The 273893-nt window shown below is 49.5% G+C and overlaps 1 protein-coding gene across 7 annotated transcripts; it reads right to left on the bottom strand.

Annotated features, from left to right (window-relative positions):
• Positions 1 to 54143: 54143 nt before the first annotated feature.
• Positions 54144 to 272451, bottom strand: UNC79 (unc-79 subunit of NALCN channel complex). 7 transcript variants are annotated; one of them, XM_075330270.1, is made up of 52 exons: positions 272265 to 272451; positions 254000 to 254120; positions 241232 to 241536; positions 236091 to 236261; positions 217661 to 217756; positions 203552 to 203607; positions 200975 to 201104; positions 194521 to 194585; positions 194026 to 194114; positions 186555 to 186595; positions 183231 to 183259; positions 182079 to 182314; positions 172520 to 172691; positions 172055 to 172285; positions 169158 to 169348; positions 167960 to 168083; positions 164873 to 165013; positions 164568 to 164789; positions 162750 to 162977; positions 161663 to 161798; positions 147908 to 147987; positions 147642 to 147790; positions 139835 to 139992; positions 139468 to 139649; positions 138936 to 139137; positions 137768 to 137947; positions 137236 to 137301; positions 136680 to 136966; positions 114643 to 114825; positions 107988 to 108150; positions 107629 to 107781; positions 106254 to 107384; positions 105038 to 105145; positions 103728 to 103844; positions 102281 to 102364; positions 101929 to 102031; positions 101718 to 101858; positions 101595 to 101633; positions 92039 to 92151; positions 91873 to 91958; positions 90204 to 90377; positions 89943 to 90011; positions 89726 to 89836; positions 88724 to 88828; positions 87701 to 87778; positions 78637 to 78726; positions 78374 to 78549; positions 78102 to 78288; positions 77376 to 77573; positions 76296 to 76373; positions 57589 to 57630; positions 54144 to 57203 (listed from the first exon to the last, which is right to left on the bottom strand). In XM_075330270.1, the coding sequence occupies exons 1-52, from the start codon at positions 272284 to 272286 to the stop codon at positions 57003 to 57005; spliced, it is 8040 nt and encodes a 2679-aa protein (XP_075186385.1). In that variant the 5' UTR covers positions 272287 to 272451; the 3' UTR covers positions 54144 to 57002. The 7 variants fall into 7 exon arrangements, with proteins under 7 accessions (XP_075186385.1, XP_075186386.1, XP_075186390.1 ...); XM_075330271.1 differs by having other exon boundaries at positions 107629 to 107778; XM_075330275.1 differs by having other exon boundaries at positions 241232 to 241377.
• Positions 272452 to 273893: the final 1442 nt, after the last annotated feature.

Raw genomic sequence — 273893 nt, 5'->3', positions numbered from 1 at the left:
TGGGGTTTATGTGTAGTATTGCAGCACATAGACCTGGGGCAATGTTACCATTGGGGTTTGTGTGTAGTATTGCAGCACATAGCCCTGTAGCAATGTTACCATTGGGGTTTGTGTGTAGTATTGCAGCACATAGCCCTGTAGCAATGTCCCCATTGGGGTTTGTGTGTAGTATTGCAGCACATAGACCTGTAGCAATGTCCCCATTGGGGTTTGTGTGTAGTATTGCAGCACATAGCCCTGTAGCAATGTCACCATTGGGGTTTGTGTGTAGTATTGCAGCACATAGCCCTGTAGCAATGTTACCATTGGGGTTTGTGTGTAGTATTGCAGCACATAGCCCTGTAGCAATGTTACCATTGGGGTTTGTGTGTAGTATTGCAGCACATAGACCTGTAGCAATGTCCCCATTGGGGTTTGTGCGTAGTATTGCAGCACATAGCCCTGTAGCAATGTCCCCATTGGGGTTTGTGTGTAGTATTGCAGCACACAGACCTGTAGCAATGTCCCCATTGGGGTTTGTGTGTAGTATTGCAGCACATAGACCTGTAGCAATGTTACCATTGGGGTTTGTGTGTAGTATTGCAGCACATAGACCTGTAGCAATGTCACCATTGGGGTTTGTGTGTAGTATTGCAGCACATAGACCTGTAGCAATGTTACCATTGGGGTTTGTGTGTAGTATTGCAGCACATAGACCTGGGGGCAATGTCACCATTGGGGTTTATGTGTAGTATTGCAGCACATAGACCTGGGGGCAATGTCACCATTGGGGTTTATGTGTAGTATTGCAGCACATAGCCCTGTAGCAATGTTACCACTGGGGTTTGTGTAGTATTGCAGCACATAGACCTGGGGCAAAGTCACCATTGGGGTTTGTGTGTAGTATTGCAGCACATAGCCCTGTAGCAATGTCACCATTGGGGTTTGTGTAGTATTGCAGCACATAGACCTGGGGCAAAGTCACCATTGGGGTTTGTGTGTAGTATTGCAGCACATAGCCCTGTAGCAATGTCACCATTGGGGTTTGTGTAGTATTGCAGCACATAGACCTGGGGCAAAGTCACCATTGGGGTTTGTGTGTAGTATTGTAGCACATAGCCCTGTAGCAATGTCCCCATTGGGGTTTGTGTGTAGTATTGCAGCACATAGCCCTGTAGCAATGTCACCATTGGGGTTTGTGTGTAGTATTGCAGCACATAGCCCTGTAGCAATGTCCCCATTGGGGTTTGTGTGTAGTATTGCAGCACACAGACCTGTAGCAATGTCCCCATTGGGGTTTGTGTGTAGTATTGCAGCACATAGCCCTGTAGCAATGTTACCATTGGGGTTTGTGTGTAGTATTGCAGCACATAGACCTGTAGCAATGTCACCATTGGGGTTTGTGTGTAGTATTGCAGCACATAGCCCTGTAGCAATGTCCCCATTGGGGTTTGTGTGTAGTATTGCAGCACACAGACCTGTAGCAATGTCCCCATTGGGGTTTGTGTGTAGTATTGCAGCACATAGCCCTGTAGCAATGTCCCCATTGGGGTTTGTGTGTAGTATTGCAGCACATAGACCTGTAGCAATGTCCCCATTGGGGTTTGTGTGTAGTATTGCAGCACATAGACCTGTAGCAATGTCACCATTGGGGTTTATGTGTAGTATTGTAGCACATAGCCCTGTAGCAATGTCCCCATTGGGGTTTGTGTGTAGTATTGCAGCACACAGACCTGTAGCAATGTCACCATTGGGGTTTTGTGACTAATGAGACCCTGATATCAATTCTCGGCTGAGCTTTGTCAAAACCTTCCCAATAAAAGTAGAGACACGTGAACCTCATATAAATGGGGTGAGTTGGGGTCCCAGCATCTCACGTCCACCCTGTAATGCCCATATAGAAACTGACTCTTCTTGGGGCAAGAAGGAGGTAACTTAGAACTGCTGTGAACTGATGATATTGATTATTGTGGGGGGGGTTTAAGGCTCAAGCTTTGCAAAAATTCATCAAACATCGTCCAGGCACCTTGGTGCAAAACAAATTCCCACAGCTCTGCAGCCAAAACAAAAAGGCCAACTTTGCAAGATCTTTTTTTTTCCCATAAATGCATGTTATTGGGTCTAAACATCATGTCTGCAGTTAAGTTTCAATACAAATGTATATAGCTGCAGAATGAGTTGACTGAGAATCCATCAGTGAGCTTGTTTATATTGTTATGTCTTTTTCTGATCTACTCTTTGCTGATTTATGACCACACACCCCAGCAACGCAAGGAGTCAAAAAGCTACAAAAAGCCTAAGTTTTTAATGGAACCACCCAATTACAACATTTTTTAATAACAAAAATTACAGTTGCACTCTGTTAATGCTAAAGCATACAAACAATGAATACAAGAATATACAGTCATATGAAAAAGTTTGGGCACCCCTATTAATGTTACCCTTTTTTCTTTATAACAATTTGGGTTTTTGCTATTTCAGTTGCATATATCTAATAACTGATGGACTGAGTAATATTTCTGGATTGAAATGGGGTTTATTGCACTAACAGAAAATGTGCAATCCGCATTTAAACAAAATTTGACCGGTGCAAAAGTATGGGCACCTCAACATAAAAGTGACAATATTTTGTAGATCCTCCTTTTGCAGAAATCACAGCCTCTAGTCGCTTCCTGTAGCTGTTAATGAGTTCCTGGATCCTGGATGAAGGAATATTTGACCATTCCTGTTTACAAAACAATTCCAGTTCAGTTAAGTTTGATGGTTGCCGAGCATGGACAGCCGCTTCACATCATCCCACAGATGTTCAATGATATTCAGGTCTGGGGACTGGGATGGCCATTCCAGAACATTGTAATTGTTCCTCTGCATGAATGCCTGAGTAGATTTGGAGCGGTGTTTTGGATCATTGTCTTGCTGAAATATCCATCCCCTGCGTAACTTCAATTTCGTCACTGATTCTTGCACATTATTGTCAAGAATCTGCTGATACTGAGTTGAATCCATGCGACCCTCAACTTTAACAAGATTCCCGGTGCCGGCATTGGCCACACAGCCCCAAAGCATGATGGAACCTCCACCAAATTTTACTGTGGGTAGCAAGTGCTTTTCTTGAAATGCCGTGTTTTTTTGCCTCCATGCATAACACCTTTTTTATGACCAAACAACTCAATCTTTGTTTCATCAGTCCACAGGACCTTCTTCCAAAATGTAACTGGCTTGTCCAAATGTGCTTTTGCATACCTCAGGCGACTCTGTTTGTGGCGTGCTTGCAGAAACGGCTTCTTTCCCATCACTCTCCCATACAGCTTCTCCTTGTGCAACGTGCGCTGTATTGTTGACCAATGCACAGTGACACCATCTGCAGCAAGATGATGCTGCAGGTCTTTGGAGGTGGTCTGTGGATTGTCCTTGACTGTTCTCACCATTCTTCTTCTCTGCCTTTCTGATATTTTTCTTGGCCTGCCACTTCTGGGCTTAACAAGAACTGTACCTGTGTTCTTCCATTTCCTTACTATGTTCCTCACAATGGAAACTGACAGTTTAAATCCCTGAGACAACTTTTTGTACCTTCCCCTGAACAACTATGTTGAATAATCTTTGTTTTCAGATCATTTGAGAGTTGTTATGAGGAGCCCATGATGCCACTCTTCATAGGAGATTCACATAGGAGAACAACTTGCAAGTGGCCACCTTAAATACCTTTTCTCATGATTGGATACACCTGCCTATGAAGTTCAAAGCTCAATGAGGTTACAAAACCAATTTAGTGCTTCAGTAAGTCAGTAAAAAGTAGTTAGTGTTCAGATCAAGAAATTGATAAGGGTACCCATACTTTTGCACCGGTCAAATTTTGTTTAAATGCGGATTGCACATTTTCTGTTAGTACAATAAACCTCATTTCAATCCAGAAATATTACTCAGTCCATCAGTTATTAGATATATGAAACTGAAATAGCAAAAACCCAAATTGTTATAAAGAAAAAAGGTTAACATTAATAGGGGTGGCCAAACTTTTTCATATGACTGTAGATATGCATTACTTCGTAAGGAAATCTAGGAAAAAATGAGATATTTAGCATAAAAAAATGGCCATTTTTATATCTGCCCAGTAGCCACATCAAGGCATATCTTGTATACTGGGAATCTACTCTATACTGAAGCCTCTCTCTGGGATACAAACATCCATGTGTATGGGCGAGTAGGAACCTGCTACACCAGAGTGCAACTGTCCCTTTTGTTATTATCTGTCATGTTCAGTTTTGCACCTGCTCAGACTACATTTTCAGAAAGCGAAAAAACTGTGGGTAGAAAGGCGCAAATAGGGTCTTACCCGGTATAGCAATGGGAGGTGAATGTATAACAGGAACACTCACCTGATGCGGTTGTGCCAGTCACAACCCCTTTAACAGCATGAAAGTAACGTGGAAGGCAGCAGTCCCGCAAAAATGAACGATTACAGACAACAGGAGAAAAGCAGGTTTTTGATACCGCGCCAAACCACAGGAGTCCAGATGAAGTTAGTAAATCTCTTTTCTTTATTTTCACAGGTCTACGCGTTTCAAGGACATATCCGTCCTCTTCCTCAGGACAAAATGCAGAGAATACTATAGCGAAAAGAAGGCTACAGGCTCTCATATATAAATTGGAAAAAAGCCACGTATCCACTGATTGCGTCATCAGCCTCCTCATGACTCATAGGCACGTGGAGGAATGAATAAAGTTCAGAGTATTGACAGAGGAAAAAAAAGGGAGAAAAAAAGAAGAAGAAAAAAAGAAGAAAAAGAGGAAAAAAAAGAAAGAAAGAAAAAAAGGAAAAAGAAGAAAAAACAAGAGGAAGGAAAGGGGTGGGAGAAGAGGGGGATAAAGAAGAGAAGAAAAAGAGAAAAAAAGAAAAAAAAGGGAAAAGAAAGAAGTGAGAAAAGTGAAAAAATGAAATGCGGTGATTAGGGCACAAAAATGAAAAAATAATGATAAACTGATAGAGGAGATAAATGTAAAAACGTATGGATACACAAAAAATGTATGCATGAATTTATATGAATATGTATAATAAAAAAATGTGTGTACATAATAAAGTGAAAAAATCATGGACATGGACAAAAAAATCGTGATTTGATGATCATTACTTTTTTTAGGATTAATATTTATATTTTCAAATTGATATGGGGAAAAAAATGAAAACTGCACAATGAGAAAAAATGAATGGGGGGGTACAACGTGAGAAACTTTATAATTATACAAAGTGATACAAGAATGAAAAGAACTAGTGAGGTGGGCTCGCTATACCAAATAATTATTAGCGGCTCTGTGATGGAAACATTTAGATTTTTACTATAAATGTTTCCATCACAGAGCCGCTAATAATTCTTTGGTATAGCGAGCCCACCTCACTAGTTCTTTTCATTCTTGTATCACTTTGTATAATTATAAAGTTTCTCACGTTGTACCCCCCATTCATTTTTTCTCATTGTGCAGTTTTCATTTTTTTCCCCATATCAATTTGAAAATATAAATATTAATCCTAAAAAAAGTAATGATCATCAAATCACGATTTTTTTGTCCATGTCCATAATTTTTTCACTTTATTATGTACACACTTTTTTATTATACATATTCATATAAATTTATGCATACATTTTTTGTGTATCCATACGTTTTTACATTTATCTCCTCTATCAGTTTATCATTATTTTTCCATTTTTGTGCCCTAATCACCGCATTTCATTTTTTCACTTTTCTCACTTCTTTCTTTCTTTTCCCTTTTTTTTCTTTTTTTCTCTTTTTCTTCTCTTCTTTATCCCCCTCTTCTCCCACCCCTTTCCTTCCTCTTGTTTTTTCTTCTTTTTCCTTTTTTTCTTTCTTTCTTTTTTTTCCTCTTTTTCTTCTTTTTTTCTCCCTTTTTTTTCCTCTGTCAATACTCTGAACTTTATTCATTCCTCCACGTGCCTATGAGTCATGAGGAGGCTGATGACGCAATCAGTGGATACGTGGCTTTTTTCCAATTTATATATGAGAGCCTGTAGCCTTCTTTTCGCTATAGTATTCTCTGCATTTTGTCCTGAGGAAGAGGACGGATATGTCCTTGAAACGCGTAGACCTGTGAAAATAAAGAAAAGAGATTTACTAACTTCATCTGGACTCCTGTGGTTTGGCGCGGTATCAAAAGAAGGGAATTTTGTTTGCTTACCGTAAATTCCTTTTCTTCTAGCTCCTATTGGGAGACCCAGACAATTGGGTGTATAGCTTCTGCCTCCGGAGGCCACACAAAGTATTACACTTTAAAAAGTGTAACCCCTCCCCTCTGCTATACACCCTCCCGTGCATCACGGGCTCATCAGTTTTGGTGCCAAAGCAGGAAGGAGGAAACTTATAAATTGGTCTAAGGTAAATTCAATCCGAAAGATGTTCGGAGAACTGAAGACCATGAACCAAAAGAACAATTCAACATGAACAACATGTGTACACAAAAGAACAACAGCCCGAAGGGCACAGGGGCGGGTGCTGGGTCTCCCAATAGGAGCTAGAAGAAAAGGAATTTACGGTAAGTAAACAAAATTCCCTTCTTCTTTGTCGCTCCATTGGGAGACCCAGACAATTGGGATGTCCAAAAGCAATCCCTGGGTGGGTAAAAGAATACCTCGATAAAAAGAGCCGAAAAACGGCCCCCTCTTACAGGTGGGCAACTGCCGCCTGAAGGAGTCGCCTACCTAGGCTGGCATCTGCCGAATCATCGGCATGCGCCTGATAGTGTTTCGTGAGAGTGTGCAGACTCGACCAGGTAGCCGCCTGACACACCTGCCGAGCCGTAGCCCGGTGTCGCAATGCCCAGGACACCGACGGCTCTGGTAGAATGGGCCTTGAGCCCTGCAGGAATCGGAAGCCTAAAAGAACGGTAGGCTTCAAGAATCTGTTCCTTGATCCACCGAGCCAAGGTTGACTTGAAAACTTGAAATCCCTTACTCTGGCCCGCGATAAGGACAAGAGCGCATCAGACCGGCGCAGGGGCGTCGTGCGAGAAATGTAGAGCCGGAGTGCTCTCACCAGATCTAATAAATGCAAATCCTTTTCACATTGGTGAACTGGATGCGGCCCCAAAGAGGGTAAGACGATAACCTGATTGAGATGAAACGGGGATACCTTAGGGAGAAAGTCCGGGACCGGACGTAGAACCACCCTATCCTGGTGAAACACCAGGAAGGGGGCTTTGCATGGCAGCGCTGCTAGCTGAGACACTCTTCTGAGTGATGTGACTGCCACTAGGAAGGCCACCCTTTGCGAAAGGCGAGATAGAGAGATCCCGCATCGGCTCGCAAAGTGGCTTCTGAAGAGTCGTCAGCACCCTGTTAAGATCCGAGGGTGTTAACGGACGCTTGTAAGGTGGGACCGGAAAGCGCCGATACTTGTCCGTTGAGAGAGCCGAGAGACAAGCCCTTGTCCATTCCGGATTGAAGGAAAGAAAGAAAAGTGGGCAAGGCAAACGGCCAGGGAGTAAAACCCTGATCAGAGCACCAGGATAAGAAGATCCTCCAACTCCTGTGATAGATCTTGGCGGACGTTGGTTTCCTGGCCTGTCTCATGGTGGCAATGACCTCTGGAGATATCCCTGATGACGCTAGGAGCCAGGACTCAATGGCCACACAGTCAGGTTTAGAGCCGCAGAATTTCGAAGGAAATATGGCCCTTGAGGCAGCAAGTCTGGTCGGTCTGGGAGTGCCCACGGTTGACCAACCGTGAGGTGCCACAGATCCGGGTACCACGATCACCTCGGCCAGTCTGGAGCGACGAGGATGGCGCGGCGACAGTCTGACCTGATCTTGCGTAACACTCTGGGCAGTATTGCTAGAGGAGGAAAAACATAAGGCAGTCGAAACTGCGACCAGTCGTGAACTAGCGCGTCTGCCGCCAGAGCTCTGTGATCCTTGGACCGAGCCATGAATGCCGGGACTTTGTTGTTGTGCCGAGACGCCATTAGATCGACGTCCGGCGTTCCCCAACGGCAACAGATCTCTAGAACACGTCCGGGTGAAGAGACCATTCCCCTGCGTCCATGCCCTGGCGACTGAGAAAATCTGCTTCCCAGTTTTCTACGCCCGGGATGTGAACTGCGGAGATGGTGGAGGCTGTGGCTTCCGCCCACAGCCGAATCCGCCGAACTGCTCGGAAGGCTTGACGACTGCGCGTGTGCCGCCCTGGTGGTTGATGTACGCAACCGCCGTGGCGTTGTCCGACTGAATTCGGATCTGCCTGCCCTCCAGCCACCGCTGGAACACCTTTAGGGCTAGATCCACTGCTCTTATCTCCAGAACATTGATCTGAAGGGAGGACTCTGTCGGAGTCCAGGTTCCCTGAGCCGAGTGGTGGAGGAAGACCGCTCCCCACCCTGACAGACACGCGTCCGTCGTGACCACAGCCTCAGCTGGGGGCCGGAAGGATTTTTCCTTCGCCCAGGAAGTGGAAAGAAGACACCACTGAAGAGAGGTTTTGCTGCAAGGGAAAGAGAGACGTTCTTGTCTAGGGACGTCGACCTCCTGTCCCATTTGCGGTGTCCGATAGAATCGGACGCAGACGAAACTGCGCAAGGGAACTGCCTCCCTTGCTGCCACCATCATCCTTAGAAAGTGCATTAGGCGCCTCAAGGGGTGACTGGGCCCGAAGGAGAGATTGCACCCCTGTCTGTAGTGAACGCTGACTATGCAGCGGAAGCTTCACTATCGCTGAGAGAGTATGAAACTCCATCCCGAGGCAAGTCAGTGAATGGGTCGGTGTCAGTTTTGACCTTGGAAATTTGATGATCCACCCGAACCCCTGGAGAGTCTCCAGAGCAATGGTCAGGTTGTGTTGACATGCCACCCAGGAGGGTGTCTTGACTAGAAGATCGTCTAGGTAAGTGATCACCGAGTGGCCCTGAGCGTGTAGGACCGCCACCACTGCTGCCATGACCTTGGTGAAGACCCGTGGGGCTGTCGCCAGGCCGAATGGCAGTGCCACGAACTGAAGTGTTCGTCCCCGATGGCGAAACGCAGAAAGCGTTGAAGCTCGGGTGCGATCGGCACATGGAGATAAGCATCCTTGATGTCAATTGATGCTAGGAAGTCTCCTTGTGACATCGAGGCTTCAGATAGTTCACCGCCTGAAAAAGTGCATCGGCTCGCTCGGGGGGCGGAGATGTTTTGAAGAAAAGAGTCGGAGGACGAGAGCAGAGCTCTATCCTGTGACCGTGAGACAGAATGTCTCTCACCCATCGGTCTTGGACATGTGGCCACCAGGCGTCGCAAAAGCGGGAGAGCCTGCCACCGACCGAGGACGCGGTCTTGGTGAGGCCGAAGTCATGAGGAAGCCGCCTTGTGACTTAGACCGCCATGCAGAAGAGTTCCTCTAGCCCTCCTCTGACCTGTTGGACGTGGAGGAACGGAACTTTGCTGAGGACCGAAATGACCGAAACCTTTGGACTGGGGCAAGGACGAGACCTTTCCTTTGGACTGTCTAGGAACTTCATCCAATTGCTCGCCAAACAAACGGTCGCCAGAAAATGGCAAACCGGTTAAGAACTTCTTGGAAGCAGAACCTGCCTTCCATTCACGTAGCCACATGGCCCTGCAGACTGCCACCGAATTGGTGGATGCTACCGCTGTACGGCTCGCAGAGTCCAGGAACGGCGTTCATGGCGTAGAACGAAAAAACCTACGCCTGAGAAGTGAAGGACACAACCTGCGGGGCAGAGGTATGTGCAACCGCAATAATCTCAGCCAGAGAAGCTGAAATAGCTTGGAGTGCCCTCACGGCTGCGAAGGCTGGAGCAAAAGATGCGACTATGGCTTCATAGATGGATTTCATCATAAGCTTTATTTGCCTGTCAGTGGCATTCGTGAGAGATGGCATCTGCCACTAATACTACGGATCTAGCCGCCAGCCTAGAGCTGGAGAATCCACCCTGTGACACTGAGCCCAACCCTTAACAACGTCAGGGGGGAAAAGGGTAACGCGTGTCAATAAGGCGCTTAGTAAGCGCTTGTCCGTAAAGTTCTGTGCTTCTGGACGGCCCCTCTGGAGTTAGAGTGATCGAAACACGCACTCCTGATGAAGTCGGGGAAGGTTCCCAGCGGGCCCGCTTAGCCTATCAGAGGCCGCGGTCCGTGACGGAGTTCTCACCATGGGATCTGGGTGTTACCCCAGGAGCCCCTTGTTGTACCGACCCAGAGGGACCCGGGAGCGATGAACTTACAGCTCCCTGGCCCTGTGTTATCGGTCTGGACTGCAAGGCTTCCAGTATCTTAGCAGACCCTCTGTCCATAGACTGAGTCCTGGAATGTGAAAGCTACTCAGAGATTTGCTGATTCCAACATGCAAACTCTGTCCCTGTCATCTGTGCAGTGGAAACCGGCGGTACCACCTGGCCGAGGGTCCCACCAGTGCCGGAGGCTGCGGCTGAGTGAGTGCCCTCGGGGCCAAGCATTGTACACAATGAGGGTATGTGGACCCTGCCTGTAATATAGCCGCACAAGAGGTACAGGTTGTAAAATAAGCCAGTGCCTTGGCACCCTTATTCTTTAAGAGCAGACAACAGCATGTCGCCCGCAGAGTAATCAGTGAGGGTATACAGCCAAAAGCAAATAATGCTGCCGAACAGTGAGATCATATACCATATAAATAAACATATATATATATACACTGCGGCACCAAGGGGGGTCAGCACCTGAAAACTGGTGCCCCACAGTGCTCAGTGAGGGGGAAGGAGGATACCAACGTATGCTCCAGCCCTCCCTGCCGACGTCCAGTCGGCCGTCCCGTCGTTACCCCTGACTGGCAGGCCCGAGAACGGGTATATGGTACTAGGCCGCAAGAGCCGGGGACTAAATTTAAAAACGCGGCCGACAAACATGGCGCGGTCGGCGCGGTAGTCCCAGTCTCACAAACCACTCAGCAACCGCTGCGGCATTTGGAACACAGATCCTGCATGCACCGTCCCTCAGGGGACACAGAGTACCTTATGATGCAGGGCTCTGTCCCTGATGATGTCCAGTCTCCTGTCCGTCAGAATCCCCCAGGGGCTGCGGATGGAGCCCGGTCCCAGTGCATGGCGACCGGTTAGGATCCCCCTCTCCCAGAGCAGTGGAGCAGATTCTGAGATCCTCCACCGGCAGAATTATAACAATGGCTGCCAGCGTTCCGAGGGGAGGAGAGAGCCGTGGGCGGAACCGCAAAAGTGCGGGAACCTGGTGGCCCATAGTGATCAGTGAGGGGGGCGGAGGACAGCGAAGTGTGCTCCCGCCCTCACTGTCGGCATCATACCGACCGTCCCGCCTTTCTCCCTGACTGGCAGGCTCAGGGGCGGGAGTTTAACCCACTAGGCCGCAAAAGCCGGGGACTAAAGTAAAAAACCGCGGCCGACAAACAGGCACGGTCGGCGCGGTAGTCCCAGACAAAAAATCCACACCGCATCGCAGCTGCGTCTGAGGCCAAGGTGCTTCATGCACCGTCCCAACGGGGACACAGAGTACCTGTAGATGCAGGGCCATGTCCCTGACGATACTCCGTCTCCTGTCCGGCAGATTCCCCCAGGGGCTGCGGAGGGAGCCCGGTCCCAGTGGCTGGATGACCGGTTAGGATCCCACTTCCCCAGAGCCCCTAAGGGATGGGGAAGGAAAACGGCATGTGGCTCCTGCCTGTGTACCCGCAATGGGTACCTCAACCTTAACAGCACCGCCGACTCAGTGGGGTGAGAAGGGAGCATGCCGGGGGCCCTGTTAGGGGCCCTCTTTTCTTCCATCCGATACAATCAGCAGCTGCTGCTGACTAAAACGTGGAGCATTGTGTGCATGTGTGCCTCCTTCAACACAAAGCATAAAACTGATGAGCCCGTGATGCACGGGAGGGTGTATAGCAGAGGGGAGGGGTTACACTTTTTAAAGTGTAATACTTTGTGTGGCCTCCGGAGGCAGAAGCTATACACCCAATTGTCTGGGTCTCCCAATAGAGCGACAAAGAAACCTGCTTTTCTCCTGTTGTCTGAAATCAGACTACATTTTGGGAGTGCCATCAGTCTTTTTGTCTAGATTATGGAGTCATGCCCTCTGACTGTGCACCCCTCTCCATTAGTTACAGGTGGTTTTATTCTCCAGTAGCAGGTTCCTACATGGCCATACTCAGTGTAGGTTCCCAGTATACGAGATATGCCTTGACGTGGCTATTGGGCAGATATAGAAATGGCCATTTTTTATGCTAAATATTTAAATTTTTCCTAGATTTCCTTAAGCAGTAATGCATATCTATATTCTTGCATTCATTGTTTGCATGCTTTAGCATTACAGAGTGCAGCTGTCTCTTTTATTATTATATTTCAGGTTCAGTTTTGAACCTGTTCAGACTGCATTTTGGGAGTGCCATCAGTCTTTTTGTCAACATTTTTTTAAAGCATCAAATATATGCATTTAAAGGTAAATTTATATATAGTCATCAAAGGTGCCACTCTTTTTATGAATGGTAGCGGGGTCTTCACTAGACCCTCCTGCTTTCACCTAGGATTAGATCCTGCTTGAAATTGTATCAAGGAAGTATAACAGCGCTATTTTTTATTTTAGTGAGGTCCCATGGTGTTACACAGAGCTCTCGCCTAAACTTCAAAGGGGTAATAGGAGCAGGTTTGATAACAGCCCAGGCGTGCTACACTGTGGAGTCCACACTGAGATGGTTAAGGCTGCGTACACACATCAGTTTTTGGCCATCAGGCGCAATCTGGCAGAAACATTGACGTCGGACGCGTTTTTTCCCCCATAGATTTCTATTAGCGCCAGATGGCCTTGCGTTCCATCCGGCTTTCGCCGGATCCGGCAAAATTTGCTTGTCCGGTGGCCGGATAGAACATTGAGGTGAACGTTTTTGTGTCCGGCAAAAAAACCGGATTGCGCCGGATCCGGCACTATACGGCGTTTTTTTTTATAATGGATCCAGCGTAAGGCTGCTTTCACACCTCCGGTTTTAGCAGAGCCGGCCAATCCGGCTCTAAAACCTATGCAACGGATGCGGCGACAATACCGCATCCTTTGCAGAAGTTTTTGACATGCGGCCCGTCCGGTTTTTGCCGCTTGCAGCAGGCTACTGAGCATGCGCAGTGGAAAAACCGCATGCGGCGTCCGGATGCGTTTTTTGCCGCAGGACGCCGCATGCGGCGTCCATAGACATGCATTGCAAATCACGTCGCATCGGACGGATGCGGTGCGATGCAGGTTTTTTTTGCCGGACAAAAAAACGTGCCAGGTAACGTTCCATCCGGCCGCCGCATCGGCTAAATCTGCCGCATGCGGCAAAAACCGGACGGAACGCAAGCCCAATACGGCACTAATGTAAGTCTATGCAAAAAACCCGCAACCAGCGGCAAAAAAAAAGGGTTACATTTTTTTCTGCAAAGCACCGGATTGTGCACAGGAAAAACCGGATGTGTGAAAGCAGCCTAATACAGCAAAAACCGGATTACGGCTGCCGGATCCGTTTTTTTGAACTGAGCATGCTCAGTATCAAAACGGATCCATCAAAAAAAATCAGAAGAAACGGATGGAAAAAACTGATGCGACTGATCCGTTTTTTTGCCGGATCTGTTGCATCACTTTTTTTCGCCGGATCATGCCTAATGGCAAAAAAATGATGTGTGCACTTAGGCTTACAGAGCGCAGTTACCAGATAAGGAAATGTTGAGAAGTAAACATTGAGAAGTCACCAACAATTGGAAACGTTTTAATTTTTAATACAGAATTAATAATTGATTGAACATCCAGGATTTGTGCTCCCAAAAAGGAAGCTCATCTTCTGAGTGACCTCCAGAAAGTCCCCAGATTTGTGTCCTCATAACCTGGGCTGAGCGCACAGCAGCGCTGCAGTGGGGATCCGCACCGCTTATCTTCCCAGGACCCTTCTTTATCTGTAATCTGAGGATAATTCAATTAGACATTTCCAGCAATTTAAAGATTCATGGATTGTCCGATGTCTCGGTTTGATCAGCTCCATGCCAAACGCGAGCTGACAGCTTCAACAGGCCCAGTGAGAGTTGTAATGTGAAAAAAGCGCCTCGTCCATCAATGCCCCTCGGGGAAATAAATACACAAATGTTTACTGTTTGCTTCATCGTCAAAGTCAACCTTCATTCACCGCGACTCCTTGCTTCATCTAATCACGGCCAATTATACCTCCCCCTCCCCTTAACCCACTTATGGGGCTCGTTCATTGATGGGGGTCACTCATTCTATTGATGGCCCATTCTCCATATGATCTGAAATTGGCGCCATCTACTGGACAGGTCTCTGATGAAGTTTATAGGAATCCTAGGTAGTTACAAGACATCAGCGGATACATTTGTCTCCATTTTTTTGGGCATTTTGTAAAATTTTCTGGTGCAAATAGTGTTGTAATAATCGAGCGGAGAACACGGAGCTTAATAATCGCCAGCCGATCACTTCTGTTATTAGGATCAACGAAAAGGAGGTGGAGCTTAGACAAGAGGTGGGGCTTAACAATCGGTCACTGTGCAGACAGGGTAGAGGGGGAGGCTCCTGCTGCAGCAGCATAGTAAAGAGCATGACTAATCTGCATATATACATTTATAGACCGTGCTCAGCATAAATGAGTAAAAGTAAGATTTAATCAATATCTCACAGGACACAACAGCAATTTCCAAAATTCAGAGCGTCAAAGAACATGACGGTAAGCTAAAAATGGAACTTTCAATCCAAAATTTTCAGTTTCACTCAAATTAGTTGATGCAAAAACTGAGTACACCCCACATCAAAAACTACTGCCATGACATGTGAGGACAGAGAGAAAATGTAGAATAGGGCTTTGTATACCGCGCCAAAGATCACTGATGAAATCCTGGATTAATGTAAACTTTTTATTCTTTCACAGGTCTACGCGTTTCAGGAGGCTCCGCTCCCTTCCTCAGGACCAAACAGGCATAAGTTACATCAAAGAGATTTGATGTAACTTATGCCTGTTTGGTCCTGAGGAAGGGAGCGGAGCCTCCTGAAACGCGTAGACCTGTGCAAGAATAAAAAGTTTACATTAATCCAGGATTTCATCAGTGATCTTTGGCGCCGTATACAAAGCCCTATTCTACATTTTCTCTCTGTTATCAGCCACCTTGGGTACTGCTGCCGTTGATCCAGTTTTATGCTGTTACAGGAGTTGTGCCTTTCACAACCCTCCTTGGTGAGTAGGATTACCCTTTCTATCATCCCCTGTTTGTAAGGGTAAGACCCTATTGCGCTTCCTTTTCCACAGGTTTTTTATCTTCGATGACATGTGAGGACGGCACTGAGTCCTCTACGACTGAAATAACCAAGCTGGCGACAAATTACAACATTGATCTTCTTTCCATTATTCAGAAAAAGTTCTTCTAGAGTCTGGAGTGAGAGCGGTGACAACTTGTCTCCTCAGAACTCCCCACAGGGGCTCAGTTGTCAGTTCAGGAGACACTCGGCCCCTGAATCGCAGTCACCTGTTCTTCTCCAGAAATGCAGCAGATGTGAGTTCTATATTAACGTGATGTTGGAAAAGCGGTGACATCACTGAGAGCACCTCCTATCCATCACCAGAGATCAGCGGTGACATCACTGAGAACACCTCCTATCCATCACCAGAGATCAGCGGTGACATCACTGAGAACACCTCCTATCCATCACCAGAGATCAGCGGTGACATCACTGAGAACACCGCCTATCCATCACCAGAGATCAGCGGTGACATCACTGAGAACACCGCCTATCCATCACCAGAGATCAGCGGTGACATCACTGAGAACACCTCCTATCCATCACCAGAGATCAGCAGTGACATCACTGAGAACACCTCCTATCCATCACCAGAGATCAGCGGTGACATCACTGAGAACACCTCCTATCCATCACCAGAGATCAGCAGTGACATCACTGAGAACATCTCCTATCCATCACCAGAGATCAGCGGTGACATCCCTGAGAACACCTCCTATCCATCACCAGAGATCAGCAGTGACATCACTGAGAACACCTCCTATCCATCACCAGAGATCAGCGGTGACATCACTGAGAACACCTCCTATCCATCACCAGAGATCAGCAGTGACATCACTGAGAACATCTCCTATCCATCACCAGAGATCAGCGGTGACATCACTGAGAACACCTCCTATCCATCACCAGAGATCAGCGGTGACATCACTGAGAACGCCTCCTATCCATCACCAGAGATCAGCAGTGACATCACTGAGAACACCGCCTATCCATCACCAGAGATCAGCAGTGACATCACTGAGAACACCTCCTATCCATCACCAGAGATCAGCGGTGACATCACTGAGAACACCTCCTATCCATCACCAGAGATCAGCGGTGACATCACTGAGAACACCGCCTATCCATCACCAGAGATCAGCGGTGACATCACTGAGAACACCGCCTATCCATCACCAGAGATCAGCGGTGACATCACTGAGAACACCTCCTATCCATCACCAGAGATCAGCGGTGACATCACTGAGAACACCGCCTATCCATCACCAGAGATCAGCGGTGACATCACTGAGAACACCTCCTATCCTCACCAGAGATCAGCGGTGACATCACTGAGAACACCGCCTATCCATCACCAGAGATCAGCGGTGACATCACTGAGAACACCTTCTATCCATCACCAGAGATCAGTGGTGACATCACTGAGAGCACCTCCTATCCATCACCAGAGATCAGCAGTGACATCACTGAGAACACCTCCTATCCATCACCAGAGATCAGCGGTGACATCACTGAGAGCACCTCCTATCCATCACCAGAGATCAGCAGTGACATCACTGAGAACACCTCCTATCCATCACCAGAGATCAGCGGTGACATCACTGAGAACACCTCCTATCCATCACCAGAGATCAGTGGTGACATCACTGAGAACACCACCTATCCATCACCAGAGATCAGCGGTGACATCACTGAGAACACCACCTATCCATCACCAGAGATCAGCGGTGACATCACTGAGAACATCGCCTATCCATCACCAGAGATCAGCAGTGACATCACTGAGAACACCTCCTATCCATCACCAGAGATCAGCGGTGACATCACTGAGAACACCTCCTATCCATCACCAGAGATCAGCAGTGACATCACTGAGAACACCGCCTATCCATCACCAGAGATCAGCGGTGACATCACTGAGAACACCTCCTATCCATCACCAGAGATCAGCGGTGACATCACTGAGAACACCTCCTATCCATCACCAGAGATCAGCGGTGACATCACTGAGAACACCTCCTATCCATCACCAGAGATCAGCAGTGACATCACTGAGAACACCTCCTATCCATCACCAGAGATCAGCAGTGACATCACTGAGAACACCTCCTATCCATCACCAGAGATCAGCGGTGACATCACTGAGAACACCTCCTATCCATCACCAGAGATCAGCGGTGACATCACTGAGAGCACCGGCTATCCATCACCAGAGGTCACTAAAGATCAGCAATTGTATCCAGTTTAGATGTAGTCAGAAATGCAGACTATTTTACCTGCACTGATACATTGTAGCAAAATTAGACCATCTAAGTTATTAGACTGATTTGTTTAGTTTGTAGAGGATTATCTACACTAGATACAATTGTAACAAACCCTCAGCTGTCAGATGTATATTCCCATTTCTCACACACAGGATTTTCTCCATTTGGATTTAATCTGTAAACCCCCATGTAAAACTATTCACACCTGCAAAGTTATTGCGGATATTTGCCTCCCTCTCCTGAGCGTTGGAGTAACTGGGAGCTGTCAGGCCCCGCTATCACTGCTTTCTCTAAGGTGTCAGCCAGTTTTTAGTTGTGACAGGTCTGGGATCCAGCGATACGTAAAAATGTCAGGTTCAATGTCTGTTGGCGCCTATAACGAGATGACATTGGAGTACCACCGCGCCCGCCGCCTGCCCGGGTCTCATTTGATTTGTTCACCACCCAGCACATATTCTCAGCTCCAGGCTACGAGCTTCGTGTCACCCGCTGCTGGCATCGCCCTCATAATCTTTCCTGTCACAGGATACTTTCCAGCTGTCTTATCCGATGCATCTAATCAACCTGCTGGGGCGAGCGCGATTATTCCACGTGTGCGGCTGATTGGAGTGAAGCAGGACGCGCACTTGACCCACCCTCAGATCGGTCACACAGCGCAAAAGTGGTGCTCGATCTGATCGACACTTCAAAGAATTCACAGGAATCAGCGGCCGGACGCAGATGAAAACTTCACAAGCAGTGTTCATTTACTTCATAGTGACAGATTACACAATTGTAATAACACGCAGTCCGGAGATAATAAGGGGTATATTCCGGGTGATCACTGCACAAAAATATCACCAGTGGGAACAAGGCCGGGAGGGACCTGCGCTGCCGGTGGCTTCAGATTACAGAAGACTGCAAAACTAGACTCTAACAATTGTAACAAACTCTTCAGCTGTGCAAAGTATCAGCGCTCTGCAGGTAACAAGGATGTGTCCATTTGTGGAGAGCAAGGGGAAATCAGGAATATAGAGAGGACTAAAACAGAAAGTAGAAGAGAGGAGAAAGAGGTGAGAGAGAGGAGAGAGAGGGTGGAGGAGAGAAAATGGAGAGATGGGTGAGAAGAGAAAGAGGTGAGAGAGAGGAGAGAGAGGGTGGAGGAGAGAGGAGAGAGAATGGAGAGATGGGTGAGAATGAGAGGAGAAAGAGGTGAGAGAGGAGAGAGAGGGTGGAGGAGAGAGAATGGAGAGATGGGTGAGAATGAGAGGAGAAAGAGGTGAGAGAGAGGAGTGAGAGGGTGGAGGAGAGAGAATGGAGAGATGGGTGAGAATGAGAGGAGAAAGAGGTGAGAGAGAGGAGAGAGAGGGTGGAGGAGAGAGGAGAGAGAATGGAGAGATGGGTGAGAATGAGAGGAGAAAGAGGTGAGAGAGGAGAGAGAGGGTGGAGGAGAGAGAATGGAGAGATGGGTGAGAATGAGAGGAGAAAGAGGTGAGAGAGAGGAGTGAGAGGGTGGAGGAGAGAGAATGGAGAGATGGGTGAGAATGAGAGGAGAAAGAGGTGAGAGAGAGGAGAGAGAGGGTGGAGGAGAGAGGAGAGAGAATGGAGAGATGGGTGAGAATGAGAGGAGAAAGAGGTGAGAGAGAGGAGAGAGAGGGTGGAGGAGAGAGGAGAGAGAATGGAGAGATGGGTGAGAATGAGAGGAGAAAGAGGTGAGAGAGGAGAGAGAGGGTGGAGGAGAGAGAGAATGGAGAGATGGGTGAGAATGAGAGGAGAGAGAGGAGAGAGAGGGTGGAGGAGAGAGGAGAGAGAATGGAGAGATGGGTGAGAATGAGAGGAGAGAGGAGAGAGAGGAGAGAGAGGGTGGAGGAGAGAGAATGGAGAGATGGATGAGAATGAGAGGGGAAAGAGGTGAGAGAGGAGAGAGAGGGTGGAGGAGAGAGAGAATGGAGAGATGGGTGAGAATGAGAGGAGAGAGGAGAGAGAGGAGAGAGAGGGTGGAGGAGAGAGGAGAGAGAATGGAGAGATGGGTGAGAATGAGAGGAGAGAGGAGAGAGAGGAGAGAGAGGGTGGAGGAGAGAGGAGAGAGAATGGAGAGATGGGTGAGAATGAGAGGAGAAAGAGGTGAGAGAGAGGGGAGAGAGGGTGGAGGAGAGAGGAGAGAGAATGGAGAGATGGGTGAGAATGAGGAGAAAGAGGTGAGAGAGAGGAGAGAGAGGGTGGAGGAGAGAGGAGAGAGAATGGAGAGATGGGTGAGAATGAGAGGAGAAACAGGTGAGAGAGAGGAGAGAGGGTGGAGGAGAGAGAATGGAGAGATGGGTGTGAAAGAGAAGAGAAACAGGTGAGAGAGGAGCAGAGGGGGTGGAGGAGAGAGAATGGAGAGATGGGTGAGAATGAGAGGAGAAAGAGGTGAGAGAGAGGAGAGAGGGTGGAGGAGAGAGAATGGAGAGATGGGTGTGAATGAGAGGAGAAACAGGTGAGAGAGGAGCAGAGGGGGTGGAGGAGAGAGAATGGAGAGATGGGTGAGAATGAGAGGAGAAAGAGGTGAGAGAGAGCAGTGGGGGTGGAGGAGAGAGAATGGAGAGATGGGTGAGAATGAGAGGAGAAAGAGGTGAGAGAGTGGAGAGAGAGGAGAGAGAATGGAGAGATGGGTGAGAATGAGAGGAGAAACAGGTGAGAGAGGAGCAGAGAGGGTGGAGGAGAGAGCGATGAGAGAGAATGGAGAGATGGGTGAGAATAAGAGGAGAAAGAGGTGAGAGAAAGGAGAGAGAGGGGGGAGGAGAGAGAGAGAGATAGGAGAGAGAATGGAGGGATGGGTGAGAATGAGAGGAGAAAGAGGTGAGAGAGCAGAGGGGGTGGAGGAGAGAGGAGAGAGAGGAGAGAGAGGGTGGAGGAGAGAGAATGGAGAGATGGATGAGAATGAGAGGAGAAAGAGGTGAGAGAGGAGAGAGAGGGTGGAGGAGAGAGGAGAGAGAATGGAGAGATGGGTGAGAATGAGAGGAGAGAGGAGAGAGAGGAGAGAGAGGGTGGAGGAGAGAGGAGAGAGAATGGAGAGATGGGTGAGAATGAGAGGAGAGAGGAGAGAGAGGAGAGAGAGGGTGGAGGAGAGAGGAGAGAGAATGGAGAGATGGGTGAGAATGAGAGGAGAAAGAGGTGAGAGAGAGGAGTGAGAGGGTGGAGGAGAGAGAATGGAGAGATGGGTGAGAATGAGAGGAGAAAGAGGTGAGAGAGAGGGGAGAGAGGGTGGAGGAGAGAGGAGAGAGAATGGAGAGATGGGTGAGAATGAGGAGAAAGAGGTGAGAGAGAGGAGAGAGAGGGTGGAGGAGAGAGGAGAGAGAATGGAGAGATGGGTGAGAATGAGAGGAGAAACAGGTGAGAGAGAGGAGAGAGGGTGGAGGAGAGAGAATGGAGAGATGGGTGTGAATGAGAAGAGAAACAGGTGAGAGAGGAGCAGAGGGGGTGGAGGAGAGAGAATGGAGAGATGGGTGAGAATGAGAGGAGAAAGAGGTGAGAGAGAGGAGAGAGGGTGGAGGAGAGAGAATGGAGAGATGGGTGTGAATGAGAGGAGAAACAGGTGAGAGAGGAGCAGAGGGGGTGGAGGAGAGAGAATGGAGAGATGGGTGAGAATGAGAGGAGAAAGAGGTGAGAGAGAGCAGTGGGGGTGGAGGAGAGAGAATGGAGAGATGGGTGAGAATGAGAGGAGAAAGAGGTGAGAGAGTGGAGAGAGAGGAGAGAGAATGGAGAGATGGGTGAGAATGAGAGGAGAAAGAGGTGAGTGAGAGGAGAGAGAATGGAGAGATGGGTGAGAATGAGAGGAGAAACAGGTGAGAGAGGAGCAGAGAGGGTGGAGGAGAGAGCGATGAGAGAGAATGGAGAGATGGGTGAGAATAAGAGGAGAAAGAGGTGAGAGAAAGGAGAGAGAGGGGGGAGGAGAGAGAGAGAGAGATAGGAGAGAGAATGGAGGGATGGGTGAGAATGAGAGGAGAAAGAGGTGAGAGAGAGCAGAGGGGGTGGAGGAGAGAGGAGAGAGAATGGAGAGATGGGTGAGAATGAGTGGAGTAAGGGGCAATAGATGGGATAAAGAGCTGCAGGAGATGTCAGAAGGAAGCATGAGAGGTAAAGAGGGTAGATGGGGGAATATTGTTATGTTCAGTGCCTACAAGGAGTATTCAACCCCCTGCAGATTTAGCAGGTTTGATAAGATGCAAATAAGTTAGAGCCTGCAAACTTCAAACAAGAGCAGGATTTATTAACAGATGCATAAATCTTACAAACCAACAAGTTATGTTGCTCAGTTAAATTTTAATACATTTTCAACATAAAAGTGTGGGTCAATTATTATTCAACCCCTAGTTTTAATATTTTGTGGAATAACCCTTGTTTGCAATTACAGCTAATAATCGTCTTTTATAAGACCTGATCAGGCCGGCACAGGTCTCTGGAGTTATCTTGGCCCACTCCTCCATGCAGATCTTCTCCAAGTTATCTAGGTTCTTTGGGTGTCTCATGTGGACTTTAATCTTGAGCTCCTTCCACAAGTTTTCAATTGGGTTAAGGTCAGGAGACTGACTAGGCCACTGCAACACCTTGATTTTTTTCCCTCTTGAACCAGGCCTTGGTTTTCTTGGCTGTGTGCTTTGGGTCGTTGTCTTGTTGGAAGATGAAATGACGACCCATCTTAAGATCCTTGATGGAGGAGCGGAGGTTCTTGGCCAAATTCTTCAGGTAGGCCGTGCTATCCATCTTCCCATGGATGCGGACCAGATGGCCAGGCCCCTTGGCTGAGAAACAGCCCCACAGCATGATGCTGCCACCACCATGCTTGACTGTAGGGATGGTATTCTTGGGGTCGTATGCAGTGCCATCCAGTCTCCAAACGTCACGTGTGTGGTTGGCACCAAAGATCTCGATCTTGGTCTCATCAGACCAGAGAACCTTGAACCAGTCTGTCTCAGAGTCCTCCAAGTGATCATGAGCAAACTGTAGATGAGCCTTGACATGACGCTTTGAAAGTAAAGGTACCTTACGGGCTCGTCTGGAACGGAGACCATTGCGGTGGAGTACGTTACTTATGGTATTGACTGAAACCAATGTCCCCACTGCCATGAGATCTTCCCGGAGCTCCTTCCTTGTTGTCCTTGGGTTAGCCTTGACTCTTCGGACAAGCCTGGCCTCGGCACGGGTGGAAACTATCAAAGGCTGTCCAGGCCGTGGAAGGCTAACAGTAGTTCCATAAGCCTTCCACTTCCGGATGATGCTCCCAACAGTGGAGACAGGTAGGCCCAACTCCTTGGAAAGGGTTTTGTACCCCTTGCCAGCCTTGTGACCCTCCACGATCTTGTCTCTGATGGCCTTGGAATGCTCCTTTGTCTTTCCCATGTTGACCATGTATGAGTGCTGTTCACAAATTTGGGGAGGGTCTTAATTAGTCAGAAAAGGCTGGAAAAAGAGATAATTAATACAAACATGTGAAGCTCATTGTTCTTTGTGCCTGAAATACTTCTTAATATTTTAGGGGAACCAAACAGAATTCTGGTGGTTTGAGGGGTTGAATAATAAATGACCCTCTGAATAAACGTTTCTCAATTTAAAAAAAATAAATAAAAAAGAAATAACATTCTTTTTTGCTGCATTTCACACTTCCAGGCTGATCTACAGTCCAAATGTCACAATGCCAAGTTAATTCCGAATGTGTAAACCTGCTAAATCTGCAGGGGGTTGAATACTACTTGTAGGCACTGTATGTGTTAGTTTTTATACGTACCAGAATCACGGACATACGCAGACCCATTAAAATCAATGGGTCTGCGCACACATCTGTTATTTTTCACTGACCAAGTTTTTTTGCGACGTACATGCGTGTCCATGATTGCCGCATGGAGACATGTCCATTTTTTTCTGGCATCACTGATGTCCCACGGACCACACAGTGGTGTGATCCGTGAAACATGTACCAGAAAAACACAGACATTGAAAATAAAAAGCATTTTTAACTCACCTTCTGCAGCGCTGCTGTCTCTGGCCTCTGCTGGCTGCTGCTTCAGAGTCGGCTAATTACTGGTATGCATATACATGCATGCAGGCATAGCCGACCCGGAAGTAGCTGCAGCGGGGGCGTAAACACAGCAGAGTCGAAGAGTTCAGCACTACCTACGGACACCAGTAACGGGGACAGGTGAGTATATGTCCATGTGCAATCACGTATCACGGCGTACAGATCACACATGGACAACCCACGTGAATCACGGCACACGGAGGGACATATGTGTTTTTTACATGTCAGTGAAAAACGTTTTGTGTTTTTCACTGACGTGTGAAACAGGCCTAAAGGCCGCTTTACACACTGCAACATCGATCAAGCGATCTCGTTGGGGTCACGGAATTTGTGACGCACATCGGGCCGCTTTAGTGATGTTGTTGCGTGTGACACCTATGAGCGATTTTGAATCGTCGCAAAACGTTCAAAATTGCTCATCGGTGACATGCCCCCCTATTCTCGATTATCGCTGCTGCTGCGTGTACGATGTAGTTCCTCGTTCCTGCGGCAGCACACATCGCTCCGTGTGACACCGCAGGAACGAGGAACCTCTCCTTACCTGCGGCCGCCCCGCAAGGAGGAAGGAAGGAGGTGGGCGAGATGTTACGTCCCGCTCATCTCCGCCCCTTCGCATCTATTGGGCGGCCGCTTAGTGACGTCGCTGTGATGCCGAACGAACCGCCCCCTTAGAAAGGAGGCGGATGGCCGGTCACAGCGACATCGCTAGGCAGGTAAGTAGTGTGACGGGTCTGAGCGATGTTGTGCGCCACGGGCAGCGATTTGCCCGTGTCGCACAACCGATGGGGGCGGGTACGCACGCTAGCGATATCGATAGAGATCTCGCAGCGTGTAAAGCGGCCTTAAGAGAGATAGATAATATCAAGGGAAAGAAGGATCTGTCGGATTTTCGACAGTCGATCCTTTCACTCTCCAGGAGAGAAGTCGCTGACGAGGAGTCTGGAAGATACAGAAGAGTCTATCTGCGGTTCTCATAGACAACACAGGAGCGTTGGGCTGAGCTCACGTATATGGAGGAGATAGTTGTCAACCATCAGCTATTCAATGTGTATGGAGGTCTTTATATATATCGATCTGTCTACAGTTTTTAGCTGCAAAACCAACGACAACCCTGATTCCAGAAAGTGATGACACCACAATTCTCGTAAAACACTTTGAAAAGTCACACGATTTTGAGCAATGTCGGTCTTGATGAATTTGCACCAATATTTTGGTAAAATACAAATGGCCATTGTATCCAGCACTAATCAGGTTAAATAGCGCAGCCGCCCAATTCTCAGTGCAATGCATCTATCACAGACTTCAGGGGAAGAAAAAGTACAAACACAATTAATGGATACAAATTCCCAGAGGAAATCAGCTGTGATTAATTAATTTGACCTAATCAATAGTAATTACTTAAAGCATTAATGAGCTGCCCACTGAGGAATCAGGAGGAGGAACGTTTAGTGTCGCATCTGCACTTCTACATGTACAAAACTGAGTTGGAGCGCACCATCCTTACCTGTGTGCAGTATACAGCTGAGCAGGAGGGGGCGCCATCCTTACCTGTGTGCAGTATACAGCTGAGCAGGAGGGGGTGCCATCCTTACCTGTGTGCAGTATACAGCTGAGCAGGAGGGGGCACCATCCTTACCTGTGTGCAGTATACAGCTGAGCAGGAGGGGGTGCCATCCTTACCTGTGTGCAGTATACAGCTGAGCAGGAGGGGGCGCCATCCTTACCTGTGTGCAGTATACAGCTGAGCAGGAGGGGGTGCCATCCTTACCTGTGTGCAGTATACAGCTGAGCAGGAGGGGGCGCCATCCTTACCTGTGTGCAGTATACAGCTGAGCAGGAGGGGGCACCATCCTTACCTGTGTGCAGTATACAGCTGAGCAGGAGGGGGTGCCATCCTTACCTGTGTGCAGTATACAGCTGAGCAGGAGGGGGCGCCATCCTTACCTGTGTGCAGTATACAGCTGAGCAGGAGGGGGTTCCATCCTTACCTGTGTGCAGTATACAGCTGAGCAGGAGGGGGCGCCATCCTTACCTGTGTGCAGTATACAGCTGAGCAGGAGGGGGCACCATCCTTACCTGTGTGCAGCATACAGCTGAGCAGGAGGGGGCGCCATCCTTACCTGTGTGCAGTATACAGCTGAGCAGGAGGGGGCGCCATCCTTACCTGTGTGCAGTATACAGCTGAGCAGGAGGGGGCACCATCCTTACCTGTGTGCAGTATACAGCTGAGCAGGAGAGGGCACCATCCTTACCTATGTGCAGTATACAGCTGAACAGGAGGAGGCACCATCCTTACCTGTGTGCAGTGTACAGATGAGCAGGAGGAGGCGCCATCCTTACCTGTGTGCAGTATACAGCTGAGCAGGAGGGGGCGCCATCCTTACCTGTGTGCAGTATAGAGCTGAGCAGGAGGGGGCGCCATCCTTACCTGTGTGCAGTATACAGCTGAGCAGGAGGGGGCGCCATCCTTTCCTGTGTGCAGTATACAGCTGAGCAGGAGGGGGCGCCATCCTTACCTGCGTGCAGTATACAGCTGAGCAGGAGGAGGCACCATCCTTACCTGTGTGCAGTATACAGCTGAGCAGGAGGAGGCACCATCCTTACCTGTGTGCAGTATACAGCTGAGCAGGAGGGGGCGCCATCCTTACCTGTGTGCAGTATACAGCTGAGCAGGAGGAGGCACCATCCTTACCTGTGTGCAGTATACAGCTGAGCAGGAGGAGGCGCCATCCTTACCTGTGTGCAGTATACAGCTGAGCAGGAGGGGGCGCCATCCTTACCTGTGTGCAGTATACAGCTGAGCAGGAGGGGGCGCCATCCTTACCTGTGTACAGTATACAGCTGAGCAGGAGGAGGCACCATCCTTACCTGTGTGCAGTATACAGCTGAGCAGGAGGAGGCGCCATCCTTACCTGTGTGCAGTATACAGCTGAGCAGGAGGGGGCGCCATCCTTACCTGTGTGCAGTATACAGCTGAGCAGGAGGGGGCACCATCCTTACCTGTGTGCAGTATACAGCTGAGCATGAGGGGGCGCCATCCTTACCTGTGTGCAGTGTACAGCTGAGCAGAAGGAGGCACCATCCTTACCTGTGTGCGGTATACAGCTGAGCAGGAGGGGGCGCCATCCTTACCTGTGTGCAGTATACAGCTGAGCAGGAGGGGGTGCCATCCTTACCTGTGTGCAGTATACAGCTGAGCAGGAGGGGGCACCATCCTTACCTGTGTGCAGTATACAGCTGAGCAGGAAGGGGCGCCATCCTTACCTGTGAGCAGTATAGAGCTGAGCAGGAGGGGGCGCCATCCTTACCTGTGTGCAGTATACAGCTGAGCAGGAGGGGGCGCCATCCTTACCTGTGTGCAGTATACAGCTGAGCAGGAGGAGGCACCATCCTTACCTGTGTGCAGTATACAGCTGAGCAGGAGGAGGCACCATCCTTACCTGTGTGCAGTATACAGCTGAGCAGGAGTGGGCACCATCCTTACCTGTGTGCAGTATACAGCTGAGCAGGAGGGGGCACCATCCTTACCTGTGTGCAGTATACAGCTGAGCAGGAGGAGGCGCCATCCTTACCTGTGTGCAGTATACAGCTGAGCAGGAGGAGGCACCATCCTTACCTGTGTGCAGTATACAGCTGAGCTGTAGGGGGCATCGTACTTACATGCGTGCAGCATACAACTGAGCAGGAGGAGGCACCATCCTTACCTGTGTGCAGTATACAGCTGAGCAGGAGGAGGCACCATCCTTACCTGTGTGCAGTATACAGCTGAGCAGGAGTGGGCGCCATCCTTACCTGTGTGCAGTATACAGCTGAGCAGGAGGGGGCGCCATCCTTACCTGTGTGCAGTATACAGCTGAGCAGGAGGAGGCACCATCCTTACCTGTGTGCAGTATACAGCTGAGCAGGAGTGGGCGCCATCCTTACCTGTGTGCAGTATACAGCTGAGCAGGAGGAGGCACCATCCTTACCTGTGTGCAGTATACAGCTGAGCAGAAGGAGGCACCATCCTTACCTGTGTGCAGTATACAGCTGAACAGGAGGGGGCGCCATCCTTACCTGTGTGCAGTATACAGCTGAGCAGGAGGGGGCGCCATCCTTACCTGCGTGCAGTATACAGCTGAACAGGAGGGGGCGCCATCCTTACCTGCGTGCAGTATACAGCTGAGCAGGAGGGGGCGCCATCCTTACCTGTGTGCAGTATACAGCTGAGCAGGAGGGGGCGCCATCCTTACCTGTGTGCAGTATACAGCTGACCAGGAGGGGGCACCATCCTTACCTGTGTGCAGTATACAGCTGAGCAGAAGGAGGCACCATCCTTACCTGTGTGCAGTGTACAGCTGAGCAGGAGGGGGCACCATCCTTACCTGTGTGCAGTATACAGCTGAGCAGGAGAAGGCACCATCCTTACCTGTGTGCAGTATACAGCTGAGCAGGAGGGGCCGCCATCCTTACCTGTGTGCAGTATACAGCTGTGCAGGAGGAGGCGTCATCCTTACCTGTGTACAGTATACAGCTGAGCAGGAGGGGGCACCATCCTTACCTGTGTGCAGTATACAGCTGAGCAGGAGGGGGCACCATCCTTACCTGTGTGCAGTATACAGCTGAGCAGGAGGGGGCGCCATCCTTACCTGTGTACAGTATACAGCTGAGCAGGAGGAGGCACCATCCTTTCCTGTGTGCAGTATACAGCTGAGCAGGAGGAGGCGCCATCCTTACCTGTGTACAGTATACAGCTGAGCAGGAGGGGGCGCCATCCTTACCTGTGTGCAGTGTACAGATGAGCAGGAGGAGGCACCATCCTTACCTGTGTGCAGTATACAGCTGAGCAGGAGGGGCCGCCATCCTTACCTGTGTGCAGTATACAGCTGTGCAGGAGAAGGCACCATCCTTACCTGTGTGCAGTATACAGCTGAGCAGGAGGGGCCGCCATCCTTACCTGTGTGCAGTATACAGCTGTGCAGGAGGAGGCGCCATCCTTACCTGTGTACAGTATACAGCTGAGCAGGAGGGGGCACCATCCTTACCTGTGTGCAGTATACAGCTGAGCAGGAGGGGGCACCATCCTTACCTGTGTGCAGTATACAGCTGAGCAGGAGGGGGCGCCATCCTTACCTGTGTACAGTATACAGCTGAGCAGGAGGAGGCACCATCCTTACCTGTGTGCAGTATACAGCTGAGCAGGAGGAGGCGCCATCCTTACCTGTGTACAGTATACAGCTGAGCAGGAGGGGGCGCCATCCTTACCTGTGTGCAGTGTACAGATGAGAAGGAGGAGGCACCATCCTTACCTGTGTGCAGTATACAGCTGAGCAGGAGGGGGCGCCATCCTTACCTGTGTGCAGTATACAGCTGAGCAGGAGGGGGCGCCATTCTTACCTGTGTGCAGTATACAGCTGAGCAGGAGGGGGCGCCATCCTTACCTGTGTGCAGTATACAGCTGAGCAGGAGGGGGCACCATCCTTACCTGTGTGCATTATACAGCTGAGCAGGAGGGGGCGCCATCCTTACCTGTGTGCAGTATACAGCTGAGCAGGAGGGGGCGCCATCCTTACCTGTGCACAGTATACAGCTGAGCAGGAGGGGGCGCCATCCTTACCTGTGTGCAGTATACAGCTGAGCAGGAGGGGGCGCACCATCCTTACCTGTGTACAGTATACAGATGAGCAGGAGGGGGCGCCATCCTTACCTGTGTGCAGTATACAGCTGAGCAGGAGGGGGCGCCATCCTTACCTGTGTGCAGTATACAGATGAGCAGGAGGGGGCGCCATCCTTACCTGTGTACAGTATACAGATGAGCAGGAGGGGGTGCCATCCTTACCTGTGTGCAGTATACAGCTGAGCAGGAGGAGGCACCATCCTTACCTGTGTGCAGTATACAGCTAAGCAGGAGGGGGCGCCATCCTTACCTGTGTACAGTATACAGCTGAGCAGGAGGGGGTGCCATCCTTACCTGTGTACAGTATACAGCTAAGCAGGAGGGGGCGCCATCCTTACCTGTGTACAGTATACAGCTGAGCAGGAGGGGGCGCCATCCTTACCTGTGTGCAGTATACAGCTGAGAAGGAGGGGGCGCCATCCTTACCTGTGTGCAATATACAGCTGAGCAGGAGGATGCACGATCCTTACCTGTGTGCAGTATACAGCTGAGCTGTAGGGGGCATCGTACTTACATGCGTGCAGCATACAACTGGATTTGCCAAGTACCACGAAAACCCATCAGCAGGTGGTGTAACACGCAGGAGCCACAATACAATGGAGAGCCCTGGTGCTAGGAAGAGGGGAGCAGGTTAATTTACCCTGTTGTCAATCACGTGCCTAAGCCCTTGCTTGCCCTAAATTCACCCTGGCTAGTGAGTAGGCTGGTGAGAGTAGTACTCTCACCTCTGCAATAAAGTAGCACAAGGGTAGCAAAACAGACAGGGAAAATAGACACAAAAAGGAAAAACACTCCAAGCAGCTACAATGCAGCTAACACCACAGCTGCAAATGGCACAAAACTAAAGCTTCTTCCAGAGCCTGGCTCCTTCCAAAGTGGACTGCATAGAAATGAGGAATCAGATTCTATCACCAGCATCAGATGATAAAACACGTGCTTTTATATAGGGGAGCGGTAACAAAAGGGCTGCACCTGGTATTAAAACTACAGACGGCAGCCAGACAGAAATAGCGCTTAACCCCTACAGCACTACAAGCAAATAGAGGTTATTAAAATGACAGTAGTGGATCTACAAACACTTAAGGCGTTGTGATCTTACGATTCCAGACTCGCCTGAGATCTTACCCGGGTGGGACACACTTTCTATGAGGGGCTTTCGCACCCGCAGGACTGGGCTTTTCTGGATGAGATGCACAGAAGTAATGTACCAACCTTCTGATGCTGGTATCCACATCCTTTCCTCAGGACCATGCCCCCTCAAGTGCACCAGATATCGAAGAGAGCAGTGGACAAAGTGAGAATCCACAATTCTTGCAACCTCAAACTGCAAGTTCCAAACAACAATAACTGGAGCCGGTGGTAAAGGTGACAGCTCTACAGAGGTGACATACGTTTTCTATAGGTCATTTCTCAAAAACTATATGTTAAGTGCTGGGGGTAGCTGAAACGAAAGGCCACAGGGTTAATAATGGCGATTACTTTATATGGACCGATGAACCAGTTTCCAAGATGGAACCTGCAACTTGATATTCCTAGTGGACAACTATAGGAAAGGTCCAGGTCCAGACCTGATGAAGGTCTTTTGTCAGCCATGCGTTTGCACCTATCCCCCATAATGCTAAGGTTGTGTAGTATTCCATGTCAAATAGAAGAGAGCGACGAGGAAAAAATTGTTCCTACCCAGGAACCCTCGAAGAGCCCTCCCATCTGAATGCACAGAACTGAGGATGGAACCCGAAGACACCAAAAAATGGTGACTTGCCAGTGGACTCATTACGATCATTATTTAGCACAAATTCAGCCAAGAGTAAGTAAGATGACCAATATGACTGGTTATCTGACACAAAGAAGGGAATTTTGTTACTTACCGTAAATTCCTTTTCTTCTAGCTCCTATTGGGAGACCCAGACGATTGACGATTGGGTGTATAGCACTGCCTCCGGAGGCCACACAAAGCATTACACTAAAAAGTGTAAGGCCCCTCCCCTTCTGGCTATACACCCCCCGTGGGATCACGGGCTGCTCAGTTTTAGTGCTAAAGCAAGAAGGAGGAAAGCCAATAACTGGTTTAAACAAATTCACTCCGAAGTAACATCGGAGAACTGAAAACCGTTCAACATGAACAACATGTGTACCCGAAAAAAACCAACAATCCCGAAGGACAACAGGGCGGGTGCTGGGTCTCCCAATAGGAGCTAGAAGAAAAGGAATTTACGGTAAGTAACAAAATTCCCTTCTTCTTCGGCGCTCCATTGGGAGACCCAGACGATTGGGACGTCCAAAAGCAGTCCCTGGGTGGGTAAAGAAATACCTCATGTTAGAGCTGCAAAGACAGCCTTCCCCTACGGGGAGGTAACTGCCGCCTGCAGGACTCTTCTACCTAGGCTGGCGTCCGCCGAAGCATAGGTATGCACCTGATAATGTTTGGTGAAAGTGTGCAGACTCGACCAGGTAGCTGCCTGGCACACCTGTTGAGCCGTAGCCTGGTGTCGTAATGCCCAGGACGCACCCACGGCTCTGGTAGAGTGGGCCTTCAGCCCTGATGGAACCGGAAGCCCAGCAGAACGGTAGGCTTCAAGAATTGGTTCTTTGATCCATCGAGCCAGGGTGGCTTTTGAAGCCTGCGACCCTTTGCGCTTACCAGCGACAAGGACAAAGAGTGCATCCGAGCGGCGCAGGGGCGCCGTGCGGGAAATGTAGATTCTGAGTGCTCTCACCAGATCTAACAAATGTAAATCCTTTTCATACCGAAGAACTGGATGAGGACAAAAGGAAGGCAAGGAGATATCCTGATTGAGATGAAAAGAGGATACCACCTTAGGGAGAAACTCCTGAATGGGGCGCAGCACTACCTTGTCCTGGTGGAACACCAGGAAGGGAGCCTTGGATGACAGCGCTGCTAGCTCAGACACTCTCCGAAGAGACGTGACCGCCACTAGAAAGACCACTTTCTGTGAGAGACGAGAAAGTGAAACATCCCTCAGAGGCTCGAAGGGCGGCTTCTGGAGAGCAACTAGTACCCTGTTTAGATCCCATGGATCTAACGGTCGCCTGTACGGAGGGACGATATGACAAACCCCCTGCAGGAACGTGCGCACCTGAGAAAGTTGTGCTAGACGCTTCTGAAAAAACACGGATAGTGCCGAGACTTGCCCTTTAAGGGAGCCGAGCGACAAGCCCTTTTCCAACCCAGATTGCAGGAAGGAAAGAAAAGTAGGTAACGCGAATGGCCAGGGGGATACTCCTTGTGCAGAGCACCAGGATAAGAAAATCCTCCACGTTCTGTGGTAGATCTTAGCAGAAGTGGACTTCCTAGCCTGTCTCATGGTGGCAACGACTCCTTGGGATAATCCTGAAGACGCTAGGATCCAGGACTCAATGGCCACACAGTCAGGTTCAGGGCCGCAGAATTCCGATGGAAAAACGGCCCTTGGGACAGTAAGTCTGGTCGGTCTGGTAGTGCCCACGGTTGGCCGACCGTGAGATGCCACAGATCCGGGTACCACGACCTCCTCGGCCAGTCTGGGGCGACGAGTATGACGCGGCTGCAATCGGATCTGATCTTGCGTAGCACTCTGGGCAAGAGTGCCAGAGGTGGGAACACATAAGGGAGCCGGAACTGCGACCAATCTTGCACTAAGGCGTCTGCCGCCAGAGCTCTTTGATCGCGAGACCGCGCCATGAACGTCGGGACCTTGTTGTTGTGCCGCGACGCCATTAGGCCGACGTCCGGCACCCCCCAGCGGCGACAGATTTCCTGAAACACGTCCGGGTGAAGGGACCATTCCCCTGCGTCCATACCCTGGCGACTGAGGAAGTCTGCTTCCCAGTTTTCTACGCCCGGGATGTGAACCGCTGATATGGTGGATGCTCTGTCCTCCACCCACAACAGAATCCGCCGGACTTCCTGGAAGGCTTGCCGACTGCGTGTCCCTCCTTGGTGGTTGATGTATGCCACCGCTGTGGAGTTGTCCGACTGAATTCGGATCTGCTTTCCTTCCAGCCACTGCTGGAAGGCTAGTAGGGCTAGATACACTGCCCTGATTTCCAGAACATTGATCTGAAGGGTGGACTCCTGCTGAGTCCACGTCCCTTGAGCCCTGTGGTGGAGAAAAACTGCTCCCCACCCTGACAGACTCGCGTCTGTCGTGACCACTGCCCAGGATGGGGGCAGGAATGATCTTCCCTGTGATAATGAGGTGGGAAGAAGCCACCATTGCAGAGAGTCCTTGGCCATCTGGGAAATGGAGACTTTCCTGTCCAGGGAAGTTGACTTCCCGTCCCATTGGCGGAGAATGTCCCATTGAAGTGGGCGCAGATGAAACTGTGCAAACGGGACTGCCTCCATTGCTGCCACCATCTTCCCTAGGAAGTGCATGAGGCGCCTTAAGGAGTGCGACTGACCATGAAGGAGAGACTGTACCCCTGTCTGTAGTGACCGCTGCTTGTCCAGCGGAAGCTTCACTATCGCTGGCAGAGTATGAAACTCCATGCCAAGGTACGTTAGTGATTGAGTCGGTGACAGATTTGACTTTGAAAAGTTGATGATCCACCCGAAAGTCTGGAGAGTCTCCAGCGCAACATTCAGGCTGTGTTGGCATGCCTCTTGAGAGGGTGCTTTGACAAGTAGATCGTCCAAGTAAGGGATCACCGAGTGTCCCTGGGAGTGCAAGACTGCTACCACTGCCGCCATGACCTTGGTGAAAACCCGTGGGGCTGTCGCCAGACCAAATGGCAGAGCTACGAACTGGAGATGTTCGTGTCCTATCACAAAACGTAGAAAACGTTGGTGCTCTGTAGCAATCGGCACGTGGAGATAAGCATCTTTGATGTCTATTGATGCAAGGAAATCTCCTTGAGACATTGAGGCAATGACGGAGCGGAGGGATTCCATCCGGAACCGCCTGGCATTCACATGCTTGTTGAGCAGCTTTAGGTCCAGAACAGGACGGAACGAGCCGTCCTTTTTTGGAACCACGAAGAGATTGGAGTAAAAACCTTGCCCTTGTTCCTGAAGAGGAACAGGGATCACCACTCCTTCTGCTCTTAGTGAGCCCACCGCCTGCAGAAGAGCATCTTCTCGGTCGGGATGTGGGGAAGTTCTGAAGAACCGAGGCGGAGGACGAGAACTGAACTCTATCCTGTACCCGTGAGACAAAATGTCTGTTACCCACCGGTCCTTGACCTGTGGCAGCCAAATGTCGCAAAAGCGGGAGAGCCTGCCACCGACCGAGGATGCGGAGGGAGGAGGCCGAAAGTCATGAGGCAGCCGCCTTGGAAGCGGTTCCTCCGGTTGCTTTCTTGGGGCGTGAGTGAGCCCGCCAGGAATCTGAGCCCTTTTGCTCTTTCTGAGTCCCTTTGGACGAGGAGAATTGGGCCTTGCCGGAGCCTCGAAAGGACCGAAACCTCGACTGCCACCTCCTTTGTTGAGGTTTGCTTGATCTGGGCTGGGGTAAGGAGGAGTCTTTACCCTTGGACTGTTTAATGATTTCAGCCAATTGCTCACCAAACAGTCTGTCTACAGATAGTGGCAAGCTGGTTAAACATTTTTTGGAAGCAGAATCCGCTTTCCATTCTTTTAACCACAAGGCTCTGCGCAAAACCACCGAGTTGGCAGACGCCATTGAGGTACGGCTCGTAGAGTCCAGGACAGCGTTGATAGCATAGGTCGCAAACGCAGACATTTGCGAAGTTAAGGACTTCACTTGCGGCACTGCTGGACGTATGATAGAGTCCACCTGTGCCAGACCAGCTGAAATAGCTTGGAGTGCCCACACGGCCGCGAATGCTGGAGCAAAGGACGCGCCGATAGCTTCATAGACAGATTTCAACCATAGGTCCATCTGTCTGTCATTGGCATCTTTAAGTGCAGCCCCATCCTCCACTGCAACTATGGATCTAGCCGCAAGCCTGGAGATTGGGGGATCCACCTTTGGACACTGGGTCCAGCGTTTGACCACGTCAGGGGGAAAGGGATAACGTGTATCCTTAAGACGTTTGGAGAAACGCTTGTCTGGATAAGCATGGTGTTTCTGGACTGATTCTCTGAAGTCAGCGTGGTCCAGAAAAGTACCCAGTTTACGCTTGGGATACCTGAAATGGAACTTCTCCTGCTGTGCAGCTGCCTCTTCTGCTGAAGGGGCTGGGGGAGAAATATCCAACAGTCTATTGATGGCCGCTATAAGGTCATTTACCATGGCGTCACCATCAGGAGTATCCAGATTGAGAGCGGTCTCAGGATTAGACTCCTGATCACCCTCCTCTGTCTCATCACGCAGAGACTCTTCTCGCTGAGACCCTGATCCGCGTGATGACGTGGAAGGTCTCTCCCAGCGAGCTCGCTTAAGCTGCCTGGGACTGTCATCTGAGTCAGAGCCTTCAGCCTGAGATGCCTGGGACCCCCTTGAAGCACGGATTAACTCCAACTGAGGGGGACCGGGGAACATTGACGCAGCAGTGTCCATGGTCTGAGTGACCGGCCTGGCCTGCAGGGTCTCTAGGATTTTTGTCATAGTGACAGACATCTTGTCAGCAAAAACTGCAAACTCTGTCCCCGTCACCGGGACAGGGTTCACCGGTGACTCTGCCTGGGCCACTACCACCATAGACTCCGGCTGACGAAGTGGCACAGGGACCGAACATTGCACACAATGGGGGTCTTTGGAACCTGCCGGTAGATCAGCCCCACAAGCGGCACAAGCAGCGTATACAGCCTGTGTCTTGGCACCCTTGCGTTTTGCGGATGACATGTTGTCGTCTCCTCAGAGCAATTAGGGTATACAGCCAAGAAGCGACCTTACAGTGCAATATATAAATATATATGGTATAGAGAAAAAGATACACCAATATAACACTGTGGCACTAGTGGGGCCAGCACTAATGTGCTGCTTACCGCCCGCTTAACGCGGGTGTGTGGTCGCCAGAAATCCCTTGTCTGGGTCTCCCAGAGCCTGTGTCCGTTCTCCAGCCAGACTGCATGTAGGAATGGCTGCCGGCGTCCTGTGGAGAGGGGTGGGCCCTGGGCGTGCTGCAGACAAAGAGCGGGAACTGGCGTCCCACTGTGCTCAGTGAGGGGGCTGGAGTATGTAAAAAAGACTCCAGCCCTCTGCGCTGACTATCGTACAGCGTCTCTCCCTTGCCCTGATTGACAGGGTGGGGGCGGGAACGAAGCGGAGCTAGGCCGCAAAAGCCGGGGACTAGATTTATAAGCGCCGCCGTCGTAAAAGCACGGTCGGCGCTAAGTCCCCGGCACACCACAAGTCTCAGCCGCGCCGCCGCTCCAGGGGCGGCCGGCGCAGCAGTCCCCAACACATAAAGTCCCTCAGAGAAACTGCAGTGACTGTAACCCCAGCGCGCAGCGCTACTGTCCCCGGCGCACTAGCACACCCAGCAAGTCTGGAGTGTGCGCGGCCTGTCCATACGGGGACAGAGTACCTGAATGTTGCAGGGCCTTGTCCCTGAACGGTACCCAGCTCCGTATCCAGCAGGTTCAACGGGTCTGTGGATGGAGCCCGGCCTCAGGGCTTGGGGGCCGGTAAGATCCCACTTCCTCAGAGCCCTCAGGGGGATGGGGAAGGAAAGCAGCATGTGGGCTCCAGCCTCCGTACCCACAATGGGTACCTCAACCTTAACAAACACCGCCAATAGGAATGGGGTGAGAAGGGAGCATGCTGGGGGCCCTAGTATGGGCCCTCTTTTCTTCCATCCGATATAGTCAGCAGCTACTGCTGACTAAACAGTGGAGCTATGCGTGGATGTCTGACCTCCTTCGCACAAAGCTTGAAAACTGAGCAGCCCGTGATCCCACGGGGGGTGTATAGCCAGAAGGGGAGGGGCCTTACACTTTTTAGTGTAATGCTTTGTGTGGCCTCCGGAGGCAGTGCTATACACCCAATCGTCAATCGTCTGGGTCTCCCAATGGAGCGCCGAAGAAACAAGGTTATGATGCTCCTTCAAAATGTTGAGGCGCAACTGCAGTGGCACAAACAATTTCCATGAGGGGCAAGAAGCAGTGGTGTCCCCCTGAGCCTTTAGCACCTCGCCCTTGAGTTCAGAATATACAGCAAAGAAGACTATCTCGGGCTTATGAACATGGAGCCAAGGCAGACCTAGAAGAAACAGACAAGACAAACTTAGAACGAGATCTTCTCCAAATGCGTATCTCACACACGTAGTTCCACATTCCACAGGCTCAGAAACGAAGCACATGGGTTCAGACAGGGAAATTCCATCCACGGACGACACCGACAAGGGCTTCAGAAGGCGTCGGATCGGGATCTGGTAACGATCCACCACAGCTCGCTGAACAAAACTTGAGTCCAGATGAGATGCTTCAGAGAACTGATCTCCTCCATACGATACGGACACAGACAAGGCCAATGAAGAAGAGGAACTGGTTTTGCCGAGGGAGACACCTCTACTGAGCAAAGGTAAGAGAGTTATGGTCTCAAAGAACAGTCCTGGATGAAGCTCTTTGCTCCACCACAGTAGAAGCACAACCCCAAGGCTTTGCGATATCCTCGTCATTCTTCACACATCTTGATATCATCCACCTGCATGGGTTCATGAACCTGGGAGGAAGCTGAAGCCTGGGAAGCCAACGAACTCTGGAAGACTGGAGCCAGGCACGTACATGTCTCTTCACGGGAGACCTCCTTGGATCGTTCCTGCAACCTGTGATCGACCCGTGTGGCTAAGGAGATACGTTCATCCAGAGTATCAGGAATGTGACGACCGGCCAGTTCGTCCTTCATTCTCCCGGATAAACCTTCCCAAAAGGTGGACACCAGTTAAAAAGAGACAGTGTAGAATTGAACTGCATATTGACCCACAGTTTGGACTCCTTGGTGCAACTGCAGAAGAGAGGACGCATCAGACATAACACAGCTCGGCTCTTCAAAAACTTTCCGGAAGGCCTGCAGAAATTCCATAATGGCAGCGGTAATTGGGTAATTTCTCTCCCAAAGGGGATTGACCTAAGGGAGAGCTACCCCACCAAGGTGCAATATGAGGAACGCCACTTTGGACCGCTCTAAAGAAAACTGGTGAACTAGCAGTTCATGGTGCAGGGTGCACAGGTTCATGAAACCTTGACAATGCTTGGGGTCACCATCATATTAAAGTTGGGCAGACAAACTAGGTCCAGATACAAGCGGAGCAGGAGCGGGAGTGTTCAGGCAGAGATTCAGTGACTGTAGATAGGCCAGAATTTGATTTCGGCGTTCCTGCAACTGCAACATCTCTTGGTACAGCTCCAACAGAGGTGGAGAGCCGGAGTTAACGGAGTTGATGGCCAGATCTACCTGTAATGCTCACCGCTGGAGATGGTAAAACGGCAAGCAAGAGTGCACCCACTGAACCACAGGGGTAACCCGGGTTTACCCGTTATGGAAAGGGCTTGACTAAGCGCCCGCTGCAAGTCTGATGCCAGGTGCCACTCACAGGACAGGGACCAGAACTGTGTCAGCTGCCCCCTGGGACAGGACAAACAGGCAGAGTTTCTAGTGCAGCAGGGACCATCGGGGTAGCTGAGGCAGATGGCACAGCCAGGGTGGACGAACACAGCCACTAGTATAGCTGGGACCACCAGGGCAGCTCAAGCAGATGGCACGACCGGGGTGGATGGACACAGTCACTAGCATAGCTAGGACCACCCGGGTAGCTGAGGCAGATGGCATGGCCAGGAAGGATGGACACCAGGGTACCATCAGGACATGGAGACAGGCAAGGACACTGTACACTATAACGGGAAGCACAGCGGACAAGGGCACCTGACAACTAACTGGCTAGGGAACAAATCACTAACTAATCACGTTGATCAGGCACCTCCCCTAGTGGGAGAATACCTTAAGTACCCAGAGCCTCTCAGCGATAGGCTGAGAGGCACTTACAGGAAAAGACGTGCTTGCCCTTTAAGAAAAGGGCAGCAGTGCAGAGGGCCTGTGTGGCGTGCACAGATCCTGGGAGAGGGAAGCAGAGAATACCCACATGGAAGATTGTGGGGAAGCCAGGCAGCGTAGTGCGGTATGGCCTTAGCAGTGGGCGTCCCCGTAGGCAGGAGGGCGAACGGTGCAGGGACGCTTGCACTATAGCTTGCTCTAAACTCCCCCTGGTAAGTGAGCAGGCCGGCGAGAGCACAATAATCACCTCTGCAATAAAGAAACACAAGGATAGGAAATAAACACAAAAAGGAAAAACACCCCAGGCAGCTACAATGCAGCTAACACCACAGCTGCAAATGACACAAAACTAAACCTTCTTGAAGAGCCTGGCTCCTTTCAAATTGGGCTGTATAGAAATGAGGAATCAGATTCTATCACCAGCATCAGATGATAGTACACACGATTTTATATGGCGAAGGTGAGTGGTAGCAAAAGGGCTGCACCTGGGATTAAAGCTACAGACAGCAGCCAGACAGGAAAGGGTGCTTAACCCTTATAGCATGTCAAGCAAGTAGATGTTATTCTAATACCAGTACTGGATCTGTGAACACTAAGGGTATGTGCGCACGTTGCTTTTTACCTGCTTTTTACCTGCTTTTTTGCTGCTTTTTCTTCTGCGCTGTTTAATGCCAAAATGGATGTGTTCTTCTATTCAAGCAAAGTCTATGGGAATTTGGGTTTCTTGTTCACACTATGTTGTTCAAAATGCTGCCTTTTTGTGGCAGAACTTTGGTCAAAAACTCAGCTTTGCAGTGCAAAACCCAAATGGCAAAAACAATTGACATGTTGCTTCTTTGAAAAGCTGAGTTTTTGACCAAAGTTCTGCCACAAAAAGGCAGCATTTTGAACAACATAGTGTGAACAAGAAACCCAAATTCCCATAGACTTTGCTTGAATAGAAGAACACATCCATTTTGGCATTAAACAGCGCAGAAGAAAAAGCAGCAAAAAAGAAGGTAAAAAGCAGGTAAAAAGCAACGTGCGCACATACCCTTTGGCGTCGTGATCTTCTGATTCCAGACTCACCCGAGATCGACCTCGGGCGGGACACACTCATAGCAGCTGAACAGGAAACGGAACCGTTCTTACCTGTGTGCAGTATACAGCTAAGCAGGATGGGGTGCTGTCCTTACCTGTGTGCAGTGTACAGCTGAGGAGAAGGGGCGCTATCCTTACTTGTGTGCAGTATACAGCTAAGCAGGATGCGGCGCTATCCTTACCTGTGTGCAGTATACAGCGGAGAAGGGGGCTCTGTCCTTACCTGTGTGTAGTATACAGCTAAGGCCCGTTTCACACGTCAGTGAAAAACACAGAAGTTTTTCACTGGCGTGTAAAACACGCACATGTCCCTGCGTGTGCCGTGAATTTCGGCACACGTGGGTTGTCTAAGTGCAATCCGGGCTCCGTTCTCCGTGGCCCGTGATTGCACTTAGAGATTCACTCACCTGCGCCCGCTCCCGCTGTCCATGGTGCTGATCGCTCCCGCGGTGCAGCATCCGGCCGGCGGTGACCTCCGCAGCAGCTGCTTCCGGGTCGGCTGTGTCGCGCATCATGAATATGCGCGACAGTAATCAGCCGGCTCAGAAGCAACAAGCTGCACGAGCTGCAGACAGCGCGGCTGAAGCCGGGTGAGTTAAAATGTTTATTATTTTAAATGCACGTTTTTTTCTGGCACGTGTTTCACGGACCACACCACTGCGTGGTCCGTGGAACATCAGTGATGCCAGAAAAAAATGGACATGTCTCCGTGCAGCAATCACGCACACGCGGGTACGCCGCACGGAGACACGTGCAGTGATAAATCACTGACGTGTGAGCAGACCCATTCATTATAATGGGTCTGCGTATGTCAGTGATTCTGGTACGTTTAAAAAAAAAGCACAAACGTACCAGAATCACTGACGTGTGAAAGGGGCCTAAGGAGGATGGGGCGCTGTCCTTACCTGTGTACAGTATACAGCTGAGGAGAAGGGGCGCTGTCCTTACCTGTGTGCAGTATACAGCTGAGGAGAAGGGGCGCTGTCCTTACCTGTGTACAGTATACAGCTGAGGAGAAGGGGCGCTATCCTTACCTGTGTACAGTATACAGAAGAGGAGAAGGGGCGCTATACTTACCTGTGTACAGTATACAGCTGAGGAGAAGGGGCGCTGTCCTTACCTGTGTGCAGTATACAGCTAAGCAGGATGGGGCGCTATCCTTACCTGTGTGCAGTATACAGCTAAGCAGGATGGGGCGCTATCCTTACCTGTGTACAGTATACAGCTAAGCAGGATGGGGCGCTATACTTACCTGTGTACAGTATACAGAAGAGGAGAAGGGGCGCTATACTTACCTGTGTACAGTATACAGCTGAGGAGAAGGGGCGCTATCCTTACCTGTGTGCAGTATACAGCTAAGCAGGATGGGGCGCTATCCTTACCTGTGTGCAGTATACAGCTAACCAGGATGGGGCGCTATCCTTACCTGTGTGCAGTATACAGCTGAGGAGAAGGGGGCGCTGTGGTGTTCTGGAGCTATACATAGTTTGAGTGCTGTCCTCACCGATCTGTTATTGATAATTTGTTCTAAAGGTAAATCATCAATGTATAAGTCCCAGAACACCCATTTAATGTCTGCTTTGTATGCCAGCCCCTTTACATTCCAAGGTCATGGGTTTTTCTGGAGTCGTCTCTCCCTAACGCTTGCTGGCCTTCACTCTTGGCCATGACGCAGACCATGTTACTGTGCAGTCAGCAGACTGCGGTGTCTCCCCTCTTTTTGTCCTCCGCCACTCTGACCTTGCTGCTCTGTCTCCTTTAATATCCCTTAAAACACATCAGCACTAAACTGAATTTAAAGAGGGAAACCTAATTAGAGGTAGAGACAATGGATTAACGAGCCAGGAGCATGTCACAGCGGGGCCGCGCCTCCCCAGATAATCGCCCTGTGCAGGACTCCAGCCGCAAAAATTAAATTCTATGTAATATCATTTACATTAAAATATCAGCAAAGGCTCCAGGATTACATTGCGGCCCTGACAGGGACATTCATCTAGCGCAGGCTCCAGCTCTTGCTGGATATGGAGCGCCCCATGGGGCGTCCTCTGCGCTGACAGGCCGGCACAGGGGCTGCAACAATGAACAGCTCAAGGTCAAAGTCTGATCTGACAACTACGAGAATAAGTTTCTAATGTTTGTAATTTGTATGACCTCTGCTTGCTGTCAGTATATAGGGATGCTGTCATTTATATCTATAGCCCAGACACCCCTCAACAGCTGAGGATTTGTAACTGTTGTATCTTGTCTAGACAATGCTCTGTGACACAACCCAACTAAAATATGTTACCTGCACTGATACTTTGTAACAACACTGATACGTTCGATATATAACATGTACAAGTACAGGAACCCCCATAGTAAAAGTAAAAACGCCATCCAACCTCAGGGACTGGGAGCCCAGATCACCCCCATACATGAGAGAGTCATGGCCACTGAAGTCTATGGGGAGCTCAACTCCTCTCAGTGAAGGACCCACAAGGAGGTCGAGTGATGGAAACGCTTGGCCTTGTTGTACTGTGGGGCTGATATTGGTAATGGAATTGGCCATTCTTGTTGTCAGCTGATAACTGAACTGATGAGGAAGACAGAATCTGCGCAATCCATCACCTATAGAGGGACAGATCAAGACGTGCTGCAAGAGTGACACCTGGGGGACAATGGTGGAAACTGCATGTGATTCCAATTTACATATAGAATGTAAGGGAACAAATGTGTCCATACATTACTGATCCTGTATTATACTCCAGAGCTGCACTCACTATTCTGCTGGTGCAATTACTGTGTACATACATTACATTACTGATCCTGAGATACCTCCTGTATTATACTCCAGAGCTGCACTCACTATTCTGCTGGTGCAATTACTGTGTACATACATTACATTACTGATCCTGAGATACCTCCTGTATTATACTCCAGAGCTGCACTCACTATTCTGCTGGTGCAATTACTGTGTACATACATTACATTACTGATCCTGAGATGCCTCCTGTATTATACTCCAGAGCTGCACTCACTATTCTGCTGGTGCAGTCACTGTGTACATACATTACTGATCCTGAGTTACCTCATGTATTATACTCCAGATCTGCACTCACTATTCTGCTGCTGCAGTCACTGCGTACATACATTACTGATCCTGAGTTACATCCTGTATTACACTCCAGAGCTGCACTCACTATTCTGCCGCTGCAGTCACTGTGTACATACATTACATTACTGATCCTGAGTTACATCCTGTATTACACTCCAGAGCTGCACTCACTATTCTGCCGCTGCAGTCACTGTGTACATACATTACATTACTGATCCTGAGTTATCTCCTGTATTATACTGCAGAGCTGCACTCACAATTCTGCTGGTGCAGTCACTGTGTACATACATTACATTACTGATCCGGAGTTACATGCTGTATTATACTCCAGAGCTGCACACACTATTCTGCTGAGTGTTTTGCTTCTACAACCCCTGGCAAAAATTATGGACTCACCTGGCTCTGAGGATGTTCATTCAGTGTTTTACTTTTGTTTAAAAAAAAACAGATCACAGATGGCACAAAACTAAAGTCATTTCAAATGGCAACTTTCTGGCTTTAAAGAAACACTAACAAAAACTCATGAAACAATGTGCAGCCAGTAACGGTTACTTTTCAAGACCAAACAAGGGGAAAAATAATGGAATCACTCAATTATGAGGAAAGAATTATGGAATCACCCTGTAAATTTTCATTCCCAAAACTAATGTCTGCATCAAATAAGATCTCCTCGTTATTCTGCATCTAAAAAGGAGTGATCACACCTTGGAGAGCTTTTGCACCAAGTGGACTGACATGAATCATGGCTCCAACATGAGAGATGTCAATTGAAACAAAGGAGAGGATTATCAAACTGCTAAAAGAGGGTAAATCATCACGCAATGTTGCAAAAGATGTTGATTGTTCAACAGTCAGCTGTGTCTAAAATCTGGACCAAATACAAACAACATTGGAAGGTTGGTAAAGGCAAACATCCTGGTAGACCAAGGACGACATCAAAGCGTCAAGACAGGAAACCTAAAGCAATATGTCTCCAAAACAGAAAATGCACAACAAAACAAATGAGGAAAGAGTGGGAGGAAACTGGAGTCAATGTCTGTGACCGAACTGTAAGAAACCGCCTAAAGGAAATGGGATTTACATACAGAAAAGCTAAACAATAAAAAGATGACTTCCTGAAGACAACATGGAAATTTCCACAGTCATTGATGGTTTGGCGCTGCATGTCAGGTAAAAGCACTGGGGAGATAGCTGTCATTACATTTTCAATAAATGCCCAAGTTTACATTGAAATTTTGGACACTTTTCTTATCCCATCAATTGAAAGGATGTTTGGGGATGATGAAATAGTTTATCAAGTTGATAATGCATCCTGCCATAGAGCAAAAACTGTGAAAAGACACATAAGGTCAATGACATGGCCTGCAAATAGTCCGGATCTCAATCCAATTGAAAATCTTTGGTGAAAGTTGAAGAAAATGGTCCATGACGAGGTTCCAACCTGCAAAGCTGATCTGGAAACAGCAATCAGAGAAAGTTGGAGCCAGATTGATGAAGAGACTGTTTGTCACTCATTAAGTCCAGGCCTCAGAGACTGCAAGCTGTTATAAAAGCCAGAGGTGGTGCCACAAAATACTACTGATGGATTGGAAGGTTCTTTTGTTTGTTTGTTTTTCATGATTCCATAATTTTTCCCTCATAATTGAGTGATTCCATAAATTTTTCCCCGCTTAGTCTTGAAAAGTAACCGTTACTGGCTGCACATTATGTTTGCAGGATTTTTTTTAGTGTTTCTTAAAGCCAGAACGTTGCAATTTGAAATGACTTTAGTTTTGTGCCGTCTGTGATCTGCTTTTTATACAAAAGTAAAGAACTGAATGAACATCCTCAGAGCCAGGGGGTTGTATATACAGTTATGTTCAAAGTAATAGTGTGTTTAAAACAACTAATAAAAAACCTCTATCATAATCATGTCATGCATTTCCATATTATACACTGGGAGCACTTACACATTCAATTCCAAACGAAAACATGAACAAAATATCAATTTTTAAACTAAAAATAAAGAAAAAGGAATAATAGGCTGTCAAAAAAAATAAAAAAAATCGCACTTATTGCATTTTTATTTACAATCTCAAATATTTGAACTTCGCTTTTGTGTTAATCTCTGATCTAATATTTATTTCTATAGCCTTTATTTCTGGTAACTGCTTTACATCTGTGTGGAGTGAATGAACATCGGACACCTGTGATCAGATATCCCAGCCCTCGCTGACCGGACTACATTCCACTGTTACTTTTCCATTCTTAGATTTTGTATCAAAAACAGCATTTTTGATGTCACTCCACAGATTCTCCATGGGAGTGAGGTCTGGGCTTGATAACATCAATCTTGGTGGTCTGTAACCAGGATGTTGCCCGTTTGTTGGTTTGTTAGGGGTCATCATTACCCATTTCAAGGGCATTTCTTCTTCAGCACAAGGCAACATGACCTCTTCCAGTATTGGAATATACTTACATTGGTCCATGGTGCCTAGTGGGTGAAAAATGGGTCCATCTCCAGAGTATGAGAGACATCTGCACGCGTTCGGCTGCCACCTCCATGTTTTCCAGCCTTCACAGTGTCTGTGGCTGCATTCAGGGTTTCTGGGTCGTCTCACAACCTGTCTGTGGCTTTAGACCCAATAAGAACAATCTTCTCATCTGTCCATACAACGTGGCGCCTCTTGTCTTTAGGCCGGTCAGTGTATTGTTCGGTTACCTTTCCTACAAGTCTTCTTTCCAGCGATGGTTCTTTACGAGGGTTCCTTGCAGATAGTTTGGCTTCATGTCTTGTGATTGTTGCAGATCTTCTGTGATCTCCCTGGAGCCGATCATTGGACGCTTCTTTCTGTGATCTATGCGGATGGCCGTATTTCTTTTCATACCACGCGTTTCAGGTGTTCTTTGCCATTTTAAAGAATTGGAAACGTTTTTAGCTGAGCAGCCAATTATTTTCTGCCCTTCTTTATACTTTTTCCCTCTCCAATCAACTTCTTGATCAAAGTCCTTTCTCCTTCGGTACAATGTCTGGAAGGACACTCACTGAGTGAGGGCTAACACCAGCAGGTACAACATCTGCCAAAATTGTCCCGTTTCTTCACAGAATGAATGACCTTACTAACAGAACGCTTTTGTAACGCCTGCTTGGATCAACAGACTCAGATGGGATGTAATGGACAGACTAGAGGGAAGCCACTCACCAAGCAGGACCCCCAGAACCCTGAAACCCTTTAACCCCTATATAGGGATTTGGAATTACACAGGGCCCTGGAGATCACTACCTGTGGAAGGCTGCAGTCCGATGAGAGTAGTCGTCAGGCAGGGTCAAACCAGGAATAGCAGAACAGGGACAGAATCGGCAGGCAAGGACGTAATCAGAAAACGGAGCAGAGGTCAAATCCGGATCGGGCAGCGAGGTACAAAAACAGCGGGCAGGAGGGTAGTCAGGAAACACGCAGAAGTCAGCACACAGGAATCACAAAACAGAATAGGGCGGACCAGGAGCCAGGAAATCAGAACTATCTCTGGCAGAGATCATGTGACAGGAAGGGGAATAAGAAGGGTGTGGCGTCTTCCCATTGGCTGCAGCTGAACGCTGGTAACTTCAGCTGGAAGACACAAGCCACCCACAGTCAGCCAACGGTACTGTAGATCCCAAGATAACCCAGCCCAGTGGATGATCGGAGCCTGCGCCCACCGGTGCCGCTGGCATCGACTCCTCTCCCATCACCAGCACCATCCACAGCAGGAATACGGCGTCGCCTGGCGATCAGAGCAGAAGTCACTGGAGCAGACTCCAGCGGTGACGTAACAGCTTTCATTAAATGATCAATTGCACCCAATTATCAGCGTACAGGTCATGACTGTTGTTTCTGATGGTTGCCCATTTCTCGCCTACGCCTAGTCATGAATTTTTCCCCATGTCGTATGATCTTTTCCACCAAAAACAGTAATTAAACACATTAGTGATGCACAGAAGTGTAGTTTTGCAGTGTCCTGGGATACAGATATAAAATGTTTGGCAATTCTGCTGTGCGGATGATCTGTAGTAATCACACGTCCAGCACTCAGATACGAGCAAGATCAGATTCCTGGGCATCTGTCTATTTGTGTCACAGAGATGGGCGGCACGGCTGATGAGCGCGGCTCTGTTATGTGACCTGACTTTGATGTGACCTCTTCTTAGCTTCTTCTTGCCTCTGAGACATCTAGATTTCGGGGATCAGGAGTGTTCATCACCATCACTGCCAGGATGTAAAATATTCACAATCTGCTCAGTGCTCTTCCAGACTATTAATACATGCAGCGTACAGGCCGAGCACACATCAAAATGTGCCGTACAATGGGACGTCAGGATGATTCTCCCAGCTAATCTCCTGCCAGCACAGAGGGAAAAATAATCCGAAAAATGACAGATTCCTGTATAATATCTGGTCATAGTACAAAAAAAAAAAAAAGAGTGAGAACCCTAAAAATCAAAAAGTGACCTGGAAATATCAGTGCGAGGCACAGACATTAACGACTAAAGATACAAGAACAATCAGGCGTGAGCCCACCAGGAAGCCATGATCCTCCAGTGATGCAGCCTCCCTGGAGGCCCAGATCTTTTGCACCTGATGTGCCTCTTTTTCCTTTACATAGATACAGTGCCTTGCGAAAGTATTCGGCCCCTTGAATTTTTCAACCTTTTCCCACATTTCAGGCTTCAAACATAAGGATAAAAAATGTTAATGTTCTGGTGAAGAATCAACAAGTGGACACAATTGTGAAGGTGAACGATATTTATTGCTTATTTTAAACTTTTATAAAAATAAATAATTGAAAATTGTGGCGTGCAATATTATTCATCCCCTGTAAGTTAATACTCCCTTTTGCTGCGATTACAGCTGCAGTCTCTTGGGGTATGTGTCTATCAGTTTTGCACATCGAGAGACTGAAATTCTCGCCCATTCTTCCTTTGTAAACAGCTGGAGCTGAGTGAGGTTGGATGGAGGCGTTTGTGAACAGTAGTTTTCAGCTCTTTCCACAGATTCTCGATTGGGTTCAGGTCTGGACTGTGACTTGGCCATTCTGACACCTGGATACGTTTATTTGTGAACCATTCCATGGTAGATTTTGCTTTATATTTGGGATCATTGTCTTGTTGGAAGTCAAATCTCTGCCCCAGTCTCAGGTCTTTTGCAGACTCCAACAGGTTTTCCTCAAGAATGGTCCTGTATTTGGCTCCATCCATCTTCCCATCAATTTTAACCATCTTCCCTGTCCCTGCTGAAGAAAAGCAGGCCCAACCATGATGCTGCCTCCACCATGTTTGACAGTGGGGATGGTGTGTTCAGGGTGATGAGCTGTTTTGCTTTTATGCCAAACATATCGTTTGGCATTTTGCCTAAAAACTTCGATTTTGGTTTCATCTGACCAGAGCACCTTCTTCCACATGTTTGGTGTCTCCAGGGGGCTTGTGGCAAACTTTAAACAACACTTTTTATGGATATCTTTGAGAAATGGCTTTCTTCTTGCCACTCTTCCATAAAGGCCAGATTTGAGCAGTGTACGACTGATTGATGTCCTATGGACAGACTCTCCCACCTCAGCTGTAGATCTCTGCAGATCATCCAGAGGGATCATGGGCCTCTTGGCTGAATCTCTGATGAGTCTTCTCCTTGTGTGAGATGAAGGTTTGGATGGACGGCCGGGTCTTGGTAGATTTGCAGTGGTATGATACTCATTCCATTTCAATATGATCGCTTGCACAGTGCTTCTTGGGATGTTTAAAGTTGTGGAAATCTTTTTGTAACTAAATCCGGCTTTAAACTTCTCCACAACAGTATCACGGACCTGCCTGTTGTGTTCCTTGGTCTTCATGATGCTCTCTGCACTTTACACAGAGCACTGAGACTATCACAGAGCAGGGGCATTTATACGGAGACTTGATTACACACAGGGGCTTATATTTATCATCATCAGTCATTTAGGACAACATTGGATCATTCAGAGATCCTGAATGAACTTCTGGAGTGAGTTGCTGCACTGAAAGTAAAGGGGATGAATAATATTGCACGCCCCACTTTTCAGTTTATTCTTTTTTACAAAAATTTAAAATCAGCAATAGATTTCGTTCAACTTCACAATTGTGTCCAACTTGTTGATTCTTCACTATAACATTATCATTTTTATCTTTATGTTTGAAGCCTGAAATGTCGGAAAAAGTTGAAAAATTCAAGGGGGCTGAATACTTTTGCAAGGCACTGTATATAATAGATACACAGAATCCAGTACGGTGATCTCTGGAATAACGCGAGGCCAGTCGATGTGTCTTCCTGCAGGTCTTTGGCGGTGTAAGTGTAAATTTGTCCTATAACCCCTTGGGGCGATTCAATGAATAAATGATGGCTCTTCGCTCCTAGAGAAGATTCTTACTTGAGCATCAATCAATTCTTGTCTGACGCTAATTGATTAATCCATGTTTGTCATCAGATTCAATGTTCTTGTCACCTCCAGAGAGTTTCCGCATCTTGTATCACCACAAGCCGCCTGTTCACGTCCTTGTGCGCAGCATTCGACTCAATGGAAACTTTACAGAGAAGGAACAGCCAAGACGATGACCTTGAGATCCAGGGATAGTGAGGTATGATCCCAGTCTTTTTTTCTGTCACCATTGGTCCCTTACTGCGTAATGAGGTTCGATGGGATTGGAAACAAGTTCGCTGATGGCTCACAAATGTCTTCATGATGGAACACATGAGGGATGACCATGAATTTAGTCAAAAGATGACTGTTGGCTTCTTAAGTGACCACCATTCAACCAGACTAGGAAGGTGATCCCATAACTTGACTGGTCCCTTGTGCCAATCTTTGACCCAAACAACCTCTAATTCTAACCCACAAGTGCTGGGATGAATAGGGCCAAGCAGAGGAGCCCAATATAAGAAGACTCATCAACCATGAGCTGTGGAGGTTCCACCTGTGACTTCCATTCCGCTCTTTGACCTTCACGATGATGACGGATCGATGGACGTGGTGGCTAAGCCTCCATGAATCAGACACCCAGCTTGGCGTGTTCCATGTGGATCTTCACACATCAGTCTCCATGCAGCCCTCGTTCAATACCAATAAATATATCATCCCATCATCTGTTTTGCCTTCTCTTCTGTTATGCGCTTGTTTACGGCTCCCATAAAATACGTCCTCGGGCCATAAAATGTTCATCTTGCAGATTTATGGCTCAGTAGAACCAACCGTTCAGGCCATAAAATCCAGGAGTTGTTGGTTAGCACTTTTTCCAGGACAGTAAATTTTACGGTTCCTCTGGGCGTCATTCTGAGAAACGCTTGTGGTCAGCTGGATTTTCTGAAGTCGCGCAGATTGTAAACAATGTAGATTTATGTAAATTTGACATTTTGGAACAATCACAGGGATGGAGGCTCTATAGATTCATGGTAATGCGGCCATCATGGTAGAGTCTGACATCCCGCAGCCGCTCGGATACAGGGGTGGAGGGGGACAAATATATTTCGTAACCCTGCAGGATTACCTCGAAGTGTCCGAAAAAAAAACTCTGCCAAACTCCACCCAGGTAGATACATCTCTGGATAGCCCTGATTATGGGACGTTCTCTGGATAGCACTGATTATAGGACGTTCTCTGGATAGCCCTGATTATGGGACGCTCTCTGGATAGCACTGATTATAGGACGCTCTCTGGATAGCACTGATTATGGGACGCTCTCTGGATAGCACTGATTATGGGACGTTCTCTGGATAGCACTGATTATGGGACGCTCTCTGGATAGCACTGATTATGGGACGCTCTCTGGATAGCACAGATTATGGCACGCTCTCTGGATAGCACTGATTATGGGACGCTCTCTGGATAGCACAGATTATGGGACGCTCTCTGGATAGCACTGATTATGGGATGCTCTCTGGATAGCACTGATTATAGGACGTTCTCTGGATAGCCCTGATTATGGGACGCTCTCTGGATAGCCCTGATTATAGGACGCTCTCTGGATAGCACTGATTATAGGACGCTCTCTGGATAGCACTGATTATGGGACGCTCTCTGGATAGCACTGATTATGGGACGTTCTTTGGATAGCACTGATTATGGGACGCTCTCTGGATAGCACTGATTATAGGACACTCTCTGGATAGCACAGATTATGGGATGCTCTCTGGATAGCACTGATTATGGGACGTTCTCTGGATAGCACTGATTATGGGACGCTCTCTGGATAGCACTGATTATAGGACGCTCTCTGGATAGCACTGATTATGGGACGCTCTCTGGATAGCACTGATTATAGGACGTTCTCTGGATAGCACTGATTATAGGACACTCTCTGGATTGGACAGATTATGGCACGCTCTCTGGATAGCACTGATTATAGGACGCTCTCTGGATAGCACAGATTATGGGACGCTCTCTGGATAGCACTGATTATGGGACGTTCTCTGGATAGCACTGATTATGGGACGCTCTCTGGATAGCACAGATTATGGGATGCTCTCTGGATAGCACTGATTATGGGACGTTCTCTGGATAGCACTGATTATGGGACGCTCTCTGGATAGCACAGATTATGGGATGCTCTCTGGATAGCACTGATTATGGGACGTTCTCTGGATAGCCCTGATTATGGGACGTTCTCTGGATAGCACTGATTATGGCACGCTCTCTGGATAGCACTGATTATAGGACACTCTCTGGATAGCACAGATTATGGCACGCTCTCTGGATAGCACTGATTATGGGACGTTCTCTGGATAGCACTGATTATGGGACGCTCTCTGGATAGCACAGATTATGGGACGCTCTCTGGATAGCACTGATTATGGGACGCTCTCTGGATAGCACTGATTATGGGACGCTCTCTGGATAGCACTGATTATAGGACGCTCTTTGGATAGCACTGATTATGGGACGCTCTTTGGATAGCACTGATTATGGGACGCTCTCTGGATAGCACTGATTATAGGACACTCTGGATAGCACTGATTATGGGATTCTCTCTGGATAGCACTGATTATAGGACGCTCTCTGGATAGCACTGATTATGGGATTCTCTCTGGATAGCACTGATTATAGGACGCTCTCTGGATAGCACTGATTATGGGACGCTCTCTGGATAGCACTGATTATAGGACGCTCTCTGGATAGCACTGATTATGGGGCGCTCTTTGGATAGCACTGATTATGGGACGCTCTCTGGATAGCACTGATTATAGGACGCTCTCTGGATAGCACTGATTATAGGACACTCTCTGGATAGCACTGATTATAGGACGCTCTCTGGATAGCACTGATTCTGGGAGCACCTTGGCTGGTACTGACTATATGGCACTGTTTTACAGGCATTCTTAGACTGGACAATATATATGAAGTCGCTATAGCCCCATAAATATGGTAACAGGTAATCTATGGGCACATGGACATCCATTACATGCAGTTTCTGAGCGCTGGCATCTATAAACATACACAGGACCTGTCTCTGTAATAAATAATCTGGATTTATTTAATTTGAACACTTTTTTTTCCAGTAAATCACAAATAATAACTTTTCTTTATTACAGTCATTGACATAAAATAAAATTTATCAAAAAAGTAAACAAGTCGTTAGGAACTTTTTTTTTTTTTTGCTGGCACAGAAACAAAATAACAGACATGAGGGGTAAAAGTGAGAAGAGCTCCCCCCCTGGGGAGGGGGCATCAGTCACAATGGCAATAGCATGACAGCACTGATTATGAACCCGCCCTGCGTCACAGATTATTAACCCGCCCTGCGTCACAGATTATTAACCCGCCCTGCGTCACTGATTATTGATTCGCCCCACGTCACTGATTTGACTTGTCCCGCGTCAATGATTATTGACCCCTGCCCCGCGTCACTAGAAGGTGCAGTTCAGCCCTTGTTGCGGGATTATCTCTGCGGTGTATTACATATTGAGCAGTCTTTACAACCTCGCGTATAGAGAAAATCAAACACAAAATAAGCCTCCTTTAACGCGTAAACACCGGATAAGACAAAACTGACTAAAGAAGGGATTTTATTGGGTCCTTAAAGCAGCAAAAAAACCCCAAAAAACAGAAAACACAAAAAACCCCCACAAAAACAGCTGAATAAACTGCACATCATGTGATCACAGTTCTTCTACAGGAATTCTAAGTGCACTTTAATGGCGCCGATTTCACAGGCGACTCACCAGGAAAACGACCATTTCCTATGTGGAGTACTATATGTATATATTAGGATGAATAGAAGGTACTCTGGGGGGGGCACTGTAGCCCCATAGGGCACATTTGGGGCAGTTGCAAAAAAATAAGGAGCAAATTAGGAGCAGGTTCTTATGCGAGAGTTAGATTTGCAAAACTTTTATGTAGGAAATATTTATTTTTCTCTCCTTAAAACTTCCATTTCCTAAACTAAGACTTACCTTGTCAATAGACAGGACTGGAAATGGAGCAATGTAAGATGCCGCGCCGCCTCAGCCTAGTCTGGAAATATCATCAATAATCCTAGGTCAATTATATAATACACTATAAACCATAGTATAGAAAATCTCTGATTCAGGGGCATTTACCACACCCGTACCATTAATCTGTGGAGCTGTGCTGTGCATGTCTGCCTCCTTCGCACAAAGCATAAAAACTGAGGAGCCCGTGGGAGCACGGGGGGTGTATAGGCAGAAGGGGAGGGGCTTAACACTTTTAAGTGTAATACTTTGTGCTGCCTCCGGAGGCATAGCCTATACTCCCAATTGTCTGGGTCTCCCAATAGAGCGACAAAGAAATCTCTGATTCAGGGGCATTTACCACACCCGTACCATTAATCAGGTAACTCTGCCTGCATATCTCACATTGGCCATGAAACCCCCCTCCCCCCCCCCCCCCCCGAAATTTACAATCCATTGCTTGTACCAGTTTTGAGCTCTCAACCTCCAGAGCTGCATTTTTAATTCTGCAGTTTGCCTTTGGAAAGGTTTAATCTCACAAACCTGTGATCTAAAGACTTTGTCATTGTGGTATGTGTATGGAGAGAAAAAAAGTAAAAATCATCGCACAACTTACAAATTGTCTGAGCTAAATATTTACAAAAAACAACAATTTTTTATGTATTGGCGGATCAGTATTTTGATGGTTTTATCTCAATTTTGGAAAATAAATAAATAAAAATAAAATAAAATAAAATTGAAAAATAAACTTGGGGTGAATTTCAGGATCATTTACATCTGTATAGATAGAAAATTAGGTCTCGGCATAGAAATAGTATATAAGATACAGGTATGTATACGCTGCGTATATACAGTATATGTACAATGCTGCTGCGATCTACCACAGGACACATTATGGCCACAAGTCCTATTAAAAAACACTTTTTATATCTGTTTGGGGGAAAAGACGGAACCGGGACTCCAATGCCGATGTCTGTCGTCTGTGAAACAATGGCCGCAGCCACAATGTATCGAGAGCATCGCCGTGAACCTGCCCCGATCACTTTCTAGCTGCAAGTTCTTCTCGGTCGCTTCTAAGATTTGCGCTGTGCATACAACCCGACGCCATTTCTTATTCTGAGCACAACTTACCGCCTTGATTTACAACCCGAGTCACACAAAGTGACCTCTAATCTGTCACCTCCTCTGAGCTCCACATTCTAGATTTATCCACAGGACATGAATTAGGTTTATACTGATCTGATAAAAGATGCACGGCTCAGAGAGTGTCAGGAGTCCATCAATAAGACCGCGCTGGTGATATCCAAAGCTGCAATGTGTCAGTACGAAATTACAGGGAAGAATGTGTCCATTACTGAGCAACATGTTCCAGGTTACACATAGGGCATGTGCGCACGCTGCGCCGTGTCACTGCAGAAAATTGTGCAGGGATTTGACAGCTCATGTGCGATTCAAATCGCTGCAGAAGCACTGCATAATGGATGCAATGTGTCTGCAGAATAGATGGAGATTTCATGCGCTCTCGATGCTGCCTCTCCCATAGAGTTGGAGCAGCATCCAAAGCGCACAAAAGAAGTGACATGTTACATTTTTTAACGCACCGATTTGGATCAAAAGTTCAGCATCCAAATCACTGCGTTCAAAAAAGCAACGTGTGCACGGATTATGCACACTCTTCATAGATTGTGCAGGGGACGCAGGACGCATGCGCTTATACTGCAGTGCAATACACAGCATAACTGCATGCAATACGCACATGTGCGCACATGGCCATAAAATCACCCAGCAGAGGCACCCTATACATATATTACTGATCCTGTATTATACTCCAGAGCTGCACTCACTATTCTGCTGGTGCAGTCACTGTGTACATACATTACTGATCCTGACTTACCTCCTGTATTATACTCCAGAGCTGCACTCCCTATTCTGCTGGTGCAGTCACTGTGTACATACATTACACTACTGATCAGGAGTTACCTCCTGCATTATACTCCAGAGCTGCACTCACTATTCTGCTGGTGGAGTCACTGTGTATATACATTACTGATCTGGAGTTACCTCCTGCATTATACTCCAGAGCTGCACTCACTATTCTGCTGGTGCAGTCACTGTGTACATACATTACATTGCTGATCCTAGGTTTCCTCCTGCATTATACTTCAGAGCTGCACTCACTATTCTGCTGGTGGAGTCACTGTGTACATACATTACATTACTAATCCTGTGTTATATCCTGTATTATACTCCAGAGCTGCACTCACTATTCTGCTGCTGCAGTCACTGTGTACATACATTACATTACTGATCCTAGGTTACCTCCTGCATTATACTTCAGAGCTGCACTCACTATTCTGCTGGTGGAGTCACTGTGTACATACATTACATTACTAATCCTGTGTTATATCCTGTATTATACTCCAGAGCTGCACTCACTATTCTGCTGCTGCAGTAACTGTGTACATACATTACATTACTGAGTTACCTCCTGTATTATACTCCAGAGCTGCACTCACTATTCTGCTGGTGGAGTCACTGTGTACATACATGACATTACTGATCCTGTGTTATAGCCTGTATTATACTCCAGAGCTGCAATCACTATTCTGCTGGTGCAGACACTGTGTACATACATTACATTACTTATCATGTAATGATCCTGAGTTACCTCCTATATTATACTCCGGAGCTGCACTCACTATTTTGCAAGTGGAGTCCACCAGCAGAATAGTGAGTGCAACTCTGGAGATCAATATGGATATACTCAAAACTGATACAAGATACATAATGTCATGTGATGTATATTTTAGTGAACATGTTGGTCAATAATGTGAGGGGGATGGGAGTCTTGTAACAAACGTACTGACACTCACATGCTCTGATATCAGCAGCCTCTGGTGCTGGGGTTGATTGCTGCAGAAAGCAGCCATTGACCTTCTTGATAATGACACCAGCATCACAGTGATGATGGATAAGGTGAGGCTGATATGGTTGCGCCACCATCTGCTCCGCTGCGACCTTAACAGATGAGATTAGTCTGGGCGTCTTTGGTATCTGCAGAGCGCTGCCGTCCTGTATGGCAGCACCATTAGAGCTGTACCCCAAGTCTAGACATCGGAGGGGCCTACAACTCCTCTGCCACCTAATAGGTGTGTGACACCTACTGAGGGCCGATCACGTCCCCAATCCACCCCTTAACTGTACCAACCCTCTATGCTTTATGGCAACAGGAGCTTCTCCTGAATATTTGACCCCTGACCCTGTGACCCCTGGACCGCCCTGACCCCGGGTGTTTGTGCAACATTATAGGGGATAGAACTGTGATGCAGCTTCCGACGACTGAATCTCCACCTGCGCCATCTTGAACTGGGTGCATTGCAGCCATTTCTTCAGGACCCCCGAGTTGTGGCTGAACTGGGCAGAGCCTTGTAACATCCGCAGGTTCTGCTGGTTGGCATTGTTCTGTATCGCCTGGAGGCGCAGCTGCAGCCCGGCTGATAGATGCTGTGCAGAGGAGACGTGCGTTAGTGTTGACACCTACCTACAGAACATCAGAAAGCTTGTCCAGTCCTATATTAAAAAAATATTCAACATTCTAATATAGCCTCTTCTTCTAAGATCTCTGCTTGCTGTCAGTAAACGGACGCTCACAGAACATCGCACACCGTGGATAGAAATGGCAGTGACAAGTCCTAGGTCCGTGCAGATGTTCAGATTCTATAAATTTGCGTTCACTGGCAGGAAGCAGAGATCTTGAAAAATGGTGAGGAATCGAAACATAAAATATATTACGAAGTGGCAGAAGTGTTATAAAATCTGCTGTAATGTCTGCACTGCGCCCTGTTATCACATGTGCATCTGGAGCCGCAGAGAAGCCGCGGTCACTCACCTTTATATTGGACTGGATCATCGGTAACCACATTGGTATCAACTGCAAGAAAAGAGACAAAAAGATACTAGACAAATGGATCAGAGCAGCTGGATTTAATCTTCATTGTTATAGCTAGAGAGAAGCGGCGCCAGAGGGAACCTGGAAGGATGTCAACCATTATAAAGAAAGGGTTAAAGGGGGACGACGGGGTACTGGTTGTCAGAGAGGAAGCCTAACTCCAGGTCACATGGCCTCGACGGTACACGGGGGTCTCTTTCCATTCAGTCATACATGCCTGGTTATCTGGTTATTTTCCTCTGTTATCTGCCCCGTCCGCTTCATTTGGATTCTGCTGAGGCACCACGAGGGGCGAATCAACGTCTATTGCTTAATTAGACCTTGGCCGCTGCGTTTCGGATCCAGAATGTGAATGCAATTACGTCCTTTTAACATTATCAAGATCTGCAATTACACCTCTAAATCTGGAGGCCGGGGATAATTGGTATTGACTGGATCTGTGATGAGTCACCTTGTGCTCCGTTCTGGAGAAGCGGCCGCGGCTTCCTATATATCATGTCACAGGACACAAAAAGCTTTCAAGGTAATTGGTTTTTGTGCATTGTTACATCATACTCCCGGCCTCAGACTGCGGCTGCTGGGTTTACATGAATAGACATTTTATGCTGGGGGAGGGGGGGGCAGGTTTGCTGGGACTAGTGGTTCCAGCGTCATATCTCTACTCTCACATCTTATATTTGCATCCTCACATCTGGTTATTAGAGGAGCGTGCACAGCGTCCTATTCCTGTCTGCCAGGAATAGGGGACCAGGCACCATGACAGCTCTATATAAAAGAAGGGAATTTTGTTTACTTACCGTAAATTCCTTTTCTTCTAGCTCCAATTGGGAGACCCAGACAATTGGGTGTATAGCACTGCCTCCGGAGGCCACACAAAGTATTACACTAAAAGTGTAAAGCCCCTCCCCTTCAGCCTATACACCCCCCGTACTGCTACGGGCTCATCAGTTTTGGTGCAAAAGCCAGAAGGAGGAAAAATTATAACTGGTTTAAAGTAAATTCAATCCGAAGGAATATCGGAGAACTGAAACCATTTAACATGAACAACATGTGTATACAAAAAACAGGGGCGGGTGCTGGGTCTCCCAATTGGAGCTAGAAGAAAAGGAATTTACGGTAAGTAAACAAAGAAGGGAATTTTGTTACTTACCGTAAATTCCTTTTCTTCTAGCTCTTATTGGGAGACCCAGACGATTGGGTGTATAGCACTGCCTCCGGAGGCCACACAAAGCAATTACACTAAAAAGTGTAAGGCCCCTCCCCTTCTGGCTATACACCCCCAGTGGGATCACTGGCTCACCAGTTTTAGTGCAAAAGCAAGAAGGAGGAAAGCCAATAACTGGTTTAAACAAATCCTCTCCGAGTAACCTCGGAGAACTGAAAACCGTTCAACATGAACAACATGTGTACCCGCAAACAAACCAAAAATCCCGAAGGACAACAGGACGGGTGCTGGGTCTCCCAATAAGAGCTAGAAGAAAAGGAATTTACAGTAAGTAACAAAATTCCCTTCTTCTTCGGCGCTCTATTGGGAGACCCAGACGATTGGGACGTCCAAAAGCTGTCCCTGGGTGGGTAAAGAAATACCTCATGTTAGAGCTGCAAGACAGCCCTCCCCTATAGGGAGGCAACTGCCGCCTGCAGGACTCTTCTACCTAGGCTGGCGTCCGCCGAAGCATAGGTATGCACCTGATAATGTTTGGTGAAAGTGTGCAAACTCGACCAGGTAGCTGCCTGGCACACCTGTTGAGCCGTAGCCTGGTGTCGTAATGCCCAGGATGCACCCACGGCTCTGGTAGAATGGGCCTTCAGCCCTGATGGAACCGGAAGCCCAGCAGAACGGTAGGCTTCAAGAATTGGTTCTTTGATCCATCGAGCCAGGGTGGCCTTAGAAGCCTGCGACCCTTTGCGCTGACCAGCGACAAGGACAAAGAGTGCATCCGAACGGCGCAAGGGCGCCGTGCGGGAAATGTAGATTCTGAGTGCTCTCACCAGATCTAACAAATGTAAATCTTTCTCATACCGATGAACTGCATGAGGACAAAACGAAGGCAAAGAGATATCCTGATTAAGATGAAAAGAGGATACCACCTTCGGGAGAAACTCCTGAATGGGGCGCAGCACAACCTTGTCCTGGTGGAAGACCAGGAAGGGAGCCTTGGATGATAGTGCTGCCAGCTCAGACACTCTCCGAAGAGATGTGATCGCTACCAGAAAAGCCACTTTCTGTGATAGTCTAGAAAGTGAAACCTCCCTCAGAGGCTCGAAGGGCGGCTTCTGGAGGGCAACTAGTACCCTGTTCAGATCCCATGGATCTAACGGCCGCTTGTACGGGGGTACGATATGGCAAACCCCCTGTAGGAACGTGCGCACCTTAGGAAGGCGTGCCAAACGCCTCTGAAAAAAGACGGATAGCGCCGAGACCTGACCTTTAAGGGAGCTGAGCGCCAAACCTTTTTCTAACCCAGATTGCAGGAAAGAAAGAAAGGTAGGCAATGCAAATGGCCAGGGAGACACTCCCTGAGCAGAGGACCAGGATAAGAATATCCTCCACGTTCTGTGGTAGATCTTAGCGGACGTGGGCTTCCTAGCCTGTCTCATGGTGGCAACGACCCCTTGGGACAATCCTGAAGACGCTAGGATCGAGGACTCAATGGCCACACAGTCAGGTTCAGGGCCGCAGAATTCCGATGGAAAAACGGCCCTTGGGACAGTAAGTCTGGTCGGTCTGGGAGTGCCCACGGTTGGCCGACCGTGAGCTGCCACAGATCCGGATACCACGCCCTCCTCGGCCAGTCTGGGGCGACAAGTATGACGCGGCTGCAATCGGATCTGATCTTGCGTAGCACTCTGGGCAAGAGTGCCAGAGGTGGAAACACATACGGGAGCCGGAACTGCGACCAATCTTGCACTAAGGCGTCTGCCGCCAGTGCTCTTTGATCGCGAGACCGTGCCATGAAGGTTGGGACCTTGTTGTTGTGCCGTGACGCCATTAGGTCGACGTCCGGCACCCCCCATCGGCGACAGATTTCCTGAAACACGTCTGGGTGAAGGGACCATTCCCCTGCGTCCATGCCCTGGCGACTGAGGAAGTCTGCTTCCCAGTTTTCTACGCCGGGGATGTGAACTGCGGATATGGTGGAGGCTGTGGCTTCCACCCACATCAGAATCCGCCGGACTTCCTGGAAGGCTTGCCGACTGCGTGTCCCCCCTTGGTGGTTGATGTATGCCACCGCTGTGGAGTTGTCCGACTGAATTCGGATCTGCCTTCCTTCCAGCCACTGCTGGAAGGCTAGTAGGGCAAGATACACTGCTCTGATTTCCAGAACATTGATCTGAAGGGTGGACTCCTCCCGAGTCCACGTACCCTGAGCCCTGTGGTGGAGAAAAACTGCTCCCCACCCTGACAGACTCGCGTCTGTCGTGACCACCGCCCAAGACGGTGGTAGGAAGGATCTTCCCTGTGATAATGAGGTGGGAAGAAGCCCCCACTGCAGGGAGTCTTTGGCCGTCTGGGAAAGGGAGACTTTCCTGTCCAGGGATGTTGACTTCCCGTCCCATTGGTGGAGAATGTCCCATTGAAGTGGACGCAGATGAAACTGCGCAAACGGAACCGCCTCTATTGCCGCCACCATCTTCCCGAGGAAGTGCATGAGGCGTCTTAAGGAGTGCGACTGACTTTGAAGGAGAGCCTGCACCCCAGTCTGTAGAGACCGCTGCTTGTCCAGCGGAAGCTTCACTATCGCTGAGAGAGTATGAAACTCCATGCCAAGATACGTTAGTGATTGGGTCGGTGACAGATTTGACTTTGGGAAGTTGATGATCCACCCGAACGCCTGGAGAGTCTCCAGTGCAACATTCAGGCTGAGTTGGCATGCCTCTTGAGAGGGTGCCTTGACCAGTAGATCGTCCAAGTAAGGGATCACAGAGTGTCCGTGAGAGTGCAAGACTGCTACCACTGCCGCCATGATCTTGGTGAACACCCGAGGGGCTGTCGCCAGACCAAATGGCAGAGCTACGAACTGAAGATGGTCGTCTCCTATCACGAAGCGTAGAAAGCGTTGGTGCTCTGTAGCAATCGGCACGTGGAGATAAGCATCTTTGATGTCTATTGATGCTATGAAATCTCCTTGAGACATTGAGGCAATGACTGAGCGGAGGGATTCCATCCGGAACCGCCTGGCGTTCACATGCTTGTTGAGCAGTTTTAGGTCCAGAACAGGACGGAAGGAGCCGTCCTTTTTTGGAACCACAAAGAGATTGGAGTAAAATCCTCGCCCCCGTTCCTGAGGGGGGACAGGGATCACGACTCCTTCTGCTCTTAGAGAGTCCACCGCCTGCAGCAGGGCATCTGCTCGGTTGGGGTGTGGGGAGGTTCTGAAGAACCGAAGTGGAGGTCGAGAACTGAACTCGATTCTGTACCCGCGAGACAAAATGTCTGTTACCCACCGGTCCTTGACCTGTGACAGCCAAATGTCGCAAAAGCGGGAGAGCCTGCCACCGACCGAGGATGCGGAGGGAGGAGGCCGAAAGTCATGAGGTAGCCGCTTTGGAAGCGGTTCCTCCATTTGCTTTCCTGGGGCGTGAGTGAGCCCGCCAGGAATCTGAGCTCCCTTGTTCTTTCTGAGTCCTTTTGGACGAGGAGAATTGGGCCTTGCCCGAGCCTCGAAAGGACCGAAACCTCGACTGCCACTTTTTCTGTTGAGGTTTACTTGCTCTGGGCTGTGGTAAGGAAGAGTCCTTACCCTTGGACTGTTTTATGATTTCAGCCAATGGCTCACCAAACAGTCTGTCTCTAGATAATGGCAAGCTGGTTAAGCATTTTTTGGAACCAGCATCTGCTTTCCAGTCCTTTAACCACAAGGCTCTGCGCAAAACCACAGAATTGGCGGACGCCATAGCGGTACGGCTCGTAGATTCTAGGACAGCATTGATAGCATAGGTCGCAAACGCAGACATTTGCGAAGTTAGGGACGCCACCTGCGGCACTGCTGGATGTATGATAGCATCCACCTGTGCTAAACCAGCTGAAATAGCTTGGAGTGCCCACACAGCCGCGAATGCTGGAGCAAACGACGCGCCGATAGCTTCATAGACAGATTTCAACCAAAGGTCCATCTGTCTGTCGTTGGCATCCTTAAGTGAAGCGCCATCCTCTACTGCGACTATGGATCTAGCCGCAAGCTTGGAAATTGGGGGATCCACCTTTGGACACTGGGTCCAGCGTTTGGCCACCTCAGAGGGAAAATGATAACGGGTATCCTTAGAACGTTTAGAGAAACGCTTGTCTGGATGAGCGTCGTGTTTCTGGATCGATTCTCTGAAGTCAGAGTGGTCCAAAAAAGCACTTAATTTACGCTTGGGATACAGGAAATGGAACTTCTCCTGCTGTGCCGCTGCCTCCTCTGCAGAAGGGGCTGGGGGAGAAATATCCAACAGTCTATTAATTGCCGATATAAGGTCATTAACCATGGCGTCACCATCAGGGGCATCCGGATTGAAAGGAGCCTCAAGATTAGAATCCTGATCACCGTCCTCAGACTCATCACAGAGAGACTCTTCTCGCTGAGACCCTGAGCAGTGTGATGACGTGGAGGGTCTTTCCCAGCGAGCTCGCTTAGGCTGCCTGGGACTGTCATCTGAGTCAGAGACTTCAGCCTGTGATGCTTGAGACCCCCTTGAAGTACGGATTAGTTCCAACTGAGGGGGACCGGAGAGCATAGACACAGCAGTGTCCATGGTCTGAGTAACTGGCCTGGACTGCAAGGTCTCCAGGATTTTTGACATAGTCACAGACATTTTATCAGCAAAAACTGCAAACTCTGTCCCCGTCACCGGGGCAGGGTTCACAGGCGTCTCTGCCTGGGCTACCACCACATTAGGCTCTGGCTGACGAAGTGCCACTGGGACTGAACATTGCACACAATGTGAGTCTTTGGAGCCTGCCGGTAGATCAGCCCCACATGCAGTACAAACAGTGTACACAGCCTGTGCCTTGGCACCCTTGCGTTTTGCGGATGACATGTTGCTGCCTCCTCAGAGCAGTACAGGGTGTCCAGCCAAGAAGCGACCTTACAGTGCAACTATATATATATATGGTACTAAGAAAAAAGTACACTAATATAACACTGAGGCACTAGTGGGGCCAGCACTAAAGTGCAGCTTACCGCCCGCTTAGGAGCGGGTGTGTGGTCGCCGAATTCCCTTTAGTCTGGGTCTCCCAGAGCCTGCTGCCTCTCCCCAGCCAGACCGCATGTGTAATGGCTGCCGGCGTCCTTGTGGAGAGGGGGGGCGGGCCCTGGGCGTATACAGACGAAGAGCGGGAAGCCTGCTTCCCACTGTGCCTAGTGAGAGGGCTGGAGCATGTAAATAAGCTCCAGCCCTCGGCGCTGCCAATTGAGCAGCGTCTCTCCCCTACCCTGATTGACAGGGTGGGGGCGGGAACGAAGCGGCGCTAGGCCGCAGAAGCCGGGGGCTAAAGTTAGAAGCGCCGCCGCCGTAAAAGCGCGGTCGGCGCAAAGTCCCCGGCGCACCACAAGTCGCAGCTGCGCCGCCGCTCCAGTAGCGGTCGGCGCAGTAGTTCCCAACATGTAACGTCACTCAGCAAAGCTGCAGTGACCTAACCCCAGCGCACAGCGCTACTGTCCCCGGCGCACTATAACGCTCAGCAAGCCTTGAGAGTGTCCGTGCCTGCCGGGGACACAGAGTACCTGAAAGTTGCAGGGCCTTGTCCCTGAACGGCACTCCCGCTCCAAATCCAGCAGGTTCTCTGGGTCTGTGGATGGAGCCCGGCCTCAGGGCTTGGAGGCCGGTAAGATCCCACTTCCACAGAGCCCTCCAGGGGATGTGGAAGGAAAACAGCATGTGGGCTCCAGCCTCTGTACCAGCAATAGGTACCTCAACCTTACAAGCACCACCACGGGTGAGAAGGGAGCATGCTGGGGGCCCCATATGGGCCCTCTTTTCTTCCATCCGATATAGCCAGCAGCTACTGCTGACTACAAACAGTGGAGCTATGCGTGGATGTCTGACCTCCTTCGCACAAAGCAGAAAACTGGTGAGCCAGTGATCCCACTGGGGGTGTATAGCCAGAAGGGGAGGGGCCTTACACTTTTTAGTGTAATTGCTTTGTGTGGCCTCCGGAGGCAGTGCTATACACCCAATCGTCTGGGTCTCCCAATAGAGCGCTGAAGAAATTCCCTTCTTCTTTGTCGCTCCTAATTGGGAGACCCAGACAATTGGGACGTCCAAAAGCAGTCCCTGGGTGGGTAAATAATACCTCATAATAGAGCCGTAACGGCTCCGTCCTACAGGTGGGCAACTGCCGCCTGAAGGAGTCGCCTACCTAGGCTGGCATCTGCCGAAGCATAGGTATGCATCTGATAGTGTTTCGTGAAAGTGTGCAGGCTCGACCAGGTAGTTGCCTGACACATCTGCTGAGCCGTAGCCTGGTGTCGCAAGGCCCAGGACGCTCCCACGGCCCTGGTAGAATGGGCCTTCAGTCCTGAGGGAACCGGAAGCCCCGAGGAACGGTAAGCTTCGAGAATTGATTCCTTGATCCACCGAGCCAGGGTTGATTTGGAAGCTTGTGTCCCTTTACGCTGGCCAGCGACAAGGACAAAGAGAGCAGCGGAGCGGCGCAGGGGCGCCGTACGAGAAATGTAGAGTCTGAGTGCTCTCACCAGATCTAACAAGTGCAAATCCTTTTCACATTGGTGAACTGGATGAGGACAAAACGAGGGTAAGGAGATGTCCTGATTGAGATGAAAAGTGGGCAAGGCAAATGGCCAGGGAGAAAACGCCTGAGCAGAGCACCACGACAGGAATATTTTCCACGTCCTGTGGTAGATCTTGGCGGACGTAGGTTTCCTAGCCTGTCTCATATTGGCAATGACCTCTTGAGATAATCCTGAAGACGCTAGGATCCAGTACTCAATGGCCACACAGTCAGGTTGAGGGCCGCAGAATTCAGATGGAAAAACGGCCCTTGAGACAGCAAATCTGGTCGGTCTGGCAGTGCCCACGGTTGGCCGACCGTGAGATGCCACAGATCCAGGTACCACGACCTCCTCGGCCAGTCTGGAGCGACGAGGATGGCGCGGCGGCAGTCGGCCCTTATCTTGCGTAACACTCTGGGCAACAGAGCCAGAGGAAGAAACACATAAGGAAGCTGAAACTGCAACCAATCCTGAACTAAGGCGTCTGCCGCCAGAGCTCTGTGATCTTGAGATCGAGCCATGAATGTTGGGACCTTGTTGTTGTGCCGTGACGCCATTAGGTCGACGTCCGGCATCCCCCAGCGCCAACAGATCTCCTGAAACACGTCCGGGTGAAGGGACCATTCCCCTGCGTCCATGCCCTGGCGACTGAGAAGAAGGGAATTTTGTTACTTACCGTAAATTCCTTTTCTTCTAGCTCCTATTGGGAGACCCAGACGATTGGGTGTATAGCACTGCCTCCGGAGGCCACACAAAGCATTACACTAAAAAGTGTAAGGCCCCTCCCCTTCTGGCTATACACCCCCAGTGGGATCACTGGCTCACCAGTTTTAGTGCAAAAGCAAGAAGGAGGAAAGCCAATAACTGGTTTAAACAAATTCACTCCGAAGTAACGTCGGAGAACTGAAAACCGTTCAACATGAACAACATGTGTACCCGAAAAACCACCAAAAATCCCGAAGGACAACAGGGCGGGTGCTGGGTCTCCCAATAGGAGCTAGAAGAAAAGGAATTTACGGTAAGTAACAAAATTCCCTTCTTCTTCGGCGCTCCATTGGGAGACCCAGACGATTGGGACGTCCAAAAGCTGTCCCTGGGTGGGTAAAGAAATACCTCATGTTAGAGCTGCAAAAACAGCCCTCCCCTACGGGGAGGCAACTGCCGCCTGCAGGACTCTTCTACCTAGGCTGGCGTCCGCCGAAGCATAGGTATGCACCTGATAATGTTTGGTGAAAGTGTGCAGACTAGACCAGGTAGCTGCCTGGCACACCTGTTGAGCCGTAGCCTGGTGTCGTAATGCCCAGGACGCACCCACGGCTCTGGTAGAATGGGCCTTCAGCCCTGATGGAACCGGAAGCCCAGCAGAACGGTAGGCTTCAAGAATTGGTTCTTTGATCCATCGAGCCAGGGTGGCCTTGGAAGCCTGCGACCCTTTGCGCTTACCAGCGACAAGGACAAAGAGTGCATCCGAACGGCGCAGGGGCGCCGTGCGGGAAATGTAGATTCTGAGTGCTCTCACCAGATCCAACAAATGTAGATCCTTTTCATACCGATGAACTGCATGCGGATAAAAGGAAGGCAAGGAGATATCCTGATTAAGGTGAAAAGATGATACCACCTTAGGGAGAAACTCCTGAATGGGGCGCAGCACTACCTTGTCCTGGTGGAACACCAGGAAAGGAGCTTTGCATGACAGCGCTGCTAGTTCAGACACTCTCCGAAGAGACGTGACCGCTACCAGATAGGCCACTTTCTGTGAGAGTCGAGAAAGTGACACATCCCTCAGGGGCTCGAAAGGCGGCTTCTGGAGAGCAACAAGGACCTTGTTTAGATCCCACGGATCTAACGGCCTCCTGTACGGAGGTACGATATGACACACCCCCTGCAGGAACGTGCGCACCTGAGAAAGTCGCGCTAGACGCTTCTGAAAAAACACGGACAGTGCCGAGACTTGCCCTTTAAGGGAGCCGAGCGACAAGCCCTTTTCCAACCCAGATTTCAGGAAGGAAAGAAAGACAGGTAACGCGAATGGCCAGGGGGATACTCCTTGTGCAGAGCACCAGGATAAGAAAATCTTCCACGTTCTGTGGTAGATCTTAGCAGAAGTGGACTTCCTAGCCTGTCTCATGGTGGCCACGACCCCTTGGGGTAATCCTGAAGACGCTAGGATCCAGGACTCAATGGCCACACAGTCAGGTTCAGGGCCGCAGAATTCCGATGGAAAAACGGCCCTTGGGACAGTAAGTCTGGACGGTCTGGTAGTGCCCACGGTTGGCCGACCGTGAGATGCCACAGATCCGGGTACCACGACCTCCTCGGCCAGTCTGGGGCGACGAGTATGACGCGGCCGCAATCGGATCTGATCTTGCGTAACACTCTGGGCAAGAGTGCCAGAGGTGGAAACACATAAGGGAGCCGGAACTGCGACCAATCTTGCACTAGGGCGTCTGCCGCCAGAGCTCTTTGATCGCGAGACCGCGCTATGAAGGTCGGGACCTTGTTGTTGTGCCGAGACGCCATTAGGTCGACGTCCGGCACCCCCCAGCGGCGGCAGATTTCCTGAAACACGTCCGGGTGAAGGGACCATTCCCCTGCGTCCATGCCCTGGCGACTGAGGAAGTCTGCTTCCCAGTTTTCTACGCCCGGGATGTGAACTGCTGATATGGTGGATGCTCTTTCCTCCACCCACATCAGAATCCGCCTGACTTCCTGGAAGGCTTGCGGACTGCGTGTCCCTCCTTGGTGGTTGATGTATGCCACCGCTGTGGAGTTGTCCGACTGAATTCGGATCTGCTTTCCTTCCAGCCACTGCTGGAAGGCTAATAGGGCAAGATACACTGCTCTGATTTCCAGAACATTGATCTGAAGGGTGGACTCCTGCTGAGTCCACGTCCCTTGAGCCCTGTGGTGGAGAAAAACTGCTCCCCACCCTGACAGACTCGCGTCTGTTGTGACCACTGCCCAGGATGGGGGCAGGAATGATCTTCCCTGTGATAATGAGGTGGGAAGAAGCCACCATTGCAGAGAGTCCTTGGCCGTCTGAGAAAGGGAGACTTTCCTGTCTAGGGAAGTTGTCTTCCCGTCCCATTGGCGGAGAATGTCCCATTGAAGTGGGCGCAGATGAAACTGCGCGAACGGGACTGCCTCCATTGCTGCCACCATCTTCCCTAGGAAGTGCATGAGGCGCCTTAAGGGGTACGACTGACCCTGAAGGAGAGACTGCACCCCTGTCTGTAGTGACCGCTGCTTGTCCAGCGGAAGCTTCACTATCGCTGAGAGAGTATGAAGTCGGTGCCAGGTTGGACTTTGAAAAGTTGATGATCCACCCGAAAGTCTGGAGAGTCTCCAGCGCAACATTCAGGCTGTGTTGGCATGCCTCTTGAGAGGGTGCTCTGACAAGTAGATCGTCTAAGTAAGGGATCACCGAGTGTCCCTGAGAATGCAAGACTGCTACCACTGCCGCCATGACCTTGGTGAAAACCCGTGGGGCTGTCGCCAGACCAAATGGCAGAGCTACGAACTGGAGATGGTCGTCTCCTATCACGAAACGTAGAAAACGTTGGTGCTCTGTAGCAATCGGCACGTGGAGATAAGCGTCCTTGATGTCTATTGATGCAAGGAAATCTCCTTGAGACATTGAGGCAATGACGGAGCGGAGGGATTCCATCCGGAACCGCCTGGCGTTCACATGCTTGTTGAGCAGCTTTAGGTCCAGAACAGGACAAAACGAGCCGTCCTTTTTTGGAACCACAAAGAGATTGGAGTAAAAACCTTGCCCTTGTTCCTGCAGAGGAACAGGGATCACCACTCCTTCTGCTTTTAGTGAGCACACCGCTTGCAGAAGGGCATCTGCTCGGTCGGGACGTGGGGAGGTTCTGAAGAACCGAGGCGGAGGACGAGAACTGAATTCTATCCTGTACCCGTGAGACAAAATGTCTGTTACCCACCGGTCTTTGACCTGTGGCAGCCAAATGTCGCAAAAGCGGGAGAGCCTGCCACCGACCGAGGATGCGGAGGGATGAGGCTGAAAGTCATGAGGCAGCCGCCTTGGAAGCGGTTCCTCCGGTTGCTTTCTTGGGGCGTGAATGAGCCCGCCAGGAATCTGAGCTCCTTTGCTCCTTCTGAGTCCCTTTGGACGAGGAGAATTGGGTCTTGCCGGAGCCTCGAAAGGACCGAAACCTCGACTGCCACTTCCTCTGTTGAGGTTTGCTTGATCTGGGCTGGGGTAAGGAGGAGTCCTTACCCTTGGATTGCTTAATGATTTCAGCCAATTGTTCACCAGATAGTCTATCTACAGATAGTGGCAAGCTGGTTAAACATTTTTTGGAAGCAGAATCCGCTTTCCATTCCTTTAACCACAAGGCTCTGCGCAAGACAACAGAGTTGGCAGACGCAATTGAGGTACGGCTTGTAGAGTCCAGGACAGCGTTGATAGCGTAAGTCGCAAACGCAGACATTTGCGAGGTTAGGGACGCTACTCGCGGCACTGCTGGACATATGATAGAGTCCACCTGTGCCAGGCCAGCTGAAATAGCTTGGAGTGCCCACACGGCCGCGAATGCTGGAGCAAACGACGCGCCGATAGCTTCATAGACAGACTTTAACCAAAGGTCCATCTGTTTGTCATTGGCATCTTTAAGTGAAGCCCCGTCTTCCACTGCAACTATGGATCTAGCTGCAAGCCTGGAAATTGGGGGATCCACCTTTGGACACTGGGTCCAGCGTTTGACCACGTCAGGGGGAAAGGGATAACGTGTATCCTTAAGACGTTTGGAGAAACGCTTATCTGGGTAAGCATGGTGTTTCTGGACTGATTCTCTGAAGTCAGTGTGGTCCAGAAAAGTACTCAGTTTAGGCTTGGGATACCTGAAATGGAACTTCTCCTGCTGTGCCGCTGCCTCCTCTGCAGAAGGGGCAGGGGGAGAAATTTCCAATAGACTATTGATGGCCCCTATAAGGTCATTTACCATGGCGTCACCATCAGGAGTATCCAGATTGAGAGCGGTTTCAGGATTAGACTCCTGATCCCCCTCCTCTGTCTCATCATGTAGAGACTCTTCTCGCTGAGACCCTGATCCGCGTGGAGGGTCTCTCCCAGCGAGCACGCTTAGGCTGCCTGGGACTGTCATCTGAATCAGAGCCGTCAGGCTGAGATGCCTGGGACCCCCTTGAAGCACGGATTAACTCCAACTGAGGGGGACCGGGGAACATTGCCGCAGCAGTGTCCATGGACTGAGGAACTGGTCTGGCCTGCAAGGTCTCTAGGATTTTTGTCATAGTGACAGACATCCTGTCAGCAAAAACTGCAAACTCTGTCCCCGTCACCGGGACAGGGTTCACCGGCGACTCTGCCTGGGCCACTACCACCATAGACTCCGGCTGACAAAGTGGCACAGGGACCGAACATTGCACACAATGGGGGTCATTGTAACCTGCCGGTAGATCAGCCCCACAAGCGGCACAAGTAGCGTATTGCTGTGCAGCTGCAGCCTGTGTCTTGGCACCCTTGCGTTTTACAGATGACATGTTGTCGTCTCCTCAGAGCAATTGGGGTATACAGCCAAGAAGCGACCTTACAGTGCAAAATATATATATATATATGGTACAGAGAAAAAAGTACACAAATATAACACTGTGGCACTAGTGGGGGCCAGCACTTAAGTGCCGCTTACCGCCCGCTTAACGCGGGTGTGTGGTCGCCAGAAATCCCTTGTCTGGGTCTCCCAGAGCCTGCGTCCGTTCTCCAGCCAGACTGCATGTAAGAATGGCTGCCGGCGTCCTGTGGAGAGGGGCGGGCCCTGGGCGTGTGCAGACAAAGAGCGGGAAACCTGCGTCCCCCTGTGCTCAGTGAGAGGGCTGGAGCATGTAAATACAGCTCCAGCCCTCGGCGCTGATTAATCGTACAGCGTCTCTCCCTTGCCCTGATTGACAGGGTGGGGGCGGGAACGAAGCGGAGCTAGGCCGCAGAAGCCGGGGACTAAATTTATAAGCGACGCCGTCGTAAAAGCACGGTCGTCGCTAAGTCCCCGGCGCACTACAAGTCGCAGCCGCGCCGCCGCCTAGGGGCGGCCGGCGCGGCAGTCCCCAACACATAAAGTCACTCAGAAAAAACTGTAGTGACTGTAACCCCAGCGCGCAGCGCTACTGTCCCCGGCGCACTAGCACACCCAGCAAGTCTGGAGTGTGCGCGGCCTGTACATACGGGGACACAGAGTACCTTAATGTCGCAGGGCCTTGTCCCTGAACGGTACCCAGCTCCGTATCCAGCAGGTTCCATGGGTCTGTGGATGGAGCCCGGCCTCAGGGCTTGGGGGCCGGTAAGATCCCACTTCCTCAGAGCTCCTCAGGGGGATGGGGAAGGAAAACAGCATGTGGGCTCCAGCCTCCGTACCCGCAATGGGTACCTCAACCTTGACAAACACCGCCGACATAAAGTGGGGTGAGAAGGGAGCATGCTGGGGGCCCTAGTATGGGCCCTCTTTTCTTCCATCCGACATAGTCAGCAGCTGCTGCTGACTAAACAGTGGAGCTATGCGTGGATGTCTGACCTCCTTCGCACAAAGCAGAAAACTGGTGAGCCAGTGATCCCACTGGGGGTGTATAGCCAGAAGGGGAGGGGCCTTACACTTTTTAGTGTAATGCTTTGTGTGGCCTCCGGAGGCAGTGCTATACACCCAATCGTCTGGGTCTCCCAATGGAGCGCCGAAGAAAGTCTGCTTCCCAGTTTTCTACGCCCGGGATGTGAACTGCTGATATGGTGGATGCTGTGGCTTCCACCCACAGCAGAATCCTCCGGACTTCCTGGAAGGCTTGCCGACTGCGTGTCCCACCTTGGTGGTTGATGTAAGCCACCGCTGTGGAGTTGTCCGACTGAATTCGGATCTGCTTGCCTTCCAGCCACTGCTGGAACGCTTTTAGGGCAAGATACACTGCCCTGATCTCCAGAACATTGATCTGAAGTGAGGACTCTTGCTGAGTCCACGTACCCTGAGCCCTGTGGTGGAGAAAAACTGCTCCCCACCCTGACAGGCTCGCGTCCGTCGTGACCACCGCCCAGGATGGGGGTAGGAAGGATTTCCCTTTCGATAATGAGGTGGGAAGAAGCCACCACCGAAGGGAAGCTTTGGTTGCTTGAGAGAGGGAGACGTTCCTGTCTAGGGACGTCGGCCTCCTGTCCCACTTGCGTAGGATGTCCCATTGAAGAGGACGCAGGTGAAACTGCGCGAAAGGGACTGCTTCCATTGCTGCCACCATCTTCCCCAGGAGGTGCATGAGGTGCGTCAAGGGGTGTGACCGACCTTGAAGGAGAGATTGTACCCCTGTGTGTAGTGAACGCTGTTTGTCCAGCGGAAGCTTCACTATCGCTGGAAGAGTATGAAACTCCATGCCAAGATATGTCAGTGATTGGACCGGTGTCAGATTTGACTTTGGAAAATTGATGATCCACCCGAAACTCTGGAGAATCTCCAGAGTAACGTTGAGGCTGTGTTGGCATGCCTCTTGAGAGGGTGCCTTGACCAGCAGATCGTCTAAGTAAGGTATCACTGAGTGACCCTGAGAGTGGAGGACCGCAACTACTGTAGCCATGACCTTGGTGACAACCCTTGGGGCTGTCGCCAGGCCGAACGGCAGTGCCGCGAACTGAAGGTGTTCGTCTCCTATGGCGAAGCGCAAGAAGCGCTGATGCTCTGGAGCAATTGGTACGTGGAGATAAGCATCCTTGATATCGATCGATGCTAGGAAATCTCCTTGGGACATTGAGGCGATGACGGAGCGGAGGGATTCCATCTGGAACCGCCTGGTCATTACGGGTTTGTTGAGCAGTTTTAGATCCAAAACAGGACGGAAAGACCCGTCCTACTTTGGAACCACAAACAGGTTGGAGTAGAAACCGTGACCCTGTTGCTGAAGAGGAACCGGGACCACCACTCCTTCTGCCTTCAGAATGCCCACCGCCTGCAGAAGAGCCTCGGCTCACTCGGGAGGCGGAGATGTTCTGAAGAATCGAGTCGGAGGACGAGAGCTGAACTCTATCCTGTAACCGTGAGACAAAATGTCTCTCACCCAACGGTCTTTTACTTGTGGCAGCCAGGTGTCACAAAAGCGGGAGAGCCTGCCACCGACCGAGGATGCGGTGTGAGGAGGCCGTAAGTCATGAGGAAGCCGCCTTGGTAGCGGCACCTCCGGCGGTCTTTTTAGGGCGTGATTTAGACCGCCATGCGTCGGCGTTCCTCTGATCCTTCTGAGGCCTTTTGGACGAGGAGAATTGTGACCTGCCCGCACCCCGAAAGGACCGAAACCTCGACTGTCCCCTCCTCTGTTGGGGTGTTTTTGGTTTGGCTTGGGGTAAGGATGTTTCCTTTCCCTTGGATTGTTTGATGATTTCATCCAATCTCTCACCAAACAAACGGTCGCCAGAAAATGGCAATCCAGTTAAGCCCTTTTTGGAAGCCGAATCTGCCTTCCATTCCCGCAGCCACAAGGCCCTGCGTATTACCACCGAATTGGCGGCTGCAACCGCCGTACGGGTCGCAGAGTCCAGGACAGCATTAATAGCGTAGGACGCAAATGCCGACGTTTGAGAGGTTATGGACGCCACCTGCGGCGCAGACGTACGTGAGTGCGTCAATTTGCGCCTGACCAGCTGAGATAGCTTGGAGTGCCCATACGGCTGCGAATGCTGGAGCAAAAGACACGCCGATAGCTTCATAGATGGATTTCAACCAGAGCTCCATCTGTCTGTCAGTGGCATCCTTGAGTGAAGCTCCATCTTCCACTGCAACTATGGATCTAGCCGCAAGTCTGGAGATTGGAGGATCCACCTTGGGACACTGAGTCCAGCCCTTGACCACGTCAGGGGGAAAAGGGTAACGTGTATCCTTAAGGCGCTTGGAAAAACGCTTATCTGGATAAGCTCGGTGTTTCTGGACTGCCTCTCTGAAGTCAGAGTGGTCCAGAAACATACTCTTTGTACGCTTGGGAAACCTGAAACGGAATTTCTCCTGCTGAGAAGCCGACTCCTCCACTGGAGGAGCTGAGGGAGAAATATCCAACATTTCATTGATGGACGCAATAAGATCATTCACTATAGCGTCCCCATCAGGAGTATCAAGGTTGAGAGCGGCTTCAGGGTCAGAATCCTGATCAGCTACCTCCGCTTCATCATACAGAGAGTCCTCTCGCTGAGACCCTGAACATTGTGATGATGTCGAGGGAATTTCATAGCGAGCTCGCTTAGTCGGTCTGGGGCTGCGGTCCGTGTCAGAGACCTCACCCTGGGATCCATGAGACACCCCGGGAAGACATTGCTGTTCCAACTGAGGGGAACCAGGAGACAATGATAACACAGTGCCCCTGGCTTGAGATGCCGGCCTGGACTGCAAGGCTTCTAATATCTTAGCCATAGTCTCAGAAAGTCTTTCAGTAAAAACTGCAAACTCCGTCCCTGTCACCTGGACAGTGTTAACAGGTGGTTCTCCCTGGGCCACCCCTAGCAGAGGCTCCGGCTGAGAAAGTGCCACAGGGGCCGAGCATTGCACACAATGAGGGTCAGTGGAACCTGCCGGCAGTATAGCCGTACATGCTGCACAGGCAGCATAGTAAGTCTGTGCCATGGCACCCTTGCTATTTGTGGACGACATGCTGTTGTCTCCTCTGAGCAATACAGGAGGGTAAATAGCCACAAATCAACAGTGCACCCTACAGTGTAAAGTATAGACTATAATCATATAAACTATAAATACACTTCTGCACTAGTGGGGCCAGCACCACAGGTGCTGCTTACCGCCTGCGCAAAGCGGTTGTGTGGTCACCAGAATTCCTGCCTGGGTCTCTTTGAGCTTGTCTCTCCTCTCCAGCGTTAGCAGAGCTGAGAGGAATGGCTGCCAGCATCCTGAGGAGAGGAGGGAGCCGTGGGCGTGACCCAGAAAAGTGCGGGAACTGGTGCCCCACTGTGCAGAGTGAGGGGGGTGGAGTATGCAAAGCATGCTCCAGCCCTCAGTGCTGCCGACCTGTACAGTGTCCCGCCCTTCCCCTGACTGGCAGGGCTGGGGGCGGGAAAAGAATGAGACTAGGCCGCAGAAGCCGGAGACTATAGTTATAAGCGCGGCCGCCGTATAAGCGCGGTCGGCGCGGAAGTCCCCGGCGCACTAACAGTCCCAGCCGCGCCGCAGGCATAACCATGGCAGCGGCGGTCAGTGCGGCAGTCCCCCTACACAAATACACTCAGCGACGCTGAGTGTATAGTGGCACACATGCAGCCAGCGCTGCTGTCCCCGGTGCACTAGCACACCCAGCAATGCTGGAGTGTTGCTGTGCGCAGTCCCCACGGGGACACAGAGTACCTCCAAGTAGCAGGGCCATGTCCCTGAACGATACTCGGCTCCTATCCAGCAGGGTCCTCAGGAGCTGTGGATGGAGCACGGTCTCCTGTGCCTGGAGACCGATGGGATCCCACTTCACCCAGAGCCCTAATTGAGGGATGGGGAAGGAAAGCAGCATGTGGGCTCCAGCCTGCGTACCCGCAATGGATACCTCAACCTTAACAACACCGCCGACAAAAGTGGGGTGAGAAGGGAGCATGCTGGGGGCCCTGTTATGGGCCCTCTTTTCTTCCATCCGACATAGTCAGCAGCTGCTGCTGACTAAGCTGTGGAGCTATGCGTGGATGTCTGACCTCCTTCGCACAAAGCATAAAAACTGATGAGCCCGTAGCAGTACGGGGGGTGTATAGGCTGAAGGGGAGGGGCTTTACACTTTTAGTGTAATACTTTGTGTGGCCTCCGGAGGCATAGCTATACACCCAATTGTCTGGGTCTCCCAATTAGGAGCGACAAAGAAATGCCTCCTCCTCAGCATCCATAGGGAGCATTTCCATATGTGTGCCGCCAGGACAGTCCAGTCTGACAGACAGCAGCCGGGGGGTCTTACCTTTACAAAAACTGTTGAGTTGCATTCCTGCAGCGCTTCCATCAAGCTGATCAAATGTAGGCAGACCATCTCCACCATCTGCAAAGACAGAAAACGTCATATACGATCGTCAGCAACGGTCTAGCAGAAGTCGCCATAACTATTGCTTCCAGCGTGGAAAGTGTAATCTAAGAAGGAAAGGCTCTAGGGCAAAATTGTCAAGGTAGTGATTTTTGGTGAAGACTGCTAATGGAGTCCTCGTTTGGGATATCCAGAGACGGTGCCGTATTAGCTGTATACCAGTGCCGATATATATATGTATCAGACAATGAACACACAGACATGCTCTCCTTGAGCCAGCGTCATCCACTGCCTCGTGTATTCTGATAGATCCAATTATACAGTAAGCATGAATAACCTTGAAGCTAGACAGGGAGTACTTTTACTCCTTAATTTCTCACAGCACATGGCCTGCCTCCCGTACATTCCTTCTGTGTGAACATTACTGATAACACTTTTGCAGCTTCACATTCTGGCTTCATTATCCTTGGTTAACTCCTTCATGGCTTATACAGCTTAGAATTCTATTATGGGTCTATGCGATGGCTACATAGACAGACAGATAATTATGCAATTACATCTACATTTTGATTATTTATATACACAGATATTCTTATTACATTTGAACAAACAAGCTATAGCTCAGGCGACCTCCACAAAATAAAAAGAGCCCCCATTGTACTCCAGAAACGTCAAATCCCCCAAGGCTGCAAAATATCAGCAATTGGTATAGGTAAAAATAGGGGGAGCTGCAGTGGTAATGACCCTCCTGGAAGCATCGAGTCCACAGGCACGTATCTCAGCCTCCCTCCTGGAAGCACTGACTCCGCAGGCACGTATCTCAGCCTCCCTCCTGGCCGAGGAAACATCTCTCTTTCGCCTCCTGTAAATGCCATTCAGAGCTGGACAGAAAGCAGCCCGCTGATATTATCTGCATAATCACATTTGCCGCGTGTAGATCTAATTACTTGAGCTCTACAGGAACGCCAATTACCAGTGATTGACTGGAGCGTGCACCGCAGTCCGGGGGCCCGTACTCACCACTGTATTGTGCGCCATTAGCTGCAGGATGCTGGGAGTGACTCTGCTCCAGAACTCCAGAGCCGTCAGGATGGCCGTAAAGCTGAACTCGTTTTGGTTCTGGACGGTGGGAGCGATGGCTGCCTGCTCGCAGTACACGGTCCACAGCTGGGCAAAGATGAAGGCGTGGAAGAGCGAGCACATGTGCAGCACGGAGGTCTGCGGAGATAAAATACATAGTTATAGGGGCCTGATGAAACCAGCAGTGCGGTGAAACGCGCGTCGAGGTTGGAGCAGGTGCAATCTGCGGTGCTGCATAGGACACATACTCTTTACTGATGGCCACAGGTAATTTGACTCACCATGCTCAGGTGCTCGGTACTCGACACAAGCAAGTTGGATGTTTCCAGTACCGAGTATAATGGAAGTCAATGGGAAAGTCAGATCTCAGATCTCCTATTGACTTCCATTATATTGATACTAAAGTCGTGTCCGTCCGAGCACCCAACCTGCTCGTTTCGAGTACCGATCATGGTAGTGCTCGCTCATCACTAGTTACTATCAAGGAACTGTTCTAGAAAAAAAATATTGGTCCAAGTAATTGGGCAACCCCTTTAAATGATAACTTCACCCACAAAACACTTTCCCTTGCCCTTTAAATCACACTGACTATGGTACATACACCCCTATGCATACAGACTGACCATATATGCAGCCATGACGCTTCTTGCTTCGCTGCTCCCTTACCTTTGATTGCTCAGGAAAGCCAATGAGAATGACGATCAGATGATCGGCCACGTGTGAGCCGGCGTCTAACGGGATTGGCATGCAGGGTGAGGGTGAATTCACGCACACCACGCCATGGGTAAGAGACCCCAAGAGGAGCCATGACAGGAGCCGGATGTGGGAGACACACTCGATGAATTCTTTAGGACTGGAAAGATAAAATAGACAGACGTGGACTTGTATCGTGTAGACAACCTTCCACGTTCCCGTGAATGCTATTCTCCTGTCCTCACCCCTGCTGCATGGCTGATGGCGGATGGTATAACCAGGGCAGATATCGGATCACCGCTTTATTGTCCCGGTGGTTTCCGCGAGTTATTTCCATTGCTGCGATCTGGGCGAGGCCGACCTTGAGATGTCCACCGAACGTGTCCTCGTGTAAAGGCTGTGAGCAGGTCTTCATGTGGCTCTATGGGAGCGAGGAGGGGGGAACTCATCACATGATGCCGGCGGTGGTGTGAGCGCCTCATGGTGGCCTCCAGGGTTTAGGACTTACCTTCAGCTTGGTCAGAGTGTGCATATCTGCAATGAAATCCAAGATCTCCCCTATGTACTGTCTGGTGCACTCCATGGCTGCCGTGCCGCACTGCAAAGAAAACGCCGACGTCAGCGGTGACACCAACCTGACACGCACTCCACATAACCTCAAAGTGACCTTCAAAGTGTCAGAGAGCGTGAGAGGACACGGACGGGCGCAATGTCAGAAAGCGTGAGAGGACACGGACGGGCGCAATGTCAGAAAGCGTGAGAGGACACGGACAGGCACAATGTCAGACAGAGTGAAAGGACACGGACGGGGACAATGTCAGAAAGCGTGAGAGGACACGGACGGGCACAATGTCAGAAAGCGTGAGAGGACAGATGGGCACAATGTCAGAAAGCGTGAGAGGACACGGACAGGCACAATGTCAGAAAGCGTGAGAGGACACGGACGGGCACAATGTCAGAAAGCGTGAGAGGACACGGACGGGCACAATGTCAGAAAGCGTGAGAGGACACGGACGGGCACAATGTCAGAAAGCGTGAGAGGACACGGACGGGCACAATGTCAGAAAGCGTGAGAGGACACGGACGGGCACAATGTCAGAAAGCGTGAGAGGACACGGACGGGCACAATGTCAGAAAGCGTGAGAGGACACGGACAGGCACAATGTCAGAAAGCGTGAGAGGACAGATGGGCACAATGTCAGAAAGCGTGAGAGGACACGGACAGGCACAATGTCAGAAAGCGTGAGAGGACACGGACGGGGACAATGTCAGAAAGCGTGAGAGGACAAGGACGGGGACAATGTCAGAAAGCGTGAGAGGACACGGACGGGCACAATGTCAGAAAGCGTGAGAGGACACGGACGGCACAACGTCAGAAAGCGTGAGAGGACAGACGGGCACAATGTCAGACAGCGTGAGAGGACACGGAAGGGCACAATGTCAGAAAGAGTGACAGGACACGGAAGGGCACAATGTCAGAAAGCGTGAGAGCACATGGACGGGCACAATGTCAGAAAGCGTGAGAGGACACGGACGGGGACAATGTCAGAAAGCGTGAGAGGACACGGACGGGCACAATGTCAGAAAGCGTGAGAGGACACAGACGGGCACAATGTCAGAAAGCGTGAAAGGACACGGACGGGCACAATGTCAGAGAGCGTGAGAGGACACAGACGGGCACAATGTCAGAAAGCGTGAGAGGACACAGACGGGCACAATGTCAGAAAGCGTGAGAGGACACGGACAGGCACAATGTCAGAAAGCGTGAGAGGACACGGACGGGCACAATGTCAGAAAGCGTGAGAGGACACGGACGGGCACAATGTCAGAAAGCGTGAGAGGACACGGACGGGCACAATGTCAGAAAGCGTGAGAGGACACGGACGGGCACAATGTCAGAAAGCGTGAGAGGACACGGACGGGCACAATGTCAGAAAGCGTGAGAGGACACGGACGGGCACAATGTCAGAAAGCGTGAGAGGACACGGACGGGCACAATGTCAGAAAGCGTGAGAGGACACGGACAGGCACAATGTCAGAAAGCGTGAGAGGACACGGACAGGCACAATGTCAGAAAGCGTGAGAGGACAGATGGGCACAATGTCAGAAAGCGTGAGAGGACACGGACAGGCACAATGTCAGAAAGCGTGAGAGGACACGGACGGGGACAATGTCAGAAAGCGTGAGAGGACAAGGACGGGGACAATGTCAGAAAGCGTGAGAGGACACGGACGGGCACAATGTCAGAAAGCGTGAGAGGACACGGACGGCACAACGTCAGAAAGCGTGAGAGGACAGACGGGCACAATGTCAGACAGCGTGAGAGGACACGGAAGGGCACAATGTCAGAAAGAGTGACAGGACACGGAAGGGCACAATGTCAGAAAGCGTGAGAGGACATGGACGGGCACTATGTCAGAAAGCGTGAGAGGACACGGACGGGGACAATGTCAGAAAGCGTGAGAGGACACGGACGGGCACAATGTCAGAAAGCGTGAGAGGACATGGACGGGCACAATGTCAGAAAGCGTGAGAGGACACGGACGGGCACAATGTCAGAAAGCGTGAGAGGACATGGATAGGCACAATGTCAGAAAGCGTGAGAGGACAAGGACGGGCATAACGTCAGAAAGCGTGAGAGGACACGGACGGGCACAATGTCAGAAAGCGTGAGAGGACACGGACGGGCACAATGTCAGAAAGCGTGAGAGGACATGGATAGGCACAATGTCAGAAAGCGTGAGAGGACACGGACAGGCACAACGACAGAAAGCGTGAGAGGACACAGACGGGCACAATGTCAGAGAGCGTGAGAGGACACAGACGGGCACAATGTCAGAAAGCGTGAGAGGACACAGACGGGCACAATGTCAGAAAGCGTGAGAGGACACAGTCGGGCACAATGTCAGAAAGCGTGAGAGGACATGGACGGGCACAATGTCAGAAAGAGTGACAGGACACGGACGGGCACAATGTCAGAAAGCGTGAGAGGACATGGACGGGCACAATGTCAGAAAGAGTGACAGGACACGGAAGGGCACAATGTCAGAAAGAGTGACAGGACACGGAAGGGCACAATGTCAGAAAGAGTGAGAGGACATGGATAGGCACAATGTCAGAAAGCGTGAGAGGACACGGACGGGCACAATGTCAGAAAGCGTGAGAGGACATGGATAGGCACAATGTCAGAAAGCGTGAGAGGACACGGACGGGCACAATGTCAGAAAGCGTGAGAGGACATGGACGGGCACAATGTCAGAAAGCGTGAGAGGACACGGACGGGCACAATGTCAGAAAGCGTGAGAGGACACGGACGGGCACAATGTCAGAAAGCGTGAGAGGACACGGACGGGCACAATGTCAGAAAGTGTGAGAGGACACGGACGGGCACAATGTCAGAAAGCGTGAGAGGACATGGATAGGCACAATGTCAGAAAGCGTGAGACGACACGGACGGGCACAACGTCAGAAAGCGTGAGAGGACACGGACAGGCACAACGTCAGAAAGCGTGAGAGGACAAGGACGGGCACAACGTCAGAAAGAGTGACAGGACACGGACAGGCACAATGTCAGAAAGCGTGAGAGGACACGGACAGGCACAACGTCAGAAAGAGTGACAGGACACGGACGGGCACAACGTCAGAAAGAGTGACAGGACACGGACGGGCACAACGTCAGAAAGCGTGAGAGGACACGGAAGGGCACAATGTCAGAAAGCGTGAGAGGACACGGACAGGCACAATGTCAGAAAGAGTGACAGGACACGGACGGGCACAATGTCAGAAAGCTCCTCTGGGCGCTTGATCCCACAGACATTGAGCTCATAACTTTCTGAGGCCTTTGATCTTTGCACATGAACATTTTCATTGGTTGTGCAAATACTTTATTTGGTTGCCTCAATTTGCAGTTGCTCTTTTGGGTTCAAGTATGGAGCTCTCTGGACACCGGAGTCAGGTTCATCATTATGGGATGTGAGGGTGTAGGGGCATTCCAGGCTTTTCCTCCCCATCTGAGAGCGGCATGATGAAGGGCACAGATTCGGATTCCAGCGATGTGTCGCTTGCTGCCACTATCAGTTCTGTGAATGTTGAGCCCTGTATAACCCCGTCCTCACCACTGATTGGCAGCTTTCTGTGTATACTGTTCATAGGCAGAAAGAAGCCAATCAGTGGAGGGGAGGAGGAGTTATAGAAAGCTGATAAATATGGAGGAATACAGGGCTGCAGGTTTACTAGTTCTCAAGTCATAATCTGCGGCTGAAACACTACAGTAAGCAGCTCAGTAAGTGACACATCGCTGGAATCAGGGGATCTGTCTGCACACTATGCTGCTCTCAGATGGAGGAGTAAAATCCTGGTGACAGATTCCCTATAATTATTGTTGAAGTCTACAGCTCAGATATCAACGTCTCCAGATCAGAGGCGAAGGCTGGAAATACACAATAGCCATCTGTCAGCAATCTCCCGACCCGCCATATACCGCCATATACACGCACGCTCTGCCCATGTGCAGGGGGCTTAATAGGAATAGGCAGAAAAAGCAGCCAGACCGCTCTGTCTTCCAGACTCCCCTGTTACTTTCTTCAGATTCCTCTGTCCTCCCTCCTCCTCTACCCTCCAGACTTGTTTGTCCCCTTCACCAGACTCCTGTCTCCTCTTCCAAACGTGCCCATCTCTTGCTCTATACTCCTCTGTCCCCATCCAGACTCCTCTGTCCCCACCCAGACTCCTCTGTTCTCCTCCTCCAGACTCCTCTGTTCTCCTCCTCCAGACTCCTCTGTCCTCCTCCTCCAGACCCCTCTGTGCTCCTCCTCCAGACCCCTCCGTCCTCCTCCCCCAGACTCCTCTGTACTCCTCCAGTCTCCTCTGTCCTCTTCCTCCAGACTCTTCTGTCCTCCACCTCCAGACCCCTCTGTCCTTGTCCCCTGTCCTCCTCCAGACTCCTCTGTCCTCCTCCTCCAGACTTCTCTGTCCTCCTCCTCCAGACTCCTCTGTCCTCCTCCAGTCTCCTCTGTCCTCTTCCTCCAGACTCTTCTGTCCTCCACCTCCAGACCCCTCTGTCCTTGTCCCCTGTCCTCCTCTAGACCCCTCTGTCCTTGTCCCCTGTCCTCCTCCAGACTCCTCTGTCCTCCTCCTACAGACTCCTCTGTCCTCCTCCTCCAGTCTCCTCTGTCCTCTTCCTCCAGACTCTTCTGTCTTCCTCCTCCAGACTCTTCTGTCCTCCTCCAGACCCCTCTGTCCTTGTCCCCTGTCCTCCTCTAGATCCCTCTGTCCTTGTCCCCTGTCCTCCTCCAGACTCCTCTGTCCTCCTACTCCAGACTCCTCAGTCCTCCTCCTCCAGACTCCTCAGTCCTCCTCCTCCAGACTCCTCAGTCCTCCTCCTCCAGACTCCTCAGTCCTCCTCCTCCAGACTCCTCAGTCCCTTCCTCCAGACTCCTCAGTCCTCCTCCTCCAGACTCCTCAGTCCTCCTTTCTCCAGACTCCTCTGTCCCCTTCCTTCAGACTCCTCTGTCCCCTTCCTCCAGATTCCTCAGTCCTCCTCCTCCAGACTCCTCAGTCCCTCTCCTCCAGACTCCTCAGTCCTCCTCCTCCAGACTCCTCAGTCCTCCTCCTCCAGACTCCTTAGTCCTCCTCCTCCAGACTCCTCAGTCCTCCTCCTCCAGACTCCTCAGTCCCTCTCCTCCAGACTCCTCAGTCCTCCTCCTCCAGACTCCTCAGTCCTCCTCCTCCAGACTCCTTAGTCCTCCTCCTCCAGACTCCTCAGTCCTCCTCCTCCAGACTCCTCAGTCCTCCTCCTCCAGACTCCTCAGTCCTCCTTCCTCCAGACTCCTCTGTCCCCTTCCTCCAGACTCCTCTGTCCCCTTCCTCCAGACTCCTCAGTCCTCCTCCTCCAGACTCCTTAGTCCTCCTCCTCCAGACTCCTCAGTCCTCCTCCTCCAGACTACTCAGTCCCTCTCCTCCAGACTCCTCAGTCCTCCTCCTCCAGATTCCTCAGTCCTCCTTCCTCCAGACTCCTCTGTCCCCTTCCTCCAGACTCCTCTGTCCCCTTCCTCCAGACTCCTCAGTCCTCCTCCTCCAGACTCCTCAGTCCCTCTCCTCCAGACTCCTCAGTCCTCCTCCTCCAGACTCCTCAGTCCTCCTCCTCCAGACTCCCCTAACCCCTTCCTCCAGACTCCTCTGTCCCCTTCCTCCAGACTCCTCTGTCCTCCTCCTCCAGACTCCCCTAACCCCTTCCTTCAGACTCATCTGTCCCCTTCCTCCAGATTCCTCTGTCCTCCTCCTCCAGACTCCCCTAACCCCTTCCTTCAGACTCATCTGTCCCCTTCCTTCAGACTCCTCTGTCCTCCTCCTCCAGACTCCTCAGTCCTCCTCCTCCAGACTCCCCTAACCCCTTCCTTCAGACTCCTCTGTCCCCTTCCTCCAGATTCCTTTGTCCTTCCCCTCCAGACTCCCCTAACCCCTTCCTTCAGACTCCTGTCCCCTTCCTCCAGACTCCTCTGTCCTCCTCCTCCAGACTCCTTTGTCCTTCTCCTCCAGACTCCCCTAACCCCTTCCTTCAGACTCCTCTGTCTTTCTTCTCCAGACTCCGCTAACCCCTTCCTCCTGACTCCTTTGTCCTCCTCCTCCAGACTCCCCTATTCCCTTCCTTCAGTCTCATTTTATTTCATAAATCAATAGCACACATGATAATAAGCAGCTTTGTAATAATCTTATCAGACAAATCTGCTTCTTTCTGCCAGAATTGATCAGTCATTATCAAGATTCTGTATTCGGAGGTAAAATCTGTGTTCAGGGAAGACTTTCCCATCACTGAGAGGAGATGGCAGCTGGTGCTGGTGAGATTTTATGACAATGAGAGGAGCTAGAGGCAGAGCTCCACCCCCTCCGCTATCTACATAGAATCTCATCAGCACCAGCTGCCATCTCTTATCTCAGTGATGGGAAAGTCTTCCCTGAATACAGATTTTACCTCAGAATTGAGAATTTTGATGACTGATCAATTCTGGCAGAAAGAAGCAGATTTGTCTGATAAAATTATTACAAAGCTGCTTATTTTCATGTGCAATATGGATTTATGAAATAAAAATTAAAGTGATGCTTACGCTTTAAAGGGGAGCTGTGATATAGAGGAGGAGCTGAGCAGAAATGATATATAGAATAACCTGTATTTTCTTCATTGCAATCCCTGGTGGTCCAGTGGGAGGTGCTAGTCATGCATGCATACAGGGAAGACTGTCAATCACTCAGTAGGGACCGCCCTCTGGACTTGAATGCATACAAACACCAGGGATTACAATGGATAAAATTAATATTTTCCCATAAAAATGTGCATTAATCTGATTATCCCCTCTGATTCAATAACGTTCTGCGGATCAGATACAAATTACAACATGAAGGGTTCCTTTTAAAATATGCCCAGAGGAACAGTGGAGATCTTCGGACTGAATTTCCCGTTTCTAGCACTCAGGAGGCGTCTATCATTGAACCTCAGAAGTTTGCACTGAATAAGGCCGGTTCCATGACCGGATATAAGGAAGCTCCTGGTGCTAAAGCCCCTATAAAGCCTATATTCTGACTGATGTCCTCAGTGATGTCCGAGAGACGATCAGACCTGATAGAGGGTCTGTCTCTGTTTACAATGAGAGAATCTGACACGAGAGCGCCCCCACCTCATAAATCTGTAGCATTACCCGGCCTCGGACAAGCAGCGCCAGCCTCATAGACTAACACAGCGCGGCACCACCGAGTCTCCCCGACATCCACTTATTGTTTTATCTACTTAATGGAGATTCAATATGTCAAATTTTCATGGTGGAGGGGGAAAGAGGTGCAAAAGACCCGAACATCCTCCGCACATAACCAGAGAAGATACCGGAGAAGACGGCAATGTAAAGCCCATTATATAGACAAATCCATCACCGACTGTATGAAATCTGCACCCAAACACATATACACCTATACTACAGTATTATAGCAGGTATATTCCTGTACATAGAGGCAGTATTATAGTAGTTATATTCTTGTGCATAGGGGCAGTATTATAGTAGTTATATTCTGGTACATAGGGGCAGTATTATAGTAGTTATATTCCTGTACATAGGGGCAGTATTATAGTAGTTATATTCCTGTACATAGGGGCAGTATTATAGTAGTTATATTCTTGTACATAGAGGCAGTATTATAGTAGTTATATTCTTGTACATAGGGGGCAGTATTATAGTAGTTATATTCTTGTACATAGGGGGCAGTATTATAGTAGTTATATTCTTGTACATAGGGGTAGTATTATAGTAGTTATATTCTTGTACATAGGGAGCAGTATTATAGTAGTTATATTCTTGTACATAGGGGCAGTATTATAGTAGTTATATTCTTGTATATAGGGGCAGTATTATAGTAGTTATATTCTTGTACATAGCGGCAGTATTATAGTAGTTATATTCTTGTACATAGGAGAAGTATTATAGTAGTTATATTCTTGTACATAGGAGGCAGTATTATAGTAGTTATATTCTTGTACATAGGGGGCAGTATTATAGTATTTATATTCTTGTATATAGGGAGCAGTATTATAGTAGTTATATTCTTGTACATAGGGGCAGTATTATAGTAGTTATATTCTTGTACATAGGGGCAGTATTATAGTAGTTATATTCTTGTACATAGGAGCAGTATTATAGTAGTTATATTCTTGTACATAAGGGCAGTATTATAGTAGTTATATTCTTGTACATAGGAGCAGTATTATAGTAGTTATATTCTTGTACATAAGGGCAGTATTATTGTGATTGTAAACATTGAAGATGGAGACATTGTCTCATTTAATTGTGGTTCTGATGACAATATTACAATAACTGAGCAGCCATCTGTAAAGGAAGATGGCTGAATATGAGCCTCGCCTGTAGTTCTAGCATTTGGTGGTTGACAACATACAGTAACTGCTTATGAATTTGCTTTTGATATTTTCTGGTGATATCATCTCTTTGCCGATTATGTCCTGACATTACAAAAGCACTGAGTAATTTTTATGAGTAAGAGGGAGAGGAGCAGGAATCCCAACATTGACTTTTTATAATAACATTAGTGTCGTCTGCAGCGATGTACCATAATTAATAGATATGGATTATCTTTCATGTGAAAGCCACAGACATTTTTCACATAGAAGAGCAGTGATGCAGCAGAGGAGGGGTTAATGCAGCTTGTCTCCAGGCAGGATGTACAGTCAGGAGCCAGTCCAGCAAGGAAGAGGTTAACTCCGCATTGACGTCCTGTGATATGATAATGTGGCAGGTTGTCATTGTGCTGAACTGGACCCGACTGTCTCACAGATCTGCAACGTCTGACAGCAAAACAAACACAAGACGGAAGAGGCTCACAGAGGTGCCCGACCCGTCCTGCCCGACTGACAGCGCCGGAGTAATGGAGGGTGGACATGGATAGACAGACAGTGGGCCTTTAAAAAAAAAAAATCTCTATGTATCTTAACAACAGCGCCCCCTGTGGACCAAGCGCAAGACTGTCCTGATGCAGAACATCTTACTTCTATGTCATTATTGCAGATCATCACTCACCGAGGGCAGCGACGCGATCATCTGCTTGTGAATGATCGTCGACTCTGACAACTTCGTTCCAACGTCTGCGCAGATGAACTGACAACGAAACAAGAGTCAATATCAAGACAGAAAAAACTTCAGGAGACGGCACGAGAACAGAGCCACCTAGTGGACAAAAAGCCGGGAAAAATAGCAAAAAGAGAGACGTTTCACTTCACCTCCGTAGAAGCGTCTGGCACCTGGTCTCTGCCCGCGGAGCTCGGCCTCCACGACAGCGGTGGCGGTGTCAAGGGAGGAATTTGGCTGAAGACTGCTAATGGAGTCTTCGTTCGGGATATCCAGAGACGGTGCCGTATTAGCTGTATATCAGTGCCGATATATCAATGTATAACGATATATCAATGTATAAGACAATGAACACAGACATGTTCTCCTTGAGCCAGTGTCATCAACTGAACTCGTGTATTGGAAGACACCCAATTATACAGAAAAGCTACTTCGGCCTTGAAGCTAAACAGGGAGTTCTCCACTCCTTAATTTCTCACAGCATCTTGTAAAACACATCTTTGTTCCTTGCACATTCTGTGTGAACAGTACTGATAAGACTTTGCAGCTTCACATTCTGGCTTCATTATCTTTGATTAACTCCTTCATGACTATACAGCTTAGAATTATATTATGGGTCTATGCGATGGCTACATAGACAGACAGATAATTTTGCAACTACATCTACATTTTGATTATTTATATACACAGATATTCTTATTACATTTGAACAAACAAGCTATAGCTCACGCGACCTCCACAGTGGGTGCACTTTAATTCTCATACGCCTTTTTAAGTAGGTCACATTTGCTTAAAAATGGTCTCATGAGCTCAGATGCAAACACAGATCCTTAACGCCAGCCCTTTAATTTAATGAGAGGGCTCAGCACATAAAAGAGTGTCGGCTGGGGAGAGCCGCTGATGAAATGGCCCATTTAATTCTTGCTGTAATTACCAGCCCCCCACATCCAGCCGGGAGGGGGGAGAATTTCATACCTGCACCAGCAGAAGGAGGTTGGTGTCTGGAAGGGGAGACTTTAATTTCAAGGCTTGCAGCAGGTCCAGGATCACGCTGCGGGTCAGGTAGTACTTGTCCCGTTCCTGCAAAACAAGATAACAATATAAAATGTAGCCCCCCACCCCTCCATGAGATTAGACCTTTCAGGTAGGAGGGGGTTCAGAGGGCTCTGGGCTGATGGTCTGTGGATCAGGGTCCGGCTATTTTTTTTTGCTGAAGCCTAAGGGATATTTCTATAATGACCCACACATGGGGCTCCATTACCTTGTTGCTCTCCAGCAAAGATGGACAGTGAGTGCAATCATACCTGTAACAGGACCGATATAACCGCCAAGATTGGCCATAATGTCCTGCACATTCCCATGGGCGCAGCAGAATCCCTACACAGGCCCTGAATCATTGAGATGAAGCCCCCCTCGCCTGCCCGATTCCGATCAATACCATTGATCAGCTGCTGCATTAACATGATTTCCAATTAGTTAAGCTGGTTGTAAAGGCGCTGACCCCCACAGGTCGCTCATTGATTTCACTTTTTCCTATTTAAACTTATTGCACATCTGGCAATCGCCGCCTCGCTGCCATCTGCACTTAGGCACAAATCCTGAAGATGGACGGAGCTTGTAGACGTGCAGGATGGAAGATGGACGGAGCTTGTAGATGTGCAGGATGGAAGATGGACGGAGAAATACTGAATTAAAGGGGTATTCCACTAGGCATAACGTATCACATTACACCAGAATAGTGTCCGACTGCTGCCAGATACGGGGACTTATGCCCCTTGTTTAAATGGAGTCACTGCTGCTTGATTCATTGACTAGGGGACTCAAAGAGACTGCAGCAATGAAGTCCAATGATGAGACCCCCAGGGATCAGACACTCATCACCTCTCCTTTACATGTGATAAGACCTCCTTCATCCACCCAGGCTTGCTGACTGTTTCCAATAACAGTCAATATGGATAAATGATCAGTGTCACCCACCTTGGTGAATGCTCGGTAGCAGAGCCCACAGAGCTCCACGAGGTACGCCAGTGTGAACAGCCCGTTCTGAATGACGAAGCTCAGCAGCTTGGAGAACGGCTCCAGTAGACTCTGAAATCGGGGACATAATGATTAGCAGGGAACGTTTACATAGGCAATTAATAAATGTCTCTCACTTCTATGTAGACATGAGGCGGGTGAGACGTCCCGCACTTACTCTGGTGGCGTTAGACGTCGGGATCTTCAGAAGACAAATCATTATCCGCAGACTGGAATCTAAGGAACACTGGAAGCAAAGAACAGTCGTGACATTAGTCAGAATCTGAGAAGTCAAAATGATACTGAGAATTTACCCAAAATCCAGGAATCCAGCCATAGAGCACTCTACAAATGACACCCTGCAACAGGCGCCATCTGGGGGCCATAGGTGGTACTGCAACATGCAGCCTAAAGTGTACAGGAAAGAAATTGTCTTTACCTTTAGTGGAAGGACAGAAGGCAATTTTGTGAAAAAGGTTTGGAACTGGTTGCAGATGGTGGTCCACAGATTACTGGGGGAATCCATAGGTAAGGCTTCCATGAACGTGGCAATATTTTCCAAGCACCTCAACATCGTACCACCGGCCGGCAAATTCTTTTTGTTATTCAACCCCTGAAAAGTAAAACAGCTCCGATAGTGATCCTCATTCCGGCTCTGTCCATAACAAGGGGCACAAAGTTTCCAATCTATTATTTCAGCTTTGTCTATTTCTTGGGGAATGTGCACATTACCAACCACACCTTTTGCTTTTTTCCTCTGTAATTGTACTTTTTGGTTCATTAATATTATTATTTATTTACTCTTTTTACTAATAGTTTAGCACCTTCATGTTTTAAACTTAATTTTATTTGGTAATTCTTTCCATTTTATTTTGTATATCTCTATTAATACATTTTATGTTATTTAATTTTTCATATTGTATTCTTTAAATTAATTATTAGTTACGATTTATTTTATATGTCAATTATTCAGTGTTTTCACCAATTTTGCATTTTTTTTTTAAATTAGAACATTCTCTTTACATTTTAGTTTTGGATTTATTTCTATAAAAACTTGCATGTAATAATCTTCAGTCACATAAAAGATTTTAGGTTTTCACTTGTAATTTCTAATTTATTTTTGCATTATTGTATATGTGTTTTACACATATTAAATTGGCGATATGTCCAGAGTGGGGGTAATATTATTAAAAAAAACCCTGCACTTGCCTCTTGGATGTGAGCCACATCTCTGCATTCAATCGGTGTCGACAATCAACCTCTGGTCTCAAGGAGTCACGTGACCGCCGATTAACTGCAGCGGTTATGTGAATGCCCCTAAGAATGTGGACGACCCCCAGCTCCCCCCAAGTCCAGAAGAGGACACCAAAGTGAAAGCAGGGAAGCGGTGTCAAAGTATAGGATTTTTTTCATTATTATTATCCCAATTTGCGACCATTGGCAATAAATAATGTAGAGGAAAAACATATATAAATATATATATATATATATATATATATATATATATATATACACACACACACATATATATATATATAAACACACACACACACACACACACACATATATATATGTATATATAATTTATGTATATTTATTTTATTTCTATTTAATCCCCAGGATTGTTGGGGGCTGGCGTTCCCCCACCTGTTGGGGGCCGACGTTCTCCCACCTGTTGGGGGCTGGGCTTCTCCCATCTGTTGGGGGCCGGGCTTCTCCCACCTGTTGGGGGCTGGGCTTCTCCCACCTGTTGGGGGCTGGGCTTCTCCCACCTGTTGGGGGCTGGGCTTCTCCCACCTGTTGGGGGCCGGGCTTCTCCCACCTGTTGGGGGCCGGGCTTCTCCCACCTGTTGGGGGCCGGGCTTCTCCCACCTGTTGGGGGCTGGGCTTCTCCCACCTGTTGGGGGCTGGGCTTCTCCCACCTGTTGGGGGCTGGGCTTCTCCCACCTGTTGGGGGCTGGGCTTCTCCCACCTGTTGGGGGCCGGGCTTCTCCCACTTGTTGGGGGCCGGGCTTCTCCCACCTGTTGGGGGCCGGGCTTCTCCCACCTGTTGGGGGCTGGGCTTCTCCCACCTGTTGGGGGCCGGCATTCTCCCGCCTGTTTCTTACCTCCAGCAATTGGCTCAAAGCAGCAAAAGAGCTGAGTTCACTGAAGTCCATTAAAGATGCGGCCAATGTGCGCAGGAAGCTGCCATCTGTAGAGCAGAGAATTGGTAAGTGGCCGGGGAGTGTCGCGATAATCACAATATAGACTGAATGCGCTGCAATACCTCACCTTTGATATTGCTCTGGAACAGCTGGGAGAAGATGCCGTTAGGAGCCAACTGGTGGAAAACGCAGCGCAGGAACTGTTTGGCCACCCCCGCCACGTTCCCCGGGATCATCATACTGGGGAGAAGAAGGGAATTTTGTTTACTTACCGTAAATTCCTTTTCTTCTAGCTCCAATTGGGAGACCCAGACAATTGGGTGTATAGCTATGCCTCCGGAGGCCACACAAAGTATTACACTAAAAGTGTAAAGCCCCTCCCCTTCAGCCTATACACCCCCCGTGCTGCCAGGGGCTCATCAGTTTTGGTGCAAAAGCCCGAAGGAGGAAAAAATTATAAACTGGTTTAAAGTAAATTCAATCCGAAGGAATATCGGAGAACTGAAACCATTTAACATGAACAACATGTGTATACAAAAAACAGGGGCGGGTGCTGGGTCTCCCAATTGGAGCTAGAAGAAAAGGAATTTACGGTAAGTAAACAAAATTCCCTTCTTCTTTGTCGCTCCTTATTGGGAGACCCAGACAATTGGGACGTCCAAAAGCAGTCCCTGGGTGGGTAAATAATACCTCATAATAGAGCCGTAACGGCTCCGTCCTACAGGTGGGCAACTGCCGCATGAAGGACTCGCCTACCTAGGCTGGCATCTGCCGAAGCATAGGTATGCACCTGATAGTGTTTCGTGAAAGTGTGCAGGCTCGACCAGGTAGCTGCCTGACACACCTGCTGAGCCGTAGCCTGGTGTCGCAAGGCCCAGGACGCTTTTCCAATCCGGATTGAAGAAAGGACAGAAAAGTGGGCAAGGCAAATGGCCAGGGAGAAAACCCCTGAGCAGAGCACCACGACAGGAATATTTTCCACGTCCTGTGGTAGATCTTGGCGGACGTTGGTTTCCTAGCCTGTCTCATAGTGGCAATGACCTCTTGAGATAATCCTGAAGACGCTAGGATCCAGGACTCAATGGCCACACAGTCAGGTTGAGGGCCGCAGAATTCAGATGGAAAAACGGCCCTTGAGACAGCAAATCTGGTCGGTCTGGCAGGGCCCACGGTTGGCCGACCATGAGATGCCACAGATCCGGGTACCACGACCTCCTCGGCCAGTCTGGAGCGACGAGGATGACGCGGCGGCAGTCGGCCCTGATCTTGCGTAACACTCTGGGCAACAGTGCCAGAGGAGGAAACACATAAGGAAGCCGAAACTGCGACCAATCCTGAACTAAGGCGTCTGCCGCCAGAGCTCTGTGATCTTGAGATTGAGCCATGAAAGTTGGGACCTTGTTGTTGTGCCGTGACGCCATTAGGTCGACGTCCGGCATCCCCCAGCGGCAACAGATCTCCTGAAACACGTCCGGGTGAAGGGACCATTCCCCTGCGTCCATGCCCTGGCGACTGAGAAAGTCTGCTTCCCAGTTTTCTACGCCCGGGATGTGAACTGCGGATATGGTGGATGCTGTGGCTTCCACCCACAGCAGAATCCGCCGGACTTCCTGGAAGGCTTGCCGACTGCGTGTCCCACCTTGGTGGTTGATGTAAGCCACCGCTGTGGAGTTGTCCGACTGAATTCGGATCTGCTTGCCTTCCAGCCACTGCTGGAACGCTTTTAGGGCAAGATACACTGCCCTGATCTCCAGAACATTGATCTGAAGTGAGGACTCTTGCTGAGTCCACGTACCCTGAGCCCTGTGGTGGAGAAAAACTGCTCCCCACCCTGACAGGCTCGCGTCCGTCGTGACCACCGCCCAGGATGGGGGTAGGAAGGATTTCCCCTTCGAAAATGAGGTGGGAAGAAGCCACCACCAAAGGGAAGCTTTGGTTGCCTGAGAGAGGGAGACGTTCCTGTCTAGGGACGTCGGCATCCTGTCCCACTTGCGTAGAATGTCCCATTGAAGTGGACGCAGGTGAAACTGCGCGAAAGGGACTGCTTCCATTGCTGCCACCATCTTCCCCAGGAAGTGCATGAGGCGCCTCAAGGGGTGTGACCGACCTTGAAGGAGAGATTGCACCCCTGTCTGTAGTGAACGCTGTTTGTCCAGCGGAAGCTTCACTATCGCTGGAAGAGTATGAAACTCCATGCCAAGATATGTCAGCGATTGGACCGATGTCAGATTTGACTTTGGAAAATTGATGATCCACCCGAAACTCTGGAGAATCTCCAGAGTAACGTTGAGGCTGTGTTGGCATGCCTCTTGAGAGGGTGCCTTGACCAGCAGATCGTCTAAGTAAGGTATCACTGAGTGACCCTGAGAGTGGAGGACCGCAACTACTGTAGCCATGACCTTGGTGAAAACCCTTGGGGCTGTCGCCAGGCCGAACTGCAGTGCCGCGAACTGAAGGTGTTCGTCTCCTATGGCGAAGCGCAAGAAGCGCTGATGCTCTGGAGCAATTGGTACGTGGAGATAAGCATCCTTGATATCGATCGATGCTAGGAAATCTCCTTGGGACATTGAGGCGATGACGGAGCGGAGGGATTCCATCCGGAACCGCCTGGTCCTTACGTGTTTGTTGAGCAGTTTTAGGTCCAAAACAGGACGGAAGGACCCGTCCTTCTTTGCAACCACAAACAGGTTGGAGTAGAAACCGTGACCCTGTTGCTGAAGAGGAACCGGGACCACCACTCCTTCTGCCTTCAGAATGCCCACCGCCTGTAGAAGAGCCTCGGCTCGCTCGGGAGGCGGAGATGTTCTGAAGAATCGAGTCGGAGGACGAGAGCTGAACTCTATCCTGTAACCGTGAGACAAAATGTCTCTCACCCAACGGTCTTTTACTTGTGGCAGCCAGGCGTCGCAAAAGCGGGAGAGCCTGCCACCGACCGAGGATGCGGTGTGAGGAGGCCGTAAGTCATGAGGAAGCCGCCTTAGTAGCGGCACCTCCGGCGGTCTTTTTAGGGCGTGATTTAGATCGCCATGCGTCGGAGTTCCTCTGATCCTTCTGCGGCCTTTTGGACGAGGAGAATTGGGACCTGCCCGCACTCCGAAAGGACCGAAACCTTGACTGTCCCCTCCTCTGTTGGGGTGTTTTTGGTTTGGCCTGGGGTAAGGATGTTTCCTTTCCCTTGGATTGTTTGATGATTTCATCCAATCTCTCACCAAACAAACGGTCGCCAGAAAATGGCAATCCAGTTAAGCACTTTTTGGAAGCCGAATCTGCCTTCCATTCCCGCAGCCACAAGGCCCTGCGTATTGCCACCGAATTGTCGGCTGCAACCGCCGTACGGCTCGCAGAGTCCAGGACAGCATTAATAGCGTAGGACGCAAATGCCGACGTTTGAGAGGTTATGGACGCCACCTGCGGCGCAGACGTACGTGTGAGTGCGTCAATTTGCGCCTGACCAGCTGAGATAGCTTGGAGTGCCCATACGGCTGCGAATGCTGGAGCAAAAGACGCGCCGATAGCTTCATAGATGGATTTCAACCAGAGCTCCATCTGTCTGTCAGTGGCATCCTTGAGTGAAGCTCCATCTTCCACTGCAACTATGGATCTAGCCGCCAGTCTGGAGATTGGAGGATCCACCTTGGGACACTGAGTCCAGCCCTTGACCACGTCAGGGGGGAAAGGGTAACGTGTATCCTTAAGGCGCTTGGAAAAACGCTTATCTGGACAAGCTCGGTGTTTCTGGACTGCCTCTCTGAAGTCAGAGTGGTCCAGAAACATACTCTTTGTACGCTTTGGAAACCGGAAAGGAATTTCTCCTGCTGAGAGGCTGACTCCTCCACTGGAGGAGCTGAGGGAGAAATATCCAACATTTCATTGATGGACGCAATAAGATCATTCACTATGGCGTCCCCATCAGGAGTATCAAGGTTGAGAGCGGCTTCAGGATCAGAATCCTGATCAGCTACCTCCGCTTCATCATACAGAGAGTCCTCTCGCTGAGACCCTGAACATTGTGATGATGTCGAGGGGATATCATAGCGAGCTCGCTTAATCGGTCTGGGGCTGCGGTCCGTGTCAGAGACCTCACCCTGGGATCCATGAGACACCCCGGGAGGACATTGCTGTTCCAACTGAGGGGGTCCAGGGGGCAATGATTCCACAGTGTCCCTGGCTTGAGATGCCGGCCTGGACTGCAAGGCTTCTAATATCTTAGCCATAGTCTCAGAAAGTCTTTCAGTAAAAACTGCAAACTCCGTCCCTGTCACCTGGACAGTGTTAACAGGTGGTTCCCCCTGGGCCCCCCTTAGCAGAGGCTCCGGCTGAGAGAGTGCCACAGGGGCCGAGCATTGCACACAATGAGGGTCAGTGGAACCTGCCGGCAGTATAGCCGTACATGCTGCACAGGCAGCATAGTAAGTCTGTCCCTTGCTATTTGTGGACGACATGCTGTTGTCTCCTCTGAGCAATACAGGAGGGTATATAGACAAAAATCAACAGTGCACCATACAGTGTAAAGTATAGTCTATAATCATATAATCTATAAGTACACTTCTGCACCAGTGGGGCCAGCACCACAGGTGCTGCTTACCGCCTGCGCAAAGCGTTTGTGTGGGCACCAGAAATCCTGCCTGGGTCTCCCTGAGCTTGTCTCTCCTCTCCAGCGTTAGCAGAGCTGAGAGGAATGGCTGCCGGCGTCCTGAGGAGAGGAGGGAGCCGTGGGCGTGACCCAGAAAAGTGCGGGAACTGGTGCCCCACTGTGCAGAGTGAGGGGGGTGGAGTATGCAAAGCATGCTCCAGCCCTCAGTGCTGCCGTCCTGTACAGCGTCCCGCCCTTCCCCTGATTGGCAGGGCTGGGGGCGGGAAGAAAACGAGACTAGGCCGCAAAAGCCGGGGACTCAAGTTATAAGCGCGGCCGCCGTATAAGCGCGGTCGGCGCGGAAGTCCCCGGCGCACTAACAGTCCCAGCCGCGCCGCAGTGATAACCATGGCAGCGGCGGTCAGCACGGCAGTCCCCCTACACGAACACACTCAGCGACGCTGAAGTGTGTAATGGCACAAACGCAGTCAGCGCTGCTGTCCCCGGTGCACTAGCACACCCAGCAATGCTGGAGTGTTGCTGTGCGCGGTCCCCACGGGGACACAGAGTACCTCAAAGTAGCAGGGCCATGTCCCTGAACGATACTCGGCTCCTATCCAGCATGGTCCTCAGGAGCTGTGGATGGAGCACGGTCTCCTGTGCCTGGAGACCGAAAGGATCCCACTTCACCCAGAGCCCTAATTGAGGGATGGGGAAGGAAAGCAGCATGTGGGCTCCAGCCTCCGTACCCGCAATGGATACCTCAACCTTAACAACACTGCCGACAAGAGTGGGGTGAGAAGGGAGCATGCTGGGGGCCCTGTTATGGGCCCTCTTTTCTTCCATCCGACATAGTCAGCAGCTGCTGCTGACTAAGCTGTGGAGCTATGCGTGCATGTCTGACCTCCTTCGCACAAAGTATAAAAACTGATGAGCCCGTGGCAGCACGGGGGGTGTATAGGCTGAAGGGGAGGGGCTTTACACTTTTAGTGTAATACTTTGTGTGGCCTCCGGAGGCATAGCTATACACCCAATTGTCTGGGTCTCCCAATAAGGAGCGACAAAGAAAGTAGAAAGTAGAGAGGGATCCATTAAAATCTGTGCACTGTTTACCTTCTAAAGCCTCAGTGTTGCACCCATCAGTGATTTCGAGCTTGTACCCCAGAGTTTGTAACCCTTTAGTTGGTCATTTTCTGAACTCCTCTCAGCTGATTTATGACCACAGACTGCATCGAAGTTGAATGTGTGGGGAAACAATTCCCCTTTAAGTGTTTTTTATTTGATCCTTTGATATGAAATAACAGGAATTAATTGCAGATAATTAGGAGCGGAGCACAAGTGTCCTCTCCTGTCACTGACGTAATCATGGGAATGAATTACGGCTGGATTTCAGGCTCCGCGGTGTCACCAGGGTTAGAGGTCGCTTCATTGTCTCGGCCACCAGTGACTTTCACAACTACAAATCTTTCTTGTGACTTAATTAAAAGGATGAAATCGTTGTTCTCATTAGTGTGAAACTCTACCGGGTGCCATTAATTAACGTTGTGTCGTATGATGTCACTCGCAGATGGCAGCGCGGTAACGGAAGATTTATTAAAGGAGAACACTTCTGGAAAAGGAGTCACACATCGGAAGAAAAGAAAGTAACAGGATAGAAGCTTGGCTTTAGTTCTACACTATTAAGTTACATGAGGATTTCTCCTCCAATCACATCCAAAGCCGATTCCAGAAGCCAGAAATGCATCATGGGAGATGAGAAGACACTTGTACAGTCAGACGTCAGGCTCCAATTTCCAACAGTGGGGAAGATCTAAAATAGGTCACATGTCTGACAGCAGAGGGGGAGGTAGAACAGGTCACATGTCTGAGAGCGGAGGGGGAGGTAAAACAGGTCACATGTCTGAGTGAGGGTGGAGCGAAAACAGGTCACGTGTCTGACAGCAGAGGGGGAGGTAAAACAGGTCACATGTCTGACAGCAGAGGGGGATGTAAAACAGGTCACATGTCTGACAGCAGAGGGGGATGTAAAACAGGTCACATGTCTGAATGAGGGTGGAGCGAAAACAGGTCACATGTCTGACAGTGGGAGTGGAGCGAAAACAGGTCACATGTCTGATGGTGGGGGAGGAGCTAAAACAGGTCAGAGGTCTGACAACAGGGGTGGAGCGAAAACAGATCACATGTCTGACAGAGGAGGGGGAGGTAATACAGGTCACATGTCTGACAGTGGGCGAGAAGCGAAAACAGGTCACATGTCTGACAGCGGGGGCGGAACTAAAACAGGTCACATGTCTGACAGCGGGGCGGAACTAAAACAGGTCACATGTCTGACAGTGGGCGAGAAGCGAAAACAGGTCACATGTCTGACAGCAGGGCGGAACTAAAACAGGTCACATGTCTGACAGCCGGGCAGAACTAAAACAGGTCACATGTCTGACAGCGGGGGCGGAACTAAAACAGGTCACATGTCTGACAGCAGGGCAGAACTAAAACAGGTCACATGTCTGACAGCAGGGCGGAACTAAAACAGGTCACATGTCTGACAGCCGGGCGGAACTAAAACAGGTCACATGTCTGACAGCAGGGCGGAACTAAAACAGGTCATATGTCTGACAGCCGGGCGGAACTAAAACAGGTCACATGTCTAACAGCAGGGCGGAACTAAAACAGGTCACATGTCTGACAGCAGGCCGGAACTAAAACAGGTCACATGTCTGACAGCAGGGCGGAACTAAAACAGGTCACATGTCTGACAGCAGGGCAGAACTAAAACAGGTCACATGTCTAACAGCAGGGAGGAACTAAAACAGGTCACATGTCTAACAGCAGGGCGGAACTAAAACAGGTCACATGTCTGACAGCCGGGCGGAACTAAAACAGGTCACATGTCTGACAGCAGGGCGGAACTAAAACAGGTCACATGTCTAACAGCAGGGCGGAACTAAAACAGGTCACATGTCTAACAGCAGGGCGGAACTAAAACAGGTCACATGTCTGACAGCAGGGCGGAACTAAAACAGGTCACATGTCTGACAGCCGGGCAGAACTAAAACAGGTCACATGTCTAACAGCAGGGCGGAACTAAAACAGGTCACATGTCTGACAGCAGGGCGGAACTAAAACAGGTCACATGTCTGACAGCGGGGCGGAACTAAAACAGGACACATGTCTGACAGCAGGGCGGAACTAAAACAGGTCACATGTCTGACAGCAGGGCGGAACTAAAACAGGTCACATGTCTGACAGCGGGGCGGAACTAAAACAGGTCATATGTCTGACAGCAGGGCGGAACTAAAACAGGTCACATGTCTGACAGCGGGGCGGAACTAAAACAGGTCATATGTCTGACAGCAGGGCGGAACTAAAACAGGTCACATGTCTGACAGCCGGGCAGAACTAAAACAGGTCATATGTCTGACAGCAGGGCGGAACTAAAACAGGTCACATGTCTGACAGCCGGGCGGAACTAAAACAGGTCATATGTCTGACAACAGGGCGGAACTAAAACAGGTCACATGTCTGACAGCAGGGCGGAACTAAAACAGGTCACATGTCTGACAGCCGGGCGGAACTAAAACAGGTCACATGTCTGACAGCAGGGCAGAACTAAAACAGGTCACATGTCTGACAGCGGGACGGAACTAAAACAGGTCACATGTCTGACAGCCGGGCAGAACTAAAACAGGTCATATGTCTGAGAGCAGGGCGGAACTAAAACAGGTCACATGTCTGACAGCCGGGCAGAACTAAAACAGGTCACATGTCTGACAGCAGGGCGGAACTAAAACAGGTCACATGTCTGACAGCCGGGCGGAACTAAAACAGGTCACATGTCTGACAGCAGGGCGGAACTAAAACAGGTCACATGTCTGACAGCAGGGCGGAACTAAAACAGGTCACATGTCTGACAGCAGGGCAGAACTAAAACAGGTCACATGTCAGACAGCAGGGCGGAACTAAAACAGGTCACATGTCTGACAGCAGGGCAGAACTAAAACAGGTCACATGTCAGAAAGCAGGGCGGAACTAAAACAGGTCACATGTCTGACAGCCGGGCGGAACTAAAACAGGTCACATGTCTGACAGTGGGCGAGAAGCGAAAACAGGTCACATGTCTGACAGCAGGGCGGAACTAAAACAGGTCACATGTCTAACAGCGGGGCGGAACTAAACAGGTCATGTCCATTTTGCAAACAAATATTAGAAGGTGACTTTTTACTCTGTAAAATGAGGATATTAGTTGCTGATTGTATTTTGTAACATACACTAAGAATCAGTTATTCGTGTACGATCATTGCAGGTCATCCAATATCCCCTCTTATCTTTGTACCTCATGAGTGGGGCAGTGGGCGACCTGGACGCTGTGACATCCAAGATGGGGGATATAGAAAGGAGGTCGCCTGAGCTATAGCTTGTTTGTTCAAACGTAATAAGAATATCTGTGTATGTAAATAATCAAAATGTAGATGTAGTTGCATAATTATCTGTCTGTCTATGTAGCCATCGCATAGACCCATAATATAATTCTAAGCTGTATAGTCATGAAGGAGTTAACCAAAGATAATAAAGCCAGAATGTGAAGCTGCAAAGTCTTATCAGTAGCTTTCACACAGAAAGAATGTACAAGAAACAAACAATGTGCTGGGAGAAATTAGGGAGTGAAATACTCCTTACTCCCTTGTTCTAGCTTCAAGGTTAGAGATGCAAACTGTATAATTGGGTGTCTTGCAATACACGAGTTCAGTTGATGAAGCTGGCTGAAAGAGAGAACGTGTCTGTGTTCATTGTCTTATACACTGATATATCAGCACTGATATACAGCTAATACGGCACCGTCTCTGATATCCCGAACGAAGACTCCATTAGCAGTCTTTACCTAAATTCCTCCCTTGATAATAAAATCGCAAAAAAATATATTTGGCCAGAAATACGGGGGCAAATAGTAATGATGAGCATCGAGGCTGAGCACAGCGATGGTTACTGGCCACATCCCTGGTGTTCATGGCAGCAATAAAGTTAAGGTCAACAATACTGATGGATCTCCACAATCACAAAGTCCAGAAAACCCCTTCTTATAATGAAAACTGATAAAGATGGCAGATATGGTTACCTCTCTGCCTGGTTGGAGAAGCTGGTGCTGCACGCCAACCTAGGAGAGAAGACACCAGGCCATTAATGAAGCCGTAGAGACCTCCATCTACGCCCCTCACCGGCGGCTTCAGAAGGCACTGACCTCCCCACGGACTGCATGATATCGAGCAGCAGGGGTGCAGCCAAATCTGGGCTCAGGTGAATGAATGTCAGGAGGACCACAATAGCCAGGCCCAGGGTCTCTTCATCGTACTCCTCCAGAATGGCCCCACAGTCATGACACCTGCAATGATAAACCTCTCTGATGATACCTGGGGATGCAGGATCGGCCCTGCAGATTGAAAGGCACTTACTTGTCAGACATTACTGTCGGCTGCTCGTCAGAAAAGTCTTCGGGTGCTGGGACAAACATGCTGACAATGCTGGGAGCGGACAGGAGGCTGGACTTGGTGGCACCTGAAAAAGGTGGTGAAAAAACAAACTATAATGTGCAAAAAGGGAATCTGGAGAGAAAGATAATCCCCAATATTGGGTAATGTAAGTGTGTCATATGCAACCATCTGCTCCATCTAGTGGCGAGTATACAGGACCCAAGTATACTCCCCATTAGATGGAGCAGATGGCCACATATACAGCAGGTGAATACAGGAGGATACAGCAGGTGAACAGGACCCGGCGGACCCCATGTCAGGCCCCATAACTTACCTATCTGAATGTAAGGAATGCTCGTCCTTCCCATCGACACTTCTGAGATGCTTCCTAACACTTCATGAGCTGCTTTAGGATCATCTGAAGAACAAAAAGGAATCATAGATTAATTAGATAATGTTAATCATCTTCACTCACAAGAAAAACTGAAAAAGTGCTACCTAAAAATGGAAACTGCCATAATTGTTAACACATTTATAACAGCCGAGTCTGAAAGGGTTAACCTGTTAGCTTGATACAGACTAAGACAAGAAAAACTACACTTCTGGCTTTCTATGCTCCTCACAGACATTGGGGATTGTTTCCAATAACAAAGAGGCAGCCAAGTTCTCTCAAGTCTTACTACCTCCTGTATTATACTCCAGAGCTGCGCTCACTATTCTGCTAGTGCATTAACTGTGTACGTACATTACATTACTTATCCTGAGTTACCTCCTGTATTATACTCCAGAGCTTCACTCCCTATTCTGCTGGTGCAGTGACTGCGTACATACATTACATTACTGATCCTGTACTTATCCTGAGTTACCTCCTGTATTATCCTTCAGAGCTGCACTCACTATTCTGCTGGTGCAGTCACTGTGTACATACATTACATTACTGATCCTGAGTTACCTCCTGTATTATACTCCAGAGCTACACTCACTATTCTGCTGGTGCAGTCACGGTGTACATACATTACATTACTGATCCTGAGTTACCTCCTGTATTATGCTCCAGAGCTGCACTCACTATTCTGCTGGTGCAGTCACTGTGTACATACATTACATTACTGATCCTGAGTTACGTCCTGTATTATACTCTAGAGCTGCACTCACTATTCTGCTGGTGCAGTCACTGTGTACATACATTACTGATCCTGAGTTACGTCCTGTATTATACTCTAGAGCTGCACTCACTATTCTGCTGGTGCAGTCACTGTGTATATACATTACTGATCCTGAGTTACGTCCTGTATTATACTCTAGAGCTGTACTCACTATTCTGCTGGTGCAGTCACTGTGTACATACATTACATTACTGATCCTGCGTTACCTCCTGTATTATACCCCAGAGCTGCACTCACTATTCTGCTGGTGCAGTCACTGTGTATTCCAGCTCTGGAGTTTTTACAGCATGTAATGTATTTACAGAGTGAGTGAACACCTTTCTCTGATACCTGAGGATGATCTGTACATTATTGAACAGAATTTACGCTTTCTGTAACATTTCTATCCCCTCTGTCAGCAGTAAGATATCACATTCACAGCACAGGGCGACATATGGAAATGTTGCTGTAATTATAAAGCAGGTTTTTATCCCTAGTGACATAGCCCCCCTCTTTTAGCGCACGCCGTCCTTGTTGGAGGATTGTGCCTCTTTTTGCATTGCGCACAAGGTCTCCCGTGTATCGGACGGATGTGTGATGGGTGGTCATGAGCGAGGTGAGTTGGTCTTCACCTACCCGGGTCCCAGGTACTGATGTTGTGGGGTGCAGAGGATTGGTGATCGAGCTGCCTCTTCATGAGCTGGGCCACAGTGAGCGCACCAAGAGAGCCCCTTTTCAGCTGCCTATATTGCGCTTTGTGGACATAAATATATCACGATATATTAGGAAGAAGCAGCTGCTCCTGAATTACAGATGCTCCAAAATCCAGTCTCCCTTTTGCACTTCCTAATATCAACATCATCATATACGTCTGCCGGAAAACAGACCACACCCCCGCACTTCCAAGCTCCACCCATGTCCTGTTTACCAGCTCCGCCCCTTTTTGAGCGGGTGCTGTAAGTTGTACTGCTGCACAAAAATCAGATAAGTAGCGGTATAAGCTGGTGGCCAGGTGTGCTGCTGTATGTACAGAAAGCTCTACAATTATACACCTTCTTCAATGGTTTTATTATTTTCAAGATCTCTGCTTGCTGTTGGAGAATCTGAACACCCTCATTTACATCCAGTGTGCGTAAACCAGCCCTGACCCTACGGCTGTGTGCACATGTTACATTTATTTATGTATTTGTGCGTGCAGATTTTTCACAAAACCTGAAGGCAATCCCGGTGGCCGCAGAGTGAATGAGAATCCTGAAGTCCCCTGCACACGCTGAATATTTAATTCTTGCAGATTTTCAAAAAATAATCTGCAGCGTCAATTCTTGCAGCGAATTTCACCCATTCTAATCCATGGGAAAAATTTGCAACAAAAACATACCGAAAACATGGGTTTTTGCTGCTGCATATTTCCTGCTAAGTGATGCAGAAATTTCTCCACCAAATCCTAAACGTTTGCACATACCCTAATACTTCCCACAGCTGAGGGTCTGTTACAATTGTATCCAGGTGGGAATATTTTACATGCACAGACACATTGTAACAACCTACACAGGACAGGACTGTCTAGAATGGATACAATTGTAACAAAGCTTCAGCTTCTACGTTTTGGGTCTATATGGAATTTTATACTCAGGATTTAGGATTTTGAAGGGAACTTGTCATCAAAAGGTTTATGCTACTAAACAGCTACTAGCTCGCCTACTCTGCCTTAATTATCGTCTCGTCTGACTAGTATAGCCAGCACTATCTGTGCCGAGAGTGGGCATGCCATCAGCCGTGACTAGTCACTGCTGAAGCTCCACCCAGTTGCCTCCTGAGAGCGGCGTGTGTGGCGCTTTTATTACTCGCATCCCTCCCTCCCAATTCCATGAGCTTCTGTATGAATTCCCAGAGTGTGAATCCCGTGAATTCTTCCTGATATCACTACGTGTGTGTACATGACCTACTTGCGAGAGATGAGCGACTACTGAGCTCAGGAACACCGGCCTCCAAGGTGGGCGCAGACGACGATTCCCGAGGCATCTCCAATATCGACAGCGCCTTAGGATCAGTCTCTGGAAAAATGACAGACAAGGGAGATGTCAGTCCTGAGTTGTGTCTGACAGTCCGGGTACCAGAGAACATTGCATAACAACCGACCCGTCTATAACCTCTGAATGATGTGCCTATGTTGGAATTCGGTTGTGTTGTGGAGGTGGCACTGAGCAATAGCTTGTTCGTTTAAATGTAATAAGAATATCTGTGTATATAAATAATCAAAAAGTAGATGTAGATGCATAATCTGTCTGTCTATGTAGCAATTGCACAGACCTATAGTATAATTCAAAGCTGTATAATCATGAAGGAGTTAACCAAAGATGATGAAGCCAAAATGTGAAGCTGTAAAAGTGTTATCAGTAATATTCACACAAAAGGAATGTACGGGAGGGCAGGCAATGTGATGTGAAAAATAGGGGAGTGAAAGCACTCCTTGTTAGCTTCAAGGTTATGCATGCTTACTTACTGTATAATTGGATCTATCGAATTAAACTAGTTCAGTTGATGACCCTGGCTGAGAGAGAGCATGTCTGTGTGTTCATTGTCTTATATACATTGATATATATTGGCACTGGTATACAGCTAATACGGCACCGTCTCTGGATATCCCAAATGAAGACTCCATTAGCAGTCTTCAACCCAAATTCCTCCCTTGACAGTGTCATAACTGTATGCTTTTTTTCCAGCTAATTAAATCGTATTTCCTAATGACCACATAATGATTTAAAAGACTTGTCGTTTTTATTGACACTATTTTGCAATTTTTGTGACTTAACATTCGGCTTTTAGCTCATTTTTTGGGGATGTGAGTTCTTTGGCTTTATTGTGTGATCATTTTATTGTGCCATTATGGTTTTTTTTTTTGCTATTTTTTTTTATTTTCCAAAAATTGTTACTGAAGGATTTTTTTACTTTAGTTGCATAACCCTCTTCATTACTTCTCCTACCCTGAGAAAAGTTGGTAACAGAGCGGTTTGGCAGCGCCTTTCCTTCCTCCGTCCACTGAAGACATGTGAGTGCTTAGCTGAGCAGAGCATCCATGTGTCGTGGGAGTTGGGATAGAAGGCGGTCAGATCGGGTGTGCATGGTATGGCAGCTTTATATCAGGACTGTACAGGACATTACCTGTGTCTTTCTCCCCCAGCTTGTCCAGGATGTTGAAGGTGATGTCCAGGTACTCCCTCTGGATTGCACTGACCGCTATCTTTCTTTGCTTCCGCTGCCTGGGGACTATCTGTATCTTAAATTCTTCCGTCTCTTCCTTCTGTTCTGTACTTTGCTCTGGGTCAGACTCGGTGCCGGCATCGGGTTTCTCACTGTCCGTCTGGTTTTCGCCATCCTCCGGGACGTCGAGATGGACACTTTTGACCGGGGACTTATTTTCCTCCACGGCGTCCTCCTCGTTGTCATCCAGAGAGGTGTCGGCAAGAGCACAGGACTTGCGGAGTTGGTCCCTTTTCTGCTTCAGGGTGAGCGGGCTCCCTGTGGACACCTCTAGGATATCTTCGGGTTTGGGGAAGGCTTTCTGATCGTCTGCAGATTGGGAAGGGATTTCCTCTATTTGCAGGTCCAGGCTGTAGCAGAACTCGTCAGAAGTGAAGGTTTTGGAGCAATCCTCGATGCTCACTTGCACCAGCGGCGTCATGCTGAGGCTAAGCACGGACGTGCTGATGGGAGTTGAAGTAGCCGACACCATAATGTTTCCGCTGTTAAGGAGCTGGAACTCTTCATCATCGCTCTCCACAATCCTCAAGGGCGGCAGAGGCTCGAACACCAAAGAGTCGCTGTCGGAGGTGGATAGTATGGACTGTTTCTCGGGACCTGAGGTGGAGTCTGAAGATAAATCTATCAGGTCCAGGTCTTCTTTCGGAGAAGGCGGCTTCACCGGAGACTCTACCTTCACCTCAAAGGTCTCCATGCAACTCAACCTCACCTCCGGGATAACGGGTCTCCGGACTTCGTGGCCGCTGTCTTGTTCCATAGGGTTCTCGTTGGATTCTCCAATATCAGCCTTGGTGGCGGAGTTCTGACGGGACTGGGCGTAGTCGTTCATCTTCTGGCTGTGACTGAGGTCGCACCGGTCTATGCAGGACTTCCGCCGGTGCTCGTCCAAGGTGAAGAGCAAGGAGTCCGTGTTGCCGATGTCTAAGGACTTCTGCTTAAGGGAGCGCAGCCGCTTCTTCTGAATGGTGTCTTCTCTGACGCAGCGCAGGATGCTGTCGCCGGATTCTCTGTATTCAGCCAGTTCTATTTCACCTGCAATAAAGCCAGAAATAACTGGAACATATCACAATGCTGCAGCCCATAAACCCTTTAGAAAATGCCAGTGTAAGACTTAATGACAAAAAAAACATTTTTGAATTTTAGCCTCCCCCAATTCAGACACACTAAGGTCATGGAGATCAATGAAAAACCGATATTTCATGTCTCGATATGGCAGATTTGGATCAGGGGTTTGGAATTGGAACATGAGCAGAATGATGGGTCCTATTGCTCTTACTTCTCTGCCCGCTCATATCCACTGGTTGATATTTCACGATCTTGCTCCCTCCGATCCTCTTCAGACGAGCAAAGAAAGTCTGAGACTCCTTGTTACAGGCTCCTGTGGGCGTTTCGTGGATGTCGGATTCATCAAAGACGCTGTCCTCCTCTGCTGGGAATAAGATAAGACGAAAAATATTGTTAAAAGAAAAAAAGCTGGGAGAACAGGATGACAAGCAACAAGGACGACATTGCAGCTTCCGTATCACTCTCCACCCAGCTTTCCCAGAGCCCCGCACAGCAAATGTGTGGGATTCCAGAGTGGTATATGAGCGGGGGACGTTACACTATGATGAGGGGGTTCCCACCAGCAGTCACCTTTCTCCTTCTCGCTGTATCGGCTGATGTTGCTGTTGTCGCTGTACAGCGGGCCGGCCGTGGCGTGTGGTTTGCAGCTGTGATACTGAGCGTTCAGCGTGTTCACCGTGATGTGGATGAGATGTAACACGATCTTCCCGAGATCGGCTTCCCGGTACGGATACTGCTCCAAAACAATGAGAATTATTCTGCGACCCTCTAATAGACAGTACAGACCAAAAGTTTAGACACACCTTCTCATTTAAAGAGTTTTCTTTATTTTCAGGACTCTGAAAATTGTAGATTCACATTGAAGGCATCAAAACTATGAATTATCACACGTGGAATGAAATACTTAATAAAAAAGTGTGAAACAACTGAAAATATGTCTTATATTCTAGGTTCTTCAGAGTAGCCACCTTTTGCTTTGATTACTGCTTTGCACACTCTTGGCATTCTGTTGATGAGCTTCTAGAGGTAGTCACCGGAAATGGTCTTCACTTCACAGGTGCGCCCTGTCAGGCTTAATAAGTGGGGTTTCTTGCCTTATAAATGGGGTTCAGAGCATCAGTTGTGTTGTGCAGAAGTCTGGTGGATACACAGCTGATAGTCCTACTGAATAGACTGTTAGAATTTGTATTATGGCAAGAAAAAAGCAGCTAAGTAAAGAAAAACGAGTGGCCATCATTACTTTAAGAAATGAAGGTCAGTCAGTCCGAAAAATTGGGAAAACTTTGAAAGTGTCACAAAGTGCAGTGGCAAAAACACTCAAACGCTACAAAGAAACTGGCTCACATGAGGACCGCCCCAGGAATTGAAGACCAAGAGTCCCCTCTGCTGCGGAGGATAAGTTTATCCGAGTCACCAGCCTCAGAAATCACAGGTTAACAGCAGCTCAGATTAGAGACCGGGTCAATGCCACACAGAGTTCTAGCAGCAGACACATCTCTAGAACAACTGTTAAGAGGAGACTTTGTGCAGCAGCATTCATGGTAAAAAAGAGAATTTTGTTTACTTACCGTAAATTCTTTTTCTTGTAGTACCGACATGGGAGACCCAGACCATGGGTGTATAGCTAGCGCCTCCGGAGGACACACAAAGTACTACACTCAAACGTGTAGCTCCTCCCTCCGGGCTATATACACTCCCTGGATGACAATCTACCCAGTTCAGTGCAAAAGCTGAAGGAGGACATCCACCCATAAGTAGAGATAGAGTAAAACTCGGCAAAACCAGAACTCTGTCTACTAACAACAGCCGGTGAAACACACGGAACAAAAAACTGCCAACAGGCAACAGGGAGGGTGCTGGGTCTCCCATGTTGGAACTACAAGAAAAAGAATTTACGGTAAGTAAACAAAATTCTCTTTTTCTTTATCGTTCCTTCCATGGGAGACCCAGACCATGGGACGTTCCAAAGCAGTCCATGGGTGGGAAATAAACCAAACTGAGAAGTAGGCAAAACCTAACTTCACAAATGGGCGACAGCCGCCTGAAGGATGCGTCTGCCCAAGCTCGCATCTGCCGAAGCATGAGCATGCACTTGGTAGTGCTTCGAAAAAGTGTGCAGACTGGACCAAGTGGCAGCCTGACACACCTGCTGAGCCGTAGCCTGGTGCCTGAAAGCCCAGGAGGCACCGACAGCTCTGGTCGAGTGCGCCTTAATCCCCGGCGGGGGAGGCACCTGAGAACACTGGTAGGCATCGGCGATAGCCGACCTAACCCAACGAGCCAGGGTCGGTTTAGAAGCAGAGAGACCCTTGCGCTGACCCGTGGTTAGCACAAAAAGTGAGGTGCACCGCCGTTTCGGCGGTGCGTGACACATAGATTCGGAGCGCCCGCACCAAATCCAAGGTGTGCAACGCCTTCTCAAAGCGATGCACAGGGGCCGGACAAAGAGAGGGCAATGAAATGTCCTGGTTAAGGTGGAAGGAAGACACCACCTTAGGGAGAAAGTCCGGAGTCGGACGAAGAACCACCTTGTCTTGGTGAAACACCAAAAAGGGGGATTCCGAAGAAAGCACAGCCAAATCAGAAACTCTCCTGAGAGAAGTTATGGATACTAGAAAGACAACTTTCTGTGAAAGTCTAGACAAAGGAACCTCCCTGAGAGGCTCAAAAGGGGGTTTCTGTAAGGCCGTGAGGACCAGATTAAGGTCCCAGGGATCCAAGGGCCGCCGGTAAGGAGGGATGATGTGAGATGCGCCCTGCATGAAGGTGCGCACCTGAGCCAGTCGGGCGATACGCCGCTGGAACAATACCGACAAAGCCGACACCTGTCTCTTGAGGGAATTGAGAGACAGACCTAACTGTAGACCTGACTGTAGAAAAGACAGGATGGTCGGCAAGGAGAACGGCCAAGGAGCATGGCCGGAAGAGCGACACCAGGACAGGAAAATCCTCCAAGTCCTGTGGTAAATCTTGGCCGAGGAAGACTTCCGAGCCTGAGTCATGGTGGAGATGACCTCAGAGGGAATGCCTGAAGCCATCAGGATCCAGGACTCAAGAGCCACGCCGTCAATCTGAGAGCCGCAGAATTCTGGCGGAAGAACGGACCTTGAGAGAGAAGGTCTGGGCGGTCCGGGAGATGCCACGGCACCTCTACGGACAGGCGGAGCAGGTCTGGGTACCAAGCTCGCCTGGGCCAGTCCGGAGCAATGAGTATGACTCGACGGCCCTCCGTTCCGATCTTGCGCAGAACCCTGGGCAAGAGCGCTAGAGGGGGAAACACATAGGCCAGACGGAACTGAGACCAATCTTGAACCAGTGCGTCTGCTGCGAAGGCTTGAGGATCGTGGGAGCGAGCCACGTAAACCGGAACCTTGTTGTTGTGCCGGGAAGCCATTAGATCCACTTCCGGAGTGCCCCACTTGCGGCAGATTGATCTGAACACTGACGGATGCAGGGCCCACTCGCCGCCGTCCACGGTTTGACGGCTGAGATAATCGGCCTCCCAGTTTTCCACGCCTGGGATGTGGACTGCAGATATGGTGGATTTGAAGTCCTCCGTCCACTGAAGGATTCGTTGAACCTCCAACATCGCCAGACGGCTGTGAGTTCCGCCCTGGTGATTGATGTAGGCAACCGCTGTCGCGTTGTCCGACTGAACCCGAATGTGCTTGCCCGCCAACAGGTGGTGAAAGGCTAGGAGAGCTAGAAACACAGCTCTGATCTCCAGCACATTGATCGAGAGGGCTGATTCGGACGGAGTCCAAGTGCCCTGTGCTCGGTGATGGAGAAATACCGCTCCCCAACCGGAGAGGCTGGCATCCGTGGTGAGGATCACCCAGGACGGAGTCAGGAAGGAGCGTCCCTGTGACAGGGAGAGGGGCTGAAGCCACCACTGAAGGGAGTTCCTGGCTTGTGATGACAGAGCCACCAGCCTGTCCAAGGAAGAGATCCGCTTGTCCCAACAGCGGAGAATGTCCAGCTGCAAGGGACGCAGATGGAACTGGGCAAAGGGAACCGCTTCCATGGACGCCACCATCTGACCCAGCACCTGCTTCCCGACAGTATGCAGCTGCAGCATCCAGCGTCTTCCAGTGTAAGAACGCTGAGAAAATGGCGCTGGGAGAAGGAGGGGGGGCGTGTATAAGCCCAGGAGCGGGAAAAACGGAGGGCAGAGAGATACAGGGAGGTATACAGGGGAGGGAACATCTCCCTAGAGAGGAGTGCCCTCCCCTCTGCTGGTCGGGCGGTGGGCGGCGCTGTATGCAAAACATGCAGAGAAGCCAAAAACGAAACTAGGCCCAAACTGAAGCCGGAGCCTAGATGTTAAAATGCGGCCGACGAGCAGGCACCTTCGGCGCGGTTCTCAGGGGAAATTCCCAGAACCGGCCGAAATTTACAGTAACGCTAAAGCACATACTGTCCCCCTAATAAAAGTACCCGGGACCCCTGAAAAAACGTCTCAATACTTAGCTTTGAGACGCAGGGCCATGTCCCTGGAGAGGGGGGTAAATGCTCCTTCCAGCAGGGACCAGACAGGGCTGCGGATGGAGACCGGTCTTCTGCAAGCAGAGAGGACCGTGGAGGCTCCCACTTCAACCCAGAGCCTCTTAGAGGATGTGAAGGAGCGCGGCATGTGAAGGCTCCAGCCTTATAAGTCAACCTTAACAGCACCGCCGACAGAGTGGGGTGTGAAGGGACATGCCGGGAGTCCAGACTGGACCCGCTTTTCTTCCAAATCTTTAAAATTAAAATAAAAATGAAAAAAATATCAGAAAATGAAAGTGTGTGTGATCCTCCTGGAACACAAAGCTTTGAACTGGGTAGATTGTCATCCAGGGAGTGTATATAGCCCGGAGGGAGGAGCTACACGTTTGAGTGTAGTACTTTGTGTGTCCTCCGGAGGCGCTAGCTATACACCCATGGTCTGGGTCTCCCATGGAAGGAACGATAAAGAAATAGCTGCTAGGAAACCACTGCTAAGGACAGGCAACAAGCAGAAGAGACTTGTTTGGGCTAAAGAACACAAGGAATGGACATTAGACCACTGGAAATCTGTGCTTTGGTCTGATGAGTCCAAATTTGAGATCTTTGGATCCAAACACTGTGTCTTTGTAGAAAAGGTGAACGGATGGACTCTACATGGCTGGTTCCCACCGTGAAGCATGGTGGAGGAGGTGTGATGGTGTGGGGGGGCTTTGCTGGTGACACTGTTGGGGATTTATTCAAAATTGAAGGCATACTGAACCAGCATGGCTACCACAGCATCTTGCAGCGGCGTGCTATTCCATCTGGTTTTCTTTAAGTTGGACCATCATTTATTTTTCAACAGGACAATGGCCCCAAACACACCTCCAGGCTGTGTAAGGGCTATGTGACTAAGAAGGAGAGTGATGGGGTGCTACGCCAGATGACCTGGCCTCCACAGTCACCAGACCTGAACCCAATCGAGATGGTTTGGGGTGAGCTGGACCGCAGAGTGAAGGCAAAAGGGCCAACAAGTGCTAAGCATCTCTGGGAACTCCTTCAAGACTGTTGGAAAACCATTTCCGGTGACTACCTGTTGAAATTCCACAAGAGAATGCCAAGAGTGTGCAAAGCAGTAATCACAGCAAAAGGTGGCTACTTCGAAGAACCTAGAATATAAGACAGATTTTCAGTTGTTTCACACTTTTTTGTTAAGTATTTCATTCCACATGTGTTAATTCATAGTTTTGATGCCTTCAATGTGAATCTACAATTTTCAGAGTCATGAAAAATATAGACAACTGTTTGAATGTGGTGTGTCCAAACTTTTGGTCTGTACTGTACATATATACTGATTACATATATCTCTGATTACTGTTAGGCCTGTGCAGCCAGGAGACCACACGGGATGTCATCGCTTCTGCCCCGCATACAAAGGATGTTATCACTTCTGCCCTTCAGTGACAGCAATCAGAGATGTTGAATTTATTAAACATTATTTAGCCACAGTGAGACACAAGATAGCAATATTCACTGCCACATCAACCTCAGCGGTGGAACTACAAGTTCCAGAATGCCCCCACAGTGTCTGAGTGCTGTACATCCCATCATATTTCCACATCTGCAGATCAGCAGTGACTGCCCGGCCTGGATTAGCTGATTTATTAATGTATGCACCGTGGTCAGTGGCGGGCTGTCGTACCCGGCAACGCGCTGACGGGTCTGTGACGGGTGATGGACGGTCGGAGCACTTTGTGTCACCAGAGATGACAGATATATGGAATGATGGTGACCCGGGTCTGGTCATTACCATATTCTGCCGCTGTATGAAGGAGAGGTCTGCGTCTGCATGATAATGGGCTGACTGTACAAACCGGGCAAACCCAGGGGTGCACAGACAGACCCCACCACAGGGACCATGAACAATAATGCCAGCAATATGGATCCAAGTGTTTATGTAGATATTCTACTACCCTGATTAAATCAATTAAAATGGAGTAACTACTTTACACTGCTGCTCAGCTCTCTTAGGGCACAATTATTGTCTATGAGCGTTTGTTGTCCTATTAAAGGGATTGTTCAGTGCGGCTCACTGCTGATGATGTAATGACGCCACATACCTGCAGCTGTCGTGCCCATGTCCTGTTCACATGCACATTACAAGGTCCGGCAGGTATGTGGGGACGGCACCGCTCTCCTCTGATGTAGAAGTGAGTAGCGATGTACAACCCCTTTAAGGCTATGTGCGCACTAGAAAATGGACTTTTCTAAAGAAAAATCTGCACCCTCTGGCAGAATACTGCACCCGCGGCTAAAACCGTGGTAAAACCGCACCCGCATGTTTGCCGCAGTTTTTCCGCGGGTTGGTCCCTGCGTTTTTTTACCATTATCTATGGCAAAAAACGCAGGTAACTGCAGAAAAGAAGTGACTGCTCATTCTTTTTGCTGCAAAAATTCTGTAGCAAAACCTGTAGGGGGAAAAAACGAAGTGCGCACACCATTTTTTTTTTACCATAGGTTTTGCTGGGGAAGGAGTGCAGCAAGGTTATGAACATTTTTTGCAGCAATTCATGCAATAAAACCGTGGCAAATCCATGGCAAAAAACTACGGCATGCGCACAGGGTCTTAATCCTATTTTTGAGAGATACAGATTAATTATTTCTTCTTTACTCTGCACTTTACACTGCAGCTCTGCTCCCTGTGATTACCTGCTGTGATTAGTAATACAAGCTTAGCAGCAGCTCAGAGTGTGGAGCGTACCTTATAGAGGATGACGAGGAGAGCCTTCAGCCACATCTGCCGGATGTGCGGCCTCAGAGACCAGAGCGAGCAGCGGGGGGGCTGCTGGAAGAAATGCCGGAGCTGGGGGCAGGTGCAGTATTTCAGGACTTGGACCACAAGAGGCAGAAGATGCTTCCCCAAGTTAATGTTATAATCCATCACCTACAACACAAGCAATATTACCGCTATCAGACGCCAGCAATGCTCTATATGCGGAGGGTCCACGTAGGTGTGTAGCAGCTTTCTGCAGACCCGGTGTCAGTCTTCACTGTACCTCTAGCATTGCATGCAGGAGCCCGGACACTCCGGGTGAACACGGCTATAATTATTGCTTTTACAGAAGTGTCTCTTCGGGCCCCGTGGAGAATACTGGGCTCATTATCCAGCCATGTGCATGATATGAAATAAACTCTTCACATTTCCTCTGTTTATGCAGGGAAGCTCCGGAGGGCGATAAATGAAGGGAATTTTGTTACTTACCGTAAATTCCTTTTCTTCTAGCTCTTATTGGGAGACCCAGACGATTGGGTGTATAGCACTGCCTCCGGAGGCCACACAAAGCAATTACACTAAAAAGTGTAAGGCCCCTCCCCTTCTGGCTATACACCCCCAGTGGGATCACTGGCTCACCAGTTTTAGTGCAAAAGCAAGAAGGAGGAAAGCCAATAACTGGTTTAAACAAATTCTCTCCGAGTAACATCGGAGAACTGAAAACCGTTCAACATGAACAACATGTGTACCCGAAAAACAACCAAAAATCCCGAAGGACAACAGGGCGGGTGCTGGGTCTCCCAATAGGAGCTAGAAGAAAAGGAATTTACGGTAAGTAACAAAATTCCCTTCTTCTTCGGCGCTCTATTGGGAGACCCAGACGATTGGGACGTCCAAAAGCTGTCCCTGGGTGGGTAAAGAAATACCTCATGTTAGAGCTGCAAGACAGCCCTCCCCTACGGGGAGGCAACTGCCGCCTGCAGGACTCTTCTACCTAGGCTGGCGTCCGCCGAAGCATAGGTATGCACCTGATAATGTTTGGTGAAAGTGTGCAGACTCGACCAGGTAGCTGCCTGGCACACCTGTTGAGCCGTAGCCTGGTGTCGTAATGCCCAGGACGCACCCACGGCTCTGGTAGAATGGGCCTTCAGCCCAGATGGAACCGGAAGCCCAGCAGAACGGTAGGCTTCAAGAATTGGTTCTTTGATCCATCGAGCCAGGGTGGCCTTAGAAGCCTGCGACCCTTTGCGCTTACCAGCGACAAGGACAAAGAGTGCATCCGAACGGCGCAAGGGCGCCGTGCGGGAAATGTAGATTCTGAGTGCTCTCACCAGATCTAACAAATGTAAATCCTTCTCATACCGATGAACTGCATGAGGACAAAACGAAGGCAAAGAGATATCCTGATTAAGATGAAACGAGGATACCACCTTCGGGAGAAACTCCTGAATAGGGCGCAGCACAACCTTGTCCTGGTGGAAGACCAGGAAGGGAGCCTTGGATGATAGTGCTGCCAGCTCAGACACTCTCCGAAGAGATGTGATCGCTACCAGAAAAGCCACTTTCTGTGATAGTCTAGAAAGTGAAACCTCCCTCAGAGGCTCGAAGGGCGGCTTCTGGAGGGCAACTAGTACCCTGTTCAGATCCCATGGATCTAACGGCCGCTTGTACGGGGGTACGATATGGCAAACTCCCTGTAGGAACGTGCGCACCTTAGGAAGGCGTGCCAAACGCCTCTGAAAAAAGACGGATAGCGCCGAGACCTGACCTTTAAGGGAGCCGAGCGACAAACCTTTTTCTAACCCAGATTGCAGGAAAGAAAGAAAGGTAGGCAATGCAAATGGCCAGGGAGACACTCCCTGAGCAGAGCACCAGGATAAGAATATCCTCCACGTTCTGTGGTAGATCTTAGCGGACGTGGGCTTCCTAGCCTGTCTCATGGTGGCAACGACCCCTTGGGACAATCCTGAAGACGCTAGGATCCAGGACTCAATGGCCACACAGTCAGGTTCAGGGCCGCAGAATTCCGATGGAAAAACGGCCCTTGGGACAGTAAGTCTGGTCGGTCTGGGAGTGCCCACGGTTGGCCGACCGTGAGCTGCCACAGATCCGGATACCACGCCCTCCTCGGCCAGTCTGGGGCGACAAGTATGACGCGGCTGCAATCGGATCTGATCTTGCGTAGCACTCTGGGCAAGAGTGCCAGAGGTGGAAACACATAAGGGAGCCGGAACTGCGACCAATCTTGCACTAGGGCGTCTGCCGCCAGCGCTCTTTGATCGCGAGACCGTGCCATGAAGGTTGGGACCTTGTTGTTGTGTCGTGACGCCATTAGGTCGACGTCCGGCACCCCCCAGCGGCGACAGATTTCCTGAAACACGTCTGGGTGAAGGGACCATTCCCCTGCGTCCATGCCCTGGCGACTGAGGAAGTCTGCTTCCCAGTTTTCTACGCCGGGGATGTGAACTGCGGATATGGTGGAGGCTGTGGCTTCCACCCACATCAGAATCCGCCGGACTTCCTGGAAGGCTTGCCGACTGCGTGTCCCCCCTTGGTGGTTGATGTATGCCACCGCTGTGGAGTTGTCCGACTGAATTCGGATCTGCCTTCCTTCCAGCCACTGCTGGAAGGCTAGTAGGGCAAGATACACTGCTCTGATTTCCAGAACATTGATCTGAAGGGTGGACTCCTGCTGAGTCCACGTACCCTGAGCCCTGTGGTGGAGAAAGACTGCTCCCCACCCTGACAGACTCGCGTCTGTCGTGACCACCGCCCAAGACGGTGGTAGGAAGGATCTTCCCTGTGATAATGAGGTGGGAAGAAGCCACCACTGCAGAGAGTCTTTGGCCGTCTGGGAAAGGGAGACTTTCCTGTCCAGGGATGTTGACTTCCCGTCCCATTGGCGGAGAATGTCCCATTGAAGTGGACGCAGATGAAACTGCGCAAACGGAACCGCCTCTATTGCCGCCACCATCTTCCCGAGGAAGTGCATGAGGCGTCTTAAGGAGTGCGACTGACTTTGAAGGAGAGCCTGCACCCCAGTCTGTAGAGACCGCTGCTTGTCCAGCGGAAGCTTCACTATCGCTGAGAGAGTATGAAACTCCATGCCAAGATACGTTAGTGATTGGGTCGGTGACAGATTTGACTTTGGGAAGTTGATGATCCACCCGACCGCCTGGAGAGTCTCCAGTGCAACATTCAGGCTGAGTTGGCATGCCTCTTGAGAGGGTGCCTTGACCAGTAGATCGTCCAAGTAAGGGATCACAGAGTGTCCGTGAGAGTGCAAGACTGCTACCACTGCCGCCATGATCTTGGTGAACACCCGAGGGGCTATCGCCAGACCAAATGGCAGAGCTACGAACTGAAGATGGTCGTCTCCTATCACGAAGCGTAGAAAGCGTTGGTGCTCTGTAGCAATCGGCACGTGGAGATAAGCATCTTTGATGTCTATTGATGCTAGGAAATCTCCTTGAGACATTGAGGCAATGACTGAGCGGAGGGATTCCATCCGGAACCGCCTGGCGTTCACATGCTTGTTGAGCAGTTTTAGGTCCAGAACAGGACGGAAGGAGCCGTCCTTTTTTGGAACCACAAAGAGATTGGAGTAAAATCCTCGCCCCCGTTCCTGAGGGGGGACAGGGATCACAACTCCTTCTGCTCTTAGAGAGTCCACCGCCTGCAGCAGGGCATCTGCTCGGTTGGGGTGTGGGGAGGTTCTGAAGAACCGAAGTGGAGGCCGAGAACTGAACTCGATTCTGTACCCGCGAGACAGAATGTCTGTTACCCACCGGTCTTTGACCTGTGACAGCCAAATGTCGCAAAAGCGGGAGAGCCTGCCACCGACCGAGGATGCGGAGGGAGGAGGCCGAAAGTCATGAGGTAGCCGCTTTGGAAGCGGTTCCTCCATTTGCTTTCCTGGGGCGTGAGTGAGCCCGCCAGGAATCTGAGCTCCCTTGTTCTTTCTGAGTCCTTTTGGACGAGGAGAATTGGGCCTTGCCCGAGCCTCGAAAGGACCGAAACCTCGACTGCCACTTTTTCTGTTGAGGTTTACTTGCTCTGGGCTGTGGTAAGGAAGAGTCCTTACCCTTGGACTGTTTTATGATTTCAGCCAATGGCTCACCAAACAGTCTGTCTCTAGATAATGGCAAGCTGGTTAAGCATTTTTTGGAACCAGCATCTGCTTTCCAGTCCTTTAACCACAAGGCTCTGCGCAAAACCACAGAATTGGCGGACGCCATAGCGGTACGGCTCGTAGATTCTAGGACAGCATTGATAGCATAGGTCGCAAACGCAGACATTTGCGAAGTTAGGGACGCCACCTGCGGCACTGCTGGATGTATGATAGAGTCCACCTGTGCTAAACCAGCTGAAATAGCTTGGAGTGCCCACACGGCCGCGAATGCTGGAGCAAACGACGCGCCGATAGCTTCATAGACAGATTTCAACCAAAGGTCCATCTGTCTGTCGTTGGCATCTTTAAGTGAAGCGCCATCCTCTACTGCGACTATGGATCTAGCCGCAAGCTTGGAAATTGGGGGATCCACCTTTGGACACTGAGTCCAGCGTTTGGCCACCTCAGAGGGAAAAGGATAACGGGTATCCTTAGAACGTTTAGAGAAACGCTTGTCTGGATGAGCGTCGTGTTTCTGGATCGATTCTCTGAAGTCAGAGTGGTCCAAAAAAGCACTTAATTTACGCTTGGGATATAGGAAATGGAACTTCTCCTGCTGTGCAGCTGCCTCCTCTGCAGAAGGGGCTGGGGGAGAAATATCCAACAGTCTATTAATTGCCGATATAAGGTCATTAACCATGGCGTCACCATCAGGGGCATCCAGATTGAAAGGGGCCTCAGGATTAGAATCCTGATCACCGTCCTCAGTCTCATCACAGAGAGACTCTTCTCGCTGAGACCCTGAGCAGTGTGATGACGTGGAGGGTCTTTCCCAGCGAGCTCGCTTAGGCTGCCTGGGACTGTCATCTGAGTCAGAGACTTCAGCCTGTGATGCTTGAGACCCCCTTGAAGTACGGATTAGTTCCAACTGAGGGGGACCGGAGAGCATAGACACAGCAGTGTCCATGGTCTGAGTAACTGGCCTGGACTGCAAGGTCTCCAGGATTTTTGTCATAGTCACAGACATTTTATCAGCAAAAACTGCAAAGTCTGTCCCCGTCACCGGGGCAGGGTTCACAGGCGACTCTGCCTGGGCCACTACCACCATAGGCTCTGGCTGACGAAGTGCCACTGGGACTGAACATTGCACACAATGAGAGTCGTTGGAGCCTGCTGGTAGATTAGCCCCACATGCAGTACAAACAGTGTACACAGCCTGTGCCTTGGCACCCTTGCGTTTTGCGGATGACATGTTGCTGCCTCCTCAGAGCAGTACAGGGTGTCCAGCCAAGAAGCGACCTTACAGTGCAACTATATATATATATATATGGTACCAAGAAAAAAGTACACTAATATAACACTGAGGCACTAGTGGGGCCAGCACTAAAGTGCAGCTTACCGCCCGCTTAGGAGCGGGTGTGTGGTCGCCGAAATCCCTTTAGTCTGGGTCTCCCAGAGCCTGCTGCCTTTCCCCAGCCAGCCGCATGTGTAATGGCTGCCGGCGTCCTTGTGGAGAGGGGGGGCGGGCCCTGGGCGTATACAGACGAAGAGCGGGAAGCCTGCTTCCCACTGTGCCTAGTGAGAGGGCTGGAGCATGTAAATAAGGCTCCAGCCCTCGGCGCTGCCAATTGAGCAGCGTCTCTCCCCTACCCTGATTGACAGGGTGGGGGCGGGAACGAAGCGGCGCTAGGCCGCAGAAGCCGGGGGCTAAAGTTAGAAGCGCCGCCGCCGTAAAAGCGCGGTCGGCGCAAAGTCCCCGGCGCACCACAAGTCGCAGCTGCGCCGCCGCTCCAGGAGCGGTCGGCGCAGTAGTTCCCAACATGTAACGTCACTCAGCAAAGCTGCAGTGACCTAACCCCAGCGCACAGCGCTACTGTCCCCGGCGCACTATAACGCTCAGCAAGCCTTGAGAGTGTCCGTGCCTGCCGGGGACACAGAGTACCTGAAAGTTGCAGGGCCTTGTCCCTGAACGGCACTCCCGCTCCAAATCCAGCAGGTTCTCTGGGTCTGTGGATGGAGCCCGGCCCCAGGGCTTGGGGGCCGGCAAGATCCCACTTCCACAGAGCCCTCCAGGGGATGTGGAAGGAAAACAGCATGTGGGCTCCAGCCTCTGTACCAGCAATAGGTACCTCAACCTTACAAGCACCACCGCGGGTGAGAAGGGAGCATGCTGGGGGCCCCATATGGGCCCTCTTTTCTTCCATCCGATATAGCCAGCAGCTACTGCTGACTACAAACAGTGGAGCTATGCGTGGATGTCTGACCTCCTTCGCACAAAGCAGAAAACTGGTGAGCCAGTGATCCCACTGGGGGTGTATAGCCAGAAGGGGAGGGGCCTTACACTTTTTAGTGTAATTGCTTTGTGTGGCCTCCGGAGGCAGTGCTATACACCCAATCGTCTGGGTCTCCCAATAGAGCGCCGAAGAAATTATGTTTTATTATCTTATCTATCCCCTGGAGGTCGGTCACATTTACCCCTGGTGACAAATGCAATTTCCTGAAATCTGGTAAATAATGCGATAATTCTTATCACGAGAAGACAATTTCCAAAATATAATTAATATTTAATCACCAACAAATAAGACTTGCCTCGTCTCCACGGAATGTGAAAACGTCTGCAATGACCGATAAACACAGGGGCAAATGTGAAAAATTCTCTTTTTCTTTATAGTTCCTATGGGAGACCCAAACCATGGGACGTTCAAAAGCAGTCCATGGGTGGGAATAAACAGACAACTGAGAAGCAGGCAAACCTAACTTCACAAATGGGCGACAGACGCCGGAAAAATGTGTCTGCCCAAGCCCACGTCTGCCAAAGCATGAGCATGCCTTGGGAAGTGCTTCGAAAAAGTATGCAGACTAATTCGAGCTGCAGTCTGACAGACCTACTGAGCCGTAACCTGGTGCCTGAAAGCCCAAAAAAAGGCGCCGACAGGTCTGACCAAATGTGCTCTGATCCCCGGCGGGGAAGGCACTTGAGTACACTCGTAGGTCTCGGAAATGGCCGACCTAAGCCAACATCAGGGTTGGCTTAGATGCCGAGAGACCGTTACGCTGACGAACAGTCAGCACCAGAGAGGTGCACCGCCTAATAACGGCGGTGCGAGACACAGAGATCCGGAGCGCCCGCACCAGATCCAGGATATGCAACGCTTCCTCAAGCGATGAACAGGAGCCGGACAAAAGGAAGGCAGGAAAATTGCCCCGGATAAGGTGGAGGCAGAAACCACCTTAGGGAAAAAAGTCCGGAGTCGGACGAAGACCACCTTGTCTTGATGCAAAAGACCAAAAAAAAAAAAAAAAAAGTAGCGTCCGTGCCCGTGGTAGAGACATCCTCCTCGTCCAGTGAGTCAGCTCGTAATCGGAGCTGCGGGACGGGGAGGACAGGGGACCCTGCGTCTCCCTGTCAGGAGGACGGGGTCTGAGCCCAGAAGGAGAGTCCCTTGTGAGCTTTGCTGAGCGAAGCAGAAAACGCCCTGAGAAGGGGGCTGCATGCTCAGCAGATGCCGGGACAGCCGACCCCTGGAAATAGGATTCCCACGGGGGTCAGCCACCGAAACCGGAGCAGCTGGAGGGACCATTAATGAGCCCCCATGCTGAGGGGCCACAGTGGTTATGAGCTCGGTATAGCCGTACGAGACTACCTGCAGTGGATAATAAAAAACAGCCTGCAGCCTCGCTCTGTGAGACATGCTGCAGAGGTGGGGGCTCTGTCTAGAATGTCTAGAATACCCAAGACAGGGGTTCAGCCTGGGGAGACTCCCGGCTGAGGCATCTTGACCACCATCCACCACATAAGAACCATTACAGTGTGGGTCTGTGCCGGTTCAGGCAATATGAGCTTACATGCAGAACATGTAGTGTACAGCCTTGGAGCTTTGCTGCTAGAGTGAGACATGCTGCTGAGGAGGAGGTTCTATGATAAAGAATTAACTCCTTCAGAATGCCCTGAGAGTGTATAAAAGTGCACAACCAGAGGTTGTGACTTATCAGGCCACTATTATGAGTGCCCTCCGGATTCCAAGCCTGGACCCCCAGCCAGATATTCACTCCCTCTGCTGCAGAGCAGCCAGCGCCGACCAGTGTACTAAGACGCTGAGAAAATGGCGCCAGAGTGAGGGGGGGGGGGGCGGGGGTTAACCCAGGAGCGGGAATCGGAGGGCGAAGGAGATGTACAGGGGAGGGAATCATCTCCTCAAAAAGGAGCGTCCTCCCCTGTGCAGAGCGGCCGGCGGGCGGCTCTGCAGTGTCCCCCTGCATGACTGACATGCAGGGGAACGAAACGAAACTAGGCCGCGGCTGAAGCCGGGGCCTAGAGTTATGCATGCGGCCGAGAATCAGGCATCATCGGCGCGGTTCTCAGTAAAAACCGTGGAACCGGCCGGAAACACAGTAAAAAAGCAGCATTATCAAGCAATCACTGTCCCCCCCAATAAAAGTGCCCCACATTGCAGAAGGACCCTCTGAATAAACGTCTCTATACTTAGCTTTGAGACGCAGGGCCCAGTCCCTGTGGGGTGGGGGTCAGTGCTCCGTCCAGCAGGGTCCTGCAAAAGGGCTGCGGATGGAGGCCGGTCTCCTGCAAGGCAGTGAGAACCGTGTTGGCTCCAACTTCAAGCCAGAGCCCCTAAGGGATGGTGAAGGAGCGCGGCATGAAGGGCTCCTGCCCTGAAGTCTACCTTAACAGCACCGCCGCTAGGGGGGTGAGAAGGGACATGCCGGGAGTCCAGTGGACCCGCTTTTCTTCCAAATCTTTAGAAAGAAGGGAATTTTGTTACTTACCGTAAATTCCTTTTCTTCTAGCTCCAATTGGGAGACCCAGACGATTGGGTGTATAGCTACTGCCTCCGGAGGCCACACAAAGTATTACACTAAAAAGTGTAAGGCCCCTCCCCTTCTGCATATACACCCCCCGTGGGATCACGGGCTCCTCAGTTTTAGTGCAAAAGCAAGAAGGAGGAAAGCCAATAACTGGTTAAACAAATTCAATCCGAAGGAACATCGGAGAACTGAAACCATTCAACATGAACAACATGTGTACCCGAAAAAAACAAAAATCCCGAAGGAAACAGGGCGGGTGCTGGGTCTCCCAATTGGAGCTAGAAGAAAAGGAATTTACGGTAAGTAACAAAATTCCCTTCTTCTTCGGCGCTCCATTGGGAGACCCAGACGATTGGGACGTCCAAAAGCAGTCCCTGGGTGGGTAAATTAATACCTCAAGTTAGGGCCGTAAAACAGCCCTTCCCTACATGGAGGCAACCGCCGAATGCAGGACTCTTCTACCTAGGCTGGCGTCCGCCTAAGCGTAGGTATGCACCTGATAATGCTTGGGAAAGTGTGCAGACTCGACCAGGTAGCTGCCTGGCACACCTGCTGAGCCGTAGCCTGGTGCCGTAATGCCCAGGACGCACCCACGGCTCTGGTAGAATGGGCCTTCAGCCCTGATGGAACCGGAAGCCCCGCAGAACGGTAGGCTTCAAGAATTGGTTCCTTGATCCATCGAGCCAGGGTGGATTTGGAAGCCTGCGACCCTTTACGCTGACCAGAGTCAAGTACAAAGAGTGCATCCGAGCGGCGCAGGGGCGCCGTGCGGGAAATGTAGATTCTGAGTGCTCTCACCAGATCCAACAAATGCAAATCCATTTCATATCGATGAACTGGATGAGGACAAAAGGAAGGTAAGGAGATATCCTGATTGAGAAGAAAGGGGGATACCACCTTAGGGAGAAACTCCGGAATCAGGCGCAGCACTACCTTGTCTTGGTGAAACACCAGGAAGGGAGCTTTGGCTGACCGCGCTGCTAGTTCGGACACTCTCCGAAGAGATGTGACCGCTACCAGAAAGGCCACTTTCTGTGAAAGTCGAGAAAGTGAAACATGCCTCAGAGGCTCGAAGGACGGCTTCTGGAGAGCAATTAGTACCCTGTTCAGATCCCATGGGTCTAACGGCCTCTTGTACGGAGGGACAATGTGACAAACCCCCTGCAGGAACGTGCGTACCTGAGGAAGTCGTGCTAGGCGCTTCTGAAAGAATACAGACAGCGCTGGGACTTGTCCTTTAAGGGAGCCGAGCGACAAACCTTTTTCCAAACCAGAGCAGGAAGGAAAGAAAAGTAGGCAATGCAAATGGCCAGGGAGACACTCCCTGAGCAGAGCACTAAGATAAGAATATCTTCCACGTCCTGTGGTAGATCTTGGCAGACGTCGGCTTCCTAGCCCGTCTCATGGTGGCAATGACGTCTTGAGATAATCCTGAAGACGCTAGGATCCAGGACTCAATGGCCACACAGTCAGGTTCAGGGCCGTAAAATTCAGACAGAAAAAACGGCCCTTGGGACAGTAAGTCTGGCCGGTCTGGTAGTGCCCACGGTTGGCCGACCGTGAGATGCCACAGATCCGGGTACCACGACCTCCTCGGCCAGTCTGGGGCGACGAGGATGGCGCGGCGGCAATCGGAGCTGATCTTGCGTAGCACTCTGGGCAACAGTGCCAGAGGGGGAAACACATAGGGTAGCTGGAACTGCGACCAATCCTGAACTAAGGCGCCTGCCGCCAGAGCTCTTTGATCGTGAGACCGCGCCATGAAAATCGGGACCTTGTTGTTGTGCCGAGACGCCATTAGGTCGACGTCCGGCGTCCCCCAGCGGCTACAGATTTCCTGAAACACGTCCGGGTGCAGAGACCATTCCCCTGCGTCCATACCCTGGCGACTGAAGAAGTCTGCTTCCCAGTTTTCTACGCCCGGGATGTGAACTGCGGATATGGTGGATGCTCTGTCTTCCACCCACATCAGAATCCGCCGGACTGCCTGGGAGGCTTGCCGACTGCGTGTTCCGCCTTGGTGGTTGATGTATGCCACCGCTGTGGAGTTGTCCGACTGAATTCGGATCTGTTTGCCTTCCAGCCACTGCTGGAAGGGTTGCAGGGCAAGATACACTGCCCAGATTTCCAGAACATTGATCTGAAGGGTGGACTCTTGCTGAGTCCACGTACCCTGAGCCCTGTGGTGGAGAAAGACTGCTCCCCACCCTGACAGACTCGCGTCTGTCGTGACCACCGCCCAGGATGGGGGTAGGAAGGACTTTCCTTTTGACAATGAGGTGGGAAGAAGCCACCACTGAAGAGAGTCCTTGACCGTCTGAGAAAGGGAGACGTTCCTGTCTAGGGACGTCGACTTCCCATCCCATTGGCGGAGAATGTCCCATTGCAGTGGACGCAGATGAAACTGCGCGAAAGGGACTGCCTCCATTGCTGCTACCATCTTCGCTAAGAAGTGCATGAGGCGTCTTAAGGGGTGTGACTGGCCTTGAAGGAGAGACTACACCCCCGTCTGTAGTGAACGCTGTTTGTCCAGCGGAAGCTTCACTATCGCTGAGAGAGTATGAAACTCCATGCCAAGATATCTCAGCGATTGGGTCGGGGTCAGAATTAACTTTGAAAAGTTGAAGATGCACCCGAAACTCTGGAGAGTCTCCAGCGCAACGTTCAGGCTGTGTTGGCATGCCTCTTGAGAGGGTGCCTTGACAAGTAGATCGTCCAAGTAAGGGATCACAGAGTGACCCTGAGAGTGCAGGACTGCTACCACTGCTGCCATGACCTTGGTGAAAACCCGTGGGGCTGTCGCCAGACCGAAGGGCAGGGCTACGAACTGAAGATGCTCGTCTTCTATAACGAATCGTAGCAAACACTGGTGCTCTGGAGCAATCGGCACGTGGAGATAAGCATCCTGATGTCTATTGATGCTAGGAAATCTCCTTGAGACATTGAGGCAATGACGGAGCGGAGGGATTCCATCCGGAACCGCCTGGTTTTCATGTGTTGAGCAGTTATAGGTCCAGAACGGAACGGAAAGAGCCGTCCTTTTTTGGCACCACAACCAGATTGGAGTAAAAACCGTGACCTTGTTCCTGCAGAGGAACAGGGATTACCACTCCTTCTGCCTGCAGAAGAGCATCGGCTCGGTCGGGAGGTGGGGAAGTTCTGAAGAATCGAGCCGGAGGACGAGAACAGAACTCTATCCTGTACACGTGAGACAAAATGTCTCTCACCCACCGGTTTTTGACCTGTGGCAGCTAAATGTCGCCAAAGCGGGAGAGTCTGCCACCGACCGCGGATGCGGAGAGAGAGGGCTGAAAGTCATGAGGAAACCGCCTTGGTAGCGGTTCCTCCGGCTGCCTTCTTTGGGCGTGATTGAGCCCGCCAGGAATCTGAGCCCCTCTGAGCCTTTTGAGTCCTTATGGACGAGGAAAACTTGGACCTGCCCGAGCCTGGAAAGGATCGAAACCTCGACTGTCCTTTCCTCTGTTGGGTTTTGTTTGATCTGGGCTGGTGTAAGGAAGAATCCTTACCCTTGGACTGTTTAATGATTTCATCCAATCGCTCACCAAACAGTCTGACACCAGATAATGGCAAACCGGTTAAACACTTTTTGGAAGCAGAATCTGCCTTCCATTCCCTTAACCACAAGGCTCTGCGTAAAAACCACGGAGTTGGCGGACGCCACTGACGTACGGCTCGTAGAGTCCAGGACAGCATTAATAGCGTAAGTCGCAATGCAAACATATGCGAGGTTAAGGACGCCATCTGCGGCACAGATATACGTGTGACAGTGTCCACCTGCGCAAGACCAGCTGAAATAGCTTGGAGCGCCCATACGGCTGCGAATGCCGGAGCAAACGACACGCCGATAGCTTCATAGACAGATTTCAACCAGAGGTCCATCTGTCTGACAATGGCATCTTTAAGTGAAGTCTCATCTTCCACTGCAACTATGGATCTAGCCGCAAGCCTGGAGATTGGGGGATCCACCTTTGGACACTGGGTCCAGCGTTTGACCACGTCAGGGGGAAAGGGATAACGTGTATCCTTAAGACGTGTGGAGAAACGCTTGTCTGGATAAGCGTGGTGTTTCTGGACTGCTTCTCTGAAGTCAGAGTGGCCCAAAAAGTACTGAATTTACGCTTGGGATACCTGAAATGGAATTTCTCCTGCTGTGAAGCTGACTCCTCCACTGGAGGGGCTGAGGGAGAAATATCCACCAGTCTATTGATGGACGCTATGAGATCGTTCACCATGGCGTCACTATTAGGAGCATCCAGATTGAAAGCGGTCTCAGGATCAGAATCCTGATCAGCTACCTCTGCCTCATCATACAGAGAATCCTCTCGCTGAGACCCTGACTAGTGTGTGAAGTCGAGGGTCTCTCCCAGCGAGCTCGCTTAGGCTGACTGGGACTGTCGTCCGTGCAGAGCCTTCAGCCTGGGATGTATGGGACCCCCTTGGAGCACGTATTAGTTCCAACTGAGGGAGACCGGGGGGCATTGTTCAACAGTGCCCATTGTCTGAGTCACCGGCCTGGACTGCAAGTTTCTAGAATCTTGGTCATAGTCCCAGACATTTTATCCGCAAAAAACTGCAAACTCTGTCCTCTGGACAGTTTCACAGGTGGCTCTCTCTGGGCCACCACTAGCAGAGACTCTACCCAATGGGGGTTAGTGGAACCTGCCGGTAAAACAGCCTCACATGCGGTACAGACAGCATAGAAAGCCTGTGCCTTGGCACCCTTGCTTTTCTGCGGACGACATGCTGTTGTCTCCTCAGAGCAATCCAGGGGTATCTAGCCAAGAAGCGACCGTACAGTGCAAATATAGGTACAAGCATAAAGTACACAAAACACTGTGGCACTAGTGGGGTCAGCACCAAGGTGCTGCTTACCGCCCGCTTAAGCGGGTGTGTGGTCGCCAGAATCCCTTGACCGGGTCTCCCAGAGCCTGTGTCCGTTCTCCAGCTTAGACTGCATGCAGGAATGGCTGCCGGCGTCCTGTGAAGAGGGGCGGGCCGTGGGCGTGCCCCAGACAACGAGCGGGAAACTGGCGTCCCACTGTGCCCAGTGAGGGGGCTGGAGTATGTAAATAAGACTCCAGCCCTCGGTGCTGACCATTGTACAGCGTCCCGCCCCTTCCCTGACTGGCAGGCCCGGGGGCGGGAAGGAAACGAAACTAGGCCGCAAAAGCCGGGGACTCGATTTATAAGCGCTGCCGTCGTAAAAGCACGGTCAGCGCGGAAGTCCCCGGCGCACCACAAGTCTCATCCGCGCCGCAGCTTCTAGCAGCGGCCGGCGCGGCAGTTTCCCACACATTAACTCACTCAGCTAAGCTGCAGTGAGTATAGCCCCAGCGCGCAGCGCTGTTGTCCCCGGCGCACTAACACACCCAGCATGCTGTTGTGTGTGTGCGTGGTCTGTACGGGGACACAGAGTACCTTAACGTTGCAGGGCCTTGTCCCTGACGATACTCAGCTCCATTCCAGCAGGATCTCCGGGTCTGTGGATGGAGCCCGGCCTCAGAGCCTGGAGGCCGGTAAGATCCCACTTCACCCAGAGCCCTCAGGGGGATGGGGAAGGAAAGCAGCATGTGGGCTCCAGCCTCCGTACCCGCAATGGGTACCTCAACCTTAACAAACACCGCCGACAAAAGTGGGGTGAGAAGGGAGCATGCTGGGGGCCCTAGTATGGGCCCTCTTTTCTTCCATCCGACATAGTCAGCAGCTACTGCTGACTAAACAGTGGAGCTATGCGTGGATGTCTGACCTCCTTCGCACAAAGCATAAAACTGAGGAGCCCGTGATCCCACGGGGGGTGTATATGCAGAAGGGGAGGGGCCTTACACTTTTTAGTGTAATACTTTGTGTGGCCTCCGGAGGCAGTAGCTATACACCCAATCGTCTGGGTCTCCCAATGGAGCGCCGAAGAAAAAAGAAAAATCAAAAAGGGATGCATGTGTGTGTGTGGATCCTCCTGATACAAAGCAAGAAACTGGCTAGATCTGGCTAGCAGGGGGTGTATATGCTAGGAGGGAGGAGCTACACGTTTTTGAGTGTAGTAACTTTGTGTGTCCTCCGGGGGCAGTAGCTATACACCCATGGTTTGGGTCTCCCATAGGAACGATAAAGAAAAGAGAATTTTGTTACTTACCGTAAATTCTTTTTCTTATAGTTCCGACATGGGAGACCCAGACCATGGGTGTATAGCTTCTGCCTCCGGAGGACACACAAAGTACTACACTAAAAAGTGTAGCTCCTCCCTCTGAGCATATACACCCCCTGGAGAACCAGATCTAGCCAGTTTAGTGCAAAAGCTGAAGGAGAATAGCCACCCACAAGTAAAGATAGAGCAAGAACCGGAACAACCGGAGACTCTGTCCATGACAACAGCCGGTGATAACACGCGGAACAAGAAACTGCCAACAGGCAACAGGGAGGGTGCTGGGTCTCCCAATACGGAACTATAAGAAAAAGAATTTACGGTAAGTAAACAAAATTCTCTTTCTTCATCGTTCCTTTGGGAGACCCAGACCATGGGACGTCTCAAAGCAGTCCATGGGTGGGAATAAACAGAAAACTGAGAAGTAGGCGGAACCTAACTTCACAAATGGGCGACAGCCGCCTGAAGGATGCGTCTGCCCAAGCTCGCATCTGCCGAAGCATGAGCATGCACTTGGTAGTGCTTTGAAAAGGTATGCAGACTAGACCAAGTGGCAGCCTGACAGACCTGCTGAGCCGTAGCCTGGTGCCTGAAAGCCCAAGAGGCACCGACAGCTCTGGTCGAGTGCGCCCTAATCCCCGGCGGGGGGGGCACCTGAGTACACTGGTAGGCATCGGATATGGCCGACCTAATCCAACGAGCTAGGGTCGGTTTAGAGGCCGAGAGACCCTTACGCCGACCTGTGGTTAGCACAAAAAGAGAGGTGCACCGCCTAAGAACAGCGGTGCAAGACACATAGATCCGGAGCGCCCGCACCAGATCCAGAGTATGCAACGCTTTTTCAAAGCGATGAACAGGAGCCGGACAAAAGGAAGGCAGGGAAATGTCCTGGTTAAGGTGGAAAGGAGAGACCACCTTAGGAAGAAAGTCCGGAGTCGGACGGAGAACCACCTTGTCTTGATGAAAAACCAAAAAAGGTGACTCTGAAGAGAGAGCAGCCAAATCAGAGACTCTCCTGAGAGAAGTTATGGCCACCAGAAAGGCCACTTTCTGTGAAAGACGAGACAAAGAAACCTCCCTAAGTGGCTCAAAGGGGGGTTTCTGTAAGGCCGTGAGGACCAGATTGAGGTCCCAGGGATCCAAGGGCCGCCGGTAAGGCGGAATGATGTGAGACGCGCCCTGCATGAAGGTGCGCACCTGAGCCAGCCGGGCGATACGCTGCTGGAACAACACTGACAGAGCCGAGACTTGTCCCTTGAGGGAATTGAGGGATAGTCCTAGCTGCAGACCGGACTGTAGAAAGGACAGAAGGGTCGGCAAGGAAAAAGGCCAAGGAGCATGGCCGGAAGAGCGACACCAGGACAGGAAAATTCTCCAGGTCCTGTGATAGATTTTGGCCGAGGAAGACTTCCGAGCCCGAGTCGTAGTGGAGATGACTTCAGGAGGAATACCAGAAGCCGTCAAGATCCAGGACTCAAGAGCCACGCCGTCAATCTGAGAGCCGCAGAATTCTGGCGGAAAAACGGACCTTGTGAGAGAAGGTCTGGACGGTCCGGAAGATGCCACGGCACCTCCACGGACAGATGGAGCAGGTCCGGATACCAAGCTCGCCTGGGCCAGTCTGGAGCAATGAGGATGACCCGACGGCCCTCCATTCTGATCTTGCGCAGAACTCTGGGCAAGAGAGCTAGAGGGGGAAACACGTAGGACAGACGAAACTGGCGTCCGCTGCAAAGGCCTGAGGATCGTGGGAGCAAGCCACGTAAACCGGAACCTTGTTGTTGTGCCGGGATGCCATTAGGTCCACGTCCGGAGTGCCCCACTTGCGGCAGATTGTCCGAAACACTGCCGGATGCAGAGCCCACTCGCCACTGTCCACGGTTTGACGGCTGAGATAATCTGCTTCCCAGTTTTCCACGCCTGGGATGTGGACTGCGGATATGGTGGACTTGGAGTCCTCCGTCCATTGAAGGATGCGTTGAACCTCCAACATTGCCAGGCGGCTGCGTGTCCCGCCTTGGTGATTGATGTAGGCAACCGCTGTCGCGTTGTCTGACTGGACTCGGATGTGCTTGCCCGCCAAAAGGTGGTGAAAGGCTAGGAGAGCTAGAAGCACAGCTCTGGTTTCCAGCACATTGATCGAGAGGGCTGATTCGGATGGAGTCCAAGTGCCCTGAGCTCTGTGGTGGAGATGTACCGCTCCCCAGCCGGATAGGCTGGCATCCGTGGTGAGAATCACCCAGGACGGAGTCAGGAAGGAGCGCCCTTGGGACAGGAAGAGGGGCCGAAGCCACCACTGAAGGGAGCCCCTGGTCTGTGGCGACAGAGCCACTAACCTGTGCAAGGAGGAAGTCCGCTTGTCCCAACAGCGGAGAATGTCCAGCTGCAGAGGACGCAGATGGAACTGGGCAAAGGGAACAGCCTCCATTGACGCCACCATTTGACCCAGCACCTGCATTAGGTGCCTGATGGAATGACGGCGGGGCCTCAGCAGAGAGCGCACCGCCAGATGGAGGGACTGCTGTTTGACTAAGGGCAGCTTCACAAGTGCCAGCAGAGTCTCGAATTGCATCCCTAGGTACGTAAGGTCCTAGGTCGGGGTCAGAGTGGATTTGGGCAGATTGACAAGCCACCCGAATTGGACTAGAGTGGCGAGAGTGAGCGAGACACTCTGCTGACAGTCTGCACTGGATGAAGCCTGGACTAGAAGGTCGTCCAGGTAAGGAATCACTGCCAACCCCTGGAGGTGCAGAACCGCAACCACTGCTTCCAAGACCTTGGTGAATACTCGAGGGGCCGTGGCTAACCCGAAGGGGAGAGCCACGAATTGGAAATGTTCCTCTCTGATTGCAAAACGTAGCCAACGCTGGTGTGAAACTGCAATTGGCACATGCAGATAGGCATCTCTGATATCGATGGATGCCAGGAAATCTCCTTGGGTCATTGAGGCAATGACTGATCGCAGAGACTCCATGCGAAAATGCCGCAACTGAACATGCTTGTTGAGAAGCTTGAGATCCAGGATGGGCCAGAAGGAACCGTCCTTTTTGGGGACTAGGAAGAGATTTGAGTAGAAACCTCTGAACCGTTCCCGGGCGGGAACCGGTACAATTACTCCGTTGGCCTGCAAGGATGCCATGGCCTGAGAGAAGGCGGCGGCCTTGGAGCAGGGGGGAGTTGACAGAAAAAATCTGTTTGGCGGGCTGGAAGAGAATTCTATCCTGTAGCCGTGGGAGATGATATCCCGCACCCATTGATCGGAGACGTGTTGAAACCACACGTCGCCAAAGTGGGAGAGCCTACCACCGACTAAGGACGTTGCTGGCGCGGCCAGATAGTCAAGAGGAGGCTGCCTTAGTGGCAGCAGCTCCTGCGGTCTTCTGTGGACGCGCTTTTGTGCGCCAGTTGGGCTTCTGGTCCTTGGCTGAGTTAGTGGACGAGGCCAAGGGCTTAGAGGATGACCAGTTGGAGGAACGAAAGGAACGAAACCTCGACTGGTTCCTACCCTGGGCAGGTTTCCTGGTTTTAGTTTGTGGCATGGAAGTACTCTTCCCGCCAGTAGCTTCCTTGATAATTTCATCCAGTTGTTCACCGAATAGCCTGGATCCAGCAAAAGGGAGCCCAGCAAGGTACTTCTTTGAGGAAGCATCTGCCTTCCACTCTCGAAGCCACAAGATCCTGCGGATAGCGAGGGAATTAGCCGAAGTCACCGCAGTGCGGTGAGAAGCCTCCAGCATGGCAGACATGGCATAGAATGAAAAAGCTGAAGCTTGGGAAATTAAGGTAACCATTTCAGGCATAGATTCCTTGGTGAGGGAATGCATCTCCTCTAGAGAAGCAGAGATGGCCTTGAGAGCCCACACTGCTGCAAAAGATGGGGAGAACGAGGCCCCTGCCGCCTCATATACAGATTTGGCCAGAAGGTCAACCTGACGGTCAGTGGAATCCTTAAGAGAGGTGCCATCAGCCACCGACACAACGGTCCGGGCTGAGAGTCTAGACACTGGAGGATCTACCTTTGGTGAATGAGCCCACTCCTTGACCACCTCAGGTGGAAAGGGAAAACGGTCATCAGAACCACGCTTTGGGAAGAGTTTGTCAGGACAGGCCCTGGGCTTGGTCACAGTGGCCTGAAAACTGGAGTGGTTAAAGAACACACTCCTTGTCCTCTTAGGCAAGGTAAACTGGTGCTTTTCTGCCAGAGAGGGTTGCTCCTCTGATACTGGCGGATTGAGATCCAGTACAGAATTAATGGACGCAATCAAATCACTAACATCTGAGTCACTTTCGGACAGATCAATGGGGCACATGGAGGTAGCCTCCGAGCCCCCAGTAACGGCATCCTCCTCGTCCTGCGAGTCAGCTCTTGAATCAGAGCCGCGGGACGAGGAAGGAGAGGGAACCCTGTGTCTCTTCTTAGAAGGACGGGGTCTGGGACCAGATGAAGAATCCTCTGTGAGCTCCACTGAGAGAGCCCTAGCAGCAGAGGCCCCTGTGAAGGGGGCTGATGCATGCTCAGTAGAGTCCGGGACAGCTGTCCCATGGAGTCGGCAAAAGACTGGGAGATTAACCTAGAGAAGGATTCTACCCAAGCCGGGGGTTCAGCCACCGGAGCCGGAGCAGCCGCAGGGACCACTGTGGGTGCGATTCCAGGCTGAGGCATTGTCAGGTTAGAGCAGGCATCACAATGTGGATAGGTGCTCGGTTCAGGCAGCACGAGCTTACATGCAGTGCATATTGAGTACAGCCTTGCAGCCTTGCTCCTCGTGTGAGACATGCTGCTGAGGTGGGGGCTCTGAGCCAGAATGACCCCCAGAGAGTATATAAGCAGGTCCACAACCGGAGGTTGTGGCTTACCAGACCGTTTGTGTGCCCTCCAGATCCCACAGCCCGGACCCCCAGACAGATTAGCAGGGATGCTGCAGCCAGCGCCGATTGCTGAGAGAACGCTGATAAAATGGCGCCGGAGCAAGGAGAGGGGGCGGGACCTGCTCTGAGAGCGGGATCTGGAGGGCCAAGGAGATTTACAGGGGAGGGGACATGTACTCAGAGAGGAGTGTCCCTCCCCTGTGCCGAACGGCCGCTGGGCGGAGCCGCACTGTCCCTCTGCATGATTGACATGCAAGGGCAGTGAAATCGAAAGTAGGCCTCCGGCGAAGCCGGGGCCTAAATTTAAGCGATGCGGCCGGCGCGCAGGCACCATCGGCGCGGTTCTCAGGCGACAACCAGAGAACCGGCCGGAAATGTCAGAACAGTTACACAGCACACTCTCCCCAACAATAAAGTACAAGGGACCCCCCGAATATAAACGTCTCAGATACTTAGCTGCTGAGACGCAGGGTTCCAAGTCCCTGGGGATGAGTGCTCCGTCCAGCAGGATCCTGAAGGGCTGCGGATGGAGACCGGTCTCCTGCCAAGCATGGAGAACCGTGCTGGCTCCCACTTCAAGCCAGAGCCCAGAGGGATGGTGAAGGAGCACGGCATGTAAGGCTCCAGCCTTGGAATCAACCTTAACAACACCGACGACACAGTGGGGTGAGAAGGGACATGCCGGGGGTCCAGGCTTGGACCCGCTTTTCTTCAAAAACTTTCCAAAATGAAAAATCAGATGAGAATGCATGTGTGGATGTATGACCTCCTGAACACAAAGCGATAAACTGGCTAGATCTGGTTATCCAGGGGGTGTATATGCTCAGAGGGAGGAGCTACACTTTTTAGTGTAGTACTTTGTGTGTCCTCTGGAGGCAGAAGCTATACACCCATTGTCTGGGTCTCCCATAGGAACGATAAAGAAAGGTGAAATGTGAGGCTGAATCACACGACCATATAATGTATGGAGCTTACAAAGGGTCTGCAAGATGGGCGCTAATGCCGGAGCGGACTGCGAGTCTCCGGACCGCAACAAACAGCCCCTGCATACCTGTGTGCCTCTGTATACCACTACCTGCCTGTGTGCCTCCGTATACCTCTACATACCTGTGTGCCTCCGTATACCTCTACATACCTGTGTGCCTCCATATACCACTACATAACTGTGTACCTCCATATACCTCTACATGCCTGTGTGTCCCTGCATGTCGGTGTGCCTCTGTATACCTCTACATGCCTGTGTGCCTCTGTATACCTCTACATGTCTGTCTGTCCATGTATGTCGGTGTATCTCTGTATACCTCTACATGGCAGTGTGCCTCTGTATACCTCTATATGCTTGTATACCTCAACATGTCTGTCTGCCCCTACATGCCTGTGTACCTCTGTATACCTCTATATGCCTGTATACCTCTATATGTCTGTATGCCTCTACATGCCTGTGTACCTCTGTATACCTCTATATGCCTGTATACCTCTACATGCCTGTGTGTCTCCGTATACCTCTACATGCCTGGGTGCCCCTGCATGCCTGTGTACCTCTGTATACCTCTATATGCTTGTATACCTCCACATGCCAGCGTGCCTCTGTATACCTCTACATGTCTGTCTGCCCCTACCTGCCTGTGTACCTCTGTATACCTCTGTATACCTCTACATGCCTGTGTGCCTCTGTATACCTCTATATGCCTGTATACCTCTACATGCCTGTGTGTCTCTGTATACCTCTACATGCCTGGGTGCCCCTGCATGTCTGTGTACCTCTGTATACCTCTGTATACCTGTATACCTCTACATGCCTGTGTGCCTCTGTATACCTCTACATGTCTGTCTGCCCCTGCATGCCCCTATATGCCTATGAGGCTTTTGGTTCCGGTCAGAAGACATGCTCTCAGGCCAGGAGTTGAGGCCATAACATGGACTGTAATATATGGCACCTGTATGTACTGAACGGCAACAGGATCCCATTGTAAAACATTCACACTACATGGTATATATTATTTTATTACTAGCAGTCTGGTAAAAATCTGCAGGTATAATGGCAGCCGGATTGGTCCGTCTTACCTGTGCTATTCCTGCGATAAAGGCATTGAAGCATGTAGATGTGCGCATTTTTTGAGGGGCGATCATGAAGCACCCCTCCTGCTGATCGAAGCCCAGCAGCACGTACAGATGGCGTTTCACAGTGTTAAAAGCTTTGGCGCTGCTGATGTCGGCCTCGGCGCTGCTCTTGTCCTTGGCCATGAACTTCATGAGGACGGTGATGAGGTGGTGCACGGTCTGGTGGTCGATCCCCGCGTCCTCTGGCAGAGGGTCCTTGATCATATTGTCGTTTTCTGGAGACTCTTGACCTGTAAATGAAGGAAAATGTTCATCTGGCGGCAGAGGGAGACTATGGCTGCCCAAAATGGACAATGCCTTTAACTATTGGAGCAAATGTGCACCTCTGCCATAGGGAGAGAAGACCGTGGTGGATAGGACCCCGATCATCTATGGAGTGACAATGCTGGGGGCACATCTAGGGGCTGAATTACAGGTCACACGCAGACGTACTGGATGATGATCTATAGGGGGCACTAGAGAGTTTTCTTCCATAGGAGGAGATATCACCCTGACTCACCCTGAGCTTGCTCCGCCGTGCTGCCAAGTGCCGGTGCAGACTGCTCATGTCTGGTCAACCTGACGGCTGGAGACAGAAAATCACAAGGGCGAGATGAGACCGAGCGAGATGAGACCGGGCGAGATGAGACCGAGCGAGATGAGACCGGGCGAGATGAGACCGAGCGAGATGAGACTGGGCGAGATGAGACCGGGCGAGATGAGACTGGGCGAGATGAGACTGTGCGAGATGAGACCAGGTGAGATGAGACCGGGCGAGAGCCCATCATGAAAAGGATGACCAAGAGTTCAAAGGTCGGTCACCCAAAATTCACCAACATAAAAGGGGACAGGGAATCCTATCGAAGAACACTGCTCTCAGCCTCTTCCCAGCCTGTACTGGCTGATAACAGGGAGCATTAGACCAGACAGACAGCAGAGCGCAGAGAGGGAAGGCGGACTGCGGGGAGAGTTCCCATGCAATAAAAATGCTGAACAGCGCTAAAATGAAGGACACAACATGGGGGCGAGGGGCGCGTTACTCAATACTCAACGGATTTTGGTGCTGAGAGTCTCCGGCAGGGAGAGGGCCCTCTTGGATTCTCCAGCTCCTTTCACGCTGTCTCGGAGGGAACGGACGCTCTTCTGTCGGTTGCGTGCAAATCGTGCCCTTTTGATCTTCCACATGGCGGCGTCACTTAAATTTGCAACGTTTGTTCTCACTGCTGTGATCGCTACATAATAACAGAAAAAATAACAGGGGAGGACAGGAATAAGAACAACAACATATACAACTTGTGATTTCCTGGATGGCAGAACTATGAGTACAGCTCAGGAGTATAATACAGGAGGTAACTCAGGATCAGTAATGTAATGTATGTACACAGTGACTGCACCAGCAGAATAGTGAGTGCAGCTCTGGAGTATAATACAGGAGGTAACTCAGGATCAGTAATGTAATGTATGTACACAGTGACCGCACCAGCAGAATAGTGAGTGCAGCTCTGGAGTATAATACAGGAGGTAACTCAGGATCAGTAATGTAATGTATGTACACAGTGACCGCACCAGCAGAATAGTGAGTGCAGCTCTGGAGTATAATACAGGAGGTAACTCAGGATCAGTAATGTAATGTATGTACACAGTGACTGCACCAGCAGAATAGTGAGTGCAGCTCTGGAGTAAAATACAGGATGTAACTCAGGATCAGTAATGTATGTACACAGTGACTGCACCAGCAGAATAGTGAGTGAAGCTCTGGAGTATAATACAGGAGGTAACTCAGGATCAGTAATGTAAAGTACGTACACAGTGACTGCTCCAGCAGAATAGTGAGTGCAGCTCTGGAGTATAATACAGGGTGTAACTCAGGATCAGTAATGTAATGTATGTACACAGTGACTGCACCAGCAGAATAGTGAGTGCAGCTCTAGAGTATAATACAGGAGGTAACTCAGGATCAGTAATGTAATGTATGTACACAGTGACTGCACCAGCAGAATAGTGAGTGCAGCTCTAGAGTATAATACAGGAGGTAACTCAGGATCAGTAATGTAATGTATGTACACAGAAACTGCACCAGCAGAATAGTGAGTGCAGCTCTGGAGTATAATACAGGAGGTAACTCAGGATCAGTAATGTAATGTATGTACACAGTGACTGCACCAGCAGAATAGAGTTTTAGGAACTTTTTGGACATTTATTACATAGTCCAGGCCTTACTTGTAGGGAATGGGAACTCCTTGTTGCAGTCGAGGTGTAGCTGAGCCTCTAGAGACAACGTGTCAAATCTGTTCACAAAGAACTCCCAGCTCAGAGCGGGGATGTCTTGCTTCAGGAAATGCAGGAGAAGCAGTTTGCTGAGGATTGTCGGCCGGTCCTTGACCACGGTGTCAAACTGGAAATCCAGGCAAAGGCAAAGACCCTGCAAAGAGAGAAAAGGAGCAAACTATGGCATAAACACAATCCATCCTTCCCTAAGTCCCAAATATATTGTAGCTACGTCTTTCACCTCTCCCCATATTGAGTTTGGCCGTGGGTATGTATGTGTAAGCCACTGTTGGACTCCTCTGGAGCTTGCTAATCTCCCATGGGAACAGGAGACAGATATACTGAAGTCTAATATCTGGGATTCTTCTTTTTCAGGCAGAACATCCCCTTATACCTTAGATAATTGACCACTGCATTTTTGGATTCAGTCACCTACATCTAATGAGCGTCCGCTATGGCACAGGGTACATCTCCTCAGTCTCACCTGTAGAGCAGGTCTTTTGATGGTGTCCAGTAAAAGTCCGGCTCTCGTAGCCACGGCCGGGTTCACGTCCTCCACCGCGGTTAGGAAACAGCAGAAAGCATGAGCCAAAGAATACTTCAATAGATGGTTTTTGGTGACGGAGTGAATGTCCAGAAATCGGCACAAGATGGCAACTTTCTCCACTGTAACATAACAAAAAGAATCAAAGGGACTCCCTAAGTTATACCAAGTGCAGCTCTAGATGAGGAAAGCATCGTGCAGGGTGCCTGTGCCCCTGGAAAGCTGGGTTACAGCTCCGATGAAATGTATCCTAGCGGCCATATTGTCCCCCAGCTTTCCCCGAGAGAGCAACAGAAGTGGATTTTACCTGCTTCAAACCTCATCTTCCAGTCTTTGCTGTTGAAGTTGGAGTTTATGACTGTCCAGAAGATATCTGCTCCATAGGGAAGGGATAGGGAGTGCAGGAGCAGCGGGACCCCCAAAGATGACAACTGCGAGAACTCCGACTTCAGAACTCGCCACAAGCTGCGGGAGGAAACACTCATCAGTCCATCACCTTACAATCAAGCGTCAAACATATCCATCCATTATACCGAACCCACAGGTATGATTCTGCAGATAGCTCTGCAAATGCTCCTCATATATTTACATGACCTCATATACTCCGCTTACATACACAAATCCTGCAGCTGCCTGCTCTCATAATGGGGTGAAGTTCAGATGAAAGTAAATCAGAAGTAAAGGCTGCCATGCAGCATATTAGATAAAAGCCGTCCAAACCTGACATGATTGGGGGAGCGGCGGACCCCCTGCTCTGTATGTGGACCCCTAACAGATTACGTTGGGGAACATAAGGATTGGGTGACTGAAATTCAATCACACGGTCCTTTTCTTCAGCCAGGAGATAAAGGAGATACCGTATTTTTCGTTTTATAAGACGCACCGGATTAGAAGATGCACCCCAAATTTAGAGATAAAGAAGGGAATTTTGTTTACTTACCGTAAATTCCTTTTCTTCTAGCTCCAATTGGGAGACCCAGACAATTGGGTGTATAGCTACTGCCTCCGGAGGCCACACAAAGTATTACACTCAAAAATGTAAGGCCCCTCCCCTTCTGGCTATACACCCCCAGTGGGATCACTGGCTCACCAGTTTAGTGCAAAAGCAAGAAGGAGGAAAGCCAATAACTGGTTTAAAGACCAATTCAATCCGAAGAAACATCGGAGAACTGCAACCATTCACATGAACAACATGTGTACCGAAAAAAACCCTAAGAAAACAGGGCGGGTGCTGGGTCTCCCAATTGGAGCTAGAAGAAAAGGAATTTACGGTAAGTAAACAAAATTCCCTTCTTCTTTGTCGCTCCATTGGGAGACCCAGACAATTGGGACGTCCAAAAGCAGTCCCTGGGTGGGTAAAAGAATACCTCGTGGTAGGGCCGTCAAACAGCCCTTTCGTACAGGTGGGCAACCGCCGCCTGAAGGACTTGTCTACCTAGGCTGGCGTCTGCCGAAGCGTAGGTATGCACCTGATAATGCTTGGTAAAAGTGTGCAGACTCGACCAGGTAGGTGCCTGGCACACCTGCTGAGCCGTAGCCTGGTGCCGTAATGCCCAGGACGCACCCACGGCTCTGGTAGAATGGGCATTCAGCCCTGAGGGAACCGGGAGCCTAGCAGAACGGTAGGTTTCAAGAATTGGTTCCTTGATCCACCGAGTCAGGGTGGATTTGGAAGCTTGCGACCCTTTACGCTGACCAGCGACAAGGACAAAGAGTGCATCCGGGCGGCACAGGAGCGCCGTGCGGGAATGTAGATCCTGAGAGCTCTCACCAGATCCAACAGATGCAAATCCTTTTCAAATTGATGGACTGGATGAGGACACAAAGAAGGTAAGGTGATATCTTGATTGAGATGAAAGTGGGATACCACCTTAGGGAGAAAGTCCGGAATCGGACGCCGAACCCCCTTGTCCTGGTGAAGACCAGGAATGGAGATTTGCATGACAGCGCTGCTAGCTCGGACACTCTCTGAAGAGACGTGACCGCTACTAGAAAGGCCACTTTCTGTGAAAGACGGAAAAGGGAAACAACTTTCAAAGGCTCGAAAGGCGGCTTCAAGAGAGTCATTAGAACCTTGTTCAGACTACAGAGCTCTAACGGCCGCTTGTACGGAGTGATGAGAAGACAAACTCCCTGCAGGAACGTGCGTACCTGCGGAAGTCGGCTAGGCGTTTCTGAAAAAATACAGATAGCACTGAGACTTGTCCTTTAAGGGAGCTGAGCGACCAACCATTTTCAAACCAAGATTGTAGGAAGGAAGGAAAAATAGGCGATGCAAATGGCCAGGGAGAAACTCCTTGAGCAGAGCACCAAGATAAGAATATCTTCCACGATCTGTGGTAGATCTTGGCGGACGTTGGCTTCTTGGCCTGCGTCATGGTGACAACCACTCCTGAGATAATCCTGAAGACGCTAGGATCCAGGACTCAATGGCTACACCGTCATGTTCAGGGCCGCAGAGTTCAGATGGAAAAAAGGGCCCTTGAAACAGCAAGTCTGGTCGGTCTGGTAGTGCCCACGGTTGGCCTACCGTGAGGTACCACAGATCCGGGAACCCCGACCTCCTCGGCCAATCTGGAGCGACGAGGATGGCGCGGCGACAGTCGGACTTGATCTTGCGCAGCACTCTGGGCAACAATGCCAGAGGTGGGACACATAAGGTAGCCGGGACTGCGACCAATGTTGAACTGAGGCGTCCGCCGCCAGAGCTCGATGATCGTGAGACTGTGCTATGAAGCCGGGACAATGTTGTTGTGCCGTGACGCCATTATGTCGACGTCCGGCATCCCGCAGCGGCGACAGATCTCCTGAAACCCGTCCGGGTGAAGAAACCATTCCCCTGCGTCCATACCCTGGCGACTGAGGAAGTCTGCTTCCTAGTTTACCACGCCTGGGATGTGAACTGCGGATATGGTGGATGCCGTGTCTTCCACCCACGTCAGAATCCGCCGGCTTCCTGGAAGGCTTGCCGGCTGCGTGTTCTTCCGTGGTGGTTGATGTATGCCACCGCTGTGGAGATATCCGACTGAATTCGGATGTGCTTGCTTTTCAGCCACTGCTGGAAGGCTTGTAGGACAAGATACACTGCTCTGATTTCCAGAACATTGATCTGAAGGGTGGACTCTTGCTGAATCCACGTACCTTGAGCCCTGTGGTAGAGAAAAACTGCTCTCCACTCTGATAGACTCGTGCCTGTCGTAACTACCGCCCAGGATGGGGGTAGGAAGGACCTTTTTTCTGACCATGAGGTGGGAAGAAGCCACCACCGTAGAGATTCTTTGGCCGCCTGAGAAAGGGAGACGTCTCTGTCGATGGGCGTCGACCTCCCGTCTCATTGGCGGAGAATGTCCCATTGTAGTGGACGCAGATGAAACTGCGCGAACGGGACTGCCGCCATTGCTACCATCTTACGTGAGAAGTGCATGAGGCGTCTCAATGTGTGCGACTGATCCTAAGGAGAGATTGCAGCCTTGTCTGTAGTGAACGCTGTTTGTCTAGCGGAAGCTTCACTATCGCTGAGAGAGTATGAAACTCCATGCCTAGATATGTTAGTGATTGGCCCGGGGTCGGATCTGACTTTGAAAAGTTGATGATCCACCTGAACTCTGGAGAGTCTCCAGCGCAACGTTCGGCTGTGTTGGCATGTTCCTTAAGAGGGTGCCTTGACAAGTAGATCTCCCAAATACGGGATCACAGAGTGACCTTGAGATTGCAGGACTGGTACTACTGCTGCCATGACCTTAGCGAAGACCCGTGGGGCTATCGCCAGCCGGAAGGCAGAGTTACGAACTGAAGGTGTTCGCGTCCTATAACAAAGCGTAGAAACGCTGGAGCTCTGGATCAATCGGCACGTGGGGATAAGCATCCTTGACGTGTATCGATGTTAGGAAATTTCCTTGAAACATTGAGGCGATGACGGAGCGGGGGGATTACATCCGGAACCGCCTGGTGTTCACGAGCTGGTTGAGCCGTGTTAGATCCAGAACGGGACGGAAATACTCGTCCTTTCTTGGCACCGCAAATAATTCGGAGTAAAAACCGTGACCTTGTTCCTGAAGAGGAACGGGGGTCACCACTCGTTGTGCCTTTAGAGTGCCCACCGCCTGCAGAAGAGCATCGGCTCGGTCGGGAGGTGGAGAAGTTCTGAAGAATTGAGTTGGAGGACGAGAACTGAACTCTATCCTGTACCCGTGAGACAGAATGTCTCTCACCCAACGGACTTTGACCTGTGACAGCTAAATATCGCCAAGGCGGGAGAGCCTGCTACCGACCGAGGATGCGGAGAGAGGAGGCCGCAAGTCATGAGGAAGCCTCTTGGAAGCGGGTTTTCAGGCTGTCTTTTTTGGGCGTGACTGAGCCCGCCAAGAAACTGAGCTCCTCTGATCCTTTTGAGTCCTCTTTGGACGAGGAGAAATGGGACCTGCCCGAGCCTTGAAAAGACCGAAAACCCCGACTGTCCCTTGGTATGTTGGGGTTTGTTTTGTCTGGGCTGAGGTAAGGAAGAATCCTTACTCTTGAACTGTTTAATGATTACATCTCACGCACACTAAACAGTCGGTCAGCAGAACAAGGCAAACTGGTTAAGCCCTTTTTTGGAAGCAGAATCTGCCTTCCATTCAGTTAACACCCAGGCCCTGCGTAAAACCACGGAGTTAGCGGACGCCACTGCCGTACGGGTCGTAGAGTCCAGGACAGCATTAATCGCATAAGACGCAAATGCAGACATTTGAGCGGTTAAGGATGACACTTGCGGAACAGATGTACGTGTGACCGTGTCCATCTGTGTAAGACAAGCTGAAGTAGCTTGGAGTGCCTCTACGGCTGCGAATGCTGGAGCTAACAGCGCGCCGATAGCCTCATAGATGGATTTCGACCAGAGATCCCTCTGTCTGTCAGTGGCATCTTTCAGTGCAGCCCCATCTTCCACTGCAACTATGGATCTAGCTGCAAGCTGGAGATTGGAGGATGCCCCTTGGGACACTGGGTCCAGCCCTTGCCCACGTCAGGGGGTAGGGATAACGTGTATCCTCAGCCGTTTGGAGAAGCGCTTAACTGGATAAGCGTGGTGTTCCTGGACTGCCTGTGTAAAGTCAGGGTGGTCAAGGAAAGTATTTAATTTACGCTTGGGATACGTGAATGGAATTTCTCCTGCTATGAAGCTGACTCTTCCACCGGAGGAGCTGGGGGAGAAATAACTAACATTCTATTGATGGACGCTACGAGATTATTGACTATGGCGTCACCATCAGGTGTATCCAGATTGAGAGCGGTCTCAGGATTAGATCTTGAGCAGCTACCTCCGCCACATCACCCAGAGAGTCCGTGCTGGGACCCTGACTAGTGTGATGAAGTCGAGGGCCGCTCATAGTGAGCCTCTCAGGCTGTCTGGGACTGTCGTCCGTGTCAGAGCCGTCACTCTGGGAAGCACATGACACCCTCGGAGCTCAAAGTTGTGCCCACTGAGGGGGACCATGGATAATGAGTGAACAGTGGCCATGGATTTGAGAGACTTGTCTGGACTGCAAGGCTTCTAGTATCATAGCCATAGTCTCAGAAAATCTGTCAGTAAATACTGCAGGCTCCGTCCCCATGTCCTGGACGATTAGCAGAGACTCCGTAGTATACAATGGGGGTCTATGTACACTGCCGGCCATATAGCCGTACATGCTGTACCGGCTGTATAGAAAACATGTGCTTCTGCACCTCTGTTTTACACAGACAATATGCTGTTATGTCCTCCACACAATAAAGGAGGGTATATACAAAAATGCAGCTAAACAGTGCAATGCATAGTGAATAAGCATATATGATATATGTGCACTTCGGCACTAGTGGAGTCAGCCCCACAGGTGCTGTTTAACGCCTGGCCACAGCGGTTGTGTGACTATCCGAATCCCTGCCAGGGATTCCTAAACTTGTCTCTTCTGTCGCTACAGAAAACACTGACAATAATGGCTGCCGGCGTCCTGTGTAGAGGAGGAAGCCGTGGGCGTGCCTGCGAAAGTGCGGGAATCCGGCTTCACAGTGTACACAGTGAGAGGGGTGGAGTATGCAAAGCATACTCCAGCTCTCAGCGCTGCCGGATTCACAGTGCACACAGTGAGAGGGGTGGAGTATGCAAAGCATACTCCAGCTCTCAGCGCTGCCGTGCTGTGCAGCGTCACGCCCCTACCCTGACTGGCAGGTCTGTGGGCGGAAACGAAGTGAGACTAGGCCGCGCAAGCCGGGGACTCGAGTGATAAGCGCGGCCGGCATATAAGCCTTGGTCGGCGCGGAAGTCCCCGGCGCACCACAAGTCCCAGCTGCGCCCGAAATAAAAATGGCAACGGCGGTTAGCGCGGTAGTCCCCTAATACAGTAACACACCCAGCAAGCTGTAGTGTGCGATGGCACTAGTGCGGGCAGCGCCGCCGTCCCTGGCGCACTAACACACCCAGCAATGCTGCCGTGTGTCCGTGCGCGGTCCCCACAGGGACACAGAGTACCTCAACGTAGCAGGGCCATGTCCCTGAGGATACTCCGCTCCATGTCCAGCAGATTCCCAGGAGCTGTGGATGGAGCACGGCCTCAGTGCCTGGAGACCGATAAGATCCCACTTCACCCAGAGCCGAAAGGGGATGGGGAAGGAAAACAGCATGTGGGCTCCAGCCTCCGTACCCGCAATGGGTACCTCAACCTTAACAAACACCTCCGACAAAAGTGGGGTGAGAAGGGAGCATGCTGGGGGCCCTAGTATGGGCCCTCTTTTCTTCCATCCGACATAGTCAGCAGCTGCTGCTGACTAAACAGTGGAGCTATGCGTGGATGTCTGGCCTCCTTCGCACAAAGCACAAAACTGGTGAGCCAGTGATCCCACTGGGGGTGTATAGCCAGAAGGGGAGGGGCCTTACATTTTTGAGTGTAATACTTTGTGTGGCCTCCGGAGGCAGTAGCTATACACCCAATTGTCTGGGTCTCCCAATGGAGCGACAAAGAAAACAAGGTAAAAAAAATAAAAATGGGGTCCGTCTTATACTCCGGTGTTGTCTTACCGGAGGGGGGCAGCAGTGGTGGGGAAACGGGGTCACAGGAGGCAGAGGTTGTGCTGCCAGTCACGGCGGGTCAGTGGCGGCACTGGGTCAGTGGTGGCACTGGGTCAGTGGTGGCACTGGGTCAGTGGCGGCAGCAGCAGCAGCGTGTCAGTAATGGCAGCAGTGGTGGCGGGTCAGTGGCGGCACTGGGTCAGTGGTGGCACTGGGTCAGTGGCGGCAGCAGCAGCGTGTCAGTAATGGCAGCAGTGGCGGCGGGTCAGTGGCGGCAGCAGCGTGTCAGTGGCGGCAGCAGCGGCGTGTCAGTGGCGGCAGGTTAGTGACGGCAGGTCAGTGGCGGCGTGTCAGTAGTGGCAGCAGCGGTGGGTCAGTGGTGGAGTAGGCCGGTGTGGTGAGTGTCCCAGTCTGTCTGCAGTCCCAGTTCAAATGATGGTGCCTGGAGCGGCGCATGCACAGATGGAGCTCTCATCCAAGGGCTACATCTGCGCACACGCATCATTTGAAACTGGGACCGCAGACACACTGGGACACCTGCCGCACAGCCACCGCAGTCTGCACAGCCACCTGCCCGCACGCACAGAGTGGCAGCCAGCAGGCCGCCCGCCCGTCCACCCGCACAGAGAGGCAGCCGGCCTCAAGGACAGAGAGGCAGCCGGCACCGACAGGCACCCAGCTGCCCGAATGGACCTGGTCACCGCACAGGGAGCCCCCCTGTTAAGCTATATTCGGATTTTAAGACGCACCACTCATTTTCCGCCCAAATTTTTGGGAGGAAAAGTGTGTCTTATAATCCTAAAAATACGGTATATCTTGGCCCTTGCGTATAAACTACAGGAGCGTCCGGCTGAGTTGAGCTCTCCTGCGTGTTGGGAAGCAGCTCTAGACAAATTATTTGTAAAGTTAAATCAGAACCTAAACTGCAGACGAAAGAAAGAAAAATCAATCCCAGACCTATTCCCGATCAGAATCTTGTTACTGGTAAATACTGAACCACTGGAGAGGTCGGGAGCAAATTCCCCGACTCTATGGCCCGATGCAAAGCGATATCCCAATATTCCCAATCCCTCCCCTGGTCTTGAAGCTCTACCTGGAGATGAGCATGTGTTCCTGAATGTACGCCAAGAACGGCAAGTGATCCTTCTTGGCAATGTACAGGCACTCGCCGTGGAGACACAGGATCTTCAGGCAGTTCAGCATATTAAAAAGGATGTCCGGCTCATCAAACTTTGCCATTTCCTATGCAAAAGTTACAAGGTAAAAGAAAGTAAAAAATGTTGTAAATCAGATGAATACACTATAAGTGCCACGCTGTGCTGGAAACGAGGGATCATGTGTTACATGGGGGTCTCGTACCTGAAGAATAGTGTAGATCAATTTCAGGGTAACAGGGAGTTGCTGGTAGCAAAATTTTTGGTCGGTGTCATTTTTGACAGCTGAAAAGGAAAAACACCTTGCTGAAGAGAAGATGAATGGTTTTCACTAACTGGGGGGGAAGTTCATGGAAAGCAGATGCGATCAAATGAAGGGAATTTTGTTACTTACCGTAAATTCCTTTTCTTCTAGCTCCTATTGGGAGACCCAGACGATTGGGTGTATAGTACTGCCTCCGGAGGCCACACAAAGCATTACACTAAAAAGTGTAAGGCCCCTCCCCTTCTGGCTATACACCCCCAGTGGGATCACTGGCTCACCAGTTTTAGTGCAAAAGCAAGAAGGAGGAAAGCCAATAACTGGTTTAAACAAATTCACTCCGAAGTAACATCGGAGAACTGAAAACCATTCAACATGAACAACATGTGTACCCGAAAAACAACCAAAAATCCCGAAGGACAACAGGGCGGGTGCTGGGTCTCCCAATAGGAGCTAGAAGAAAGAAGGGAATTTTGTTTACTTACCGTAAATTCCTTTTCTTCTAGCTCCAATTGGGAGACCCAGACAATTGGGTGTATAGCTACTGCCTCTGGAGGCCACACAAAGTATTACACTTAAAAGTGTAAGGCCCCTCCCCTTCTGGCTATACACCCCCAGTGGGATCACTGGCTCACCAGTTTTAGTGCCAAAGCAAGAAGGAGGAAAGCCAATAACTGGTTTAAAGACCAATTCAATCCGAGGAAACATCGGAGAACTGAACCATACCACATGAACAACATGTGTACCCGAAAAAACAGAAAAACCCCGAGAAAACAGGGCGGGTGCTGGGTCTCCCAATTGGAGCTAGAAGAAAAGGAATTTACGGTAAGTAAACAAAATTCCCTTCTTCTTTGTCGCTCCATTGGGAGACCCAGACAATTGGGATGTCCAAAAGCAATCCCTGGGTGGGTAAAAGAATACCTCATGATAGGGCCGTCAAACGGCCCTCTCCTACAGGTGGCCAACCGCCGCCTGAATGACTTATCTACCTAGGCTGGCGTCTGCCGAAGCGTAGGTATGCATCTGATAATGCTTGGTAAAAGTAAGTAGACTCGACCAGGTGGGTGCCTGACACACCTGCTGAGCCGTAGCCTGGTGCCGTAATGCCCAGGATGCACCCACGGCTCTGGTAGAATGGGCCTTCGGCCTTGAGAGAACCAGAAGCCCAGTAGAACTGTAGGTTTCAAGAATTGGTTCCTCGAGCCCCCGAGCAAGGGTGGATCTGGAAGCTTGCGACTGTTTACGCCGACCAGCGACAAGGACAAAGAGTGCATCCGGGTGGCGCAGGAGCGCCATGCGGGAAGTAGAACCTGAGTGCTCTCACCAGAACCAACAGATGCAAATCTTTCTGAAATTGATGGACTGGACGAGGACACAAAGAAGGTGAGGTGATATCCTGATTGATATGAAAATGGGATACCACCTTAGGGAGAAATTCCGGAACCGGACGCAGAACTACCCTGTCCTGGTGAAGGACCAGGAAGGGAGTTTGTATGAGAGCGTTGCTAGCTCGGAAACTCTCCTAAGAGACGAGACCGTTACTAGAAGGCCACTTCCCGTGAAAAACGGGAAGGGAGACATCCTTCAAAGGCTCGAAAGGCGGCATCTGGAGAGCAATTAGAACCTTGTTCAGATCTCAGGGCTCTAACGGCCGCTTGTACGGAGTGCTGAGAAGACAAACTCCCCGTAGGAACGTGCGTACCTGAGGAAGTCGTCGTTTCTGAAAAAATACAGATAGCGCTGAGACTTGTCCCTAAAGGGAACTGAGCGACAACCCATTTTCCTACCTAGATTGCAGGAAGGAAGGAAACATAGACGATGCAACCGGCCAGGGAGAAACACCCTGCGCCGAGCACCGAGATAAGAACATCTTCCACGTCCTGTGGTCAATCTTGGCGGACGTTGGTATGCTAGCCTGTCTCATGGTGGCAACCACGTCCTGAGGTAATCCTGACGACACTAGGTTCCAGGACTCAATGCCACACCATCCGGTTGAGGGCCGTAGAATCCAAATGGAAGAATGGCCCTTGAGACAGCCAGTCTGATTGGTCTGGTAGTGCCCCCGGTTAGCCTACCGTGAGGCACCACAGAACCGAGTACCACAACATCCTCGGCCAATTTGTAGCGACGAGGATGGCGCGGCCGCAGTCGGTCTTGATCTAGCGCAGTACTCTGGGCAACAATGCCAGAGGTGGCACCTAAGGTAGCTGGAACTGCGACCAATGCTGAACTAAGGCGTTTGCCGCCAGAGCTCGATGATTGTGAAACCGTGCCATGAAGCTGGCACATTGTTGTTGTGCCGTGACGCCATTAGATCGACGTCCGGCCTCTGTCAGCGGCGCCAGATCTCCTGAAACCCGTCCGGGTGAGGAGACCATACTCTTTCGGCCACACCTCAGCGACTTAGGAAGTCAGCTTCCTAGTTTCCACACTTGGGATGTGAATTGTGGATATGGTGGATGCCGTGTCTTCCACCCACATCAGAACCTGCCGGACTTCCTGGAAGGCTTGCCGGTTGCGCGTTCTTCCTTGGTGGTTGATGTATGCCACCGCTGTGGAGCTGTCCGACTGAAGTCGGATATGCTTGCTTTCCAGCCGCTGTTGGAAGGATTGTAGGGCAAGATACACTGCTCTGTGTTCAAGAACATTGATCTGAAGAGTGGACTCTTGCTGAGTCCACGTACCCTGAGCGCTGTAGTGGAGAAAAACTGCTCCCCACCCTGATAGACTCGCGTCTGTCGTAACTATCGCCCAGGACGGGGATAGGAAGGACCTTCTTTTTGACCAAGAGGTGAGAAGAAGCCACCACCGTAGAGATTCCTTGGCCGCCTGAGAAGAACGACGACTCTGTTGAGGGACGTCGACTCCTCGTCCCATTGGCGGAGAATGTCCCATTGTAGTGGACGCAGTAAAACTGCGCGAAAGGAACTGCCTCCATTGCTACCATCTTACGTAGGAAGTGCATGAGGCGTGTCAATGTGTGCGACTGGTTCTTAAAGAAGAGCTTGCAGCCCGTAGTGAATGCTGTTTGTCTAGCGGCAGCTTCACTATCGCTGAGAGAGTAAGAAACTCTATGCCTAGATATGTTATCGATAGGGTCGGGGTCGGATCTGACTTTAAAAAGTTGATGATCCACCCAAAACTCTAGAGAGTCTCCAGCGCAACGTTCGGGCAGTGTTGGCATGTTTCCTAAGAGAGTGCCTTGACAAGTAGATCGTCTAAATACGGGACCACAGAGTGACCCTGAGAGTGCAGGACTGTGACTACTGCTGCCCTGACCTTGGCGAAGACCAGTTGGACTGTCGCTAGCCGGAAGGTAGAGCTACGAACAGAGGGTGTTCGTCTCCTATAACGAAGCGTAGAAACGCTAGTGCTCTGGATCAATCGGCACGTGTGGATAAGCATCCTTGATGCCTAATGATGCTAGGAAATATCCTTGGGACCTTGAGGCGATGACATGGCGGAGGGATTCCATCCGGAACCGCCTGGTGTCCACGAGCTTGCTGAACATTTTTAGATCCAGAACGGGACGGAACGGCCCGTTGTTATAGGTACCGCAAAGAATTTGGGGTAAAAACCGTGACCTTGTTCCTGAAGAGGAACGGGGGTCATCACTCTTTCTGCCTATAGAGTGCACCCTGTTTGCAGAAGAGCAGCGGCCCGGCCGGGAGGTGGAGAAATTCTGAAGAATCGAGTTGGAGGACGAGAAGTGAGCTCTATCCTGTACCCGTGAGACAGAATGTCTCACACTCAATGGTCATTGACCTATGGCAGCTAAATATCGCCAAGGCGGGAGAGCCTGCTACCGACCGAGGCCGCAAGTCATGAGGAAGCCGCCTTGGAAGCGGGTCTTCCGACTGTCGCTTTTTTGGGCGAGACTGAGCCCGCTAAGAATCTTAGCTCCTCTGATCCTTTTGAGTCCACCTTGGACGAGGAAAAATGGGACCTGCCCGAGCCTCGAAAAGGCCGAAAACCCCGACTGCCTCTTGCTCTGTTGGGGTTTGTTGTGTCCGGGCTGAGGAAAGGATGAATCCTTACCCCTGGACTGTTTGATGGTTACATCCAACGCTCACCAAACAGTCGGTCAGCAGAAAAAGGCAACTGGTTAGGCAACCTTTTTTGGAAGCAGAATCTGCCTTCCATTCACTTAACGAGCAGACCAGGCTCTGCTTAAAAACACGGAGTAGCGGAGGCTACCGCCGCACGGTTCGCAGAGTCCAGGACAACCTGAATCGCGTAAGAAACAAATGCAGACATTTGAGAGGTTAAGGATGCCACCTGCGGCACAGATGTACGTGTAACCGTGTCAATCTGTGTAAGACAAGCTGAAATAGCTTGGAGTGCCCCAAGGGAGAGAATGCCGGAGCCAACGGTGCGCCGACAGCCTCATAGATGGCTTTCGACCAGAGATCCATCTGTCTGTCAGTGGCATCTTTGAGTTTGCAGTTCCATCTCCCACTGCAACTATGGATCTAGCTACAAGCCTGGAGATTGGAGGATGCCGCTCGGGACATTGGGTCCAGTCCTTGACCAAGTCAGGGGACAGGGATAGCGTGTATCCTAAGCCGTTTGGAGAAGCGCATATCTGGATAAGCGTGGTGTTCCTGGACTGCCTCTCTGAAGGCAGAGTGGTCCAGAAAAATACGTGAAGCTGACTCCTCCACTGGAGGAGTTGTGAGAAATAACCCACATTCTATAGATGGACGCTATAAGATTATTTACTATGGCGTCACAATCAGGTGTATCCAGATTGAGAGCGGTCTCAGGATCAGAATCCTGAGCCGCTACTTCCGCCTCATTACACAGCGAGTCCTTCTGTTAGGACCCTGATGAAACCGAGGCCGCTCATAGCGAGCCCACTTAGGCTGTCTGGGACTGACGTCCGTGCAGAGCCGTGACTCTGGGATGCGTGTGACATTCCCGGAGCTGTTAGTTATTCACACTGAGGGGGGCCATGGATCAATGATTCAACAGTGCCCATATTGTGAGAGACATGTCCGGACTGCTAGGCTTCTAGTATCATAGCCATAGTCTCAGAAAAACTGTCAGTAAATACTGCAGACACCGTCCTCATCCCCTGGCCATTAGTGCATACAATGGGAGTCTATGTACCTGCCGGCCGTATAGCCGTACATGCTGTACCAGCTGTATAGAAAAACATGTGGTTCTGCACCTTTGTTTTACACAGAGAATATGCTGATAACTCCTCCGCATAATCCAGGAGGGTATATACAACGTGCGACCAAACAGTGCAATGTATATAGTACAAGCATATCTATAAGTGCACTTCTGCACTAGTGGGGTTAGCACCACAGGTGCTGCTTAACGCCTGTTACAGCGATTGTGTGACTATCAGAATGCCAGGGTCTTCCACACTTGTCTCTTATCGTACAGAAACTGACACTAATGGCTGCCGGTGTCCTTGTAGGGAAGGAAGCCGTGGGCGTGCCTGAGAAAGTGCGGGAATCCGGATTCACAGTGCACACAGTGAGAGGGGTGGAGTATGCAAAACATACTCCAGCTCTCAGCTCTGCTCTATGCAGCGTCACGCCCCTACCCTGACTGTCAGGGCTGTGGGCGGTAACGAAGGGAGACTAGGCCCAGAAGCCGGGGACTCGAGTTAACAGCGCGGCCGCCGTAAAAGCGCGGGCCGCGCTGAAGTCCCCGGCGCACCACAAGTGCCAGCCGCGCCGCAGTCCCAGCGGCCGGCGCGACCGCCCTAGAAGTGGCCAGCGTCCCGCCCCTCTCCTGACTGGCAGGTCTGGGGGCGGGAACGAACTAAAGCAGGCCGCAAAAGCCGGGGACTCGAGTTATCAGCGCGGCCGCCGTAAAAGCGCGGGCCGCGCTGAAGTCCCCGGCGCACTACAAGTGCCAGCCGCGCCGCTGTTCCAGCGGCCGGCGCGCCCGAGTCCTAGACGTGGGCAGCGTCCCGCCCCTCTCCTGACTGGCAGGTCTGGGGGCGGGAACGAACGGAAGCAGGCCGCAAAAGCCGGGGACTGTAGTTATCAGCGCGGCCGCCGTAAAAGCGCAGGCCGCGCTGAAGTCCCCGGCGCACTACAAGTGCCAGCCGTGCCGCAGTCCCAGCGGCCGGCGCGGCCGAGTCCCATAAGTGTGCCTGCTTCAGCTAAGCTGAATGAGGCTATGGCACAGGCGCCGCAGCGCTGATGTCCCCCGGCGCACTACAACACCCAGCATGCTGCGGTGTGAGCGCCAAATGCACGGGGACACAGAGTACCTTGAGGAAGCAGGGCCATGTCCCTGATGTACTCCGCTCCATCCAGCATCTTCTCCAGGGGCTGTAGATGGAGCACGGTCTCAGTGCCTGGAGACCGGTAAATCCCACTTCACCCAGAGCCCTGTAAAAAGGGATGGGGAAGGAATCAGCATGTGGGCTCCTGCCGCCGTACCCGCAATGGGTACCTCAACCTTACAAACACCTCCGACATACAGTGGGGTGAGAAGGGAGCATGCTGGGGACACTATATGTGTCCTCTTTTCTTCCATCCGACATAGTCAGCAGCTGCTGCTGACTAAAAAGTGGAGCTATGCGTGGATGTGTTGCCTCCTTCGCACAAAGCACAAAACTGGTGAGCCAGTGATCCCACTGGGGGTGTATAGCCAGAAGGGGAGGGGCCTTACACTTTTAAGTGTAATACTTTGTGTGGCCTCCAGAGGCAGTAGCTATACACCCAATTGTCTGGGTCTCCCAATGGAGCGACAAAGAAAAGGAATTTACGGTAAGTAACAAAATTCCCTTCTTCTTCGGCGCTCCATTGGGAGACCCAGACGATTGGGACGTCCAAAAGCTGTCCCTGGGTGGGTAAAGAAATACCTCATGTTAGAGCTGCAAAGACAGCCCTCCCCTACGGGGAGGCAACTGCCGCCTGCAGGACTCTTCTACCTAGGCTGGCGTCCGCCGAAGCATAGGTATGCACCTGATAATGTTTGGTGACAGTGTGCAGACTCGACCAGGTAGCTGCCTGGCACACCTGTTGAGCCGTAGCCTGGTGTCGTAATGCCCAGGACGCACCCACGGCTCTGGTAGAATGGGCCTTCAGCCCTGATGGAACCGGAAGCCCAGCAGAACGGTAGGCTTCAAGAATTGGTTCTTTGATCCATCGAGCCAGGGTGGCTTTGGAAGCCTGCGACCCTTTGCGCTTACCAGCGACAAGGACAAAGAGTGCATCCGAGCGGCGCAGGGGCGCCGTGCGGGAAATGTAGATTCTGAGTGCTCTCACCAGATCCAACAAATGTAAATCCTTTTCATACCGATGAACTGCATGCGGATAAAAGGAAGGCAAGGAGATATCCTGATTAAGATGAAAAGAGGATACCACCTTAGGGAGAAACTCCTGAATGGGGCGCAGCACTACCTTGTCCTGGTGGAACACCAGGAAAGGAGCTTTGGATGACAGCGCTGCTAGTTCAGACACTCTCCGAAGAGACGTGACCGCTACCAGAAAGGCCACTTTCTGTGAGAGTCGCGAAAGTGACACATCCCTCAGAGGCTCGAAGGGCGGCTTCTGGAGAGCAACAAGGACCTTGTTTAGATCCCACGGATCTAACGGCCGCCTGTACGGAGGTACGATATGACAAACCCCCTGCAGGAACGTGCGCACCTGAGAAAGTCGTGCTAGACGCTTCTGAAAAAACACGGATAGTGCCGAGATTTGCCCTTTAAGGGAGCCGAGCGACAAGCCCTTTTCCAACCCAGATTGCAGGAAGGAAAGAACGACAGGTAACGCGAATGGCCAGGGGGATACTCCTTGTGCAAAGCACCAGGATAAGAAAATCTTCCACGTTCTGTGGTAGATCTTAGCAGACGTGGGCTTCCTAGCCTGTCTCATGGTGGCCACGACCCCTTGAGGTAATCCTGAAGACGCTAGGATCCAGGACTCAATGGCCACACAGTCAGGTTCAGGGCCGCAGAATTCCGATGGAAAAACGGCCCTTGGGACAGTAAGTCTGGACGGTCTGGTAGTGCCCACGGTTGGCCGACCGTGAGATGCCACAGATCCGGGTACCACGACCTCCTCGGCCAGTCTGGGGCGACGAGTATGACGCGGCCGCAATCGGATCTGATCTTGCGTAACACTCTGGGCAAGAGTGCCAGAGGTGGAAACACATAAGGGAGCCGGAACTGCGACCAATCTTGCACTAAGGCGTCTGCCGCCAGAGCTCTTTGATCGCGAGACCGCGCTATGAAGGTCGGGACCTTGTTGTTGTGTCGAGACGCCATTAGGTCGACGTCCGGCACCCCCCAGCGGCGGCAGATTTCCTGAAACACGTCCGGGTGAAGGGACCATTCCCCTGCGTCCATGCCCTGGCGACTGAGGAAGTCTGCTTCCCAGTTTTCTACGCCCGGGATGTGAACTGCTGAGATGGTGGATGCTCTTTCCTCCACCCACATCAGAATCCGCCTGACTTCCTGGAAGGCTTGCCGACTGCGTGTCCCTCCTTGGTGGTTGATGTATGCCACCGCTGTGGAGTTGTCCGACTGAATTCGGATCTGCTTTCCTTCCAGCCACTGCTGGAAGGCTAATAGGGCAAGATACACTGCCCTGATTTCCAGAACATTGATCTGAAGTGTGGACTCCTGCTGAGTCCACGTCCCTTGAGCCCTGTGGTGGAGAAAAACTGCTCCCCACCCTGACAGACTCGCGTCTGTCGTGACCACTGCCCAGGATGGGGGCAGGAATGATCTTCCCTGTGATAATGAGGTGGGAAGAAGCCACCACTGAAGAGAGTCCTTGGCCGTCTGAGAAAGGGAGACTTTCCTGTCTAGGGAAGTTGTCTTCCCGTCCCATTGGCGGAGAATGTCCCATTGAAATGGGCGCAGATGAAACTGCGCGAACGGGACTGCCTCCATTGCTGCCACCATCTTCCCTAGGAAGTGCATGAGGCGCCTTAAGGGGTGCGACTGACCCTGAAGGAGAGACTGCACCCCTGTCTGTAGTGACCGCTGCTTGTTCAGCGGAAGCTTCACTATCGCTGAGAGAGTATGAAACTCCATGCCAAGATACGTTAGTGATTGAGTCGGTGCCAGGTTTGACTTTGAAAAGTTGATGATCCACCCGAAAGTCTGGAGAGTCTCCAGCGCAACATTCAGGCTGTGTTGGCATGCCTCTTGAGAGGGTGCTTTGACAAGTAGATCGTCTAAGTAAGGGATCACCGAATGTCCCTGAGAATGCAAGACTGCTACCACTGCCGCCATGACCTTGGTGAAAACCCGTGGGGCTGTCGCCAGACCAAATGGCAGAGCTACGAACTGGAGATGGTCGTCTCCTATCACGAAACGTAGAAAACGTTGGTGCTCTGTAGCAATCGGCACGTGGAGATAAGCATCTTTGATGTCTATTGATGCAAGGAAATCTCCTTGAGACATTGAAGCAATGACGGAGCGGAGGGATTCCATCCGGAACCGCCTGGCGTTCACATGCTTGTTGAGCAGCTTTAGGTCCAGAACAGGACGGAACGAGCCGTCCTTTTTTGGAACCACAAAGAGATTGGAGTAAAAACCTTGCCCTTGTTCCTGCAGAGGAACAGGGACCACCACTCCTTCTGCTTTTAGTGAGCACACCGCCTGCAGAAGGGCATCTGCTCGGTCGGGATGTGGGGAGGTTCTGAAGAACCGAGGCGGAGGACGAGAACTGAACTCTATCCTGTACCCGTGAGACAAAATGTCTGTTACCCACCGGTCTTTGACCTGTGGCAGCCAAATGTCGCAAAAGCGGGAGAGCCTGCCACCGACTGAGGATGCGGAGGGATGAGGCCGAAAGTCATGAGGCAGCCGCCTTGGAAGCGGTTCCTCCGGTTGCTTTCTTGGGGTGTGAGTGAGCCCGCCAGGAATCTGAGTTCCTTTGCTCCTTCTGAGTCCCTTTGGACGAGGAGAATTGGGTCTTGCCGGAGCCTCGAAAGGACCGAAACCTCGACTGCCACTTCCTCTGTTGAGGTTTGCTTGATCTGGGCTGGGGTAAGGAGGAGTCTTTACCCTTGGATTGTTTAATGATTTCAGCCAATTGTTCACCAAACAGTCTATCTACAGATAGTGGCAAGCTGGTTAAACATTTTTTGGAAGCAGAATCCGCTTTCCATTCCTTTAACCACAAGGCTCTGCGCAAAACCACAGAGTTGGCAGACGCTATTGAGGTACGGCTTGTAGAATCCAGGACAGCGTTGATAGCGTAAGTCGCAAACGCAGACATTTGCGAGGTTAGGGACGCTACTCGCGGCACTGCTGGACGTATGATAGAGTCCACCTGTGCCAGACCAGCTGAAATAGCTTGGAGTGCCCACACGGCCGCGAATGCTGGAGCAAACGACGCGCCGATAGCTTCATAGACAGACTTTAACCAAAGGTCCATCTGTCTGTCATTGGCATCTTTAAGTGAAGCCCCATCCTCCACTGCAACTATGGATCTAGCCGCAAGCCTGGAGATTGGGGGATCCACCTTTGGACACTGGGTCCAGCGTTTGACCACGTCAGGGGGAAAGGGATAACGTGTATCCTTAAGACGTTTGGAGAAACGCTTGTCTGGGTAAGCATGGTGTTTCTGGACTGATTCTCTGAAGTCAGCGTGGTCCAGAAAAGTACTCAGTTTACGCTTGGGATACCTGAAATGGAACTTCTCCTGCTGTGCAGCTGCCTCCTCTGCAGAAGGGGCAGGGGGAGAAATTTCCAATAGACTATTGATGGCCGCTATAAGGTCATTTACCACGGCGTCACCATCAGGAGTATCCAGATTGAGAGCGGTTTCAGGATTAGACTCCTGATCACCCTCCTCTGTCTCATCATGTAGAGACTCTTCTCGCTGAGACCCTGATCCGCGTGATGACGTGGAGGGTCTCTCCCAGCGAGCACGCTTAGGCTGCCTGGGACTGTCATCTGAATCAGAGCCGTCAGGCTGAGATGCCTGGGACCCCCTTGAATCACGGATTAACTCCAAATGAGGGGGACCGGGGAACGTTGCCGCAGCAGTGTCCATGGTCTGAGTAACTGGCCTGGCCTGCAAGGTCTCTAGTATCTTTGTCATAGTGACAGACATTTTGTCAGCAAAAACTGCAAACTCTGTCCCCGTCACCGGGACAGGGTTCACCGGCGACTCTGCCTGGGCCACTACCACCATAGACTCCGGCTGACGAAGTGGCACAGGGACCGAACATTGCACACAATGGGGGTCATTGTAACCTGCCGGTAGATCAGCCCCACAAGCGGCACAAGCAGCGCTTACAGCCTGTGTCTTGGCACCCTTGCGTTTTGCGGATGACATGTTGTCGTCTCCTCAGAGCAAGATAGGGTATACAGCCAAGAAGCGACCTTACAGTGCAATATATATATACATATATATATGGTATAGAGAAAAAAGGTACACCAAAATAACACTGTGGCACTAGTGGGGCCAGCACTAAAGTGCTGCTTACCGCCCGCTTAACGCGGGTGTGTGGTCGCCAGAAATCCCTTGTCTGGGTCTCCCAGAGCCTGTGTCCGTTCTCCAGCCAGACTGCATGTAGGAATGGCTGCCGGCGTCCTATGGAGAGGGGCGGGCCCTGGGCGTGTGCAGACAAAGAGCGGGAAACCTGCGTCCCCCTGTGCTCAGTGAGAGGGCTGGAGCATGTAAATAAGGCTCCAGCCCTCGGCGCTGATTAATCGTACAGCGTCTCTCCCTTGCCCTGATTGACAGGGTGGGGGCGGGAACGAAGCGGAGCTAGGCCGCAGAAGCCGGGGACTAAATTTATAAGCGACGCCGTCGTAAAAGCACGGTCGGCGCTAAGTCCCCGGCGCACTACAAGTCGCAGCCGCGCCGCCGCTCCAAGGGCGGCCGGCGCGGCAGTCCCCAACACATAAAGTCACTCAGACAAACTGTAGTGACTGTAACCCCAGCGCGCAGCGCTGCTGTCCCCGGCGCACTAGCACACCCAGCAAGTCTGGAATGTGCGCGGCCTGTTTGGGACACAGAGTACCTGAATGTCGCAGGGCCTTGTCCCTGAACGGTACCCAGCTCCGTATCCAGCAGGTTCCATGGGTCTGTGGATGGAGCCCGGCCTCAGGGCTTGGGGGCCGGTAAGATCCCACTTCCTCAGAGCCCCTCATGGGGATGGGGAAGGAAAACAGCATGTGGGCTCCAGCCTCCGTACCCACAATGGGTACCTCAACCTTAACAAACACAGCCGACATAAAGTGGGGTGAGAAGGGAGCATGCTGGGGGCCCTAGTATGGGCCCTCTTTTCTTCCATCCGACATAGTCAGCAGCTGCTGCTGACTAAACAGTGGAGCTATGCGTGGATGTCTGACCTCCTTCGCACAAAGCAGAAAACTGGTGAGCCAGTGATCCCACTGGGGGTGTATAGCCAGAAGGGGAGGGGCCTTACACTTTTTAGTGTAATGCTTTGTGTGGCCTCCGGAGGCAGTACTATACACCCAATCGTCTGGGTCTCCCAATGGAGCGCCGAAGAAAAGTGATTTATTCTTTCCACCCTTTTTTATTCTCCCCCTCCCCTTCATTGTGGAGGTATTCTGTATACTCATATACCAGTGTATACCAGTGGTGCACTGCCAGGGTAACCCGGCTATGGATAAAGGGCACTTACAGCTGGAGGTGTCGTATTTATGCACCATGTAAGGCCCGCAACACACATCCGTGCCTCCGGTACGTGTTTGGTACGTTTTTGCACGTACCGGAGACACGGAGACACGTTGACCAATGTTACCCTATGGGTGATGGCATACACGCGTACAATCACACGGAACGTGTGTCCCTGTGGTTAGTACGTGTGTGCGTTTTCCAGCATGTCTGTTTTTGGCCGTCAACACGCAGGCATGGACCCGCTAAAGTCAATGGGTCCGTGCCTGCATGGACGGCGCATGTCCGTGTTCAGCACGTGTGCGTTTTTAATCCAAACATCAGCAACACTTGTTTCCAATCTATCAGGTCAATTGTCAAATGTCCTGATGTTTCAATTGGTGATGCACAAGGCCAAGGATGTTGTCAAAGGACGTTATGGTGATATGGCAGTAGGCTTGAAATTTAGGTGGAAATTTGCGCATTTCTCCATAAAGAATATTAAAATGTCCATGCGTCTTCCTTAGCTTGACAAGGGGGTGGAGCCACATCCTTTTTTCAACAGGTGGTTCATATTCAAGCATATGTCTCCTAACCCCAAATCTCCTAGAAATCAACCATAGCAAATCCATGGCTGCTTCATTGGAGAGAGACATTTTGGAGTCAATCTAATGAATGGAAGAGCCTAAAAACAATGATCAGAAATGTTTTTAAACCTTATCCACCCATGAGGGACGGAAATTGCCCAATTACCAACACAAGGATCTCATGATGAAGGATTAACAACGTTATTTGGGTAAGAATGAAGACCTCTAAAAACGGACGGCACACGGATTGCATACGTACGTATTTTATGCCATTATTGACATTCCACACGTACACACAGAGAGCATACGCCATCACACGGATGTCATACGTACGGGAGAAACGACCCTAAAAAACAGAACACGGACCCGAAAAACACAATGTGAGACACGTACGTTTTTTATGCGGAAGTGTGTTTTTGGCCTAAAGGATAGACACAGTGTAGTGTCATTATTGCGGCGGATGCAGGAAGGCATTTGCCATTACAGATATATTGTTGTATACAGATGTGTTGTATACGTGTAGTGGTCACGCTGTATGTCGGGTGTCACACCTGTGTTGGACGGGTCTGCTGTCTCCGCGTGCGTCCCCGGGTTATCTCCTTGTTTTTTTGATGGATTCTCTTCTTCCCCGATGATAAATTCGGCTCTTGAAAACAGCAGACTCTCTTCTAGACTGTCTGTTGGCTCCTAAGAAAAATATGAGGCCGCGTTAGAGCTTTACAAACCATTTATAACGCGGCTTTTGTTACAGACTTGTTTTCCCCACGATGAGGCTCATAAATCTGACAGAATCCCCTGCCCGGGATGATCTTCATGGCTGCCTCCTATATGACAAGTGATCTATGCACTCGCCTGTTCCTCGTCTATGACAAGTCCATCAATCCCCGCTGATAATATGGAGACATTTATCATAAAACTTGCTGAAACACATATACTGGATCCGGGGTGGAAACCAAAAAAAATTCAGCCCATCGATCAGGTCCATCTGAGGACAGGCTGAGCTGTCATGTGAGCGAGAATATCCCCTGAACACCATCAGCTCCACATTTCTCAAAGTGACAGCGCGGAGCACAAAGAGATTACAGCAGCAGCGAGGGCTGGAGAGACAAACCTCACATCTGGAGATCATCTCCGTCTCCCGAAATCCTACTTATATCCCTATGTATTAAGTCACAGGTCAGCTCAAGGTCTTAAAAAAGTTTTTCTTGGAGTCTGAAATTAACTGCATCTCTTTAGAGAATCAGAATTGTCCATTTTGTCACTCCTCTATGCTTTACACTGCATCTCTGATCTATAAGGGTCATGTTGGATGCATCACCTATTGAAATCAACCACAAAGGTCTCTTTTCTATGCATTACAATGCAGGCTGCTTTAGGGTCACGCTGCTCTAGGGCCAAAGGCCCAACTTCAGCATAGAAAACATATTTATTTGCTGCTGTCCCTTCACCATGCTTTATACTGCAGCCCGGCTTGTTCAGATTGGCTGCGGTATATAAAACAAACTGGAGTTCAGTACATGGAAAACACCTTTCTTTTTTTACAGAAAGCACCGGAGAGAAACTTCCAGAGACCGAGGGTATGGGCCTGATAGACACCTCCTCCCACCTAGAGGTAAGGGCAGTGCGCAGGACCCTCACCACCAGGCGGATCTCCTCCTTTGGAGCCAGTCGCTCCAGCAGCTCACAGGCCATCTGGTAGCAGAGGATGCTGGACTGGCACAGGCTGCACTCCACGGCCTTCTCATCCTTCTGGCAGGTGTGAGATCCGCCCCAAGGAGCCTGGAACACGTTATTAATGATGGAAATGATGTCCTTGGACAGACTGTTCTCCAGCCCCAGACTGATGCCATCATCCTGCAGCTCCATCTGAAAAACAGAAAGTATCCAGAAGCTTCTAGATTAATGATCTGACTATAAATGACGGCCAGGCTGGTGGAGACAGGGAATAATCGCCATCCATCTGAGCCTCTCTCTTAGGTATTTGCAGCTGCCATTCTCACGCATGAGGTTACATTTTAACTATTAGACCCCTTAAATGTGGTAACTGACCTCTCCGTAATCTGGCAGTGCTCTCCTACTCCAGAAAGGTGGCATCCTGAATGGCCACATCTTGTCAGGATGACGTACCCCTGACTCCCAGGAACATTCGCTATATCCTGGCCTCGCTCTTGTCTGCCTATTTGCACTTATCTCCTTTGGTTAGGACTCTTTCCAATACGGAACTTGTCTCTGTTTTATGGCTAAGGATCAGCCTGTTACGTCTAACATTTATTGTCCCCTTCCTGGTATCGACCTTTTGCATTTCCTAATTTGCTCATTTGCATTACTGATACATGATCAGATGCCCATGGTGGTCCCAAGAGGTAAACCCATGGAGATTTCAACAACTAAACACATGACGGTCCCAACATTTAAACCGATGACGGTCCCAACAACTAAACCCAAGGCGGTCCCAACATTTACACCGATGGCGGTCCCAACAACTAAACCCAAGGCGGTCCCAAAAACTAAACCCATGGCGGTTCCCACAGCTAAACTCATGGCACACCTAACAACTGAACCCATGGCGGTCCCAACAACTAAACACACGAAGATTTCAACAACTAAACCCATGACAGTCCCAACAACTAAACCCATGGTGGTCCCAACAACTAAACCCATGGTGGTCACAACAACTAAACCCATGGCGGTTCCAACAACTAAACCCATGGCAGACCCACAGCTAAACTCATGGCACACCTAATAACTGAACCCATGGCGGTCCCAACAACTAAACGCATAGTGGTCTCAACAATTAAACCCATGACAGTCCCCAAAATTAAACCCATGGCAGTCCCCACAACTAAGCCATGGTAGTCCCCAAATCTAAGCCCATGGCAGTCCCCACAATGAAGCCCATGGCGTTCCCAACAACTAAACTCAAGGTGCTTCCCAAAACTGAAACTAGGGCACTCACTACAATTGAACCACGGGCGTACCACACGACTGAACCTACAGCAAGCAGTAGAACTAAAGCCATGGCAGTCAATGTACAAAACCCATGGTGGTCCCCCATTAGTGAAGTGTTTAGTAATCCCAACAACTGAGCCCACAGCAGTTGCTACAACAAAACAAATTGTGCTCTGAGTCCAAGAAAGTCCCTGTAACCAAGCCAATAGTGGTCATTACAGCTAGGCCCACGACAGTCCTTACAAATAAGTGCTTGGTAGCTCGTACGACTAGACAATCACATTCCCCATAAATAATCCTAAAGAATTTTCTGCAATTAAGAGCAAGCAAGCACATGGCTGTCAGTCAAAACACAGTCAATGGCAGTTTCTACTACTAAAACAATGACAGTTCCTATAACTAAGCCCATGGCAGTAGCTACAACTAAGACCATGGTGAATTTCACAACTAACCCCAAAGTGGTCCCCTAAACAAAGCCCATACAGCCCCTCTCCACCTGTTTCTTACCTGTTTTAATATGAGGTCGAACATGAGGATGAAACAGTTGAGGTTCATCTCATCATCGTCACAGTCAAAGTCAATGGTTCTTCCAGCAGGATGGCCATAATTCTTAAAGGGACTGCGGAAGGGACTGCGCACAGGGCTTCGAAAAGGACTGTGAAATGGACTGGGGAAAGGGCTCAGCATACTGTGTAACACCCGGCGGCCTGGATCCGAGGCGATGCTGCCCTGGAAGAAAGAGGTGCCTTTGTTGGATGAGTTCTGTGGCTGTCAATAACGCCCCCTCTGTGTAATAGTTGTGTCTGCCTTACCCTGTGACCTGGAACATTTCCTGAAAGTTCTGTGATCCGGACTTTTCTTTGATTGGCCAATTCCTTCACAGAGTTCACCCCATCAGAAAACATACTGATCAACAGCTGTAGGGGGACCACGATATCCAGCTCTGACAATACCTGCAAGATGGAAAGTGTGGGATAAAGAGAAAAATATACACATGGCTATCTGCCCTGTTACTATACCCCTGCTACACTCCTCTATTATCCAAGGAAACGCCTGACCATTTCACAAATTGTACCACAATATTAGTACATTTTAAGTTCAGTAATATTAATTTATGGACATAGTCTGTTCCCATGGCGGTCCCACAACTAAACCCATAATAATCCTCTTGACAATGGCTCATGGCGGTCCCACAACTAAACCCATAATGATCCTCCTGACAATGGCCCATGGCGGTCCCACAACTAAACCCATAATGATCCTCCTGACAATGGCCCATAGCGGTCCCACAACTAAACCCATAATGATCCTTTTGACTATGGCCCATGGCGGTCCCGCAACTAAGCTCAGAATAATCCTCTTTACTATGGTCCATGGTGGTCCCACAACTAAACCCATAATGATCCTCCTGACAATGGCCCATGGTGGTCCCACAACTAAACCCATAATGATCCTCCTGACAATGGCCCATGGTGGTCCCACAACTAAACCCATAATGATCCTTTTGACTATGGCCCATGGCGGTCCCGCAACTAAGCTCAGAATGATCCTCTTTACTATGGTCCATGGCGGTCCCACAACTAAACCCATAATGATCCTTTTGACTATGGCCCATGGCGGTCCCGCAACTAAGCTCAGAATAATCCTCTTTACTATGGTCCATGGTGGTCCCACAACTAAACCCATAATGATCCTCCTGACAATGGCCCATGGTGGTCCCACAACTAAACCCATAATGATCCTCCTGACAATGGCCCATGGTGGTCCCACAACTAAACCCATAATGATCCTTTTGACTATGGCCCATGGCGGTCCCGCAACTAAGCTCAGAATGGTCCTCTTTACTATGGTCCATGGCGGTCCCACAACTAAACCCATAATGATCCTTTTGACTATGGCCGATGGCGGTCCCGCAACTAAGCTCAGAATGATCCTCTTTACTATGGTCCATGGTGGTCCCACAACTAAACCCATAATGATCCTTTTGACTATGGCCCATGGCGGTCCCGCAACTAAGCTCAGAATGATTCTCTTTACTATGGTCCATGGCGGTCCCCCAACTAAATCCACAATTAGCCTCTTGACTATGGCCCATGACGGTCCCACAACTACACCCACAATGATCCTCCTGACTATGGCCCATGACAGTTCCACAACTAAACCCATGCAGTTGCTCCCTACAACTAAATGTATGGGATGCTCCACATAACTAAACTCATTGCATATCACATGACTATGGCCCATGGTGGTCACTGCAACTAAGCCCATAGTAGCCTCAAAACTAAGCCTACTGCAGTTCTTCACAACTAAGTCTGTAGCAATCCCAAAAGGCACCAATGGAGGACTTTACAACTAGGTGTAGGGAATTCACCACAATGTAGCCCATGGCAGCACCAGACACGAAATCAATGGCAGTTCTAGTATTTAAGCAAATAGTGGTCTCCCAAACTTAGCCCATGGCAGTCTTAACCAATAACCCCTCCTTTTTCTCCTCATCTAAACCAAGAGGTCCCCAAGATTGAGCCCAAGACAATGCCCACAAGAAAGCTTCATAGGGTGATAATTAAAACAAAGCTTATAGCAGTCCCTATAACTAAGCGCAAATTGGTCCCTTTAACTAAGCAGATGGTTGTGCCCAGAACAAAGCCCATTGTAGTCCCTACAACTAAAGGCCCCGTCACACTAAGCAACATCGCTAGCAACATCGCTGCTAACGAACAACTTTTGTGACGTTGCTAGTGATGTCGCTGTGTGTGACATCCAGCAACAACCTGGCCCCTGCTGTGAGGTCGTTGGTTGTTGCTGAATGTCCTGGGCCATTTTTTAGTTGTTGCTGTCCCGCTGTGAAGCACAGATCGCTGTGTGTGACAGCGAGACAGCAACAACTAAATGTGCAGGCAGCAGGAGCCGGCTTCTGCGGAGGCTGGTAACCACGGTAAACATCGGGTAACCAAGAAGCCCTGTCCTTGGTTACCCGATATTTACCTTTGTTACCAGCCTCCGCCGCTCTCACTGTCAGTGCCGGCTCCTGCTCTGTGCACATGTAGCTGCAGGACACATCGGGTTAATTAACCCGATGTGTGCTGTAGCTAGGAGAGCAGGGAGCCAGCGATAAGCAGTGTGCGCGGCTCCCTGCTCTGTGCACATTTAGCTGCAGTACACATCGGGTAATTAACCCGATGTGTGCTGTAACTAGGAGAGCAGGGAGCCAGCGCTCAGTCTGCGCTGCTCCCTGCACGTGTAGCTCCGTGCGCTGGTAACCAAGGTAAATATCGGGTTGGTTACCCGACATTTACCTTAGTTACCAAGCGCAGCATCTTCCACGCGGCGCTGGGGGCTGGTCACTGGTTGCTGGTGAGCTCACCAGCAACTCGTGTAGCGACGCTCCAGCGATCCCTGCCAGGTCAGGTTGCTGGTGGGATCGCTGGAGCGTCGCAGTGTGACATCTCACCAGCAACCTCCTAGCAACTTACCAGCGATCCCTATCGTTGTTGGGATCGCTGGTAAGTTGCTTAGTGTGACTGGACCTTAAGCATACAGCAGTCCTCACAACTAAACCCATGGCCGTCCCCACAATTAAGTCTATTGTTTTTCCCCATAGTCGTCTCCACAACTAAGCCCATGGCAATCCCTAAAACGAAGTCTATAGTGGTCTTTACAATTAAGCACATGGAGGTCTCTAAAACAAAGTCCATTGTGGTCCCCTCAACAAAGCCCATTGTGGTCCTCAAAACTAAGCCCATGGTCCCCCTATAATTAAGCCCATGGCAGTCCCCAGAATTAGGGCCAAGGCAGTCCCTACAGCTTTGTGGGTCTCTCACTGCTTATACATCTGTCTTCATTTTCTTTAACTTTGGTAGAGAAAATATAAAAAACTGTCAGAAATAAAAAATGATTACATGAAGCCAAAGCAAAGCTTGTTCCTGAACAGAAGATGGATAACCGGTAAAACGGCAGCTGATGAATCCGAACATCTCCTCCATAGAGAAAGGCAACGGGCAAAGCTCAATGTCGAACATTTTACTAAGAAGATAAAACAGACAATGGAAATAAATGTAACATCTAATAAATGACAAATGGCAAAGAACGCAGCGAAGGCTCGGACCAGGTTTCATACAGTGTGTCCACCTATGTCCTGTCCACTGCCATTAACTTGAGAACGGCGGCAGCTATAGGCATAGAAGTGGTGATTGGGTATAGTAAAGTAGCCATGCGCTACGCAATGAAACCACCTGTAGCGCCACCTGGAGGAAAACAACGGAGTTAGCATTTTTATCTTGAAAATAGAAAGAGATAGAGAAAAAAAGTGAATTAAAAAATTGTAGGGCATCATCAATTCAATACGAATCGACACCTTGCATACAGAAGTGCTATGATCAGAACGTGTAAAACTCACAAGGCTGTGGACGTGAAGCGATTCCTCATGGAGACCTTCCTACAAGTCATTGGGTATGGTGGCTGTGTGGAGTGGCCTCTGCTCACCTGACCTGACCCCAGTGGACTTCTTTCTGTGAGGTCACATCACACAGCAGGTGTATGCGACCCCTCCACCAACATTGCAGGACCTACGAGGGCGTATCACAGATGCTTGTCACCTACCATACTGCACAGCGTGCAGCAAGATACAGTATGCTGTGCAGAGTCCAGATGTGCATTGCAGCTGACGGGGGCCACTAATGAGCGCCATATGCGTGACCAGCATTCAATGTTTTGGGGGGTCATGGCTTTCATATCATAGCATTTCTGTATGCAAGGTGTCCATTCGTTGAATTGATGATACCCTACAATTTTTTAATTCACTTTTTTTCTCTATCTCGTTCCGTTTTCAAGATAAAAATGCTAACTCTGTTGTTTTCCACCAGGTGGCGCTATAGGTGGTTTCATTGCGTAGCGCATGGCTACTTTACTATACCTAGACACTTCTATGCCTATAGCTGCCGCCGTTCTCAAGTTAGTGGCGGTGGACAGGATATGGGTGGATACACTGTATAAAACTCAGTATTCAATCAATTCCAGGAAATCCAAAACCATACATCAAACGGATAATTATTTATTTGCAATAACCACAATATCGCATTAAATTTCATTATAACCAACCTGAGGACCTCCCGAAACTCCTTGAGCTGATTGTCTGGCACTTCTGTCCTGATGGCTTCGAGCCACTCCGGCATGATGCATTCCCAGATTGGCTGGTTGATAACATTGTATGGAATAAGGCACAGAATCCTGTTCAGACCCTCCTTCAGCTGGGTGACCGTACTGCACGACTTGTCCCAGTATCCGCCCACCTGACCACACACAGATTTACACACATTTACACGTCTGAAAAGTTCTGTCCCACCTTCCCAGAACTATAACTTTGTAACTTTTCGGTAAACAGCGCTGTATGAGGACTTGCTTTTTCCGGAATGAGCTGTAGGTTTTATCATTAACTCCTTTCTGATCTCTTTTTGATCCTTATGTTGGGAGCTGAAGTGACCAAAAAAACAATGGAGAGGGGACATCTCCTCCTCCAAATTGAACACATGGGATTATTTATAAATGGGGATTATTTATAAACTAATTATAGTTGAGGAAGCAAAAGAGAACCAACACTACATCTGGTCTCTGTTCAGCTAGGACCCCCTGGTGTGGACAGGCAACTGCATTGGTTGTCTGCTGGGAAAGAGAGACAAGGTCTGGGGTCTGTAAAACAAGGGACTGTAAAGGCGTCAAATGTGTCACGTCTGATTAATTTCAAAGGAACCAATCAGACTTTTTGAGGCCTGTGGTCAATGATGAATATTAGGTGTTGTGAATATCATAAGAGATGGTGCTGTTCCCAAAAGTGTTTCTGGACTCCCTCTGGTGGCTAGTGCTGGTAGTGAGTCTGATTCTGCATCTGTCGCTCAGACAGGTGCAGGGGATGACTGCTGTTCCAGGAAACCTATGGAATCCAGCCTGGAGGAATAAAGGAAGGCAGTTTCTGTCTAGCCTTTTCTGGTGATAATTGTTTCTGCTCCATGAGGATATGTCCTGAATTCTGTCCTCCAGCTTTGAGGCTTTTGCCTTTCCCTGTAGGTTCTGTTTTTGCATTTTTTTTCTGCTCTTTTTTGGATTCTCCAGCAATGATTTCTGCAGCGTTTTTTTTGTTCCTGTGCATCGGTTTTGTTGCATGCCTTCCTGGTCTGCAGCTATGTCTGATAAGTATTTTTGTTTTTTCCTTCTGAGATTTAATTAGTTCTCATGGACCTTTTTGTTTCTTGCATGTGAATAGGAGCTCTCACTGCACTTTGTTTGGAGGATGATTTATTCCCAGCAAGAAAGGCAGTTTTGCTCCCAGTCTGATCAAGAGTTTGTATTTTTTGTACCTCATGTATTTGCACAAGAGTTACTGATATAGTGGGAGGAAAGATCGTGTGATCTTTTAAAGGAATTTTTGATTATCAGGTGTTGGTATTTTTTAGGGTTTTTGCTGGATGCAACCAGCAAATCTATCCTAATCTTTTGATTCTAGCTAGCAGGGCCTCAATTTGCTTAACCCCATACTTTCCATCTGTGTGTTGTTTTTTCTTACATTACCGCTGTTATATGTTGGGGGCTTGTCTCTTTCCTTTGGGGCTATGCTGAGGCAAGTCAGGATTCCTCATTTCATCTTTGAGGTTAGTTAGTTCTCCGGCGGCGATGAGGCATCTAGGTTGGTTAGGAACGCTCCACTGCTACTTCTAGTTGTGTTTGTGCAGTTAGTGGTTACAGCCAGCTAAGTTTCCAACTACTCTTGTGCTTTATCTTCCATCATTTTTTATGGTTTTTTTGCAAGATCTTTTGCGGTCTCCTGACTATAACAATTATGGTTTGTAGCGATCCAATATTTATGGGAGGCACAATTTCAGGTTCGCAATCTTGAGGGGAAGACCCTGCATATTATTATAATATTATGTGATCAGCACATTAGCCTCAAATTAATAAAGGTTAAATGGATGATGCTATCCATGCCAGGTTTCATCTCTATAGAAAAGGTAAAATCATGATAAGAAACGTGACCACAATATCTCCCACATGGGACTTCCAGGGGTAAAGATATCCTGAAATTTGGACCTCCTACTTTTCTAGAGATTAAAGACCCATCATGTGACCAGCCCTATTATAAGTCACCAGAGGCGAGGTTTGTGTGTATAATCTGTGTTTGTAACAGCAAATGCCAAATTATGATCCTTATTCAATGGCAGTAAGATGACTGCCGTGCAGAATTGTTCCACAATTCACTGGAGTTCATCCCTCTATAAATCTGAGCCATTTCTGTCACACAGATTTGGTCATTTTCTTTCATAATTCCTTATTTGTTTTATGTAGTTGTATTTACTGTATTTTGTCCCTCTTGTAACATCCTTTGTATATATTTATAAACAATGCCAACTTTTGGGATTAAATATATAAAATGTAATAGCTTAGTCCCTCTTGCTCTATAACCGCATCCCCGAAGCCATACGCTACCTGTAATGTGTGCCCAGTCAGCCTGCGTAAGCGATTGGTGGCGGCAGCTAATAGTTTTTCTTGGGTTATTGTGGAGCTTGGCAGTGACTATACATGTATATTTCTAGTGTTGGAATCAATTGTATATATACAATATGGTCACTGTGAGCCAAGAAGTGAAAGGAGCCATCAGCTCGTTCATTAATCAATGGTCAGTGGTGTATTGTCCTGACGATTGGAGGCAGTGGAGTGCTGTTCGTGACAAACCACCGTTGACAGTGGCATCTGAGGGGTTAAACTGCTCCTGGGCCTGATCCATATATCTAGTACATGCAGGTTAGTGTGTGCTCCGGGACTTGCCCGGTGCTGACGCTGACCATGTACGCACTATGCTTTTAATATTTTAATACTACTTCAATTGATTGCTCTATATGCCACAAGAAGTACCACCAATTACCACAAGGGTGGCGCCAAATTGGAATAATAAAACCGTCACCCCCCACTGCACAACGCCGCTCACTACTAATCATCTCAGTCATTACCCGGGCAAATTCCATGGGTTTGGGCAGCAGGCACATGACCATCACGTCAAAACGGATGTCGCACACGGTTTTCAGCCACTTGGTGACAAACTGCGGTTTGAGTTTCTCCACCAGACTGCCGACCTCGTCATCCATCATGTAGGCTGTAGAGTGGAACCACTGAAAGACCATGCTGACGAGGCGCGCCAGGCTTTCGGTGGGGGTGTTTTCACTGGGCGTGCAGAGGCTGACCTGTGCCGCAAGACCACATGGTGATTAATCAGGTGTAACCTCACAGGCATTTTTAGATTACCTGAGGCTTCACATTCTGTCCTCCAGTCACATCCAAAGCTGCATTTATAACACGCTCATTATACAGAAGCGTCATGAGAATTTCCTGATCGCTGCATACAGGAGGTCGGGTTGATTTGTAAATGCAGCTCTGGATGTGACCAGAGGATAAGTAATCACATAAGTGACTCTCACCAAGAACCAGATTCCAAACTGGCTCAGAAGCCGCTGGTCGTGTTTATCGTCATCCTTGTTGTCGAAGTCCGTGTTGTCCAGCGAGTGATGTGAGGAGGCCAAACCCATCTGCCTCCTGCGGTTCATCTCGTACTCTCGCTGCTCGGCGTGGTACTCCGCTTCCTTCAGCAAACTGCAAAATCAACCAACAAAGTCATTCAATCATCGAGCTGCTATAAAACATGTAAACGAGAACTGTAATGAGTGATCGATTTCCCTGCAGCGCCTCCACAGGTGAAAGGAGGGTCTGCACGGACATATTACTGGGCTGTGCGTGTCCTATGGAGAGAGATACTCTTTTTAACCATTCTCCACTCTGATGGATAGAGCTCCCCTTCTATTATCCAGAATGCCCTGGTAGAGCGCACTACATATGATGGATAGAGCTCCCCTTCTATTATCTAGAATGCCCTGGTAGAGCGCACTACATATGATGGATAGAGCTCCCCTTCTATTATCCAGAATGCCCTGGCAGAGCGCACTACATATGATGGATAGAGCTCCCCTTCTATTATCCAGAATGCCCTGGTAGAGCGCACTACATATGATGGATAGAGCTCCCCTTCTATTATCCAGAATGCCCTGGTAGAGCGCACTACATATGATGGATAGAGCTCCCCTTCTATTATCCAGAATGCCCTGGTAGAGTGCACTACATATGATGGATAGAGCTCCCCTTCTATTATCCAGAATGCCCTGGTAGAGCGCACTACATATGATGCATAGAGCTCCCCTTCTATTATCCAGAATGCCCTGGTAGAGCGCACTACATATGATGGATAGAGCTCCCCTTCTATTATCCAGAATGCCCTGGTAGAGCGCACTACATATGATGGATAGAGCTCCCCTGCTATTATCCAGAATGCCCTGGTAGAGCGCACTACATATGATGCATAGAGCTCCCCTTCTATTATCCAGAATGCTCTGGTAGAGCGCACTACATATTGTGGATAGAGCTCCCCTTCTATTATCCAGAATGCCATGGTAGAGCGCACTACATATGATGGATAGAGCTCTCCTTCTATTATCCAGAATGCCCTGGTAGAGCGCACTACATATGATGGATAGAGCTCTCCTTCTATTATCCAGAATGCCCTGCTAGAGCACACTACATATGATGGATAGAGCTCCCCTTCTATTATACAGAATGCCCTGGTAGAGCGCACTACATATGATAGATAGAGCTCCCCTTCTATTATCCAGAATGCCCTGGTACAGCGCACTACATATGATGGGTAGAGCTCCCCTTCTATTATCTAGAATGCCCTGGTAGAGCGCACTACATATGATGGATAGAGCTCTCCTTCTATTATCTAGAATGCCCTGGTAGAGCGCACTACATATGATGGATAGAGCTCCCCTTCTATTATCCAGAATGCCCTGGTAGAGCGCACTACATATGATGGATAGAGCTCACCTTCTATTATCCAGAATGGCCTGGTAGAGTGCACTACATATGATGGATAGAGCTCCCCTTCTATTATCCAGAATGCCCTGGTAGAGCACACTACATATGATGGATAGAGCTCCCCTTCTATTATCCAGAATGCCCTGGTAGAGCGCACTACATATGATGGATAGAGCTCCCCTTCTATTATCCAGAATGCCCTGGTAGAGCACACTACATATGATGGATAGAGCTCCCCTTCTATTATACAGAATGCCCTGGTAGAGCGCACTACATATGATGGATAAAGCTCCCCTTCTATTATCCAGAATGCCCTGGTAGAGCACACTACATATGATGGATAGAGCTCCCCTTCTATTATCCAGAATGCCCTGGTAGAGCGCACTGCATATGATGGATAGAGCTCCCCTTCTATTATCCAGAATGCCCTGGTAGAGCGCACTACCTATGATGGATAGAGCTCCCCTTCTATTATCCAGAATGCCCTGGTAGAGCGCACTACATATGATGGATAGAGCTCCCCTTCTATTATCCAGAATGCCCTGGTAGAGTGCACTACATATGATGGATAGAGCTCCCCTTCTATTATCCAGAATGCCCTGGTAGAGCGCACTGCATATGATGGATAGAGCTCCCCTTCTATTATCCAGAATGCCCTGGTAGAGCGCACTACCTATGATGGATAGAGCTCCCCTTCTATTATCCAGAATGCCCTGGTAGAGCGCACTACATATGATGGATAGAGCTCCCCTTCTATTATCCAGAATGCCCTGGTAGAGTGCACTACATATGATGGATAGAGCTCCCCTGCTATTATCCAGAATGCCCTGGTAGAGTGCACTACATATGATGCATAGAGCTCCCCTTCTATTATCCAGAATGCCCTGGTAGAGCGCACTACATATGATGGATAGAGCTCCCCTTCTATTATCCAGAATGCCCTGGTAGAGCGCACTACATATGATGGATAGAGCTCTCCTTCTATTATCCAGAATGCCCTGGTAGAGCGCACTACATATGATGGATAGAGCTCTCCTTCTATTATCCAGAATGCCCTGGTAGAGCGCACTACATATGATGGATAGAGCTCCCCTTCGATTATCCAGAATGCCCTGGTAGAGCGCACTACATATGATGGATAGAGCTCCCCTTCTATTATCCAGAATGTCCTAGTAGAGCGCACTGCATATGATGGGTAGAGCTCCCCTTCTGTTATCTAGAATGCCCTGGTAGAGCGCACTACATATGATGGATAGAGCTCCCCTTCTATTATCCAGAATGCCCTGCTAGAGCACACTACATATGATGGATAGAGCTCCCCTTCTATTATACAGAATGCCCTGGTAGAGCGCACTACATATGATGGGTAGAGCTCCCCTTCTATTATCCAGAATGCCCTAGTAGAGCGCACTACATATGATGGATAGAGCTCCCCTTCTATTATCCAGAATGCCCTGGTAGAGCGCACTGCATATGATGGATAGAGCTCCCCTTCTATTATCCAGAATGCCCTGGTAGAGCGCACTACCTATGATGGATAGAGCTCCCCTTCTATTATCCAGAATGCCCTGGTAGAGCGCACTACATATGATGGATAGAGCTCCCCTTCTATTATCCAGAATGCCCTGGTAGAGTGCACTACATATGATGGATAGAGCTCCCCTTCTATTATCCAGAATGCCCTGGTAGAGCGCACTGCATATGATGGATAGAGCTCCCCTTCTATTATCCAGAATGCCCTGGTAGAGCGCACTACCTATGATGGATAGAGCTCCCCTTCTATTATCCAGAATGCCCTGGTAGAGACCACTACATATGATGGATAGAGCTCCCCTTCTATTATCCAGAATGCCCTGGTAGAGCGCACTACATATGATGGATAGAGCTCCCCTGCTATTATCCAGAATGCCCTGGTAGAGTGCACTACATATGATGCATAGAGCTCCCCTTCTATTATCCAGAATGCCCTGGTAGAGCGCACTACATATGATGGATAGAGCTCCCCTTCTATTATCCAGAATGCCCTGGTAGAGCGCACTACATATGATGGATAGAGCTCTCCTTCTATTATCCAGAATGCCCTGGTAGAGCGCACTACATATGATGGATAGAGCTCTCCTTCTATTATCCAGAATGCCCTGGTAGAGCGCACTACATATGATGGATAGAGCTCCCCTTCGATTATCCAGAATGCCCTGGTAGAGCGCACTACATATGATGGATAGAGCTCCCCTTCTATTATCCAGAATGTCCTAGTAGAGCGCACTGCATATGATGGGTAGAGCTCCCCTTCTGTTATCTAGAATGCCCTGGTAGAGCGCACTACATATGATGGATAGAGCTCCCCTTCTATTATCCAGAATGCCCTGCTAGAGCACACTACATATGATGGATAGAGCTCCCCTTCTATTATACAGAATGCCCTGGTAGAGCGCACTACATATGATAGATAGAGCTCCCCTTCTATTATCCAGAATGCCCTGGTACAGCGCACTACATATGATGGGTAGAGCTCCCCTTCTATTATCTAGAATGCCCTGGTAGAGCGCACTACATATGATGAGTAGAGCTCCCCTTCTATTATCCAGAATGCCCTGGTAGAGCGCACTACATATGATGGATAGAGCTCCCCTTCTATTATCCAGAATGCCCTGGTAGAGCACACTACATATGATGGATAGAGCTCCCCTTCTATTATACAGAATGCCCTGGTAGAGCGCACTACATATGATGGATAGAGCTCCCCTTCTATTATCCAGAATGCCCTGGTAGAGCACACTACATATGATGGATAGAGCTCCCCTTCTATTATCCAGAATGCCCTGGTAGAGCGCACTGCATATGATGGATAGAGCTCCCCTTCTATTATCCAGAATGCCCTGGTAGAGCGCACTACATATGATGGATAGAGCTCCCCTTCTATTATCCAGAATGCCCTGGTAGAGCGCACTACATATGATGGATAGAGCTCTCCTTCTATTATCCAGAATGCCCTGGTAGAGCGCACTACATATGATGGATAGAGCTCCCCTTCTATTATCCAGAATGCCCTGGTAGAGCGCACTACATATGATGGATAGAGCTCCCCTTCTATTATCCAGAATGGCCTGGTAGAGCGCACTACATATGATGGATAGAGCTCCCCTTCTATTATCCAGAATGCCCTGGTAGAGCGCACTACATATGATAGATAGAGCTTCCCTTCTAGTATCCAGAATGCCCTGGTAGAGCGCACTACATATGATGGTTAGAGCTCCCCTTCTATTATCTAGAAAGCCCTGGTAGAGCGCACTACATATGATGGATAGAGCTATCCTTCTATTATCTAGAATGCCCTGGTAGAGCGCACTACATATGATGGATAGAGCTCCCCTTCTATTATCCAGAATGCCCTGGTAGAGCGCACTACATATGATGGATAGAGCTCCCCTTCTATTATCCAGAATGCCCTGGTAGAGCACACTACATATGATGGATAGAGCTCCCCTTCTATTACACAGAATGCCCTGGTAGAGCGCACTACCTATGATGGATAGAGCTCCCCTTCTATTATCCAGAATGCCCTGGTAGAGCGCACTACATATGATGGATAGAGCTCACCTTCTATTATCCAGAATGCCCTAGTAGAGCGCACTACATATGATGGATAGAGCTCCCCTTCTATTATCCAGAATGCCCTGGTAGAGCGCACTACATATGATGGATAGAGCTCCCCTTCTATTATCCAGAATGCCCTGGTAGAGCGCACTACATATGATGGATAGAGCTATCCTTCTATTATCTAGAATGCCCTGGTAGAGCGCACTACATATGATGGATAGAGCTCCCCTTCTATTATCCAGAATGCCCTGGTAGAGCGCACTACATATGATGGATAGAGCTCCCCTTCTATTATCCAGAATGCCCTGGTAGAGCACACTACATATGATGGATAGAGCTCCCCTTCTATTATCCAGAATGCCCTGGTAGAGCGCACTACATATGATGGATAGAGCTCCCCTTCTATTATCCAGAATGCCCTGGTAGAGCACACTACATATGATGGATAGAGCTCCCCTTCTATTATCCAGAATGCCCTGGTAGAGCACACTACATATGATGGATAGAGCTCACCTTCTATTATCCAGAATGGCCTGGTAGAGCGCACTACATATGATGGATAGAGCTCCCCTTCTATTATCCAGAATGCCCTGGTAGAGCACACTACATATGATGGATAGAGCTCCCCTTCTATTATCCAGAATGCCCTGGTAGAGCGCACTACATATGATGGATAGAGCAGAGCTCCCCTTCTATTATCCAGAATGCCCTGGTAGAGCACACTACATATGATGGATAGAGCTCCCCTTCTATTATCCAGAATGCCCTGGTAGAGCACACTACATATGATGGATAGAGCTCACCTTCTATTATCCAGAATGCCCTGGTAGAGCGCACTACATATGATGGATAGAGCTCACCTTCTATTATCCAGAATGCCCTGGTACAGCGCACTAATATGATGGATAGATCTCCCCTTCTATTATCCAGAATGCCCTGGTAGAGGGTACTACATATGATGGATAGAGCTCCCCTTCTATTATCCAGAATGCCCTGGTAGAGCACACTACATATGATGGATAGAGCTCCCCTTCTATTATCCAGAATGCCCTGGTAGAGCGCACTACATATGATGGATAGAGCTCCCCTTCTATTATCCAGAATGGCCTGGTAGAGCGCACTACATATGATGGATAGAGCTCCCCTTCTATTTTCCAGAATGCCCTGATAGAGCGCCCTACATATGATGGGTAGAGCTCCCCTTCTATTATCCAGAATGCCCTGGTAGAGCGCACTACATATGATGGATAGAGCTCCCCTTCTATTATCCAGAATGGCCTGGTAGAGCGCACTACATATGATGGATAGAGCTCCCCTTCTATTATCCAGAATGCCCTGGTAGAGCACACTACATATGATGGATAGAGCTTCCCTTCTATTATCCAGAATGCCCTGGTAGAGCGCACTACATATGATGGATAGAGCTCCCCTTCTATTATCCAGAATGGCCTGGTAGAGTGCACTACATATGATGGATAGAGCTCCCCTTCTAGTATCCAGAATGCCCTGGTAGAGCGCACTACATATGATGGATAGAGCTCCCCTTCTATTATCCAGAATGCCCTGGTAGAGCACACTACATATGATGGATAGAGCTCCCCTGCTATTATCCAGAATGCCCTGGTAGAGCGCACTACATATGATGGTTAGAGCTCCCCTTCTATTATCTAGAAAGCCCTGGTAGAGCGCACTACATATGATGGATAGAGCTATCCTTCTATTATCTAGAATGCCCTGGTAGAGCGCACTACATATGATGGATAGAGCTCCCCTTCTATTATCCAGAATGCCCTGGTAGAGCGCACTACATATGATGGATAGAGCTCCCCTTCTATTATCCAGAATGCCCTGGTAGAGCACACTACATATGATGGATAGAGCTCCCCTTCTATTACACAGAATGCCCTGGTAGAGCGCACTACCTATGATGGATAGAGCTCCCCTTCTATTATCCAGAATGCCCTGGTAGAGCGCACTACATATGATGGATAGAGCTCACCTTCTATTATCCAGAATGCCCTAGTAGAGCGCACTACATATGATGGATAGAGCTCCCCTTCTATTATCCAGAATGCCCTGGTAGAGCGCACTACATATGATGGATAGAGCTCCCCTTCTATTATCCAGAATGCCCTGGTAGAGCGCACTACATATGATGGATAGAGCTATCCTTCTATTATCTAGAATGCCCTGGTAGAGCGCACTACATATGATGGATAGAGCTCCCCTTCTATTATCCAGAATGCCCTGGTAGAGCGCACTACATATGATGGATAGAGCTCACCTTCTATTATCCAGAATGCCCTGGTACAGCGCACTAATATGATGGATAGATCTCCCCTTCTATTATCCAGAATGCCCTGGTAGAGCACACTACATATGATGGATAGAGCTCCCCTTCTATTATCCAGAATGCCCTGGTAGAGCACACTACATATGATGGATAGAGCTCCCCTTCTATTATCCAGAATGCCCTGGTAGAGCACACTACATATGATGGATAGAGCTCACCTTCTATTATCCAGAATGGCCTGGTAGAGCGCACTACATATGATGGATAGAGCTCCCCTTCTATTATCCAGAATGCCCTGGTAGAGCACACTACATATGATGGATAGAGCTCCCCTTCTATTATCCAGAATGCCCTGGTAGAGCGCACTACATATGATGGATAGAGCAGAGCTCCCCTTCTATTATCCAGAATGCCCTGGTAGAGCACACTACATATGATGGATAGAGCTCCCCTTCTATTATCCAGAATGCCCTGGTAGAGCACACTACATATGATGGATAGAGCTCACCTTCTATTATCCAGAATGCCCTGGTAGAGCGCACTACATATGATGGATAGAGCTCCCCTTCTATTATCCAGAATGCCCTGGTAGAGCGCACTACATATGATGGATAGAGCTCACCTTCTATTATCCAGAATGCCCTGGTACAGCGCACTAATATGATGGATAGATCTCCCCTTCTATTATCCAGAATGCCCTGGTAGAGGGTACTACATATGATGGATAGAGCTCCCCTTCTATTATCCAGAATGCCCTGGTAGAGCACACTACATATGATGGATAGAGCTCCCCTTCTATTATCCAGAATGCCCTGGTAGAGCGCACTACATATGATGGATAGAGCTCCCCTTCTATTATCCAGAATGGCCTGGTAGAGCGCACTACATATGATGGATAGAGCTCCCCTTCTATTTTCCAGAATGCCCTGATAGAGCGCCCTACATATGATGGGTAGAGCTCCCCTTCTATTATCCAGAATGCCCTGGTAGAGCGCACTACATATGATGGATAGAGCTCCCCTTCTATTATCCAGAATGGCCTGGTAGAGCGCACTACATATGATGGATAGAGCTCCCCTTCTATTATCCAGAATGCCCTGGTAGAGCACACTACATATGATGGATAGAGCTTCCCTTCTATTATCCAGAATGCCCTGGTAGAGCGCACTACATATGATGGATAGAGCTCCCCTTCTATTATCCAGAATGGCCTGGTAGAGTGCACTACATATGATGGATAGAGCTCCCCTTCTAGTATCCAGAATGCCCTGGTAGAGCGCACTACATATGATGGATAGAGCTCCCCTTCTATTATCCAGAATGCCCTGGTAGAGCACACTACATATGATGGATAGAGCTCCCCTGCTATTATCCAGAATGCCCTGGTAGAGCACACTACATATGATGGATAGAGCTCCCCTTCTATTATCCAGAATGCCCTGGTAGAGCGCACTACATATGATGGATAGAGCTCCCCTTCTATTATCCAGAATGGCCTGGTAGAGTGCACTACATATGATGGATAGAGCTCCCCTTCTATTATCCAGAATGCCCTGGTAGAGCGCACTACATATGATGGATAGAGCTCCACTTCTATTATCCAGAATGGCCTGGTAGAGTGCACTACATATGATGGATAGAGCTCCCCTTCTAGTATCCAGAATGCCCTGGTAGAGCGCACTACATATGATGGATAGAGCTCCCCTTCTATTATCCAGAATGCCCTGGTAGAGCACACTACATATGATGGATAGAGCTCCCCTGCTATTATCCAGAATGCCCTGGTAGAGCACACTACATATGATGGATAGAGCTCCCCTTCTATTATCCATAATGCCCTGGTAGAGCACACTACATATGATGGATAGAGCTCCCCTGCTATTATCCAGAATGCCCTGGTAGAGCGCACTACATATGATGGGTAGAGCTCCCCTTCTATTATCCAGAATGCCCTGGTAGAGCACACTACATATGATGGATAGAGCTCCCCTTCTATTATCCAGAATGGCCTGGTAGAGCGCACTACATATGATGGATGGAGCTCACCGTCTATTATCCATAATGCCCTGGTAGAGCGCACTACATAGAGGGCGTACAAACCATGACAACCCGTGTCCCCCCCATACCTCGAACACGACTAATATGTGGGGTTACGGCCCTTTGTCATCAGACGGACTAGTTTTCCATTGCTTAAATAATCCACAGAAGGTGTTGAATACCTGATGACGGCCTCCACGGCGCACACCAGCTCCTCCGCCCCGCACTCCCGCGTGTTGATGGGAGGTGGCGAGGTCTGGAACAGGTGAGTCTCCGATGAGGACGCTCCGCCGGCCTCGCCGCTGTGGTGGTACGAGTGGCAGCGTTTACAGTATCGCACGGGCCGGTTCCCATGGCGGTCGCAGCATCCGGCAGAGAAGCACGTCACCACCGCCCTCCGGACATGTGAGCTGCAGTTCTGGAAAGAATCAGCAGTATTAATTACTGCGTTTACAGTATATAAGCCTTTCTGCATACTGCCCCTTTAAGAGGCCGACTACTGGGCAACAATGGATTTTAGGATACAATTAAAGTTGTCGGGAATAATGCTGGATCCCTTTAATTAAAAATTAAAAAAATAAAAAAATATGGGCAATGGGTCAACAGTGACTTTACACCAATGGCCACCTTTACAGATTCTCCAGGGGAACATAGACTTGATGAAGAACTACAAGTGTCAGCATGCCCGCCAATAAAAGCCCTGTGAGGATGATGGCGAAAACATTTTATGATGAGAGGTGCGATCACAAGAGACATTGATTCTGCGCATGCAAAAATACGATCAAGCGGTGCGATAACAAAGGTTTTCTGGTTTAATGCAGAGATCTGATTACTGTCAGTGAATGGAAACCATCCTTACATCCAGAGCTAGTCCCAGTCACGTCTAATAGACAATGGAACTCTGTGCACTGGAGCTGGATTACATACAAATGTGAGCGTTCACTGACAGCAAGCACAGATCTTGGAGGAGGTGAAGATTTACAAATACAAAGTCTATTAGAAAGTTGCAGAACTTTTTATTTACACAAAACCAGAAAAGCAGTAAATGATGGAATGGAGCCCGGGCAGCACTACAACACCCAGCACCCTCAGAGGAACCGGCAACTCCAAGCAGGTCCTGAAGGCTGAATGGGCATGCTGGGAGTTGTAGTCTCACCCACAGACACAAATAAATAATATCTTCCTGTGCTGGGGGCATGTAGATAAAGGCCCGGGGCGCTGGACGAATTGTCTGGGTCATCCCTTATGATTGACGATAATGACACAGGCCACAGACAGACACTTTACAGCGGAGATGGACGGCAAGACGGACGGTAAAGCTGAGTGTTTCTTACCTTCTTCTGACAAATGGCTGAAATCTCAGCTGCGTGAGACACGTACATAAAGCTCAGTAAACAGCACAACCCCTGCACCGCCGCATTCACATCATCTGACCGCTATTTATTATTACACTTCAACTGCAAACGCAAAGTCCCTGTGCGCCACCTAGTGGCAACTACAGGAGTTTCCACATCCCGGGAACACGGGAATCAGATGAGCATTTATTCTCAGTCATTGGATTTTCTTATATCATTCTGTTATTAATTTAATTTTAGTATTATTCCATTTTTATTAAAGTCTTATTTCATGTAATTTATTATATTTTAAATTATTGCTATTATTTTTCATCATTTTATTTGCTTTTTATTATTATTATTATTATTATTATTTATTATTATAGCGCCATTTATTCCATGGCGCTTTACAAATGAAAGAGGGTGTACGTACAACAATCTTTTAGTTTATTATCAGATTATACTATATTGTTATTTTTTTCATACATTCTGAAATATTTTTTAAATGATATTTATTAGATTGCATTATTTATTTATTTTTATTTAGCATCATATTTTACTATAGTTTTTTTTTATTTTAATGTATTATGAAGATTTTTTTAATTATATTTTAAATTATTTTTATTAGATTATTTTTTTTACATTTATAATCAGATTTTCCTGCACCGCTATTTTTTTTTCTTGACCTATTATCATGTGTAATGAAAATCATTTCTTCTGTCCCTTGTCAGGATATAACGCCTGATGGACGGACTGTGGCGAGTTTTTGTGTGACCTGGACGGTGCAGAGCGATCTGACGATGCCGGTCACTGCCATCTCCGGGCCATTCGTCTTCAGTGCCGGGATCGATGCACAATATCCTAGAATCTAATATCAGGGCTGTCATACAATGTGGGGATATCACATTGATCCTACTATCGGGTTATACATTGTGATCGTGACCTTTGTGAAATCCACACCTCGTGGTGTGACAACCAGTGACAAGGTAAGGTTGTCAGAGCCCGGCCCCGTGTTTAAAGGTTATTCTCAAGTTCTTTAATGGGGTAAAATTGTAAAGTGCTTGAGAAAAGTAGTGACTTTGTAATTTACATCTTATTAAAAATCCTCTGTGTTCTTAAGAATGGGAGGATTTTTAGTTCTATAGTTTACTTCTTGTTGCCTAGGTTACCAGCCACCGCTGCAATCTTTCAGAGGAGGCTGGTTTCCTTGGCAGGAGTGTCTCCGCTTGTAGCTTGGAGGAGCTGCAATCTTTCAGAGGAGGCCGGTTTCCTTGGCAGGAGTGTCTCTGTAGCTTGGAGGAGCTGCAATCTTTCAGAGGAGGCTGGTTTCCTTGGCAGGAGTGTCTCCGCTTGTAGCGTGGAGGAGCTGCAATCTTTCAGAGGAGGCCGGTTTCCTTGGCAGGAGTGTCTCTGTAGCTTGGAGGAGCTGCAATCTTTCAGAGGAGGCTGGTTTCCTTGGCAGGAGTGTCTCCGCTTGTAGCGTGGAGGAGCTGCAATCTTTCAGAGGAGGCTGGTTTCCTTGCCAGGAGTGTCTCCGCTTGTAGCGTGGAGGAGCTGCAATCTTTCAGAGGAGGCTGGTTTCCTTGGCAGGAGTGTCTCCGCTTGTAGCTTGGAGGAGCTGCAATCTTTCAGAGGAGGCTGGTTTCCTTGGCAGGAGTGTCTCTGTAGCTTGGAGGAGCTGCAATCTTTCAGAGGAGGCTGCTTTCCTTGGCAGGAGTGTCTCTGTAGCTTGGAGGAGCTGCAATCTTTCAGAGGAGGCTGGTTTCCTTGGCAGGAGTGTCTCCGCTTGTAGCTTGGAGGAGCTGCAATCTTTCAGAGGAGGCTGGTTTCCTTGGCAGGAGTGTCTCTGTAGCTTGGAGGAGCTGCAATCTTTCAGAGGAGGCCGGTTTCCTTGGCAGGAGTGTCTCCACTTGTAGCTTGGAGGAGCTGCAATCTTTCAGAGGAGGCTGGTTTCCTTGGCAGGAGTGTCTCCGCTTGTAGCGTGGAGGAGCTGCAATCTTTCAGAGGAGGCCGGTTTCCTTGGCAGGAGTGTCTCTGTAGCTTGGAGGAGCTGCAATCTTTCAGAGGAGGCTGGTTTCCTTGGCAGGAGTGTCTCCGCTTGTAGCGTGGAGGAGCTGCAATCTTTCAGAGGAGGCTGGTTTCCTTGCCAGGAGTGTCTCCGCTTGTAGCGTGGAGGAGCTGCAATCTTTCAGAGGAGGCTGGTTTCCTTGGCAGGAGTGTCTCCGCTTGTAGCGTGGAGGAGCTGCAATCTTTCAGAGGAGGCTGGTTTCCTTGCCAGGAGTGTCTCCGCTTGTAGCGTGGAGGAGCTGCAATCTTTCAGAGGAGGCTGGTTTCCTTGGCAGGAGTGTCTCCGCTTGTAGCTTGGAGGAGCTGCAATCTTTCAGAGGAGGCTGGTTTCCTTGGCAGGAGTGTCTCTGTAGCTTGGAGGAGCTGCAATCTTTCAGAGGAGGCCGGTTTCCTTGGCAGGAGTGTCTCCACTTGTAGCTTGGAGGAGCTGCAATCTTTCAGAGGAGGCTGCTTTCCTTGGCAGGAGTGTCTCTGTAGCTTGGAGGAGCTGCAATCTTTCAGAGGAGGCCGGTTTCCTTGGCAGGAGTGTCTCCGCTTGTAGCTTGGAGGAGCTGCAATCTTTCAGAGGAGGCTGCTTTCCTTGGCAGGAGTGTCTCTGTAGCTTGGAGGAGCTGCAATCTTTCAGAGGAGGCTGCTTTCCTTGGCAGGAGTGTCTCTGTAGCTTGGAGGAGCTGCAATCTTTCAGAGGAGGCTGGTTTCCTTGGCAGGAGTGTCTCTGTAGCGTGGAGGAGCTGCAATCTTGCTGCTGGTGCAAATGGTCACTCGATCGGGAGGACATCGTCCTCCGTAAGCAGCAAGTCAGAGGCAGAGGAGCGAGGGAGGGGGACAATGCTGATAATAACCCTATAATGACTCTTCCAACAGTAACCTGCCCATACTTGTATTGTCTGTGACAAACCAATGCTGGGGCACCTTTTTCATCTACCTTGTACCCTCCCTCTGATATTCCTCCTGAAAAGTAAGAAATAAAGCAACAACCAGGTGTTACCATTTTCCAAGTCCTACCCATGTTCTTTGACCCTACCCAATCAGCGAGGAACAGTATCCAACTGGAAACACATGTTCCTTTGATCAGGGGGATGGTAAGATGCAACTTTCCAGGAGGAGTAACAGAGGTGCGGCCCTAATTAATATAACCTTTTTCAGCTCTCCATAGGGGAGGGGGATGCAACTGCAGATTGTCCCTGTGCTGCAGAGAACAGATGAGATTTACCCCCCTACAGATCAGACCCTTGTGACCGATCGCACTACACGTACCTTGTGGCAGGAGAACGTCGATCAGCCAAGCACTGTGATCCCTGTACAGAGAAACACATTCGTGAGTAGATTGAGGCATCTCTATACAACACCCCACCTCCCGGTATGAAAGATGGAGGGAAGCGCAAAGTACCGAAGCAGCCGGGAAGACCAGAAGGGCTGAGACCGAGACGGCGAGGCACAGTTACAGTATATAATGAAGTATATTAGTAGGTACAATCATAAGGGCTGTCCCATACACATTTATCACTTCTCTGCAAGACGGATGATAAATGTGGAAGGGTCTGACTGCTCAGACTCCCACCGAACCTAAAAAGTGGAGGACACAAACCCATGTGAGAATGGAGCGATACTGAGCATGTGCGACCACCACACTATAAACAGTGAATGGCAGCAGTCGCACATGCTCAGTACTGAAGCTTTCACAAAAGCGACTTGTGATCAGTGGTAATCTGAGTGAGCAGATAGTCAGGGACCATGATCCATTGTTCTTAAGGACAACCCCTTAAAGGCCTGTGATGCACATTTTAAATCACAGGTGGTATGAAAAGCATATTAAGCAAGCTCAGTAGCGGAGCCTGCGCCATACTGGACAGATGCTGACTGTGTTATACATCCGACACAACCTGTAAAAGCAGTGATTGGAGCGGAGCTCTGATCACTACTGTTTAACCATATAAACGCTGACATCAATTGGCTGCTGGTGCTGAGCGCATTGTCTCCAATGGCAGACACAGGCTCTCAACCCCCATGACCCCCATCGTAGTCCTCCTATGAAGCCCAATGACACCTATGAAGCCCAATCAGTTAGGCTACAATCGTTTATTATTACAGTGTACAAGTACAAATTAAAAACGCATATATAAAAGAAAAATAGTGTGTGTGTATATATATATATAAATAAATAAATCAGCCCCTCTTCCTCATTCAAAAAGAAAAAAAAAAAAAGAGACTAAAAACTCTCCCCGCTACAATATTGAAAAAAAAACCAGCTTAGAGTCTTGCTATGGTCATAACCGTACTGACCTGGAGAATCACACAATGAACTTTGTAAAAATATAAACTAAAAAACTTTGGAAGAATTGCATTTTTTCATCATTTCTCCACTCTTAAAAGTTTTTTCCCCATTTTTTGATGCTTTCCATGGTAAAGTCAATGGTGTCATAAATAAACTACATGTCGACCCACAAAAAAACAAGCCAGCATAAGGTTACGTTGAAGAAAAGAAGGGAATTTTGTTTACTTACCGTAAATTCCTTTTCTTCTAGCTCCAATTGGGAGACCCAGACAATTGGGTGTATAGCTACTGCCTCCGGAGGCCGCACAAAGTACCACACTCAAAAGTGTAAGGCCCCTCCCCTTCTGGCTATACACCCCCCCGTGGGAGCACGGGTCCCTCAGTTTTAGTGCAAAAGCAAGAAGGAGGAAAGCCAATAACTGTTTCAAAAACAAATTCAATCCGATAAACAATATCGGAGAACGTAACTTATCAACATGACCAACATGTGCACCCGAAAAACAAATACCCTAAGAAAAAACAGGGCGGGTGCTGGGTCTCCCAATTGGAGCTAGAAGAAAAGGAATTTACGGTAAGTAAACAAAATTCCCTTCTTCTTTTTCGCTCCTAATTGGGAGACCCAGACAATTGGGACGTCCAAAAGCAGTCCCTGGGTGGGTAAAAGAATACCTCGTGATCGGGCTGTCAGGCAGCCCTTTCTTACAGGTGGGCCACCGCCGCCTGCAGGACTTGTCTACCTAGGCTGGCATCCGCCGAAGCGTAGGTATGCACCTGATAATGCTTGGTAAAAGTGTGCAGACTCGACCAGGTAGCCGCCTGGCACACCTGCTGAGCCGTAGCCTGATGCCGTAATGCCCAGGACGCACCCACGGCTCTGGTAGAATGGGCCTTCAGTCCAGAAGGAGTCGGAAGCCCAGCAGAACGGTAGGCGTGAAGAATTGGTTCCTTGATCCACCGCGCAAGGGTGGATTTGGAAGCTTGCGACCCTTTATGCTGACCAGCGACCAGGATAAAGAGTGCATCCGAATGGCGCAGAGGCGCCGTGCGGGAAATGTAGATCCTGAGTGCTCTCACCAGGTCCAACAGATGCAAACCCTTTTCAAATTGGTGAACTGGATGCGGACACAAAGATGGTAAAGTGATATCCTGATTGAGATGAAAGGAAGATACCACCTTGGGAAGAAACTCTGGAATTGGACGCAGTACTACCTTGTCTTGGTGAAACACCAGGAAGGGAGATTTGCAAGATAACGCCGCCAGCTCTGACACTCTCCGAAGAGACGTGACCGCCACCAGAAAAGCCACTTTCTGTGAAAGCCGAGAAAAGGAAATCTCCTTCATAGGCTCGAAAGGTGGCTTCTGGAGAGCAATTAGAACCTTGTTCAGATCCCAGGGTTCCAATGGCCGCTTGTAAGGGGGAACGATATGACAAACCCCTTGCAGGAACGTGCGTACCTTAGGAAGTCGCGCCAGGCGCTTCTGAAAGAATACGGATAGCGCAGAGACTTGTCCTTTAAGGGAGCCGAGCGACAAACCTTTTTCCAACCCAGACTGCAGGAAGGAAAGAAAAATAGGCAATGCAAATGGCCAGGGAGAAACTCCCTGAGCAGAGCACCAAGATAAGAATATCTTCCACGTTCTGTGGTAGATCTTGGCGGAGGATGGTTTCCTAGCCTGTCTCATGGTGGCAACAACATCATGAGATAAACCTGAGGTCCCTAGGATCCAGGACTCAATGGCCACACAGTCAGGTTCAGGGCCGCAGAATTCAGATGGAAAAACGGCCCTTGAGACAGCAAGTCTGGACGGCCTGGTAGCGCCCACGGTTGTCCTACCGTGAGATCCCACAGATCCGGGTACCACGACCTCCTTGGCCAGTCTGGAGCGACGAGAATGGCGCAACGGCAGTCGGACCTGATTTTGCGGAGCACTCTGGGCAACAATGCCAGAGGTGGGAACACATAAGGTAGTCGGAACTGCGACCAATCCTGAACTAAGGCGTCTGCCGCCAGAGCTCGGTGATCGTGAGACCGTGCCATGAAAACCGGGACCTTGTTGTTGTGCCGTGACGCCATCAGGTCGACGTCCGGCATCCCCCAGCGGCGACAGATCTCCTGAAACACGTCCGGGTGAAGGGACCATTCCCCTGCGTCCATGCCCTGGCGACTGAGAAAGTCTGCTTCCCAGTTTTCCACGCCTGGGATGTGAACTGCGGATATGGTGGATGCTGTGTTTTCCACCCACGTCAGAATCCGCCGGACTTCTTGAAAGGCTTGCCGACTGCGTGTTCCCCCTTGGTGGTTGATGTACGCCACCGCTGTGGAATTGTCCGACTGAATCCGGATCTGCTTGCCCTCCAGCCACTGTTGGAAGGCTCGCAGAGCAAGATAGACTGCTCTGATTTCCAGAACATTGATCTGAAGGGTGGACTCTCTCTGAGTCCACGTACCCTGAGCCTTGTGGTGAAGAAACACTGCTCCCCACCCTGATAGACTCGCATCTGTCGTGACCACCGCCCAGGATGGGGGTAGGAACGACTTTCCTTTTGACAATGAGGTGGGAAGAAGCCACCATCGGAGAGAGTCCTTGGCTGCCTGAGAGAGGGAGACATCCCTGTCGAGGGACGTCGACTTCCCGTCCCATTGGCGGAGAATGTCCCATTGTAGAGGGCGCAGATGAAACTGCGCGAAAGGGACTGCTTCCATTGCTGCCACCATCTTCCCTAGGAAATGCATGAGGCGCCTCAAGGAGTGGGACTGGTTCTGCAGGAGAGATTGCACCCCTGTCTGCAGAGAGCACTGCTTGTCCAGTGGAAGCTTCACTATCGCTGAGAGAGTATGAAACTCCATGCCAAGATATGTTAGTGATTGGGTCGGGGTTAGATTTGACTTTGAAAAGTTGATAATCCACCCGAAACTCTGGAGAGTCTTCAGTGCCACGTCCAGACTGTGTTGGCATGCCTCTTGAGAGGGTGCCTTTATAAGTAGATCGTCCAAATACGGGATCACGGAGTGACCCTGCGAGTGCAGGACAGCTACTACTGCTGCCATGACCTTAGTGAAGACCCGAGGGGCTGTTGCCAGCCCGAAAGGTAACGCTACGAACTGCAGGTGTTCGCTTTCTATAACGAAGCGTAGAAAACGCTGATGCTCTGGCGCAATCGGCACGTGAAGATAAGCATCTTTGATGTCTATTGATGCTAAGAAATCTCCTTGAGACATTGAGGCGATGACGGAGCGTAGAGATTCCATCCGGAACCTCCTGGTTTTTACGTGTTTGTTGAGCAACTTTAGATCCAGGACGGGCCGAAAGGACCCGTCCTTCTTTGGCACCACAAACAGATTGGAGTAAAAACCGTGACCTTGTTCCTGAAGAGGAACGGAAGTCACCACTCCTTCCGCCTTTAGAGCGGCCACCGCCTGCAGCAGAGCATCGGCTCGGTCGGGCGGTGGGGAAGTTCTGAAGAAACGAGTTGGAGGACGAGAGCTGAACTCTATCCTGTACCCGTGAGACAGAATGTCCCTCACCCAACGGTCTTTGACCTGTGACAGCCAAATGTCGCCAAAGCGGGAGAGCCTGCCACCGACCGAGGATGCGGTGTGAGGAGGCCGAAAGTCATGAGGAAGCCGTCTTGGTAACGGTTCTTCCTGCTGTCTTTTTTGGGCGTGACTGAGTCCGCCAAGAATCTGAGCCTCTCTGATCCTTTTGAGTCCTTTTGGACGAGGAGAATTGGGACCTGCCTGAGCCTCGAAAGGACCGAAAACCAGACTGACCCCTCCTTTGTTGGGGCTTGTTTTGTCTGTGTTGAGGTAAGGATGAGTCCTTACCCTTGGAGTGTTTAATGATTTCATCCAAACGCTCCCCAAACAATCGGTCACGAGAAAAAGGCAAACTGGTTAAGCACTTCTTGGAAGCAGAATCTGCCTTCCATTCTCTCAACCACAGGGCTCTGCGCAAAACCACGGAGTTGGCTGACGCCACCGCCGTACGGCTCGTAGAGTCCAGGACAGCATTAATCGCGTAAGACGCGAATGCAGACATTTGAGAGGTCAATGGTGCCACCTGCGGGGCAGATGTACGTGTGACCGAGTCGACTTGTATAAGCCCAGCTGAAATGGCTTGGAGTGCCCATACGGCTGCGAAAGCTGGCGCCAACGACGCTCCAATAGCTTCATAGATGGATTTCAGCCAGAGCTCCATCTGCCTGTCAGTGGCATCTTTAAGTGCCGCTCCATCTTCTACTGCAACTAAAGATCTAGCTGCAAGCCTGGAGATTGGAGGGTCCACCTTGGGACACTGGGTCCAACCCTTGACCACGTCAGGGGGAAAAGGATAGCGTGTATCTTTAAGCCGTTTAGAAAACCGCTTCTCAGGATAAGCGTGGTGTTTCTGGATTGCATCTCTAAAGTCAGAGTGGTCCAGAAAAGTGCTTAATTTACGCTTGGGATATCTGAAATGGAATTTCTCCTGCTGTAAAGCTGCCTCCTCCGCAGGAGGAGCTGGCGGGGAAATATCTAACATCCTATTGATGGACGCTATAAGATCATTCACTATGGCGTCACCATCCGGTGTATCCAGATTGAGAGCGGTCCCAGGATCAGAATCTTGATCAGTTACATCCGCCTCATCACCCATAGATTCGTCCCGCTGGGATCCTGACCAGTGAGACGAAGTTGAGGGCCCCTCATAACGAGCCCGCTTAGGTTGTCTGGGACTGTTGTCTGAGTCAGAATCGTCACCCTGGGGTGCATGTGACACCCCCGGAGCTTGGAAGTGTTCCAGCTGAGGGGGACCAGGGAGCAATGATGCCACAGTGTCCATGGTCTGAGTTACTGGTCTAGACTGCAATGTTTCAAGAATCTTTGACATGGTCATAGACAATCTGTCAGCAAAAGCTGCAAACTCCGTTCCTGTCACCTGGACAGCATTCACAGGTGGTACACTCTGGGTCACGTCCAGCAGAGGCCCCGGCTGTGCAAGTTGCACAGGGGCCGAGCACTGCACACAATGGGGGTCAGTGGAACCTGCCGGTAGAGCAGCCCCACATGCGGTACAGTCAGCATATAATGTCTGTGCCTTGGCACCCTTGCGTTTTGCGGACGACATGCTGTTGCCTCCTTGTAATCTAGGAGGGTATATAGCCGAGAATCACCAGCGACCGTACAGTACAAAGTATTTGCAAACACAAAATACTCAGTATACAAACGGCACAAGTGGGGGTGAGCCCTTGAGGGCTGCTTACCGCCCGCTGAACAGCGGGTATGAGGCCGTAGAATCCCGTGTCTGGGTCTCCCCGTCTCCCCTCTGCAGCTCAGCGTGCAGGCAGGAATGGCTGCCGGCGTTCTGTGAAGAGGGGCGGACCGTGGGCGTGCCACAAACAAAGTGCGGGAAACTGCGTCCTACTGTGCCTGGTGTGAGGGCTGGAGTATGTAAAAACGACTCCAGCCCTCAGCGCTGATGCTCTGTACAGCGTCCCGCCCTCCTCCTGACTGGCAGGTGCGGAGGCGGGAACGAACGAACTAGGCCGCAAAAGCCGGGGACTGTAGTAATAAGCGCGGCCGTGATATATGCACGGCCAGCGCGGAAGTCCCCGGCGCACCACAAGTCCCAGCCGCGTCGCAGTCCCAGCGGCCGGCGCGACCGTTCTCCCTGAGTCTACCCACTCAGCTAAGCTGAAGTGAGGAAATGGCACAAGCGCAGCAGCGCTGTTGTCCCCGGCGCACTAACACACCCAGCAATGCTGCGGTGTGCGCGCGTATGCACGGGGACACAGAGTACCTTGACGGAGCAGGGCCATGTCCCTGACGATACTCAGCTCCATATCCAGCGGCTTCTCCAGGGGCTGCGGATGGAGCACGGTCTCAGTGCCTGGAGACCGGTAAAATCCCACTTCGCCCAGAGCCCTAATGGGGATGGGGAAGGAATCAGCATGTGGGCTCCAGCCTCCGTACCCGCAATGGGTACCTCAACCTTAACAAGCACCACCGACAGAAAGTGGGGTGAGAAGGGAGCATGCTGGGGGCCCTGTATGGGCCCTCTTTTCTTCCATCCGACATAGTCAGCAGCTGCTGCTGACTAAATAGTGGAGCTATGCGTGCGTGTCTGACCTCCTTCGCACAAAGCAGAAACTGAGGGACCCGTGCTCCCACGGGGGGGTGTATAGCCAGAAGGGGAGGGGCCTTACACTTTTGAGTGTGGTACTTTGTGCGGCCTCCGGAGGCAGTAGCTATACACCCAATTGTCTGGGTCTCCCAATTAGGAGCGAAAAAGAAATTACAAACATCGGTTAGACACAGACGTCCATGCCTCACCGCCTCCACTACTATTCTAGATAATTAAAGAGACAGGATTTTGCATGTAGCTGATATAAGATATGGAGGAACCAGCAGTTGAGGAGGACAGGGTTGTAGGTGATGCCTTTCCCCAATATAGGATGTGCACTCAGTTACTCACCCTGTGATTCTTTGGCTGCACTCCTCACACAGGTACAGCGGGGGCGGTTTGTCCCCCAGGGCCACGGACAGCCCTGCATCAATGCACATCTGCAGGATCACAACACAGACATGTGAGATTGATTATAGTCCTCTGCTGACATCTAGTGGTAACACCAGTGCACTACAAGGCCACGAACACAACGAGCTGCGATATAAGGAGCTGCTTCATGGTCTACTCCTCTATCAGGCCGCTGCAGCAATCTCTGTGTCTGTCTCTGATTTGTGGAGAACATTGGATTATTCTCATTAAGGTTATAGATTTTAGAACCCCAATTCCACGTTCTATTAAGAGAACCAAGCAGAGTTCCTTATGCAAGAAACATCATAAATCTCATCACCTTCATCTGTATGTGACGAACCATTGCTACAGGCGCACATCACAACCACGGCTCATAAGGATGAGGCAAAAAAGAGCAGACACAACTACACATTACAAATGGGGAAAACAACGAACCTTCACCGCTGGCTTATTGATGGCGTTGTGGCATTCAATGTGCTGACAATGAATAGGATTCCAGGCTGGGAAGAGAAAACAATCATGTAACTACAGAGCTGCACTCACTATTCTGCTGGTGCAGTCACTGTGTACATACATTACATTACTGATCCTGAGTTACCTCCTGTATTATACTCCAGAGCTGCACTCACTATTCTGCTGGTGCAGTCACTGTGTACATACATTACTGATCCTGAGTTACCTCCTGTATTATCCTCCAGAGCTGCACTCACTATTCTGCTGGTGCAGTCACTGTGTACATACATTACATTACTGATCCTGAGTTACCTCCTGTATTATACTCCAGAGCTGTACTCACTATTCTGCTGGTGCAGTCACTGTGTACATACATTACATTACTGATCCTGAGTTACCTCCTGTATTATACTCCAGAGCTGCCCTCTCTATTCTGCTGGTGCAGTCACTGTGTACATACATTACTGATCCTGAGTTACCTCCTGTATTATACTCCAGAGCTGCACTCACTATTCTGCTGGTGCAGTTACTGTATACATACATTACTGATCCTGAGTAACCTCCTGTATTATACTCCAGAGCTGCACTCACTATTCTGCTGGTGCAGTCACTGTGTACATACATTACTGATCCTGAGTAACCTCCTGTATTATACTCCAGAGCTGCACTCACTATTCTGCTGGTGCAGTCACTGTGTACATACATTACTGATCCTGAGTTACCTCCTGTATTATACTCCAGAGCTGCACTCACTATTCTGCTGGTGCAGTCACTGTGTACATACATTACTGATCCTGAGTTACCTCCTGTATTATACTCCAGAGCTGCACTCACTATTCTGCTGGTGCAGTCACTGTGTACATACATTACTGATCCTGAGTTACCTCCTGTATTATACTCCAGATCTGCACTCACTATTCTGCTGGTGCAGTCACTGTGTATATACATTACATTACTTATTTGTGATAGAGATATTTTTAAAAACTTCGCGGACTGTCATGGTAGTGTTAGTATTTCTTCAGACCACAAATTCTGACACTCCACCCGATAACATCTCTGGCGTTTGTGAATAACGCAGGCAGACTCGAGCATAAACCTGCAGAGTGGTCGCTCATAGGCAGGTTTGCAAGAGATAATCTCTGCTAATCTGCTTGTGAGTCTTCTTTGATCACATGTTGCGGGGGAGCCAATTACAGCTGCTCCCCTCCTATATATGCTGGCTAGATCCTTCCTTCAATTCTAGCTATAGTTTATCTTAGCTGGTCTGATGAGGTGTTGTAATACAAACTATCTGGTGATTGTAGTACTTGTTGCTAAGTGCGGTTGTGGAGTTAACCGCTGTTGCCTCTTGTTGCTACCTTCCTGCTTTTACTTTTCTCCTCATTGCTGAGTCTCTCATCGTTGGTTCCTGTGTGTTTGCAGTGTGTCAGAGTTTTGGTTTCCCTTTGTCTGCCTTTAACTTTGTTTCCAACTCTCCTGACAGTTCCTTTGCTGGTGGGAGAGGGAATCAGATTAGTTTTTATCAGGAGCATAGCCAGGTATGGGACTCAAGAATCTTCACCATTAGGGGTAACCCTGAGGTCAGGGATAGCCTAGGGTCCCCTAGCATGAGGCTTTGTTGGAGGTGCACTTCGAGAATCTGGTGATGCCATTCGGTCTTACCAAAGCCCCTGCTGTTTTCCAACACTTTGTTAATGATGTGTTTTCTCATCTTTTGGGGAAATCTGTAATCATTTACCTAGACGACATTCTCATAATTTCACGTCATTCTGGGTCTCATATGGGACATGTCGGACAGCTATTGCAAATCCTCAGAGAGAATAAGTTGTACGCTAAGCTGGAAAAGTGTGTATTCGCAGTTCAGGAACTTCCGTGTTCGGGTCACATAATTTCTGCTTCTGATTTTTGGATGGATCCCACCAAATTACAAGCCATATTGAAACGCGACCGCCCCGAGAAGCTGAAAGCTCTGAAACATTTCTTAGGTTTTAAGCAAAGAAGGCAGTGACTAGGGACCATGCTAGGTCAGAAACGCGCTGACGTATTTCTTTTTATTTTATGCTCTGTACCAGGATCTTGGACTTTTGCAACTGATTTTTATTGCACTTCAATAAATGGATTTTTATTATGTATGACCTGCGTGCTGCTGGTCCCCCTTCTTGTCTTGTATTTTTGGAGCTTCTGACTGTGCACCGGACAGATGAGCTGACCCCTTGCTCGGTTTCTTGGGTTTTGCAAATTTTTACAGGAAGTTTATTAAGAATTTCTCTGCCAAAGCAAAACCACTCACGGACGACAAAAATGGTATGGACTACTCGAGATGATCTGAGGGTACTTTGTAGGTGTTTGACCATCTTAAAAAATGCTTTTCATCGGCGCCTATATTGCTACAGCCTGATGTATCTCAGCCTTTTACAGTAGAGTATGACAAAAGTGGGGGTGGGAGCTGTGCTGTCTCAGGGTCCATCTCTTGGTAAACTGCAACCATGTGCCTTCTTTTCTATGAAACTATCATCGGCTGAATGATATGTGTAACAGGTGGTGATCAAATTAGAGCTTGAGGACTGGCGACACTTTCTGGAGGGAGCTACACATCCTGTTACAGTAATTACTGACCATAAAATCCTTCTCTACCTTGAGTCGGCTAAGAGTCTTACACTGAGACAAGTCGGTGGTCATTGCTTTTCAGTAAGTTTAATTTTTTTGTAACTTATCGCCCTGGGTCTAAGAACATTAAAGCCAGTGCTTTGACCAGAGGTTTTCTGGGTGGGGGGGGGACCCTGTGAGGAACCGGTCCCCATTCTTCAGAAGGGAGTGGCGGTGGCGTCCTCAGTACTGATCTGGAGTCTGAGATTGCTGGGAGTCAAAGTGATGCGCCGTCTGGGGTTCTGGTGAACAAGATGTTTATTCCCTGAATTTTCGTCTTTAAGTTCTGGTGGAACATCATGATTTTGTTCTTGTTGGTCATTATGGGGTAAAGGTACTCTGGATCTCATATTGCATCGCTTTTGGTGGCCCAGGATCCGGAGGGTTATGGTATCCTACGTCTGCGTGTGCCACCTGTGCGAGCTCCAAGGCATCTTACTCTTATCCGTAAGGTTTTCTGCAGCCTTAGGGGTACTTTGCAAGCTGCGACATCGCTAGCTGATGGTAGCGATGCCGAGCGCGATAGTCCCCGCCCCCGTCGCAGCTGCGATATCTTGTGATAGCTGCCGTAGCGAACATTATCGCTACAGCAGCTTCACACGCACTCACCTGCCCTGCGACGTCGCTGTGACTGCTGAACAATCCCTCTTTCAAGGAGGCGGTGCGTTCTGTGTCAAAGCGTCGTCACCGCGACGTCACTAAACGGCCGGCCAATAGAAGCGGAGGGGCGGAGATGACTGGGATGTAAACATCCCGCCCACCTTCTCCATTTTGCATAGCCGGTGGATGCAGGTAAGGAGATGTTTGTTGCTCCTGCGGCTTCACACACAGCGATGTGTGGAGCTGCAAGAACGAAAAACAACATCGTACCTGCGGACGCACCGACATTATGAAAATGAACGACGTTACACAGATCAGCGATTTTTGACAGTTTCACGCTTGTTCATCTTCTCTCCTAGGCTTTATACATTGCGACGTCGTTACTGGCGCCGGATGTGCGTCACTTTCGATTTGACCCCGACGATATCGCAGTAGCGATATCGCAACGTGCAAAGAACCTCTTAGTGCTCCCAGCCAACTGTGGACAGACATTTGTATGCATTTTAGAATGGATTTGCCCTCCTCTGCTGGTAATACGGTCATTCTGGTGGTGGAGGATAGGTGTTCTAAGATGACACATTTTATTTATCTTACTCATCCGTACCGAATGCCAAGACTTTAGCCCAGGTCTTTCTACGTGAGATTGTCAGACTCCACGGAGTTCCCACTAATATTGTCTCTGATATATTGTCTCTGATAGAGGAAATCACTTTATTGCCATGTTTTGGAGAGCTCTCTGCGCTCGGTTATTGATTTTTCGGCGTTCCACCCTCAGTCTAAAGGGCAATCAGAAGACGTAAATCAGAACTTGGAGCAGTATTTGCCATTTTGTTTCTGACAATCAGGAGGAGTGGTCCTCGTTGCTTCCTCTCGCCATCAATAATTGCCGCCATGAATCCTCTGGGGCATCATCTCCTTTTTTTTGTCTATGGTTGGTAACCCCAATTCTTTATCTTTTTTGGAGGGCCACTCATCTGGGGTACCTGGGGAAAACCCCATTATGCTCAGCACTATCGTCTACATGAGAAAAGGTTCAGCAGCAATTGCTAAGCATGGGCTCTAAGTATAGGCGTGCGGCAGACTGTGCACGTGTGTCTGGTCCGGACCGGTGTGTGGGTGATCCCGTGTGGTTATCTACCAAAAACATTAGACTTAAAATACCTTCATTGAAGTTAGGAGCCCGGTTTATTGGTCTGTATAAAATCACAGCCGTCACTGGTCCTGTTGCTTTCCGTTTGTCATTACCTGCACCTTTCAAAACCCATGATTTAGTTCACGTCTTGGTTGAAAAGATACATGGCCTCAGGAACCGCTCTTCTCTTACCTCAGCCTCCGGTCTTAGTTGATGGGTCAATTGAATTCCAGGTGTACAAGATTGTTGACTGTCATTTTATTCGGCATTTGTTGCAATACTTGGTTTATTGGAAGGTAATGGTCCTGAGGACAGGACTTTGGTACCAGCATCAGATATCCATGCTGAGCGCCTGGTTAGGACATTTCATCCTCTGCATCCAGAGACTAGGTCCTGAGGGTCCAGAGGCCCCTCTTAGAGGCAGGGTACTGTCACATGGACATTATTACAAACTTCGCTGACTGTCATGGCAGCACTGGGATCTGTTCAGACTAATGATTCTGACACTCCGCCTGATAACTTCTCTGGTGTCTGTGATCAATACAGGCAGACTCAGGCGTTAACCTGCAGAGTGGTAGTTCATAGGCAGGCTAGCAAGAGTTAATCTCTGAGAGTCTGCTTGTTAGTCTCCTTTGATCCCATGTTGTGGGGAGGCCAATCACATCTGCTACCCTCATGTATATGCTGGCTAGATCCTTCCTTTTATGCAAGCTATAGTTTATCTTAGTCTAAATCACAACTCCTCACCAGACTAGCTATCTGGTCATTGTGGTACTTGATGCTGAGTGTGGTGATAGAGTTAACCCTTGTTAGCTTTTGCTGCTATCTTCCTGCTTTTGCTTTTCTTCTGAGTCACTCATTGTATATTTCTGTGTGTGCAGTGCGTAATAGTATTGGTTTTCTCTTGTCTGTATTTATCTGTGTTCCCATCTTACTCCTGCCCCTTCCTTCCCTGGTGGGGGGGATCAGGTTAGTTCTGGTCAGGAGCATAGGCAGGCACGAGACTCAGGCATCTTCACCATCAGGAGTAACCCTAAGGTCAGGGATAGCCTATGGTCACCTAGCGTGAGGGACAGAATAGGAACCCCTGTCCCCCTTATACTACAGTCACAGCATGAAATTATCCTGTACTGATCGAGTTACCTCCTGTATTATACTCCAGAGCTGTGCTCACTATTCTGCTGGTGCAGTCACTGTGTACATACATCACATTACTGATCCTGAATTACCTCCTGTATTATACTCCAGAGCTGCACTCACTATTCTGCTGGTGCAGTCACTGTGTACATACATTACTGATCCTGAGTTACCTCCTGTATTACACTCCAGAGCTGCACTCACTATTCTGCTGGTGCAGTCACTGTGTACATACATTACATTACTGATCCTGAGTTACCTCCTGTATTATACTCCAGAGCTGCACTCACTATTCTGCTGGTGCAGTCACTGTGTACATACATTACATTACTGATCCTGAGTTACCTCCTGTATTATACTCCAGAGCTGCACTCACTATTCTGCTGGTGCAGTCATTGTGTACATACATTACATCACTAATCCTGAGTTACATCCTGTATTATACTCCAGAGCTGCACTCACTATTCTGCTGGTGCACTCACTGTGTACATACATCACATTACTGATCCTGAATTACCTCCTGTATTATACTCCAGAGCTGCACTCACTATTCTGCTGGTGCAGTCATTGTGTACATACATTACATTACTAATCCTGAGTTACATCCTGTATTATACTCCAGAGCTGCACTCACTATTCTGCTGGTGCAGTCACTGTGTACATACATTACATTACTGATCCTGAATTACCTCCTGTATTATACTCCAGGGCTGCACTCACTATTCTGCTGGTGCAGTCACTGTGTACATACATTACTGATCCTGAGTTACCTCCTGTATTATACCCCAGAGCTGCACTCACTATTCTGCTTTTTAGCTTTTGTATGTGCTAAGCTTGGTGACAACTAGAATGGCATCCATAGCTGTGACCTGTGTTGCTGCCTATGTAGGTGGAGAAGATGCCAGAATATTTCTATTTTACCTGTATACTGTAATCCTCGGTATTCGCTAATGGCCCCAGGAGGTTTCAAATTAGGCCAGTAATGAAAAAGCATTTGTACTGCTGGGGGTTTCACTTGGGAGGGTCCATAGGCGATTACATACAATAAATCCTATGGATAAAAAAAAGTATATTAGCAGTATCTGGAATGAAGTGTAGTGACCGCGGTGAACTCTGGTAACTGAATGTGAATAACTTTGGTCGGAAGCTTGTTGTCACGGCTGTCTCTCTGCATTATGAGACTAGTGACAGTTTCAGGGCTAGAGAGTCATTACCATGCAAGACTCTCATATATTTCCTTTCTTTCAGTGGTCTAAGGGTTAATGTCAGTTTTGCTTTCCAGCAGCCTCTGACTCCTGGCCTCAGGTGTTTCCGGTGTGACACCACTCCCAGTCCCTATATATAATACAAAAAAGCAAAAAAGAAAATATCATTACTTACAGCAAGATGGAATTGCAGCTGTATATTGCTCAGGCCAAAAGACTACTACTACTCCAGCAGGATACAGCTAAACCCCCACTAGGTGGAGGCAACACAATATGGAGGAGGTGATGGCTGGATGGTTAAACTGCACACTGGTGGCTTGCATAGAGCACTGTTCACACTAGCAGACGCACAGTCACAAACCCGCAGCCTATTAGGTGACGCCCATACTATTAGATCAGGCGGGCTGCCAAGCCGTACCCCCACTGCGCGCTACGTAGGGACAGAAACTCTTTTTGTTAGGCCTTGCTATCAGAGTTTCTGTCCCTATGTAGCGCACAGTGGGGGTACGGCTTGGCAGCCCGCCTGATCTAATAGTATGGGTGTGACGACATGGGTTAAAGTTTCTTAAAATCCAGCCAGACAGCAGGATAGATTGTCTATAGACGGGGGAGAAGTCCCTCATTGTTTTTACAAGACTCTTGTTGACTCAATGTAATTGTGTTGGCCACTGGAAGCCAAACGTATTGTTCTCCAGACATTTCCAGTAACCATTGTATTGTAGTTGTGTATTGATAATGTAATTACCTTAGTAGCCATTGTCTAGACAGTGACTCCCAGTTTACATGTACACCCTCAGGCTTTCTACCCATATCATTTAAATGAACATTGTCCATGCAGCTTGAAATTCCTCCAATGGGAGAAGCAATCTTGTCCAACCAATCGATGAGGACACAGTGTACCCAAGTGGAAGGTTGTGGCTATAAAAAGGACTTCTTTAAGCCACCAGGGGGGATGATGGTTGATGGTTTCAGTCTAAGCTCTTTGGAGCTGACTGGAGGATCAGGACACCTTATGGCTTCAATCTAGGGACTCCGGATCCGGTTGGAGACCATATCCACAGCCTAGGGATTTCGACTCCGGCTGCCAGGATTTTAACATCAAACCAGGACTACCTAAGGAGGACACTCAGGTTGGGACAGTTCAGTCACCTGTTACAGACTTTGCAGACCTCAGACAGCTTGGAACCTGTGAGGCATGGACATTCTAAATCCCTGGTGAGCCAGCGGAAGGGTGAGACTCTGTTGCCTGTTACATTTGTGTGTTTTGCTGGTTATGCGTTATGTGCCGTTAATATTTTGGGGATCCAATAAAGTCTAATTATTGTGGTTCCCTCACCCTGTGTTGTCTGAGTAGTGTTACGCCCACGGTTAAGGAGGCCGGCGTTCAGTTGGGATGAGCCCTGAGCCACGCTGTCTTTCTAAAGGCGGCGGGTTTTAGTGGACGAGAGCGCCCACTGAGCCCCGTGTCTCCACAATGGGCGTCACCTAATAGGCTGCGGGTTTGTGACTGTGCGTCTGCTAGTGTGAACAGTGCTCTATGCAAGCCACCAGTGTGCAGTTTTACCATCCAGCCATCACCTCCTCCATATTTGCACCTGTGTTGCCTCCACCTAGTGGGGGTTTAGCTGTATCCTGCTGGAGTAGTAGTAGTCTTTTGGCCTGAGCAATATACAGCTGCAATTCCATCTTGCTGTAAGTACAGTCCCTATATATACCCTCTGCTCCCAGGAGAGGAATCCGGTTATTATGATTTATTTGGATGCTTGGCCCGAAGGTGGAAGGAGCTGGTGGAGCCCTTATTGCAGGTTGCTGTGAAGGCTGCAGTCCTGGTTCTGTCTGCAGCTGTCTGTTGCTGGTTTCCCTGTTTGTCTTTCCTTCTCCTGGTATGTGGGGGCTAGCATCCCTCATCTGCCAGCTCACTAGCCAGGGCTATTACAGGATCTGCCGGGGCCTCAGATATCCTGTTTGGAGACAGGTGCGGAACCTGTATAGGGACTAAACAGGAGTGAATAGGGACTGAATAGAGCTGCAGGTGAGGGAAGGAGGTTTCCCATCGTCCCTCTCACTAGCGCTAGGGCCCACCATTGTTATAGTTTCCCCAGTGTACCCTTTGTTGTGGTGTGTGTCACATCTTACACCATACTTCCCAAAGTCCCTAGCGTGACAGTCGTACAAAGCGGTGCACGCGCTCATAGCTTTAGTGTCTGCACTGTAACCTCCATGCAGTGAGCGTGTGCCAGGCGGACCGCTCATATCTCCCCCAGGCAGCCTTGTTTGCCAGCTCTTTACTTACTTTCCACACCTCCTGCTTATACTTCATGAGGCATTCCAGCAGCTGGCAGTGGTACACTGAGGGAGAACGGGAAGAAACAAAACACAAATTATTAAAATTATCTAGTGTTTTATAAAGCAGGGGTGTCAAACTCAAGGCCTGCAAGAAAAATCAGGCCCGCCGCATTATTTTATGGGGTCTGCGAGGTCAAGGTGATTTGTGCCAGGTGACTAATTGCTTGCTTTGCTAGATGGTTAGAGAACGATAAATTTCAGTCACTCCAAGTGAAGCTGCTGAGCGCAGTGGCGTACCGTCAATAGAGGCAGGCCACACCACTGCTATGGGGCCCGTGACCTGAAGGGGGCCCCGTGATAGCTGCCCGCTGTGTCTGCGATTTCACTTTCCTCACTCCCAGTACGGGCTGCCCAGTCACCAAGCAGCTGATTAAGGCCGCAGTCGACCGCAACACAGAAGAGCAGACAGCCCACACTGCACACCGGGCGGCCTCTGCTGAAGTGGAAGGAGTGGACAGGCAGCATCTTCTTCCAATCAGAGAGGTGTAAGAGATGCCAGGAGGAAAACAGCCAATCAGGAGAGGGGGCGGAGCTTGTTCAGTACAGCGCAGGAGATTGAAAATATGGAAAGCTAAACAGGGCAGAAGGAGCAGAGACCTGAGCATTGCAAGCAGAGAAAAGAGGGAGAAGGAGCAGAGAAAATGAGGAGAAGCGAGAACAGAGGGACTAGAAAGAAAAAGCAAAGGACAGGATCTGAGCACAGCCAGAACGACTGACAGGAAGTGCAGCATGAGGCCGGAGGCTGCCACTAACCATCTCTCACAGCACGGGAGCAGGTGAGTATTATAATGTACAACTGTCTGTCTGTAACATTACAAAAAGAAAGTGTCCTGTCACATCCCTGTGCATTATCCCTGTACTGTGACATCACTGTGTGCATTATCCCTGTACTGTGACATCACTGTGTGTATTATCCCTGTACTGTGACATCACTGTGTGCATTATCCCTGTACTGTGACATCACTGTGTGTATTATCCCTGTACTGTGACATCACTGTGTGTATTATCCCTGTACTGTCACATCCCTGTGCATTATCCCTGTACTGTGACATCACTGTGTGTATTATCCCTGTACTGTGACATCACTGTGTGCATTATCCCTGTACTGTGACATCACTGTGTGTATTATCCCTGTACTGTGACATCACTGTGTGTATTATCCCTGTACTGTGACATCGCTGTGTGCATTATCACTGTACTGTGACATCACTGTGTGTATTATCCCTGTACTGTGACATCGCTGTGTGTATTATCCCTATACTGTAACATCACTGTGTGTATTACCCCTGTACTGTGACATCACTGTGTATTACCCCTGTACTGTGACATCACTGTGTGTATTATCCCTGTACTGTGACATCGCTGTGTGCATTATCCCTGTACTATGACATCACTGTGTGTATTATCCCTGTACTGTGACATCACTGTGTGCATTATCCCTGTACTGTGACATCACTGTGTGTATTATCCCTGTACTGTGACATCACTGTGTGTATTATCCCTGTACTGTGACATCACTGTGTGTATTATCCCTGTACTGTGACATCACTGTGTGCATTATCCCTGTACTGTGACATCACTGTGTGTATTATCCCTGTACTGTGACATCACTGTGTGTATCATCCCTGTACTGTGACATCACTGTGTGTATCATCCCTGTACTGTGACATCACTGTGTGTATTATCCCTGTACTGTGACATCACTGTGTGTATCATCCCTGTACTGTGACATCACTGTGTGTATCATCCCTGTACTGTGACATCACTGTGTGTATCATCCTTGTACTGTGGCATCACTGTGTGTATTATCCCTGTACTGTGGCATCACTGTGTGTATTATCCCTGTACTGTGACATCACTGTGTGTATTATCCCTATCCTGTGACATCGCTGTGTGTATTATCCCTGTCCTGTGACATCGCTGTGTGCATTATCCCTGTACTGTGACATCGCTGTGTGCATTATCCCTGTACTGTGACATCACTGTGTGCATTATCCCTGTACTGTGACATCACTGTGTGTATTATCCCTGTACTGTGACATCACTGTGTGTATTATCCCTGTACTGTGACATCACTGTGTGTATTATCCCTGTACTGTGACATCACTGTGTGTATTATCCCTGTACTGTGACATCACTGTGTGTATTATCCCTGTACTGTGACATCACTGTGTGTATTATCCCTGTACTGTGACATCACTGTGTGTATTATCCCTGTACTGTGACATCACTGTGTGTATTATCCCTGTACTGTGACATCACTGTGTGTATTATCCCTGTACTGTGACATCACTGTGTGTATTATCCCTGTACTGTGACATCACTGTGTGTATTATCCCTGTACTGTGACATCACTGTGTGTATTATCCCTGTACTGTGACATCGCTGTGTGCATTATCCCTGTACTGTGACATCACTGTGTGTATTATCCCTGTACTGTGACATCACTGTGTGTATTATCCCTGTACTGTGACATCGCTGTGTGCATTATCCCTGTACTGTGACATCACTGTGTGTATTATCCCTGTACTGTGACATCACTGTGTGAATTATCCCTGTACTGTGACATCACTGTGTGTGTGTTATCCCTGTACTGTGACATCACTGTGTGTATTATCCCTGTACTGTGACATCACTGTGTGTGTGTTATCCCTGTACTGTGACATCACTGTGTGCGTTATCCCTGTACTGTGACATCGCTGTGTGCATTATCCCTGTACTGTGACATCACTGTGTGTATTATCCCTGTACTGTGACATCACTGTGAGTATTATCCCTGTACTGTGACATCACTGTGTGTATTATCCCTGTACTGTGACATCACTGTGTGTGTGTTATCCCTGTACTGTGACATTACTGTGCGTATTATCCCTGTACTGTGACATCACTGTGTGTATTATCCCTGTACTGTGACATCACTGTGTGTGTGTTATCCCTGTACTGTGACATCACTGTGTGTGTGTTATCCCTGTACTGTGACATCACTGTGTGTGTTATCCCTGTACTATGACATCACTGTGTGCATTATCCCTGTACTGTGACATCACTGTGTATTATCCCTGTACTGTGACATCACTGTGTGTATTATCCCTGTACTGTGACATCACTGTGTGCATTATCCCTGTACTGTCACATCACTGTATGTATTATCCCTGTACTGTGACATCACTGTGTGTATTATCCCTGTACTGTGACATCACTGTGTGTATTATCCCTGTACTGTGACAACACTGTGTGTATTATCCCTGTACTGTGACATCACTGTGTGTATTATCCCTGTACTGTGACATCACTGTGTGTATCATCCCTGTACTGTGACATCACTGTGTGTATTACCCCTGTACTGTGACATCACTGTGTGTATTATCCCTGTACTGTGACATCACTGTGTGCATTATCCCTGTACTGTGACATCACTGTGTGTATTATCCCTGTACTGTGACATCACTGTGTGTATTACCCCTGTACTGTGACATCACTGTGTGCATTATCCCTGTACTGTGACATCACTGTGTGTATTATCCCTGTACTGTGACATCACTGTGTGTATCATCCCTGTACTGTGACATCACTGTGTGTATTACCCCTGTACTGTGACATCAATGTGTGTATTATCCCTGTACTGTGACATCACTGTGTGTATTATCCCTGTACTGTGACATCACTGTGTGTATTATCCCTGTACTGTGACATCACTGTGTGTATTACCCCTGTACTGTGACATCGCTGTGTGTATTATTCCTGTACTGTCACATCACTGTGTGTATTATCCCTGTACTGTGAAATCACTGTGTGTATCATCCCTGTACTGTGACATCGCTGTGTGTATTATCCCTGTACTGTGACATCACTGTGTATTATCCCTGTACTTTGACATCGCTGTGTGTATGATCCCTGTACTGTGACATCACTGTATGTATTATCCCTGTACTGTGACATCACTGTGTGCATTATCCCTGTACTGTGACATCACTGTGTATTCCCTGTACTGTGACATCACTGTGTGTATTATCCCTGTACTGTGACATCACTGTGTGTATTATCCCTGTACTGTGACATGGCTGTGTGTATTATCCCTGTACTGTGACATCACTGTGTGTATTATCCCTGTATTGTGACATCACTGTGTGTATTATCCCTGTACTGTGACATCACTGTGTGTATTATCCCTGTACTGTGACATCGCTGTGTGTATTATCCCTGTACTGTGACATCACTGTGTGTATTATCCCTGTACTGTGACATCACTGTGTGTATTATCCTTGTACTGTGACATCACTGTGTGTATTATCTCTGTACTGTGACATCACTGTGTGCATTATCCCTGTACTGTGACATCACTGTGTATTACCCCTGTACTGTGACATCACTGTGTGTATTATCCCTGTACAGTGACATCACTGTGTGTATTATCCCTGTACTGTGACATCACTGTGTGTATTATCCCTGTACTGTGACATCACTGTGTGTATTATCCCTGTACTGTGACATGGCTGTGTGTGTTATCCCTGTACTGTGACATCACTGTGTGTATCATCCCTGTACTGTGACATCGCTGTGTGTATTATCCCTGTACTGTGACATCACTGTGTGCATTATCCCTGTACTGTGACATCACTGTGTGTATTATCCCTGTACTGTGACATCACTGTGTGTATTATCCCTGTACTGTGACATCCCTGTGTGTATTATCCCTGTACTGTGACATCACTGTGTGTATTATCCCTGTACTGTGACATCACTGTGTGTATTACCCCTGTACTGTGACATCACTGTGTGTATTATCCCTGTACTGTGACATCACTGTGTGTATTATCCCTGTACTGTGACATCACTGTGTGTATTATCTCTGTACTGTGACATCACTGTGTGTATTATCCCTGTACTGTGACATGGCTGTGTGTATTATCCCTGTACTGTGACATCACTGTGTATTATCCCTGTACTGTGACATCACCCCTGTACTGTGACATCACTGTGTGTATTATCCCTGTACTGTGACATCACTGTGTGTATTATCCCTGTACTGTGACATCACTGTGTGTATTATCCCTGTACTGTGACATCACTGTGTGTATTATCCCTGTACTGTGACATCACTGTGTGTATTATCCCTGTACTGTGACATCACTGTGTGTATTATCCCTGTACTGTGACATCACTGTGTGTGTTATCCCTGTACTGTGACATCACTGTGTGTATTATCCCTGTACTGTGACATCACTGTGTGTATTATCCCTGTACTGTGACGTCGCTGTGTGTATTATCCCTGTACTGTGACATCACTGTGTGTATTATCCCTGTACTGTGACATCACTGTGTGTATTATCCCTGTACTGTGACATCGCTGTGTGTATTATCCCTGTACTGTGACATCACTGTGTGTATTATCCCTGTACTGTGACATCACTGTGTGTATTATCCTTGTACTGTGACATCACTGTGTGTATTATCCCTGTACTGTGACATCACTGTGTGTATTATCCCTGTACTGTGACATCACTGTGTGTATTATCCCTGTACTGTGACATCACTGTGTATTCCCTGTACTGTGACATCACTGTGTGTATTATCCCTGTACTGTGACGTCGCTGTGTGTATTATCCCTGTACTGTGACATCACTGTGTGTATTATCCCTGTACTGTGACATCACTGTGTGTATTATCCCTGTACTGTGACGTCACTGTGTGTATTATCCCTGTACTGTGACATCACTGTGTGCATTATCCCTGTACTGTGACATCACTGTGTGTATTATCCCTGTACTGTGACATCACTGTGTGCATTATCCCTGTACTGTGACATCACTGTGTGCATTATCCCTGTACTGTGACATCACTGTGTGCATTATCCCTGTACTGTGACATCATTGTGTGTATTATCCCTGTACTGTGACATCACTGTGTGTATTACCCCTGTACTGTGACATCACTGTGTGTATTATCCCTGTACTGTGACATCACTGTGTGCATTATCCCTGTACTGTGACATCACTGTGTGCATTATCCCTGTACTGTGACATCACTGTGTGCATTATCCCTGTACTGTGACATCATTGTGTGTATTATCCCTGTACTGTGACATCACTGTGTGTATTATCCCTGTACTGTGACATCACTGTGTGTATTATCCCTGTACTGTGACATCGCTGTGTGTATTACCCCTGTACTGTGACATCACTGTGTGTATTATCCCTGTACTGTGACGTCGCTGTGTGTATTATCCCTGTACTGTGACATCACTGTGTGTATTATCCCTGTACTGTGACATCACTGTGTGTATTATCCCTGTACTGTGACATCGCTGTGTGTATTATCCCTGTACTGTGACATCACTGTGTGTATTATCCCTGTACTGTGACATCACTGTGTGTATTATCCCTGTACTGTGACATCACTGTGTGTATTATCCCTGTACTGTGACATCACTGTGTGCATTATCCCTGTACTGTGACATCATTGTGTGCATTATCCCTGTACTGTGATATCACTGTGTGCATTATCCCTGTACTGTGACATCACTGTGTGCATTATCCCTGTACTGTGACATCACTGTGTGCATTATCCATGTACTGTGACATCATTGTGTGTATTATCCCTGTACTGTGACATCACTGTGTGTATTATCCCTGTACTGTGACATCAGTGTGTGTATTATCCCTGTACTGTGACATCACTGTGTATTATCCCTGTACTGTGACATCCCTGTGTGCATTATCCCTGTACTGTGACATCACTGTGTGCATTATCCCTGTACTGTGACATCACTGTGTGCATTATCCCTGTACTGTGACATCACTGTGTGTATTATCCCTGTACTGTGACATCACTGTGTGTATTATCCCTGTACTGTGACATCACTGTGTGTATTATCCCTGTACTGTGACATCACTGTGTGTATTATCCCTGTACTGTGACATCATTGTGTGCATTATCCCTGTACTGTGACATCACTGTTTGCATTATCCCTGTACTGTGACATCACTGTGTGTATTATCCCTGTACTGTGACATCACTGTGTGCATTATCCCTGTACTGTGACATCACTGTGTGTATTATCCCTATACTGTGACATCGCTGTGTGTATTATCCCTGTACTGTGACATCGCTGTGTGTATTATCTCTGTACTGTGACATCACTGTGTGTATTATCCCTGTACTGTGACATCACTGTGTGCATTATCCCTGTACTGTGACATCACTGTGTGTATTATCCCTGTACTGTGACATCACTGTGTGTATTACGCCTGTACTGTGACATCGCTGTGTGTATTATCCCTGTACTGTGACATCACTGTGTGTATTACCCCTGTACTGTGACATCACTGTGTGTATTATCCCTGTACTGTGACATCACTGTGTGTATTATCCCTGTACTGTGACATCACTGTGTGTATTATCCCTGTACTGTGACATCACTGTGTGTATTACCCCTGTACTGTGACATCGCTGTGTGTATTATCCCTGTACTGTGACATCACTGTGTGTATTATCCCTGTACTGTGACATCACTGTGTGTATTATCCCTGTACTGTGACATCACTGTGTGTATTATCCCTGTACTGTGACATCACTGTGTGCATTATTCCTGTACTGTGACATCACTGTGTGCATTATTCCTGTACTGTGACATCACTGTGTGTATTATCCCTGTACTGTGACATCACTGTGTGCATTATTCCTGTACTGTGACATCACTGTGTGTATTATCCCTGTACTGTGACATCACTGTGTGTATTATCCCTGTACTGTGACATCACTGTGTGCATTATTCCTGTACTGTGACATCACTGTGTGCATTATTCCTGTACTGTGACATCACTGTGTGCATTATTCCTGTACTGTGACATCACTGTGTGTATTATCCCTGTACTGTGACATCACTGTGTGCATTATTCCTGTACTGTGACATCACTGTGTGTATTATCCCTGTACTGTGACATCACTGTGTGCATTATCCCTGTACTGTGACATCACTGTGTGTATTATCCCTGTACTGTGACATCACTGTGTGTATTATTGCTGTGCTGTGACATCACTGTGTGCATTATCCCTGTACTGTGACATCACTGTGTGTATATCCCTGTACTGTGACATCACTGTGTGTATTATTCCTGTGCTGTGACATCACTGTGTGTATTATCCCTGTACTGTGACATCACTGTGTGTATATCCCTGTACTGTGACATCACTGTGTGCATTATCCCTGTACTGTGACATCACTGTGTGCATTATCCCTGTACTGTGACATCACTGTGTGCATTATCCCTGTACTGTGACATCACTGTGTGCATTATCCCTGTACTGTGACATCACTGTGTGCATTATCCCTGTACTGTGACATCACTGTGTGTATTATCTCTGTACTGTGACATCACTGTGTGTATTATCCCTGTACTGTGACATCACTGTGTGTATTATCCCTGTACTGTGACATCACTGTGTGTATTATCCCTGTACTGTGACATCGCTGTGTGTATTATCCCTGTACTGTGACATCACTGTGTGTATTTCCCCTGTACTGTGACATCGCTGTGTGCATTATTCCTGTACTGTGGCATCACTGTGTGTATTATCCCTGTACTGTGACATCACTGTGTGCATTATCCCTGTACTGTGACATCACTGTGTGCATTACCCCTGTACTGTGACATCACTGTGTGTATTATCCCTGTACTGTGACATCACTGTGTGTATTATCTCTGTACTGTGACATCACTGTGTGTATTATCCCTGTACTGTGACATCACTGTGTGTATTATCCCTGTACTGTGACATCACTGTGTGTATTATCCCTGTACTGTGACATCACTGTGTGTATTATCCCTGTACTGTGACATCACTGTGTGTATTATCCCTGTACTGTGACATCACTGTGTGTATTATCCCTGTACTGTGACATCACTGTGTGTATTATTCCTGTACTGTGACATCGCTGTGTGTATTATCCCTGTACTGTGACATCGCTGTGTGTATTATCCCTGTACTGTGACATCACTGTGTGCATTACCCCTGTACTGTGACATCACTGTGTATTATCCCTGTACTGTGACATCACTGTGTGTATTATCCCTGTACTGTGACATCACTGTGTGTATTATCCCTGTACTGTGACATCACTGTGTGTATTATCCCTGTACTGTGACATCACTGTGTGTATTATCCCTGTACTGTGACATCGCTGTGTATTATCCCTGTACTGTGACATCACTGTGTGTATTATCCCTGTGCTGTGCAGTGATTTATTATGGTACCTAAGGTTATAAAGGGGGACATAATCGTTACTATTATATGGGAGAGACATGTGAACATTTACATTGTGTGTAATGAGGGGTACGAAGGAGGACATCGCTACTTTAGGCCAAGTTCACATACTGCAGATTTTATTGGGGATTTGTGATGTGAACCCACTGGTCTTTGTGCAGTGGACTTTGCTCAGTAACAGGACGGTGGTTATATTCAGACTTCATGTGGTGATAATATTTGGGCATGGTGTAGCGGCATTATTTTGTAATGTATAGTAGTATTATTGGTCTTGGTATGGTGGGTGCTGTTCAGTAACACTATATAATGGGTTAAAATACCCCTGGTGGGTCATGTAATTACATTATAGATAATGTGTTACCTGTTTCAAGCCCCCCAGGCCCTTAATCTATTATTTATTAGTATTATCTATCTGTGCTAAGGGGGGGAAGGGGGAGGAGTCTTGTGATTTGTGTCAGGTGATTACCGTATTTTTCGGATTATAAGATGCACTTTTCCTTTTGGGAGGAAAATGAGGGGTGCGTCTTAAAATCTGAATATAGCTTACCGGGAGGTGGAAATTTGCATGGGGGCTGTGCGGGCGGCTGTCTGTGCATGGGCTGTCTGTGCAGGCGGCTGCCTGCCTCTCTGTGTGGGCGGCTGCCTGCCTCTCTGTGCGGGCGGCTGCCTGCCTCTCTGTGCGGGCGGCTGCCTGCCTCTCTGTGCGGGCGGCTGCCTGCCTCTCTGTGCGGGCGGCTGCCTGCCTCTCTGTGCGGGCGGCTGCCTGCCTCTCTGTGCGGGCGGCTGCCTGCCTCTCTGTGTGGGCGGCTGCCTGCCTCTCTCTGTGGGCGGCTGCCTGCCTCTCTCTGTGGGCGGCTGCCTGCCTCTCTCTGTGGGCGGCTGCCTACCTCTCTGTGCGGGCGGCTGTCTGCCTCTCTGTGCGGGCGGCTGCCTGCCTCTCTGTGCGGGCGGCTGCCTGCCTCTCTGTGCGGGCGGCTGCCTGCCTCTCTGTGCGGGCGGCTGCCTGCCTCTCTGTGTGGGCGGCTGCCTGCCTCTCTCTGTGGGCGGCTGCCTGCCTCTCTCTGTGGGCGGCTGCCTACCTCTCTGTGTGGGCAGTTGCCTACCTCTCTCTGTGGGCGGCTGCCTGCCTCTCTCTGTGGGCGGCTGCCTGCCTCTCTGTGTGGGCGGCTGCCTGCCTCTCTGTGTGGGCGGCTGCCTGCCTCTCTGTGTGGGCGGCTGCCTGCCTCTCTGTGTGGGCGGCTGCCTGCCTCTCTGTGCGGGCGGCTGTCTGCCTCTCTGTGCGGGCGGCTGTCTGCCTCTCTGTGCGGGCGGCTGCCTGCCTCTCTGTGTGGGCGGCTGCCTGCCTCTTTGTGTGGGCGGCTGTCTGCCTCTCTGTGTGGGCGGCTGCCTGCCTCTCTGTGTGGGCGGCTGCCTGCCTCTCTGTGTGGGCGGCTGCCTGCCTCTCTCTGTGGGCGGCTGCCTGCCTCTCTCTGTGGGCGGCTGCCTGCCTCTCTGTGTGGGCCGTTGCCTACCTCTCTCTGTGGGCGGCTGCCTGCCTCTCTGTGTGGGCGGCTGCCTGCCTCTCTGTGTGGGCGGCTGCCTGCCTCTCTGTGTGGGCGGCTGCCTGCCTCTCTGTGTTGGCGGCTGTCTGTGCAGGCGACCAGCTGCCTCTCTGTACGGGCGGCTGTCTGTGCAGGCGGCTGTCTGCCTCTCTGTGTGGGCGGCTGTCTGCCTCTCTGTGAGGGCGGCTGTCTGCCTCTCTGTGAGGGCGGCTGTCTGCCTCTCTGTGTGGCTGGCTGTCTGTGCAGGCGGCCGGCTGCCTCTCTGTGTGGCTGGCTGACTGTGCAGGCGGCTGTCTGCCTCTCTGTGTGGCTGACTGTGCAGGCGGCTGTCTGCCTCTCTGTGTGGGCGGCTGTCTGCCTTTCTGTGTGGGCGGCTCTCTGTGCAGGCGGCCGGCTGCCTCTCTGTGTGGCTGGTATCTGTGCAGACGGCCGGCTGCCTCTCTGTGTGGCTGGCTGACTGTGCAGGCGGCTGTCTGCCTCTCTGTGTGGGCGGCTGTCTGCCTTTCTGTGTGGGCGGCTCTCTGTGCAGGCGGCCGGCTGCCTCTCTGTGTGGCTGGTATCTGTGCAGACGGCCGGCTGCCTCTGTGTGGCTGTCTGTGCAGGCGGCCGGCTGCCTATCTGTGCAGTCAGCCGGCTGCCTCTCTGTGCAGATGGCCAGCTGGCTGGATGTCTGTGCGGGCTGCGGTGGCTGTGTGGAGCAGGGCAGTGTGGTGGGTGTCTTAAATGCTCTGGCTTCAAATGATGGCACCCGGAGTCGGCGTGTGCGCAGATGGAGCTCTCAGCTCAAGATCTTGTCATTGAGCGGAGAGCTCAATCTGCACACATGCTGCTCCGGGCGCCATTTCTTTGAAACCCGCACTGCTGACAGAGCATCTGGGACACCCGCCGCACCGGTCCGCTCCACACAGCCAGCACAGCTTCCGCTGCCAGCACAGACCCCACCAGCACCGCCCGGAGTATAAGATGGACCCCATTTTTTTTTTTTTACCTTTTTTATCTCTAAATTTGGGGTGCGTATTATAATCTGGTGCATCTTATGAAACGAAATATACGGTAATTGTTTGCTTTGCTATCTGGTTAGAGAACTATAAATTCAACACTTTAAAAAGGACCTTCAAAAGTTAGAGTCAGTTCAAAGGCGGGTAACTAGACTACTACAAGGAATGGAGGTCGCCCAGATGATGAGTAATGGAGGCCGCCCGAATGATTAGTAATTGAGGCCGCCCGTACGATGAGTAATGGAGGCTGCCCGTACGATGAGTAATGGAGGCCGCCCGGATGATGAGTAATGGAGGCCGCCCGGATGATGAGTAATGGAGGCCGCCCGGATGATGAGTAATGGAGGCCGCCCGGATGATGAGTAATGGAGGCCGCCCGTACGATAAGTAATGGAGGCCGCCCGTACGATGAGTAATGGAGGCCGCCCGGATGATGAGTAATGGAGGCCGCCCGGATGATGAGTAATGGAGGCCGCCCGGATGATGAGTAATGGAGGCCGCCCGGATGATGAGTAATGGAGGCCGCCCATATGATGAGTAATGGAGGACGCCCGTACGATGAGTAATGGAGGCCGCCTGTACGATGAGTAATGGAGGCCGCCCGTATGATGAGTAATGGAGGCCGCCTGTATGTGAGGTGGAGAAAAGACGTCTCAGAGGAGATGTTATTTACATGTATAAATACATGTGTGGTCCATATAAAGGACGGCGCAGGACTTATTCCTTCCAAAGACAATACTAAGGACCAGGGGGCACTCACTGCGGGGGGAATAAATATGATTCTGGCAGCTAAATAGGAAAGGGTTCTTTACGGTTAGAGCAGTCAGACTGTGGAATGCCGACCACAAGAGGTAGTAATGGCCGATACTATAACAGCTTTATATCAGGGCGGATGATTCCTCACTACACAACATTGTGGGTTATAAATGACTTAGTGACCAAATGTATAATTTGTGGAGGAAGGGGAACTAGATGGACCCAGGTTTTTTTTCAACCTATGTAATTATCTAAGACACAGAAGGATGTGAATTTACATACCTCGCTGGCACCGTACTAGCCGCAGGCAGCGCTTGTGCAGCTTGATCTCATGGTGAACGCCATTAAAATGGCCCCAGTGGCACTGAGCAATCTGGGCACGCACAGCCGGCGGCGCCATTTTCCTGAAGACTGCCAAGAGATCAATCCGTGCAAGCGCTGCCCGCAGCTAGGACGGCGCCAGCAAGAAATTTACATAAGGAAAAAGAAAAGACACCGAGAGGCAGCGGAGGGTCCTGAACAGAGCTGAAGACCCTTCCACCAGTCGCTCCGCACAGGCCGCCCCGAAGAACGAAGAGAAGAAAACCTCAAAGACAGAATAAAGGAAATATACAAATGCATTTCTTCAACTCCGGTATCACTTTAATATGTCCCTGTCTGTACTTCACTCAATAAAATGCTGCTGACATCTTCTGTTTAAAGAGCAGCGCGGAGGTGTGCGCCGAACACAAAATCCAAGATGGCACCACCCCCCTAAACCCAGGAACAGTGCCATTACCCTACTACCAAGAGACAGCGCCCTTACCCTACTACCAAGAGACAGCGCCCTTACCCTACTACCCAGGGACAGCGCCCTTATCCTACTACCGAGGAACAGGGCCCTTACCCTACTACCCAGGAACAGGGCCCTTACCCTACTACCCAGGGACAGTGCCCTTACCCTACTACCCAGGGACAGCGCCCTTACCCTACTACCCAGGTACAGCGCCCTTATCCTACTACCCAGGTACAGCGCCCTTACCCTACTACCCAGGGACAGCGCCCTTACCCTACTACCCAGGTACAACGCCCTTACCCTACTACCCAGGGACAGTGCCCTTACCCTACTACCCAGGGACAGCGCCCTTACCCTACTACCCAGGGACAGCGCCCTTACCCTACTACCCAGGGACAGCGCCCTTACCCTACTACCCAGGGACAGCGCCCTTACCCTACTACCCAGGGACAGCGCCCTTACCCTACTACCCAGGTACAGCGCCCTTACCCTACTACCCAGGGACAGCGCCCTTACCCTACTACCCAGGTACAGCGCCCTTACCCTACTACCCAGGGACAGCGCCCTTACCCTACTACCCAGGGACAGCGCCCTTACCCTACTACCCAGGTACAGCGCCCTTTCTCATAGAAAGAGATCATGTTTTTCCAATCATGGACAACACCTATAAACTGTTGATATGAAAGTTGAACTCTCCTGCCCGTCCTTTGTCGGATACGTACCGGGGTTGGTTGTATACTGCATTGCAATCATAAGCATTGAAGATGCGGAGAGGTTGACATGAGCCGGGACGCCGCCCTCTCTCCTGCTGGACCCCACTGCAACGAGAAAAGACACTCAGCACTGTGCTCCTGCTCCGGGACCTGCGCAGCTCCATAGGGACGCTGCTGATACACTGTAACAAAAATACATCTCAATGCAGACACATGAAATGTGCGATGTGGTGGGTGAGGCTTGTATGAGGTGATACAAAATGAATGAATCCGTGTATCACAGGCCCTAAAAGTATGCTGTGTGGTTTATTAATCCTTCGTTAAGACCACTGCTAATGGAAACCTGCACTGACTCAAGTTACAAGAGCAAGTAGTGATATAAACTGGGCAGGAGAAGGCAGGATTCACCTCCTGGAATTAAAACTGAATTGTATATTCACTCACAGCAAGCAGAGATCTTAAAATTGTGAAAAATAGAAACTGAAAGTCTATTAAAATAGGGAAGAACTTTAGATGATCCAATGATTTTGCTTTGTTGTCTCTGCTGTGATTACTTTTTACTTAGGCTGTGTCCGCACTTTGCGTTGTGCTACTTGCAGTTCTAAACGCACGTTTTGGCTTTAATTGATTTAGCCAAAGTTGCCTTTTTCTTAAAATTAGCGCTAAAAACGCATTGCGTATTTACCGCGTTTTCAGCGCTTTTTACATGCTTGTTCCCTTGCGTTTTGACAGATGCGTTTTGAACATCAAGACACTACTAAATAAAGTTTAAACAGTCAAACATAATGAAAAAAGAAAAAAAAACAAAAAAAAAACATACGTTATATATTTGTTGACTTATTAAAGAAAATAGTTATATTTCATGAAATTATAGCGGTAATATAATATTTATTGCTAAAATAGCAATAAAATCATAATTTTCATAAATTTAATTGTCGGACTGTGTGTGTGTGTAAAGGGACATATCATTCCATTATTTTAATGTCAGAAAAGCATGCGTTTTTTAAGTCAAAAACGCATTGTTTCTGCAGCTAAAAAGCAGGTAAAACGCTGGAATTTTGATATTTGTTGCTTTTTGCTACTTCTCATTGACTTCAATGTTAGCAAAACGCTGCAGAAATAGCAAAAACAATTGCCATGCTGCTTCTTTGAACGCATGGTTTTTGCCACAAATTATGCAAATTAAACGCAGTGTTTTGAAACGCAAAGTGCTGACAGGAATTCAACATTTACCATAGACTATCATGGAAAACCAAAACGTATGCATTTTGGCATGAAACCGCTGCAGCTCAAAACGCTGCAGAAACGCAGGTGAAAACGCAAAGTGCGGACACAGCTTTAGGCCCGTTTCACACGTCAGTGAAAAACACTGACGTTCTTTACTGACGTGTAAAACACGCACATGTCCCTCCATGTTCCGTGATTCACGGCACACGTGGGTTGTCCATGTGCAATCCGTGATTGCATATGGACACTACTCACCTGCCTTCACTGCTGCTGTCCATGGTGCTGATCTCCTCGGCTCTGCAGCGTCCGCCCACCTCTCTCAGCACCTACTTCCGGGTCGGCAGTTCCTGCTTTCATGAATATTCATGAGCCAGGCAGGAGCTGCCGAAAGCAGAGGCTGCAGAGCGAATCGCAGGCAAGGTAAGTTGAAAATATTTAATATATCAGTGATTTTCTGGTACGTGTTTCACTGATCACACACGGATCACACCATAGTGTGGTACGTGGGTCATCAGTGATGCCAGGAAAAAAAACGGACTTGTCTCCGTGCAGAATCACGGCCAAGGGTGCACGCTGCACGGACACAAGTTCTGTGAAAAATCACTGATGTGTGAGCAGACCCATTGATTATAATGGGTCTGCGTATGTCAGTGATTCTGGTACGTTTTAAATAAAAAGCACAAACGTACCAGAACCACTGACGTGTGAAAGGAGCCTTAAAGTGGAAACAGTCAGCAAGTTGCCATTGATTGACCAGTTGCTGCTCTTGCTGTCTGGTTTGTCTGTATCTTCGCGTTTATCTAAGGGGTACTTTGCACACACTCTCGGTGGGGTCAAATCGAAAGTGACGCACATTTGGTGTCGCTGTCAATATCGTAGTGTGTAAATCCTTTTTGATACGATTAACGAGCGCAAAAGCGTCAAAATAGTATCATTGGTGTAGCATCGGTCATTTCAATAATTTCGGAAAGACCGATATTACGATGTTCTTCCTCGTTCCTGCGGCAGCACACATCGCTGTGTGAGAAGCTGCAGGAGCGAGGAACATCTCCTACCTGCGTCCTGCGGCTCACGCCAGCTATGCGGAAGGAAGGAGGTGGGCGGGATGTTTACGTCCTGCTCTTCTCTGCCCCTCCGCTTCTATTGGCCGCCTGCCGTGTGACGTCGGTGTGACGCCGCACGACCCGCCCCCTTAGGAAGGAGGCGGGTCGCCGGCCAGAGCGACGTCGCAGGGCAGGTGAGTGCATGTGAAGCTGCCATAGCGATAATGTCCGCTATCACCATGATATCGCAGCTGCAACGGGGGCGGGGACTATTGCGCTCGGCATCGCAGCATCGGCTTGCGATGTCGTAGTGTGCAAAGGGCCCATAAGTGTTCTGTAGTGATTGTGCGGTAGGTTTGATTAGCTCATATCTGGCGCAGCTCACCGCACTTACCTCATTAGATATGGATGTATCAGTAATTGTGAAATATTCATACGATGAACGCACACTGATACGCACAAAAATTGCAACATAAAGAACAAAAAGAAACCTAACTAACCTGCTTGGTGATGATTTCTACCAAGCAACGTGTAAGGCTGTGTCCGCACTTTGCGTTTTTTGAACTGCAGCGTTTTCATGCCAAAATGCATGCGTTTTGATTATCAAGCAAAGTCTATGGGAAAAGGGGATTTCTTGTGCGCACTTTGCAGCTCAAAACGCTGCATTCAATTTGCATAATTTTGGGCAAAAACTCAGCGTTCAAAGAAGCAGCATGTCAATTGGTTTTGCCATTTCTGCAGCGTTTTGCTAACATTCAAGTCAATGAGAAGTTGCAAAAATCAAGCAACATCAAAATTCCAGCGTTTTACATGCTTTTTAGCTGCTGAAAACATGCGTTTATGACATCGAAATAATGGAATATGTTCCTTTACATACACACATAGTCCGACAATTAAATTAATGAAAAATATTCATTTATTGTTATTTTAGCCATAAATAGTATATAACCGCTATAATTATATTAAATATATCTATTATCTTTATGATTTAAATAATTATATTTTTTTTTTCATTTTTTTTCCTTTTTTAGAGTTTTTGTATGTTAAAACTTTATTTAGTAGTGTCTCTTTAATCAAAACGCATCTGACTTTAATGGAAAAGCAGGTAAAAAGCGCTAAAAACGCGGCTAAAACGTGGTAAAAACGCACGTGTATTTACCGCGTTTTTGTGGTCAAAAGCAACTTTGGAAAAAAAACATTTTTGCCAAAGGATGCGTTTAGAATTGCAACTAGGACGACGCAAAGTGCGGACATAGCCTAACAAACACTCTACAACTAACTGATCAAAGAAAAAAAAACAGAAAAAGAAAATAATGATGATGAAAAAAAAATACCAAAAAAGTAAACTTTGATGTAGTGATAAGTAGTAGTTCAAAACCATATGTCAATACTATAATTAATAGAATTATCATATAACCAAATAAAAAAAAGTAGTAAAAATGTACAAAAGAAGGGAATTTTGTTTACTTACCGTAAATTCCTTTTCTTCTAGCTCTAATTGGGAGACCCAGACAATTGGGTGTATAGGCTATGCCTCCGGAGGCCGCACAAAGTATTACACTCAAAAGTGTTAAGCCCCTCCCCTTCTGCCTATACACTCCCCGTGCTCCCACGGGCTCCTCAGTTTTGGTGCAAAAGCCAGAAGGAGGAAAAAGAATTATAAATTGGTTTAAAGTAACTTCAATCCGAAGGAATATCGGAGAACTGAAACCATTCAACATGAACAACATGTGTACACACAAAAACAGGGGCGGGTGCTGGGTCTCCCAATTAGAGCTAGAAGAAAAGGAATTTACGGTAAGTAAACAAAATTCCCTTCTTCTTTGTCGCTCTATTGGGAGACCCAGACAATTGGGACGTCCAAAAGCAGTCCCTGGGTGGGTAAAATAATACCTCGTAAGAGAGCCGTAAAACGGCCTCTTCCTACAGGTGGGCAACCGCCGCCTGAAGGACTCGTCTACCTAGGCTGGCATCCGCCGAAGCATAGGTATGCACCTGATAGTGCTTCGTGAAAGTGTGCAGGCTCGACCAGGTAGCCGACTGACACATCTGCTGAGCCGTAGCATGGTGCCTCAAAGCCCAGGACGCGCCCACGGCCCTGGTAGAATGGGCCTTCAGCCCTGAGGGAACCGGAAGCCCAGCCGAACGGTAAGCTTCGATAATTAGCTCCTTGATCCACCGAGCCAGGATTGATTTGGAAGCCTGTGACCCTTTACGCTGGCCAGCGACAAGGACAAAGAGTGCATCCGAGCGGCGCAGGGGCGCCGTACGAGAAATGTAGAGTCTGAGTGCTCTCACCAGATCTAACAAGTGCAAATCCTTTTCACATTGGTGAACTGGATGAGGACAAAAAGAAGGTAAGGAGATATCCTGATTGAGATGAAAGGGGGATACCACCTTAGGGAGAAATTCCGGAACCGGACGCAGAACCACCTTGTCCTGGTGAAACACCAGGAAAGGGGCTTTGCATGACAGCGCTGCTAGCTCAGACACTCTCCTAAGTGAAGTGACTGCAACTAGGAAAACCACTTTCTGCGAAAGGCGTGAGAGAGAAATATCCCTCATTGGCTCGAATGGTGGTTTCTGAAGAACCGTCAGCACCCTGTTCAGATCCCAGGGTTCTAACGGCCGCTTGTAAGGAGGGACGATGTGACAAACCCCCTGCAGGAACGTGCGTACCTGTGGAAGTCTGGCTAGGCGCTTCTGGAAAAACACAGAGAGCGCCGAGACTTGTCCCTTAAGGGAGCCGAGCGACAAACCCTTTTCCAGTCCAGATTGAAGGAAGGACAGAAAAGTGGGCAAGGCAACAGGCCAGGGAGAAATACCCTGAGCAGAGCACCACGACAGGAAAATTTTCCACGTCCTGTGGTAGATCTTGGCGGACGTTGGTTTCCTAGCTTGTCTCATAGTGGCAATGACGTCTTGAGATAACCCTGAAGACGCTAGGATCCAGGACTCAATGGCCACACAGTCAGGTTGAGGGCCGCAGAATTCAGATGGAAAAACGGCCCTTGAGATAGCAAGTCTGGTCGGTCTGGTAGTGCCCACGGTTGGCCGACCGTGAGATGCCACAGATCCGGGTACCACGACCGCCTCGGCCAGTCTGGAGCGACGAGGATGACGCGGCGGCAGTCGGCCCTGATCTTGCGTAACACTCTGGGCAACAGTGCCAGCGGAGGAAACACATAAGGGAGCTGAAACTGCGACCAATCCTGAACTAAGGCGTCTGCCGCCAGAGCTCTGGGATCTTGAGACCGTGCCATGAACGCTGGTACCTTGTTGTTGTGCCGGGACGCCATGAGATCGACGTCCGGCACCCCCCAGCGGCAACAGATCTCCTGAAACACGTCCGGGTGAAGGGACCATTCCCCTGCGTCCATGCCCTGGCGACTGAGATAATCTGCTTCCCAGTTTTCCACGCCTGGAATGTGAACTGCGGAGATGGTGGAGGCCGTGGCTTCCACCCACAGTAGAATCCGCCGGACTTCCTGGAAGGCTTGCCGACTGCGTGTGCCGCCTTGGTGGTTGATGTATGCCACCGCTGTGGAATTGTCTGACTGAATTCTGATCTGCTTGCCTTCCAGCCACTGCTGAAACGCTTTCAGGGCAAGATACACTGCCCGTATTTCCAGAACATTGATCTGAAGTGAGGACTCTTGCTGGGTCCACGTACCCTGAGCCCTGTGGTGGAGAAAAACCGCTCCCCACCCTGACAGACTCGCGTCCGTCGTGACCACCTCCCAAGATGGGGGTAGGAAGGATTTCCCTTTCGATAATGAAGTGGGAAGAAGCCACCACCGAAGGGAAGCTTTGGTCGCCTGCGAGAGGGAGACGTTCCTGTCGAGGGACGTCGGCTTCCTGTCCCATTTGCGAAGGATGTCCCATTGAAGAGGACGCAGGTGAAACTGCGCGAAAGGAACTGCCTCCATTGCTGCCACCATCTTCCCCAGGAAGTGCATGAGGCGTCTCAAGGTGTGTGACCGACCTTGAAGGAGAGATTGTACCCCTGTCTGTAGTGACCGCTGCTTGATCAGCGGAAGCTTCACTATCACTGAGAGGGTATGAAACTCCATGCCAAGGTATGTCAGCGATTGGGCCGGTGTCAGATTTGACTTTGGAAAATTGATGATCCACCCGAAACTCTGGAGAGTCTCCAGGGTAGCGTCGAGGCTGTGTTGGCATGCCTCTAGAGAGGGTGCCTTGATCAACAGATCGTCCAAGTACGGGATCACCGAGTGACCCTGAGAGTGGAGGACCGCTACTACAGTAGCCATAACCTTGGTGAAAACCCGTGGGGCTGTTGCCAGGCCGACCGGCAGTGCCACGAACTGCAGGTGTTCGTTCCCTATGGCGAAGCGCAAGAAGCGCTGGTGCTCTGGAGCAATCGGTACGTGGAGATAAGCATCCTTGATATCGATCGATGCAAGGAAATCTCCCTGGGACATTGAGGCGATGACGGAGCGGAGGGATTCCATCCGGAACCGCCTGGTCTTTACGTGTTTGTTGAGAAGTTTCAGGTCCAGGACAGGTCGAAAAGACCCGTCCTTCTTTGGGACCACAAACAAGTTGGAGTAAAAACCGTGGCCCTGTTGCTGAAGAGGAACAGGGACCACCACTCCTTCTGCCTTCAGAATGCCCAGCGCCTGCAGAAGAGCCTCGGCTCGCTCGGGAGGCGGGGATGACCTGAAGAATCGAGTCGGGGGACGAGAGGTGAACTCTATCTTGTAACCGTGAGACAGAATGTCTCTCACCCAGCGGTCTTTTATTCGTGGCAGCCAGGTGTCGCAAAAGCGGGAGAGCCTGCCACCGACCGAGGATGCGGAATGAGGAGGTCGAAAGTCATGAGGAAGCCGCTTTGTTAGCTGCCCCTCCAGTGGTCTTTTTAGGACGTGACTTAGACCGCCATGCATCAGAGTTCCTTTTCTCTTTCTGAGGCCTTTTGGACGAGGAGAATTGGGACCTGCCCGCGCCCCGAAAGGACCGAAACCTCGACTGCCCTCTCCTCTGTTGGGGTATGTTCGGTTTGGGCTGGGGTAAGGATGTATCCTTTCCCTTGGATTGCTTGATGATTTCATCCAAACGCTCGCCAAACAGCCTGTCGCCAGAAATTGGCAAACTGGTTAAGCGCTTTTTGGAAGCAGAATCTGCCTTCCATTCCCGTAGCCACAAGGCCCTGCGGAGTACCACCGAATTGGCGGCTGCCACCGCCGTACGGCTCGCAGAGTCCAGGACAGCATTAATAGCGTAAGACGCAAATGCCGAGGTCTGAGTGGTAATGGACGCCACTTGTGGCGCGGACGTGCATGTGGCTGCTTCAATTTGCGCTTGACCTGCTGAGATAGCTTGTAGCGCCCATACGGCTGCGAATGCTGGGACAAAAGAAGCGCCGATCGCTTCATAGATGGATTTCAACCAGAGCTCCATCTGCCTGTCAGTGGCATCCTTGAGTGAAGCCCCATCTTCCACTGCAAGTATGGATCTAGCCGCCAGTCTGGAGATTGGAGGATCCACTTTGGGACACTGAGTCCAACCTTTAACCACGTCAGGTGGAAAGGGATAACGTGTATCCTTAAGGCGCTTAGAAAAACGCTTATCTGGACAAGCATGGTGATTCTGGATTGCCTCTCTGAAATCGGAGTGGTCCAGAAACATACTCGGTGTACACTTGGGGAACCTGAACCGGAATTTCTCCTGCTGAGAAGCCGACTCCTCTGCTGGAGGGACTGAGGGAGAAATATCCAGCATTTGATTGATGGATGCAATAAGATCGTTCACTATGGCGTCCCCGTCTGGAGTATTAAGATTGAGAGCGCCCTCAGGATCAGAATCCTGATCAGCTACCTCCGCTTCATCAACTCGAGATTACCCTCGCTGAGACCCTGAACAATATGATGATGTCGAGGGAAAATCTAAGCGAGCTCGCTTAGTCGGTCTGGGGCTGGGGTCTGTGTCAGAACCCTCAGCCTGGGATCTATGAGATACCCCGGGAGGACATTGTTGGTCCAACTGAGGGGGGCCAGGGAACAAAGATTCAACAGAGTCCCTGTGCTGAGATACCGGCCTGTACTGCAAGGCTTCTAGTATCTTAGCCATAGTCTCAGAGAGTTTTGCAAACTCTGTCCCCGTCACCTGGACATTGTCAGCAGGTGGCTCTCCCTGGGCCCCTCTTAGCAGAGGCTCTGGCTGAGTAAGTGCCACAGGGCCCGAGCACTGTATACAATGAGGGTCAGTGGAACCTGCCGGTAGCGGGGTCGTACATGCGGCGCAGGCAGCATAATAAGCCTGTGTTTTGGCACCCCTGCCTTTTGTGGGCGCCATGCTATTATCTTCCCTGAGCAACACAATAGGGTATATAGCCAGAAATCAACTGTGCACTATACAGTGTAAAATAAACAAATAATGTTACACTACTGCACAATGGGGCTAGCACCACAGGTGCTGCTTACCACCCGCTTAAAGCGGTTGTGAGGCCACCAGAGTCCCTGCCTGGGTCTCTCAGATTTTGTCCCCCTCTGCAGCGTCCGAGGAGCTGACAGGAATGCGTCCTGAGGAGAGGAGGGAGCCGTGGGCGTGACCCAGAAAGAGCGGGAACTGGTGCCTGCACTGTGCACAGTGAGGGGAGTGGAGTATGCAAAGCATGCTCCAGCCCTCAGTGCTGCTCGTTCTGTGCAGCGTCCCGCCCTTCCCCTGCCTGTCAGGGCTATGGGCGGGAGGAAAGGAAACTAGGCCGCAAAAAGCCGGGGACTCTAGTAATAAACGCGGCCGCCGTAAAAGCGCGGCCGGCGTGGAAGTCCCCGGCGCACTACAAGTCCCAGCCGCGCCGCAGTGTTTCCAAGGCAGCGGCGGTCAATGCGGCAGTCCCTATACATAAACACACTCAGCAACGCTGAGTGTGTAATGGCACATATTAACCCGGTCAGCGCCGCGGTCCCCGGTGCACTAGCACACCCAGCAAAGCTGGAGTGTTGCTGTGCGCGGTCCCCACGGGGACACAGAGTACCTCCAAGTAGCAGGGCCATGTCCCTGAACGATACCCGGCTCCTATCCAGCAGGCTCCACAGGAGTTGTGGATGAAGCACGGTCTCAGTGCCTGAAGACCGATAGGATCCCACTTCCACCAGAACCCTGAGGGGGATGGGGAAGGAAAACAGCATGTGGGCTCCAGCCTCCGTACCCGCAATGGATACCTCAACCTTACAACACCACCGACAAGAGTGGGGTGAGAAGGGAGCATGCTGGGGGCCCTATATGGGCCCACTTTTCTTCCATCCGACATGGTCAGCAGCTGCTGCTGACCAATCTGTGGAGCTGTGCGTGCGTGTCTGACCTCCTTCGCACAAAGCAAAAAACTGAGGCGCCCGTGGGAGCACGGGGAGTGTATAGGCAGAAGGGGAGGGGCTTAACACTTTTGAGTGTAATACTTTGTGCGGCCTCCGGAGGCATAGCCTATACACCCAATTGTCTGGGTCTCCCAATAGAGCGACAAAGAAAAGTAGAATACATTGACTTGGAAATCACCATATTATATTCACAGGAGAACACAGAACAGATCTGATGTTTAACGTTTGTCATTTTTCTATTTACAGTGCCTTGCGAAAGTATTCAGCCCCCTTGAATTTTTCAGCCTTTTCCCACATTTCAGGCTTCAAACATAAAGATAAAAATGTTAATGTTCTGGTGAAGAATCAACAAGTGACACAATTGTAAAGGTGAACAATATTTTTTGCTTATTTTAAACCTTTTTTAAAAATAAATAACTGAACATTGTGGCGTGCAATATTATTCATCCCCTTTACTTTCAGTGCAGCAAACTCACTCCAGAAGTTGATTGAGGATCTGTGAATGATCCAATGTTGTCCTAAATGACTGATGATGATAAATATAAGCCCCTGTGTGTAATCAAGCCTCCGTATAAATGCACCTGCTCTGTGATAGTCTCAGGGTTCTGTGTAAAGCGCAGAACCATCATGAAGACCAAGGAACACAACAGGCAGGTCCATGATACTGTTGTGGAGTTTAAAGCTGGATTTGGTTACAACACGATTTCCACAACTTTAATATCCCAAGGAGCACTGTGCAAGCGATCATATTGAAATGGAAGGAGCATCATACCACTGCAAATCTACCAAGACCCGGCCGTCCATCCAAACTATCATCTCACACAAGGAGGAGACTGATCAGAGATGCAGCCAAGAGGCCCATGATCCCTCTGGATGATCTGCAGAGATCTACAGCTGAGGTGGGAGAGTCTGTCCATAGCACAACAATCAGTCATACACTGCACAAATCTGGCCTTTATGGAAGAGTGGCAAGAAGAAAGCCATTTCTCAAAGATATCCATAAAAAGTGTTGTTTAAAGTTTGCACAAGCCACCTGGAGACACCAAACATGTGGAAGAAGGGGCTCTGCTCAGATGACACCAAAATCAAACTATTTGGGCACAATGCCAATCGATATTTTTGGCGTAAAACCAACACAGCTCATCACCCTGAACACACCATCCCCACTGTCAAACATGGTGGAGGCAGCATCAAGGTTAGGGTCTGCTTTTCTTCAGCAGGGAAAGGGAAAAGGAAGATGGTTAAAATTGATGGGAAGATGGATGGAGCCAAATACAGGACCATTCTTGAAGAAAACCTGTTGGAGTCTGCAAAAGACCTGAGACTGGGACGGAGATTTGACTTCCAACAAGACAATGATCCCAAACATAAAGCAAAATCTACAATGGAATGGTTCACAAATAACCGTATCCAGGTGTTAGAATGGCCAAGTCACAGTCCAGACCTGAACCCAATCGAGAATCTGTGGAAAGAGCTGAAAACTGCTGTTCACAAACGCCTCCATCCAACCTCACTCAGCTCCAGCTGTTTACAAAGGAAGAACGGGCGAGAATTTCAGTCTCTCCATGTGCAAAACTGATAGACACATACCCCAAGAGACTTGTGCTGTAATCGCAGCAAAAGGTGGCGCTACAAAGTATTAACTTAATGGGGATGAATAATATTGCACGCTCCAATTTTCAGTTTATTTTTTTAAAAATGTTAAATAAATTTCATTCACCTTCACAATTGTGTCCCACTTGTTGTTGATTCTTCACCATTAATTTAACATTTTTATCTTTATGTTTGAAGCCTGAAATGTGGGAAAAGGTTGAAAAATTCAAGGGGGCTGAATACTTTCGCAAGACACTGTAATTTGAAAAACTAAACTCATTTAGAAATAAATGGCAGCGACAAATCTCAGAGCTGTCGGGAGAGAGATAACAAAAGGCTGGAAAAGTAAGTAATAATAGTAATGAAAAACAACTGAAGGGTCAATTTTCAAGTTAGTCACATGTATAAAAATTGCATGTTAGAGAGGCAGAGTCTCTCAGAAGCAAAGATAGTCAGAGGTCACCAATTTATGAACTGCATCTAAAAATTGTGGAATAATTTCAGAAAAATGTTCCTGAAACTAAAACTGCAAAGACTTTGAATATACAACATTATAGAGGACATAATATCATTGCAAGATTCACAGATTCAGGAGAACTGTGAACATGCACAAACGACAAGGCCAACAGTCAATCTTGTATGCTCATGATATGCGAGTCCTCAGGCAGCACTGCATTAACCCTTTCACAACAAACACCGTTCCAGGTATGGCGCATGTCGGAAGCGGGCTCACAAGGTAAGCTCGCCCCATACCCGTCAGGTAATGGCTGTGTATTACAATTACAGCCTGCACCTACCTGTATCAACTGTGGACGGCGCTTCTATTGTTAAATGCAGCTGTTCAACTCTGACAGCAGCATTAGCAAAGCGCCGGCATAAGTGAGCGTCATTCTAAATGCCCACTGGCGCGCCCATGACATGATCACTGGTTGCTGATGGGATGCTATGACAGCCTGGGTTTGCCTATCATTACAGAGCTCCCATTGAACCCTGCCTGGGGCTGGGCTTCAAAGGAGAGACAGTCACTCTTGCAATAAACAGCAATACTGTGACAATGCTGTATATAGCACAAGAGATCAGACAATCACAGGTTATAGTCCCATAAACAAAAAAAGTTATAAAAAGTGTGAAAAATATAATAATTTAAAAAAAAAAGTTTAAATACACCCCCTTTTCCACCATTAAATATAAAAAGAATACAGACACAGAATGGGGCACAGTGGTGGACGCGGCTTAGGCACAATGCTGGACGCGGCTCAGGAACAGTGGTGGACATGGCTCGGGGCACAGTGCTGGACGCGGCTTGGGGCACAGTGGTGGATGAAGCCAGGGGCACAGTGGTGGACATGGCTCGGGACACAGTGCTGGACGCGGCTTGGGGCACAGTGGTGGATGAAGCCCGGGGCACAGTGGTGGAACTGGCTCAGGCACAGTGCTGGACGTGGCTTGGGGCACAGTGGTGGATGAAGCCCGGGGCACAGTGGTGGAAGAGGCTCAGGCACAGTGCTGGACGTGGCTTGGGGCACAGTGGTGGATGAAGCCCGGGGCACAGTGGTGGAAGTGGCTCAGGCACAGTGCTGGACGTGGCTTGGGGCACAGTGGTGGATGAAGCCCGGGGCACAGTGGTGGAAGAGGCTCCGGCACAGTGCTGGACGTGGCTTGGGGCACAGTGGTGGATGAAGCCCGGGGCACAGTGGTGGAGTGGCTCAGGCACAGTGCTGGACGTGGCTTGGGGCACAGTGGTGGATGAAGCCCGGGGCACAGTGGTGGAGTGGCTCAGGCACAGTGCTGGACGTGGCTTGGGGCACAGTGGTGGATGAAGCCCGGGACACAGTGGTGGAGTGGCTCAGGCACAGTGCTGGACGTGGCTTGGGGCACAGTGGTGGATGAAGCCCGGGGCACAGTGGTGGAAGTGGCTCAGGCACAGTGCTGGACGTGGCTTGGGGCACAGTGGTGGATGAAGCCCGGGGCACAGTGGTGGAAGTGGCTCAGGCACAGTGCTGGACGTGGCTTGGGGCACAGTGGTGGATGAAGCCCGGGGCACAGTGGTGGAAGTGGCTCAGGCACAGTGCTGGACGTGGCTTGGGGCACAGTGGTGGATGAAGCCCGGGGCACAGTGGTGGAGTGGCTCAGGCACAGTGCTGGACGTGGCTTGGGGCACAATGGTGGATGAAGCCCGGGGCACAGTGGTGGAAGTGGCTCAGGCACAGTGCTGTACGTGGCTTGGGGCACAGTGGTGGATGAAGCCCGGGGCACAGTGGTGGAAGTGGCTCAGGCACAGTGCTGGACGTGGCTTGGGGCACAGTGGTGGATGAAGCCCAGGGCACAGTGGTGGAAGTGGCTCAGGCACAGTGCTGGACGTGGCTTGGGGCACAGTGGTGGATGAAGCCCAGGGCACAGTGGTGGAAGTGGCTCAGGCACAGTGCTGGACGCGGCTTGGGGCACAGTGGTGGATGAAGCCCAGGGCACAGTGGTGGAAGTGGCTCAGGCACAGTGCTGGACGTGGCTTGGGGCACAGTGGTGGATGAAGCCCGGGGCACAGTGGTGGAAGTGGCTTAGGCACAGTGCTGGACGTGGCTTGGGGCACAGTGGTGGAAGTGGCTCAGGCACAGTGCTGGACACGGCTTGGGGCACAGTGGTGGATGAAGCCCAGAGCACAGTGGTGGAAGTGGCTCAGGCACAGTGCTGGACGCGGCTTGGGGCACAGTGGTGGATGAAGCCCAGGGCACAGTGGTGGAAGAGGCTCAGGCACAGTGCTGGACGTTGCTTGAGGCATAGTGGTGGACGAGGCATGGGGCACAGTGGTCAATGTGGCCTGTGGCACATTGGTCAACGTAGTCTGGGGCACAGTGGTGGTCATGGCCCAGGCACAGTGGTGGACACGGCTCAGGCACAGTGGTGAACGCGACCTTGGGCACAGAGGTGGAGCGGCCCAGGGCACAGTGGTGGACACCGCCTGGGGCACAGTGGTCAACGCGGATCGGGGCACAGTGGTCGATGTGGCTCAGTCACAACGATGGACACGGCCTGGGGCACAGTGGTCAACACGGCCTGGGGCACTGTGCTGGACGTGGCCCGGTCACAATGGTGGACACAGCCCGCTGCATAGTGGTGGACACAGCTCGGGGCAGTGGTGGATGCGGCCCGGGCACAGTGGAGGACACACTTCATCACAGTCATAGGTGCAGCCCATGTACAATGTTTTGATGTGTATTGCTGTTATCAATTACTAAATAAGCTAATTTTAGCAAATTAAATAAAGAAAAAAGCATTCAACTTTCAACTTCTGATCGGTTCTATGCTCTGCGGTGAATAAATATGGAGATAAGAGATTTCCAATCATTGCATTACAGTTATCATATTATACATTACTACAATCATTTTACAATATATACACTATTGTACATAATGTGAGAGATGGAGTTCAAAAGGCAAAGCAGAGAGTACGGTACATTTTACTCAGAATTAATACATGGTACATGACATATTATTATTGCCATTTTTAAATATTATACATTATTAGTACAATTATTATACCTTATATATTTTATATATTTCTTGTTATTATTATTGTATATTATTGTACAATATTTGATGTATACATTATTTCAATAATTACACAGCATTCTGTCCAATGTCCTGACGGTTTTCGCCTCATCAATGGAGCCTTGAAGTCATCATCATCCCAAGGCGAGATATAAATGGAGCATAGGACTGATCTGCAGAATCCCAGCCGGGCTCTAGACCGCGGTGTATGAGCGACACCAAGGCATAAGCAGCACTCACAAAAAGTGAAACGGGCGCACAGATTGTAAAATAGGCAAATCCACCAAATATAACAGGTAAAAACATTCATTTAAAGGGATACCAGGTCACTTTTTTTTCTTGGTATTATTATTATTAATTAATAATTATTATATATTAAAGGGCCTCTGTCTGGAGGAGGGAGATACAATCATACAAGCCCCTCTGATTCTTTAGATTGGCCAAGAGTTTATGGTTCAGGTCAGGTGCTTTATATATGAAACCATTCACGTGAGCATCACTCGGGTACGCTCGGTGCGCAGCCCAGTGCGAGCTGCTTGGGTGTGCTCGGTGCTCAGCCCAGTGCGAGCTGCTTGGGTGTGCTCGGTGCTCAGCCCAGTGCGAGCTGCTTGGGTGTGCTCGGTGCTCAGCCCAGTGCGAGCTGCTTGGGTGTGCTCGGTGCTCAGCCCAGTGCGAGCTGCTTGGGTGTGCTCGGTGCGCAGCCCAGTGCGAGCTGCTTGGGTGTGCTCGGTGCTCAGCCCAGTGCGAGCTGCTTGGGTGTGCTCGGTGCTCAGCCCAGTGCGAGCTGCTTGGGTGTGCTCGGTGCTCAGCCCAGTGCGAGCTGCTTGGGTGTGCTCGGTGCTCAGCCCAGTGCGAGCTGCTTGGGTGTGCTCGGTGCTCAGCCCAGTGCGAGCTGCTTGGGTGTGCTCAGCCCAGTGCGAACTGCTTGGGTACGCTCGGTGCTCAGCCCAGTGCGAGCTGCTTGGGTGTGCTCAGCCCAGTGCGAGCTGCTTGGGTACGCTCGGTGCTCAGCCCAGTGCGAGCTGCTTGGGTGTGCTCGGTGCTCAGCCCAGTGCGAGCTGCTTGGGTGTGCTCAGCCCAGTGCGAGCTGCTTGGGTGTGCTCGGTGCTCAGCCCAGTGCGAGCATCACTCGGGTACGCTCGGTGCTCAGCCCAGTGCGAGCATCACTCGGGTACGCTCGGTGCTCATCCCAGTGCGAGCTGCTTGGGTGTGCTCGGTGCTCAGCCCAGTGCGAGCATCACTCGGGTACGCTCGGTGCTCAGCCCAGTGCGAGCATCACTCGGGTACGCTCGGTGCTCAGCCCAGGGCGAGATGCTTGCAGTGTTTGATCGCTCGCACTGGGGTAACAACAGCGTGATCAGATGTAGTGTGCAACCAAAAAAAAAGGGAAAAACTCCATTCCCTCTCCCCTAAAAGTGAACGGTTTATGGCTGGCTGCATGTGTGTGGAGAAATGAGCTGCCCAATTAGTGACTTCCATTGAGGTCCAGGTCAAGTCCAAACCCAAACCAAACTTTATTTAAACTCCAGCTACCCGTGCCGAACTGAACCTCCAGGTGTGAAGGCCTAGGCTATGAATCGTTTATCTAGTGTAATAATAATAAGATAATCTGCCCTTTGAGTTCTTTATGTATTGCTTCTCCATATATACCTAATTGAAATATCAATGGAATATATAACCAAAACAAATTATGCTCAGGGCTAAGTAGAATAAGTTTTAGTTCATGAATAAATAACCGACATTCATGAGTAGAAGAGAATAAGTAACTGACATTCATGAATGGAAGAGATACAGTACTTATCTGTGGTTTCAGATAGGTAACTAGCATTCTTCTATTCATAGAAGAATGCTTATCTGTAGTTTCAAATAAGTAACTGACATTCATGAATAGAAGAGAATAAGTAACTGACATTGTTCCATTCATAGACTCTCATCTATGTCTAAACACACTTGAATGTTTTGCTAACGAATGTTGCTAAGACTGTTCAGACAAGGAATGAGCTATTTCTGGCTAGCTGGTTGGTTAATAGATAACGTGGATGTATTGAGTAAGCTGTATATATGCTATGTTTTGAATACAAGGGTCAGAAGAGCATTGAGCTTCACCCGGATAGTCATGTCTCTGTGTGGTCATTTCTCCTGATTCATCTGCGCAGTTCTGATTTGGAATCCTCCTCTGAGACCCTGAGAGGGAGACCCCCTTGAGGTCTCCCCCAACACAGGTTTCCGCTGAACTCAAGCCGAGAGGTTAATTTTGATATCGCACACTGTTTAGGTCATTTCATAGAATCCATACCATCTGTTACTTGTGACAGGAGACCTTTAAATATCTGGTATTTTGCAAAATTTGCTTCTGCTTTTTTTCTTTTAGTTAATCAACATTTTTACTATCATTTTTTTCTTGAATTTTTATTTTATTTATTTATTTAAAAAAGAAAAAAATACAGTTTCTGAAAAACAAAACCTAGCTTAATTTTAGAAGGGAGGCTGGACCTATGAAAGGAGATATAAAATCCATCGCTTTAAAAAGAATCTGTCACCAGGTTTTCACCACCTAATCTGAGAGCAGCATAATGTAGATACAGAAACCCTGATTCCAGCAATGTGTCACTTGCTGGGCTACTTAGTGTAGTTTTGATAAAATCCCTGTTAAATCAGCAGTAGATTATCATTGCATGACTACTTGGCATGCTACAGGTAGTCCAGCATAATCAAGAGAGCTGTATAACTAGATCTGCAGCAGAGGAGACATTGATTTTATTAAAATGACAGCAAACAGCTCAGTAAGGCTATGTGCGCACAGTGCGTTTTGCATGTTTTTTGGGTGTGTTTTTGGTCTCCAAACTGCATGACTTTGCTTCCCCAGCAAAGTCTATGAGTTTTCATTTTTGCTGTCCGCACACAACTCTTTTTTTTAGCTGTGTTTTTACGCTGAAAAAAAAAACGGTTATGTCAATTCTTTTCTGCGTTTTACTGCGTTTTCCACCCATGCAATGCATTGGAAAAACGCAAAACGCAATGATCAAAAACGCAACAAAAGACAGCCAAAAACGCACCGAAACGCGGTAAAAACGCAAGCGTTTTTACCACTGCGTTTTTGCCACGGGAGCGTTTTTAGCGGCAAAAAACACACAAAAATGCAGCGTCTAAAAAAAGCAATGTGCGCACATAGCCCAAGTGAAACATCGCTGGAATCAGGCTCTCTGTCTCTACATGATGCTGCTCTCAGATGAAGGAGCAAAAACCTGGTGACAGATTCCCTTTGATAATACGTTTGTTCAATTTTTTGCTAATCTTTTCATTACTTGTATGCTTCCACTTTGAGCAGTGTAAAGAAATAATTTCTGCTGCTCGGTGGAAACCGTCAGCAAGTAGGTGAGCTCATGCCATCGCTCTTAATTTTATTCTGACTATGGTTTGTGTAAAGTCTGAACAGGTGACACATTAACTTTATTGACAAATAAATATTAAACCCAATAATAAAACTAAAGAATATCTTAGACATAAGTGTGTGAGAGTCTCCCGGTTCTTTGTTCCAGGGCCCTTAGCTAGCATGTGCCGTGTATAATACTGTGCGTTTTATGTGTTGGCTATCAGGGCCTGGGGGCAGCGGCCACCTCTGTTTCTATGGCCCTGATAGCAATAATTCAGTGAAACACAGAGTAATGAGGAAATAACGAGGGTACTTACATATCGCCATGGGTAAGAACGACGTACTGAGATACTCGGTGATGTCCTTGTGTAAGAAGGGAGGGAATGTGGCCAAGGTAGAGATCATGGTATAGGGTAAAGTGCTTAATATATCATCGCTCAGGAAAGGCAACAGACAAGCGGTCGTGTAAAATATCGACTGTCCCAGATCTAGAAACGGGAGACGAAGTTAGTGAGAACGAGAAGAAATGTAACACAAGCTGACACAATGTGACGACGCTACAAGGTTACACTGCACCAAAGACCCGGGGGCAGCACAGGGGGGTCTGTACGTAAGAAGGGTCCGCACTTTATTATCATGTCTTATACTCTACTCCTGACCAGATCTGCAGTGAATATTCTGACGGTTGTGCTTGGAAACAGTCTGTGATTTCTTTTTTTTTTTTTTACAGTCACACAAGAGTCCAAACAGCTGAGCTCTGATCTGGAGGCTGTTATGTTGTTATCTGACCTGCACTGCTCTAAAAGGCAGCAGAACTATGGATGCAGCTCTGAAGGTGCTGTGTTTCACATGGTATCAATGCATTTCAGGTAATGACTTAGGTTATTCCTGATAAAATGTGAAATTGAAGCGGTCACTCACACTCCTGTTCTGTCCATGTGAGCGATCTCAGTTACACAGCTCGACCTGCCGGACTCTTGCAGCAATGTCTGCTGGACGCTCAGGGCACATCCTGCAGCAGTATCACGGAGATTTTGGCAGAAGTCTCTCAGTAATACTCGATAGACTCGCACGGCTATGCTTATCACTCTCATGTCTGTGCCTGAAGGACTCCCACGGCTTTAGCTACTGGACTCTCACAGCCATGCATGGAGGACCCTCAGGGCTATGCTTGTAGGAGTCTCGCAGCTATTCCAGCAGGACTCTCGTGGCTGTGCCCGCAGGTCCCTCAGGGCTATATCTGATAAACGTCCTCGGCTATAACCGCAGGACCCTCAGGGCTATACCTGATAGACTCCCCCAGGGTTTGCCTTCATGGCTATGCTTACGCATAATTCTCACAGCAAATCCTTCACAACTCTCTTGGCTATGCTTGTTAGATGTCCATGGCTATGCCTGCAGGACACAAATGCAGGACTCTCACAACTGTTTACTTCGGACTTCCCTGGCTATGTCTGCATGGCCCTCAGGGCTTTACATGGGACTTCCCAGGCTATGTCTGCATGGCCCTCAGGGCTTTACATGGGACTTCCCTGGCTATGTCTGCATGGCCCTCAGGGCTTTACATGGGACTTCCCTGGCTATGTCTGCATGGCCCTCAGGGCTTTACATGGGACTTCCCTGGCTATGTCTGCATGGCCCTCAGGGCTTTACATGGGACTTCCCTGGCTATGTCTGCATGGCCCTCAGGGCTTTACATGGGACTTCCCTGGCTATGTCTGCATGGCCCTCAGGGATTTACATGGGACTTCCCTGGCTATGTCTGCATGGCCCTCAGGGATTTACGTGGGACTTCCCTGGCTACTTCTGCAGGACTCTCACAGCTGTTTACTTCAGACTTTCCCGGCTATGCCAGCATGGCCCTCAGGGCTTTACATGAGACTTCCCTGGCTATGTCAGCATGGCCCTCAGGGCTTTACGTGAGACTTCCCTGGCTATGTCTGCATGGCCCTCAGGACTTTACGTGGGACTTCCCTGGCTATGTCTGCATGGTCCTCAGGGCTTTCCCTGAGACATCCCCGGCTATGCCTACATGGTCCTCAGGGCAATGCTTATAGAAGTCTCCCAGCTATACCAGTATGACTCCCTCAGCTGTGTCCGCAGGACCCTCAGGGCTATACTTGATAGACTTCCCCGGCTATGCCAGCAGGACCCTCAGGGCTATACTTGATAGACTTCCCCGGCTATGCCAGCAGGACCCTCAGGGCTATGCTTGTAGGAGTCTCCTAGCTATTCCAGCAGGACTCTCTCTGCAGTGTCCACAGGACCCTCAGGGCAATGCTTGTAGGAGTCTCCTAGCTATTCCAGCAGGGCTCTCTCAGCTGTGCCCGCAGGACAGGACCGTCAGGGCTATGCTTGTAGGAGTCTCCTAGCTATTCCAGCAGGGCTCTCTCAGCTGTGCCCGCAGGACAGGACCGTCAGGGCTATGCTTGTAGGAGTCTCCTAAGCTATTCCAGCAGGGCTCTCTCAGCTGTGCCCGCAGGACAGGACCCTCAGGGCTATGCTTGTAGGAGTCTCCTAGCTATACCAGCAGGGCTCTCTCAGCTGTGCCCGCAGGACAGGACCCTCAGGGCTATGCTTGTAGGAGTCTCCTAGCTATACCAGCAGGACTCTCTCACAGTGTCCACAGGACCCTCAGGACTATGCTTGTAGGAGTCTCCTAGCTATACCAGCAGGGTTCTCTCGGCTGTGCCCACAGGCCCCTCAGGGCTATGCTTGTAGGAGTCTCCTAGCTATCCCAGCATGGCTCTCTCGCAGTGCCCGCAGGACAGGCCCCTCAGGGCTATGCTTGTAGGAGACTCCTAGCTATCCCAGCATGGCTCTCTCACAGTGCCCGCAGGACAGGCCCCTCAGGGCTATGCTTGTAGGAGTCTCCTAGCTATACCAGCAGGGTTCTCTCGGCTGTGCCCACAGGCCCCTCAGGGCTATGCTTGTAGGAGTCTCCTAGCTATAACAGCAGGGCTTTCTCGGCAGTGTCCACAGGACCCTCAGGGCAATGCTTGTAGGAGTCTCCTAGCTATTCCAGCAGGGCTCTCTCAGCTGTGCCCGCAGGACAGGACCGTCAGGGCTATGCTTGTAGGAGTCTCCTAGCTATTCCAGCAGGGCTCTCTCAGCTGTGCCCGCAGGACAGGACCGTCAGGGCTATGCTTGTAGGAGTCTCCTAAGCTATTCCAGCAGGGCTCTCTCAGCTGTGCCCGCAGGACAGGACCCTCAGGGCTATGCTTGTAGGAGTCTCCTAGCTATACCAGCAGGACTCTCTCACAGTGTCCACAGGACCCTCAGGACTATGCTTGTAGGAGTCTCCTAGCTATACCAGCAGGGTTCTCTCGGCTGTGCCCACAGGCCCCTCAGGGCTATGCTTGTAGGAGTCTCCTAGCTATCCCAGCATGGCTCTCTCGCAGTGCCCGCAGGACAGGCCCCTCAGGGCTATGCTTGTAGGAGACTCCTAGCTATCCCAGCATGGCTCTCTCGCAGTGCCCGCAGGACAGGCCCCTCAGGGCTATGCTTGTAGGAGTCTCCTCGCTAAACCAGTAGGGCTCTCTCAGTAGTGTCCACAGGACCCTCAGGGCTATGCTTGTAGGAGTCTCCTAGCTATTCCAGCAGGGCTCTCTCAGCTGTGTCCACAGGACCCTCAGGGCTATGCTTGTAGGAGTCTCCTAGCTAAACCAGTAGGGCTCTCTCGGTAGTGTCCACAGGACCCTCAGGGCTATGCTTGTAGGAGTCTCCTAGCTAAACCAGTAGGGCTCTCTCAGTAGTGTCCACAGGACCCTCAGGGCTATGCTTGTAGGGGTCTCCTAGCTAAACCAGTAGGGCTCTCTCGGTAGTGTCCACAGGACAGGACCCTCAGGGCTGTACTGAAGCGTTCAGTGTTCAGATGGATTTCTTATTTCAATTGAACAACAATACAGGGTATAATACTGATAAAAAATAAAACATCCAATGAGGTTTTATCTCCCCTATTGACCCATATTACTGAGACTAATGGAGTGTCCTTAATGTCAGGGCTCTGCCGGTCTACTACTATGTTGTATGGCATTAGGCCCATTTTAATAATGGCCTCTTTGGTTCATAACTGTGTGCTGAACGCTGTTAAGAGTATTTCACACATTGGTTTTTGCTGCTTTTTCTCAACCCTGCTCTGTTGGCAGTAATAAAGCTGCTTCCAAATAGTAGGTTTTTCTGCTTTCTTTGCTGTGCTTTTGGTGTGTCATTTGTCTACAGTACATGTTTAAATAAAATTAGTTTCATTTACCACAAAGGCAGCAAAAACCCAAAGTCTGAACATAGCCTAAAGGCCACTATACACACAGCGACATCGCTAGCGATGTCGCTGGTGAAAGCTCCTGCCCCCGTCGGTTGTGCGTCACGGGCAAATCGCTGCCCGTGGCGCACAACATCGCAAACACCCGTCACACGGACTTACCTTCCTAGCGACGTCGCTGTGGCCAGCGAACCGCCTCCTTTCTAAGGGGGCGGTTCCTGCGGCGTCACAGCGACGTCACTAAGCAACCGCCCAATAGAAGCGGAGGGGCGGAGATGAGCAGCCATAACATCCCGCCCACCTCCTTCCTTCCTCATTGCCAGTGGCCGCAGATACGATGTTGTTCCTCGTTCCTGCAGTGTCACATATACCGATGTGTGCTGCCTCAGGAACGACGAACAATCTGCGTCCAAAAGCAGCAACGATATTTGGGATTAGAACGACGTGTCAACAATCAACGATATGGTGAGTGTTTTTGATCGTTATTGGTCGTTCCTGCGTTTCACACGCAACGACGTCGCTAACAAGGCCGGATGTGCGTCACGAATTCCGTGACCCCAATGACATCTCGTTAGCGATGTCGTTGCGCGTAAAGTGGCCTTTAGACTTTCCAAAGTCACGTTTTAACTAGGTAACCAAACCCAACGCATTACTTCTTACATCTGATAGGTAAAAGGAAGCCCCTCCACTGATCATGACGACAGACTACCCCAAATAACTATTCTGTTTTTAAAGAGAAAGGGATAAATCTAAAACCTCCAAACTAAACTCAGCTTTATAATTATAGAAGTTCTTCTTGAAATGGTATATACCAAGATTAAAAGTTATGCCCTACCTGTGACTTCCAGATCACTGGAAGTCCAACCCCTAGGACCCTCATTGAACCAGAGATAGTAACCCTGAAAAGCCCTGTCTGAATAAAGCGAAGGCTGAGTATGCACGTCCCGCTCCATTCATTCTCAATGGGACTGCTGGAGAAGCTCTGCACTGCGCTGGTCTCTGGCACTCCCGTCAGAGTCCCAAAGTCAGGATCGGGGTAGGGTCCCAATTGTAAGACCCCCAGCAATTGAGAAGTTATCAAATAGGGAATTACTTCTAAACTTGAAACAAACCCCTTTAAGAAAGAAACCGACCCCAAATTGTGCATCCCCAGCCCCATCTAAAGGAGTTACAAAGGAAAAAAAAAGAATCTCTTACCATGTTGTCCATGCTGAAGCAATGGGACTAGATCCAACAGCGTCACCAGAGTCACATAGAGCCCCTGATAGTCCAAAGAAGGGTACTCTGATAACTGAGCATCTCGACTTTGTTGGCCTCGTTCTGATGGAGAATCTCGCAGGACGCTGTAAAGGAGGGAGCGAGTAACAGTAGGGTTGATGGAACTGACCTGTGGTCTTAGAGATGGAGTGAGTGGGAATGGCACAGGAAAAAGACACATAGTCATGGGCACTGTCAAATTGGCGGCATCTTGATTTTCCTTCTTGCCTGACCGGGACAAAATGCTGTTGAGGGGACAAAGAAAAAAAAGAGACAACAAAGACACAAAAAAACAGCACATTACATTGAAATGACACTGTAAAACAAAGAATAAAACACCAGATACGCGCCACATTAGATGCAATGCCTACCAATCTGGTGCCAGGCTCTAGACTAGATCGCTTCACTTTCACGCTTGACAAGAGGAAATTGCAAACAAAAATCGTATTTCTCTGTTTTATTTTCATTTAATCTTTTTTTTTATTTTTTTTTTTTGTCTTTGCTCAACATTCTCATTGCATCTCATGTGTTATCTGGTTCATAAGGAGCAAAACCATAAGGATGCATGTTTCAGTGTCACACCCATGCTTTGCAGGCACCCATGCTTTGTAATAATCCAAAACCCGATGGGTAAAAGGCCAATCTGAGCATCCAATTGTATCACAGTCCTCCGATCTGAAACAGATGGTTACATTGTATCCTTTTTTTTTTTAATTAGTTTTGTTTCTTTTTATTTTGTTTTTCTTCCAAGGTCTCGATACATTGTAAATCCGACCCTGTAAAATATAGGTGTGGCACTTCCAGAAACATGTTTTTAGCCAGTAATAAACATGTGAGTTTGTTAAGAGGTTTTAGTTTTTCTTAAAAAACACATGTTTATTGCACCAAAATAATGTCTGTATGTATTTTATGATACTGTTTCATGACATTCCATCAGTATCATCTGACATAATGAGGTTTCAACAGGCACATGGATTAAGAAATCATATTTCTTTCCAAAAATGTTCACTAAGCTACTGGGAGGAAGCTTTGAAAAATAAGATATAATTGATGATTTGTAGCATAGGTGGAGCTAATGGCAATGGCGGATTATGCGCTTATAATTTAACATTGTCCATGTTTGGGGAGGAAACAGATTATTTTAACAATACAAACACTATTTTGTTAACTTGATATCTTTATATTTCTCTGACTAGTCACAAAATATCATATCATATCTGTGCTGAATGTGGTCACTGAATAATATCGCGGATCTGAATTTTTTCCTGCTGTGTCCATTTGAAAGGAACACAAACTTAAAGCATTTGCTCATTATACAGGTTATAGATAGAAGTAACCTACATAGACAGAGGAGTCACTGTGCACATATATTACTGATCCTGAGTTATATCCTGTATTACACTCCAGAGCTGCGCTCACTCTGCTGCTGGTGCAGTCACTGTGTACATACATTACATTACTGATCCTGAATTACCTCCTGTATTATACTCCAGAGCTGCACTCACTATGCTGCTGGTGCAGTCACTGTGTACATACATTACATTACTGATCCTGAGTTATATCCTGTATTATACTCCAGAGCTGCACTCACTATTCTGCTGGTGCAGTCAGTGTACATACATTACATTACTGATCCTGAGTTATATCCTGTATTATACTCCAGAGCTGCACTCACTATTCTGCTGGTGCAGTCACTGTGTACATACATTACTGATCCTGAGTTATATCCTGTATTATACTCCAGAGCTGCACTCACTTTTCTGCTAGTGCAGTCACTGTGTACATACATTACTGACCCTGAGTTACATCCTGTATTATACTCCAGAGCTGCACTCACTATTCTGCAGACTTTAGACTTATAATATTCCTGCATCCCTTTTTTATTCATTGTCTATACAGAACTTTTTCTGGTGATTTGCCTTCTGGGAAATGTCTTTTTTAATAACACCCGCCACTGTACAGTCATTTGATGTGTGAAGAACTAACTAAAAAAAGAATCAAGATAAGTCAGTTACATAAATTATCAAGATTTTATTCCAGTACTAATTCTGAGTTTTATCCTGTATTATACTCCAGAGCTGCATTCACTATTCTCCAGGCGGAGTCACTGTGTACAGACATTACATTACTTATCCTGTATAGATCCCGAGTTACATCCTGATATACTCCAGAGCTGCACTCATTATTCTGCAGTGGAGTCACTGCCTATATACATTACATAACATATCCTACACTTGCAATAAACCAGCAGTATAGGTGAGTGCAGGATAAGTTATGTAATGTATGTATAAAGTGACTCCACCAGCAGAATAGTGAGTGCAGCTCTGACATATAATACTGGATTTAACTCAGTATCAGTGCTGGATCAGTAATGTAATGTATGTACACAGTGACTGCTCCAGCAGAATAGTGAGTGCAGCTCTGATGTATAATACAGGATGTAACTCAGGATCGGTAATGTATGTACACAGTGACTGCACCAGCAGAATAGTGAGTGCAGCTCTGGAGTATAATACAGGAGGTAACTCAGGATCAGTAATGTAATGTAAGTACACAGTGACTGCACCAGCAGAATAGTGAGTGCAGCTCTGGAGTATAATACAGGAGGTAACTCAGGATCAGTAATGTAATGTATGTACACAGTGACTGTACCAGCAGAATAGTGAGTGCAGCTCTGGAGTATAATACAGGATGTAACTCAGGGTCAGTAATATATGTACACGGTGACTCTACTGTTTAAAGAGATTATTTCTATATATAACCTGTAAAATTTGCTGCTTTAAAATATCAAAAACATTTATATATTCACCAATAATAAGGGATAGGGGCGATTTACAGTTATATATAGCATTACCATCCTTATAAAGGCACTTTTATAACATTACCCAACATAGTTGAAAAATGTATTCAATTCACAAAAATCTTTTTGTATTTTAGTTTATTTTTTTATAACCACCAGATCTGCATTAGAGCCCCTATACTATTTGTATTAAAGCCCCCAAAGGTTCCTTTAGGATCTAAATGCTTGTTACCAAAGTCAGTGAGGATAGCTTCGCTGCCTGCGCCCCTATGTCTACACTTCTTGCCTTGCATGTGGTTTTGTGCTCCCATAGGCACAATGGGCTTTGTAGCAACCAGTCACAATTTAAGTTTAAACTTTCAGAAGTGATCTGATTGGCTGCTATAAGATCAAGCATAATAAATGGTAAAATAAGGTGGAAGTGCACACAAGCAGGAAGTGTTGTCGTGGGGGCACAGGCAGGGACGTTTTTCTCCACCTCAGCACAGGACACACTAAAAGGGCTTTAATCTGCATGGGACGTGTCATTAATGCTCATTGTCCCAATATACACTTATTTCATGCCCATCCCATAGCAATAGCTCTATAACAGCACATTGTTATAATATCTACTGGACTTTATAACTGTTAATAATAACCAACCAAATTCAGACATTTACATGTGTAACATTTTATTTGGAATATCTAATAAATCATTTGTCTTAAAGGGGAAGTCCACATCACTCAGCCGTGGCCAAGATAACCATCTCCTGAGCAGAAATTACAAAGTGAAGTCATCAGCACCACTCTGTTACCAGATTTTACTATATAAACTGCGTACATTATTATACATCCCATAGATATCAGCCTTTAGGAAAGTGTAACTCAATCATCATCCATCTAGACTGACTGACAGCTCCTCATGCCCCTCCTGGTGCCGCTGGCATCCACACTGCTCAGCACAAGCTACAGCTGTCAGTCAGGGCAGGCAGAGACTGAATAGCTGTCAGTCAGGCCAGGTGGAGACTGAATAGCTGTCAGTCAGGCCAGGTGGACACTGAATAGCTGTCAGTCAGGCCAGGTGGAGACTGAATAGCTGTCAGTCAGGGCAGGTGGAGACTGAATAGCTGTCAGTCAGGGCAGGTGGAGACTGAATAGCTGTCAGTCAGGGCAGGTGGAGACTGAATAGCTGTCAGTCAGGGCAGGTGGAGACTGAATAGCTGTCAGTCAGGGCAGGTGGAGACTGAATAGCTGTCACTCAGGGCAGGTGGAGACTGAATAGCTGTCAGTCAGGGCAGGTGGAGACTGAATAGCTGTCAGTCAGGGCAGGTGGAGACTGAATAGCTGTCAGTCAAGTTGGGTGGAGACTGAATAGCTGTCAGTCAGGCCAGGTGGAGACTGAATAGCTGTCAGTCAGGGAAGGCGGAGACTGAATAGCTGTCAGTCAGGGCAGGTGGAGACTGAATAGCTGTCAGTCAGGGCAGGTGGAGACTGAATAGCTGTCAGTCAGGGAAGGCGGAGACTGAATAGCTGTCAGTCAGTGCAGGTGGAGACTGAATAGCTGTCAGTCAAAATGGGTGGAGACTGAATAGCTGTCAGTCAGGGCAGGTGGAGACTGAATATCTGTCAGTCAGGCCGGGCAGGAGGAGACTGAATAGCTGTCAGGCCGGGCAGGCGGAGACTGAATATCTGTCAGTCAGGCAGGGCAGACGGAGACTGAATAGCTGTCAGTGAAGTTGGGTGGAGACTGAATAGCTGTCAGTCAGGCCGGGCGGGCAGAGACTGAATAGCTGTCAGTAACGCCTGATGGGTAAAGACTGAATAGCTGTCAGTCAGGCCGGGCGGGCAGAGACTGAATAGCTGTCAGTCAGGCCGAGCGGAGAATGAATAGCTGTCAGTCACACCAGGCAGATGGAGAATAGCTGTCAGTCAGGCCAGGTGAGCGAAGACTGAATAGCTGTCAGTCGGGGTGGGCGGAGACTGAATAGCTGTCAGTCAGGCTGGGTTGGCGGAGACTAAAGAGCTGTCAGTCAAGGCGGGCAAGTGGAGAATGAATAGCTGTCAGTCAGGCTGGGTGAGCGGAGACTGAATAGCTGTCAGTCAAGGCGGGCAAGTGGAGAATGAATAGCTGTCAGTCAGGGTGGGTACAGACTGAATGGCTGTCAGTCAGGCTGGACGGGCAGACTGAGTAAATGTCAGTCAAGTAGGTCGGAAAGTGAATACACTGACTCATGCATGCTCCCACTCTGTACCTGGACTTATAATATGCCCATCTCTATATGAGGATCATACAGCCATGACAAGGATTTGTAATCAGGACACCAGTCTGATCAGGTCTAAGAGATTTATTTCTTAATGTCCACAGTTTGTACACTGAGATCTGGTGACAGATCCACTTTCAGGCTGTCATCCAGTCTTACTCTAATAAAGCATAAAAAAGCTCCCGTACCTTGCAATACACTTTTTGGGTTGTATTTCCTCATCCATGTAAGATCTCTGCTTGCTGTCAGTGACTAAGTATTTTCAATTACGTAGAGTGAAAACCCGTCATGTCAGGAAGTCTTCCTGCTCACACAACTGCTTAGATAGTTACAATGTATCAGTCTAGGCAAATCTCTCTCCTGTGCTAATTAATGAGAATTGCAGACATCAACTGTATGTACAAAAATGTTTCCATTCATCTAACAGCAAGCAGAGGTCCTGATAATGGTAAGGAATTGGTGAGGAATTTTATATCCTTGCAGAACTTTTCTTTATAAAGTGATCACAATTCATTAGAATAAAACTGGACAACGTCCCTTTAGATCCATCCATGAGACCCATCTACTCTCCACATTGAAATCGCAGGAAAAAAAGTGCTGGAAATCACAGAATAGAGACATCAATAATCTGCAAATGCTGAATAATGGAAACTAAATTTTCACAAGATCTTGATTTCTTGAGACTGGAATATGAGCCTCGTGCAGAAATCCCGGCACCTCCAGCCTCGGCTGCTATCACTGTGGTTATTAATGGTCGTCTGAGGAAGGTTCTGCCGCTGAATGCACTTGTGAAAATTATTAAGATCTTCTGCTGGCAGCTCCGAAGTAATCACCGAAAATGACGTCCCAGATGTGCTTGATGGAGTCAAGTCTAAAGACGCTGCAGCCATGGCGGACAAGTCCAGAGACACTGCAGCCATGGGAGACAAGTCCAGAGACACTGAAGCCACAGGAACAAGTCCAGAGATGCTGCAGCCCGGGAGACAAGTCCAGAGATGCTGCAGCCATGGGAGAGAAGTCTGGAGACAGTGAAGCCATGGGAAAAAAGGCCAGAGACACTGAAGCCACAAGAGACAAGTAAAGAGATGCTGCAGCCATGGGAGCCAAGTGTGGAGGCACTGCAGACATAAACAAATACGGGGACGCTAGAGCCTTAGGGGGCCAAGTCCAGAGACATTGCAGCCATGGGAGACAAATCTAGAGATGCTACAGCAATGGGAGACAAGTCCGGAGACACTGCAGACAAGGGAGACAAGTCTGGAGACACTGCAGCCTTGGTAGACAAGTCCAGAGACGCTGCAGCCATGGGAGACAAGTTGAGAGACACTGCAGACATGGGAGACAAGTCTGGAGACACTGCAGCCTTGCGCGACAAGTCCAGAGACGCTGCAGCCACGGGAGACAAGTCCAGAGACACAGCAGCCATGGGAGACAAGTTAAGAGACACTGCAGACATGGGAGACAAGTCTGGAAACGCTGCAACCTTGCAAGGCAAATTCAGAGACACAGAAGCCACGGGAGACAAGTCTAAAGACACAGAAGCCACGGGAGACAAGTCCAGAGACACTGAAGCCACTGGACACAAGTGGTAAGATGCTGCAGACATGGGAAACAAATATGGAGACACTGCAGCCAAAGGAGACAAGTCTGGAGATGCTGCAGCCATGGGAGACAAGTGCAGAGATGATAGATACATGGTAGACAAGTCCGGAGGCACTGGAGCCGGTTTTGGCCACACAAGCTGCTTACAGTAGCATGAGCAAGAAGTGCACAAGTGCATTCAGAGGCAGAACCTTCCTCAGACAACCATTAATAACTTTAGTGATAGCCGCCGAGGCTGGAAGTGCCGGGATTTATGTAAGAGGCTCATGTTCCAGACTGGAGAAATCCAGAGGTTTTGAAAATGATATTTCTATTGTTTCATCATTTGAAGATCAGTAACGCCCATGCAATATTTTTATGACGTTGCCTTCTTAGGCTAGGTTCACATTTCCGTTGTTTTGCATCAGTCACATGCGTTGCTTGACGCATGTGACTGATGCGTTGTACAACGGGTGACAAAGAACAGAATTCATTGTCGGACTCCGTTGTGTGCGGACGCGTAGCGCGAGGGGGGCGGAGCGCGAGGGGGCGGAGCCGAGCGGGGCCGTGGCGCTGAGGACGTCAGTGCCGCGGGGACTGCAGGGCTGGGGACAAGTGAGTGTGTGTGTGTGAGTGTGTACACATGCGGAGTGCGGGAGGGGACAGAGCCGAGTGAGGAAGTGTCGACCTCCTTGCACACGTATCCAGGGTAAATATTGGGTAACTTAAAGCAAAGCACTTTTTGCTTGGTTACCCGATATTTATCTTGGATACCAGCGTGCACCGCTTAGCGCTGGCTCCCTGCACACGTAACCACTGTAAATATCGGGTAACTAACCAAAGCACATTGCTTGGTTACCCAATGTGTATCCTGGTTACGGGTGTAGGGAGCCAGAGAGCGCATACGCAGCAAAATCCTACGGATTGTGCTGCTCAAAAAACGTTACAGGCTGCGTTGCTCCCGCCCGGCGGTCAGTTAAAAAACGACTGACCGCGACGCAGCAGATGCAACGCAGCATCATCAGTCACAATCCGTCACTAATAGAAGTCTATGGGGAAAAACTGGATTCCTGCAAAATATTTTGCAGGATACCGTAATTCCTCAAGGCGACGGATTGTGACTGATGCAAAACAACGGAAGTGTGAACCTAGCCTTAGTGTTGCAATGCTGAAGAATGCATGTACCCTTTCCTAATAATGTGCTGCCTGCTGCTGATCCTCAGTTACTTCAGGTCTTAAGCTGATCGTATCTTTTATTGCCACTTCAACCAGAAAATATCAGAAAAATGGAAAAAAAATTGGCCATATTAGATTTTCTCCAACTGTTAAAAACTGTCTAATGTAGAATAATGATGGGGTTATTTTCTGACTGAGGCACAGTGGACTCATCAGGGGATGATAGCAAACGTGAAGTCAGAGCTAAAAACTCAAGATCAGCACAATAAAAATTTACATCTGAGACGGTAACATGGTGCCCATAGATGGCGCTATACTCCATGAGTTGTGGCTGATAGCTACAAAAGGATTAGGCTAAAACCACAGACCGTGAATGGACCTCCCCTTAAAGAATCCTGACAGTATCACAGAATATATCATGTCGTTATAATGTTATAAAGGGACAGTTCAGCGGACAGGACAGATTTATCAAGAAGCAAACCTTCCCTCCGGCGGAGGAAGATGCACAGAAAGATCTGCTACTTGATAAATCAACGCCTATTCCATCCACTTGTGATGCTGCTCAATGTCACAACAAAATTCACTAAAGAGGTCCAATCTGCACAGGATGCGGAGTATTGCTTTAATAATGCTGTATACTCCAGTCACAGACAAAGCTGCAGCCGCACTGTTATGTCAACTGATATACGGCTGTACTGCATGGCAGGAAATGTTCAGGTGGTCTCCAGAAAATGTAACATGAAGATAAGGATTAAAGCAGCTTTGGCTGTGACTGCAGTAAAGACAGCATGGTACTGATGAGAAAATTATACAAGCTACTCAGCACAATGCGAAGACTGAACCTGAAACTCAAGCCAGATCTACCGAGAGAGCGGACACTGAGCGGCAGCACAAGAGTCACAATCAGATCTCGGGAATCAATGAGGTTTCTGATAATCAATGCCCATTGTGTGAATACAGGAACCCTTCTGCTGACAATAAACCTGGGGTCAATAAAAGTATGTGAACCCAGAGACAGCAGAACGCTCCACAGTGAACATGTCATAAAGAAAGAGGTGTGAGGGACAGACAACATGGTGCACGCAGCCACCCATCCATCCACCCACCCACCCATACACCCATCCATCCAGCCACTCACTCATCCACCCACCCATACACCTATCTAGCCACTAACCCATCCATCCAGCCACTCACCCATCCAGCCACCCATCCACCCACCCATCCATTCATCCATATCTAATAGTGGAGCAATGATGGAAATCTACAATCTACAGTGTAACTAAGATCTAACTATAAGAGAAAGATTAAATGATAAATATATCCTGTATTATATACTCCAGAGCTGCACTCACTATTCTGCTGGTGCAGTCACTGTGTACATGCATTACATTACTGATCCTGAGTTACCTCCTGTATTATACTCCAGAGCTGCACTCACTATTCTGCTGGTGCAGTCACTGTGTACATATATTACATTACTGATCCTGAGTTACCTCCTGTATTATACTCCAGAGCTGCACTCACTATTCTGCTGGTGCAGTCACTGTGTACATACATTACATTACTGATCCTGAGTTACTTCCTGCATTCTACTCCTGAGCTGCACTCACTATTCTGCTGGTGCAGTCACTGTGTACATACATTACTTATCCTGTAGAGATCCTTACTTACCTCCTGTATTATACTCCAGAGCTGCACTCACTATTCTGCTGGTGCAGTCACTGTGTACATACATTACATTACTTATTGGGTTCCATCTCCATAAGTATTTGGTGAGTAATTTTGACCTGCTGATTTTCCGCATCTAATGCAAATCTATTGAGAAAATCTGCATATCAAACTCATGAGTTCCCACAAGAGAAGTTGTGATGTTGCCCAGTTCAAAAATCGATTCCTAGGTCAGTTTCTACAGACTAAAAACAAAAGTGTAGTGGGCATGAGATTTAGAGAAATACCATCCACTTTGCTGCAGCTTTAAAAGGGAACCAATCAAGTCAGTGCTATACTGGCACTATCAGGCTGATTCTATACATATCTATAGTTGTCAGCTCGGATGTTTAGGTTTTGAAATCCAAAAAAGTAAAGGTTATAAAATTATCTGCTTGTTAAGTGACAGCAGCAAAGGAGCAGATAATATAATCAGTTATCGCCTCCCCGTTAGAATTAGCATTAGTAGTCTACAAAGGATTCACTTTGTCTCTTGCAGGACCTGTGTGAGGTCATACTCATGTGACCAGAAGGGGCGGGACCTCAGCCAACAAAGCTGGATACCAGGTCACATGGGTATGACCTCACACAGGTCCTGCAAGAGTCAAAGTGATTTGTTTACTAATGCTAATTCTAACAGGGGGCGTTGATAACTATGAATATATTATCTGCTCCTTTGCTGCTGTCACTCAACAAGCAGCCAATTTTATAAACTACTTTTTTTTATTTCAAAACCTAAACATCCAAGCTGACCACTACAGGTATGTATAGAATCAGCCTGATCGTGCCAGTATAGCACTGTATGTATAGAATCAGCCTGATAGTGCCAGTATAGCACTGTATGTATAGAATCAGCCTGATAGTGCCAGTATAGCGCTGTATGTATAGAATCAGCCTGATAGTGCCAGTATAGCACTGTATGTATAGACTCAGCCTGATAGTGCCAGTATAGCGCTGTATGTATAGAATCAGCCTGATAGTGCCAGTTTAGCGCTGTATGTATAGAATCAGCCTGATAGTGCCAGAATAGCACTGTATGTATAGAATCAGCCTGATAGTGCCAGTATAGCACTGTATGTATAGAATCAGCCTGATAGTGCCAGTATAGCACTGTATGTATAGACTCAGCCTGATCGTGCCAGTATAGCACTGTATGTATAGACTCAGCCTGATAGTGCCAGTATAGCGCTGTATGTATAGACTCAGCCTGATTGTGCCAGTATAGCACTGTATGTATAGAATCAGCCTGATAGTGCCAGTATAGCACTGTATGTATAGAATCAGCCTGATAGTGCCAGTATAGCGCTGTATGTATAGAATCAGCCTGATAGTGCCAGTATAGCGCTGTATGTATAGAATCAGCCTGATAGTGCCAGTATAGCACTGTATGTATAGAATCAGCCTGATAGTGCCAGTATAGCACTGTATGTATAGACTCAGCCTGATCGTGCCAGTATAGCACTGTATGTATAGAATCAGCCTGATAGTGCCAGTATAGCACTGTATGTATAGACTCAGCCTGATAGTGCCAGTATAGCACTGTATGTATAGAATCAGCCTGATAGTGCCAGTATAGCACTGTATGTATAGACTCAGCCTGATCGTGCCAGTATAGCACTGTATATATAGAATCAGCCTGATAGTGCCAGTATAGCACTGTATGTATAGACTCAGCCTGATAGTGCCAGTATAGCACTGTATGTATAGACTCAGCCTGATAGTGCCAGTATAGCACTGTATGTATAGAATCAGCCTGATAGTGCCAGTGTAGCACTTGTATATATAGAATCAGACTGATAGTGCCAGTGTAGCACTGTATGTATAGACTCAGCCTGATAGTGCCAGTGTAGCACTGTATGTATAGAATCAGCCTGATAGTGCCAGTATAGCACTGTATGTATAGACTCAGCCTGATAGTGCCAGTGTAGCACTGTATGTATAGAATCAGCCTGATAGTGCCAGTGTAGCACTGGCTTTAGGTTATATAGGAAATTCCTGGCGATTGGTTCCCTTTAAGATGCTGCATTTTTTGAACACTGAAAATACATAGTGTAAATAACACCCCAAATACTCATGGTGTGAACTGAGCCTACATTGCCTGACTCATACTGTGCAATCCTCATACATTGTGCCTCTTCTGCGTGATGTCTGCTGTCAGCTCTCACCACCCACACGCCAGCCATACCCGTCTCTGCACGCACTGCCATTCTTTAATGGATTAGATGGATGAGCAATGTGAATTGAGTTGCAATAATATTAACCATGTGTTCTCCGAATGGTAGAGGTTACTGGGGATGATGACCACATAATGCCAGTACATGGGACCTTATATTCGTTACAGAACACTTCCCCCTTAAAGCTGAACTCCCCATTAAATATCAAATCCTGTTTCAACCTCTTTGTTTAAGGGGTGAAAACTGGGTGACCATCAATATGGTCGCCGTCGCAACAGACTCTGCTTTCCAAGTGTCCCGATCCTGAGAATGGAGGAACAATAGTTATTTAGTGCTTATTCCACTTTTCCCCGGGACCGTGAAAGCAGGTGCAGCATTGCGCTGTTCACTGGTAACTGGGGTGTCTGTTGTGCGGTGACAATAAACCAGCAATCCCCTTCACTTTCAGGATCGGTGATGGTCTAAAAGATGAGACCCCAGTGATCATAAAGTGATGCATATCCTAGCAATATGGCATCACTTATGAAGCAGAATAAGAATACATCACAATGAAGATTTAAAGGCAACTTTTCATTGTTCCAAGTGTCTGACCACTGGAGCTCCAACCATGATGGTCGTGCACATTGATCCACCCACCGCGTACAGATCGGACGGAGATAGCCGAGGGCTTTACCTAGCTTAATCCTCCTTTCCCACAGATAGAGGCAGTGTGCATATATGACCATTGCTCCATTCAGACGGGGGGGGGGGTGGGGTGGGGGACACTAACCCCGTTCTTGGTGAAGATCCCAGTGGTTGGACATTTGACGATGTATCACCTATCCACAGGATGCACATTATGGAGGATTACCTGTGTCAAAAAGGCTTTTTTTCAGCTTTTGGGGGAAATGCCATTTAGGTTTCTGGCAGTGGAGACTGCGTGGTTAATAAGATTGTCTTAAAGGAGCATTGACAAGGCAGAAATCCAGGCAAGAATTTAGGGGCTTTTATTCCCTCCTTTGGGTTGACACTAGAAATTCTGAAATCTCACCTTAGCAGCGTCTGGGAGAAGTACTTCAGGGTGTTCGCAATGTCCGTCCCTGTTGGCACTGGGTACGTGTTGTGGATGACCCGGTGGTGGTACTCATGAAGGTATCGGATCTTGGAAGCAACTGCATGTAAAAAGAATGGAAAATTAGAGATCAGCGGCGTCAAAAGGAGCAGAAGTCTCTTATGTATTTTGGATGACACTTGTCTATCCAAGTCTATGGGTGCGGAAAAAAAGCCATTGATTTGTAAGGGTACGGTGCAATTTTTGACATAGGAAATCGTTTTTGGTTCTGTAAATCTTATTCACAGCAGATATATAAAAATGAATTCTGTATGGATGTCAATACTGATGAAAATTGTATTACTCAACCATATAAGAAATAGTCCAACTTTAATCCAGAAAAAAAAGACAATTTTTCACCATTATTTTCACCTCCTTGTCAGTGAATAACATTTACAAAAGCAAAACAGATTTGTTTGTTATGAATTATAAAAAAAAAAAAAAAAAAAGATTGGTTGCTGTAAGGATGACTTGAAAAGCTGCCATCCAAAATACAGAAGAGATCAGAGCATGCCAAGATATTGTTTTTCTATATTTGATCAGGGTGAAAAATTATGTATCCCAATCCAATAACACTGTCCCCGGTGCTGGGATGTTAGGTTTTCCTACGACTTAGGCTATGTGCGCACTTTGCGTCGAGGTAGTTGCAGTTCAAAAAGCATCCTCTGGCAGAAAGGGCAATGCTTTTGGCATGAAAAACGCAAAGAAAGTAGCCTGTGCGCACCTTGCTGTTTTCATGAGTTTTTAGTGCTTTTCCGGTGCTTTTAGAAACGCTGCAGTTTTGTATTAAATTGAATGGATGGGAAACACAGCCAAAATGGCAAAAACAATTGACATGTTGCTTCTTTAAACGCAGAGTTTTTGCCCAAAAATATGCAAATATCACGCAGCGTTTAGAACAGCATGGTGTGCACAAGAAATCCTTATTTCTCATAGACTTTGCTGGAAAATCAAAACGCATGCATTTTGGCATTAAAAAGGTGCAGTTGAAAACGCTGCTGAAAAGCATGAAAAAATGCATCGTGGGCACATACCCTTATAGATAGGAGACATTTTTCGGTTTTTTTGGCATACAAGAAAAATAACTGATGGTAAACATGGATACACTAGCCAAAAGATTGATGTAGGACAGGTAACTACAATCTATTACTCAATATTTCACAGAAAAATCACTTTACTAAAATATTAAATCTTTATTATACAAAGAGAATTTTTTAAAAAAAAATTTTTTTTACATACAATTCCTATAGGATATACATAGACCAAGAAGTCAACAAGCAGCCAAATACAATAAACCTAGACCGATCATATAGCAGAAAGACCAGTGATATCCCCCAACCAGGTTCAATATATCACTGTGCCAATCATCTTATTTATATATATGATTGGAGAAATTTAGTCTAGGCGTGTCTATACCCTGAGATTCCCATAGATCAAGAAGAAGGGAATTTTGTTTACTTACCGTAAATTCCTTTTCTTCTAGCTCCAATTGGGAGACCCAGACCATTGGGTGTATAGGCTATGCCTCCGGAGGCCGCACAAAGTATTACACTAAAAGTGTAAAGCCCCTCCCCTTCTGCCTATACACCCCCCGTGCTCCCACGGGCTCCTCAGTTTTGGTGCAAAAGCAAGGAGGAAAAAATTATAAACTGGTTTTAAGTAAATTCAATCCGAAGGAATATCGGAGAACTGAAACCATTAAACATGAACAACATGTGTACACAAAAAAACAGGGGCGGGTGCTGGGTCTCCCAATTGGAGCTAGAAGAAAAGGAATTTACGGTAAGTAAACAAAATTCCCTTCTTCTTTGTCGCTCTATTGGGAGACCCAGACCATTGGGACGTCCAAAAGCAGTCCCTGGGTGGGTAAAATAATACCTCGTAATAGAGCCGTAAAACGGCCCCTTCCTACAGGTGGGCAACCGCCGCCTGAAGGACTCGTCTACCTAGGCTGGCATCCGCCGAAGCATAGGTATGCACCTGATAGTGTTTCGTGAAAGTGTGCAGGCTCGACCAGGTAGCCGCCTGACACACCTGCTGAGCCGTAGCCTGGTGCCTCAAAGCCCAGGACGCACCCACGGCTCTGGTAGAATGGGCCTTCAGCCCTGAGGGAACCGGAAGCCCAGCAGAACGGTAAGCTTCGAGAATTGGTTCCTTGATCCACCGAGCCAGGGTTGATTTGGAAGCCTGTGACCCTTTACGCTGGCCAGCGACAAGGACAAAGAGTGCATCCGAGCGGCGCAAGGGCGCCGTACGAGAAATGTAGAGTCTGAGTGCTCTCACCAGATCTAACAAGTGCAAATCCTTTTCACATTGGTGAACTGGATGAGGACAAAAAGAAGGTAAGGAGATATCCTGATTGAGATGAAAGGGGGATACCACCTTAGGGAGGAATTCCGGAACCGGACGTAGAACCACCTTGTCCTGGTGAAACACCAGGAAAGGGGCTTTGCATGACAGCGCTGCTAGCTCAGACACTCTCCGAAGAGAAGTGACTGCAACTAGGAAAACCACTTTCTGCGAAAGGCGTGAGAGAGAAATATCTCTCATTGGCTCGAATGGTGGTTTCTGAAGAACCCTCAACACCCTGTTCAGATCCCAGGGTTCTAAAGGCCGCTTGTAAGGAGGGACGATGTGACAAACCCCCTGCAGGAATGTGCGGACCTGTGGAAGCCTGGCTAGGCGCTTCTGGAAAAACACAGAGAGCGCTGAGACTTGTCCCTTAAGGGAGCCGAGCGACAAACCCTTTCCCAGTCCAGATTGAAGGAAGGACAGAAAAGTGGGCAAGGCAAAAGGCCAGGGAGAAAAACCCTGAGCAGAGCACCACGACAGGAAAATTTTCCACGTCCTGTGGTAGATCTTGGCGGACGTTGGTTTCCTAGCCTGTCTCATAGTGGCAATGACGTCTTGAGATAACCCTGAAGACGCTAGGATCCAGGACTCAATGGCCACACAGTCAGGTTGAGGGCCGCAGAATTCAGATGGAAAAACGGCCCTTGGGATAGCAAGTCTGGTCGGTCTGGTAGTGCCCACGGTTGGCCGACCGTGAGATGCCACAGATCCGGGTACCACGACCTCCTCGGCCAGTCTGGAGCGACGAGGATGATGCGGCGGCAGACGGCCCTGATCTTGCGTAACACTCTGGGCAACAGTGCCAGCGGAGGAAACACATAAGGGAGTTGAAACTGCGACCAATCCTGAACTAAGGCGTCTGCCGCCAGAGCTCTAGGATCTTGAGACCGTGCCATGAACATCGGTACCTTGTTGTTGTGCCGGGACGCCATGAGGTCGACGTCCGGCATGCCCCAGCGGAAACAGATCTCCTGAAACACGTCCGGGTGAAGGGACCATTCCCCTGCGTCCATGCCCTGGCGACTGAGATAATCTGCTTCCCAGTTTTCCACGCCTGGGATGTGAACTGCAGAGATGGTGGAGGCCGTTGCTTCCACCCACAGCAAAATCCGCCGGACTTCCAGGAAGGCTTGCCGACTGCGTGTGTCGCCTTGGTGGTTGATGTATGCCACCGCTGTGGAATTGTCCGACTGAATTCGGATCTGCTTGCCTTCCAGCCACTGCTGGAACGCTTTCAGGGCAAGGTACACTGCCCGTATTTCCAGAACATTGATCTGAAGCGAAGACTCTTGTTGGGTCCACGTACCCTGAGCCCTGTGGTGGAGAAAAACCGCTCCCCACCCTGACAGACTCGCGTCCGTCGTGACCACCTCCCAGGATGGGGGTAGGAAGGATTTCCCCTTTGATAATGAAGTGGGAAGAAGCCACCACCGAAGGGAAGCTTTGGTTGCTTGAGAGAGGGAGACGTTCCTGTCGAGGGACGTCGGCTTCCTGTCCCATTTGCGTAGGATGTCCCATTGAAGAGGACGCAGGTGAAACTGCGCGAAAGGGACTGCCTCCATTGCTGCCACCATCTTCCCCAGGAAGTGCATGAGGCGCCTCAAGGGGTGTGACTGGCCTTGAAGGAGAGATTGCACCCCTTTCTGTAGTGACTGCTGCTTAATCAGCGGAAGCTTCACTATCGCTGAGAGGGTATGAAACTTCATGCCAAGATATGTCAGCGATTGGGCCGGTGTCAGATTTGACTTCGGAAAATTGATGATCCACCCGAAACTCTGGAGAGTCTCCAGGGTAGCTTCGAGGCTGCGTTGGCATGCCTCTTGAGAGGGTGCCTTGATCAGCAGATCGTCCAAGTACGGGATCACCGAGTGACCCTGAGAGTGTAGGACCGCTACTACAGTAGCCATAACCTTGGTAAAAACCCGTGGGGCTGTTGCCAGACCGAACGGCAGTGCCACGAACTGCAGGTGTTCGTTTCCTATGGCGAAGCGCAGGAAACGCTGGTGCTCCGGAGCAATCGGTACGTGGAGATAAGCATCTTTGATATCAATCGATGCAAGGAAATCTCCTTGGGACATTGAGGCGATGACGGAGCGGAGGGATTCCATCCGGAACCGCCTGGTTTTTACGTGTTTGTTGAGCAGTTTCAGGTCCAGGACAGGGCGGAAAGACCCGTCCTTCTTTGGGACCACAAACAAGTTGGAGTAAAAACCGTGGCCCTGTTGCTGAAGAGGAACAGGGATCACCACTCCTTCTGCCTTCAGAGTGCACACCGCCTGCAGAAGAGCCTCGGCTCTCTCGGGGGGCGGAGAAGACCTGAAGAATCGAGTCGGGGGACGAGAGGTGAACTCTATCTTGTAACCGTGAGACAGAATGTCTCTCACCCAGCGGTCTTTTATTCGTGGCAGCCAGGTGTCGCAAAAGCGGGAGAGCCTGCCACCGACCGAGGATGCGGGATGAGGAGGTCGAAAGTCATGAGGAAGCCGCTTTGTTAGCTGCCCCTCCGGTGGTCTTTTTAGGACGTGACTTAGACCGCCATGCATCAGAGTTCTTTTGCTCTTTCTGAGGCCTTTTGGACGAGGAGAATTGGGACCTGCCCGCGCCCCGAAAGGACCGAAACCTCGACTGCCCTCTCCTCTGTTGGGGTATGTTCGGTTTGGGCTGGGGTAAGGATGTATCCTTTCCCTTGGATTGTTTGATGATTTCATCCAAACGCTCGCCAAACAATCTGTCGCCAGAAATTGGCAAACTGGTTAAGCGCTTTTTGGAAGCAGAATCTGCCTTCCATTCCCGTAGCCACAAGGCCCTGCGGAGTACCACCGAATTGGCGGCTGCCACCGCCGTACGGCTCGCAGAGTCCAGTACAGCATTAATAGCGTAAGACGCAAATGCCGAGGTCTGAGTGGTAATGGATGCCACTTGTGGCGCGGACGTGCATGTGGCTGCTTCAATTTGCGCTTGACCTGCTGAGATAGCTTGTAGCGCCCATACGGCTGCGAATGCTGGGGCAAAAGAAGCGCCGATCGCTTCATAGATGGATTTCAACCAGAGCTCCATCTGCCTGTCAGTGGCATCCTTGAGTGAAGCCCCATCTTCCACTGCAAGTATGGATCTAGCCGCCAGTCTGGAGATTGGAGGATCCACTTTGGGACACTGAGTCCAACCTTTAACCACGTCAGGTGGAAAGGGATAACGTGTATCCTTAAGGCGCTTAGAAAAACGCTTATCTGGACAAGCATGGTGATTCTGGACTGCCTCTCTGAAGTCAGAGTGGTCCAGAAACATACTCGGTGTACGCTTGGGGAACCTGAACCGGAATTTCTCCTGCTGAGAAGCCGACTCCTCTGCTGGAGGGACTGAGGGAGAAATATCCAGCATTTGATTGATGGATGCAATAAGATCGTTCACTATGGCGTCCCCGTCTGGAGTATTAAGATTGAGAGCGCCCTCAGGATCAGAATCCTGATCAGCTACCTCCGCTTCATCAACTCGAGATTCCCCTCGCTGAGACCCTGAACAATATGATGATGTCGAGGGAAAATCTAAGCGAGCTCGCTTAGTCGGTCTGGGGCTGGGGTCTGTGTCAGAACCCTCAGCCTGGGATCTACGAGATACCCCTGGAGGACATTGTTGGTCCAACTGAGGGGGGCCAGGGAACAAAGATTCAACAGAGTCCCTGTGCTGAGATACCGGCCTGTACTGCAAGGCTTCTAGTATCTTAGCCATAGTCTCAGAGAGTTTTGCAAACTCTGTCCCCGTCACCTGGACATTGTCAGCAGGTGGCTCCCCCTGGGCCCCCCCTAGCAGAGGCTCTGGCTGAGTAAGTGTCACAGGGCCCGAGCACTGTATACAATGAGGGTCAGTGGAACCTGCCGGTAGCGGGGTCGTACATGCGGCGCAGGCAGCATAATAAGCCTGTGTTTTGGCACCCCTGCCTTTTGTGGGCGCCATGCTATTATCTTCCCTGAGCAACACAATAGGGTATATAGCCAGAAATCAACTGTGCACCATACAGTGTAAAGTATATACCATAAACATATACAGTATAGTTACACTACTGCACAATGGGGCTAGCACCACAGGTGCTGCTTACCACCCGCTTCAAGCGGTTGTGAGGCCACCCAAGTCCCTGCCTGGGTCTCCCAGACTTTGTCCCCCTCTGCTGCGTCCGAGGAGCTGACAGGAATGGCTGCCGGCGTCCTGAGGAGAGGAGGGAGTCATGGGCGTGGCCGAGAAAGTGCGGGAACTGTAGCCGCACTGTGCACAGTGAGGGGAGTGGAGTATGCAAAGCATGCTCCAGCCCTCAGTGCTGCTCGTTCTGTGCAGCTTCCCGCCCTTCCCCTGCCTGTCAGGGCTGAGGGCGGGAGGAAAAGGAAACTAGGCCGCAAAAAGCCGGGGACTTGAGTAATAAGCGTGGCCGCCGTATATGCGCGGCCAGCGCGGAGTCCCCGGCGCACTACAAGTCCCAGCCGCGCCGCAGTGTTTCCGCGGCAGCGGCGGTCAGCGCGGCAGTCCCTATACATAAAACACACTCAGCAACGCCGAGTGTGTAATGGCACCTTTTAACCCGGTCAGCGCCGCGGTCCCCGGTGCACTATCACACCCAGCAAAGCTGTAGTGTTGTTGTGCGCGGTCCCCACAGGGATACAGAGTACCTCCAAGTAGCAGGGCCATGTCCCTGAACGGTACCCGGCTCCTATCCAGCAGGCTCCACAGGAGTTGTGGATGAAGCACGGTCTCCTGTGCCTGGAGACCGATAGGATCCCACTTCACCCAGAGCCCTGAGGGGGATGGGGAAGGAAAACAGCATGTGGGCTCCAGCCTCCGTACCCGCAATGGGTACCTCAACCTTAACAACACCGCCGACAAGAGTGGGGTGAGAAGGGAGCATGCTGGGGGCCCTAAATGGGCCCACTTTTCTTCCATCCGACATAGTCAGCAGCTGCTGCTGACCAATCTGTGGAGCTGTGCGTGCATGTCTGCCTCCTTCGCACAAAGCAAAAAACTGAGGAGCCCGTGGGGTGTATAGGCAGAAGGGGAGGGGCTTTACACTTTTAGTGTAATACTTTGTGCGGCCTCCGGAGGCATAGCCTATACACCCAATGGTCTGGGTCTCCCAATGGAGCGACAAAGAAATGAGAAAATTGGGAGTACCCAGAGTCTATTTGTCCAGACAAAATTGTCCTCAAGGTTACAACGAGTTTATATGACATTATTTGCAAAACTCTCAATTACATTTTATTAAATATTTTTCTCCCGACGCGTTTCTCCTCCTACACCAGAGCTTCATCAGGGGTGTATATAATATGTCATAACACATTAAATTCAAATAGACAAATGAAATAGTGAGGAGATGTCACAATATTTCAGAGAAAACCTTAGCACTGAAGATTTTTCGCCGTTCTTTAGATTTTAATCCAAATTTCTCTAGGACAAAATTAAGTTCTTTCAGTTTTTATTAAAGGTTTCTAGGGGTGGGGCAGAAAAATGGCCCAGTCGAAGTGCACACTCCACATCAATTAACATAGACAATGGTTTTCATTCCAAGATTGGATTTCATTAGTCCATATGCTGATATGCAGATAATCCCAGCAGGTACTTAAACAAAGTCTTGTTCTTAATGTGGAATGCTGCAGAACCTCCTCACATGGCTGATGTTCAATCTTTTACTCCCTGTTTTCAGCCTCTACTGGAGGCAGAGACTGTAGGACAGGTAACTACAATCTATTACTCCCTGTTATCAGCCATTACTGGGGGAAGAGTCTCTAGGACAGGTGACTACAATCTATTACTCCCTGTTATCAGCCATTACTAGGGGAGGAGACTGTAGGACAGAGGAGTACAATCTATTACTCCCTGTTATCAGCCCTTACTGGGGAAGGTGACTCTAGGACAGGTGACTACAATCTATTACTCCCTGTTATGAGCCATTACTGGGGGAAGAGACTGTAGGACAGGTGAGTACATTCTATTACTCCCTGTTATCAGCCCTTACTGGGGGAAGAGACTGTAGGACAGGGGAGTACAATCGATTACTCCCTGTTATCAGCCCTTACTGGGGAAGGTGACTCTAGGACAGGTGAGTATAATTTATTATTCTAATAGTAACGGTTCAATTAAGAAATTCCAGGTGCGCGCCCACAAGAAATTAGTTGACCAGATATCCAATAAAAACTTTTTAGACTTTGTAAAAAAAAAAATACAAACACAACACGTTTCGACATTACTGGGGAAAGACTACTACTTTCTATTAGTGATGGCTGGTAAAGGCTGCTGAGATGTCCGTGCAGTTTGGTCCGTAGTGCATGGACCGGCCGCAGGTCATATGTATATAAGGCTGTTCTGTGCACAAAAGACCAATCTGCACAAACATCTGACAGCCTTTATCAGCCACTATGGGTGAGAGGTGTCTGTAAACACACAGGTGAGTAAAATCTATTGCTCTCTGTTTTCAGCTATCTCGGGCTGAATACGGATTCTAGGACAGGTGGGTACCTATCACTCCCTGTTATTAGCCACTTCAAGCTAAGGAAGGGATGACTGTAGGAAGGTGTACATAACGTATGCTTTCTGTTATCAGCCATTTGATGCTGGCAGAGTCTGTTTTATTAATCCATGTCCCCTATGATTTATGCCTCATGTCACTTATTATACAATATAAAGCTTTGTAACTTCCGTTTTAGTGTTAGTCTTTCACTATTTTCAATATCTCTGGTTGCTGTTACTAAATTGAAATTTTCTTGTATTTAGAGGATGAAAGTCAGCCACTGCCTAGTGCTTCCCATATCTGAGCATCTGTAATTGTTGTATCCAATTATTTAGACATTTCTCTGTGATCTAAATGGCCTGAATTCCAGTCTGATACAATGTGTCAGTGCATGTAACATGTAAAAATAACTTTCAGGATGGACTGTACATTTTCCTCCACCCTCATGGAAATTCAGTTAACTATCAACATTTACAAACTATTTGCAAGAACTGTTTACAAGAAAGCAAAAATAATGAAAATGTCTGAACACAACTATACAGCACAAGTGATTTCCCCATTTCAGCACAAATTACCACTGATTCCTGTAGTCTCAGGATTATACACCCTGAACAGAATCCCTCATAAGAGCACATTATAAGTCTCCAGCTCCTATCTGATAACCCTGGGCTTTATTGGGTACATTAGGTGCTGAAGACAAAACACATGAAGCACACACGCACAGAGGAGACCTGCCAGCCCAGGGCAGGGGGTAGGGACCGGCCTATCCCACTAGTCTCTATTATTTTTTAAGTAGTTTTTTTTCTGAAATTCTGCAGCGTTTCAGAGTCAGATATACGTGGCTGAGATCATACAACCAGTCCCTGATACATGTGGCCCAGAGATAGGTCAGCGACTATATCACCTGTCAGGTTTCCTTTAAGAGAAAAGAACCCTGGCACAAACCAGGAAAAGGATAAAACCAGGTGAATATGGAAATCCGGCCGGACACGGCAGCTCTCGTGACTCCATCGCACTTTATCTTTCTCACAGAGATGATGGGAGACGTGGGGGATTAGCAGGAATGTGGAGGATTAGGGAAGCATTAAATTAATCTCAAATCACTGAATATGGATTAGCGTCACAGGCAAAATCTTTTCACCCCTTGTTATAGACCATCATGAAACAGACATATATGACATGATCCCATGATCCCATGGCCGAGATATCACCAGGCTGATCCCTTATTATCATATTCTATATGATAATGGTTCATCCACGTTATATTTATATGAATATCGATATTATCAGCCTAGTCCATATTACTAAATGAGCCTAATATTACCAGGTAGACCCTCATTACAGTCTTCATCACCCCAAATATAATCGAGCTGATCTCCCTTATGTTCTAAATCACCCCAAAATTACAAGGCTGACACCCATTATATTCTATATAACCCCCATATTTCCAGGCTGACCCCCCATTATATTCTATATGACCCCCATGTAACCGGGCTGACCCCATTATCTTCTATATGACCCAGATATTACAGAGGTGACTCAATATCACCAGTATTACCCCTCCCCCATATTACTGGGCTGACCACTATTATATTTTATATGACCCAGATATTAGACATGACTCAATATCACCAGTATTACCCTTCCCCTATATTACCCGGCTGACCCCCATTTTATTGTATATGACCCAGATATTACCTGTGTGACCCCCACATTAGAGGTAACTCCATATCAGTATTACCCTTCGCCCATACTACAAGGCTGACGCCCATTATATTCTATATGACCCAGATATTACATGTGTGACCCCCATATGTCAGCGGTGACTACATATGACCAGTATTACCCCTCGCCCATATTACCCATTATATTCTATATATCCCCGATGTTACAAGTGTGACCCCAATTCCAATATATGACCCCAGGGATGGAAATCTGTACTGGCGAACATCTTAACTCCATAGGGGATTTGAATAAAAAAAAAATAATGAATTTAGAATAAAAGCTATGATTAAAAAAAATAAAATAAAAAGGGATAGATAAGAAGAAAAAAATAGGTGCTTGGAGACCATAGTGATAGAGGTCTGACTTTCCCTCTACACCCCCCCCTCCCAAAGAGTGCAAAATTTAAAGCACCACTCCAGTATTTGCATTTTCACTGCTGGAGTGGTACTTTAAGTGTAAGACCCCTGTTCCCATTCTTGGGGTACGTGCCCACGATCAGGACCTGCTGCGTCCTGGATGTGGCGGGTTCTGACTTGCAGAGCCACGAGTCTCCTCTGCAGCTGCTTGTGCCCACGATCCGGGCTAGGGCACTTGCGTTCTCTCTTGTGTTCTCCCTGCGGAGAACTATTGCAGCTCTGCGGCAAACAACTGACCTGCTGTGGCTCGGAAAGCAGCACTGCAGGTCAGTTTTTGCTGCGGGAAAAACAAGCGCAGAGGGCACAGGATTTCTAGAAATCTCATCCACTGTGCTTGTATTGTACATTGCAGTGTTTTGGAAGCAGCTGAAGGATTCTGCGTCTAAAATGCTGGAAACACTGATTGTGGGCTCGCAGCCTTATTATACTCACCCTCCGACCTTTTCATCCTTTTTCGGCGCCGCTTCGGTTCTGCGGCGCCATCTTCTGCCTGTGTCTTCTAATTGTCCAATAGTCAGAAGTTACGTCACAAGGTCTCAATCCATCTCTATAAGGGCCAGAACGAGGCTCTCATAGATTTGCATTGATTTGTGACCTCTGGTGCTCTGCATGAAACACTGGAGCAGCTGAGAACAGATGAAGTCGGTGAGAGGTGAGTATCAGACAGGGGGCAGGGGACTAGCACCACTCCAGCGGGGAAACAAACAAAAAAAGCTGGAGAGGTGCTTTAATTCAAGATTCTGGCACAGACATAAGGCTTTTACACAAGCCCAAATCACAATAATATCACTTGTTACAAAGAATCAGGTTTATAGAAATAATTTCCAGGATGTTAATAATCGTTTTATGTACAAAAGATCAACAAAGAACTGTTCTTATCAAGAGCATTTGCCCTTCAGTTCCCAACTAGAAGTCTCTGAGCTAAATCCACTGAGCAGAGAAATGTGCAGCCGCAGCAGGAGCAACATTATTAATGCAGCTAAATCATATTGACAACTTCCAGATTATAATATGTGACGTCCTGGACTAGGTAGGTAGTCACAGTTAGAGCCCCGCACAACACCTGTCCCCTAAACAGGTGTCATCAGCCAACCAGTAAACCCTAGTCACCCCACTCAGAGCTTGATGGACACACCAGGGGGCAGAGCCAGGTGGTTGGCCACGCCCACCGAAGAGTCCAGAGGATCTGAGGCGGGAGAAAGTGAGTTCAATTTAGGAGGTGAAGTAAAGTGGAAGCAGGCCTGTGTGTCAGGTCTGCAACTAACTGACAGGTACCAGGGTTAGAGCCCGGGCACCTTTGGCTAGGAGGCATACGGTGGCCTCAGCATGCAGGAGTCGGGAAGACTGCTCGGTGGAACCGGGACAGGGTAGTGGCCCACCGGTACCGACCCAGGGAACCGACTCGGAAACCGGAGCACAAAGGGGGGTACTCAGACCCTGAAACGAGGTCCAGAAGCCACTGGACTGAGTTAATTAACTGATTGCGGTCTGGACTATAGGTCCTTTCCCACCCAAAGTCCCGATTGAAGAAAACAGCCCAACGAGGGGGATAGAAATCCACCACACAGGCAGAGAGATCCCACGGGCCAGTGTCTGCCGGCAAAAGGTCTCTCCTGACATCCACAAAGCCGGGGAGCGGACTTCCGACGCTGATGTGCAGGTAGCCCACATACACACAACACGGTGCAGGAGAAAGGCAGAGACTACCAACCGGGTGGGGGACCAGACGCAGCCGGCTGCGGGCACCGACCACCATCAACTTGGTTTACCAGAGACTCGTATGTGTTACTAATCTGAGTACAACAGTGCCCTCCGGCCGCGCACCTCCCTGCATCGCCCAACAAACCCCAATGGGTCCCGGGGCCACCACCCCTGCCCACAGAGGGGTTAACATCTTGCTGCGTAACCTCTTCCCCCGGGGTGCCCAGTAACCGCAGCGGTGGTGTCCACCTTCACCACAACCCGTGGGTGGCGTCACGAACTTAACCACGGCTCCCGCCGTACACCTACGTCCCCTAAACCGCCAGCCCCTTTCAGGTCGAATGTGACCACGGGGCCCCCGGGTCCAGAGACGCTCGAGCCACCCACCAGCGAGCCCAGATCCCAGCGGCTCGGTCGCAGCCGAGCCCGGGGCGGTACAAATATATATCACCCGCATGTTACTAATGGGACTCAATATCACCAGGGAGCCCCCCATGTTACCTGGCTGCCCCATATATTACCAGGGAGAACCCCATAATACCAGTGTAGCCCCTGTTACCAGAGTGTAACCTCATAGCACCGGGCTCTCCTCTGACATTACCAGGATTCCCACTATATTACCAGTGTTGTCCCCATAGTACCAGTGAGACTCCCATATTATCAGTGAGGCCCCCATTACCATTGTGACACCCTATAATACCAATCCACAGGGTATTTAATTTATTCGGTTGGGAGGGGCCAGATCTCCCTATTAAAGGGAACCTGTCAGGTCACCTAAGCCCTAAAACTTAGCAGCATTCAAATGTTTGCCAAAATTCTCTGCGATAACAAGCCCTGTATGACGGAAAAAAAAACCATTTATAAAGTGCGCTGTTCTTGTGCTAATTAACCCTGAGACTAGTTGCAGTGGTGTCAGTTCCCCTGACTAGTCGGCTGTGTTTCCATGTTATCACGCCCCTGTGGGCGTGATATGATTTCCATGAGCCGGCACCACCGCAGCACCTGGAAATCTGGTGCATGCACGCGGCTCATTTCAGCAGCATCAGTATGCCTCAGAAGCCGGGTGTACGGGTCCCAGCTTCAGAGAGGCGCACTGTGCATGAACGGAAAAACAGCTTCTGCACTTCCAATTATGTGCTGTGCGCCTGTCTAAAGCAGGGAACGTACACCCGGCTTCTGAGGTGCACTGAAGCTGCCGAAATGAACTGTGCACATGCACAAGATTTCCAGGAGCTGCGGTGGCACCGGCTTGTGGAAATCATATTATCATGCCCACAGAGTCGTGATAACATGCAAAGAGGACCAACTAGTCTGGGGAAACAACTCCCCTGCAACTAGTCAAATGCCTAATTAGCATAAGAACAGAGCACTTTATAAATTATTTTTTTAACATCAAATAGGGCTGTTTAGACAGGACATTTTGGCATACACATGTGAATGCTGCTGGATTGGAGGGCAAAGGCATAGGGGACCTGACAGGTTCCCTTTAATAGGGATATTTGGCCCCTCCCAACCAAATAAATTAAATAGCTTCTGGATCGGTACTATACATATTTGGCACACCTCACCTTTTATTAAAGGGAACCTACCACCAGGATTTTTCCTTATGAGCTGCAGCCACCACCAGTCAGCCCTTATATACAACACTCTAGATTACTGTATATAAGTGCATAAGGCCGCTCTGCGACATAAAAAAAGACCTTTTGTTATACTCACCTGCAGGCTGAGCAAAGTATTGCAGTGCCCATGGGAGGGCGCTCTTCCACCTTTCCCTTCGCCTGCGCATTACAGTACTTTGTCTGCAGCAGGACAGAGAGAAATGCGCGTGTAGGAGCGCAGTGGTGGCCTCTGTGTGGAGGACGTTGGACGCATCATCCACGCAAAGCTGGGAAGGAGGACGACGATTGTAAGAAGAGAGGAGGCGCTGGATCAAGAGCAGTGACGCCCCTCAGACCGGACCGTCCTCAGGGGAGTATAATAATAGGTCTTTTTTATGTTATACAGAGCGGCCTGGGCTCTTATATACAGTATTCTAGAATGTTATATATAAGGGCTGACTGGTGATGGCCGCAGCTTATAGGGGACCAATCTGGGGTCCCTTTAACCGAATGTGGTTGTTTTGGTATTTTAATTATATTTATTAAAAGGTATGTTTTAAAGGATTTTTTCTTTTTGGTTTTTCCTCTATTGCACCCTTTGTGTCATTATTCCATGGTAATCTGCTCCGATATTACCAGTGTGACCCCTATAATACCAGGCTGGCCCCCCTGTTCCCAGACTGCCCCCCATATTATCGGGCTACTCCCCTATTCTGGCTGTGGCCCCATTATTACCTGACTGTCCCCCTGTTCCTGGGGTGGCTCCATTATTACAAGTTTGGGCCCTCTGTTCCCGGGGTGACCGCGACCCCCATATTCTCGGACTGCACACCTATACCTGGGGTAGCCCTATTATTACCCGTCTGTGCCCTATGTTCCCGGGGTGACCGTGACCCCCATATTCTCAGACTGCACCCCTATTCCTGGTGTGGCCCTATTATTACCCGTCTGGGCCTTCTGTTCCCGGGGTGCTCCTGACCCCCATATTCTCGGGCTGCCCCCCCCCCACTCCTGGGGTGGCCCCATTATTATCAGTATGACCCCCCATATTCTCGAGCTGCGCCCCTGTTCCCGGAGTGCTCCCCATATTCTCGGGGTGCCTCCCATATTCTCGCGCTGTCCCCCATATTCTCAAGCTGTCCCATTATTACCAGGGTGGCCCCATATTTTTGGGGTGCCCTCCTGTTCTCAAGGTAGCCCCCATATTTTCAGGCTGCCCCATTATTACCAGTCTGGCCCCCCATTTCCTCAGGCTGCCCCCCATATTCTCGGGCTGCTCCATTATTACCAGTATGGCCCCCTATTTCCTCAGGCTACCCCCTCTACCAGGGGTGCCCCCCCATATTCTCGGGCTGCCCCATTATTACCAGTAGGGCCCCCTCATATTCTCGGGCTGCCCCTTCAGTTCTCAGGCTGCCCCCCCATATTCTCAGGCTGATCCATTATTACCGGGCCCCCCCCCCCTATTCCAGAGGTGGCCCCATTATTACCATGGTACCCCCTGTTCCCAGGCTGCCCCCCATATTCTCTAGTTACCCCCCCCCTATTCTGGCGGTGGCCCCATTATTACAAGTCTGGGCACTCTGTTCCCGGGGTGACCGTGACCCCCATATTCTCGGACTGCACCCCTATTCCAGGGGTGGCCCTATTATTACCAGTCTGTGCCCTCTGTTCCCGGGGTGACTGTGACCCCTATATTCTCAGGCTGCCCCCCCCTACTCCTGGGGTGGCCCCATTATCGGTATGGCCCCCCATATTCTCAGGCTGCCCCCCTGATCCCGGGGTGCTCCCCATATTCTCGGGGTGCCTCCCATATTCTCGGGCTGTCCCCATATTCTCAGGCTACCCCCCATATTCTCAGGCTGCCCCATTATTACCACGGTGGCCCCATATTTTTGGGGTCCCCTCCTGTTCCCGATGTAGCCCCCATATTCTCAGGCTGTCCCCTCTACCAGGGGTGCCTCCCCCATATTCTCGGGCAGCCTCATTATTACCAGTATGGCCCCACCATATTCTCGGGCTGCCCTCCGATATTCTCGGGCTGCCCCATTATTACCGAGCTGCCCCCCTCATATTCTCGAGCTGCCGCCCTGTACTTGGGGTGGCCCCCCTCATATTCTCGAGCTGCCCCCTGTTCTCGGGGTGTCCTTCCTCATATTCTCGGGCTGCCCCATTGTTACCGGTCTGGCCCCCCATACTCTCGGGCTGCCCCATTATTACCGGTCTGGACCCCCATATTCTCGGTCTGCCCCATTATTACCAGTATTGCCCCCCCCCATATTCTCGGGCTGACCCCCATACTCTCAGGCTGCCCCATTGTTACCGGTCTGGGACCCCATACTCTCGGGCTGCCCCATTATTACCAGTCTGGCCCACCATATTCTCGGGCTGCCCAGTTATTACCGGTCTGCCCCCCCTATATTCTCGGGCTGCCCCATTGTTACCGGTCTGGCCCCCCCGTATTCTCGGGCTGCCCCATTATTACCGGTCTGCCCCCCCCCTATATTCTCGGGCTGCCCCATTATTACCGGTCTGGCCCTCCATACTCTCGGGCTGCCCCATTGTTACCGGTCTGGCCCCCCCATATTCTCGGGCTGCCCCATTATTACCGGTCTGGCCCCCCCATACTCTCGGGCTGCCCCATTATTACCGGTCTGGCTCCCCATATTCTCGGGCTGCCCCATTACTACGGGTCTGGCCCCCCCATATTCTCGGGCTGCCCCATTATTACCGGTCTGGCCCTCCATACTCTCGGGCTGCCCCATTGTTACCGGTCTGGCCCCCCCATATTCTCGGGCTGCCCCATTATTACCGGTCTGGCCCCCCCATACTCTCGGGCTGCCCCGTTATTACCGGTCTGGCTCCCCATATTCTCGGGCTGCCCCATTACTACGGGTCTGGCCCCCCATATTCTCGGGCTGCCCCATTATTACCGGTCTGGCCCCCCCATACTCTCGGGCTGCCCCATTATTACCGGTCTGGCTCCCCATATTCTCGGGCTGCCCCATTACTACGGGTCTGGCCCCCCATATTCTCGGGCTGCCCCATTATTACCGGTCTGGCCCCCCCATACTCTCGGGCTGCCCCATTATTACCGGTCTGGCTCCCCATATTCTCGGGCTGCCCCATTACTACGGGTCTGGCCCCCCATATTCTCGGGCTGCCCCATTATTACCGGTCTGGCCCCCCCATACTCTCGGGCTGCCCCGTTATTACCGGTCTGGCTCCCCATATTCTCGGGCTGCCCCATTACTACGGGTCTGGCCCCCCATATTCTCGGGCTGCCCCATTATTACCGGTCTGGCCCCCCCATACTCTCGGGCTGCCCCATTATTACCGGTCTGGCTCCCCATATTCTCGGGCTGCCCCATTACTACGGGTCTGGCCCCCCATATTCTCGGGCTGCCCCATTATTACCGGTCTGGCCCCCCCATACTCTCGGGCTGCCCCATTATTACCGGTCTGGCTCCCCATATTCTCGGGCTGCCCCATTACTACGGGTCTGGCCCCCCCATATTCTCGGGCTGCCCCATTACTACGGGTCTGGCCCCCCATACTCTCGGGCTGCCCCATTACTACGGGTCTGGCCCCCCATATTCTCGGGCTGCCCCATTACTACGGGTCTGGCCCCCCATACTCTCGGGCTGCCCCATTACTACGGGTCTGGCCCCCCATACTCTCGGGCTGCCCCATTACTACGGGTCTGGCCCCCCATATTCTCGGGCTGCCCCATTACTACGGGTCTGGCCCCCCATATTCTCGTGCTGCCCCATTACTACCAGTATTTCCCCCCCATATTCTCGGGCTGCCCCATTATTACCAGTATTTCCCCCCCATACTCTCGGGCTGCCCCCCTGCTCCCGGGGTGGCCCCGTGCTCACCGCCTCCCCTCCCCCACGCCTCAGCACCGCGGACAGCGCACTCACACTGCTCGGCTTTGGTAGACATGACGTCCAGCTGGAGGCGTCTGGCGCTGGGCTCCGTGGTGCTGGCGGGGCCGCGCTCTCCCCGTGTCCCGGAGAGGCCGCTGTGCGGCGCTAGTGCGGGCCCTGAGCCCCGGAGCTGAGCGGCTGCGCGGTCACCGGAGACATCGCGGCTGAGGAGATGACTGAGGCCGCAGCGGGGCGGGGCTACAGATGGGCGGGGCCTCTAGTAGCCAATCCCGGACCGAGAAGCGAGTGATGACCGTGACTGACAGAATATTGGGCGCTTACACGGAATATTCGCCTGTGTACACCCGCTGCCTGTATATACCGCTCCTGTGTCGTGTCCTCACACCTTATATACAGTCACTGTATGGGGAGAATGAGCAAACCTATCGAGAAGAGGATGGATGCTCCCAGCAGCCAATCAGATTCCTACTCTCATCTGAGGGAAACTGAAAGCTACAATCGGATTGGTTGCTATGGGCAACTTCTCACATTAACGCCTGGAGGCTTATGAAATCTGATGAGATGACCCTGGCAACCAATCAGATCCTTCCTATCATCTTACTGAAACTGTAAGCTTCAACCTGATTGGTTGCTATCTGCACCTCACATTTACACTGATGAAACCTGATGAGGAGATGCTCCTATAGCAACCAATCAGGATCCACCTCCCATATCACTGGGGGCGTTTGGAAAATAAAAGCCGTAATCTGATTGGTTGCTACGGGCAATCCTCACATTTATAGTGAATTTAACAAAAAATGTCACCAAAAAGTGACGGCCATTTTGAAAGAGAAATAGAAATGACAGTGTTGTGCGGCAGCAGAGATCATGAGAGTGCTGACAATCTAGAGCTGAAGATATATAATGTATAGGACGCTGGGGTCATCCAGATTATGGAAGAAAGCTGCAGAAAATGAAATAAAATGACAAAAAAAATGCCATTTTCCCCCATTATATCCCTCACTGCTCCACACTGGTCTTTACTGTTTACTGAGCTGCAGTGATGATGTCACGTACAGCCATGTGACCTCTGCAGCCAATCAATGGCCTGTACAGCGTGTGACTGTGGCCAGGGATTGGCTGCGGCAGTCACATGGGCGTACGTGATGTCACCGCTGCAAAGACATAAACAGGAATTGAAGCTTCGCGGAAGAGGATTGCGGCACTTTGGTTATTTCTAGACAACCCCTTAAAGTCTTTTTTTCAATCTCTGGCCGCATTTGTACAGCACCGTGGAATATGTTGGCATCGGACAGACTCGGGCAGCGTAACTGTCTATGGGCACCCTTATCTCTCAATATATCCTCCCACCCCCCAGTTACTACTTTATGTAGCTCCAAGCGCTGCTGTTTAACCCTTTAGATGCCACCGTCAATCTCTGTCAATGTTTTGTGATGGTCAGGGCCACCGCTTCAGCCCCTATTGCCCCCAGCCGCAATGCCACCGATGGGTTACCATGGCAGCAGGGGGTTTACCAAGGATCCTTATCACCGCCATCTTGATGCTTCATAATGATAGTGATTTGTACTCGGGCATCGTGATACAAGGGATCACCGCTGCAAAAAGGCGGAGTAAAAAGTAGTAAAAGAACAAAAAAAATAATACATAATTAAAACTGAGAAT

This window comes from Anomaloglossus baeobatrachus, chromosome 12 (genome assembly GCF_048569485.1).
Source record: "Anomaloglossus baeobatrachus isolate aAnoBae1 chromosome 12, aAnoBae1.hap1, whole genome shotgun sequence".
In the NCBI taxonomy this organism is placed as follows: Eukaryota; Metazoa; Chordata; class Amphibia; order Anura; family Aromobatidae; genus Anomaloglossus; species Anomaloglossus baeobatrachus.
This window is presented reverse-complemented; position numbering and strand designations above follow the sequence as displayed.

Coding starts and splice junctions, on each gene's coding strand:
- UNC79 (XM_075330270.1), bottom strand. CDS start 272,286: ATGTCTACCAAAGCCGAGCAGT. Junction 101,859..101,928: donor CCGACAGTAATGTCTGACAA/GTAAGTGCCTTT, acceptor TTATCATTGCAG/GTGTCATGACTGTGGGGCCA. Junction 90,012..90,203: donor CTTCTGTCCTTCCACTAAAG/GTAAAGACAATT, acceptor CTTTGCTTCCAG/TGTTCCTTAGATTCCAGTCT.